Genomic DNA, 286,727 nt, shown 5'->3' on the forward strand with positions numbered 1-286,727 from the left:
GCAATGCATATCACAAAATCACAGAATCATAGAGCTGGAAGGGGCCATACAGGCCATCTAGTCCAACCCCCTGCTCAACGCAGGGTCAGCCCTAAGCATCCTAAAGCATCCAAGAAAAGTGTGTATCCAACCTTTGCTTGAAGACTGCCAGTGAGGGGGAGCTCACCACCTCCTTAGGCAGCCTATTCCACTCCTAAACTACTCTGACTGTTAATGTAGGCATATTTAGGCTACAGCTGCTCTGATTGAAGAGATATTTTGGTCTGGCCATTTCGAAGGCCACGATAAAAGGGGATTTCTCATAAAATTACCAAATTTCCCCCCTTCTCGCTAAATCCAACTTTGCAGAAGTGAAGCTAAAAGGATTTCCTAAAGAGCATCTATAGCTTTTTTTCCCTGCAGCTCAGCAGAGCTGATTTCCTGTGACTAATAAACTTGTGTTTCTCTAAGTTATTTCAGGGAACAAAAGAGTCATTTGTGAATAAGTCCGTGTTGATACGAGGGGTCACTTTTTGTTGGCTTTTGACATATCCTGGAAAGACAAGTAGGAAGGTACAGACAGAGCACTGAGCCCTTTGTCAGTTATTACTTAAACTGCTCTCAGTGGCTTCCCTTTGCACTTTAGCACATGAACGGCCTTTAATAGTGCCTTCATTCTGTGAAAAAAGGCATACCATCCAACATTCCACAGATGAAAACAGGAACATTCTAGGACAGGGGTTGTGGCTTAGTGGCAGAACCTCTGCTTTGCAGGAAGAAAATCCCAGGTGCAATCTCCAGGATCACCAGTTAAGAGGACCAGGCAGGAGATGAAATGAAAGACCTTTGCCAGAAACCCTGGAGAAGCCACTGCCAGTCTGAGCAGACAAGACTGACCTTGATGGACTGAGAGGCTGACTCAGTATAAGGCAGCCTCTAATCCCAAGGATTGTTCTCTGAATGCTGTCTAATTCCAAATTGTTGGAACTTTTGGACTTGGCTTGGTCCTGAGTCCCTCCAGAAAAATAAAGCTGCAGAGTAACAGAGCATTTGAAAGTATGCAGTTATTAGTTACCATTGTGGATGAGGAACAGGTTCAGCCTCATAGTGCTTTAAGATTCAAAAGAAAGAATGTTTACTGGGAAAGATTATTTGCAGAATATATATTGTATTCAGCTGCTTCAGTCTCCTTACTAAAACAGTGCACCAGAGCTTAAAAAGTAGTTACAACATATTGCAAGCCTCTATGACTGGACTGCAAACAGACTAAATGCCCACACATCAACAGATGGAGAGAGCAGAGGGCCTAAATCAGGGGTTCTCAGCCACTCTAGCGCCACGACCCCAACTGCGGTGGTGGTGTGTGCGTGCAGGGCATCATGCACATGCGCACGTGCACGCGGGGCAGCATGCATGTGGGTGCATGCGCACAACGGTTAGAAAGCGTGGAGGTGGCCATTGTAATGGCTCTGCTGCCACCAGCTGTCTGCTGCTGCCCAGCCGCCGCCGCTGCCAGTCACTGCCACTTGAGGCCGCCACCTGCTGCCACTGCCTACCATTGCCCTGCCGCCACTGTCCCACCGCCACCAATTTCAACCACTTGCCACCACTTGCTGCTGCCACCTCTGGGTGCTGCAGTGGCAGCAGAGGTGACAACAATCTGGGGACCCCGAAGAAGGGTCCAGGTGACCCAAATGGGGTCACAACCCCTAGGTTGAGAACCACTGGCCTAAATGGTGGCTCCTTCCTTGCTTCAGCAAAAGCACACAGAGCTCCTTTTTTTCTGAAGAAAGGGGAAGTGGGTGAGAGCCCAGCTTAAAGAAAGGAATCACTAGAGCACATGGCTCACAGCATAGGTTAAAACAATAAAAACCAGTTCTATGTTGAGTGCTATAGCGCTAAACCAATATAGCACTGAAGTCCTGTAGCAACACCAATGAGATGTCTTTATTCCATTGAGTCTATGGCAGCCTTTCTCAACTTTTTAACCATTGAGAAACCCCTGAAACATTCTTCAGGCTTCGAGAAACCCTAGAAGTGGCAGAGTCATGCAGAATAGGGTTGGGAAACATAGCCATGTACACACCCACCTGGGGCCCCTCCCCTTCCTACCCACTCCAATTAGTGGGCTTAGAAAAACACTTCACCTGAGACCTGGAAACTCACAAACCGTCATCTGATGTTCTGACGACCTTCCTTTGATAAAGCAGGTTCTATTCTACAATAGCATCTGTTTAGTGTTTAAGCTGCTATGACAAGATTCCTGTTATTTTTCTCTGCCAGAGAAGAACATCCTTCTGGGTTGATCACCTGGGAAGGAATGCTGGAGATGGCTTCCATCCACCCACTCAACTAGATCCTCTGTTTCTGGCCATATTTCCATATACATGTATTCACCACATGCTGGTGCTAGGCTTTATTTACTTACTTTATAAAAATGGGCGTAAAAAGGGGCATAGGGCGTCCTACCTACGAGGTTGGTGGGAAGCTACTGGGGGCAGGCAGTTAAGGCGCGCGGCTTGGAGGGGGGGCGGGCGTTGGGGAAGGAAAGGATGCATGCTCGGGAGTCCGGGCATGTGTGCTGGAGCGGGGGGGGGCGGGCTGTTGGGGAGGCGTCGGCATGAGCAACCAAGCATGCGTGTGAGTCTGCGCATGCCTGGTTCATTTGGCTGTTGTGCCAGGCTGCACGCAGGGCGCACAGCCCTGCGGTGTGTCTGTGAGGCCAAAGGGAAGAGAGGGACAGGGAGCATGAGGGCAGGCGGAAGGTGAGTGCGGTCTGGGAGTGGGACTCTGGTGGGGGAAGGGTGAGTTGGTGTGTGTGTGGGAAGTGCGGGGACAGGGGGTGGGGGAGAGGTGGCGGGTGGGCGTCAGGGCGGCGTGGTGGGTTGCGAAAGGGTCTTGGGAGGGTGGGGGGTTAGCGGGCTGTGGGTGGCTGGGGGAACGTGTGGCTGGGTGGGTTTGTGTGTCGCGGGGAGTGGGGGCGGGTCGGGAAGGGTTGGGGGCGTTAGCGGTTGGGGGGTGGCAGGCGGAATGTGTGGCTGGGTGGGTTTGTGTGTAGCTTGAAGAACCGGCGTGTCAGGAAGGAGTCTGAAAGGGTTGGGGGTGTGAGCGGGCGGGAGGTGAGTGGTGGAGTGTGTGTGTGTGTGGGGGGGTTGTTTGTGTCGGAGGCAGCGGCGCGGGGCATGAAGGGAGCTGGGGATGGGGGGGTAGTCGGACGTAGCTGCCAGCGTGTTGTTGGTGGGTGGTGGGAAAAGAGCAGGGACGCCGCGTCTTCGATGCGGCGTCCCTGCTCCTTTCACTAGGGTGATGGGAAGGAGTTCTATGGCGGGCAAGGCCGGGGGAAGCGGGCAATGGGGAGGCGTGCTTTGTGCGCCTCCCCATTGGTAGCGCGGTCCAAGAGTGGCACTCGTAGGGCCGAATCAGGAGCCGCAAAGCGGCTCCTGATTCGCCCCTTCGAGTTTTTATCACGGACAAAGCCCACCCTAACTCCTCCCCAATAGCCCTTAGGGCTTTATTTAATCCGCTCCGCAGGAGCGGTTAAAGATTTGTTATTCAATTTTATGTTGCCTCTCATAGGCCTGCTAGCCAAGAGCAACTCACAACACTGGTTAAAGCAATAAAAAAACAGTACAACATTTTAAAACCCCTCCCTCTCTCCCGCCCAAGCCACCCCCTACCAAGCCCCCACATTTCTGCCCCAGATGTCATATGGATCCATGGCAGATATGACAATCAGGGCACCACATGTCAAGGTACGATCTCCTCAGATTACAACTGATCTCCAGGTGACAGTGATCAGTTCCCCTGAAGAAAATGGCTTTTTTGGAAGGTAGACACTCCAGCAATATCCCGCATTGAAGTCCCGCCCCTCCTCAAGTCCCGCCCTCCTCAGGCTTCATCGCCAGAACCTCCAAATATATCCCAGCCTGAATATATGATGTGGTTCTTCTCTAGATCTCTTCTTCAAGGGCTGGTTAGGGGGCAATCTTGGACGAATCTGAGATCTGGTTGAATTAAATGTCATCTTGAAAGACAAGAGGGTTGTGGCAGGAAAAGGCCTTGGCCTTGCCTATAGCAACAAGATGAACAGCTGGTGCTTAATTCACCTCCAGACTTTCAGAACACTGTAAACACTGATCTCTTATTGTTTGTTTCAGGAACTTGGCAGAGGGATGTTGACTGTTGCTCAAAGTATTGCTAAACTTTCATTATCGGAAGCAAGCGTTTGTAGCCCACTAGGGTTGCCGGGTCCCCCTGGCCACTGTGCTACCAAATCCAGGTTGAGAAACTCCTGGAGATTTGGGGATGGAGCCCGGAGAGGACAGGGACCTCACTGGGGCACAACAAAGTCATGCAGTCCATGCTCCAAAGCATGCATTTTCTCCAGGGTAACTGATGAATTGTAATTCTGGGGGATCCCAAGGTCCCACCTGGAACCTGGAATCCCTGCAGTGCACATGGATCAGAGGCCCAGCTCCAATGGCGGCAGACGTAGTTATTCCTAACGAATATTTGAAGAAAAAGTTAAAAGTTCCATCGGCTCTAGAGATAGATTGACTCTTGTTCCAAGAAACCCCAGGGAGCACTTACAATTACCATTGGTTGACCTTGCCTGGAATGATGCAAATGGGAGCCATCTTTGCTTCACCCCATCCTGTATTGTTGGTCAGTGTGGCAGACTGGGCTTTGTAGAGACCCCTTTGCAGTGATCCTTTCACCACTTGCAGGCATCAGGTTACAGTCCAGGAAGTGTGCCCCCTCTGCTATGGTGAGGGAGCAGCTGCAGCCCTGTGCATCCACTGGCATGATGCAGTGCCACATGGCCTTGCTCCCCTATGTGGCAGCGATGGAAGCAGAACCTGACCTGACAACAACTAACACTGGGGCTCCGACAGAATTGGAGCCCGTAAGGGAGGTTTAATGGGTTGGATCCAGCTCGCTTTTTTACCCAGTCTCACCCAATTCCCCTCCTTCCTACTACCATCTCTTTCCCATAGGTATATTGCCCCTGTGAGTCCCATGACCTGTGGCACAGTCCTTTTTTTTTGGGGGGGGGGGGTCAAAGGAGATCCTCACCTTCCTTGTTTACCAGCTAAAAGGCAGGCTGAATCTGAGAAAAAGTATCTCTATCCAGGTCCATGGTTGAGGCTGGGGTCGGCGAGGTACACCGATGGCTCCCCCCCTCCCCCGGGCTTCTTGAACATCGTTGACCTCCTTCTTCTCTGCCCCCCCCCTTAGCAATGGGGGTAGGAAGGGGATTTTTTGCTTCCGCCATGTGATGGATTTTAAGTCTTTTAATGGGAGTTTTAAGACATTGTGACCCACCATGAGCTGCTTAAGGAGTGGTGGGAAATAAATTGAAATAATAACAATAATAATAACAACAACAACAATAACATATCAAGGAAACAGATGCCCACATTCCTACACCACCTGTGGACCTCGTATTACATAGCCTGTTGCGCAGTGGCTCCTGAAGGCTCATCCCCTGCCACACATGTGGCTAGTCTTGAAGGTGATCCTGGGCTCTTTTTCTTCTCTATTGCTACAAGCCATCTGGATCTACGCATGTAGCTGTAAGGCCTAACCTTTCGCTAGCATGCCAAGATTACTGGTTGACGGTCCTACAGCCACAGAAGTTTCCCACGTATTGCTGCAGCATTCAACAAGCAAATTTCTACTGCTGCCGAAATCACCTTCAGAGCCAGAAGCAGGAGTAGGTAATTGGGTTTCCATGGCAACGCTGTTGTGGACCATTCTGAAGGAGAAGTTGCCAGGATTGATAAATGGCTCAGTCCCTTTTTTAATCCTCCTGCAGTGAGCAGCTATTCCGCTGGAAGTGAAATGAGATTGCCCAATTCACTTTCCTCTGGACCAGAGCAGGGGTCAGAAGCTGGGCTTGCCCCTAGACCCCTTGTTGTTGTTGTTTTGAAAAAGTTGTGGGGGTGAAATCCAATATACATCCAACCACAAAGGTAAGATTGCCAACAAAGGTGTATGAATAACGATGGTAGCGCCTTATCTAATGCAACCAGCCTACATCAGAGAGACGTTTGCCCTTGAAATAATCACCAAAGTGTTTGCAATGTCCACAGTCACTGAAGACTCTTTCCCATCGAAGACTCTTTCCCGCCAGATGTTTCTCTTCAGCACACATGCATTTCAGTTTTTTTCCACCTAGGTGTAAACTGCACGGAGCTTTTATTCCAACCCCAGATCGATTCAGTCCATGCCCTCTACACAGAATGCGATTTCCGTTTGGATTTTGGGCGATTTAAATTTTCCTTCTGCACCAAGGAGGATTGATCCAGAGTGACCTTACCTTTTCTTCGCCATATCCAGGGCCTATTCTGCATCCTGCTTTTATTCTTGTCGATCTCCGTCCGATTCGGGCTCGGGCATTATGAGTGATCTGCAACAAACATTATTTCCGAAACGAAACAGCTTTAACGTACTTGCGTCATCTGCATCACGTTAGTTTAAATCGATTCCTGACGTTCTGACGTACTTCCCACCAGAGTGCGCCTGGATATGTTTTTTTTATTACCGTATTTGTACACTTTTCCATTTCTGTGCTGTCTCAAACAATCTAAGCTCTCAAAACAGAGCTGAACAGCATATTTACCTGTGAAATAATTATTCCCCCTTTCTTTCGACTCCGCGAGTCGACCATATTCCGGAAAATAAGCGCTCCCTGATATTCCGAGGCAAAGGTACGGTGAATGCGGGTCGAGGTATGACGGTTGCAGATGGAAAATTTCCATCGATGGAAATCAAACTGGAAATCGATTTCAGTGCAGACGGGAGGGACTGAATCGGCCTGGGAGTGGAATAAAAGCTCCATGCAGTTTACACCCAGGAGTCCTTTTAATCCTCGATATTGGAATATTGCAGTTCAGAAAGCATGAGAAAGCACTCCCTCCGTGGTAGAGCAGTTCTGATTGGCCAGCTGACTCCATGATACAGAAGCTCTGATTGGCTAAACCTGCGAAGCCAGCCAAGGCTGTTAGCTTTTCTTAAAGAGGAAGCCCTAAATTTCTTTCTGTAGAAGCTGCAGAAGCCCTTACTTCTGTGGATAGAGATTTGCCTCGTGGTTTTTTTCTCTCCCTTCTCTGTTGTCTTCAAGCCCCCCATTCAAGAAAAGAAAGAAAGAAATAGGCTCCGTCTGGGCTTGGCTCCCCCCCCCCCCGCCCTTCTGAGTTTTCCCAATCAAGTGCAGAACACTTTTCTGTTTAAGTGGAGGGGGGGAAAGAGGAAGACCCGAGTTCAAATCGATCTGAATTCAGCAGGATCCACACCGAAACAAACAAAGTAAGTGCAGAATCAGCCCTAGCCCCTGAGGTAATGATGATCCATCTGAAATTGGGGGCAGCTGAATAATAGGTGTTGGAGTGTATCGGGGAAGCTGCAGCCATACAGGCAAATTCTCTCATTATGCAGAATTGGAAGGAAACAACCTCTTGATGAATTTGAAGGGAAAATAAACAAGCTAGAAAGAAAGCCCTTTTAAGGGAATAATCATCCAGTACTTCTGGGATAGAGCCTCTTGTGGTGCAGAGTGGTAAGCAGCAGAAATGCTCTCTGAAACACTCTGTCCATGAGGTTGGGAATTCGATCCCAGCAGCCGGCTCAAGGTTGACTCAGCCTTCCATCCTTCCGAGGCCGGTAAAATGAGTACCCAGCTTGCTGGGGGGTAAACGGTAATGACTGGGGAAGGCACTGGCAAACCACCACGTACTGAGTCTGCCATGAAAACGCTGGAGGGCATCATCCCAGGGGTCAGACATGACCCAGTGCTTGCACAGAGTATACCTTTACTTTTTACTTCCGGGATAATGGCCTTGACTTGCATGAACATGGTATTTTCCAGTTTATTTCCCTATAAATTGATAAACCTATTGTTTGACTATCATGGTCTTCTACCACCGAAATCCTTGGAGGTCTTTCATTCAAACAGTCACACAGAGCATGCTATGCAGCAGACCGATGTGTTGTGTCCAGGCGGACAAACCCAGAAAGCAAACAGCATTCCTCCAAATAACGTTAACTGCAGCTAGTTCCACATGGCTGTCGGGAGGAAGAATCAATACAGCTATCTGGACTCGACAGGCATATCTTGGGGTTGAGGCATCACATCTGGCAGCCAATCTCCCCCTGTGCTTTCCAACGCTATCTGCGGGGCAGCTGTGCTAATGGAGACGCGGAAGAAGGCCGAGTCAGAGACTCGGCATGTTTTAATAAAATAAAAATACACAAGAGAAAGAGAGCGCACCAGTATTTTCTGCAAATTACAAACCGAGAAAGCTTCATGCTGCCATCTCAGTGCCCCAACCCCACGTGTAGTAATCCATGGAAAAGGGAAGATTTATTTCTGGGAGTGAGGGCCCGGCATTAGTTTCTGTCGGATTTTAATGCCCTTTTAAACATTAAACACAGATGTAAATCCTATCTGTGCCCAAGAACATGGCTGGAGGTCAAGGGTATTCAAATTATTCCTCTGCCGGTGCCACAAAGATGGCCAATACTAAGTGCCAGTTTAGGTGTCTTTACCTTCTGGGTCTGTCAGCCATAGTTAGAATCATAGAATTGGAAGGGACCTCTAGGGTCATCTAGTCCAACCCCTGCAGAATGCAGGAAATTCAGAACTATTTGTCCACCACAGTGACCCCAATTCCATGCCCAGATGATGCCCTCCCCCCCCCCCCAAAAAAACCCCCAGAATCCGTGGCCAGTCGGGCCTGGAGGAAATTTCTTGCAAGCAAAACGAAAACAATTTCCACCTATTTTGCCTTTGTGGGTATCAGATTCTGCAAACAAAACTGCTCTTGCCAGTATGAAAGTCCTATAAAGAGTTTCAGGTTTCTTTCCTGGACCTCGACACCCTCGGATGTTTGCTGATCCACATCCCTGCCCACTTCCCCTTCTGTACTTTTAGGCTGCAATCCTAAAGACACTTTCTTGCAAGTGAGCCCCTGTGACTAACTTGGGACTGATAGCTGCATAGAGGCATTTTGGACTGTTTCCCAAGAGGTGGCCAGAGATGACTGAATGTGTCATACTTTGTTTCTTTTTATATTAACTGGTATATTTGTCAGTTCAATTCTTTTCGCTATTTGCTTTGTAGAGTGCATTGCATTATGTATGCTTGTTGTGCAAGGCTGGTACACTGTTTGTGTTGCCACATATATAGACAATATGCCACGTGTACAATGTGCATCGAATGCTGACTTATTGATGGACAAAATACATTTTGGGGAGGAAAATGACAAGGAAACAGAATTGTGTGGAAATACAAAATAATACTTTTGATTTGCACGACAGACAAGACACTTGAAGTCATCCTTAAGGATTGTGGAGGAATACTGTCCACCCTAGAATCTACCTTGGCATTTTGCTATATGTGGCTATACTCTACACATGCTCCAGAAGCTTCAAAAGCTGATAAAAGACTGGGAGAAGCATATGTCTTCCAAGCACGGAGCGTTCCAGCACTAAGTAATGTAAATCAGTTTGGCCAAAGTAAGACAAAAGGTTTCACATGGCCTTTGATAGAATGTAACATCTGAAGGGGCAGATACCGGAAGAGTCAAAAGCCTAAACAGCACTGTATGAGGCAGGAAAATCAGGACTGACCTGAGAGGGAAATGATCAGGACTGACCTGAGAGGGCAAGACTATAAAATCTAAGGACATGAAGAGGAAAGAATTACCAGATGTCCTTTATAGTAGCGATCCCCAAGTCCATTCCTTTGCAACAATGATTACTTATTTAATGATAAGGACTGCTACCAAGTTTGGAGAAATATCCTTTTACTATTTTCATAGAATCATAGAATCATAGAGTTGGAAGGGGCCATACAGGCCATCTAGTCCAACCCCCTGCTCAACGCAGGATTAGCCCTAAGCTAATTTTGATTGAAAGACATTATGGGGTAACCAATATGCCTTATGACCATAATCTGAAAATATTGAATAAGGCAGCACAGACAGCCCAGAACACATAACTATTGGAGTTACAATACATTTCTCACTGATATTCTGTTTAAGAGGGGAAAAATGCAGACAAAGAGTGGTGTATAAATGCAAATAAATAAATAAAAATAAAAGGAAGTCAAATTGTCAAGAAGGAGAGCTTGTTAGGCAAGGGGGAGGAAGAACAATACCTGGGAAACCCCCTTTCATTTACAAGGTGATTCAAGGCAGCAGAGCCCTGACTTCCTTTGCACCTAATATTTATTTTTCCAAGCTGCTGAAAACTTCTGCTGGAGAGCTGCATGAATGAATTCAGTCACAATTGGCAGCATCACTTTATGGATTAAAAATACAAGATGCTTTTTGCAGAAGCTTAAGAAAGATTAATAAAGGACTTTTATTTCAGCTACAAGGTCTTAAAAGTCAGTTCCTACTTTCTCCTACAACAGTTCACTTTTATAGATGCCCCCAACAGCCCACACCTGCTGTGTGAAGAGACCTGTCAAATGTGGTGGTTCCTGGTGGGCTTTGTTGTTACGGCATCTCCATAATTGTGCTGCCGAATCCTCCATCTTCACTCTCTGTTCTCACTTGATATGCTGGAAACCTATTAAAGCTTAATTAAAACTTGGCTGAGAGGTTCAGATTACTAACTGATTCCACATGAGGAATCTGCCCTTGGACAGACTCTGGATGATGGCGGCTTTTAGAACCCCCTCCACATGACGTTGCCTGCATCCCAAGGCTGTCCAGGAGCTGCCTTGAGTTTGGGCCAGATTTAACTCGCAATGAGGGAAATCGCCAAAACTCAATTCACCACCCTCAGTCGCACGCCCCATCGGTGAGCAATGAGTGAGCAACTAGGGGTTTGTCCATAAGGAGGGGGAAATATGTGGTAGTCTAGTCACCATTGTCCTGCCCTTGCAACCGCCTCCATTCTACATGGTTCCTGACTATGGAATTTTTTTAATGGTGCCATACATCAGGGGTAGTCAAACTACGGCCCTCCAGATGTCCATGGACTACAATTCCCAGGAGCCCCCTGCCAGCATTCGCTGGCAGGGGGCTCCTGGGAATTGTAGTCCATGGACATCTGGAGGGCCGCAGTTTGACTACCCCTGCCATACGTGCAGTAATGCATATGCCTATCCATGGATCGGCGAAACGGCAAATGAAAAAATCTTCTTAAAATTACAGTGTCACGCAAGGCAAACATTAATACATCCCGTCCCATCCCATAGTATATAAAATGAATTCACAGATATTTAATTGTTTAAGGGCACATGCTTATGTTGGGAGTGGGTGGCAGTAACCACCTAGACACATTTATATATTATCTTTTTTTTTTTGAGAACACGAATGGGTCAGGAGGGGGGTTTTATATGGGAGACTCTTGCCCATCACTGGGTGTCTGTGTTATGGGGGTATTTCTTCTGTGCTTAGAATATACAAAAAAAATTTATTTTACTAGCCATGGTAACATGTACACGTATCTCTACCACTACATGAAATGGCAGCAGCCGTGTGCTCCATAAAGGAGAGAAACATTGCCAGGGACAAAGAAAGCCAACTCATGATCTTTGTGGTCCCACCAACATGGCCAGCGAGGCTCTCAACCCAATTAGAAGTTGAGAATCCTCTTAGGCAGTGCGAGGCGGGAAGAGAGAAGAGCCTACAAACTCAGCAGCTGCACAGCCAAGATGGATTCCTCAACCTCACAGGCTACCTCCTTCCCCTCCATCTCTCAGGCTTCCTCCATGCCCTCTACCACTGGTATAAGGGGACCAACATGGAGGGACAGCCAGGTGGCCTCCTGGCCATTATTTCTGATGAGAAGGTCCAGGAGGTTCTCAAGATTTCTCATTGGAACCAGGCAGTGTTTGAGGATGTGGCATGCCAGATGAGGGCTCTGGGGCACAACGGGACAGGGCTAGAGTGCCACACAGAGACAAAGAGCCTCAGGCAGGCGTACTTCCATTGTCTGTCTCCAAACTGCTACTCTTAGAGCCATTTCCTCTTTCTTCTCAGAAACGCCCCCCCCCCTTCTCTCTCAGCTAGAGATGTAGTGAGGAACTTGTCTCTGTATCTCCTCTTTCCTATCAAGCATATTAATTCCCAAATAAAACTTTATGCTCTCTTTAATCAGGTTGCGCATCGTTGTTGTGTTAATTCCTTTGCCAATATGGACAGCACATTTAGACAGTCTAAAGAAGAATCCTTTCATAAAATTTTGAGTTAAATCCCGTCTGAACTTAATAGTGGACCATGATGGTTTTTATTAATATTTTCTTGACAAATATGAATGTGATTTATTCCCACTGCCACCACAGAGGTTTTTATATGTTCAATTTTTCTGCTTACAAAAAGGCAGAAAATATATAATTTATGACTGTTGGCAAAATGACTTTATAGGGTTTCTTCTTGACAGAATGATTGGAATAAAATCGCATTCTCTTGACAAACCCGTGATGTTAACATTGCCTTTTGTTAACATTGTTCAGTAAGAAATTTGACATTTTGCTGATGGGATGAAATAAAGGTTTAGGCCAAATGAATCCTGTCCATCTGCTCTTCATACTTAGAAGAAGTGATGTTTGACAAAACCATTTTCTGGGATTCTGGGAAATGGTTTGTATCAAAATTATCGGGACCCACAGAATTAAGGGACACCAAAAGAAAAGTCCGGCTTTTCATCTTTTAAAATAAAATAAGTTGGCAATCATTCCAAAGAGGCACTATTGCTGATGAAGACCGCTCCCGTATTGAACACAACAAAGAACAGCCCATATAGTCCCAAATAGCCTACAATCATGCCAATTGAGCCTCTTTCAGTAGCAAAGATAACAGGGTAAAAAAGGGTAAAAACAACTAGTGTATGTATGGGATCCTAGCAGATCTTGACAGATCATGGAACACCTGAACACAGGTAGCTGACTTATCCTTTGGAGATTTTTAAGCAGAGGCTGGAGAGCCATCTGACGGAGAGGCTGATTCTGTGAAGGTTCAAGGGGTGGCAGGTGACAGTGGATGAGCGATAGGGTTGTGAGTGTCCTGCATAGTGCAGGGGGTTGGACTAGATGACCTAAGAGGTACCTTCCAACTCTATTATTCTATGATTCTATGAATCAGACTTCTCAGACTGGGGACAGCTTTCCATGGTCTCAGGCAGGGGTTTTTCTCCTCACCAATTGCCTGCTCCTTTTAAGTGGAGATGCTGCTAGGAATTGAAACTGGGACTTTCCCCATGCCAAGCAGAGGCTGTACCACTGAACCAGAAAAAGACCCTGGCAAACCACCTCACTTGGCTTGAAAGCCCCTTGCTGGGGTTACCATAAGAAGGCTATGACACACACATGAGAAAAATAGAGAGTTGTTTCACAGTATTTGTCTAATCTTTGTGAATTTTGCTCAGTACTTATTATATAGAAACTTGTATGCCACCTCTCCAGGAGCCTGTCTGAAGCAGCTACAAAAGAATTAAAAACCCTAATAAAAACAGCACATTAAAAAGCCCAGCCTAGCATGAAAACATTTTTAAAAGCGTGAAATAAAAGTTTCCAGACCAAAATATCATTGAAAGACAAACCGTTTAATTAAAAGTCTATGTGAACAAAAACATTTTGGCCTGATACCGAAACAACAAAAGCAATGTGGAAGCCAGGTAAGCCTCAAGGGGAAAGGCATTTGTGATGAAGTCCTATTTCTGGACCCAAGTCTGATGGAAGGGGACAGGGAACTAAGACACCCAACATTGACCTTTTTTTAACAATAAGAAATTGAACTTTATTACCTGGACTAGAAATTAAACCCGCTGTATAAAAAATACAGCGGACACTAGCAGGCAGTGGGTGGGTGCGGGAGGTCCCCCCTGAGGGAGGGAGGGAGGGAGGGAGGGAGGGAGGGAGGAAGGAAGCAGGCAGGCAGGCAGGCAGGCAGGCAGGCAGGCTTAGAGAAAGGGAGAAAGAGAGAGAGGGAGGAAGAGAGAGACAGAGACAGAGAGAAAGTGAGAGAGAGAGAGAGCAAGGGAGAAAGGAGAGTAAGTGATGGGAGAAAGAATGGGAGAAAAAAAGGCAGAAGAGAAATGGATGGAGAAAGGGAGGGAGAAAGGAGCAAGAGAAATGGAGGAAGGAAGGAAGGAAGGAAGGAAGGAAGGAAGGAAGGAAGGAAGGAAGGAAGGAAGGAAGGAAGGAAGGAAGGAAGGAAGGAAGGAAGGAAGGAAGGAAAAGTTCGATGGGGCAGGGGGGAAGGAAGGGGGAAGGGTCCACTGTGCGGGTGTTTGGGGGGCGAGTTTCGAGGGGGGGTGGGAGAAGAGTGCAGGGTAGAGAAGGATGGGTGGCTGGGTGTTTGGGGGTGGGGAAGTGGCAGAGGCGGAGCGCAGGGTTGAGTAGTGAGGGGGCAGCAGGGGAAGAGTTTGGGGGAGAGAAGGGTGGGTGGGTGTTTGGGGGCAGGAAAGTAGTGGCAGAGCACGGGGTGAAGCAGCGGCAGAGCATGGGGTTGAGTTGCGAGGGGGGGCCGTAAGGGAAGAGTTCGGGGGAGAGAAGGGTGGATGGTTGGATGTTTAAGGGCGGGAAAGCTGTGGTGGAGTGAGGGTGTGGTGCAGAGATAGAGACAGACAGAAGGGATAGAGAGAGAGACAAAGGAAGGAAGGTAGGAAACTGAGAGTAAAGAGGACGGGGCAGGGGGGGAAGGAGGGTGGGGTGGGTAGGTGAAGGGTCCGCTGGGCGCCCTGAACTCTCTCCCCCCAGGGCTGCATGGCAGGTTAGGCTGGGCGGCTGCCTACCTGTCTTGTCAGTGGACAGCCGCATAATGGCGGCTGTTGGCCGAAGGCAGCCCAGGTTGGGGGGTGGGCAGGTCGGGAGGCGCTTCACGCCTCCTGACTCGTCATTCCAGGGGCAAGGGACCAATCGTTGGGCCCCCATCCCTCCCCCACACCCCTTACTGTTTTATTTATACCACTCCCACGGAGCAGCGTAAAGATTTTTCAATAGATTATTGCGAAGTAGACTTTATTACAGAGAATTGTAAGAGAGTTCTTCTGGAAAAGCTTCTCAGTCCTGAAGCAATCCTCTCAGATAGATAGTTTCCCTCAAGGCTAGGAAATGGTCCTCTCACTGACACACCCCTCTTTCTTAGCCCCCCTGACTCCAGCTACTCAGCTCTCTTAGAACCAGGGCCTATTATGCATTCACTGCTTTCCTTCACAGTCAATTTGCTGACCATTTTAAATCTTCCTTTTAAAAAATGTTTTTTAAAAATATTCCCAGTTATGCACTGGGAGCTCTGACTCTGCATGTTGTTGTTGTTGTTGTTGTTTGAGGATTATGCATTCAAAACTGTTTTGACTGTAACTGTGGGAGGGGGAACGTCTTCCGTTATGCTGCAAAGTCACCTGACGACCACTCTGGCACATGCTGCTGACGGGGCCTTGTGGGAATTGTAGTTCATGGACATGGAGACTTTTCCATGGGGATACATAAGCTTCTGAATGCCAAAACTACCACCTTTCCCTCTCTGAGGTATACTGTTTCTCGTAGAGAGTGGGCAGGAGGGAACACAGCAGACTGCAAACTTGAAGCCCTGACCTTACCATCCCTCCCCCCATGAAGGTTTTTTTAAATGACTGGTGAGCCCAAAACAGGAGCCTCTACCTGTAGCCTGAAGGAGCTCAGCTTCCTCATTCTCCTGCAAGAGGCAACTGGCATTTAAGACCCCTCTCCTTCACCAGCCTAATAAACTTTTAAACAAGCCCCCCCCCACACACACACACACCATGGTCACTGATCAGAATTAGAGCTTTGTAGTCTTACAAGTGTTCACGGAAGACTGTGGAAAGGAAATACCATGCATATCAAGGTTAATATGTAGTACTTTACATAGCAATACAGTTGCCAGGGCAAATGGTATGTTCATGTAATTGCTGACAAAGGCAGAGTATCAGTGGCAGGTGATCGAGCTCCCATTGGTGGACAATGGACTGTGAGCAGAAAAGGAGAGGAGACCAAAAACACAATAACATTTATGCATCAAAAAAGACTGTCCTCAGTGCCATCACAATAGAAAAGTTGCCATAAAGCTAGTTTCAGAAGTCTCACTGAAAAAACACTGCCAGAACTGTCAGCAGTGTTTGCAATGCAAAAACAAAAATAATATGATGGGTTTCGCACTGCAAAAATGTTGCCACATTAAGAATTTTAAAATAGGATGTCATTTTTGGCTGTCTTTTTGTGAGTTTTCTGTGCTGCATAATATACACAGGTCTAGGAATGCTTCTTTCCCTAGAAGACTCTTCTCCCACTAGGTACCAGAGTTTGGATTTCTTCCCCCAAAATTCTTTTTCAGCCTGCCCCTTATTTGTTCTTCTAAGCTGTATCTTGAACATGACTATTCTTCACCACTGAATTCCGATGTTTCCCTCAAAACTCTCTTGCTTGAATGTTTTCCACTTGGCCGACTCACCCGAGATGCCTTTCAGACTAGCTCTAGTCTCACTAACCTTTCCCTCATGTTTTTAAAATTCTTGCACCATCCCTTCTTAGCCTGTCAGTACAGTACACGGACTCTGCCTGGCAGTAACCCTTTATGGGCCGGGGGTCTTCACAGAAACAAATGAACCTTGCATTTATTTTTTTCTCCCTTTTTCTGGGTTTTCTTTTACCCTTATTTCTAGATTCCATCACAGCATTCTTCAAGCCAGGTGCCACTGCTGAAAAGGCCCTACCTCTGAAGGCAGAGCACAGGTAGTAAGGTAGAAGGCCAACCACCACCACCTTCTTCAGCTCCCCCAGGGAACTCACTGGCTGACAGGGAAAGATTAACAATATACCTCAGGGGGCCTCCTATCCTCTGGTTCCTCAGTTTGAGCAACATTGATGGACAGGGATCAAGGGGGCAGGTGGCCGATCTAAGCAACTTGCCCACTTCAGTTAAAGAGAGCCACCTGATGCCATCAAGCGTCATCCCCCAAGACAGCCAAGGCATTTCCAGTTCATGGTCTGTATGAATCATGGCAGGAAGTTCACAGTGGAACGACAAGACTTTATCTACAAAAATGCTTGCTATGATGTGACTACTAAAAGGTCTCAGGGAGGAGAAGATTCTACATGTCTCTAAATATTGGCCCACACCTACCTCTAACCCAGCGAGGTCTGAGGACCATTTACTTTCACACTTGGGAAGACATCTCTCTCCTTTTCCAAAAACAGCGGAGAAAGAAATACGACAAAACTGAACAATATTCTCATGTCGGTTCATCAAAAAAAGCAGGGCTTTGAAAGCCAAAATAATGACAACCAAAAGCAGGGAAATGTTAAAAGGCAATCAGGGTGATACGTTACAAGTAAAATAGCAAATTGCATGCAAAAAAGATGCTAATGGAACATTCAGGTTCAAATTCTAATTGCCAGAGGCAGGAAGCTGATTGTTGCAGCTCTCCTCGCAATCACTGTTCAGCCCCTTGAAGAAATTCAGAATTCCGTCTCCAGGACTTGCAGCCTCAGAGCAACAGGAAAGGCGGGTGGGAGGGGACACAAACCCTGGCCATATAGGAACCATTTGCATGTCCCTCAATCCACATTGCGTTAATTGGCACGTCCTTAATTAGTGTCCAGCCCTATGTTTGGATAGTGTTGCAGATTGGTTGCAAGAGTGCAGCGCTTTCCGGAGGGTGAATCCACTTTTGGGGATTTCCCTGAAAGCGCTACAACGAAGCTCTTTTTGCGGATTGGTTTCAGGAGTGTGGCAGATTGTCTACGACGTTGTGCATAACCGCATTTTTGTAATGATTTCAATTTGCCACACTCCTGCTACAAAGAATCTGTGCGGAATGGCCCAGAGAATCTCAAAGTAAACAGCAGAGCAGGGCAATCTCAATGTAAATTGTGCTTGTCAGAAGAAATCTCCTTACCTCCCTCCCTCTGAAGAATTGTGTGTTTGCACACAAAAGCTTACACCTGAAGTAAAACCTTGCTGGTCTTAAAGGTACCCCTGGATGGGACACCGACCTTGTTCTCGCTCTCTCACACACACTGCCTCTCTCTCTCTCTCCCCCTCTAAAGAAGGAGGATGAGGAAGGAGACCACAGCCAATGGAGGAGACTTGGCCTTGTATAGCTCCCGCAAGAGAGCTGTGATGCAGCAGCAGCCCAGAGAAGAAAGCATCAGAGAGCAATCGAGGGAGAATAGCACCCAGTTTCTTAAAGCATGGAACCAGGGGGACACGCGTGGAACTGGGGGATCCCCAGGCCTCAACTGGAAAATGGCAACTTCAGCACACACTGGTGATCTGGTGACGCACTGGTGAAGTATGCTAAGAACGGAGGCCACACTGATGTTCTTCAGCAACTCAAGTTTATTAACACTCACAACTGCAACTACAACAACTGGCAAAACCACAAGTAACTCCACCATTTTATATACCTTTGTTTCCCAACCAAAGTTCCCACATGTGGAGAATGCTTGACACCTTGAACCCTTTGATGATCCTGCAGCAGTATCTGTTTCTCCACTTCACCCTTATGCTCGACATAATTCTGCTGGTATTTTGGACAGCCTCAGGTTCTCTGCGGATGGCTCACAATTATCAGTATTTCCTCTCCCAGGGTTCTTTCAACAGATCCTTCTCTCAGATATTACTCTCATTAGGAGCTTTTAAGCTTCACTTATTGGTGGTGTTGGCCTTTGTTCTGCTAAACATCTAGTCTGTGTGTTCCCACTTTCACTACTCTCAGAACTCGATGGTACTCCTGTGATCTACATCCCTCCATAGCACCTGCCCATCTGTTGGAACAGCCCAAAATGAGACAGATCCTGCAATTTCAGACAGTTATGCTGGAACCCAATGTGGGCAGGCCCCATAATTCCTAACATATATGGGCTGATTTGCATTGAACACTCTGGGACTCGTTTCCCTCTGCCCTTTTCTCCTTACACACTTCCACCAGATCCAGATGCAACCGGTCTAACCAAGTTGTCGGCTTCCTGCACATCAACAATTTGGCAGGCTTCGTCCAATTGCCATACGGTGCAAACACTGGCAGAGGCTCATGGGAATTGTAGTCCATGGACATCTGGAGAGCCACAGGTTGACTACCCCTGCCATACGGTGTGTGTGTGTGTGTGTGTGTGTGAGAGAGAGAGAGAGAGCAAGAGACATGACCACTATGACTAGTCACCTTCCACAAATCTACATTTCTTTTGTTGTGAGCACCATGCATCCCATACTTCTTCTTCATACATAACTGCGGACTAGCAACTTCATTCGAACAATGCCCAGATGGCCCACATATAAATACAATATATAGATAAATGTACCGCCTTTAACATCTTCTGTCTTCTGACTCCTGGTGGCAGAACCACCACCCGTGCTCCCCACAATAGGTAGAATTTCGGGACCTGGGGGTGGGGGGAGTTTTAGTCCACAAGAGAACTGCTGTGCTGTGATTGGTAGCTTGCTGTAATTGACAAGACAAGGAGTGGAGGGAGAAGTTCATTTTGCTTTCCCTTGCAGCCTCATCAGGAGGCAAAAAGACATGATGGGGCAGAGGGAAAAGACAGGAAGGGTCTCCCGTGAGGAGGTCTAAAACACGAGGTTTATCATTCCGCGTATGCAAGCAGGAGGCCATTCACGTGTTACCCCTCCATACGGAAACTGTCTAATAACTAGAGATTTCCAGCTGCTATCTGAAGGTTGGCAACTCTGTGCACATATATGTTCTGCTCCCACTTTAAATGGATTAAAATATGACTAAGTGCTGTAGCTCTGCTACAGGGAAACCTAGGAATTATCATTTGGAGAATCAGGGAACTGGCATGAAAGAAAATGCGTGGCAGAGCATCTCAAGCCCATCTCAGAGAAGTAACCACTTTAGCATTCCAGAAAACATTGTACAGGTGCAACTGGAACGGTCTCCAAACCCATCCGCTAAAGGATCTTTGTCAGGGAATCTTAAAATTACTCTGGGGCCAGCTGCTGTATCAAGTGAAACATGATTTAAAATCAGCCTCGCTGCTCTGTATCCGGAGACCTTGAACAAGTCAGTCCCTTGTGCCATCTCCTCCAAATGAGTATGGTGATGCAATCGCTCACCCTGGAAAAATCCCCCTTTGCTAATTTATGGAGAAACTGATGGGACTGTTCCTAAAACCACTCCACAAATGTCAGGCGGTGTCCCATCTCTCCTGAAATTTATGGAAGGGTAGAGGGTTAATTTGCCACAGCCTCATATTGTATCCTTGGCACTGACCTGGACGCAATGCAGGCTGGGAGAAGCCCCCATGGATGAAGCAGCTGAAAAAAAAATTCTGGAGGCACACCAAGATCTTAGAGGTCATCTGAAAGCCAAACACTGATTCCACAAACTACACGTTTTTAGGAATGTTTTTAGGAATGTTATCCAAGTGGGACCTGGGGACTCCTAGAATTACAGCGCAGCTTCAGAGATCAGTTGTCCTGCAAAAAATTGATGCTTTGTAGGGGGGACTCCAGGGCACTGGGCCCACTGCAGTATCAGTCCTCCACAGGCTCCCCCCTCCAATTCCCGTTTTCCAACCTGGAGATGGCAACCCTCCCCCATGCCAGGGGTCAGGAGGGACCTGGAAACCTCAGAACTGAGCACTTCTAAAACAACCTTTTGTGACCTCAAATTCTCTTCGCCAGGTGCAAAACTGGCACCTGCCTGGAAGCTTTCAAGTTCAAGGAAAAAATGCTTTGCAGAAGGTATAATATTCTTGTGCAATTTACCGCAAGATGATGTAGTGAGGGATGCTGGCTTAGATAGCTTTTAAAGTGGCTCTGAGAACATTCACAGAGCTTAAATAGAACCTCTGTGATCAGGGGCAGTCTATCTGCAAGTACTAGTCCTTGGAAGAAAAGCAGGGGAAAGAGGCTGCCTGGCTATTCCTAGAAACCATTTGCTAGACTCAGCAGACTCCATGGTGTGATCAACCAAGATTCTCTTGGGGTCGGAAGGCTTGCTGGGTCCACCAAGTTAAAACACATGAATATAGGGTTGCCATATTTTGTCAAGCAAAGAGGAAGACATATTTCCCAGCTGACTACTTCAAACAACTGGTCACTATGACAAATCTCATCTTAAATGCTCCTACTATTCAAGCTGTGATCATTGATATTAACTGGAAACATTCCTAACCCTCATTTTTGAATCACATTTTAAATTGATTTGCTTAAGCTAAATGATAGAGGACAACAAAATCAGAGTCCAGTAGCACCTTTAAGACCAACAAAGATTTATTCAAGGCATGAGCTTCTGAGTGCCTTGAATAAATCTTTGTTGGTCATAGACCCATTATGCATGGGCCGGAATGCCTGAAGTGGCAGCAACAGGGCTTTGGGGGAAATCCCCGATTATGCCCAACGTCACCACCATCCAGGGCCCAGCCCGGCCCAGGGCCACGGAAGGTTCGTGTTATGGAAACGTGGGAACTTCTGCAGCTTCCTGATACTGTAGGCACCTGCAGGGGCTGGGATGGGCCGGCACTGTACATAATTGCCAGCACAGGGCCTTTCGGCCTGCCTGGCCCTGTCCTATGGTGTCCCTTTAGGGACACCGCACGCCCCTGCGGGCTCTGTGGAGCCACGGAGCCGGCAGGGGCATCCCCCTGCCCCCACCAAAGCATGTGGAGGGGGCCCGGCCCCCACTCCCCCTGGCCCCTCCTTACCTCCCCCCCCGGCTGCTGCCGCTTACCCCACTGGCCCCGGTGCAAAGCACATATGCGCGCACTACGGCAGCCATGGAAAACCCACCCCCGTGCATTCACGGGGAACGGCGGGGCATCTTGCCCCACCACAACGGCATGGCAGCAGCATGGAGTAGCTGCCGCCGTGCATAAAGGGTCTTAAAGGTGCTATTGGACTCTGATTTTGTTGTGATACTTCAGACCAACACGGCTACCCACTTGAATCTATTGATAGAGGACAGACACCCCCAAGAGAGGGCATGTCTACTAAAAAGAGGCGATCTGGTAATGCTAATTGGTACAAATATCTATGGGACTTGAAATGGCAGGAGCTTTCTCTTCCTTGTGTTCATGCAAAGAAACAAACCTGCAGGACCTTGCTAGCTGCTGCCCCATCTCACAGGTGGCATTGCAGGAGAGAGGAATGAGGAGCTGTGGATAAATAACTAGCAAACCTTCAGTACTTGATCTTCTCCAATCCGGTTTCCGACATGGCCACGGGGTGGGGACAGCACTGGTCGTTCTGGTGGACGATTTTCAATGCCAGCTGGACTGAGGCAGATCAGTGCTGCTGATACTGTCAACCATAAGCTTCTTGCTCACTGCCTCATCCATGCAGTGATCCAAGGGACCACCCCATAATGGCTGACCTGCTTTCTCCACTGCCAAGGAGAAAGAGTGATAATTGGGGAGAACCAATCACACTACTGTGAACTCACATGTGGGGTTCCACAAAGAGCGATTCTCTCCCCAACTATTTCCAGAGGGATCAAAAGAGGCAGTGGTACGCCCGTTGCTCAAAAAACCGTCCTTGGCTCCACAGGAGCCTGACAACTACCGCCCCGTCTTGCATCTGGCATTTCTGGGGAAGTTGGTTGCAAGGGCTACTGCGGGCCAAATATCAGCATTCCTGGAAGAAACTTCAGCCCTTGACCCATTTCAGTCGGGTTTCCGGCCTGGCCATGGGGTGGAGTCAGCAATAGTCGCCCTGACGGATGACCTCTGCTGCCAACTGGACCAAGGCGGGTTAGCGCTGCTGATACTATTAGACCTGTCAGCAGCATTTGACACAGTCGATCATGAGTTCCTACCTCACCGCCGTGCGTGACAGAAACCTGGACCAGGGAGGGTGAAACTGTTGCTGTCAAAGACCTAGCCCCTGCCGGGTTCTCTGTCCACCACCAGTCTCAGACAGCAGGGTGAGGAGGAGGGATGGCAATCCTGACCCAAGAGGCTTTCTCCTTCAGGGCCCTTCCTGTGCCGTCAATACCAGGCATTGAAAGTATTGGCCTCAGATGGGGATCAATTGAAAGCATGGCCATCTGGCTAGTGTACCGTGTGCCCAAGGCACCACCAGATGCCCTGCCTGCCCTGCTAGAGGTGGTGGCAGCCTGGACGCTACAGTTCTCCAGTCTGTTAGTCCTGGGGGACTTTAACGTCCATGCTGAGCTACTATCCTCTAGAATCAGGCAGGACCTGGTGCCAACCATGGCGACACTAGGGCTCTCGCAGTTTGTTGTTGGCCCCACCCATCAAGCAGGTCACACCCTGGATCTTATTTTCGGCATAGGTCTGAATGTGGATCTGGTCACGGAAACTGCCGCACCATGGTCAGACCACTATGCCCTGAAGGCTCGGCCAAGGCTACCACCCCCTCCTCAGTTGGGCGCTGAGCAAATTTTAGCTTACCTGCAGAGACTTATGGATCCAATTGGATTCCTGAACGCTCTGCGGGAACCAATGCCTCCCAGCACTTTTCTCAATGGCCTGGTCAGCAACTGGCATGATAGACTGCTGACTGCCAATAATGAGATAGCTCCCCGACGCCCTCTCCGGCCCAAGCAGGCCCCCTGGTACACTGAGGAGCTTCGCAACAAGACATGGGAACTGAGACAGCTAGAGCGAGTCTGGAGGAAGACTCGTGACGAATCCTCGAGAACATCTTATAGAATGCAGATGAAGGCCTATGAGATGATGGTGATGTTAGTAAAACACAATTTTTACTTGGCTACCATCGCATCTGCAGACTCACACTCAGCTCAATTATTTAAGATAGTTTGATCCCTCACTGCCCTGGTTGAAGGGCAACAAAACAGTAACCAATTGGATATCAGCTGTGAGGCATTTGCGAGTCATTTTGCAGATAAAATCTTGACACTCCGCCACGACCTCCCTCCAACCTTAGATACAGAAAGTGAACTAGAGGCCCCTTTGCCGGAGAAAACTCTGAGTAATTTCAGACAACTCACGCTGACCAAAGTGATCTCCTTCCTCCGGGATCATGGACAGAGGGTTGCAATAGAAGGGAGAACATCAGACCACCGACAACTTACTTGTGGACTCCCACAGGGAGCGGTCCTCCTGTTCAACATCTTCATGCACCCTCTCGCACAACTGGTACGGAAGTTTGGGTTGGGTTGCCATCAATATGTGGATGATACCCAGCTCTTCCTCCTGATGGATGGCCGCAGTGACTCTCCCCCAGAAGCATTAGCCACCTGCCTGGAAGCAGTGACGAATCAGAGTCGTCTGAAGCTCAATCCTCCAAAGACTGGGTAGGAATCCTCCTGTGGCTGGGTAGGAAGGGCCCACGTAAGGAAGTGTGCCTGCCTGCCCTGGATGGTGTGCAGCTCTCTACGGCTCACTCCGACAGGTATCTAGGCGTGATTCTGGATGCTTCCCTCACAATGGAAGCCCAGATCACAAAGGTCATGGCTGGCATTCTACCATCTTTGCCAAGCCAAGCTACTAGCATCCTACCTGGCCCCGGAACACCTAGCCACAGTGATCCATGCGACGGTCACCTCTAGACTTGACTTTTGTAACTCACTCTATGCAAAATGCAGCAGCCGGGATCCTCACTGCAACACCGTGGAGGTCCCACATCCGGCCCATTCTCCACCAACTGCAATGGTTGCCAGTTGAATTCCGGATCACACTAAAGGCTCTGGTAATTCCCTTCAGGGCCATGAGCGGTCATGGCCCAGTGTACCTGAGGGATCTCCTCCTCGCCTATGCTCCCAAAAGAGCTCTGTGCTCCACCGCTACCAACCAGCTAAGGGTCCCTAAAGAAGTCCGCCTGGTCTCGACCACAGCTAGAACATTCTCTGTTCTGGCCCCCACCTGGTGGAACGAGCTTCTGGAGGATATCAGGGCCCTGACGGAGCTTAAACAGTTCCGCAAGGCCTGCAAAAAGGAGCTCTTCCACCAGGCATTTGGTTGAAACCAGACATAACCAACAGCGACTGAAGGGCCCCTGCTCCCCCCTCCCCCGCCCCCCCTCAGAACTCCACCAGTATACTCTGGACATGTTTGCACTGTTGCACTGTTGCATTGTTTATATTGTTTATACTGTTATAATTTTATGTTTACAACTATTAGTTATTATTATTGTACGGTTATTCACATGTTATAGACTGTTTTATGTATTGTTCTTAAGTTCTTATGTAAACCGCCCTGAGCCTCCGGGGAGGGCGGTATATAAATATAATAAACAAACAAACAACCTCTGATATGCAGATGATACCACTCTAATGGTAGAAAACAAAGAGGAACTTAAGAGCTTCACAATGCGGGTGAAGGAGGAGAATGCAAAAGCTGGCTTGAAACTCAACATGAAGAAAACTAAAATCATGGCATCCGGCCTTCTCAATTCCTGGCAAATAGATGGGGAAGAAATGGAGGTAGTGGCAGATTTTATTTTCCTGGGCTCCAAGATCACTGCAGATGGGGACTGCAACAAAGAAATTAAAATATGCTTGCTCCTGGGGAGGAAAGCTATGGCAAATCTAGAGAGCATCCTAAAAAGCAGAGACATCACCCTGCCAACAAAAGTGCGTCCAGTCAAGGCTATGGTCTTCCCAGCTGCAATGTATGGCTGTGAAAGTTGGACCATAAGGAAGGCCGAGTGTCAAAGAATTGAGGCTTTTGAACTCTGGTGCTGGAGAAGACTCTTGCGAGTCCCTTGGACTGCAAGGCGAACAAACCAGTCAGTCCTAGAGGAGATCAGCCCTGACTGCTCCTTAGAAGGCCAGATCCTGAAGATTAAACTCAAATACTTTGGCTACCTCATGAGAAGGAAGGACTCCCTGGAGAAGAGCCTAATGCTGGGAGTGATTGAGGGCAAAAGAAGAAGGGGACGACAGAGAACGAGGTGGCTGGATAGAGCCCTGAAGCAGTCAGTGCGAGCTTAAATGGACTCCGGAGTAGAGGACAGGAAGGCCTGGATTACTGGAACTTGTTCTATGCAAGCCTTCCCTTATCCCTGCTCCAGAAATTACAATTGGTCCAAAACGCAGCTGCCCACATTCTTCCCCGGACACTATGGAGAGCACACATGACCCCAATCCTTCAGCAGCTGCACTGGCTACCAATTGTATACTGTATCAGGTTTAAGATGCTGGTCCTCACCTTCAAAACCATATGTTGCCTGGCTCCCTTGTACCTCAGGACCATCTATTTGTCCATACCCTCCAATGAGTGACACATGGTATCCACTCTAGTGGATTGGTGATCCCTGGCCCCAAAGAAATCCGCCTGGCCTCAACCAGAGCCAGGGCCTTTCTGACTGTGGCCCCAAACTGGTGGAATGAGCTTTCCAACAAGATCAAGGCCCTAAAAATTCTGTAGGGCCTGCAAAATGGTGCTCTTTAGCCACGCTTTTAGCGGAACACCAGCAACGGAAGGCCTTCCGGCACCTGGACACATCCCCGTCTCCGTTACCCCCAAGCTCATGGTCTTCTCCTCACTAAATTGCTCCAATTATCTAACTGCCCAATACGCCCAAGTTGTGTTTTATGATGACATGATCCGGTACCATTACCAAATGATTTGATGCATGTTCTGTTTTACTGGTACTATGTACACCGTCCCGAGATGTCATAGTGAGGGATATAAAATGAATGAATAAAATAAAGCCAGCCGGGAGCTAGACGTAGAACTTGTGTGTCCCCCTGCGAAACCTGTGGCTCAGCAGAGGTGGCTGATCCAGCAGACCAAGTACTTTGACAAACACGTCATGGCTGTAGGTAGCCGTGTTGGTCTGATGTAGCACAATGAAATCAGAGTCCAGAAGCACCTTCAAGACCAGCAGAGATTTATTCAAGGCGTGGGCTTTCGAGTGTTTGCACCAATCTTTGTTGATCTTAAAGTTGCTACTGGACTCTGATTTCAATGCCTGTAAACAATGAGCCAAATATTCCAGTTTTCAACAAGTGTTGTGCATACATGTTATTTCAGTTGGTGGATCACGCGGCTCCCATCGTAAAAGATTATAGATGCGCATCATTATCAAGAAGCCAGACAAATGAGATGAATAGCATGTAATTATAAAGAGATGTGGTTCAACTGGAAACTTTGCCAAGAACACAAGTTGTTTCTAAACAGGTTGTGCCGGCCTCCAAGCACATGTTGTGTTGCCTTGAAATACTTCTCCTTCCCTCCTATATTGTGATCTAGCCATGCAAGTGACAAAATATGTGGTATAACTTGCTCAACCCCTTCTGAAGCCCAGCCCTTTTAGAGCTTTCTGTCAGAAGAAGAAGAAGCCTTAGTTCTTATACCCTGCTCTTCACTACCTGGAGGAATCTAAAAGTGGCTTACAAGGGCCTTCCCTTCCTCTCTCCACCACAAATACCCTCTGAGGCGGATGGGGCTGAGAGTGTTCTGGAAGAACTGCTGTGGGAACAGCTCTAACAGGACTATGAAAGAAAAACAAAAGGAACCAAAGGGCAAATCTAAACAGATATATAAAACGTCCAATGTTTAGAAAGGCCAATTATAAATATGTATTATACGTCCATCATAGAGCTTTAATGTCCACAAATACAGTCTTCTTATTAAATAATTATACACGTACAATACAATTCTAAAAACCCAAGTTATACAAAAATTATCCAAATGAGGCCAGCACAAACATCAGTCACTTGTACAAAGAATTCCATAAAGATCTTATATCTACTTATAGGGCTATTCAGATTGCTCACAAACAGTTTTTTCACACATTTCGCATAAGTAAGGTAAGTCCAGTAAAAAAGTATGCAAACTTCTGTCTTCCTAGTCTCCACATCTTGTCTTATCGCATCTTTAAGGTCGGCCCAGGAGATTCCCACCCAGCACTCCCCGGGAGACTCTCGGAAAATTCCCCAACAGATCCTGCAAGCTGTATCTAGGGACAAAAATACCAACACATCCAATTCTGATGTCTCTTATCCAAGCTGTCCTTGCTGGGAAAGGCAGTGCTCTGTTTACTCCTTGTAAATGATTTCCAGGCACTTTTTCAAGCTATCTGCAAATGGCTGTTGTTCCCAAAACCACAAACAGAAGCGGCATTTTTTTTTGTTGGCAGTTGTCAAAAAGGAAACTACAAACCCATTAAAAATTACTCTTTGTATGTCTATGGCAAGGTCTGGTCCACATTGGATTTTTTTTTAAACCCTGATATATGTTTTATTTATTTAGAAAGACACAGAAGAGAAATACTGCATTACAGTTATATGCTACAACTACTATTTGGAAGAAAGACAATATATTAATAAAACAGATTTTGCAATATCTATCCCATTCTTTCATATTGTCTAGAAATTATTGACTGGATACTTTGTTAACGCCATAGTTAATAGATACAGTCTAAAGGTCACTCCTTTTTCTTGTGATACAATTGTGATTTTTACCGTTCAATATAGTCTAGTATTGACCTCCAATTCCTTCTGGATTCCAATATTGATGGGTTGTGTATGATGAAGCGTGTTTCACCATTGTCCCAGATTCCATCAATTCGTTTAACCAGTCCGTAAGATCTGGTAATGAGTCTTTGTTCCATCTTGATGCATAAAGGATCCTAGCCATAAAGGATGCGACTGTTACCATATATATGATGAGGTCTTAATACAGTCTTCATACATTTACTACTGTTAATAACATACATTTTGGCTCCAGCATGAATTTAACTCACACTGGATGTTTTTTTTTTAAATGAATTTCAGTTTGCAGTTCAGTTTTTCTTCTGTGATCATGAAAAATAATTTTGGTCAGGGTACTATGAAATACGTTTTGGGGATTTACATCAGGGGTAGTCAAACTGCAGCCCTCCAGATGTCCATGGACTACAATTCCCAGAAGCCCCTGCCAGCAAATGCTGGCAGGGGCTTCTGGGAATTGTAGTCCATGGACATCTGGAGGGCCGCATTTTGACTACCCCTGATTTACATGAATAAAAATACATGGAGAGAGAGAGAGAGAGAGAGAGATGTATGTGCGTGTCTGCTTCCATCTCCTCCACCACTTCCTCGTCCGCCCCCCCCTTCCCTCCCCTCAGCCTGCCAACGCAGCCAATGTCAGATCCAAAGTCTGCTGCTCTGCCAGCTGTCTGGCTGCCCTCTTTGGGAGCCTGGGCCCAGCATGGCTCATTACGGCCTACAATGACTAAACACGAAATGTCTCTGTCACCTGCCTGAGCCTGACAGGATTATACCATCTGTGCCACATGGCCCAGCTATGGAGAACTGGTGAGAGGTCACGGAGAGGGGCAAACAGCCCTTAATAGGGGTAAGTGTCTGTTTACAGACATAACAGCTGACTGTCTTTAGAGTACAGCGTTCACTGTAGGAAAATGACACCCCCCCCCGCCTCTCCTGGAAAGAAAGCTGCCTGGGTAGCATGCCTTGATCTGATGTGGGGCACACACAGCCGTCTTTCATGACAGAAGGAAGTCCAGAGATCTGGGAGGAAGTCTCCTGAGGCCGTCGGCTGAGCCTTAGATATCTTTCAAAATGGATTGTGTTTGGACTCCTGTTATAGGTGGCTTAGTCAACTAAAAGTCTAGTTGATTCTTTAGTCAGGATCAATGTGACTCAATTAGGATATATCTGGAGCCACAGGGGATGAGCCACAGAGTCAAGGGTCTGCTTGCTTCTTCTCTAAGAGCGTTTTGTTTCTAGGACGAGACAGATCCATTCCTTGGCAGGTGGGAATAGGCACCTGGCAGAGCAGGGTGTGGCAGCTGGGCAGAGAGAAACTCCTTCCTCAGGCTCTGTGCTGGGATGCTTGCTCCGCCTAAGCAACCCTGGAGGGTGAGACAGCCCGGACAGACAATGCATTTTGCAGCCAAGAAGGGGCAAAATTGACAGACATCAATCTAATGCTAAGTGTTCTGCTTCTCCTAGTCAAACATACTTCCCTTCTGTGAGTGATCTTGAAAGTAGATCAAACAACCCCCTGAAGTAAATACTAAAATGCCAAATAATGTTTTGACCCTGACCTAACGCGTTTCAATCAAATAATCAGGGGTAGTCAAACCGGCCCTCCAGATGTCCATGGACTACAATTCCCAAGAGCCCCCTGCCAGCATTCGCTGGCAGGGGGCTCATGGGAATTGTAGTCCATGGACATCTGGAGGGCTGCAGTTTGACTACCCCTGAAATAGATCTTCATCAGAGATCAATTGTACAAGTGCACACAGATACAATGAACAAATGTTGACAATTTTTATAACAGGTGGAGTGGAAAAAAAATTGTTTAATCTGTTCTGCCTAATTTTGGTCCTGCCAGGTGTTCATAATAGCAGAATCCTCAGCTAGCAAATATTTCTTGATCCTCCCCTGGATACTGGAGAATCTAAAATGGACTTGCCTTCAGAGAGGCACACAGCAAGATTGAATATTTTAACTAGAAGTTGTAATATGGAAGGTAGCTGAATTTTTGGCCACAGTGCTGCAAGACAAAACTCACACCTTTAAGAAATAAGTTCTCTTATATTCCTTTAGGATGGTGTCCATACAATGATCCTCCCTCTAGTTCATTTTATTTGCAACTAACTTTTAATTCTTAGTTTTAAATGTCCTATAAATGTTTAATTTCATTCATATTCTAACTTTATCATATCCATCGTTCTCTGTTTAGGCTTTATTATTGCTATCACTATTATTCCAAGTAGTCTGAATAAATTTGATTATGTACTTGGATTACTGAGACAATGTTTTTGTGGGAGTGGCGAAATTGATACAAGAGAGCATATAATGTTCCACTGCCCTGCTTATGTAGACATTCGTAGCAACCTGACTGAACCACTCCTTAAAAAGTTGCCGGAACATCATGATGGGAACATCATGATGTAGATCGAGCAAAGAGGCTGCTAAGGGATGAGTCCCCCCAGGTGACAACTCAGCTGGCTAAGTTTTGTGCCGCTGCCATAAAATCCGATGCTCTAAAGTAGCATAATTTTAAGTTCTATTTTATTTGTTACTATGTTACTATTAAAGGTTTTTGAACTTGGAAATGCTTGTTAAATAAGAAGTTAGTTTCATTTTGGTGTGTGCAGTACCTTGCCTGAGCAAATAAGGAAGCATTCATCTCAGCTGTCATAAAGCCCACCATGCAAAGCAGTGGTTCTCCTCAGAGGAAATGATCTGTGTGGTTTGAAGATCCCTTGTAACTTTGGGAAATCTCTAGGCATCACAACCCAGAAGACTTTAATTTTGCTGTGCTGTTTACTGCAAGACAGACAAAGTTTAAAAGGACAGACATCAATAGATTTATTCTAAGAAAAGAAGCCAAAATGATTTTCAAATTAGGAATTCATTCCAATGTGATTCTTAATAATCAGCTGGACTGGGTATGCTGTCTCTTGATTCTTGGTAACCACTACACCAGGTTGGTGCAGTGGTTAGGAGTGCGGACTTCTATTCTGCACTCCCCCACATGCAACCATCTGGGTGACCTTGGGCTTGCCAAGGCACTGATAAAACCGTTCAGACCGAGCAGTGATATCAGGGCTCTCTCAGCCTCACCTCCCTCACAGGGTGTCTTTTGTGGGGAGAGGAAAGGGAAGGCGACCCTAAGCCACACTGAGACTCCTTTGGAGAGAGGAAAGCGGCATATAAGAACCAACTGTTCTTTCTCTTCAGTAATATCAGGGCTCTCTCAGCCTCCCCTCCCTCACAGGGTGACTGTTGTGGGGAGAGGAAAGGCAAGGATGTAAACTGCTTTGAGCCTCCTTCGGGTAGAGAAAAGCGGCATATAAGAACCAACTCTTCTTCTTCTTCTTCTTCTTCTTCTTCTTCTTCTTCTTCTTCTTTTTCTTCTTCTTTTTCTTCTTCTTCTTCTTCTTCTTCTTCTTCTTCAATGTTTTTCGGTTGTGAATCAACATGCTCATGAAGGTCAGTTTGATGCAGTTTCACCTTGTATGCCCTTTGCAATGTCAATGAACTCTCAGAAGGGGTGAAACTGACTATAATTTTCCTGGTCTGGCATTTGAATGTCTTCAGAGAGTGCTGGGATGTAGGCCTTCCTGCAACTCCATGGATGTGGTGACGTCCCTGTGCTTACTCCTTTGCCTGACAAGACATAGCTCCTTGTTTATGTTTTCCTTATCTTATAGATAGAAAGATCTTTAGTTCTCCAGGCAAAGTTCATTGAAAACAAGTCGGCTTTCTGTAAACTGTTTCAGAACTAGGACTGAAGGTGGATTCATTCCCTTAATGATAACATGTTTTGTTTGTATTGAAGCAGAAGCTATTTGATTACACTAGTAACATTTCTTATTTACATTTTTTGCCTCGCACAAACTCATTTTTGTTTCACTTACCACATTTTGATTACTAGCCTCCAGGTGGGACCTGGGGATCCCCTGGAATTACAGCTTATCTTCAGATTAGCGTATCCCTGGAGAAACTAGCTACTTTGGGAGGCAGACTCAGTGGAATTGGATGCAGACCATTTCTGCATTAGGAGACATTCCTCATCTTAGCCTTGCTTTAGACTTTGACTGGATGATGCAGGTTGGCACTAGGGTTGCCGCTCTGGCTGCCTCGAACTTTGGTGCTCGCTGAAGTAGCCGAAGCGCACCAGAGACCGCAACCCCGAGTGGGCACTCTGCTTTCTGCATTTGGGCTTCCCTCCCCTAATTTTCCAGGCTGTAATTCGCCGTATGCTTTCCACATTTGGGTTGGAAAGAGGCAGTCTCCCATAATGCTTTGCTACTTTCCCTGTTCCAAAAGTTGTGTTTTTGTTTTTTGGTAAAATGATGCCTGCTTGCCCCTTTCTTTTAATCATGCCCCTTCCTTTCAGGATTCCATTCCCTCCATTGCCCCCCCCTCCAATCCCAAGGAGTTTAAAAAATGTTACCCCATTATAACACTACAGGGTTGTAACAAGCAAGACTGGGGATTTGTTCCTGGAGGATTGGAGAAGGCAGACATGGACTTCTCTAGACTAGCAATCCCCAACCTGTGGGCCTCGGACCACATGTGGTCCGTCGACTAACTGGAGGTGGGCCCCAAAGGACGCCTTCTCCCCCCCCCCCCCCGGCCCTTTACAACACACTTCGGGTGTCATTGTCTCCCATCACTCCCAGATGGGACTATCTCATTGCAGAGAAACAAGCTCAGGGTTCCCATTGATTTGTCATTGTCATGAGTTAAAATTTCCATGAAAATAAAATGTTCCTTATGTTCATTGTTGTGGCGTGTCTGTATCTTATTTTGAAGGGATGTTTAAACGTTACCATAGCGATCAGAGAGCGTTAGGACAATGGTTGAGAGTAGAGGAGTAAACTACCCCCCACACCGGGCCTCAGTAAAAGGCGTTGAGTGGTCCCCGGTGATAAAAAGGTTGGGGACCACTGCTCTAGACCACCCTTCTCCCATCCATGCCAAAAGCTGGCTTTTGAAGACTGGGGCAAGGCGGTGCTGAGAAACCCACGTCTTCTTTCCCCTATCCTGTGGGAGGAGTGCAAAACAGAAACAAAGTAGGGATGCCAGCCTCCAGGTGGGACTTGGGGTTCCCTTGGAATTACGACTCATCTTCAGACTACAGGGACTAATTCCACAGAAGAAAACTGACCTTTTTGGAAGGTTGTGGCCTGGTACCCCACTGAGTTCTCTGTCCTCCCCAGGTTCCATCCTCAAATCTCCAGGGGTTTCTCAGCCTGAGTCTGGGCCCTAACAATCCTAGGACCAAATTGGCATAGGACCATTTCTATCTCGACAGCCGAACCGAGGCGCACATCCCTACGCTGGACTCAAACTGTGTTCGGTTGCCACAGACCAGCTCAGCTATTCATCTGAATCTATGTTCAGGCTGTTCTTTTCATGCTGACCAGCCACAAAATACCTGCCAAACTGGTTTGTGTCAGGCTTGCCCAGAAGCTGCAATAAACAAGCAGAGGTCACAGAAGTGGATATAGCAGCCAAGAAGAGGAAAAATGCTGTGAGAGATACAGTGATACTTCCTCACAGACTCTTGGTCGTCTTCTTGTTTGCTTTCCCAGAAACAGCATGAGCAAAGATGCTGCCAATTGAAACTGCTCCGCAGCTATTAGCATCATTAAGGAGCACTTAGATGAGCATCTAAGGGTAGGATTTTATGGGAACCCTGCATGGATTTACAACTGACATGAATGATTTGTGCTTGAACTGTCTATTCAAGCAACTGAGCAGAGCTGTTGCACCGCAAGGGATGGGGAGTGGTAGGACTCAGTCAGACTGTGTCCCAATGTGCATGTGTGAAAAGCCAGTTGTGCTGTACTGCACGGGTCACACAATGAATATGGTGGTTAGGTCAGTTGCCAACCTGTATGCGGAGATCTCCCGCTATTGCAATTAATCTCCACTCAATCAAGATCAGTTCCCCTGGAGAAAAAGGGCAACTTAGAAAGTACCTCCTGGGTCATCTAGTCCAACCCCCTGCACTATGCAGGACACTCACAACCCTCTCACTCATCCACTGTCACCTGCCACCCCCTTGAACCTTCATAGAAGAAGCCTTCTTCTGTGTCACTTCTTCTGTGTCGTCGTCCCCCCCGCCCCCATCTCATTTGGCTGCCCTGCCAGGTACTTCCTCGTAACTCTAGTAAGGTCTACAGTGAAACAGCTTCTCCAATACTGATGAATAGAACAATGAATCATGGGGGTCCCCAGTGGAAACAGGCTGGTGGTGGTCAGGTTTGGAAGCATGGCCAGGAGCTCCCCCGATGTGTTAAAATCACCCAGAAATGATGTCAGCACGATGGAGGCGATGCTCTGCTTTTGGGCAAAACTCTATGGCAGAGCAAACACTGTACCTTATGCCAACTCCCAATGCCTGCCCCCGAAATTTGCAGAGCTGGCATTTGCTGCTCTGCCCGAGACACTGCCTGCTGACATTGTGTGAAACTTTTAAGGGGGGGGGTAGGGAGCTGGCAGTTTGCCAGATACCAGCTCTGTGAGTTTCAAGGGGAGGGGGCATGTGTGGATTGTCAAACAATGGCTCTACACATTTCTGGAGGAGCAGGTATGCGTGGTGGCAGTGGGCAGCGTCCATGGCAAAGTCACAAATTCCGTTCTACAAGTTTCAATTGTGGGGGTCCCCCATATTGTTGTTAGGTGCGAAGTCGTGTCTGACCCATCGTGACCCCATGGACAATGATCCTCCAGGCCTTCCTGTCCTCTACCATTCCCCGGAGTCCATTTAAGTTTGCACCTACTGATTCAGTGACTCCAACCAGACACCTCATTCTCTGTCGTCCCCTTCTTCTTTTGCCCTCGATCGCTCCCAGCATTTGGATCTTCTCCAGGGAGTCTTTCCTTCTCATGAGGTGGCCTGAGTATTTGAGTTTCATCTTCAGGCCTTCTAAGGAGCAGTCAGGGCTGATCTCCTCTAGGACTGACTGGTTTGTTCACCTTGCAGTCCAAGGGACTCACAAGAGTCTTCTCCAGCACCAGAGTTCAAAAGCCTCAATTCTTTGACGCTCGGCCTTCCTTATGGTCCAACTTTCACAGCCATACATTACAACTGGGAAGACCATAGCCTTGACTAAACGCACTTTTGTTGGCAGGATGATGTCTCTGCTTTTTAGGATGCTGTCTAGATTTTCCATAGCTTTCCTCCCCAGGAGCAAGCGTCTTTCATTTTCTTTGCTGCAGTCCCCATCTACAGTGATCTTGGTGCCCACTTTATTAAACCCCTAAATTAGGGCAGAGCTGCCAAAGCAGGGGTTCCCCCGGCTCCAGCAGTAGTCTGGCATCCCTAATGAACTTATCAAACTAATTGTTGATAAATCAGATCCATATAAAAACGCACAAGTCAAACAGGCAAGGGTTCATACATCCTAGTCCAAAAATACAATGTCTACTGGATCATCCTTATCTACATTTTTTTTACACTCCCCAAAGAACTCCACAAGATTGGTAATGTGGGATTTTCTTTCTCCTTCTCAAGAGGTCTTTATCGTCCATTCATGTAATCAATTTATTTTTAATTACCAAATTCCGAGGACTTTGGGACCCTTCCTTCTTGCCCATTGGTCAGCCACGAAGCACATTTGACTCTCCTCCCCTATTTGTAAGCCTGAAAATAATAATAATACTTTGCTTTTGGGCTTTGCTGCTTGTTCTAAATTCAGGACAGGAGGGGACCCCACTTCCAAGTATAATTTTGGGTACTTTATCACCCTAGTTTCCTTACAACATGGCTGAACATGTTTGGGTCCTTAACAGTGAAACCCCATATGGAATTACACCCTTCTAAGTCCATTGGATTCCACAAAATTGCCTGATTCTGCACAGTAGAGCTGTAACTCGTCTTGGTTTTTAAAAACCAGTTTCTCAGTGCTTTGCCATATCTTTTGGTCATGGAGTTTGAAACTAACATCCTCTTAGTTAGAAAAAACATGTTAATTCTAATCTTTAAAATGACAAATGACATGGGCAAATAGGAGGGAAATGAATTGCTTTGCTTTCTAATTTTCAGTTTCATCACCAGGGCAATTACTTTCTCAGCATTGTGTCCCCTTCTAATGCTATAAATGCATGCTGTGTCCCTGGCTTTATTGCATCAATGCAGAAGACACTCTCAGAGTTCATTTACAGGGCATACATAGAACCAGGGGTAGGCAATGGGGGCACAGGCCCTCCACACTCTCGCAGACCTATAGATGTCAAAAATAGATGTCAGCTGTATAATGTATTGGCAGATATTGAAATAATACTTTATTATGAATTATGTAAGGATTATCTTTATCTTAATAACCAGTGACACATCCTTGCTCTTAATTCCTCTTTTTCTCTCCTTAGGATTTTCTTTTTTTTAATGGAACGGGCTTTCTGGACCTTTGCTAGCAAAACACACCCAGAATTTTAAAGTGTATCTTAAAAGTAAAAAAAGAAGACGAGGGTTATTTATCCTTGAGAAAATCTTGATTTGACATGGGAAGGAAAAAGTCCCAAGCCCTCTTATCATAAATTTCTATCAAACTAAATGACCTTGGCATCTTATGCTGTGAAGGTCTTAAGATAAAGGACAAAAGGCTTGCAAATCGCTGGCTTCTAGAGAGAAAGAGACCCACAGCTGGTGTGTTGACACAGGTGGTACTTCCATGTGTTTTTAAAAAGCTGCAGATCCCCTTTTCTACCCTCACTCTCTCCTCCAGTTGAAGAACTGGCCATGGCTGGAAAGCTGGATCCATGTGAAATGTACGTAAGGCAAATTCTCAGAATTCTTTAATTCTTGCTGTGACAATCATCCCTAAAACTACTCATCAAGTTTGCAGATGACACCAAATTGGGAGGACTGGCAAATACTCCGGAAGATAGAGACAGAGTTCAACGAGATCTGAACACAATGGGAAAATGGGCAAACGAGAACAAGATGCAATTTAATAAAGATAAGTGTAAAGTTCTGCATCTGGGTCAGAAAAATGAAAAGCATGCCTACTGGATGGGGGATACGCTTCTAGGTAATACTGTGTGTGAACGAGACCTTGGGGTACTTGTGGACTGTAAACTAAACATGAGCAGGCAGTGTGATGCAGCGGTAAAAAAAGGCGAATGCCATTTTGGGCTGTATCAACAGAGGCATCACATCAAAATCACAAGATGTCATAGTCCCATTGTATACGGCACTAGTCAGACCACACCTGGAGTACTGTGTGCAGTTCTGGAGGCCTCACTTCAAGAAGGACGTGGATAAAATTGAAAGGGTACAGAGGAGAGCGACGAAGATGATCTGGGGCCAAGGGACCAAGCCCTATGAAGATAGGTTGAGGGACCTGGGAATGTTCAGCCTGGAGAAAAGAAGGTTGAGAGGGGACATGATAGCCCTCTAAGTATTTGAAAGGTTGTCACTTGGAGGAGGGCAGGATGCTGTTTCTGTTGGCTGCAGAGGAGAGGACACACAGTAATGGGTTTAAACTACAAGTACAACAATATAGGCTAGATATCAGGGAAAAAATTTCACAGTCAGAGTAGTTCAGCAGTGGAATAGGTTGCCTAAGAAGGTGGCAGTCCTCACTGGCAGTCTTCAAGCAAAGGTTGGATACACACTTTTCTTGGATGCTTTAGGATGCTTAGGGCTGATCCTGCGTTGAGCAGGGGGTTGGACTAGATGGCCTGTATGGCCCCTTCCAACTCTATGATTCTATGATTCTAAAAGCCCCGCATCTTTCCCCAGGCTCTGAACCAATCATGGTTTAGGCTTCATGCAAATCCAAGCGACGGTCAGCCAATCAGAGCCCATAGAACTCCATTGGGTGGGAGGGGCTGAGCCAGCCTCAACCTTAAAAAGGGCAAAGATAATTTTGTCCCCCTTCAGATAGAAATGTTGTAGGTTTGGAAAGGAGCATCAGTTTTGTTATTGGGCTTTTTAGTTAAATGTTGGGAGTTGGCTCAGGCAAGAAAGTTTATTTTAATGGTACAAATAAGCATCATTTTCATGGCCCATCATTCCTAACTGGTGTGTGAGAGAAAACAGCAGTCTGGAACCTGCTGCTGTCTAGCAAAAGGGGAATCCAATCTCTCCACAGGGGTTATTTATCTGAGAGCTAGCTTCACTTTATATAGCGGAGTTTCCCACATATATTTACCTTTCTAAATACTTAATTTTCTATTAAACAAACCTCTGTTCTTTATCTCCATTGGTGCCTCGTTTGTCAAGTCAAATAGCTAAGAATCAGGGATCTCATTTGCTTGACACATAAAGACCTTGGTCTAGCACATTTGCAATAGAGGCCTAGGTGTTTTCCGCATGTGTAGGATAATGTACTTTCAGTGTACTTTTGCAGCTGGATTTTCCTGTGCAGAACAGGAAAATCTAAAGTTCACTGAAATTGCATTAACTAATGTGTGCTGAGTGGGCTGGAAGCACAGCGCTTCCATGCTACCAATCTTTATTTTGAAGCTTCTGCCCCCCTTTTTTATTTGATTGTGCATGGTTGGGATATAAAGCATTTATAGCTGAGGCATAAGTGGAGGGCTGAATATTCTTCTGCCCAGAAGCCAGTTGCCTCAGGGTCTCCCCACCCCACCCTGCCAGCTGCCTCACATGTATAGTCAGCATTCAAATCACATTTAGCCTAGATGGAGTTTCCATAGGCATGGCGAACCTCTGTATTTGTCATGCCACTTTGGACTAGCTGAAACTTTTGACATGCACACGCTTGCCAGCTGAACTTATCTCAGAGTTTGTTCCCTAGTACGCATCATAGAATCATAGAATCATAGAGTTGGAAGGGACCTCCTGGGTCATCTAGTCCAACCCCCTGCACTATGCAGGACACTCACAACCCTGTCGCTCATCCACTGTCACCTGCCACTCCCTTTGCCTTCACAGAATCAGCCTCTCCGTCAGATGGCTATCCAGCCTCTGTTTAAAAAATTCCAAAGAAACTGAAGTCAGGGAAACAGAAGTCATCTTCACAAAGTCTATTCAAAAGTAGCTATTACAAGTTCTTCATAACAGGAATCTCTTTTGTTCCTCAACCAGCACTCCCATCTTCAAGCCGTATCTTCACTTCTGTGAAGGTAGACATTCTTGTGTTTCGCAGAGGCTTCTGCCCCAGTATCTATTGATAATGGGTCAGATGGCTATAGAATTATGTGACTAGTGTGTCGTCTTCTTACCCTTCAAGAGCTCTTTTAGAGCTCTAGACTAACTTTTTGCTGTGCTCCCCCACGAGGCCAGGCACACCCTGTTCTTGTATGCAGCAACCTTTTCCATGACCTTTTTGGTCAAGTCCAGCAAGAATTTCCCTGTATTTTGGGCCACATCAATGACACAGTGATTAATAAACAGATGCTTCTGCGGTTGCTCTAAAAAGCTACTGACAAAGCTGAATTTAAAATATCTTTCTTTTATAGCTTGGAAGGACATCTTAGTTGTGACATCATCCATGTAATATTTTTTCAGACTAGCAACGAAAGAGGGATTGAATTTGCAGCCCCTGCCATGCCAGAAAACCAGCAGAACACACAGCATCCATAAATAAATAGATAAATAAATGGAACTTGATCCTTCTGTCACTGTACTGGGAAGTGTGGCTATTGGCTCTTCTCCACAGGATCAGCTCAGGTTCTTCTGTGCCAGTCAAGCCGAAGCCATTCCCACAGCTGGTGGTGCTGCAGATCCAAGATGGGATGCCAACTGCCTTCTGTATTGCTGATGGCACAGAATAGGCTGGGCCCCTGCTGTACCATGGTGACCCCCTTGTTGTGCCAACCTGTTGAGCATCCAGCCACAGAACCAGCCCTGATGTGACACTAACCTGTGGATAATAGCCTAGTATCAGATGACTAGACAGTCAAGGGCTAAAAAGAAAGTGCCTAAGGGTCACACCAATAGAACGACTAGATCAGGGATTCCCAACTAGGTAAAGAATAGTTAAGCCTCGGGTTGTAAGGCTTCTGCTCGCAACCCCCAGGAGACTTCTGAGCCATAAATGATGTAACTTCTAGATCAACAGTTCTTAAGCTGGGGGTCATGACCCCATGGGGGTTGATTGACCCTTTCCCCAGGGGTCGCTGAGGCCACCGCTGCACCGCAGCAGTGGCTGCGGCGACCCAAAGGGGGTTGCAGCATTAGGAAGGTTGAGAACCACTGTTCTAGATGATCTAGGTATTCCCCCCAATACTTCTGGTAAAAACCATACGATTGCATATAACCTGAAAGTTACATAGTTTCCAGGTCAGAAACACCCCTGCCCACTTATCCCACCGCATACATCAGCATCCGTGGGAAAGGGAGTACTTGTGGATCGCCTGTTGGAAGTGGGCAGGTGATAATCTTACATAGTCTGCATCCTACATCAGTCTTGGCTACTTTATAACGTTTTCAGCCATAGCTGGCCTAATCATCTTGTCTCTCACCATGCTGAATATAATGCACAACCCCTGTACTGCCATACATCCTTATCCCTTGTTGTTCCTCTATTTTTAACCGCTCCTAGCGGAGCGGATAAAATAATTTGTTAAGGGCACCAAAGATGGGTGATGAGGAAGAGTGCCCATAGGCCCCCTTCCTCCTCGCCCGCAGCCGCCTGCCCGCCGCCATAACTTGCCTCACCGCCGCCACGCCAGGTCTCTCCTTGCTGCGCCGCCGCCCCCTCGGCACAGCACACTACACACCCCCAGGTAGCCCGCGCCGCGGGGGGGGGGCTCCGAGCCACGCCGCACCCGCATCGGCCCCGCCGACTCCCAGGGCCCGCTCACACACCGCCCCACGGCCGCACCGGCCCCGCCGACTCCAGAGCCCCGCTAGCGCCTGCTGCATTTGGACTGCAGCAGGCTTATTTACTAGTATATTTATGAAACAGCCTAGGGGGTGGGACATGTCCGGCTGTCTAAATTGGAATAGGGCCAATCAGGGTGCAGCCAGCTTTGTCCTGATTGGCCCTGCCCCTGCAGCTCCCGCCCTCCGTCCCTGGTCTCTAGCCTCTTTGCTCTCCGACGCTTCAGTGCCTGGAGCCAGCAGCAGGTAACGGGTGAGGCCCTGGGAGAACGGGCTGGAAAAGTTGGTCTCCCTAGTTGAAGAAGACATCAGTCATGGTTTGCCAATGCCTCTGATTGTATCCAAGTCTTTTCCTTCAACTAAGTGTTAATTATTCAAAAATCTGCACTGCACAAGTCTGCACTGCAAAGCTCCCCTCCCCACCCACCACAAGACAAACTGCGGTACACAGGACTGCCTGCAAGAAAATATAAGAGAATACTCAATCCCGGCTGCCTGAAATAAGAGTCCAGATGTTTTGCTGCTGCTCTTCTTGTATGCTGCTACAATTGTGCTAACCTGGGGACAGATGTTGCATCAGGAGGGCTGGGGGCCTGGTCAGCCCCTGCAGGGCACCAGTGCCCTCCTCCTCGTGCCACCCCAAGCTCCCGCCAGCCACATCCTTTGCCCTAGCGACCTTCTGACCTCAGAAGCATTGAAGGTTCTGAAGAATCCTTATAAAGACTGGGTGGATAGTATTTGATTTGCAGGACATGATGAAGAGATCCCCTCCATCCACCTGTTCTTCTGTGAGCTATTTTTTCCCCAAGGGTGATTACTTTCCTTTGCAGAGTACCAGTGGGAGAGAAACTGCTCTCAGAAGGGACTGGGGAGGGTTTGGCTCTCCTTCTGTGAACCCAGACCACACTTGCATCCTCACCGCTCTCCAATTTAAAAAGATTCAGTGGCAGACCTGATCCTCAACCTGGCATGATACTGTGGTCGCCAACCTTCACAGGAGGCTTGGACTTCTGGATTCAGAGCTGATTTAGAAATCAAACAGTTCAGTTTCCTTACAGAGAATGGCAGCTTTGGAGGGTGGGCGTTATGGCATTGTAACCAGCTGAGATCCCTCCGTACTCCAAATCCCACCCCCAAAACTCCAGGAACTTTCCAATATGGAGTTGGCAACCCTATCTGCCACCATTATAATGCATTTGGCCCAGAGATAAGAACTTAGAAGCTTTATTTTAGGAAGAAGAAACACAGCAGCTTTCCATAGCCATGACTATATCAAGAAGACCTATGTGGCTGACCCCAAGGGAATATTTGGAGTCATTCCGCACAGCATTAATGTAGCCTTACCATTGTGTAACGCTACTTTTTTAACGTTATGCACGACGTCGTACACAATCTACAACACTCCCGCAAAAAAGCACTTTGATGTAGTGCTTTTTGGGGAATCGTCAAAAGTGGATTCCCCCTTTAAAAAAACGCTTCACTCCTGAGAACAACCTGCAACACATCCAAATAAGACATGTGCGTTCTCAGTATCGCGGTAGAAAGAATGTCCCTCCCTGACTCTCGCCCCTGAGCTTCCGGAGGTGTGATCGCCATTTTTCCCCCTTAAACCGGCGAAAGCAACGAATAAGCGAGGCTTCTCTGGCTGAAGTCCCTCCACAAGCAATTCAGAAGTGCTTAACAGTAAAACAAAGCTCCCTTCTGCAATTCTCTTTAAAGTTCCTGAGCACAATACAGCCCCCTGTTCGACACTGCCTATAATTTCGGCCAGAAATTGCACCCGTTGGGGGAGGAATTTTTTTAACTTGAAGAGCGTGTAAACGATTAAGCGCCAGCTCTTACACCAGTGAAAAAGGTCTTTCTGAGACATCAAATGAACAAATAATTCATTGCTACTGGTGTTTTGGGTTTTTTAAAAAACAGTTTTTAAAGGGAAAGGGGCTTTTCGGGAGCACGAACACAACATTTCATTGGCTGTTCTGTTTGATTGACGGCTGGGTGTCTGTTTTAAGCCACATTGTGACTCCTTCAGATAGTGAAAAACAGGATACAAACAAAACAGCTCTTCTTCTGCAGCTGGGGAAGGGCGGGAAGAAGCGTGGAAAAATATCGCCTCTTCTTGCAATTCCAGCGAGACCGGAAACTTGTGGGTAACGAAAACAGCACTGGTCGGAGAATAACTAGAGCCAAATTAAATAATCCATTGAAGATTTCACAGAGGGGGGGGGGTCCCCTTGGGGAAGTATGGACAGCGGAAATGGTTTTAAGTGTTTTCCAGTCAATTAGCTGGTAGGAAGTGATCTAAAGCTCCTGTTTCTTTTTCCTGTTACACCCTTTGAATTTTATCTCCAATACTCACTAAAAGAGCAGGTACCGTTTCTACATATACCACCCCAAGATGTCACAGTGAGAAAGAAGAAGGAAGGAAGGCACCACAGGTGTCATGCTAGGAATCACTGGATATTTGCTATAAATGCTATTGTTATGGCCCCGTCTCCAGATGGTGCCTCTGCACCACTGCCTGAGCTCATTTTGCCAGCTCCCTCAGAGGAAGAAGTGGAGGAGCTGGAGCAAAGCAGCAGGGCGCTGCTTAGAGAGGCAAGTCCTGGGTCCCAGCCAGATAAGCGCCATGCCCTCTGCACCAGCATTACCTCAGTCTGCAGCAACACCCCTGAACAGCCCAGCCTCATCTCCAGAGTGCAGGAGGGACAACGTTGGCAACACATAGGAAAAGTGCTCGGCTTAGACTAAAGCAACAGGCTAGGTGGGCTCAGGTGGGGCTGATTCATCAGAGGAAGGCTGAATGCCAGGTGCAGCCACTTGGTGTGACAGCTCAGCTTGTTCTTAAGCACAGCAGAAGTGCTTCTCAGTGTGGCTGCAACTTTGTGCACATGTCTACCTGTTGCCTTGACTGGTTTCCTGCTCCCCGACACTTCGGCGAAGCTCTGACAGATTCCCGGCTTGACCTTGGTAAAGATAAACGACAACTCTTTCGGTTCTCTTTTGGACTTCGTCAGCTAATAATTCCTGATAAGACCCGGACTTTTGACTACTCTCTGGTACGCGCTTTGAACTTGCTTGACTCGGTAACCGTGCTTGCCCTTGCACTAACCCTGCATGTGCCCGTCTAGGGCAGCACAGCTATCAAGTCACTTTTTACTGTAAATTAATTACCTCCAAAACATTTTATCATTAACAGTCTTGCACAGGTCTTGCAAACTTAAAAACTGTAGCTTCTTTGACTGAGTCAATCCATCTTCACTTGGATCTTTCTCCTTTCTTGCCGACTGCAAATTTCCCCAGAATTACTTTGTTTTCCAGTTATCTCGTTTTCTCATGTGATCAAAGAATGATAGCCTCCCTTTTGTCACTAGGAAAAATTCAGGCTTCATTTGATCTTTAAATCTACCTAATTTGTCCTTTGCGTGGTCCATCATATCCATAAAACTCTCCTCCAGCACATTTCAAACTTTCTTCCTGTCAGCTTCCTTCCTATGGCACAAATGATCTTGATCTTGATCTGATTCTGCACTTACTTTGTTTCCATTATGGATCCTGCTGAACTCGGGTCTCCCCCCACACACATACACACATTGAAACAGAAAAGTGTTCTGCATGCGATTACGGAAGCTCAGAAGGGGGGGGGGGCAAGCACAGCAGGAGCCTCTTTCTTTTCTTGAAGGGGGGAGGATGATTGGAGATAGCTGAGGAGAGGGAATAAATCCCAGAGGCATAGAATCATAGAGTTGGAAGGGGCCACATAGGCCATCTAGTCCAACCCAACGCAGGATCAGCCCTAAGCATCCAAGAAAAGTGTGTATCCAACCTTTGCTTGAAGACTGCCAGTGAGGAGGAGCTCACCACCTCCTTAGGCAGCCTATTCCACTGCAGAACTACTCTGACTGTGAAAATATTTTCCCTGATATCGTTGAACTTGTAGTGTAAACCCATTACTGCGCATCCTTTCCTCTGCAGCCAAATCTCTGCTGAGAGAAGTTGAGCTTCTGGAGCTTCTGCTGCGAGAAGTTCGGGCTTCCCCTTTAAAGGAAGACTTGCAACCTGGGACGGAGGAAGCTTTTGAACTGACGCCCTGGCCAATCAGAGCTTTTCTACAGCATTGGAGGCTTGAGGCAGCAAGTTATTTTGGGAGGAGCAGAGAGCTGCACCTTTACTCATGCCGATTTTTAAAATACCAAGGGTTATATCCACTCCAGTATATTGCGGGTAAAAGATAGGGTCACTCCGGATCAATCATGCTTGTTGTAGATGAAAAATTTTAATTGCCCAAAATCAAAATGGAAATTGCATTCAGTGTAGATGGCAGGGACTGAATCGACCTGGGATTGGAATAAAAACTCCGTGCAGACTCAGCCTTGGTTGTGACAGATTTTTACACTTAGGGGTCTTCTCTATTACCTTCATGGCTGCTCTTCCCAATCTCAATCTCTTTATGAATTCTTAGTTGCAGTTTCTCTTATCATTGATGATGGAGCCAATCATAGAATCATAGAGTTGTAAGGGGCCATACAGACCATCTAGTCCAACCCCCTGCTCAACGCAGGATCAGCCCAAAGCAGTTACTACGCTTATGTAAGCCCATCACTCGGTCAAAGAAAGATACCGGGTTGGTCTGGAAAGACCTGTTGGAGATAAATCCCTGGATCAACAAATCATCATTCAGATGTTTGCAGATTCGCTCCATTATCTTCCCTGAGAAAAATGGTTGGTTTGTGTACTCCACTTTTCTCTACCAGGAAGAGTCTCCAAGTGGTTTACAATCTCCTTCCCTTCTTCCCCCCACAACAGGCAACCTGTGAGGCAGGGGAGGCTGAGAGAGCCCTCATGCTACTGCTCTGTGACAGCAGAATTATCAGGGCTGCAAGGAGCTCAAGGTCACCTGGCTGGCTGCATGTGGAAGAACAGAGAATCAAATCTGGCTTGCCAGATTAGAAGCTGCCACTCTTAACCACTACACCACTGGCCTGTAGTTTCCTGGGTCATCTCTCCTCCCTTTTTTCAAGATTTGAGATAACATTTATTATTATTATTATTATTATTATTATTATTATTATTATTATTATTATTATTATTATTATTATTATTGGATTTCTAACCCGCTGCTCGCCTGAGGCTCATGGCGAGTGACAACATGTAAAAACCCCATAAAACCCCTAATACATAAAAACCCCTAAAAACAATCCCCAACCCACCCCACCTGATGGCGACGGAACAATCCGAGAAACCAGGGGTCACTGCTGATGTACATGTGGGGGGGGGGCGATTTAAAAAGGGGAGGCGCCGGCCTCAACCTTAAGCCTGGCAGAAGAGCTCCATTTTGCAGGCCCTGTGGAAGGATGGCAAATCCCGCAGGGCCTGCAGCTCCTCTGGGAGCTCATTCCACCAGGTAGGGACCAGGACTGGTCGAGGTCACATGCGCCTCCCGGGGGCCAGGAACTACCAGTAAATTGGTCCCCGCCGAGTGTAACGCCCTGCAGGGGTCATAAGGTACCCGGCAGTCCCTCAAGTATGTGGATCCCAGACCGCAAAGGGCCTCAAAGGTTAAAACCAAAACCTTGAACCTGATCCGGCTAGCAATCAGTAGCCAATGCAGCTGCCTCAGCACAGGCTGGACATGGGCCTCCAAGCTGTTCCTGTGAGGACCCTAGCAGCCGCATTTTGAACCAGCTGTAATTTCCATATCAGACACAGGGGTAGGCCTGTGTAGAGCTAGTTACAGAAATCTATTCTGGAGGTGACCATCGCATGGATCACAGTGGCTAGGTGGTCAGGAGACAGGTAGGGTGCTAGTAGACGGGCCTGGTGAAGATGGAAAGAAGCCTGGCCCACTACCTTCTTGACCTGGGCCTCCAGTGTTAACGAGGCGTCCAAGGTCGCCCCCAAATTCCTTGCCTGGGGCGTGATGGTAAGTTGCGTCCCAGCCAAGGTGGGTAGTTGCGCTTCCTGATCTGCTCCCTTTCGCCCAAACCACAGGACCTCCGTCTTGGCAGGGTTGAGTTACAGACGACTCTGCTTGAGCCATCCAGCTACGGCTTCCAAACATCTGGCAAATGGATCAGAGGGGGGGGGGATCAGGGCGGCCGTCCATCAGGAGATACAGCTGGGTGTCATCAGCATACCGATGGCAACCCAAGCCGTAACTCCTGACCCGCTGGGCCAGAGGGCTCTCCTCCAGTCTTCTGGCATCTCTCCAGTACTCCAAGAGGTTCTCTAGTCCTCCAAAAGCTTATCATATACCTCAAGTACTCAATTCTGCCCTAAAAATATACACATAAAAATTAGCTTTACGTGCAAGCCATCAGTATTAATACTATAGAATGTTGTTACTAAGACAACAGCTTAGAAATTGTTCTCGCATACTAGGCTAGTCCATGTAATTGTCATAAATCATGCCATCACAGAAAGGCTAACAAAAGTTACCCTTTTCAAACAATGTTGTTAAAAGGTCCTCCTCTTAAGATAGGTCTGGGGGGCCATTGCCTTCAGAAATGGCAAAGTGCCAACAGCACTGCATTTCTCTTTAGTGCTGTCACTTTGGGATTCTGTGGATGATTTTCATAAGGAACTGCCAAACACACCTTGCCATGACTACATTTGTAGCCCCAAGGATGCAGATCATTCAAACTAAATGTTTGTTGTTTTTTCCCAGGGTGCCATAAGCACTGATCAAAGACAGGAGCAGCACTCCGAGCTTGACAGCAACAAACTGACTGCTTTGCAGCACCTGAAAGCCAACGGGGATGGATTCTTACAGAACTGTTTTGCCAGCAATGCCATCTTCCCCAAGGGCAAGGCCCTTTTCAGACCTGTGGGGGCCAACCAATTCAGATGGAGCTGTCATGAATATCTGAAGAAGTGAGCAGTGACTCACAAAAGCTCATATCCCGATGCAAATATGGTTAGTCCAGGGGTAGCCAAATTGTAATTCTCCAGATGCCCATGGACTACAATTCCCATGAGCCCCTGCCAGCACAGCACTTTGGCCACCTCTGGGTTAGTCTTTAAGGTGCTACCAAACTCTTGCTCTTCCCTACTGCTGACAGACCAAGGAATGCAACAACCCACCTTGATCGAATTCAGATGGAGTAACATCCTGGGGTAACCCAAGATTTCAGCAGTCTTGAAGCAAATTCTAGTTCATTAATTAACAGTTAGACTTGTACAGCTGTAGCTTCCCTATGATTAGTTCCCACATGGCAGCAACAACATATGTGGGCCTGACTGCACGAGATCTTTCCCCCAATCCTTAGCACAGCATCCGATCATCCCACTATCTTCATCACAACGTGGGGAGGGGGGCAATCTTCATTTGTGCCAAGAAGCCAAAAAAGACCTCTCCCATCATAATCATTAGTGGTAGTCTTCAAGGTGCCCCACCATTCCTGTTTATTTCTCCCCATCCAAGGCTGCTGTGGCCTTCAGGGGACCAACCACAAACACAGCCACTGGGAGATCGATTTAATATTAACGATTGATTTGTAAATTCATTTGCACAGGAGCAAGGGAGAAGTTGTGTAATTAGTTTTTGCTGAAACGTAATGGTGGCATCTTCTCCCTGGATGCTATGGTGGCATAGCATCCACCACGTTGCACTGCCAGGGCCCGTCCTGGCCACCTGCGGCAGATGAGACGGGGTTGGGGTTGCTAAATCGAGATCGGGGGATTCCTGGGGACTTGAGGGTGCAGCATCCCTTTTCTCCAGGGGGCTTGATCTCTGTAGACTGGGGAGGAGTGAGAATTCAGGGGTTCCCCAGGTCCCACCTGGAAGTTGGCATCCCCCTGAAGGCCTATGTAGGGATGCGTTGCAGCCCTCCCGGCCCTTGCACCCCCAAAGGGCAGTCCCACCCTCTTAGCCCGGGCCCTCCCGGGGACCCCGCCAAGCGCAAGACCAGCCCCACCGCCGATGCGCATGCGCCGTGGGTGGCCGGCGGCTTCCCGGGCGCGACCCTTCCCCAGATCCTCGGCGGGGCGCGAAAAGTCTCGGCTCCTTCCGGCCACTGCTTCGCCAGGCTTCCTCAGGCCGCCGGGCGGGCGAGCAGGAGCCACCCGGGCCGGCCCCGGGAAGACGGCGAGGGAGGGGGCGGGGCGGGGCTGGGGCCTCATGAATTATGAGCGGGGAGGCGTGGCCTGGCGGGGATTGGGCGCGTTGACAGCCGCGGGGGCGGGGCCGGGATTGTGATGCGGGCGGGCGCTGACGCGGCTTCCGGGGTTCTTCGGGCTGCCGGAGGAGAGCGGCGGGGAGTCGATCCGCGGGAGGGCGGAGGGGTGAGCCGGGTCGGGCGGCGGAGGGGGAGGCGGGCCCTGGGCGGCGCCAGGAGCAGGTCGGACGGGGGCTGACGGGACGCCGAAGGGCCAGGCAGGCAGGCAGGCAGGCGGGGGGGAGGGGGCTGGACGAGGAGGCAGCAAAAGCAGCGGCGGCAGCAGCAGCAGCAGCAGGATCGCGGGTCGCCTCCCGATCGCCTTGCGGACCTTTAAATCCCTGATCGCTTACGGGGAGGCGGTGGGCGGGGCCTCGTCCGGGCGGCTCCCCAGGAGCAGGTCGCAGGTCTGCGGGCACGAGCCTCGCCTGGGCGGGGGCGCCGCGGCGGGGGGGGGGGGGAGGGTCCCGAGGCGGGCATGCCGGGCTGGGCCCCCGGGGGGCGTCCCGGGAGCCGCTGAGGGAGGCGGGAGCCCTTTCCTGCGGGCGGCGTTGGCGCTGCTGCCCTCGCCCGCCCCTCCTCCTCCTCCTGCTGCTGCGCCGGGCATGGTTGGCAGCCGTCCCTCCCGCGAGCCATTTTGAAGCGGCCGCTCCGGGAGCGCCCATGAGCCGCCTCGGGGGCTGAGCGGCGGCGGCGGCGGCGGGGCAGCAGAGGACCCTCGCCCCATGCGGCGGCGCCCGCCCCTGCGGCCCTGCTGAGCGGCCCCGGCCGGTGCCATGGAGCCCCCCTGCGGCGGCGGCGGGGGCAGCGGCCACTTGCTGGGCGGCGCCGGCGGCCTCCTTCCCGGCGGGCTGGGCTCGGGCTTCAGCAGCCTCCCCGGCGCGGACCTGGCCGGCCCCCACGCCCACGCCCCGGCAGCAGCAGGCACAGGCACAGGCGGTGGCGGCGGGCCCTCGTCCTCCTCGTCGGCCGCCTCTTCGCCGCCGCTGCCCGGCTTCGGCACGCCCTGGTCGGTGCAGACCTCGCCTCCTCCTCCTCCTCCTCCGCAGCCCCCCGGACCGCAGCCTCCGCCGGCCGCCATGGCCCCCCCGCCCAGCCCCGAGGTCTCGGACAGCGGCGGCGGCGGCGGCTTCTACGCGGGCGGCGGCGGCGGCGGGATCCCGTCGTCCCTCAACCCGGCCTTCTTCCAGGGCTTCTCCCCTCACGCCGCCGCCGCCGGGCCCTTCAGCAGCCCCTTCTCGGCCGCCCCGCCTCAGCCGCCTCCGCCGCCGCCGCCTCAGATCACTTTACCTCAGCCGCCGCCGCCGCCGCCCCAGACGCGGCGCTCCCCGCTCAGCCCGCAGCCGCAGCAGCACCAACACCCGGCCGCCGCCGCCGCCGCCGCCGCTTTCCTCCAGCAGCGGAACTCCTACAACCACCACCACCAGGTGGGTCTCCTCGGGGCCCCAGGCCCAGCCGCGGGGCCCCGAGGAGGAGGGCGGGTTGGCGGAAGGACTGGGGTGAGGGGCTATGCCAGACACCGGCCGTGGGAGGACTGTGGCCCTCCAGAGGCCCCTGGACTACGATTCCCATGAGCCCCTGCCAGCAGTTCGCCGGCATTCGCTGGCAAGGGGCTCATGGGAACTGTAGTCCATGGGCCTCTGGAGGGCCATCGTTTGCCCACCGCTGCCAGACACACAGACAGGCGCATATGTGTGTATATTGACCAGGGGTAGTCAAACTGCGGCCCTCCAGATGTCCATGGACTACAATTCCCACGAGCCCCTGCCAGCGAATGCTGGCAGGGGCTCGTGGGAATTGTAGTCCATGGACATCTGGAGGGCCGCAGTTTGACTACCCCTGATATTGACCATATTCTCAAAATATACACAGGAATTATATAGAAGATTACATGCGCTCACTTTTTAAACCTACCTGTGACTGAATGTCACACCTCTGGATCATATAAATATTATGTGTGTATATAGAAGACATGTTCTTTCCCCGTCTTTTAGCCCTTTTTAGCCACCTGTGTGGGTCGTCTTCTGTATAAATAAAACTCATTTTCTTCATTCACCCCCCCCCCCCCAATATTGCAGAAGGGCTGTATATCAGAACAGACACAGTGGAGGTTTGACCAGCACAGAGATGTGGAGGTTGAAGAAAAATGTATTTCTCTGCCTTTTACCCCAGCCCCCATAGCGCTGTCCGGTTTTGAGTAGAGGTGCTGCTCGTCCTGGGGCAGGAGGTTTATACCACTTCTCTCTGTGTGGACTTGGGGCTGGCATTCAAGGAGACCCCAAATTGACAGGATCATAAACCCAGTTTTGGGGGGGGATTTTAAAATGGGAAACAACCAGAGACAGGCTTCAAAAGTGTATGTTCCAGCTCACCCTTAGAGATCTATGTACACACCTGAGCTGAAATTTTAAATCAGTGATAGTGTGCCCGCCTGGTTTATGAAAGCAGGGTGGGGCTCCTGCAGCTTTCTTCTTCGGGTAGCTCAGATTTTTGCTCATCAAGCTTTCTCTAAGGAGAAAATAAACCCTTATGCCTCAGAACATGGAAACTGCCTTGCTGTGGACCCTACAGTTGTGCTAATGTTCCAAACACATTTGCATTTAAAATGGTTTAAAACCTGTGTGTAGCTTTGCTCGCTGCCCCTGCATATCAGTGCTTTATAGTGTATGTGGTATTATGTCTGGGGCTCTGTGGTAGTTTGAGAAATGCCTTCTCTGTTGGAATTTGGCAATGTGTTAAAAAGTCCTAGGAAGACAAGATTTTTAACCTCTCTGCTTATTACTCTCTGGGGTTACAAAGTGATTTATTAACATTCTATGGATAGATCTGAGGAAGTGAACAGTGACTCGGGAAAGCTCATCCTCACCTTCAGGTGCTACTGGTCTCTTGCTCGTTTCTGCTATTAGCCTTCTGTTTGCTGTAATTTCACCCTTTGTGGCTCATGTGCTGTACATGTATACATTGCCTAGAGCTAATGGAGAATGGTAATGTGTTAAAATCAGTAATTCAGCTTATACAACTTCTACTAGAGATTCTGTATAATATTCTCTGGGTGGTTCTGTTGGCTGCCTTTAGGTTTCTTTTACTTTCCTTCAAGCAGTTTCATTTTACTAGGATGGCAGCACTGCAGATACCATAATGGCAAAGAAAGCAAGAGAACAGTCCAGGCTTCCTCAGACAGGGTTTCGTGAAACTCGGGGTTTTCTTGACAGCCCTGAAAGAGTTTCTTGAAGGGATGAGAGTTAATTTTTAATCCATTTTTAATTTTTGTTAAACATTTATTGGGCAATATGCCCACATATGGACCTCCACCCCCCCAATGGCCAATTATGGGCCTGGAGGGGGTGGGAAGGGGAGAGGCCCCAGGTGGGTGTGTATACAGCTCTGCTTCCCAACAATATTCTGCATGATTGTGCTACTTCTGGGGTTTCTTGAAACCTAAAGAACATTTCAGGGATTTCCCAGTGGTAAAAACAAATTGAGCAAGGCTGGTTTATGTTTTGCATGAGACATTTGCTTCATACAGGCATTTTAGACTGGTTTAGTTTGACCCTGGGGTTGTTGCTTTTTATAATAGAGGCCAAAAAAGGTTTTGAATGAGCAAGCAGTAGACCGTGTTATAGTCCATTCCCCTATGCAGTAAATTGGATTAAAAATGCACCAGTCCAAGCACTTTAGCTTATTCAGCTTGTGGATGGGACTGTAAACTAATTTCATTTTATCCTCCTTTGTTTTGCAACCTGTGCTCTGTACAAAGCAACCTGTATAAGCTGCAAGCTATGCCAAGAAAAGTTTACGTGTGGAATTTCAGGTTGTCCCAGTCTTTCTGCATGCAGCACTTAATACTGCTTTAATAGATTCTCTTCTCATATTGGCTGGGAGGTTGCTCTCCTTATGGAGTTCTTTTAAGAATTTTGTTTTGATACATACTGACAGTAAGATGAACATACTGTTTCATGTCTATTTTTTAGCAATGAATTAGTTTTAATCTCAACCTTGCCCATTGTTTTACTTATTAATCTCATTCTCAATTTACACATTGTCCATATGCTTATGCTCTTGTATTAAACATTTTCCCTCCAGTCTTAATATTTCACTTACTGAATCACAGAATCATAGAGTTGGAAGGGACTTCCAGGGTCATCTAGACCAGCCCCTGCACAATGCAGGAACTCACCACTACCTGCCCACCTATAATGACTCCAATTTCATGCCCAAGTGATCCTCCCACTAAAAATCTCCAGAATCCAGCCTGCCTTCAGGAAATTCACTTACCATCACACAGTGGCGATCAGCAATTCCTTAGATATGCAAGGAAGGGCTACAAGAGACAAACATTGACACATCCCTTCCTTCACCCACTTGCAATCTAGGTATGTTAATAAAATCAGCAGTTCTGTCAGATGGCTATCTAGCATGTGTTTAAAAACTTCCAAGAAGGAAAACCCACCACCTCCCAAGGATATCTGTTTCAATGAGGATCTGTTGTGTTAGGAACTTCTTCTGGATGTTTGGCTGAAAATTCTTTTGAATTAATTTGAACCCATTCGTTCTGGTCCAAAGCTCAGGGACAACAGAAAACAACTCTGATCCATCTTCTATATGACAGCCCCTTAAGTATTTGAATATGGTTATCATATCACCTTTTAGTCATCTTCTCTCCAAGCTAAACAGACCCAGATCCCTCAACCTTTCTTCATATGATTTGGTCTCCTCACCATCTTCATAGCCTTCCTCTGTGATGGAGTGACCACCGGGGTTTTCCCTCTTGCCATTAGAAATAGAGCGTGAACTTTGTACAGACAAAGATATCTACCAGGTGCTTGGGCAGCTTGCCTGAGGTTCGTGGGAAAGACCCCAGTAGCTGGCCCGGACAGGGAAGAAACCCCCCGTCCAGGTGCTTGAAGATGATACAAGACTAAAGCAGGCCTTGAGTTGATTGGATAAATATGCAACTTTGTATAGAGTGTTTAATTAGATAATAACCTCATTTGGATATGTTATTCAGACTGTATAAAAATCTGTACCCAGTTTGTTTCTGTGTGGATTTTAGACATGAAACAGTACCACCGCTTTTTAATGCTGCAGCTATTTAAATGTTGTTTTGAAAGATCTCTGGGTAATTTGAATCTCTCCCCACAATAAATAAAACAAACCTGAACTCTTAATGTTGGATGCATCATCTGGACATGCTCTAGTTTGTCTACATCTTCAGTTGTGGTGCCCAAAATTGAACACAGTACTCTCAAGTGAGGTCATACCAGTGCGGAGTAAAGCAGTAACATCACCTTGCATGATCTGGACATTATACTTTTTGTTGTTGCTAGGTGTGACGTCGTGTCCAACCCATCGCGACCCCATGGACACTGATCCTCCAGGCCTTCCTGTCCTCTACCATTCCCCGGAGTCCATTTAAGTTTGCACCGACTGCTTCAGTGACTACTTTTAATACAGCCCAAAATCCCATTTGCCTTTTTAGCCACCAAGTCACACTGCTAACTCACCTTCAGTGTATGGTCCACTAAATGCCCCCGGATCCTTTTCACATGTAGAACTGCCAAGGCAAGTCTCGACCATCCTGTAGTGATTTGTCCTACCTAAATGAAGAACTTTACATTTATCACCATTGAAATTCATTTTATTAATTTTAGCCCAGTTTTCTAGCCTGTCAAGACCATCCTGTATTCTGATTCTTTCTAGTGTTTTTACTACCCCTTCTAGTGTCATCTGCAAATTTAATAAGTACCCCCTCAATTCTGTCATCCATCCAAAACATTTATAAATACAATTGAACAAAACAAGCAGTCCACTCTTCTCTAAGAAGATTATCAACCATTTACAAGCACCCTGTGGATGTGATCTGTCAACCAGTTCTTATTATTCTTATTATTTAACACAGTAACTGTTCCAGCCAGATGTTCCTATAATCCTGTCCATCTGGGGAGGGTCACACATATGAGGAAAGAGCTACAGATGTCATTTCCGGTCACCGCCGTGGCCTCAACCAAACATCTGGCAGAAGAGCTCCATCTTGCAGGCCCTGCAGAACCCAGCAAGCTCTGTCAGGACCTTTAGCTCTTCCAGGAGCTCATTCCACCAGGCTGAAAAGGCCCTGGCCCTGATTGAGGCCCTGGGGCCCTGGACTACCAGCAGATTCATACCCGCAGAGCAAAGGGCTCTGCAGGGGGCATAAGCAGATAAGCGGTCCCTCAGATAAGTGGGACCCTAGCTGTGTATAGCCTTAAAGGTCTAAACCAAAACCTTGAACTTGATCTGGAAGCATGCTGGTTTCTTAGTGAGCACCCTCACAGCTGTATTCTGCAACAGCTGCAATTTCCGGGTCAAAGACAGGGTGGGCCCGCATAGAGCGAGTTACAAAAGTCTAATCTGGAAGTGACCATTGCATGGATCACAATGGCCAAGTGTTCTGGAGGCAGGTAGGGCGCCTCCCTTGAAAGGGAGGCATCAAAGATCACTCCCAAGTTACTGGTGACTGGTGCAGCTGTCAATTGCACCCCATCCAGGCATGGGAGATGCACTTCCTGATCCCACCCCTTTCTACCTAGCCACAGGACCTCCGTCTTGGAGGGGTTGAGTTTCAGAGGGCTCTGGAGCCACCCTGTTTTCTTTAGGTTCCTCCTAGTTTTCCTTCTCAAGGGAATTGTCTGTGATTGTGCCTTCAGTATTTTACTTTTGACAAACTGCCAACCTTCTTGGATTTCCAAAGTTTTTCTGATCCGGCATAGCTTTTAAATTTGTTAAAATTTGCTGTTCTGAAGTCCAGCCTATGCGTGTGTACAGCTTTTCTCTTCCCCAAGATCATAAAATCCAAAATCACATGGTCACTACTACCAAGCACACCAACAATTTTTCTCTTGTCGACCTTATCTGCTTTAGATTGATCCTGCATCGATGAAGGGGTTGGACTAAATCTGTTGTCAACCTTATCTAATTTAGATTGATCTTGTATTAAAATCAATCTATTGATAAGAATCAAGTATAAAATAGCGGACTCTCCCTGGTTGCCCCTTCCACTTTTTGGGAAATGAACTTGTCAGCAAGATAAATAAGTCAAGAATTTATTGGATTTTTCATTACACCAAGATCCAGGTCTGATGTTTTTCACTTTATCCGATGGTCTATAATTCTGAGAAAGCACCAGTATTTCTGTAGATTATGGCAATGATTGTCAATAATTTTGATTTCTAACCCAGCTTTTGACACAGGAGCATTCTCAAGATGGCTTATATTAAAAAATCAATAATTAAATCAAAGGCTCAGGCATTGAGCTCATTTGAATTTAAAAGGGCAGCTAAGGGGGGAGATGAAATTTTTCTTGTTACTCATAGTTCTAATTTGGAATAAATAGTGAAGTACTCACAGTTCCCCAGCATTTAATAAGATGAAGAAAATCTCATCTGATTAGAGATATTATAAAACAGAAATTTCTCATCAGTTTCTTTCACTGCTTAATTTTCAGGTGTTAAAACATCCCAACAGAAAACCCCAAATTTACCATATAAATATTTATAGTTGTATAGAACTGTGCTGTGTCTGCATGATTATCATACTAAAATGGCTTTGAAATTTAAATGCAGATTCTTTTGTGTTATCAGATTCACTGTGATGCATTACATTTTTGCTTTATGAAATATTCTGAGTTGAAGTAACTGCATAGCATGTTTTAATTTAAACTCTATAAGCTAAATAATCTGTACATTTTAAAAACAGCTATTTCCTGTTCTTGTGAACTGTTTGATTTTTATAAAATGCAGGAATTCTGTTTTAACATGTGTATGATATTTTTTTAAATAGAAGGAAACTCAGTACGTAGTTCACTTTTATTTTTCAGGCCAACATTGCACTACTATAGTTGTCCTGTCCCCACCTTACTACTATTACAGAGCTTCTTAACTATATTTTTTTACATAAAACACATCAAGAGCTAAAAATGTGTTAGATCTTTATTCTGCTCATCTGTGGAGTCAAAGATGGGCCTTGGGCCTACCCTGCTCCCCATCTTTCTTGCTGCCACAGTTGAGTGCCTTTGTTATCCATAGATTCAAGCGGGGTAGCCATGTTGGTCTGATGTAGCAGAACAAAGTTTGAGTCCAATGGCACTTTATTCAGGGTCATAAATTCCTGGAGTTGGAAGGGGTCCTATAGGCCGGCGGTCCCCAACCACCAGGCTCTGCCCGGTGTCGGGCCGCGGCTTCCTCTCCCCGCCCCCCCTGCAGTAAGAAACTTACCAGGACGCAAGTTTGCGGCCCGGCAAGCTTCTTACTGTGGGAGGGGGGGAGAGGAAAGCAGGGCCGCACACGCGCAACGCGCACGCGCAGCCCGGCAATTGCCCTCCATTCTGACGCCGGTCCCCAGCCTGAAAAAGGTTGGAGACCACTACTATAGGCCATTTAGTCCAACCCCCTCATCAATGCAGGATCAGTCTAAAGCAGGGATAGTCAAACTGCGGCCCTCCAGATGTCCATGGACTACAATTCCCATGAGCATTTGCTGGCAGGGGCAAATGGGAATTGTAGTCCATGGACATCTGGAAGGCTGCAGTTTGACTACCTCTAAAGCATCTAGGATAAGGTGTAAGCTCCCATGTGCACAACATACTTCGTCAAGACAATGAAATGGGAGTTCTGAGACCACATATATAAGTAGAGAGTAGGTCATGGATTAGTACACAGCATAATGAAGATGTTTATACTAGATATAAGAACCTTACAAAAATAATAAGGTAAGTTTATCAGGTCATCATTCATTTGGCTTCAACTCTGAAGGGAAAAACTTAAAACTTAAAAAAATGTTCAGATTAGAGATTAATGGACAGATGCATTCTCAACTGTGGAACCTGAGAGTAATTAAAAGAATTTGCTTCTTTCAGTTCATCTGGCCACCAGCAGTAGCGTGTTTTGTCTTTTCACACTACATGTCTGACATAAGTTATTATGCAGAAATACTATAGACAAGTGGAATGCTAACTCTTGTGTATTTACATTGAATGTGTTACTTTTTATACTGAATTTCTTTGAAGTCATCTCTAAATGCATAACATAGTGGGCTTCTGTTGCATTTAACACCTTTCCCCAATGCTGATTGGTGTGCTGGGACCAGTGTTTCCTGGCTAAGCAAAATCAGAATGTGGTTACTCGTGGTCTGATCATTTGCACATTGGACTTCTGCAGTGTGTTCTTCGTGGAATTGCCTAGAAAGGCTCTCCAGAAACTTCAGTGAGATAGAATGCAATGGCAAGATAGCAAATAGGCACTAACTGTAGGGACAGTGCCTAACTAACTTGGAGGGATACTTAATAGCTTCACATCAAAGTACTAGTTATTATTTCTTATAAAGCTACAACTGGTCATGGTACTTAAAAGTCTACTCGCATCCATATGAACTTGCCTAGCAACTTTGGAGGTGGTATTCTGGACCTTCACCTTCTGAATGAGTTAGCATTCAAGACAGGATCTTCTCTGAAGTGACACCTTGATTGAAGAATGCCTTGTGCACAGCTATGGCATTGGGTGAAAACATTTTTTTCTTTGAGCTATGTGGTCCTCCCTTCACCCTCCTTACTATAACTCATTGGATCCATGTACCATATTATACATTTTATAGGTGACTTGTTTTTTTAATTGTTTTAATTTAAGATATTGTAAGCTTCCTTGGGAATATTTAGGATAAGAGTTGGGACAAATATTTTAAGTGAATAATACCAAATTCATCAACTGTTTTTAAAATAACTTGGTATCCTCCTCTTTCCAGCCTCTTTTGAAGCCATCACCTTGGAGTAACCATCAGAACAGTGGTTGGAGCACAGGAAACATGTCTTGGGGAAGTATTCATGGTAGAGACCACCGTAGAACTGGAAACACAGGAATTCCAGGGACTATGAACCAGATCTCTCCCTTGAAGAAGCCGTTTTCTGGAAACGTCATAGCTCCACCTAAATTTACACGTTCTACTCCATCGTTGACACCGAAATCATGGATTGAAGACAATGTTTTCCGAACAGACAGCAACAGTAACACACTATTACCCTTACAGGTAAGAATGGTGTATAACTACAACCTTCTGAATCTTGCTTAACTTGAACATTTATAGCTGACATAATATAATGATAATGATAAAAAGTTATCAATATTTGTAATTGATAAAATGTAAAAAGTGTGTTCTAGTTAATTTACTAAAACTGTATCTTATTGTATTTGGCTTTAAAATCCTTTTAGTGCTTACATTTAGTGATGGGGATGTTTAGAAAATGGAGATAGAATTCTTTAGTTGAAAACTTCTATTTTGGTAGTCTAAGGGTATCCTTGGAGGGCACAAGATGAGGTGTCATTCCTGAGAGTAAGCAGTCTTGGTCACAGTAACTTCCTGTGAATCCTGTGGAAACTGTATTGAGTTCTGTATGCAGGCTACAGATGTAACACATTTATTTATTCATTTATACGCTGCTTTTCTTTCCAATGTGGATCCAAATTGACCTACATTGTTCTCTTCTCCATTTTATCTTCACAATAACCCTGAGTTAGTCTGAGAGTATGTGACTGACCCAAGGTCCCCTATCAATCTCCTTTACAGAGTGGGGATTCGAGCCTGGATCTCTCAGTTCCTAGTCTGACACTCTAACCACTACGCCAGTGGTCCCAAACCTTTTTATCACTGGGGAACTTTCTAGATGTCAAGGAGAGGTTTATAATGTCCCTGAGGGGACTTCATATCCATTGGTTGCCTGTCTGAAGCAGCCAAGCCAAGCAGGGATCCGGGGGCAAGTGGAATGCGATTGTTTTGCCCTCTTGCACCCAGGTCTTAGTCACGCATGCTAGGTCCACCTTATGTCCTGCGAAGTAGTCCTGCAGGGTTGAGAAATTGTTCTTAATCAACCTGGTGTTGCACAGTATCAGTCTCTGAGTCACCCTAATCACCCTTACATTTCTAGAGATGTGCTGGAGACTAGAAGAGCTACAAGTGTACCCATGCGGCTCCCCACTGCATGAGCATTGTGGCCTGAGAACGACAGGGCCCTTGCATCTTTCAGTCCTTCTATTCTCCGATCTCCTCCCACTGTAATATCTGTTGCTTCAGAGGGTTTGACCAGAACCAATGATTATAATTAATTTTTTTTTAGTCTGCTAAACATCTTGAGGAAGTTACCGACAGAGCAGTTCCTCAGTAGAATATGCTCTGTTTCTTTCCAGGGGGGGCAACATCTGGGTGCATGGAATTAGAGTTACTGTGGGTGGGCAGGTAGTTGTGAGTTTCCTGTATTCTGCAGGGGATTGGATTAGATGACCCTGGAGATCTCTTCCAACTCTGTAATCTGTAACTATGAACGTCTAAATAAACAGGATAAGGGGTATTGGGAGGAGTTGGTGCTAAGGTTTATGGTCCAGTCCGTCATTGGTGCCTGTATGCCTTTGATTGGATGTCCACCCACTGGCTGTCCAATTAGATTAGAACTCCTGCCCCTAATTGTCTTTTGATGCTTCTTCACAGTCTCTGGCCCCTCAGACACCTCTCCAGAGGTGAGTGAGCTGCCAGGGGTGCCTGGGGGCTCTTCGGCGTTGCCCTCCTGAGGCAATGGCTCCTGCCTACAGAGTTTAGGGAAGCCAACCGTGTCTTCTCTGAGGGGGAGTGCCTGCCCCCCAACTTCTATCTTCCCCCTGGGGCACACCGGGTGCTAGATTGTCCCTCACACCTGCCTGACATGAAGGCCACCAGCACATGCCAAAATGGATGTTTCGAAGGATGAACTCTCTGGTACTGTAATTGGGGATGCCGGTCTCCAGGTGGTACCTGGGGAACCCCTAGAATTATAGCTCCGGACTAAAGAGATCAGTTTCCCTAGAGAAAATGGATGTTTTGAAGGATGAACTCTCTGGTACTGTAATTGGGGATGCCAGCCTGCTGCTTACCTAGCCCTCCTCAGCACAGTCCTGGGAGACTGGCAGGCAGCTTGCAAATATTTTCCACCTATGGGCTGGGCTGCCCTTGGTGTTTCTTTCCTTGCTCGTGACTGGTGGGGCTCACAGACAGATAGGGTAGGCTAAGATTTCTGCTCCATGCTGCCCAGAGCACCCCTGGAGACCCAGCCCTTCCTGCATGCCATTCAGCCCAATTTCCTTCCTTTACAAAGGAAAGAGAATAACGCTTGCTATCCTTGCCTTGGGAACTTGCTGTCATGTGGGGAATGACCCATGGCTTAGTGGTAAATGAGATTGAAGTCTGTCACAAGATTATTCTGAGAACCTTTTTTTATTGTGTTTAGCATTTCTCGTTAGCCTAAACTCATACTTAGGAGAGCCAGTTTGGTGTAGTGGTTAGGAGTGCGTTCTAATCTAGTGAGCCAGGTTTGATTCTGCACTCCCCCACATGCATCCAGCTGGGTGACCTTGGGCTTACCACGGCACTGATAAAGCTGTTCTGACCGAGCAGTGATATCAGGGCTCTCTCAGTCTCACTCACCTTACAGGGTGTCTGTTAGAATCATAGAATCATAGAGTTGGAAGGGGCCATACAGGCCATCTAGTCCAACCCCCTGCTCAACGTAGGATTAGCCCTAAGCATCCTAAAGCATCCAAGAAAAGTGTGTATCCAACCTTTGCTTGAAGACTGCCAGTGAGGGGGAGCTCACCACCTCCTTAGGCAGCTTATTCCACTGCTGAACTACTCTGACTGTGAAAACATTTTTCCTGATATCTAGCCTATATCGTTGTACTTGAAGTTTAAACCCATTACTGTGTGTCCTCTCCTCTGCAGCCAACAGAAACAGCATCCTCCCCTCCTGTTGTGGGGAGAGGAAAGGGAAGGTGACTGTAAGCCGCTTTGAGACTCCTTTGGGTAGAGAAAAGCAGCATATAAGAACCAACTCTTATTCTCCTTTTTCTTCAAACTGAGCTTTAGCTTTTCTAAATCTTCCTACAAGCTTTGGTTATCTGTTTATATTCATCCTTGGATATAAGGCCTTCCTTCCATTTCTTCTTTTTTTATTACCTAAATCTTGAAAACTATGGAGCCACCCTGACTTCTTTAGGCACCTCCCATTTTTCCTTATCAAGGAAATTTTCCTTATCAGGATCTGGCCGTGGCCCTGGGCATGCTCACTCCTCTTCTGACCTTCGTCCCATCATTGAAGTACCCCGGGCTCATATTCCTGGGAACTTCAATGTCCATGTGGATGCACCGTCCCCAGGACGTGGCTGAGACTTGGTATCATCCATGGCGATTCTGAGGCTCTTACAATTTGTTGCTGGGTCCACCCATTAGGCTAGCCACACCAGTTACACGATACATGCCAACCTTTGGGAGGACATCTCCTTCCCCAGATGGTCAGGCATCTCGAGGGCATCTGAGGGAGGGACCCTGATCTTCCTTTAGGGTTAGCTCCATCAGGGCCCTCAGCTCTTCCAGGAGCTCATTCTGCCAGGGCTGAAAAGGCCTGGCCCTTGTCAAGGCCAGGCACACACCTTGTGGGCCAGAAACAACCACCAGATTCACACCTGCAGAGTGGAGGGCCCTGCAGGGGCCATATCCAGACAGGCAGTCCCTTAGATATGCAGGGCCCAGTCCATGGATGGCCTTAAAGGTAAGTACTAAGAGCTTGAACCTGATCCGATACTCAATTGGCAACCTTTGCAGCTCCCTCAGCACCGTCCAAGGTGACCTACTGAGGACCTTAGCATTTTGTACCAAGTGTAATTTTTGGGTCAAGGACAAGGGAAGGTCTGCATAGAGCGAGTTACAGAAGTCTAGTCCTAGAAGTGACTCTTGCATGGATCACTGTGACCAAATGCATATCTTTACCTTTTTGATGTGCAACATATCTACTGCTGGGCTCCCTGTAACATAAATGATAGTGGATGGGATGGCTGTTGTCTCCCCTCATGGAGTGCATCAGTAGATGCACCGCCTCCTCTGCTGCTTGTCTCGGTCAGGTGAACAGTACGGCCTCACAAGACAGGTGGTAGCTGCTGAGGCTCTGCGCTGAGGCCCGCTGCACCACTGCCGCCTGTCTCTCATGGCCACTCTCACCCTCAGGAGAGTGGGGAATGCCTCGTAAGTCGAGTAGCGGCAGCTGAGGCTCTCCACTGAGCCCTGCTGCATCACTGACGCTGGCTGTCTCCCATGGCGATTCCTGCCCTCAGGAGAGTAAAGATGGCCTCGCAAGACAAGCAACAAGGCTCCACGCTGAGCCCTGGTGTGCTGCCGACATCACTTCTCTCTCACAGGAACTCTGCCCTCAGGAGAGGGGGGAGGGCCTCACTAGATGAGTGGCGGCCAAGGCTCACCACTGAGCCCCATTGCACCACCGACGCTGCCCATCTCCCACCCTCAGGAGAACGGGGATGACCTCGCAAGACGGGCGCTGCCGCGGTGAGCGATGCTCAGCATTGGGCTGCACCAGCCGCCCCGCCTACTCCTTACGTGGAATGTGTTCTGCATAAGGCGTGAAAATTCTTGTCGGTAGATTTTTTTTCTTTAAAATGTCATAGATATTGTGGTGGAATTACGCATACCCCATCCCCACGGAGAAGGACACTAAGATGAGCTTGGATTGCCAATCTGCATCCTCAGATTCAACTACAGGTTTCTGGCTGTCACATCTGAATGATTCTTGATGAGAAACTCAGAGCAACTAAGCTCATATCTGCCATGATTTAGGAGCCTTTAGGAGTCTGAATTCACCTTCCCTCTTGCTCTTATCCAATATCAATTGAAGCAGATTGCATACGAAAATGTTGAAGGCCCTGGCAAAAAGGGATGTGGTAGGAGAGGCCTTGATCATGAGTGGTGGGGAAGGGAAGTTCAAGATTGGTCTGTGGAGGACTCTTCTCCGTCCTTGAATGTACCTACGATGAGAGCCTTGATGGGTTCATACACCAGATGAAACTGTAATAAATCCATAGCATTGTTAAGCAATGTATAATTGTTTTGTATAGACCATAGTTTAGAATCAAAATAATAGAATCGTGGACTGCAGTTGGGGTTTGACCAATGTGGTATACAGTGGGACTATGACATCCTGTGAATCTGTTGTGATGTCTCTGTTCATACAGCCCAGTACTGCATTTGCCTTCTTTACTGCCACATCACACTGTCTGCTCAGATTTAGCTTATAGTCCACAAGTACCCCAAGATCGCATTCACACACTGCTCCCTAGAAGTGCATCTCCCATCTAGTATGAATGCTTGTCATTTTTATGACACAGATGTAGAACTCTGCACTTCTCCTTATGGAATTATATCTTGTTATTTGCCCACTTTTCCAGCATATTTAGATCTTGTTGAACTCCATCTTTGTCTTCTGGATTGTTCGCTACTCCTCCCAATTTTGTGTCATCTGCAAATTTAATGAGAACTCCTCCAACCCCCTTGTCTAGCTAAAAATGTTGAAAAAGTATCGGATCCAGTATCGAGCCATGTGGCGCTCCACCTCTCTCCACTCTCATAAAATACCATTGACAACCACTCTTTGGGTGTGGTTTTCTAGCCAGTTCTTTCCACCTAACCATCCGAAAATCCAGTCTTTAGTCCTCCAGTTAACCCATCAGAGCATCATGGGGAGCCTTGTCAAAAGCCTTACTGAAATCTAGGTAAACAACATCCACTGTGTTTCCATGATCTAATAAGCCCGTCACGCAGTCAAAGGAGGAGACCAGGTTCATCTGGCAGAACTTGTTGGAGACAAATCTGTGCTGACTTGCCCGGATCAACAAATTATTCTCCAGATGATTGCAGATTACCCACTTTAAAATCTGCTTCATTATCTTCCCTGGAATTGAGGTCAGACTCACAGGTCTGTAGTTTTCCAGGCCATCTCTCCTCCTTCTTTGAACGTTGGGATAACATTCGCTCTCCTCCTGTCTTCTGGCACCTCTCCAGTCCTCCAAGAGGTCCTAAAGATGATGGACAAGGGCTCTGCAAGCTCTCCAGAAAATTCTTTGAGCCTCTTGGGTGCACACAATACAGCCCAGGGGATTTGAACTCAGTGAGGTGCCTCACAACAACTTCTCTGTCCAGGTCAACCTGCCACTCATGCCTTGCCTACTACCATCCCTAGATGTGTCTATATTCGTGTGGAAGATCACAGAGACAAAATAAGTACTGAGCCTTTCTGCTTTTTCTCTGTCCCGTCAGAGTTTCTCCATCTTCACCCAACAGCAGGTGTATTGCTGCATTTACTTTATGTTTGCTCCTCACATATCTGAAAAAGCTTTTCTTGTTATAGTGGGCTTCCCTGAACAGTCTCAACTCACTCCTAGCTTTGGTTTCTCCGATGGCTGCCCTGCAGTGCCTGGCAACCTGCAGATACTCTTCTTTAGAGGTCTGTCCTTCCCTCCATTTCTTGAACATTTCCTTGTTCTTCCTTAGCTCCTCCTGAAGTTCTCTGTTCATCCAAATAGGCTTCTTGGATCCCCACCATGTTTCCATCTTGCTGGAATAGTCATGGCTTGAGCATGAAATAGCTCTTGTTTAAAGAGAACCCACCCATCACTTGTTCCATTCTCTTCCAGCTTTCTGATCCATGGGATGACTCTCACAGAATTCAGAATTTATTCTCTTGCGGTCCAAGACCAGTCATAAAAAAGCATAGCATAGAGAATATAAAATACAGCATAGAGTGCTACATAAATCAATAAAACAATCAGTAAAATATATTACCCAGGTATCGGGAGTAGAGCCATTATTTCCAAAGCTTTATTGCTAGGCAACCAAACTTAGCCACTTTAAAAGTAGTCTCTGGGTTCTTATCTTCTGACGTGGTAGCTAAATAAAATGTTCTATCTTTCTCGAGTGTTTCTAGGTGGATAGGATCTATGAAGGATTCACGTATTTGTTTATACTGGTGACATTAAAAAATGACGTGTTCCACAGACTCAAGATTTCCATCTCCGCATATGCATAAGCGTCCTCACCAGGGCATCCTCCTATACTTAGAAGAAGAGTTGGTTCTTAGATGCCACTTTTGTCTACCTGAAGGAGTCTCAAAGCGGCTTCCCTTTCCTTGTTCCTCTCTCCAGAACAGACACCCTGTGAGATAGATGAGGCTGAGAGAGCCCTGATGTTACTGAAGAGTTGATTCTTATATGCCGCTTTTCTCTACCTGAAGGAGTCTCAAAGCGGCTTACAGTCACCTTCCCTTCCCCTTCCCTACAACAGACACCCTGTGAGGGAGGTGAGGCTGAGAGAGCCCTGATATTCCTGCTCGGTCAGAACAGCTTTCTCAGTGCTGTGAGGAGCCCAAGGTCACCCAGCTGGCTGCATGTGGGGGAGCGCAGAATCAAACCCGGGTTGCCAGATTAGAAGACCGCGCTCCTAACCGCTACTCCAACCTGTCTTAGAATGTAAGGCATCATGTCTTATGAGGGTAGAAGCTATTAGATAGTCTAAACGTTCTAAATTCTTTAGATAGGGCATTAGAACAACCCTATTCATGCTGATCCTACCAGTTAGATGCCTTCTAACTCCATTCAGGTCATGTTGCCTTTCTATATTTAGGATTCTTTGACAAAGACCTGGGCTTGCCAATAATCCATAGCTGATAGAAATTGCATAACGTCTCTGAGTTTTGGAAAGAAGGGGTGCAGATTCCTCTTTCATTTGCCTTTCAGGGAACAGAATCATTCTGACCCTAGAAGCCTGGGGGAGGGGGGATTCTTAAGTCCCCTTAGGTTTACCTTGTTGGAGACTCCTTCAGCTTGATGGGGATTTTCATATTCTCGGGCTGAAGGCCTTGGCCAGGTTGCCCTGATGATAGATACTCTTAGCCTGTTAAGGTCCCAATATTTCTTCTTCAGAAATTTTCTCTCTGTCCAGTAGCAGAACTCCCAGTTTCAGAGTTTGGCATTCATTGCTTAGCCAGGAACCAGGGTCCCTATGGCTGTGCTGTGGTATCATCTTCTTTGTGGCTTGAGCAGTCCAGTTTCTGTCCCGCTGCCTATCTGGGCTCATAGACAGCTATTGCCACCAAGTATTTCCGGTTTGAATGGTAAGGGGAGGACTTATTAAAAGTTCTACAAGCCGTAGTTAGTTAGAACTGAACAACAGCTGAGGAGAATGAAAGTGGAAATTTGCTAGCAGTCTACTCTAGATATACTTTATTTATTTATTTATTTGTTTGTTTGTTTGTTTGTTTGTTTATTTATTTATTTATTTATGACACTAGCTTCAAAGCCCGTTCCTATGAATGGGCCTTGAAAGGGCCCCCTCCCCTGCCCCCTGGCCAGGCAGCTTAAGGAGGCTTTGGGCCGCAGCTCACAGCCAAATCAAGTGGGGCAGGCGGGGGCTGGGCAGCTCATTAGCAGGCCTGGAACAGAGCTCCTTAGCAGGCAGTCAACAGGCCAGGAGGACCTCGTCAGCAGGCCCAGCCAAGCAGGCCAAGAGGCCCTCATCCGCAGGCCCTCCACCATGACCCTTTGCCCAGGGCCCTCTCACCTGCTGCTGGCTCCAGGCACTGTTCCTTGTATTTCTGTGGGACATTTATCTTTTGGACATCTGTATGTTATAGTATACACCAGAATTATCTGTTATTTAATAATACAAATATTGTTATATAATATTTATCATAAAGTGTTTTACCCATTCCAAAAGAGAAAATGTTTTTGTGGGTTTTTGTTCAAACGCTTCCCAGAATGTCTGGTTTATTTTTAAAATGGAGGGCAGGATTCTCATACAGAAAGCAAGCAAGAAAAAAATAAGAGTGTTTAACCTAATTTTTCTGGCCCCTTTTTTCCTGGCCTTAAAGTCTCTCTGTGTTTAAACCATCCATTTTTCCTGTCAAGGTGATGCTAAAAGTAATGTTTTGTTATTATTATGTAGCAATGGCAAACATTTTTAGATCAGACAAGGCATAAATAGTGCATATATATATATGTGTGTGTGTGTGTGTGTATGATTCTGTCTGGAATTATTTCAATAAGGGGTAATATATTAATGGAAAGACCTGGAAAATAATAACCAATCCTCCTTACACTGGATAATGAAGAGTTTGTAGAGATCAGGATTAATATTGTAGTAAAATGCTCTGAACAGGTTTGCCTAGATGGTTCTGGTCAGGCAATCAAACATTTTTCTTGTGGTTGTCTGTTGTTGTTGTTTTGTCCTCCAAAATGACAGTTGTGAGACACACACACAAAGTGTTCTTGTCTGGATATTCTGATGCAGTGTTTTTTTTAATGTTTGTAAAAGACTCCTGAAATATTCTTCAGGCTTTGAGGACCCCCCCCCCCCCCAAACACATACACCCTACCCTAGAGCTGGCCATCTGACTGACCCACAATCTGCTGCCGCCTTCCCTCCTCTGGTAGTCATTCACCTCCTCGCATGTTGTTATATCTGGGTCCTTTCAGCGCCCGAAGTACATACCCAAGCTCTCTGCTCCTGTGCTCTCTGGCAGACTGCCTGTCACCCAATTCAGGGTCTTCACTTTGGAAGCAGCATGTGAGGACCCTGGTACTATGCGGTCTGTAGCACGTGCTACAAGTGCTACATAGAATAAACTGCTATTGGGAAGAATGTGGGAACTATATATCCCAGGAGCCTTTGAGCCCCAAACCAACCAATAGGAAAGCAGGCAGCTGAGAGAGATTGAAAGCCCAGCAAGCCTGCTAAGCCTGCTGACTTCACAACATTTAGAGCTGTGTCCATTAAGGCAGGAGGGGAAGCACCACAGTCCCCTTCCAGACACTCTGTGGGGGTCCAGGGACCCCCTGTTGGAAATGACTGTTCTAATGTATTGCAAGTATATGATGGCAGAATAGAAGATAATCCAGATGCCTAAACAGATCTGTTAGAACTTTTTGTGTAAACATATTAGTTTTTCCTTGGTCTTTATTGAGTTGTAGCTCTAATGCTACGGATTTGTTCTCTTGTAGGATCGGAACAGAATGTATGACAGTCTGAACATGCACTCGTTGGAAAATTCCCTTATTGATATAATGAGAGCTGAGCATGATCCTCTTAAAGGTATGTTAGTAGGAAACTGATTCTGGTTTGCTATATTCGTGTTCTAAAAAAGTATATCATGGGATATATTGAGTCAGTCCTGAACTTGGGCCAGATTTGCTTGTGATTGACCTGAATGCAACTTGTCTTCATCTTTGTGCCCTTCATCTCTCCTTGCCCCCTGGTGCACAGAGTATAGCTCAATGCATACTGGTTTGTGAAGCATTATCTTAAGCCCAGATTAATCATGATGCCTACATATAGGTGTGTGGACAAATTGGAATTAGTTCTCTAAAACAGGGATTCTAAATCACAGTGCAGTCCCACTTTAGAATCTCCATTTGTGAGTAAGAAACAATTCCAGTTTGCCCAAGGACCTGCAGTTGAATACCTTGGCAGATGGGTGTTAGACTTATTTGCAAACCAGTAAACTTGCGGTTAAGTGAGCCTTGGACTTTGTGTTCCCTTATTTCTCTTTCTCCAACTCAGATAATGATTGAATTGGAGGGGTTTGCAGTCAAATAATGGAAAGCACTTTCTTCCAATGATGAAAGCAGAGTAGTAGGTACAGTTACCTTTTTCAGAAAAAGTAGAGGTTGTTCTCTAACTTAACAAATCTCCTTGATTTCTGATGATTGTCATTTTATTCCCCCCACCTTTTTTACATGGCTGGCTTATGTACACACTAGAAAGGTCTGTCACCCATGTGACACTGCAAAACGTACAGTAATGTCAAAAAGAAAATACAAGGATCTTGCTTATAGTAATACCAACCTGAGATGGTTCAGTGACTAGATGGCATTGCTGTTCCCACTCTACTCTTAGTCTAAACCAGAAAACTGAAAGAAAAAAGTGCGCACAAATTATCTTCAGGGAGCAGGGGAGAAGAGGCTTCAATAGAAACCAGATTTAAACTTCCCTGTACTATGGGTACTAGGTACATACCTTGTTTGCTGTTAGAGTGGTGTTAATAAAAAAGATATTTTAGCTCTCAAGTTACAATTTGAGTGAAATCAAATTGTGAGCCTGCAATGGCAGAAAGAATGCTTTTGAAATTTGTAAGGATGCGTTTCAGATTTAGCCTCTGAAAATGTCTAGAATATTGGCTCAAGGACACCCGGTCAGTTTCCACAGCAGAATGGGGATTTGAGGGACCCTATCTGAAGCTAACTGCTACACTTAATTGGCGTTTGTGGGGTGGCTGCTGTTGAATAATAGCAAGCAGCCAGGCCTGGAAGAATCATGCAGTTCGGGTGGTATCATGTTACCCGTGGGTTGCTGCCAGGCTTGGCTCAGCAAGGCCCTGCCCCTTCCCCCTGCCTTTTACTGATAGGAACCAAGCCTGGAATGTTGGTTTTCGAGCAAAAGCCACTGAGGGCATCAGTTTGTTCAAGCTACAGGCGCTCCTTTTATCATTTTGGGTTGTTATTTGGTTGCTTTTTAACTGACCAATGCATTTATTTCAGATTTTTCTGCAAACCTGAGACGTTATTCAGGTTTGTTTAAAGATCTGCTTTGTCCATTTACTGCTGCAGTCTCTGGGTTTAAGTATCCTCAGGTAGGGCCACTTAACTTTCCATTGATGTAAATTCTGTATTCCAAGTCATCTATGAATGGATATGTTGTTATTTGTCACCACTCCTCCTGAAGTCAAGATTCTAAACGTTGAAGTTTGTTGCGTATTTGGAAATTACAACAAATTTGCCTGATGTTTTAAGGAAGGTAAAAACTTGGTATTCAATAGTATTAGTATAGAAGAAGAGCTAGTTTTTATACCCCACTTTTCTCTACCAGAAGGAGTCTCAACGTGGCTTAAAGTCTCCTTCCCTTCCTCTCCCCACAACAAGGCACCCTGTGAGGTAGATGGGGATGAAAGGGCCCTGATGTTCACAACAAGGCACCCTGTGAGGTAGATGGGGATGAAAGGGCCCTGATATTACTGCTGTGTGAGAGCAGCACTATCAGGGCTGTTATGAGCCCAAGGTCACCCAGCTGGCTGCATGTGGAGGAGCAGGGAATCAGACCCGGCTTGCCATATTAGAAGCTGATGCTCTTAATCACTACGCAAAGCTGCTATTATTCAGCTCGTTAATACAGTAAAAAGCATTTTACTATGTACTTATAGATTTTTAGAAGTAAATATTCTTTATTTTGATTTATCTAAATATTTTCTATTATTATGTAAATCTCCTTGAGCCAGTTGGCCGGGTACGGTGGTGAATAAACTGAATAAAAATACTTTTATAACTTAACAAGAAACATTTATAAAACCTATAGCATCTCAAAATATTCCTTTAAAATTTTGGATTTAATGAAAAATAAATATCTCAAGTAGTGCTTTTATTTTTTTAGTGAGGCTTCAAATGCTGTATGTGGGTTTTCAACCATTTGAAATTTTCCAGTGTGACTTAGTTAAGCAACATAACAGAAGTTTTTTATACTGGGAATGAAAAAGAAGACCTGAAGTAGCACTTTTTCTGACTTTCTTGAAACAAAGAGGATTTTTATTCTCTTGAAGTTGATCCCCGAGCAGACTGCAGATCTTATGACTGAAGGACTGAGGTTAAAAAGTTATTTATTTTCCAACTTTAAATTGGGTCAAGTGTAGTATTTGCTCATGGAGTAAAAAAAATAGCAGTTTTGCATCAACCAAGCAGAGTTCTAGATGTATTTAAATTTCAGTGTAGCTACTTGTTTGTCTCCTGCCATTCCCTCCTTAAGTATGAATAGCTAAATTGTCTATATTTGTTCCTAGGTCGTTTGAATTATCCACATGCAGGGACTGACAATCTTCTAATGTTAAATGGTAAGAGGTTGTCTTTTAGCAGCTTTTAATTATCTCTTGATCAAGTTTCAAATGTTTATTGTTACAATATACTATTTCTCTCAGAAAGTCATGATCATCTTCCAGTTCTAAATAGTAGCAGTAGCAATATTTTAAAGCTCCTTTGTATTTACCTTATTTCTGTCTTTCAAATATGCTTTCCTCGTCAGTTAATGTGTTTTCTCTATGTAATGCTTACTGGTTTTTAGCAAAGAATGACAGGTAATTGATTTCAGTGTATAAAATCTCAGGTCTTGCTTCTGTCGCCTTAGAACAGATTCGCCTGTTCTGTTATGCTGCCATCTAAATTGATTTGCTGTTTTAACTGAGCTTGTGTCACATTTGAATTTATGCACAGAGAGGAATGCAAGCCTTGACCCTCCGGATATATGCAACCCCCCTCCCCCCAAAAAAAAAATTGCCTAGCCTATACTGAAAATAATATATAAATCTGTTATTTCATGATCCCTGCAACTCTGTTACAAGTAACAGTGATATAAACTGCAGTACAATTAGGGAAGTTTTTTTTTTTTTTTTAAATGGGCATGAATGGTATGAATGGAAGCACAAATATAATTCAGCACAGAAATCCCCAGTGACAACCATAAATTGAATTCCGATGACCTCCACAGTCAGGGAAGATGATGGTCTGGCAGATAGTAAGGAGGACTGTGCTGTGAGGACTGTTTTTTTCTTGGAAGGGGGGCTGAGCTTTAGTGACAGCAGCATGCTTGGGCAGATTGTGTGTTTGGTAGTCCTCTTGCTGCCTTGGGTTCAAGTGCATTACCAGTATCTTTTAAAACAGGGGTAGTCAACCTGTGGTCCTCCAGATGTTCATGGACTACAATTCCCATGAGCCCCTGCCAGCATTTGCTGGCAGGGGCTCATGGGAATTGCAGTCCATGAACATCTGGAGGACCACAGGTTGACTACCCCTGTTTTAAAATATCAACAAAAGCATTGAATCTATCAAGTGCTCAATGCCTTGTGCTGTTAGCTGGAAAAGGAAATTTCACATGACCAGGATGAGCATGTGGTGAGTGAAGACTAGGGAAGGAGTCAAATGGGAATGAGGGTTGGAAGCAGGCACTAAAAATAATGTTTGGCTGCCAAACCCACTCAGAGTTGCTCGCTGCTTGCCAGGGTTAATGCATGTTAAGGAGATTTCATCTGATTTTTATTCACTTGTACTTTTATTTATTTTTAAAATGTGCCTGTGATTTTGCTCCTCATTAGTTGGATTCAAAATAGTTTATATCATTAAAAGAAGTTAAAAATATTTGGCAACAAGTCTGCTGGCCATCTCGTTCTCTGAAATCATCTGCATCTCCTTGCTCTGCTGGACTTGGCTTGTCTACAACATACACATGTTCTGTTTGAACGCCCCGGTATAATAAAGCAAGACAAAAACGAATTAAGACTTGGACACAACAGTGGACCGAGTCCTCAGTAGACATTCCTATTTGCAAATTATGAGCAGATTCAATGGTAGAAAATAGACTCATTTTAGCTGAATTTTTAATTCAGGCCCTGAGAGTTTGGGCAACTTGCAAAAGAGCGGTTGTCCTTATAGCGTATGTACTAGCCCTGTCTGGTCTAAATTCGTCCTTATATTCTCAGTTAAGTTTGTTAAACTCTGCTCAAGAGCCAGTTTGGTGTAATGGTTAGGAGTGCAGACTTCTAATCTGGCATGCCGGGTTCGATTCTGCACTCCCCCACATGCAACCAGCTGGGTGACCTTGGGCTCGCCACAGCACTGATAAAACTGTTCTGACCAGGCAGTGATATCAGGGCTCTCTCAGCCTCACCTACCCCATAGGGTGTCTGTTGTAGGGAGAGGAATGGGAAGGCGACTGTAAGCCGCTTTGAGCCTCCTTCGGGTAGGGAAAAGCGGCATATAAGAACCAACTCTTCTTCTTCCTCTTCTTCAAGACCTATAGGTCAGAGGAAGAGAGAAATAATAAAGCTGGTAGTGGTTCTCCAAATCCACAGACCCCGTGTGCCTGAGTTCAGATTGGGTACCAAGGGAAGGAAGGAAGTTGGTTGCAATTCCAAAACTGACCAGCTGGGAGAAGTGTGAAAGAACACTTCTCAGAGTTGAATGAGGCAGGAGAGTTTCATGGTGCCAGGCTGAGACTCAAGTTGACCACTGGTGCCTAGATGCCTCAATCGAACATGGCCTGCAAGCCAGAGAAAGCCATTCTGCCCCGCAAACCATTTAAGTGAATTATAATAGTCACATGTATAATGAGCAGTTATGCTGAAGGACAAGTGGGAAGCAGGGCAACTGGAGATACTGAATGGTGTTGCTTAATTTTTCTGACACTCATCCTTCAAGCAAAGCTTTTGATCCACCATTGTTGAAAATTGCCAGATACTGTTGAAAGACCCTTTGTTGTAGGACTGTACAATTAGGTTATTGTTTCAGAACTTTTGTTTGTGACCATTATTATACATTCTATTTATATTTAGTACAGCATTGTTCCTGATGCGGTCGCCGCTCTTCTCCCTTTCCTCTTTCCTTGTGGCACTGTATTTTATTCAGCTGCTAAAGCGACAGCCATGACAAGCTTTTAACAGTGGCCAGATAGACAAGAAGGATAAGGAACATTCTTCATTCCAGGGATTAAAGTTTGAGTCCAGCGTCTTCTTTAAGAGCAACAAAGTTTGATTCAAGATATAACCTTTTGTGTTCATGCACACTTTGTCAGATAGAAGAAGAGTTGATTCTTATATGCCACTTTTCTCTACCCAAAGGAGTCTCAAAGTGGCCTACATTCGCTTTCCCTTTCCTCTACCCACAACAGACACCCTGAGAGGGAGGTGAGGCTGAGAGAGCCCTGACATTACTGAAGAAGAAGAGTTGGTTCTTATATGCCGCTTTTCTCTAACTGAAGGAGTCTCAAAGCAGCTTCCAATGGCCTTCCCTTTCCTTTCCCCACAATAGACACCCTGTGAGGTGGGTGAAGCTGAGAAAGCCCTGATATCACTGAATCTATATTCTTTCAAGGGTTCGTGCATTACTTGTGCAATTGTTGACTTATTTTCTTTAAACAGCAGACTCTCGTGCAATATCATAGAATGTTTTGGAAAGTTCTTACTGTTTCACACAAGATTCCCATGTGAAACAAGGCAGCTGGGTTCACAGTGTTCCACTGGGAACACAGGACAGATGATTTGTGTTCATTTAATAGAACATACATGAACATATGTGCCCTAATCTAGAAATTCTTGGCACTGCTCCTAAGGATGGCTCTATTCACTTCAGAGAATGGTTCAGCCATGTGAAGGGTATCAGAGGCAGAAATGAACTTCTGGTTTGAAATTAATAAGGAAACAAGCTTGCCGCTTAATTTAATCTGCTGATTGTTTAATGTTGCTGGAGTTGCCTGAATCTGACACCAGTTTATCCTTTTTTCAAAAATGTCTTCCTCATTGACGTGAATCTCAAAGTTGGATGGTCTGTGTTTCTTTTTGTTTTGGCTGTCTTACTATGAAATATAGCTTCAGATATGCTGTTCTATGTCTCCTGTGAATGTGTTCAGGCCAAGACAGCCATTTCTGCTTTGAGAAGATTGGAATGCATAGGCATCTGTGCCAGTGGGGGGAGGAATGGGAAGGCGACTGTAAGCTGCTTTGAGCCTCCTTCGGGTAGGGAAAAGTAGCATATAAGAACCAACTCTTCTTCTTCTTCTTCTTCTTCTTAGTTTACCAGATAAGATACATTTATTTGTATATAGCCATAGGCCTTTACAAAATATAAAATACAAATTTACAAACAGTAAAATAGAATAAAAGGAACGGTATAAAAATATAAAATTTAAGACCAAAAAACTGAAGCAGCATACAAAGTGCAAGAGTGTTAAGAGGCTGCCTTAGTGGTTGTAACATTGGCCCTTATTTTCCTTGCAGCCAAGGCAAATAGGGCGGTTTTATATGTTACATCATCAACCTGGTCAGATAAAAGATAGATTATCTTTTCAGCAACGGAGTGAAGGTTAGAACCCCGTAAGGTCTCATTGAGGAATTTGGCTCTGGGTTGAGCATAAAGTAAGCAGTCAAAGATGTAGTGGGGTAAATCCTCCAGAGCTTGTGCACCACAAATACAGTTTACCAGGAAGTTTCAATCATGAAATGTAAATAGCGCTATTCAAAGCTGTTGACTTCCTTCTCTGGGCAACTGGAGGGTGGCCCCTGTCTCACTACCAGGTGGCAAAGTGCTAAGGAAATGTGTGAAATGTGTGAACACATAGTAAAGAGGCTGTTGTCATGAAACTTTGTGCTGTTGTTGGCCCTTGACAATGTGCTAGATACATGACATTTTCCTGTATGCACAGATTAGATAATTAATATATGTTTTTTTCACATTGGTCTTATTTGTGCCACAATAGTTGAGGCAATCATTTAGTGGTATTATGCTTCACTTTCTTGGGCAGGGAATTCAGACTAATCTTGTCCTCTTTATGGTAATTGAGATAAAGCACTCGGAAGTTTTCTGTGATTAAATTTTTTTGTGTGGGATCAGTCATGTTGCTAATTTAAAATATTTATTCCACATTAAGAATGTGTCAGAAGTCTTTCTGAGCCAATAAAAGATGTGAGGTCAAATCCTGCTAGCTTTCTCACTAATTAAAAAAAAAAAAGGACATGGAGCAATTTGGCTTAATTTTTTTCTTCACAGCAGTTCCGATCCCATGTTTCATTGTCGTCTTGCTGTGCTGCATTACATTTTTCTAGCTTAAAAACTCCAAAGGGGGCACCCGCTAACCCAGTCACATATGCACGGACTTTTTTTTTTTTGAAATTTTATTATTTATTGTTATATAAAACGTTTACAGAAAGGTAAAAAAGAAAAAAGCGACCAGCTAATAAGTAATTATTAATACATAGTCTATACATGTATACCATACATAGTATAGTCTGATATTATCTCAAGAAATATGTAGTCAGTTCCCATTGCATATTAATCCTAACCTAACAGTTACTGCTGTCTTTCTTAAGAAAGTCCAGGTAATTGTTCCACTGTTCGTCATATTCTTCCAGTGGTTTCTTATTAACCATGTTAGTGAGTTTTGCCATTTTTGCTAAGTCCGCTAATTTGTCTAGCCATGTAGGAATAGTTGGGGTCTCAGTCGCCTTCCAGTGCTTCGCCCACACCAACCGTGCCGCCGTAGTTGCATGGAAGAAGAGGATTCTAGAGGAACTTGGTAAATCTATGCTTAGCAGCATAGATTCAGGCTTCATTGGGTATCGCATTTTAAATATTTCCTGTAACACTATATGTATTTTAGCCCAATACTTTTTGGTTTTCACAATTCCACCACATATGATAAAAGGAACCTATTGCTTTATTACATTTCCAACATTTATTATCAAACTTGCCTGTTATCCCGGTTATCTTTTGGCTTCCTACTTTAGCATTCCAATCCCCCATGATGATAAGCACATCATTTTTGGGCGTTGCTTCTAGAAGGTGTTGTAGGGCTTCATAGAACTGATCAACTTCATCCTCTTCAGCAGCAGTGGTTGGGGCGTAGACCTGGATCACTGTGATGTTGAATGGTTTGCCTTGGATTCGAACTGAGATCATTCTGTCATTTTGGGGATTGTATCCCAAGACTGCTTTTCCTACTCTCTTATTGATTATGAAGGCTACTCCATTTCTTCTGCGAGATTCTTGTCCACAGTAGTATACCTGATGGTCATCTGAATTAAATTCACCCATTCCTGTCCATTTTAGTTCACTGATTCCTAAAATGTCGATGTTCAGTCTTCTCATTTCTTGTTTAACCACGTCCAGCTTGCCTTGATTCATGGATCTGACGTTCCAGGTTCCTATGGAATAAAAATCTTTACAGCATCGGACTGTCTTTTCGCCACCAGTTACTTCCACAACTGAGCGTCCTTTCGGCTTTGGCCCAGCCGCTTCATTCATTCTGGCGCTACTCGTACTAGCCGTCTGCTCATCCCCAGTAGCATATTGGACACCTTCCGACCTGAGGGGCTCATCTTCCAGCGTCATATCGTTATGCCTATTGGAACTGTCCATAGAGTTTTCATGGCAAAGATACTGGAGTGGTTTGCCATTTCCTTCTCCAGTGGATCACCTTTTGTCAGAGCTCTCAGCTATGACCTGTCCGTCTTGGGTGGCCCTGCACGGTATAGCTCATAGCTTCACTGAACTACGCAAGCCCCCTTGCCACAACAAGGCAGCGATCCTTGAAGGGGGGCATTTAGGTAGGAAAAACCAAATACACCAATATAGGATGGGGGAGACTTGTCTTGGCAGTAGCATTGTGCGAAAAGGATCTAGGAATCTTAGTAGACCATACATTGACTATGAGTCAGCAGTGTGACTAAAAAGGCAAATGGCATTTTGTGCTGTATCAAACGGAGTATCGTGTCCAGATCATGGGAGGTGATGGAACCACTTTACTCTGCTCTGGTTCGGCCTCACTTGGAGTACTGTATTCAGTTTTGGGCACCCCAGTTGAAGAGGGATGTAGACAAACTGGAGCGTGTCCAGAGGAGGGCAACAAAGATGGTGAGGAGACCAAGACATATGAAGAAAAGTTGGGGGAGCTTCGTCTGTTTAGCCTGAGAGGAAACGACTGAGAGGGGATCTGATAACCATCTTCAAGTATTTAAAAGGGTGCCATATCAAGGATGGGTGCCATATCTTGCCCCAGAGTGATGGACCAGAATGAATGACATGAAATTAATTCAAAAGAAATTCCTTCTAAACATCCGGAAGAAGTTCCTGACAGTTAGAGCGGTTTCTCAGTGGAACAGGCTTCCTCGGGAGGTGGTGGGTTCTCCATATTTGGAATTTTTAAACAAAGGCTAGATAGCCATCTGACGGAGAGGCTGATTCTGTGAAGGCAAAGGGGTGGCAGGTTACATTGGATGAGTGATAGTTTTGTGAGTGTCCTGCATAGTGCAGGGGGTTGGACTAGATGACCCTGAGGTCCCTTCCAACTCTATGATTCCATGATTCTTGCCTGAACTTTTAATCTAGTCTGTAACCCAAGTCAAAACTGTTGCCTGGTAATATAACTTAATGTTAGGAAAACCCATTCCTTCTCTTTTCTTGTCATCTTGTAATGTCTTAAAAGCAATTTGTGGCCTTTTGTTATTCCATCTAAATTTATTGATGTAGCTTTGCCACTTCTCTAAAGTCTTAGCTATTTCCAGTCTTTGGCAGCTTCCACAGGGAGGAGAAAGCAGGGATTTAAAGGTTTAAAAACTCCCTTAAAAGTTCATGGAGATTTGTGGTTGGGTTGCAATTGGCAAACAATAAATTTCCCAAAATTCATTGAAAGCCATGGTTTGCATATAGATTACTGGAGAGCCTCTACTGCTTCTTTGTCTGGATATTCAGAGGTTGCCAAGCCTTCACAGACAGTTATTATAAAGATTTCAGCTAGACATGGAACGTTATTCAACCTTCAAGCAAAGGTTCCACACTTAAAATTTAGATATGACTTGGCAGGCTGAGAGAATCTAAGCATTCTGATATTCACGGCCCAGAAGAAGAAGTGTTGGTTCTTATACTTCTCAACCCGAAGGAGTCTCAAAGTGGCTTACAGTCACCTTCCCTTTCCTCTCCCCACAACAGACACCCTGTGAGGTGGGTGAGGCTGAGAGAGCCCTGATATTACTGAAGAAGAAGAATTGGTTCTTATATGCCGCTTTTCTCTACACGGAGGAGTCTCAAAGTGGCTTACAGTCGTCTTCCCTTTCCTCTCCCCACAACAGACACCCTGTGAGGGAGGGGAGGCTGAGAGAGCCCTGAGATTCCTGCTCGATCAGAACAGCTTTATCAGTGCTGTGGAGCCCAAGGTCACCCAGCTGGCTGCATGTGGGGGAGGAGCGGGGAATCAAACCTGGCTCACTAGATTAGAAGTCCGCACTCCTAACCACTACACCAAACTGCAAAAAGTAAATTGTGGTAAATTAGTAAACTGTCTCATAATATTCTAGTTAAGCCTTAAGCTAGTGGTCCCGAGCAGGAAGGGTGATTGCCCGGCTGCGCATGCTGCATGCGTGCATGTGCGGCCCTGCTTCCCTCTCCCAGCAAGTAAGAAGCTTGCTGGGCCTCAAGCTTGCGGCCTGGGAAGTTTCTTACTGCAGGGGGGGCGGGGAGAGGGAGCCGCGGCCCAGTGCCAGGGCCCAGTGGTTGGGGACCACTGCCTTAAGCCATATGACAATTCATTGCTAAAACAGCTGATCAGTCTTTTTGAGTTCAGTTGTAGTTCACAAAACATAGGAGAAATAAAATTGTCCATGTAGAAATTAATGGCAGACACTTTCCCAGTTGTGAAAAGAAATAATTGGAAGAGACCAGTTGCTTGCCCCATCTGTCCATCCAAGCATGGAAGCATCCCTGCAATTGTCAAGCTATGCTGGCAAGTTATTGTGTCTTGAGATCAGAGAGTTAAATTCGAAATGACATTCCATATAACTAACATCATATTACAGTCACATTGTCCCAAATAAAATAAAATAATAAGAAGAGGGGATTGTAAGGAATTTAGATATAGGTGTTGAATGAGATTAGCACACAGTGAGATATAAAAAAACTATGTTCTTGTTGAGTCCAGGGTATGCCATTCTTTTGAGTGTTGTAATAACTTGCATAACTGGCCCTCTCAATTCCTGGCAAATAGATGGGGAAGAAATGAAGATAGTGACAGATTTTATTTTCCTGGGCTCCAAGACCACTGCAGATGGGGACTGCAGCAAAGAAATTAAAAGACGCTTGCTCCTGGGGAGGAAAGCTATGGCAAATCTAGACAGCATCCTAAAAAGCAGAGACATCACCCTGCCAACAAAAGTCCGTCCAGTCAAGGCTATGGTATTCCCAGTTGCAATGTATGGCTGCGAAAGTTGGACCATAAGGAAGGCCGAGCGTCAAAGAATTGAGGCTTTTGAACTCTGATGCTGGAGAAGACTCTTGCGAGTCCCTTGGACTGCAAGGCAAACAAACCGGTCAGTCCTAGAGGAGATCAGCCCTGACTGCTCCTTAGAAGGCCAGATCCTGAAGATGAAACTCAAATACTTTGGCCATCTCATGAGAAGAAAGGACTCCCTGGAGAAGAGCCTAATGCTGGGAGCGATCGAGGGCAAAAGAAGAAGGGGACGACAGAGAATGAGGTGGCTGGATGGAGTCACTGAAGCAGTTGTTGCAAACTTAAATGGACTCTGGGGAATGGTAGAGGACAGGAAGGCCTGGAGGATCATTGTCCAAGGGGTCGTGATGGGTCAGACACGACTTTGCACCTAACAAGAACAACAACAAATAACTTGCATTTCTGCAAGCGCCCTTTCTGTTCTGTTCTAGAAGTTCCTTTGCAATAAAACAGCTACTTTGAGGTCCCTTATTGTAGTGATCCCCAACCTGTGGGCCGCAGACCACATGTGGTCCTTCGACTAACTGGAGGTGGGCCGCGAAGGACGCTTTCTCCCCCCCCCCCCCCCGGCCCTTTACTTCATCCATGATCCAGCAGGTGCACATGGGACTATCTCGTTGCAGAGAAACAAGCTCAGGGTTCCCATTGATTTATCATTGTCATGAGTTAAAATTTCCATGAAAATAAAATGTTCCTTATGTTCATTGTTGTGGCGTGTCTGTATCTTATTTTGAAGGGATGTTTAAACATTACCATAGCGACCAGAGTCAGAGAGCGTTCGGGCAGTGGGCCTCAGTAAAATTGTCAAGCGTTGAGTGGTCCCCGGTGATAAAAAGGTTGGGGACCACTGCCTTATTGAATGTCCTGGAAGGTTGTTCCCCTACAGGTTTTTCAGTCCTTTGGTTTTTGATGTCAGACTTATGTCCATTAATTCTTTGGTGGAGTGTTTGACCTGTTTGACCTATGTAGAGAACAGAGAAGTATTTCTGGCATTTAATTGCATATACAGTGTTAGAAGATGTACATGTGAATAAGCTTTTGATGGTGTAGGTGATGCTGTTACGGCCAGTGATTGTGCTATTGGAATTTTTGTGGTAGCAAAGTTGGCATCTGGGTTTGTTGCAAGCTCTGGTACCAGTGTCCATGTTCAAATTAGATGTTGTATTGTTGTGGTTGATGAGTTGTTTGAGATTGTGGGGTTGTCCATGTGCAAGAAAAGATTTTCCCCCAGTACTTGTGAAAGAGAACTGTCATTATCCAGTAGAGGTTGTAAGTCACTGATGATGCGCTGAACTGTTTTGAGTCAAGAGCTAAATGTAACTACTAGTGGTGTTCTGTTATTGTCTCTTTTAGGTCTTTCTTCCAACAGGTTTTCTCTTGGCATCCTGGCTTTGTTAATCTGTTTCTTGACCTCATTGTCTGGGTACTCTATTTCTAAGATTTGTTGTAGATCCTTCAAGTGGGAGTCTCCGTCTGTGGAGCAGATGTGGTTGTAATGTAGAGCCTGGCTGTATACATTGGTTTGTTTGGTATGTCTAGGATGGTAGCTAGGGGCATGCTGTTATGTTTCTCAGTCTTTTGGTATAAGGTGTTCTGTAGGAATCCATTGTTTATTTTTACAGTAGTGTTAAGAAAATGTATTTCTTGTCAGGTTGATAGTGGGGTGAAAATAATTGTATGCCCGTTGGAAAGTATCCAGGGCTTCTTTATCATGTGTCCAGACGATAAAAATGTCATCAATAAATTGCAGGTATAAGAGAGCTATGAGTGGGTGAACATTTAGGAAGCATTGCTCCAGGTCTGCCATGAAGATGTTGGTATAATGAGGGGCCATGCGGGTGCCCATGTATGTACCATTGATCTGAAGGAACAAGTTGTCACCAAATCTGAAGTGGTTATGGGTGAGAACAAAAAGACACAGTTTGGTGGCCAAATCAGCTGTGGTAGTGTTAGAAATTGTATTCCTAATGGCTTATAATCCATCTTTGTTTGGGATGTTGATATACAGGGATACCACATCCATGGTCGCTGAAATAGTATTCTCTGGAAGGTTGTTCAAAGATTGTATTTTTCTTAGAAATTCTGTGGTGTCATGAACATAACTAGGCACATTGATGGTATAGGACTGAAAAACCTGTAGGGGAACACTTCAACCTTCTAGGACATTCAATAAGGGATTTCAAAGTATCTGTTTTATTGCAAAGAAGATTTTAATTATGTTGTTTTAAATGATGTACACCACCCCAAGATGGCTGGGCCGAGAAGGGTGGTCTTATAAATCAAATCAATCAAATCAAATATTCCCCTCTTATACATATATCTTTGCTGGTCATTGGCCATATTAATAAACTGAACTGAATAGTCCCTTTCTATTTGGCCATCTCATGAGAAGGAAGGACTCCCTGAGAAGAGCCTAATGCTGGGAGCGACGGAGGGCAAAAGAAGAAGGGGACGACAGAGAACGAGGTGGCTGGATGGAGTCACTGAAGCAGTCGATGCGAGCTTAAATGGACTCTGGGAAATGGTAGAGGACAGGAAGGCCTGGAGGATCATTGTCCATGGGGTTAGGATGGGTCGGACACGACTTCGCATCTAACAACAACAACAACAACAACAATCTATGGGGAAGGATTTCAATCAGTTGCTAACTGGCATATCCCTCAAATTGCTAGGTCTCCTGAGAGTAAAGACTGTAAGAAGTGGCATCAAGGAATGTTAGATATTTGGGGGATGATATTTTTCATTTTCTTCCATTGTTGACTGGCTTGTGGTTATCATCTCAGATCCTGTCTCAATGGATTGGTAGGACCTGTAGAGAGTGTTACGACAGTGCCAGATTGCCGTGCCCTTTGAACATTCTTGCCCATTCTACTAGGGCAATGGCTTCTTCTGCAGCTTTCCTGGAGTGAGTGCCTTTGACAGAGCTGTCACCTGGTCATCAGCAGAGACATTTGGCAAGATGTGAGGCTTAAGTGGGCAAGGCAGTTCTTCATTTGCTGTTAATGTTTTTGGCCCCGTAAAGAGAAATCAGGAGCAGATTGGCAGTTGAGTCCACAACCCTGCCAGCTTTTAAATTGCAAAGAGTTCAATCTGTTGAGGGAAAACCAAGTGGGCCAGAACCACCCTGTCATGTTTGTTTTCCCCCAGTTAATCTACAAGACCCGTCTGTGCTCATAAAGAAGCTTTTGTTCCAGACAAAGTCTTTGAGTTAATATTCTGTCCACTCTCTTCATGGCAAATGAAGAACCTGGTTTGTAGTCTTTGTATTGCCACTGTAGAGGGCAGGACAAAATGTCCCAAGACCCAGGACACTTCTCACATTCATTCAAGTCTTCCACATTGTTAAGAATGAGAAGCTTTCTGCTAATAATGCTTGCTGTATGTACTTCCGTAAGTTCCTTGACAAAGTCTAAATGCCACAAGTGTAAGAGACTGAATGTTTAAATTTTTGCATGAAACAAATTGCATTTATTACTGTTAATGTCAACAGACTTAACAAAATACCACATTTAAAATGATGATCCAAAATAGTTTTCTTATTTAAATAGGCTTTGTAAAATGAAAATAAAACTGCACATCAGTAGAAATTCACTAATGTGGTCTTTGTTTTTCCAGAACACACACAGGTCTCTTATTTGATATTTGTGTTTTTGTAATGGTTGTGTATGAGCCTCTTGTGGCACAGAGTGGTAAGCGGCAGAAATGCTGTCTGAAGCTGTCTGTCTATGAGGTTGGGAGTTCAATCCCAGCAGCCGGCTCAAGGTTGACTAAGCCTTCCATCCTTCCGAGATCGGTAAAATGAGTACCCAGCTTGCTGGGGGGTAAAACGGTAATGATTGGGGAAGGGAATGACAAGCCCCCCCTGTATTGAGTCTGCCATGAAAACGCTGGAGGGCGTCACCCCAAGGGTCAGATATGACTCGGTGCTTGCACAGGGGGTACCTTTACCTTTAATGGTTATGTATGTAGTAGTTCTTTGACATTTTACAATTTGTCCTTTGTTTACATGCAGCAAGGAGTTATGGGCGAAGACGAGGTAATTCTCTTATATTTGCTATAATTCTTTGAATGCTGACTTGGGGTAATACTGGCAGTTGAGACAAATTACTCCAGATTGATGATTCTCAGTTGGCTAACTGCTTCTCATTGAAGTTGGTGATAAAATGCCAATTGATTTTTAATAAGGCGAGCTGATTCCCTTGACATTGCATGACCTCACTTAAGCAAAATCTTTCACTGGTTTAGAGCCTGATTTTTATATGATAACTGAATGTTAGTTCTCACTTTTCTTAAATATTCTGCTATACTATTTAAAATTTCATTAGCATTTAGTAAATACTTGTCATATATGCATGTTCCTAAAAATATGAATTATGGAAGCTGCACATCTGCTTTTAATATGACAAGGATTTAGTTAAGATTTCAAACTTCATGGTTCAGAAAAATGTTAATTGTCAAGTTTGTCATGATCATTTAAAAATGCAATACTTTTTCTATTGGCTGGTTCATACTGGAAAATGGTAGTAAGTGAGGGAAGAATAACCATCTAGCAATATATATGAAGGCCATTATTGATGGATTTGAGATACTTTTGAGCAGGTGTTTAACCTCATGGTCCTCTTGGTGAATTATACATTTGGACCTAGTAACAAGGTCTTTTCCTATGGCCGTGTTAACAAAAAGTGTAGATTGCTGCGATTCACTTCATGATGCGGCTACTCTTGGTTTTCATCGGCTTTTAAAATATGGTGACCTGTCTTGAAAGGGGACAAGATAAACTAAAAATGTTATACATGAGCAAGGGGGAAAGTACTAAAAGTAATGACCAGATGTGTCCTAGAAGCATGTTGAAGAAGTAATAGACGTGCATGCTCACAATGCAGTCCACATCATCAAAAGAAAACACAGCTGCTGGTGCAGAAAAAAAATCAAAATCTGTAAGGCAGGGGCTTTACAAAATCTGTAAGGCAGCAAATACTGGCAGGGGCTCATAGGAATTGTAGTCCATGGACATCTGGAGGGCCACAGTTTGCCCACCCCTTCTGTAAGGCATGACCTGTTTCATGATACTGATCAGTACATCTCAGGCCAAGCTTAGAATCATAAAATAATAGAGTTGGAAGGGACCTCATGGGTCATCTAGTCCAACCCCCTGCACAATGCAGGACACTCACCTCCCAATCGCTCATGTACTGTAACTTGCTTACGTGACCCTTCTTGCAAACACTGCTCATACTTGTCATGTGTGTCCTGGCACTCTGTCAATCCATAGACATTCTGCTCAACACACTATAAATAATATATGGAAGTTTAACTGTTTTGTTGGGATTGACCCTGATTTTTCTGCATGCAAGGCTTTTCTTTTTTTCAACCTCTGGGTTGAATTTCTGGGTTGAATTTCCCTTTCCCCTTTTCTTTGTTTATCTCTGCTGTGATGACTGCTTGCTCACTGTGTGCAAGTCACAGTGACAGATTACATGCACAAAAGCACTGTTAGTCTTTGTTGTGGTCATGAGCTTCACTGCACTTGATTTAGCCAAGAAGTGATATGATCATCAACTTCTGTCTTGTGGAAGATGAATCATATTCTAATGCTGAAAATTTGCAGGGGATTAATTATTCCCTATTAGATTAGAGCTCTATTACATACAATTCTGGCTATTGCCCCTGAAGAAATTAGACAATGTGTACTTGGGGATTCTGGTTCTGTACATGTGCAACATTCTATTTTTTTCAGTGCATGTGTTTTTCACAGAAGCATTTGGGCAGGTAGCTGCCAGAGCATATATGACACAGTACTGTCCCTGCACTGTACTTGGATGCCTACCTGCTCACCAGAGATTCAGCAGTATCAGGTGGTAGAGAAAAGTGCTGTCATGTCACAGCTGATTTGTGGTGACCCTATAGGGCAGGGGTAGTCAACCTGTGGTCCTCCAGATGTCCATGGACTACAATTCCCATGAGCCCCTGCCAGCATTTGCTGGCAGGGGCTCATGGGAATTGTAGTCCATTGACATCTGGAGGACCACAGGTTGACTACCCCTGCTATAGGGTTTTTAAGGCAAGAGGCATTCAGAAGTAGGTTGCCATTGCCTGCCTCCACATCATGGCCCTGGTATTCCTTCGTGGCCTTCCATCCAAGTACTAGCCAGGACCAACCCAGTTGAGCTTCTGAGATCTGATGAGGATCAGGTTAGCCTGGCTAACTATCGTGCTGCATAAGATTTACTTCTGGGTAAACGTTCTTCAAATTGCATTGCAAGATATGACAAACGTTCAGGATTGTGTGCGATATCAACATATGTAATGGCCTGCTTGTGGACTTCTTAGATATATTCAGCCCCTTTGGAAATAGGATACTGTAGTGTCCAGAATTGTGGCTTTCTCTAGTAAGATGTGTAAAAACAACTGAATGCCTATTTTTGCTCCATATGCTCATCTGTGTAGATGGTCTTTTGAACCACAGGCATCAGAAATGTGGTTAAAAGCCCAGGTTGGGCATGTGCAATATAGGAAGTTTGTGTAACTTCACACACACACACACACATATTTATGTGCAAATACTCTTGCATGTTCATGTTCTCTATCTCTATCCAAGGAGGGATGTTCCCTTGTTTTGATGAAAGTACGACGCATAAATGGCATTTTTCAGACTTTGCTTTGTATGTTTCTATCCTGTAGCATTCTTTCTGGTCTACAGCGTTATAACCCACTGGGGGGAAAGCCTGTTGTATCCAGGAATAGAACGAGAGCTAGAGGGTGGTGGGAAGAGGAAGTGTGTGTGTGCGGGGGGGGGGGGGGTGTCCTGCATGCAAAGGCATGGAGATGAAGGGGTGTTTTGTATAGTCTCTTTAGTCTGGAGCTGCAATTCTCGGGGGCCCTCCCCTCTCCCTGGTGTTCCCCCCTGGCCCTCCCCTCTGTTTGCGGTTTAGGCCGGGTCCATTGGACTTTTCTCAGCCTGCAGGCATGCATCAGAATTGGCGGGAGGTGGCGTGAAGGCAGGTGCTGGTGGCCTCCATGTCAGGCAGGTGGGAGGGACAGTCTAGCGGTCGGCGTGACCCACGGTCCGTAAGAGGAGGAAGGCGGGGTGGGGGGGGGGGAGCAGCTGCTCTCCCTCAGAGAAGACACAGGCTGGCTTCCCTAAGCTCTGTAGGCAGGAGCCATTGCTTCCGGAGTGTGAAGCCTAAGAGCCCCCATGCACCCCTGGCAGCTCACTCACCTAAGGAGAGGTGACTGAGGGGCCATTGACCAGGAATAATTAGCAGAATTGTGGGAAGATCATTATGGGTGGGAGTTCTAATCTGATTGGGCAGCCAGTGGGTGGATGGCCATTCGGAGGCCTACAGGTGCCAATGATGGACCTGATTCGCCCTTAACACCACACTCCTCCCAGGACCCCATCCTACTTTTATTTAGAGTCTCCTGGTTACAGATTGTTGAGGAAACTGGGCCTTTGGGTTTGGAAGCCAGCAGTTTATTAAAGATGCTTTCTTCTCCCTTTTCAGTCACTAATCAGCCCCACTCAACTTCAGAACTCCTATCAGGTGCCTTTGCATTTTTCACTGAACTAAAAATGAAATGAGTCTATTTACACATTAACCTTTTAGGGTTTTACTATGTATTATGGCCAAAATAAGTAAGCCAAAGTTTCGTGATTTTACCTACCAGTGATAGATAGATCAGGCTTTATGCACTGTAAGATTTCCTTATTGATGACTTTTGCTGTCCCTGGAACCTGCAGAACCCTTCTCCAACAGCAGAGTTCAAATGAATCAATTCTTCTCTTGTCCGATTTTGTCATCGTCCAACTTTCACAGCCATAAGTGGCTGCTGGAAATATGAGAGATCAAAGTAATCGACATTTCATCGTCAGGCTTTTGTCCCTGTTTTTCCATTCTCAATCCAAGCTTGTCATTGCTGAGCAACCCAGAAAAATTTGACATTTTATTTCCGTACTGCAATCGCCACTCACATCAGTTTATGATCCAAGAAAAGTGAATTCTTGTATGCATTCGATCTCTTCACCATCAATTGCTATTGTGACATGCTTGTTTTTTGCAGTGGTCATTTTTTTCAGTGTTTAAGAAAAGGCCAAATTTCTTGCTTACTTCATTGACCTTTGTCATCAGCTATTCTAGGCCTTCTTTAGTTTCTGACAGGAGGGGCGTGTCATCAGCATACTGAAGATTATTTATATTCCTTCCTCCAGTCTAATTCCAATGTTAGATTCTTTGAGTTCAGTCTCGCTCATAATGATTTCAGCATACAACTTAAACAGGAAGGGGGAAAGAATAGTATTCTGGTGTACTCCTTTCTCTATTTTGAACCAGTCATTGTCACCAAATGGTGTACGTACAACAGCTTCTTGGTCTGCATAGAGCAACTGCATCAATGTGACCAAATGCATTGGCACCCCCAATTTTGCAGGGCGTCCCACAATTGGTTGTGATCCACACAATCAAAAGCTTTCTTGTAGTCAATAAAGAAGACATAGACATCCTTCTACTATTCCCGTGACATTTCAGAACTCCCTCACAGGTTTGCTATGTGATCACTAGTGCCATGGCCCTGTCAAAAGCCAGCTTGCTAATTCTCTTTCAGTGGTTGGTGCTATGCATTGTCCAATGATTTTAAGCAGGATCTTACTAGCATGAGAAATGAAGGCTATTGTGTGGTAATTGGGACAGTTTTTCGAGTCAGCCTTTTTTGTAGTGGGATGAACACAGATTGTTTCCATTCCTCTGGCCAGTTATTAGTTTCCCAGATTTTCTGGCATAAAGCTGTAATGGTTTTGATTGGTACACATCTCAGCAGTTCCATGGCTATGATGTTAATGTCCTGGGACCTTGTTTATAGTACCAGTATTAAATATGATTTCTAACTCTATTGTGCCTGCTCCCTCAGTATATATTATTATTATTATTATTATTATTATTATTATTATTATTATTATGCATTTATTGCCCGCTGCTCCCCAGAGGCTCACGGCAGGTTACAACCGCTGTTAAAAACCCAGTAAAAACCCCTTAACAATTAAAACAGATTACTACATAAAACTATAAGACATGGCAGCAAATACGACTCCTTACTAATAATATCCTAATCATCTAAGGAGGAGGAGGGAGAGGGAGAGGGTGCAGATCGAATTCTCTCCTGCTGCTTCTGTAGGAGGGGCCCTGATCTACCTGGCCACCCGGCCTCACCCGTAGACCTGGCGGAACAGCTCTGTTTGGCAGGCCCTGCAGAAAGCTGAAAGTTCCTACAGCGCCTGCAACCTTTTTCAAAACAGCACGTGTGTATTAAACTACAGTTGTAGCATATAGTGACCCTCCAGTTCCATAGTTCTGAAATATACTGGATTAAAATTAATGAATTGACCATTTTTCATTACTCCTGGTTTTCCCCCCATATTTCTTTGTATTTACACTGTAGTATTAACATTTGTCTAGGTATTTAGGATGTTCAGGGTATTTCACATGTATAAACTCAATAATCCTAACAACAATCCTGTGTGGTAGATCAGAATTACTATCACATTATAGATGGGTAGACTGTGACTGATACGATGGCTTGCCTCAAATTACCGTGACAGTTGAACTGAGGATGGAATTGAATCCATTCTTATGTACAGTGATTTGCAAAACTCTCTTCTGTTCTCTCTTTTTTGTCTTAAGGTCGTTCTTCACTCTTTCCAATAGATGATGGATTGCTGGATGATGGTCATTCTGATCAAGTTGGTGTGTTGAATTCACCTACATGCTATTCTGCCCATCAAAATGGAGAACGAATAGAACGCTTCTCTCGAAAAGTGTTTGTTGGTGGTCTTCCACCAGACATTGATGAAGGTGAATTGCTTTTCAGCTAATTTTGAAAATCATTTGTTCTAATTTTCTCCCAAAGATCCCATAGTTAACATGAGAATAGGGGGAAAAACCAACGTTAACATAATATTGCAGTATGTGTTGTACGAGAACGAACTACATTTCCCAGCTCTCAGACCATTTCATCACTATTGGCAAATGAAGCATCTCTGAGGGATATGGATGGGGGTGTACAGTTTAATGCAATGGGCCCCCTTCTGAGCCATGAAGGTGCCCAAGAGGCTGCTGTGTCTCAACAACAATTGTTAATTATTTTGTTGAACATGGATAAGTACCAAAATGAAAATTATTGAAAACAATAGAAAATTAATCTAACTTATTAAATGTGCTCAGTATTTGATTGCTAAATCCATAGCTAGGCTGATCATTATTCAGTTCTGTAGAATTTATTGATCACCCAACAGGGTTTCAACCACTGGTAATGGGAACCCACAAATCATCATTAAAATAATATAAATGCTAAATGAATGATAAAATAACAATAGTTCTTACTACAGAACATAGACTTGAGATTCTTTTCTCATGATACCAGATTCAAAAATTCTCCAAGGGTCCAGGTTGAGTCTTCCATGCGTGGGAGAAGCTCCTCCTCCAGGCAGGCAGGATCAATCTTGCAATTCCTGATAGGACATTTTTTTTTGTCCCTGATGGAGTGAAAACAAGATAAGTCAAACCACTGTGTATAATTTCCCCCCAAAGAAGTCTTGAATGCCATTCTGGAAGCTGTGAATGAGGTTCTACAAGCTGCCTTCGACTCAAACAGTCACCGTGGTACACCATGGCGCCCTGGGAGAAGAAGAGGGAATTGAGACAACTAGAGCGAGTGTGGCGGAAAACGCACGACAAGGCCACAAGAACATCTTATCGCATGCTGATGAGGGCGTATGAGATGGCAGTGGAAGCGGCAAAATGTGATTACTTTGCCATGGAAATTGTGTCCGCAAGCTCTCACCCAGCCCAAGTGTTTAGGGTAGTTCGATCCTTGACCGGCCTGGTTGGATGGGCGCCAAAATACTAGCAGATTGGCTGTGAGGCATTAGCGAGCTTTTTTGCGGATAAAGTCTTGTCGCTCCGCCATGACCTTCCCTCCACACTTAATACAGTAAATGAACTGGAGGGCTGTTGGCCGCCTTTGGATGTGGTGTTTGATGGCTTCAGACAGCTCTCTATATCCGAAGTGGACAGGTTGCTTGGGCGGGTGCAAGCAACCACTTGCCCCCTGGATCCCTGCCCTTCTTGGCTCCTCAAGGAAGGGGGGCCTAGGGTAGGAGAGCAGCTCCGTGATATTGTTAACTACTCCCTCCAGTCGGGGGAGTTTCTGGAGCGGCTTAAGGAGGCAGTGGTCTGCTTGGATTTTCTTGTTTTCAGTCCTCCAGGGACCAAAAAAGGTACTTGCTTGTTAAAACACTGCAGCGTCATAATGCATTAATCATTTCTAAAATAATTTTAAAAAACAGGGAGGAAGGGACGAGGCTTGCCTGCCCAGTGCAGTGCTGTTCACCGGCTCCACCCCACCCCCAATTCTTGTTATGCTGGAATCGCACTGTAACACAACCAGCCTTATTTTGGGGGCCAGCCCTGGGACTTCCATGTGGAATTGGGAGGGAAAATACAGACTCAAGCAAAGAGAAATCAGAGCCTAATTTATGCAGAAGCATTCAGGCTCAGACAGGGCCTTTCCCTCTAGGAATCCCATTTCCAGCAGTGTTTGACAATGTGGTAAAGCAGTGGTCCCCAACCTGTGGGCTGCGGGCCGGTGCCGGGCCACGAAGGCCATGGCGCCGGGCCGCGGCTCCCTCTCCCCGCCCCCCCCCCACAGTAAAAAACTTCCCAGGCCGCAAGCTTGCGGCCCGGGAAGCTTCTTACTGCGGGAGGGCGGGGAGAGGGAATCAGGGGCGGGCCGCGCCCATGCGGGTGCGGCCCGATGCGTGGCCGTGGCCCGCGCGGGCACGGCCCGATGCCCTGCCGGTCCCCAGCCTCAGAAAGTTTGGGGACCACTGTGGTAAAGGATGAATGGGAAATTCCAGCTAGATCTAAGTCCAATCACCTCATTATTTCAAAGTTCTATTTGTTGACTCCAAAGACAGTGGAACACTTCAAGCTCCCACTTGTAGATGATCCAGTTGCCAGCCTATGCTCTAATTCTGTGATATCTACAGAGGCTGGTGGCCTTTCCAGAGATCCTTGTGATAAGAGAATTGAGCAGGCTCTACATAAGGACTTTGAAATATCTTCTGCCAAGTCCTCCAGTGCAAGTTCTTTTATTTTCTAGAGCAATCTTTTTTGGGGCCTCTGACCTAGTAGCTTATAGTGATTTACCTAAGGAGCTGAAAGATAATTTGAAGAAGATTGCATTAACTGCCACTTTTTCCATGGATGCATCATTCGACAGACTTTAATTGTGTGCTAGAGTCATGGCTTCCAGTGTCACAGCCAGAAGAAATACATGGCTATGTAGCTGGGAAGTGGATCCCTCGCCTCAAGCCAAGGTGGCTAGTGTTCCCTTCAAGAATGTTCATCTCTTTGGGGAAAGAATTGACAGATATTTAATGGAAGTCAAGGACAAGAAGAAGGCAGTGTCTTCTCAGAAAAGAAACTGTTGAGAAACTGTTTTGTGACTCCAAGCGTTCTTGAGAATAAAAACCACTCAGATGTAACAAAGGCAGATGATAATCTAAACAGGTGGCTTTTACTCAAGATAAGCAGGACAGGGTGCTCAAGAAGACCTCAGCACTTTGCAGTTCACACCTGCTTCACCTCCATCAGTGGCAGCACCCCACCCCAGCCTGGGCAGTTCGGCAGAACACTGGAGACAACACCAGAGGGGCAGCTTGACAGCTTGTTGCAGGAGCGCCCGGCTCATGGTATGCTGTCAAGTCAGATGGGGACCAGGTGAAGTTGCTCCAGCAGACGGAGATTGAGTCTTCTTGGTGCCACTGCTCAGCTCATGAATGAGGCCGCACTTAAGCAAAGCCAAAACAGCCCTTCAGCATGGGTGCACCCTGTGCGTTAAGCCCTCTGGTTCTTGACCCACCCTCACTTCAGCAAAGCTCTGCCCAACTGACCTCCAGTTTCCTGATTCCTGCTTACAGCTTCTTGGACTACAGCTCTCGTATTTGCACTTCATTTTGGCTTTGGACTCTGCTTCCCTAGTTCCTGACTTAGCACTAACAGCTTGCTATTCGGCCACTCTCTCTGTTCCCCCTTGGACTCTGTTTGATCAGTTAGTGCTAAGACCCGGACTGGACTATGACTTTGATATCGGTTTGCGATTTGGGACTTGGCTTACGGGCTGAAGATGTATCTGTTGGGACTGTGCCCAGGAAGGCCAACACACCTACTATCATAGAATCATAGATTCTACTATCATAGAATCATAGAGTTGGTAGGGGCCATACGGGTCATATAGTCCAACCCCCCCTGCTCAATATGGGATCAGCCTAGAGCATCCATGATACTGATCCAGCCGGTGCTTGAAGACTACCATGTGAGACTTTGGGAGACTCACAGAAAATTTTGAGGCTTCATATACAATGTCCTACATTTTCAGCATCGAGCGCTTCCATTCAACACCAAGATTTTTCTTCAAAGTATTAGTGTTGCTGGCAGCAAACCTCAGGACCCATGACCTGTCAAGTCCTGACATCTTGATCAGGTCATATTCTCAGACACAAGGAGAAGATGTGAAGAAGACAATCTCCTGTCTTCAAGATCACTGATTTGTAATAAACTGGGAGAAAAGCAGTCTAGTTCCTGCTCACAGAGTCTTACATCTTGGAGAAATAATAGATAAAATTCAGGACAGTGTCTTCATCTCTCAGGAAAAACAGAAGAAAATTTAGTTTCCATAAAGGAGGGCTACCACACGGCCTCAAGTGGAAGTGATGTTTTTAGCAAAGTGTTTAGGGATGTTGATTTCCTGCCAAGAGGTAGTCCAGGTTTCACACCTGTCTGACTTCAGAGGTTCCTTCTATCTCTCTGGAAGACCATAGCAAAAAAGAAGTTCCAACTGGTGCAGTTGGTGCAGGTCCTTAATTCAAGAGCTACAGTGGTGGGTCCAGCCTTCCAAGTTCTCAGAGGGATTTCCACTGTGGGAACCTCCAAAGATGCAGATGACAACAAATGCCAGTGGCTAGGAAGCTCACTCACTTGGGAGGATGGCACAAGGAAAGTGGTAGAGGGAGGAATCAACTCAAAGTATAAACTTCCTAATTCCCAGAGTGATAAAATTGAGCCTATTATCCTTTCTGGAGCTTCTGTCGAATCGGCATGTCTTTGCCCATACAGACAACATGACAGCAAAGTCATATGTCAGTCACTTGGAGGGGGGGGAGGCAAGATTCAAGTCTTTACTCAACGAAACAGAGCTGATAATACAGTTGACAGATGTGCATTTGTAGGCAGTTCATGTGCTTGGTTAGGACAACATTGTAGCAGATTGGCTCAGTTACAGAAATGTGGACCAGAGAGGATGCTGAATAGAAAGGTAAAGGTAAAGGTATCCCCTGTGCAAGCATCGAGTCATATCTCTAGCGTTTTCTTTGCAGACTCAATACAGGGTGCATTTTGTCAGTCATTACTGTTTGACCCCCCAGCAAGCTGGGTATTCATTTTACTGACCTCGGAAGGATGGAAGGCTGAGTCAACCTTGAGCTGGCTGCTGGGATCGAACTCCCAGCCTCATTGTCAGAGCTTCAGACAGCATGTTGGATGCTTTACCACCCTGCGCCACAAGATGCTCAAATAGAATGATATTCAATCAAATCTGCCAAATATTCAGAAGAATGGGTGTGGATCCCATTGCAACAACATATAAAGAACAAGGTCTTTGCTCATATCAAGAACAGCATTTCTTCAAGTACTAGGAATAGGTGCCTTAAGTTGTGATTGGCCAGATCAGCTTCTTATACACTTTTCTACCTACTCAACGTATTCAGAAAGGAACCCAGAGAATTATAGACCGGCAAGCAGTGTTAGTTGAATTATACAGGCCAAGAAGACCCTAGTTTCAAGATTTGATGAGACAGCTGATCAGGGAACCATGGTACCTTCCAGTCAGATAGGTTAGGGATCTGTCAATCACCCATAGCCAAAATTGTTAAGTTTCAGAGCCTGACTGTTGAACAGGCTCAACAGAAGGACATGGGATACCCAGATAAAGTTGTAGACATAATGGTAATATCTAGGAGGGGTTCCACCAATAGAGTCCACAATAACTCTTGGCAAGTCTTTCATTCCTGGTGCTCTTACCATGGTGTAGATTTTCTTAGGGCTACTGTTAGGGACCTTCTGTCTTTCCTACATAAAGATTTAGACAAAGGCTTGAGCCTTGAACATTAAGAAGAGGAAGATCATTGAAAGTTGGATTTTATACCCCATTTTTCATTACCCAGTCTCAAAGCAGCTTTCTGTTCCTTTCTGCACAACTGACATACAATGAGGTAGATGCGGCTGAGAAAGCTCTGAGAGAAACTGTTCTGTGAGAACAACTCTAACAGGACTGTGACTAGCCCAAGGTCACCCAGCTGTCTGCATGTGGAGGAGTGAGAAATGTTCTTCATAAAAAGTCAAATGATTGACTCTTGTCCTGCAATATATTTTTCCAATACCAGCCCCAAAAGTGATTGTGGGCGTGGGGGATTAACTAAGAGCATCTTCCAAGCTGGGATAGGGAGACCACAAGTTTTGGTAAAAGTTAAGATAGCTTCACTCATGCTGTTTCTTTTAATTTAACTGCCATACTTCAAAGCCCCATTTCTGCAAAATAGACTTTATGGTAAGTAATACTTATTCAAGGTACAGATTGTCAAACTTCCAAATTTGATATTTGGTCTTAGATCGAGAAAATATTTTATCCTTTGAGTAACTTCCATGAAGCTGTTCTTTACTGTGGACTCTCTTAAATTTATATTCAAGATTCGGTAGTCCTATATATTTGTGTATGAATATTCAGTTTTTGAGACATGACTAATGTTGGGGAAAAGAGGGATAAAATTAAAAAATTATTCATATATGAATTCAATAAAACAAAGTCAAAAGACATTTTATATGCTGTCCACTGCAGCTAATTAAATCTGTTATTTTCAAGAAGAAAATCAGTTCTGTGAATCCATAATAGTTTTTGCTTTACCACTCTAAAATGTAGATGTTAATAATGATCTTCCCCTTTTTCTCATGTTCCTTTTAAATTTATTTTATATAGTTCAAGAGAACGTTTTTTAAAAGTAAAATTGCTGTCCACAGCAGGTTTTGAAACACAGTAATAAAAAATGCGTGCCAACTTAATACATTAACTGCAGTCATTATGCAATTTTTTCCCCAGATGAAATTACTGCTAGCTTCAGACGCTTTGGACCTCTGGTGGTAGACTGGCCTCACAAAGCAGAAAGCAAATCCTATTTCCCCCCTAAAGGTAAATACCATTTTTACAGATATATTTTAAACATATCTGAACTTCTATTCAGTTTCTTCTTTAATAAAACCAAATCCAATTGCAAGGATTTGCATCAAGTGTCAGGCAGTCCTGGACTGCCCAGCTGCCCCTGGCTTTTCGTTGGAGGGCAGCTGTATGATTGCCCCCCCCCCCCCGGTCTAGTGTTCATAACGTCAAGCTGTCCTCCTTTTCATTCATCTCCCTGTGTTTCTCAGAGGAGGCCAGTTTCCCCAGAGGGCAATCCACAACTGCCCTTTGGATTGGGCCCCAAAGAGGAGGAGGAGAAGCAGCCAGCTGCTACTCGCCTTCTTTGTACCTTTGCCTTTGTTACTGTTTGGCCACAGGACCCATTGGCCACTGTGGTGGCAGTTGGCAACCATGACTGCTTGCCTGCCTCTCTCTGAATGAGGGGATGGAGGAGAGTAGGGAGCAGAAGTGGGGGCTGCACAGGCTTAGTAGGGGCCGCAGAAAGGCAAGTTGTGCCCATCAAGGTCTATTGAAGTCAAGTGGAATGAGGAGGATGCAACTCTGTGTAAGATTTCTGTCAGAAACCTCCATGCATTTCTGCCTCTGCTGTGATTTAGTGTATCCATCTAGCCTGACCTGTATGCCCTGATGTAACCCAGATGCTTTTGATTGACACCCCAAGGTTGATTTCCTGCTGTTGTGTTTTACCAACCTCCCCAAACATTCCGCTTCCTTATTGCCCTCTATTTCCCTCCCTGTTTAGTTCCCTTAGTTCTCACTGGACTGTTATCTCCATATTATGACTTCTTTTGAACTTTGCCTGGTTCGAGTTCCCAGGAGAGGAGGAGTCCCCTCAAGCCCCTATATTCCTTACCCTATACCAGGGGTAGTCAAACTGCAGCCCTCCAGATGTCCATGGACTGCAATTCCGAGGAGCCCCTGCCAGCGAATGCAGTTTGACTAGCCCTGCCCTATACTTTATGGATCAGTTCTCACCATGCTTTAATATAGATGCCTGCATTTCTAATAAAGAAACTTTAATTCAAACAGTTTGCTTATTTAGAATCGAAGTCTCTCACAATTTCACAGTAACAAGCTAGGAATATTCTCATGGTGACACACCTTTTCTTCCTGGTCTGCCGTGTATGATAGAGTTTTTGTTCCTAAAGACACTTTTCTCGAAGCCGCATACCTGTTTAAAACCGTGGTTTTTCAGGGCGCTGCTTGGTTTTGATCTGCAAGTAACTTTTGTAGGACAGTCAACTGCCATAATTTGGTGATGCTGGTTAATAGTGTTTCATTTGAAAAAAATCTGTGCTTATATGTTCAAATTGTGATTCAAAAACATGGGTGGCAGATGGACCTTTAATGTGGTGAAAAACTTGCCTGGCAACTTTTTCAGCTATAAACAGCACAAAAAAATAGACTTGTTGCTTGTTGGATTTTAATGAGCTTTACTATTGGAACGACATTCTTCCATTAAAAAAAAGATAAACCAAATACATTCAACTGCGCTACATGTCATATTTCCATTTTAATCTTTGATGAAACCTGAGTTTGCAGGGTAGTTTGCTTCAGTAATCCCTTGAGAATGGTACACTGCACAAATTGAGATTTTGGGATTGTTCAGACAGGTTTTGTTCACAGCATGTATATGAGATGTTTTTTTCCTTTCAATCTTACCTTTGTGAGATTAGAGGAGTCAATGATTGATAGAAACAGAGACTGCAACCTACTTCAAAGTCACTTGGCTACTGGATTGGTAGATCAGATGGTCCCGAAATGACTGCCTGAAATCATGCACATGCAGCCTGATTTTATCCATATTGACTCAGAAATGTTCCCTTGAATTGAGTTGTGGTTATACCCTCTGTATACACTTGGTCTGCTGTGACAAGCTGTTTATCTTTGGCCTTATTCACTTCAGATTAGGGTTGGGCGCTCGAAGCAGCCGGTCACTCCCGACGCAGCCAGCACCGTGCTGTGGGGGGGGGGGGGAGGTGCCGGTACACCGGCACCCACGCCTCCCCTCCCCCCCTGCAGCACAGTGCTGGCTGCGTCGGGAGCAACCAGCCGCTTTGGGTGCCGAAGCACCCAACCCTACTACAGATGTTGGGTGATTAAAACTTACATGACAAAGCCTTTATTCAGCAGCTATATTAATGTGAATTCATCATTGCAAAGAAAGCTGAATTATTGGTCAGGGTGACTGAGTCATGGATTACACAGAACTGTTTATTTCTTTAGGATGGTTTAACACTTAAGTTTAATGGTTCCTGGTGCTTGGATGTGAAAGTAACAATGCAGCTTCACTGATTTTTGCTGCAGCAAACCTTTTCTGTTCTAGAGTATTAGTATTACGACTGGGGGCGGGCTGGGATACAAGGTAATCCAATTCCCCTCGGAGGAGAAATGCACTTTCAACCCAGACGAACCAATGGGCAGTTCACCAAGTTATGGCAACTCCTTCAAATCAGCCGGACCGCAGGGTCACAGCACTCATCTCCTTCTGTCAGAAGACAGGCTCTCTTTGGATTAAGACCACTTTTCCTCAGCAACCTTCATCCAGTAACCAGGCTGATCTACCTGAGCCAGACTTCTTGCCCACCGAACCCTCGATAGTCAGTCTCTCCCTCACTGGAACAACCCAATCTCACCCCTCCCGCTCAGCATTCAAACATCCTCTCTCTGGCTCTGCACACTGAACACAGTGACAAGGAACTGGTCATAACTCAAAGAAGGCAGTACGGCCCCCTGTCCCTCACAGCTGGCTGCCTGTGTTCTAGGCGATGAGGGAGGGAGGTTTGAGTGACAAATGAGTAAATTGTGTCATTTAATCAGCTTGGTTTACAGAGATATACCAGGTAATGACTGCAAGTCAAATAAGGTTTAATATAATTACAGAAGACAGTTTAATGCAGGGGTAGTCAAACTGTGGCCCTCCAGATGTCCATGGACTACAATTCCCAGGAGCCCCTGCCAGCAAATGCTGGGGGGGCCACAGTTTGACTACCCCTGCACTACACCATGCTGCTCTCCAGCAGTTGTCGATTTTGCTCAGTTGCAGGTTGTGGCGCAGAGTGGTAAGGCAGCAGACATGCAGTCTGAAAGCTCTGCCCATGAGGCTGGGAGTTCAATCCCAGCAGCCGGCTCAAGGTCAACTCAGCCTTCCATCCTTCTGAGGTCGGTAAAATGAGTACCCAGCTTGCTGCTGGGGGGTAAACGGTAATGACTGGGGAAGGCACTGGCAAACCACCCCGTATTGAGTCTGCCATGAAAACGCTAGAGGGCGTCACCCCAAGGGTCAGACATGACTCGGTGCTTGCACAGGGGATACTTTTACCTTTAAGGGCAGCCAATGGAACGTCTGCAGAATGGGAGCAATATGCATACTCTGTCTAGCTCCCGATAATAGCCAAGCCACAGCACTCTGGTGCAGATGAGGGGCATTCAAACTGCAGCCCTCCAGATGTCCATGGACTACAATTCCCATGAGCCCCTGCCTGTTGGCAGGGGCTCATGGGAATTGTAGTCCATGGACATCTGGAGGGCCGCAGTTTGACTACCCCTATACATCCTGTTGTTTTGATAGGTATTCAGCATTCATTGTGGTTTTTTATATGGATCTTACATTTCAGTGGGGATACTGATAAAGCCATTTCTTCCTTCGCCCAGGTGGCTCCAAACCAAAAAGGGCATTTCCCCAGTTAATGCAAACTGCAATTCTTCCTAAATAGTTGTCCATACCCTAGTAACATTCAGGTTCATTTGCAGCTTTGTGCTGTATATGGAACACAATTGGTTTCTAAATTTTTAAAAATAAAAAATCGCACATTAAATACTTCTGGGTTACCAGGATGGGTGGTATAAAAATCTAATGATTAAATAAATTCTGTCTGAATTCTTGATGAAGTGGTTAAGAGCGAACGGCCTCTGATCTGGAGAACTGGGTTTAATTCCCCACTCTTCCACATGCAGTCTGCTGGGTCACCCTGGGCCAGTCACAGTTCTTCCAGAGCTCTTAGCCTCAGCTACCTCACAGGGTTCTGTTGCAGGGAGAAGAAGGGTGGGTGATTCTAAGCAGCTTTCAGACTCCTTCAGGTAGTAAAAAGCAGGGTACAAAACCCCAGTTTAGCCCTTCTCTTGTTTGTGCTGTGATGGGAGACTTTCTAGGCCACTTACACAACTGACTTTTAGTTTTAATATCCAGAACTGAGATTAGTCCTGTTCCGTGAGATCTAGTTTTCATGGCACAATTAAATATGAATTGGGAAATTGATACAAACTTAAGATGTTTTATCATTACTATGAACAGACTAGTACATACTTGGAAGCAGTACAGCAGTTAGCTACCACATAGGTGTTTTAGGCAGAGAGCTTCAAGGTCAGTCTTTCATACCCTTTCCACACACGGGAAAATGGTGCAGTGGCCATCGTACAGCTCTGCAGAATTTCAAGCAGAGAGAACAGAATGCAAGAATAAATGGGGGGTGAACATTTTTCTGCATTAGTTCGCTTGCATTGATTCTTTTAAATCAATGGGGGGGGGAGGAAGCAAGTCAGGGAGAAGAAGTGCAAAATGCAAACCACAAGAAGACTCCTGGATGGTGCCTGTGAAAACCACAAATGTAGAATGCCACATGCAAATTCAGGGTTTGCATCCAGAACTCAGTGAGGTGAGAATGCACCAGCCAATAACAACTGCAGAAACAGTCTCAGTGACCGGCTGGAAAAGGGTATGCAGTAATCATGAACTGCTATCCTTTCAGTGGTTTCCACTCATTCTCTTTCCCTCCCTCCCTCCCTGCTGTTTGTGATGGTCAGGTGACAATGCAAGGGATTGCAGTGTGAAGGGAAATAGCAGCAAAGCCTAGAATACTTTGGAAGCTGTGTAAGTGTAACCAAGGGGGCCTTTTGGATCGAGGTCATATGTTGTAAATGTTTTTGAAAATAAGTTGAGGAAAAACATTATCTGTATTTAAAGCTCCCCTCCTGTCCTTTTCTAGGTTATGCATTCCTTCTTTTCCAAGAGGAGAGTTCTGTCCAGGCACTGATTGATGCCTGCATCGAAGAAGATGGAAAGCTCTATCTGTGTGTGTCTAGCCCCACCATCAAGGATAAGCCAGTAAGTAAATACCGGGCAGCCCTCAGGCTGCAGCTGCCCATCTGTCTGAAGGCTGCTTCTAAGATGAGGAGGAGGGTGAAAAAAATCAAATGCTTGCAATAATTTAGGATTAACCCACGGGGATGTGTCAATCAGTTGTACAATGATTGGCTAAATACTTTGTATATATAGGTTTACAACGAGAACAACCAGAGAAATTAACAATTAATTAATTAATTGGGGCTGTCCAGTATTTTGCATAGATGTGGGGGGGGGATCGCGATTCCAACAAGGCAGTTAGACTTCAGAAGCTATGGTGTTTGTCCCACTAGGTCCAAATCCGTCCCTGGAACTTAAGCGATAGCGACTTTGTAATGGATGGTTCGCAGCCTCTTGACCCTCGGAAAACTATTTTTGTGGGTGGTGTCCCCAGGCCCTTGAGAGCTGGTAAGTATAGAGCTTTATCGTTCTTAGTAACAGTTTCTAATGGGGGCAGAACAAAAAGTTTGCACACCATTTTTAGTTCTAACATAGAGAGAGGCTTTTGAAAGAGCCCTGACTCAGGGCACCTGTCTCCATAGTTCCTGTCACCCTGGACCTGATCCTGGGAGTGCACGCACAATGGATAGAATGGTGGACTAGTCTCTGGGGGATGCAGTAGTGGAGGGTCTGCTTGGCATGTAGCAGATCGCACATTCAATCCAAGGCATCTCCAATGTAAAAAACTGGGCAGTAGGTGATGAGAGAGACCTCTGACTGGGACCCTGAAAAGCAGCTACCAGTATACAATTCTGATTGTGGATGGACCATGGGTCTGATTCATAACAATATTGCCTTGGATAAGTTCCTTGTTTTTCTGTTGGTATTCTATTGTGAACCTTCCTTTTTTCGCATTGTAATCTTATTTGTAAAACAGACCGTTTCTCCATCATCATGCAATATATTATGGCTTCTAAAGTATTTTTTCCTGTTGATTCTTAACATCACATTAAAGCAGGGGTAGTCAAACTGCGGCCCTCCAGATGTCCATGGACTGCAATTCCCATGAGCCCCTGCTGGCAGAGCCTCATGGGAATTGTAGTCCATGGACATCTGGAGGGGCTCAGTTTGACTACCCCTGCGTTAAAGCATTTCAGCCGAATGTCCAGCCCTGCCATCATGGGTTTTCCCCTCATTTCTTTTTAGTGGAGTTGGCCATGATCATGGACCGACTCTATGGTGGAGTTTGTTACGCAGGAATCGATACGGATCCTGAACTGAAATACCCAAAAGGTGCTGGGCGAGTGGCCTTCTCCAATCAGCAGAGCTACATTGCTGCCATCAGTGCTCGGTTTGTTCAACTTCAACATGGCGATATTGATAAACGAGTAAGTTGTATGCTAAGTATTTCTTTTCTCTGGCAGCATGCTCTCACCTATAACAGAAGCTACGTAAACTGCCCACCTTCCAATACAGTCCTTATAGCTGTGCCTGGTTTTGTTTCTCTGGTTTCCTTGGCACTCCCCTTAACGTCAAGCCATTTTTAGACATCTTTAGGGGGCTCTCTGGATTGCAGGTGGGGGAAACAGCGGCAGACAAGTTTGCATTTTTTCTCCAATTATTCTTAAAATATTTGCATGTGCTGTTTCTTCGTAAGACTTAGATTTATATCCAGTGGCACCTTAGGGACCAACAGGAGTTTCAGGGTGTAAGCTTTCAAGAGTCACAGCTCCCTTCGTCAGACAATTTGATTCTTAAAAGCTTCTACCCTGAAATTCTTGTAGGCCTCTGAGATGCTCCTGGTCTGGAATCTGACTGTTTTACTGCAGACCAAGACAACTCCCCTCTAAAAGTGTCATAAGATTTCTTCATGTTTAGTGAAAACACTTATTGATATGTCAAGGGTGGTTTAATTTTCGGCCTTCAGCTTATAGGTTTCCCCCCATTCTCCTCTCTGTGCATGCCCCCCTGTGTTGTGTGCACGCACATGCACACACACTGTCTAACTCCCTGTTGGAGGCTTCAATAGGATTTAACTGTTCCATGTAGATAGAGGGGGGCAGGGGAGTAACTCAGCCATTAGCAACAGCCTCTAAGGATCTTGACCCTATATCTTTTATCAATGTTCACCAAATTAGCTGCATGTAAATGCCCAGTTAAAATACAGAGCATGTCTTTACAGAAATAGTCAGGAATACGTTGTTACACTAGATTTCCTTGATGCAAAGTAGTGGGTTGGATTCCAATTAAATTCCATGCCCCCCCCCCCCCCGCAGCCTGAAATCTCCTGCCCCATTGCTGCTGGTGCGGACAGGGATCCTCCAGGAGGAGCATTAAGTAGGGAGGTGACAGCCCGCCACAACTAGGGAAAATTGACAAAAAATTGCCTCCTCCTTCATGCATACAGATCTTCATGGGGTTTCTGGGATACTTGGTTTAAATGGCTGGTGGCACATTCACTTTTTATTTTGAGAGTCTGTTTTCTTTACACAATTTGTTAGCAACTCAGCTGCCTTGGCCTCATACAAAGTATTCTTTGGATTCCTGCCATGTTTCCATTCTGTTTGTTAGATATGTTAGTGTGAAAAAAAACAGTATATCAGGCAGATATCTCCATGGCAGCCTGAGAATTCCCACTGAACCTTAACCAATACCGTTGAAAAACATGGAGTACAAGCAGAGCTGTACACAGGAAGTGAGACTGTATCCTTCCTTTCTGCTTCCATTTCATTGCTGCCTGTACTTTCTCAAGACTTCAGGACTGGCCAGCTATGGTTTGTGCTGGCCTTTCAATTATAACATGGAAGCTGGTTTTAAGCAGGCCTTGGCCATTTTTCTTCGCTTTAGTAGCCAACCCTCACATTTAGGAGTTTGACTCTTGTCAGTCTTCAGGTTATATATATATATAACCTGAAGACTGACAAGAGTAAAACTCATGGCTTTAGGATTAGGTTTAGAAAATATGGTAAATATATGGTATATATATATTTTCTAATTATTGCTACCACAAAACCTAATCCTAAAGCCATGACAAAAGGGTTGTAATTAATAAGCATACGGATAGCCCTAGTTGCCATTGCCATGACAAAAAGCTATCCCTTAACCCTGCTTAACTTCTCCCTTTTCTCTGACTATTCCCTTACTGCTTTAATTTAATAAAATATTTCCAAAAGCATGGTGGAATTGTGATGTGTAAAGGTGCGAATGTCACAAGAGGTCTTGTCTCCTGCAGTCACTGATGTGCCTAGCTGTGACCAAGCCATCTTTCTTCTGCTTTAGTTTCCCCTCCATATGAGGGGATTAAGTTATGCGCTGAGTGGGTCTTTCTGCCATAGACTTCCTAATGTGGCCTTAGAAAAACAATTCCCTTTAATTTCTCTGGGGGATTGAGAGAGGGGCTTGTGGGGAAAAGGTCAGATGAGATGGGTGGAAGGACTGAAGTGGAGCTTTAACTCCACTGCCACCTCTGGAAGGCAGCAGCCCTACAGAGAATGTCGTTGCAGCTCGCCTTACTTTGCAGAGATTTAACTTTGAACTGAACTTTACCTCACTTCCCACCTCTGTTATTCTCAAAACAAATTACCCAGTTATGCATATCAGTCTGAGATGGCAAATTATGGATGAGAAATACAATGGGCTCTAGGCCTCTTGCATTCCCTTTCAATACTCCTCTCCCCCCCCCCCCCGCAGCCTGTGAAGGTGTGTGTGTGTGTGGGGGGGGGGAAATATCGAAAGGCCATATAACAGCTGTTGTCATCAGCTATAACCGGGGGTCTGAGATGCTCCCCACCAACCTGCCAAGAGATATTATTTTACACAAATTAAATACTACTTGATAGTTCCCAGACGGAGCTCCTGTGGCTAGATAGGAAAGGACCAGACCAGGAAGCGTGCTTGCCCTGCCTGGATGGGGCATGACTTCAGCTCACACAGTCCGCCAGGAACCCAGGTGTGATCTTTGATGCCTCCCTTTCTATGGAAACTCAGGTCACGAGCCCCATTGGTGTGTTTCCACCTTTGCCAACGTAGGCTACTAGTGTCCTATTTGGCCCCGGAGCGCATGGCTACTGTGATCTATTGTACGGTCACCTCCAGGCTAGACTTTAATGACTCGCTCTACCTGGACCTACCCTTGTCCCTGACCAAAATGTAGCTGTTAGGGGTCTCACAAGAACACCGTGGAGAGCCCACATCCCGCTAGTGCTGAGGCAGCTGCATTGGTTGCCAGTTGAATTCCGGATCCAATTCAGGGTATTGGTTTTGACCTTTAAGGCTATTTGCAATCTGGGTCCAGCGTATCTTAGGGACTGCCTGCCTGCTTATGCCCGCTGGAGAGCACTCCACTCCTCAGATACAAACAGGTTGGTTGTCCCTTGCCTGTGAAAAGTCCTCCTGGCCTCAACCAGAGCCAGGGCTTTTTTGATCCTGCCCACCGCCTGGTGGAATGAGCTCTTGAAGATCTCTTGAAGACGGAGCTGACTTCCACAGGGCCTATAAGATGGAGCTCTTCCGCCAGACGTTTTGTTGAGACCAGGATAGCGACTCGGTGTTTATCTTGGGCCCCTCCCCTAAACCTCTAGATCAAAATACCCTTCTGCTGCTACCGAGATCACTGAGTCGGTTGCAGATTGTTATTACTACTGTGTGGGATGTTCTTGGGTTGTATTTTATAGTATCAGGTTATGAGTTTTAAGGTTTTCATGTTGTAATTTTAAGCTGTTATGAATTGCCACGAGCCGACACTGTCAGGAGTGGCAGGTCAAAAATTGAAGGAATAATAATACAGAAAACATATTTTTTGTCTTGAGCTGTGACTATGATAAGAGCATCAAAGAGCTTTTGTATCCCATCTGCTGATTAACATTCTTCCCATAGCCACTCTTGGAAATATGCATGCGCTAAAAGGGGTAGTCAAACTGAGCTAGATCATTCATTCCTTGTTGGGGGTATTGTGTGTAATAGCAAAGCTATTTTCTGAGGCTGCTTTCTCCTTGTTATTGACCTAATGGTGCCTCAGGATCTTATCCTGCTTTGTTTAGCCCTCATGACATTGTAATCACAGCCTGTAAAGGAGAAAGATGATGCATTTTCTTTGATGGGGATCCCTTACTACTTTCTGTTCCACCAAAAATTGTTTCTTTTAATATAATTGGAGCAGCACTGAATAGATATGGGGTAGTCAAACTGCGGCCCTCCAGATGTCCATGGACTACAATTCCCATGAGCCCCTGCCAGCGTTGTAGTCCATGGACATCTGGAGGGCCGCAGTTTGACTACCCCTGGAATAGATTATGGGTAGATAATTGGTCTTGGGCCTGAAATATAGCATTTTCCTCAGCTCATGTGCCCACGAGATGCTCAGGACTACTCTGTCCTATTTCATAGGTAGGTCCTGGTTTGGAATTACCTCTAGGGAACATTGGGTAGAAATTTTAATACACTGTTGCCGTTACATTCAGAAAGACGCATGTTCAAGACAGTCAGAGATTTCTGCCCCTTTCCCGCCCCCACCCCCGTTGTGTTTTTAAACAGGTGGAGGTAAAGCCATACGTGTTGGATGACCAGATGTGTGACGAGTGCCAGGGTGCAAGATGCGGCGGAAAGTTTGCTCCCTTTTTCTGTGCCAATGTCACTTGCCTGCAGTATTACTGTGAGTTTTGCTGGGCGAACATCCATTCTCGGGCAGGACGTGAATTCCATAAGCCATTGGTTAAGGAAGGGGCTGACCGCCCACGCCAGATCCACTTCCGCTGGAACTGAGCTAGATTCGTCGAGACCCCCCTAAGGAAAGAAGAATGCCCGTGGCCCACTGTGTCTGGAGAAACTGTCATGCAGAAGAAATAAGTGCATTTTTCTGCTTCTTACCCCAACTCTCTCAATACATGCATCTTTTTCAGCAGCCAAAATACGACAAAGCCTCTTGTTTTTCACCAAAACCCTACATCTCAGGCTTACTGATTTTTGTGATATTTTCATGTTAAAATAAAAAAAAAAAAGTTTTTTTGTATTTTTCTCCAACTTATTTTTATATGTAAATTTAAAACTAGATATGAGAATGTGTTTGCGTAGGGGCACAGAGTCTGCTGCTATATTTAGTGGGTGAAGCGTGCACTTATTTCTAAACATGGGTTTTTAAAATTTTAAGATCTGCCCCAATAATTTACCAAAGGTAGCAAAAATAGTGAAGAGGGAATATGTCTGCTACAAAAAAAAAGCTTATTTTTATTGTTGTTGCTATTTTCAGTGTACATCAGTTTAAAATTAGGGTTGATTTTTTGCGCTCCATTTTGACTTGCAAGAAATAATACCTCAAGATAATCTGATTTATTAGCTATTTTTAAACATTTATAATCACAAGCTGTACTAGCTTTGCTGCTACATAGGTGTTATGTGTAATGCCACCTATTAATACGGGATTTCAAGATACCCTGCATTACAGATTAAAATGCAGGCAGCACAATATGGGCAAAACTGCCATAGTTTTAGAATGTGAAGAATTGCATGTTTACTTACCTGTATTCACCATATGCATGCACTAGATCTAACAAGATGCAAGTTATTGCAGTTTTTTTAAAGGCTCTGAAATCTAGGTAGCATGATCAAATTGCAAAAATTTGTTACAAAAAAGAGACTTGCATGCATGATTATGACTCAAAGGGTTTTTTTTAATGTCCTACATGTGTAAAATATGCAAATTAGTTTTAGATTAGAAAGTGCAGCCATTTTGTGATCTGGTTGGTAGTGGAATTCAATTTTTGCAGACTGGATATAATATTGTAATCCCTGTGCAATTTTGTGATGTGTGATTCTGCTTAATGTGAAGTGATGTAGCATAGACACATTTGTGTAAAAATCAAAACTAGGTGTTGGGTTTTTTTTTGTTTCAAACTTATTCTTTCAGCCCCTTTAATCGTTCATGGTTTAAACTTCCTCTACAAAACCAAAGATGGCCAGCCCACTGCTAACCAGTCACCAAATGGGAAACTACTGAGAAGTATGCGTAGAAATGTGTTCAAAAAAGAAAGCCTGATGCTTTATTAATAAAATCTAAATGAAGTCAAAATGGAGATGGTGTAATATACAGACAGCTCGTTGCATAAGCTAAAATGTACCTTTAAGACAACAGTGAAATCCAGTTTAACATTGTATGTGTGCTTGCTTGACCTTGAGTGCATTTAGTCTTCCTTCCAGTTGGGGTCACTGTTGCATGAAACGTCAGTAGTTGATTGACAAACTAATGTGGTTTTTTTTTTTTAAATGTTGATGGAAATCTGGTAATGACCTGACCTGCAAATTTTTGAGAAGAAATGAAAACCGCCAATGTACTTTTCCTAGATTCTGAACAAGAGATGTTCATTAGCAGTGTTTTTGTCCCTCTCTGAGCATTTTAATGCAACTAGCCCTTACGTTTCAGGGGAAGGAAAGAGCTGTTCTACAGTTTAAGCAAGCACCCAACAAAAGCAAATGCAGAATTGAAAGTCTCTAATAACTCCTAGAGAGAAACATACAAGGGCTTCGCTCTTGGCAGCCCAATGGGGACAATCCTTCGTGTAAGCAAAGTGTTACTCTAATATTGGTAATTTGCAGTGTGCTTTTTGTACTGTACAATACGTGGTTCATGTCTAACTCTGCTGTTTTGTCGTGGTTGTGGTTCCTGTTTTTAATGTTTTAAAGTTGATGCTGTTTTCAGAAGAGCTTTTAAACAGATTTGTTTGTCAATGTTCCCTATTTGTTACTTAACCATGATCCTCCAGATTTTTTGGAGTCTTCTTTTTTAACCTTTAAAACCCCGCCAAACCTTAATCCATTTTTGACATTTGTTATGCACTATTTTTATATCTCTATGAGAGATTTTTTTCCAATAAGTCAGCTATTTTAAGGCACACCTTTTTTTGACTGATGACATCTCCTTTGCTATACCTCAATTTTTGGAATTTAGAAAAAAGAAAAAAAATAGTAGTTTTGCAATGTTAATTATTTAGATATAATTTAATTCTGCAGATGTTTTTAACTTTATTTTCATATTTCTTGCTTGAAATTTAAAATTTAAGAGCCTTTACATGTTTTAAATAATGAAAACAAATACGGAAAAACAACTGAAATGATTGGAGATGTTGAAAAATCAATTTCCCCTCCCATTACGCTGTGAAAGCTAGAAAAAAAACATGAGGATCTCTCTTTAACTTTGGTGTGGGTAAAAATAACTAAAATTTCAGATATTGTTTGACACTTCATTTCTGGAGCTATTAAAGCAAATAGCTTCTGCAGCTATATCCTTTGTTCTTTCAAAGATTGTGCTCTTAGGGCACAATCCACCATGAAGGTGTTTGGTACCAGCCAGGGTTGGGCGCTTTGGCCGGTTTGGTGATGGGGAAGCCAGAGGCAGCCAGTGCCGTGGCGTGCCGCTGGCCGCCTCGGGATTCCACAATCGCCGAAGCGCCCAACCCTTAGCACCCTTTGGAACTTGTGGAATCCGTTCAAGAACATCAATGTTGTTCGTTGCTCCTGAGTACAGCGCACTGGTGGTTGGGTGGATTGCGCCCCCCCCCCCCAGTAGTTCCACAACGTTTGGTTGGGTTGTTTTTTTCTTTTTTTACAAATCATATTTATTTTACTATTTTTTGTAGGAGATTAATTTTATTGTATTTTTGTATTTTTAAAGCTTCTTGGTTTCCCCCAAATGTGCATATTGCTGCCCAAACATATATGACTGTGGAGGAAAAAAAAAACTTTAGAAGTCCATACTTTTTTTTAAGAAGGAAACATTTAGCATTTATATATTTGTGTATGGAAGACACTTGAGATTTTATTCCCTGTTGCTGCACAGAGCCCCTCCTCAAAGATGCTACAAAACTTGAATCTATAACACATTTTGGAAGGCTGACTAACCTCGATTCTGTGTTGTGACGTGCAATACTGTTTCTAATGTTTGTATAAAAAGAATAACAGTGTGAACCTTTTTAAATGCAAATTTTATTTTTTTCATTGCATCTTTTGCAAATTTGATCCACAGTGTCATTTTTTACCGTCAGAAAAAGAAAACCCCTTTTGTCATTGCAAATATTTTTTAAAATCCAGAAATCTTTGTACTGATGTAAATGATCGTAGTTATTTTGGATAGTGTTTTGCTAACAAAAGGAGAGACTTTTTTCATGCATATTTCTATTTTGTTGTCTTTTGGTTGTTTTTTGTTTTGTTTGTTTGTTTATCTTCTGTTTTATTTCAAATAGTAAAAAATATTCTTGGGATAATTTTTCATATTCTTGTCATTAATATTATTTTGTATTTTTATGTGGAAATATATAATTTTATGACGCTAATTGCTAAAAGTTTATTTTATGTTGAATTATTTTTGGAGCTAAGATCTTTGTAATATTAAAGCAACTAGTTTCTAAATTCCGAGTTTCTGTAAAGAATCGCACAAGTGGTTTATGGAGTGTTTCAATTGTTATTATATATGGTTCTTTGATATGCAAATCAATATTTTCAGTTAATTTTATTTTGTATTCCTAATGCAGTGTTAAAGCAGTTTTTATTTTATTTTATTCTAAATAAAAAGAAAAACCCATGCTTTTATGGACAAAAAGGGAGCAATCCCCCAGGCACTGCTGTGGAGTTGCCTCCCTTGGGTTCAGTGGCACTTCCGTTGGAAACTCATATAAAAGCCCCATGGAAAAGAGGGAGGTGGGGTTGACAACAGCATTGTTTGGTGGTTTGTGCCCCAAGTTAAATCACCTTTGGCTTAAAATCTTCTGTTGAAAAATCTTTAGTTAATTTTACTGTTATCTTCCAGGTGTCTAAATCTCCAGTCTGTCTGTTGTACTGGTAATTTAACTCTGTAATGGAATAGTTTGCTGCCAATTATTTATATATTAAGTAATTTTTAAATATTTGTAATATCGTTGACTGACTAATAAACTATTAAGTTATTAGCATATTTTCCCTCAGGATTGTAGTTTCTTATATTTGAGCTGCACACTTGAAATTCACTTAACAAAAAATTGTCTTCAACATTTTTTTGCTCCTCCATGGTTGATTCCGCACCAGCGACGCCATTCCAGGCTGCCACCAGTGCTTAGCTGCAGATCGGCATCTTTGCAGATTTCTGTGCCCCCATGGGTCCCCCGGTCCCCCACTGAAATGTGTCCCCCTGGGGGACATAGCCATGGCAGGGAGGTTCCACCACACAAGGGGGCACTGGGGAAGTTTTATTTTGCAGGAAGGTGGGATTGCATGGAAACACGATCCTACCTTACTGCAAAAAAAGTTAAGCCCACCCTGCAGGGCCATGAAATGGGCCAAGGCACTTTTTGCCCTCTCCTGGCCTCCATAGGCCTGGAAGGTCCACCTCTACCCATCCACAAGGGCTTGCCGCAGGACAGGCCCCATTGGCCCTGCAGTGGGGAAAGGGATTGTGTTCCCTTGGCATGGGGCAAATGAGGTCACGATCCTTGGTAGGCCCTGGAAAGGGGCCGTAATGGCAGCAATGTCATGTGGACACGGGATTAGCTCTGCGCCCATAGTGACGCTGCCCTGGCCTTTTCCACCCGTGAGGAATCAGCCCATGTCAGTCATTCTGAACCAGGGTTACTAGTAACCCCAGAGTTACCCCAGGTAAAGGATATTTAATTTTAAAATATATATATTTGAATTTCAAAAAAAAAACTAACCTGGAGCGGAGTGAGGAGAACAGAGGGGCTTTCTGGTCATCTGTATGGTCTGTGGTGGCCTTCTTGCATTCACACACAATGGAAAAGGGATGTGAGGGAAGAGCTGAATATGCTGCACTTCCCCCCCCCCCCCCGCCGCCATTGGCTTCTCCCATTTCTCCCCTTTCAGAATTTCTTCTCAGAACTCCACTGGCAGAAAATGCTCCAGCAAGCAAAGAGATTCAGATATTCAAGCCACAGAATCTACCCTCCAAAGCAGCCATTTTTTTTTTCAGAGAAATTGATATCTGTAGTCAGTGATCTGCAATTCCAGGGATGCCCAGGTCCCACCTGGAGGCTGGCACCCCTAGCCAAGAGCTACCACACCTGGATCTAGTGCAAATACTATCCACCAGGGGTAGTCAAACTGCGGCCCTCCAGATGTCCATGGACTACAATTCCCAGGAGCCCCCTGCCAGCGTTCGCTGGCAGGGGGCTCCTGGGAATTGTAGTCCATGGACATCTGGAGGGCCGCAGTTTGACTACCCCTGCTGTACACAGCCTCCCCAAGGTTTCCTTTCATCCCAGGTTTCCCCTTGTTCTGGCAGCCATTTCCAACCTTGGGAAAATGCTCAGGTCTGCCTCCTGGTGGTGCCTGGAGATCTCCCAGAATTTCAAGTGATCTCCAAATCACACAGGTCGTGCCCACTATGAACACGTGACTTCTGGGGGGCATAGCAGGGAGGTGTGGTCGGCTCGCATCACTTCCAGAATTCCACTTCACACCCCAAGATCACATCCTAATTTATCTTAGGTGTGCAAAATTTAATTTGAAATCTTAAAAATGTATTTGCATACAATCCTTTTTACGCAGTGTTTTGAAACTGTGTTCACATGCATATTTTTTGTGTTTATGCTTGCCATTCTCCAGGTGAGGCCTGTAGAACCTCTTTTGCACTTGTTCTCCAGCTGTCTGTGACCAGTTCCTCTGGAGAAAGTGGCTGCTTTGGAGGGTGGGCACTCCGGTTGTGCACTTTGGGCATGATTCAGCTACCTTGGCGATCACTTAAGCCCAAGGCAGCCAGCGCCATGGCACGGAGAGGAGGGGCGGTAGCATGCTAGCCGGTGGCTGCACATAGGCGCAGACCTCTATGTCTGTGTGCGGCCGCCGGCTGGTGTGCTGCCCCTCCTCTCCCTGGCGCTGACCTACGTGCTGCTTCGGCCTTCGGTGATTGCCGAGGTGGCCGAACCATGCCGAAGCCCATTGTACCCCAAACTCCACCTCCTTTAGGCTCTAACCCCCAAATCTCCAGGAATTTCCCAACCCAGAACTGGCAAACCTGTTTGTGACCCACTGCTTGTCACTGGCATGCACCCACATTGGCCTTCTTGGGCTTGAAGTATAAGGATCTGAGTCCGTTCACAGATTAAATCCGGAAGGTTTCTGCAGCACCAAGGCTCTTCCACTCCTTCATGGTGTAGGCCTTATGTGTTGCAACGTGAGAGGTGTTGATCCTGTGCGGAGCAACACAACCAAGGAGATGGTTTGATTACCCTCCAGACAAGTGAGCCCCAAATAGCCAAGAGGCTGAAATGGCAGAAAGTCTTTTGTTAAAAGAAAGAGAAAGATTAGATGTAAGGTCCTACAGATTCTTCAATTAACCAATTTGCCTTCCCTTGTATTTCAGGGCCCCCATCCCCTCATGATTTCTGGCAAATGAAAGGTATTATGTTCAAGGTCTGTAGATTTCATTTCATACTGCTGAGTTTCTTGTCCAGGCTACAAAGAATTATTTTATCACAGCGACTGAATAACGCTGTCCAAATGCTACCCTTACATGTTGAAGATTTGGTATTTACATCTGCAATGACCGACTTTGTGTCGTGAAAGAACTGCTGCATCACCAGTGCTATGCAGATTATTATTACTATTATTAATTAATTAATTAAAGTGTATTTCCCGCCACTCCTGGGACTGGCTCGTGGCGGGTTGCAGTTGTCCTTAGCTAAAACCCCATTAACTCTACAGGACAGAAGCACAACAGCAACAACACGGAATTGCTTCCTTGTAAGCCAGGTGCTCAATGATCCTTTTCTTGCCTTCATTTATTCACTCCCCGAAATGCCTTATGCCATTCTCCTCTCTCCTGTTTTGTCCTCTCCTCAGCCCTGTGAGATAGAATGTCAACTGACTGGTCTGACTGGTCAGTAGCAGAATGGGAATTTCATCCTGGGTCTCCAGACCCTGGTCCAACACTCCTCACCATTACACCACACTGGCAGTCGGTGTCCGGGCCCAGAAGTCCCGAGGGTTGCACTTTCCTTTCACTCACGCAGTTTTTGGAAGAGAAAATATTGTTGGCACGTCAGGCTCAGAAAGGACAGCTGTCTTGGGTGGAGAGAGCCAGGTCAATATCTGTCTGCAGCAATGTGTTAATCCCTGTGCTTCTCGGAGGTGTGTTTGTGACCTGTCTCAATACAGCAGTGGTTTTCAACCTTCCTAATGCCGTGACCCTTTAATAAAGGTAAAGGTAAAGGTATCCCCTGTGCAAGTATCCGGTCATGTCTGACCCTTGGGGTGATGCCCTCCAGCATTTTCATGGCAGACTCAATACGGGGTGGTTTGCCAGTGCCTTCCCCAGTCATTACCGTTTACCCCCCAGCAAGCTGGGTACTCACTTTACCGACCTCGGAAGGATGGAAGGCTGAGTCAACCTTGAGCCAGCTGCTGGGATCGAACTCCCAGCCTCGTGGGCAGAGCTTCAAACTGCATGTCTGCTGCCTTACCACTCTGCACCACAACAGTTCCTCATATTGTAGTGATCCCAACCATACAATTAGGCAAGTGTTTTTTTCACAGAAATTAAACCGAAACTGACCAATGGCATGAAGATCCATTGTTCATGATTTCATATAAATTGGTTTTCTTCCTGGGGTTTCTCAGTTCAGTTCTGCCTCATGCTGATCTCAGTCTTTTCTGCTGCTCCAGACAGATGAACATTCTATCTCAATCTACCCCACAAGGCTGTTGTGCGGATGGTGCCCCCCATCCCGGGCAAGCTGCTTGCCCTGCCATGACCCCTCTGAAAGGATAATTCGACCCCCAAAGGGGTCCCAGTCCCCAGGTTGAGAGCCACTGCTCTAAAGGTTTCATGACACATCACTATTCTTTAGAAGTTCATCTTCTAAAGCAGTGGTCCCCAACCTTTTTATCACCAGAGACGGGTCAGTGCTTGACAATTTACTGAGGCCCGGGGGGGGGGGGATAGTCTTTTTCCGAGGGACATCGCTGCCATCTGAGCCCCTGCTCCACTTGGTTTCCCGCCAGCACCCCTGACTTCCCGATGCCCACTGGGGGGCGCTGCTAGCAGCAGCTGCGCAGTGCCACGTCAAGGGGGAGCCCCAGCCATGGTGGCCGCTGGAGAGCACCAAAGGTGAGCCGGCGGCAGAGTGGCAGGGCAGCCCCCGGGGAGGAGGATGAGGAGGATCCACGGCCCGGTACCAACTGATCCACGGACTGGTACCTGTCCCCAGACCGGGGGTTGGGGACCACTGCTCTAAAACCTTGGAACATGGTTGCTGATAAGTATAGGATAAAGCAAGAACGTCAACTCTGCAGACTGCATTCAGACTGCCACAGGCACTCATGCAGGGCCCACAAAGTAACCCCACATTTTTTTTAATGTCCTGGAAATGCACCCTTGTGGCATGCTGGTTAGAATGCATTTGTGAGGGAGAAGCAGCTTATGAGCAGCAGCTGTACGGCTAGCCTGCCTGGGACTGGCCAAGCAAGGAGACACAGTGGTTGATCTGGATTCCAGCTTGTTAAAAGCATATCCCATTGGAGCTGGGCTTCCACAAATGAAGGAGCATCGTAGAATAAGGGAAGTCCAAAGAAGAAACACCTGGATGGCCCAGCACCAGAGGCCCCCAGCCTTTCTGAGCCTGCACATACCTTTGGTATTTAACACGGTGCGGTAGGCGTAGCCAGAAAATGGCTGCCACAGCTCCCCTTCAGACACACAGCCTAGGCATTCATGCTGTGGCCAATGCAACAGCTTAAAAAATCTGCACAGCCAATCAGAATGCCAGTGGCCAATCCGAAGCCTTTCCCACTAGTAGCCCCACCTGGCCACACTTTTTAAAGGCTCTTTGCATCCCGGCTCACCCTACTGGAGACCCCTGGTCTAGCAGGTAGTGAAGAGAAGACGTGGAGGGTTCCCTCCTTATAGATAAAATATGGTGGGCTCGTTAATGGCTTCTGCCCCCATGTCCCGAGGACACGCCTCCTACCTTGATTTCTTCAGTAATACCTGCTCCAAGATTTGGGGCATCCCTTTTAATGTGGACAGTTTACAGGATACAGACTGAGAAGTGCCTCCCATCATCTCTGTTCTTGGGAGCTTTTTACAAAATTAGAGCAGCAATACTTTTCCGGTGGGACCCCTGAGATGGTCTTGGGGCCCTGGCAGGTACCAAGCGTTGTTGCCCTCTGGAGTCTGCCTTGTCCTTAAGGTACTGGGGGGATGGGCATGTTTGAAATAATTGTCTGGGTTAGGGGTTCCCAAAGTGGGCAGTATGGCCACCCTAGAAGGGGTGGAAGGATCCAGAGGGGCAGTGAGGAATTTGGAGGCAGTCTGACTCTTTCTGCTTCTGCTGCAAGAGATGTTTCAAGAGACATTACCTGCCTCTGAGTAATAGCCACTCTGGACTTTCTTGGGGGTCTCCCACCCCAGGGCTGACCCTGCTTAGCTTCCAGAAGGAAATGACAGCTTCAGAAGATGGGCTGGAGGGGATCCTGTTCCTGCTGAGAGCCAGTTTGATGTAGCGGTTAGGAGTGCGGACATCAATCTGGCATGCTGGGTTCGATCCTGCACTCCCCCACATGCAGCCAACTGGGTGACTTTGGGCTCGCCACGGCACTGATAAAACTGTTCTGACCGAGCAGTGATATCAGTGCTCTCTCAGCCTCACCCACCCCACAGGTTGTCTGTTGTGGGGAAAAGAAAGGGAAGGCGACTGTCAGTCACTTTGAGGCTCCTTCGGGTAGAGAAAAGTGGCATATAAGAACCAGCTCTTCTTGTTGTTCAGTAATATCACAGCTCTCTCAGCCTCACGTCCCTCGCAGGGTGTCTGTTGTGTTGTCTGCTTTGAAGGTGCAGTAGACCCAACACCAGGAAAAAGGCATGTGTTTGTAAGGGGGGGCACTAGGGATGCGGCCTGGGGGCCAGGACGGGTGGGCTTGGGGACCACTGGCCTGGATGAAGAAAGGCCGAATACTAGGCAAGTTAGGGAACTGGAAGAGACTGGTTTTAATGCGTGGCCATCCTTGGAAGGTGAGAAAATTAAAAGACTGTCATTCAAATAATTATACCTTGTAAACCCACCCATCCCAGTGCAACTGTGCTAGTAGACCTTGGTCTGTGGTAGGCTTGTGCTCTCCGGCTGCTTTGGTGGCCTAGACTGTGGATTTAGGGCCAAGCTAGACAGGATGACAACCTTGCCATTTTAAAGTCATTTTAAAACGCTGTGTGGCCCCAGTCCTGATCAGCCCCACGTTGCTCCTGTCCTTGGTGCTGCGGAGACAATGGAGATTGGGTCTTTGCAGCATTTCTAAATAGCTTTGCAGCGACGGCAGCTTCCTCGTGGTCGCTATGCGAAGAACACCGCCCTTAGTTAGGCTGCCCGAAGTTCACTTAGGGGCAGTTTCTAAGTTTCTGGAACTTACAGGAATATGCCAACTAATTAACCTTCAGAAGTTTCCCGTTTATTATCGGTGGTCTTCAAATTGTATTTCCAGGGAGTCTGGGGACCCTGGAGAAAGAAACTATGGCTTGAAAGCTTGGTGAGAATTTTTTCCTGGCTGACAGTTTGCCGAGCATGACTGATCCTCTTGTGCAGCACACCTCCGTTGGACAGTGTTTCCGAGAGAGGGTCTTGGCCAGGGGTAGTCAAACTGCGGCCCTCCAGATGTCCATGGACTACAATTCCCAGGAGCCCCTGCCAGCGAATGCTGGCAGGGGCTCATGAGAATTGTAGTCCATGGACATCTGGAGGGCCGCAGTTTGACTACCCCTGGTCTTGGCGGTTTGCAAAGGGCAAGGATGAGCCTGCTCTCTGCAAACAGTGCCTTTCCGGGCACACAAAGTGGTGTGAGCCAGTTGAATGTTTCCAAGACTTCTGCTCTATACGATTGCGTGGTGGACAATTGTGCTATTGTTGATTCCCAGGGAGGCCTCCATGACCCTTTGAAAAAGATGAAACCTGCTGAAGGGACCGGGGTCATTGTTTTGGGAGATGCTAATCAATACCTGTTGTGTCTGCTAGGAAAGTGATTTGTTTCAGCTGCTGGGCTCATGCCTCAGTTGAATGGCAACGGTATGAAAAATGGCAACCAAGGGGAGAAGTTTGTCATCTGATCACCAGAGAGCTGTCAGGGAAACAGAAGCATTTAATTAGGTGAATCATAATGAATTCTGTGGAACGCACCAACCCACAGTCCGTCCTTAAAAGCTTCATGACAGATAGTCGAGAACCTGTGTTGCCGTCACAAAGGGGATACGAACCCAAGTTCTTTGCTATACTGAGCTTTATATTGGGACAACAAAACAAAATCAGAGTCCGGTGGCACCTTTAAGACCAACGAAGATTTATTCAAGGCGTGACCTTTTGAGTGCAAGCACTCTTCCTCAGACGAAAGATCTTTTAGAGAAGGTGTTGTGGTCCTTAACCATTTTAGCTCTTGTGTTTGGCAGATGCTGCCGATGACTCTGGCTGTAAAAGACCTTTTTGGAAACAAGATCAGCACAAGAGTTTTAGATTAATGATTTAGTAAATGTGTATTCCCATCTCTAGAACTTGTTTAGAGGTAGCTCAAAACTAAAAATCATAGCAACTGCTCAATAAAAACAAGTCAATAAAAACAAGAAGTCATGACCATTTTAAAGAGCCAGGATAAAACATGCCAGGGCACAAAAAATTACACCAAGCTGGCTTCTCTGGATAAGAAGACAGATTCTCTTATGGATTAAACATTGGTTAAATGACAGGAAGCAAAGAGTGGGAATAAGTGGACAATTCTCGTCATGAAGTAAGCACTGGGGTCCTAAAAGGATCCATGTTGAGGCCATGTTATTGAATGAGGCTCACAAATGATCTGAAACTGAGGATAAGCAGGTTAGTGGTCAGGTTTGCCACTGACACACAAGAATTCAGGATGTTAAAAACCAAGATCAACTGTGAAGAGGTTCAGGAAGATTTCCACAAACTGGAAGAGCAAGTAACAATGTGGCAAATAAATTTCAGTGTTGATAAGTATGTGATACTCACGGGGGAGTCATTTCAACTTTTAAAAATGACTCATGATCTTTTCTGTTCAAGACATCGAGGGATGTAAGAAAAAAACAAAGAGTTTGATAGATCGTTATTTCTGGCCCAGAATTGCACGGACTATCAAGACTTTGTATTGTGATATATACCAAGAGGTCAGGAAGCCTGGGCACAAGATTAAGCCTCCTCTCAGACACTTGCCTATTGCTGAGGAAGTATTCTGTCACAGGGAAATGGAGGGGCATAAATGGACAGTCTGTCAAATAAATCTGCCTGGGTATGTTTCATCAGATACACTCTCAACCCATGGAAGGTGTTATTTTAGAAAGGGGCAATCTAGTAAAATGTATGGACAATTACAGAAAAAGTTAAATGACTTATATGGTACACAGAACAATAAACAGTGAACCCTTACCCCCCCCCCCAAAATGCCTTTCTCCCACCAATGGGTACAGTGGATATGCAATAGTACCAGACAATACAGCAGTGACCCAAGCGGGAAGGGAAAGGGAAAGGGAAAGGGAAAGGGAAAGGGAAAGGGAAAGGGAAAGGGAAAGGGAAAGGGAAAGGGAAAGGGAAAGGGAAAGGGAAAGGGAAAGGGAAAGGGAAAGGGAACGGAAGGGAACAGAGGGTTTGAGGTGACGGATTTGGTGACGGGGTTCTTACCTGTGAAAGCCAATAAACTAAAAGCAGGTGGGAAAGAGTTTATATTATCAGGAACATAGTGGAGGCAGTGATTTAGCCTTACCCTAGATGAAAAAATCGGAGCGCGTATTTGGAGCAGAGGTGTGGTAGTAGAGAAGGTTTGTCCCAAATGTTGATGAGATCTCAGTTCTCACAAAGAAGAACAATCCACGCTTATTAAAGTGGACATAAGAATGTCAGAAGGCTTTGCTTTAAAGAAAGCTTTGATTTCAAGGCCGGATTTCACCTTCATTGAAATCAGTTGAACCTGGGGGTGGTTTTGCTGCAGGAGATGAAACCAGGGATGAATTTACCAGCTCGCATCAGCAAAGAAAACAAATTCCTTCTAAAAACCAGACCAGAAGCAGGTGCATTAATGTATCTTTAGCTGCATACTGGTTTGTTGCTGCGGTCACTGGTGCCTCGTGATGGGCTTTAGCACCTGTGTTCAGTGATATATCGCAAAGCAAGATGGATATTGGCCATATGGTGGCTCCAGAAGGCTGTGTTTTGCAGAACATTTTTCTTGCTTGGCAGGTCCCTGTACAGGAATTCTGAATCCTGAACTGTAACCGGCAAACAAACAAGTTGATTGACAGAATGGTGGCTTTGAAATGAAGTCTCTTGGCAGAACTTTTGCAGGAGATCAAGCAGGAGGTTGAGCAGCCATCTAGAGGGACAGATCCACCCAGTTAATTGCCTGTCTTCCTCTCTCCAGCAGTTTTGATCTGATGTCCAGCTGCTGGACTAATATGACTTAGTGAGGAAACCAGCCAGCATAGATGACCTACTTGATTGATTCGAGAATGGTGTGGTTTACATACCAGAAAGATCCCAGAATAGAGTCCAGAGTCCACAGAAGTGCCTGTCACAAGAAATCTGCCATACCACAAAACTATTTGTAGTTTCTACAGAAAGGGTTATGCATTGATGAACCTGCTAGATCAGAACACTTGAAAGTCACCTGCTTGTGCATACTGATAGATCGAGCAAAGGATAGCAATCTCTTGTCTGCAATTAAATCAGCTGTGAGTGGAGGGCCATTTAAATTTTTCCCTGTGCAACAAGCAGGATTGAACCAGAGTGACCTTACCTTTTCCCCACAATATCCTGGAGTGGATATAACCCTCAATATTTGAAAAATCAGCATGAGTAAAGGTGCAGCTCTCTGCTTCTCCCGAACTAACTTGCTGCCTCAAGCCTCCAACACTGTAGAAATGCCCTGATTGGCCAGGGCATCAGTTCAAAGGCTTCTACGTTCCCAGGCTTCAAGGTTTCCCTTAAAGGAAAAGCCCTAACATCTCTCAGTAGAGGCTCCAGAAGCCCTAACTTCTCTCGGCAGAGATTTTCCTCTTGGATTTATTCCCCCTCCTCTGCTGTCTCCAATCCCGCCTTCTCAAGAAAAGAAAGGAGGCTTCCCCCGCCCCCTTCCGAGCTTCCCTAACCATGTGCAGAATACTTTTCTGTTTCAGTTGGGGTGGGGGGGGGATAGAGGAAGACCCAAGTTCAAATAAATCTGAATTCAGCAGGATCCACAGTGTAATAAACAAAGTGCAGAATCAGCCCTGGTCTTTTCATAATGTGGCCAAAGCACAATAGCCTCAGTTTGGTTATTTTTGCTTCTAGCGGAGAATTCAAGATTGTTTTGATCTAGAACCCATTCCTTGATCTATCTGGCAGCCCACCATGTCTATAACTCTCCTCCGACCCCACATACCAAAGGAATCAGTTTCCTTCCTGTCTGTATTTTGCACTGTCTGACATCATACACAGAACGGGAGAAGACCATTGTCTGCATTATCTTGATTTTGGCCACCAGCAGCACATCCAAACCTTTAAGGACTGTCTCCATCTCCTTCATGACTGCCCTTCCCAGTCTCCATCTCCTTCTGATGTCCTGGTTGCAGCTCCCTTTGACATCATTGAACCTCTGAGCAAGAATATCAGGAAGATAAAGACTGAGAGGTATTCTGTTTGGGCTGCAGCAAAATTTGGAAAAACACCAAGAGCTATTTCTTGGGTTGGAAAGCAAAATTATCAACCCGCTTCCAGTTATCAGTCTTCAGGTTTGGGACGAAGGCTCCATGTTTTAGCTTCAGATCCCCACAGGAAAGTGTAATACCTTCAGATGCCAGGGCCAAGAGAATGGCTGTTGGATTGCGGCAGAACCAGAGAAGAGTCTTCAGTTAGGAAGGGGAAGCTTCAAGGTGGGGATGAGTTGATGCCAGAAAATGGCATCAACCATTAAACAGCTTGGGGAGACCAGCATGGGGAGAATTCATGGGCAAGACAAGGAGCAGCTTCAGGCTGGCCCAGTGTGGATACAAAGGGAAGGAGGGACACCCTGCCCTCTGCCCTTGACCAGTGAGTGGGGAGCTGGATCAAATGCTCTCATATCTCTAAGTACAGAGGATTGTGGAGATGAATCTTGGATCCTTCACATGGTTGATGCATCTGCATTTTGGTCTCCCACATGGTGGTGGCGAGGGCAGACACCAGCATGCCGTGAGTGGGGCAGCTGCCAGGACCCAGGACTTCTTGGGGAGGGGGAGTCTGCTGCTACAGACCCTTGCCCACAAACCTCCTCTCCCACCTCCCCGTGCCCCTGCTCCCACCTGCCCAGAGTCACTGAGGAAGGCCGTGTGGGTAGAGGGGGCACACAGTGGTGGCAATAGCCACAGTAGTCCCATGACAAGCACTGTGGCCACTGAGCATGGGGAGAAGGGGGGGTTCTTAGCAGGAGAAGGGCACACCAGCTAGTGGGGCTGTGCAGCTCTGGGGCTGGAAAAGAGGGCATTGTGGGGGTACTGAAATCTTGAACTAGTCCTGGCTGTAGCATGGAAAGAAAAGGTCTGCCCATGAATGTTGCTGGATGAAGCTGCCCCCACCTCTAGCTGAAAGAGCTGTGCCCTTTCTGCCATGCACTGGGTGAAACATGTCCTCCTACAGTAGCGGAGAGGCAGGTCCAGCGGCCTGAAGAGGTTAATCCAAGTCTGGCTTGACCCCACACAACACGTCTGCTGATGGAATGCAGTGAGGGGGAGCTCACCACCTCCTCGGGCAGTTCCGTTCCACTCTGAATTTTCCACATAGTTTAAACCCGTTTCTGCTGGTCCTGCCCTCTGCTGCCAAGAGGAACTGCTCCCTGCCCTCCTCTAAGTGACAGCTTTTCAAATACTTAAAAACAGAGTCATGTCCCTTCTCAAAGTCCTTTTCTCCAGGCTGAACATTCCCAAGTCCCTCAACCTATCTTCATAGGGCTTGGTCCCTTGGCCCCAGATCATCTTCGTCGCTCTCCTCTGTACCCTTTCAATTTTATCTACGTCCTTCTTGAAGTGAGGCCTCCAGAACTGCACACAGTACTCCAGGTGTGGTCTGACCAGTGCCGTATACAATGGGACTATGACATCTTGTGATTTTGATGTGATGCCCAGTTGATACAGCCCAAAATGGCATTCGCCTTTTTTACCGCTGCATCACACAGCCTGCTCATGTTTAGTTTACAATCCACAAGTATTCCGTGATCACGTTCACACACACTGCAACCCAGAAGTGTCTCTCCCCTCCAGTAGGCATGCCCTTCCCTGGTTGGCTCAGGATAGATCACATCAAGTTTAAAAACAATAAGTTACATATAAGTAATATACAGCATTTTAAAATCATTTAAAAAGCTACATCCTCTTCACAAATTAATATCTTATGAGTGTGTGTGTGTGTGGGGGGATGTTAGTCTGTGCTTGGAGGGTTTAGTCTGGGTGGAGACGAAGGAAGCTTTGTACACGGAAGGCTCCCTCCATTGTGAAAGCCAGCTCCAAGTGTCTGATCAGAGGCAGCTGGACAAAACAGGCTTCTTTCAAATAGGCGTGTGTCACTGCCGAGCAGATGCTCCATATCAGCCACCACCTGTAGTAAAATGAGGGGCTGTTGATGTGTGGTTTAATAACACCGGGGCTGGAGAAACAGGATTGTAGCCTTTGCCCTCGGAGAAATGAGTGTGCCTCTTCAAGGCACCATAAGAGGGCAGGCATGCTCAGAAAACTAACCTAACATGTGGGGACAGAACGTTCCCACCCCGTCAAATCCTCCTCCAGGAGCCAGCAGCTAGGAGCCAAGAGCCAGGAGCCATGCCCATACCCGTGAGACGGGAGCAAGCTCCAGACCAGCAGTATGCCTGTGGTTTGCATGCCTTGTCACTGAAAGAAGAGTTTTCTGTGCAGGAAACACCTGTGGCTGCTTGACTGTTGTTTGTAGGCACTGCTTAAGTCTGCAGCTGGGTCATCTTCCCAGAAGCTGGAAGGCAAAGATATTTATGTCCGCATCAGTTTCTTGATGTGCAATTGCTAAACCTCAGACTGGGAGGACAGGGGGAGAGTCTCTTTGCCGCCTCCTGCTCAAGGGGAAACAGGAGAGGCTGGAGAAGAAGAATTGTCTTCTGTCTTTGTGGGAAAAGACCAGGAAGGAAAATGTCCCACTTGCTTCGCCCCAATCCTTTCTCCCTCCTGCCACCAATGCTTGGTCTTGGATTCCCCGTGCCATGTGACGGCGTCCTTGGTGCTCCGAGCCCATACAGTCAACCCACCCCTGTCATTTGACCACGGTCTTGGTGAGCAAGGGCTCTGAAACGCCCCATTCTGTGCCATCCTGACAGATGGAGTCTGAAGAATTGCCCATCAACCCCTGTCTCCTTGGTCAGTCCTATCAAGACCCCAGCAACAGGCTAGAGAGTAGTTGCGCTCAGCAAGCCTAAGGGGTGCAAGAGGGAGCTCTTCTGGAGAATAAACTCCCCTCCTTCCTCTCCTCAACTCAACTGTGGCCTAGCCAGAGCATCCCAGCAGCACAAGTCTCTTGAGCATTCACTAATTGTTGTTATCTCTTTTATCTGATTAATATTTCTACTAGCAGAAAAGCCTGTTGTACGAAAAATACAATAGGTGACAGCCTCCTCCCCCCCCCCCCCCAGCAGCCCAGCCAAGGCCTGGCGAGACCATGACTGGGGCTGCTGAGGGTGGGGGGAGCCCCGATGAGGGTTGCCTCCCCCTTCCTCAGGCCCACAGGCCCAGGCTCTCCCCCATCCCTCCCAGGCTCCAGAGCCCCCTGCAGTAGGGCGGCCACTTGTGCAATGAGCTAGGCTAAAAGGCCTGAGCTAAGAGTGAGCAAACGATACTCGATGTATCTTGTCTTAGACATAGAACATTCGCCCAAGAGAAGCGTGTGCATTCATTTTTTCCCCTTAAATGCATTGATTCAAGCACACCCAAAGGAATGGACTGTGTGATTTCTTTTCCCTGATGAAGACCAAACTTTCTAGGAATGAATGACGTCATTTGTGATCAAGAGTATTTCATCCATTCAGTTATACCAGGCCCTTCCCTAAACCCTTTGGGCTCCCCTTCTAATAAAAATATCTAATAAACTTCTCACATTTTCCAGTTTGTGGCCCCCTTCCAAAGTGAGAATGGCTGCCCTAGACATCTAGTTGACTTTCCTCCTGGCCAGAGGCACAGTTTCGTTTTAGGTTTGTTCTGCACCCAAGTAAATACTATGTTAAAAAAAACCTCTGCCTCATTTTGAAGCTTGCGTTCCTAGTGCTGCCTGGAAAGCAACAAAATGTTACGCCATCCCTCATTATTATATTTATAGTGATAGAAGAGCAATTACATACATCCAGACAAGGTTCACTTTGTGGGGAAGAGGGGGAAGCAATCAAAGGCTCAGAATGGTGGGATTTAGGGGGACATAAAAAACAAACGGCACAAGCAGGCACCATTTTGCAAAAAAAGACATTTTTAAAAAGGGGAAGGGAGCAAAGCATGATGGGAGGTTGCCTCCATTGGACCCAGTGCAGAAAGCATGTCACAAATGATGAGCGGAAAGCCCAAATGCGGAACTGCTGGAATCAACTCACAGCTTCCAAAGGAAATCCAAAGTGGGGCTAAAACAAGGTATGTCTCTTAATGCAGTAACAGTCCTTGTCCACATATGACTCCTAGCACACACACACACGCACAAACACACACACCGTAGACTGTTCCCAAGAGGCAGAGTGTCCTTCATGATGCTGTCTCTTATTCTGCGTGTTATGGTTTTAGTGAGTAGTTCTAGCTGCCCTTTGGCTACTAGGTGTAAAAATATAGATTTTGCTTTGCTCTGGCTGTCCTTTGAAGATACAGGCCCTCTTACTGCGGGAATAGCAAGTGGCAGGGAAAAAGTGGCAGGGAAAATTATGCAAAACAGGGGGGCGACTATATGTATCCTAAGTCTAGTCAAGCCATTTGTTCTTAGCAATGGACTTTCTATTATAATGCTTCCAGATGTACCCTCTTGGATAGAATAAGCAACTTTGAGCTCTATTCTATGAAGTATGTCCCATTTGTCTTGTTTACTGTGAGAGAGTAGCGTGGTTCGTGACACTGAAGTCTGAGTGGTCAGGAAAACAGAAGGAATCCCACAAAGCCAATTCATGGAAGAGGGTCTTAATATGAGAGAGACTTGATGAAAGGCAAGAGGTCCATGATCCACATCTCTCTACATCTTTCATTTCAACAAAAGCAGTGGCACTGAGGACTTGATGCAAGTTGATTCCATGAGGTGGCAGCAGAGGGTGGTTATATCTTCTCCTTTCTGCTATTTGTTCTGATAAAAACGTGGAGGTATTCTGCATGGAGCCAAATAAAACAGTTTTAAAAACAACCAGTTTAGACCGCTTTATTATATTACAATCATTGTTCTGCATTGAATATAGTCTGTTGAAAAACTACGTTGTAATGCTCTCTGCATGGAACAATTCATAGCCCTGCCCCCCCTGTAGTTTTGCCAACTCCGCTTTGTTCTCTAATGCAGCCACTAATCTGCATAACTAAAGAGCTTCTCTGCATGGCTAATAGTTCGTCTCAGGCAGGCAGGAGAGAAATGAATCGGTGAAACGCATCTTTTAGAAACAACGCTTAAAAGACGCTTAAAGCACCAAAGAGGCAGTTCACCATGCAGAGCAAAATCAGTTTTGTGGAGTAAATTAACTCTTCTGTGCAGAGATCAGAAAAACAACGGTGTATTTAGTGAGTTTTCATCAACTAATCCATCATGCAGAAGAGGCTCTGGGATCTGAGCTCCTATGGGTCTTAATAGACTCCTATGGGTCTTATTAATAGAATAAAAGGCTGACTGTAACCCAACTTTATGAGGCAACAGGAGTGGGAAGGCTGATCTCCTCTGCCCCACAGCTCAGGTCCCAATTGTCTCGTTGCATATGGTTGTCTTGAAACAAAACTGAAGGCATAAAGAGACCTGACTGGGGAGTGCTCACATCTCACATTAGCTCTGCCATTGCTCCAAAATCCAAATCACAACAATTTTCTCGAAAAGCAAGCCACTGCAGAGGGCCCACTGGCTGTTTAGGAGAAAGCACACCAGCAATACTTCTTACAGTGTGGAACGAGTGGGCTTGTGCAAAAGTTGTACCCATGCTGAGAAGCACTTTTGCTGTGCTTAAATGCAGGCTGAGCTGACAGGCTGTGGTTGCACCTGGTACTCAGTCTCCGTCCATTGAATCAGTCCCACCTGGGCCCCATCTAGAAGAAGAAGAAGAAGAGTTGGTTCTTATATGCCGCTTTTCCCTGCCCGAAGGAGGCTCAAAGCAGCTTACAGTCGCCTTCCCATTCCTCTCCCCACAACAGACACCCTGTGGGGTGGGTGAGGCTGAGAGAGCCCTGATATCACTGCCCGGTCAGAACAGTTTTATCAGTGCCGTGGCGAGCCCAAGGCCACCCAGCTGGCTGCATGTGGGGGAGTGCAGAATCGAACCCGGCATGCCAGATTAGAAGTCCACACTCCTAACCACTACACCAAACTGGCTCTCTAGCTTCCTCCCTTGTTCTAAGCCGAGCACGTTGATGGCATGCTGTCAATGCCGTTCGTCTGCATTCCCTCCTATGCTCTGGAGATGAGTCTGGACTGTGAAGGGGTGTTGCTGCAGACTGAGGTGCTGCTGGCGCAGAGGGCATGATGACTGCCCGGCTGGGACCTGGTTGTGTGTCCCTATCGGGGCTTGCCTCTTTAACCAGCATCCTGCTGGATTGCCCCAGTTCTTCATCTTCCTCCTCCGAGGGATCTGGCAGAACAGGCTCTGGCATTGGTGCAGAGGCACCCTCTGGTGGTGGGACCATGACACCCAGGGACTTTCTTGGCTAAACATACAAAAAGCTCAAAACTTTCTTTCAGATCTCAAATGTGTCGCAGTGACACTGAAAAGCTTCCCAGGGCCTCTTCTGCATGATGGCTAAGCTGATGAAAACTCACTAAATACATCATTGTTTTTCTGATCTCTACACAGAAGAGTTAATTTACTCCGCAAAACTGATTTTGCTCTGCATGGTGAACTGCCTCTTTGCTGCTTTAAGCGTCTTTTAAGTGTTGTTTCTGAAAGATGCTTTTCACCGATTCATTTCTCTCCTGCCTGCCTGAGATGGTCTATTAGCCATGCATTGTTAGTTCACAAGAGCCTCTTGTGGCGCAGAGTGGTAAGGCAGCCGTCTGAAAGCTCTGACCATGAGGCTGGGAGTTCGATCCCAGCAGCTGGCTCAAGGCTGACTCAGCCTTCCATCCTTCCGAGGTCGGTAAAATGAGTCCCCAGCTTGCTTGCTGGGGGATAAACAGTAATGACTGGGGAAGGCCCTGGCAAACCACCCCATATTGAGTCTGCCAGGAAAATGCTAGAGGGCGTCACTCCAAGGTTCAGACATGACTCGGTGCTTGCACAGGGGATACCTTTACCTTTTATTAGTTCACAGTCAGAGTAGTTCAGCAGTGGAATAGGCTGCCTAAGGGGGTGGTGAGCTCCCCCTCACTGGCAGTCTTCAAGCAAAGGTTGGAGACACACTTTTCTTGGATGCTTTAGGATGCTTAGGGCTGATCCTGCGTTGAGCAGGGGGTTGGACTAGATGGCCTGTATGGCCCCTTCCAACTCTATGATTCTATGATTCAGAGAAGCTCTGAAGATTAGTGCCTGCATTAGAGAACAAAGCAGAGTTGGCAAAACTCCAGGGGGCAGGGCTATGAATTGTTTCATGCAGAGAGCATTGCAATGTAGTTTTTCAACAGACTATATTCAATGCAGAACAACGATTGTAATATAATAAAGCGGTCTGAACAGGTTGTTTTTTAAACTTGGCTCCATGCAATTTGGCTCCATGCAGAATACCCCCAGGAGAAGTTTTGGTATGAAAGAGAAAAAGAAGTTCTAAGGCAGGGGTAGTCAACCTGTGGTCCTCCAGATGTCCATGGTTTACAATTCCCATTGTAGTTCATAAATTGTAGTTCATGAACATCTGGAGGACCACAGGTAGATTACCCCTGTTCTAAGAGACAAAACAGAAAGCATGCCCATATGCTTTTTTTGTGTGTGTGTGAAATTCACAAATGGTCTAATCAGACTTAGCCTTGGGGACCTGACAGCTCTCTTCTGCTATGTTAACTCAATGCCTAACATGGAGAGGGAGGGGAGCATGCTTTTCAGGAGTCAAATGTGGTGGGACTGCTGGAGCAACACTCCCCCCACCACCACCCCAGGGCTTCTGTTTGTATTTTATTTGTTCGATGTTGTAGCCATAAGCCTCAACATCATTAGAACATCAAAAGAAAATGAAACTAAAATAAATAGAGTGGGCACAACTATAACCACCAAGAAAAAAGTACAAAGTTATAAATTTGTTGTTGTTGTTAGGTGCGAAGTCGTGTCCGACCCATCGCGACCCCATGGACAATGATCCTCCAGGCCTTCCTTTCCTCCAGACCTTCCTGTCCTTTGATCTCTAGTTCCTCTGCCTCTTCGAAATCCTGCCTGTACTTCTGGAAGTTCTCGGTCCATATATTGCTAAAATTGTAAAATGTTGAGCATAACTTTGCTAGCATGAGAAATGCGTGCAATGGTGTGGTAGTTTGAAAATTCTTTGGCATTGCCCTTCTTTGGGATTGGAATGTAAACTGGCCTTTTCCAATCCTGTGGCCATTGCTGAGTTTTCCAAATTTGCTGGCATATTGAGTGTAGCATTTTTACTGCATCGTCTTTTAAGATTTTGAATACTTCAACTGGAATGCTGTCACCACCACTAGCTTTACTGTTGCTCAGACATCCTAAGGCCCATTTGACTTCACGTTCCAGGATGTCTGGCTCCAGGTCAGTAACTACCCCATTGTGGTTATCAGGGATGTTAAGCTCGCTCTTGTATAGTTCTTCTGTATAATTTTGCCACCTTTTTTAAATCTCTTCTGCTTCTGTGAGGCCCCTGCCATTTTGGTCCCTTATCATACCTATCTTTGCATGAAACGTTCTCTTCATATCTCCCATTTTCTTGAAAAGATCTCTAGTCCTTCCCATTCTATTGTTTTCTTCTATTTCTTTGCACTGTTCATTTAAGAAGGCAAACAGAAGAAAACAATAGAATATGGAGGATCCAAGATATTTTCAAGAAAATTGGAGATATGAAGATAATGTGATAAATACATACCCTAAATATATAAACCACAGAAACATCCTAACCATTAAAAATTTTCTAATATAAAATAAAATCTTCATTTTGTATTCCCTCAGAATTTACTTCAACAGATTTTTTCCTCAATTTAACTGATGAGTGTATGAAAGTAGAAACAGGGAGGGTGATAGACAGATTACGACCAAACAGAAGATGGTCAATACACACCTCATGTGAGTCAGGGAGACTTGCGCAGCTTGGGGTTCCCAGGAGAGCTGAGGGCCCTGACAGAGCCAGCAAAGTTCCACAGGGCCTTCAAGACAGAGCTCTTCCACCAGGCATTTGGTTGAGGCCGGGCAGAAGGAAGATCTTGCCCCTTTTCCATGTGCCCAACTGGAACAGCATGGGTGGGGTTGGAACGGTGAGGATTGATATGAGGCAAGAATTTGGGGGATTTTAAGGCCCATTCTGCGCAGGTTTATTGTAGCAGGAGTGTGGCAAATTGTAATCACTACTAAAATGCAGTTATGAACAACGTCATACACAATCTGCCACATTCCTGAAACCGATCAGCAAAAAGCGCTTCATTGTAGCGCTTCCATGGAAATCCCAAAAAGTGGATTCACTCTCTGGAAAGCGCTACACTCTTGCAACCAATCTGCAACACTAGCGAAAAAGTTATGTGCGTTATCATTGTTGCGGTTTGATCAAAGTCCCTCCCCCTGGCTCTCTCCTCTGAACTTCTGGCGAAGCGATCACCATCTTTTTTTCTCGGAGCGAGCAGAGAACAACGAACCGGCGAGCCTTCATTCACCCAGCGAGGCTTCTCTGACTGCAGTCCCTCCACAGAGCTGCTTTAAAGCTCGCCTCTAGTCACCAAGCACAACCCAGCCCCGTTTGCAAGTTCCCTTTATTTTCGGCCAAAAATCGCGCCTGTGCACGGGGGGGGGAGGCTTTTCACTCGGGGGAGCATGGCAACGATGAATCGCCAGCTCATACACCACCTGCCAGCTAGATGGGTCTCTCCGTTGCAACGAATCAACACAGATTCGTTGCAACGTGTGTGTTTTTTTTAAAACCTGTCTTAAAGGGAAAGGGGATTTTCGGGAGCATGATAATGGCTGTCCATTGGCTGTTCTTTGAGTGACGGCCAGGGGCGGGACAAAGCACAGGAAAAATCTCTTCCTGGCTAGCGATTTTTGGCAAGACCGGAAACCTGTGGGAAACGGTTGCAACGCTACTGAATTCAACTCCAAAGGCAGGTATGCATAACGCCAAAGTCCATTATTTTAAATTTTGGAATTGCGTACTGTAAACCAGTGGTCCCCAACCTGCAGTCCGCGGCCCGGTGCCGGGCCACGAAGGCCAGGGCGCCGGGCCGCGGTTCCCTCTTCCCGCCCCCCCCCGCAGTAAAAAACTTCCCAGGCCACAAGCTTGCGGCCCGGGAAGCTTCTTACTGCGGGAGGGCAGGGAGAGGGAATCAGGGCCTGCCGCGCATCGCGCATGTGCGGCACAGCCGCGCATGCACACATCCATGCTGTGTGGCCGAAATTGTGCGTGCGCGGCACTTTCGCGCACACGCACACGCGTGAAAGTGCCGCGCATGCGCGATTTCAACTGTGCAGCGCGCGGGTGCGCATTCGCGGGCGCAATGCGCGGGTGCGGCTACGCTTGCGCGCTGCGCGGGCGTGGCCATTGCCCTGCCCGTCCCCAGCCAAAAAAAGGTTGGGGACCACTGCTGTAAACAATTGGCCACATTGATTCTTGTGCGGAATGGGCCTAAGATTTGTACTATATTTTATTGTACTTTTAAATAGCTGTTGTAAGCTACCATGAGTTAGTAGGCCCGAGAGAAGTGGCCTAGAAATAGAATAATGAATGAATGAATGAATGAATGAATGAATGAATGGAATTGTAGAGAAAAGCAGTGAAAAGCAGCATTCAAGAACCAACTCTTCTTCTTCAGTAATATCAGGGCTCTCTCAGCCTCACCTCCCTCACAGGGTGCCTGTGTGGGGAGAGGAAAGGGAAGGTGACTGTAAGCTGCTTTGGGACTCCTTCAGGTAGAAAAAAGAGGCATAGAAGAACCAACTCTTGTCCAGTAATCTCAGGGCTCTTTCAGCCTCACTTCCCTCACAGGGTGTCTGTTGTGGGGAGAGGAAAGGGAAGGCGACTGTAAGCCACTTTGAGACTCCTTTGGGTAGAGAAAAGCAGAATATAAGAACCAACTTATCTTCTTCAGTAATCTCAGGGCTCTCTCAGCCTCCCCTCCCTCACAGGGTGTCTGTTGTGAGGAGGGGAAGGGAAGGTGATTGTAAGCCGCTTTGAGACTCCTTTGAGTAATGAAAAGGGCAGTGTAAATAATCAACTCTTCTTCTCCAAGGCCAAAATCGGAGGTTTGAAGGAATTTTGTTAAATCTGCCCTGCAGATCAGCTGAGGGCATTGTTTGGAATCGAGCTAAAGGTAAAAACTTTCCTCAGGGAAAGGTCTGTCAAAGAACAGGGTTTGTTGGATTTAAAATGGAGGTACCAATGAGAGGATTTAGAATTCTGAATTAAGCAAATACCTGGAGCTGCCTCCTTGTCAATGATCTGTTTATGGACTCGACTGAAGTCCCATGACTTTAATAACCTCAAGAGGGCATAAAGTATATAATTGTACGATAGAAGTCAGAATATTATTCCACGGATTCTCTTTCATGTAAAATCGAGAACCACATTTAAACAAGTGTGTTTCAGGGATATTCACTAATTTGATACAAGGCTTAAGCAATTTCAGATGTACTCTCGTAGAAATTGAGGGCAAGCCTGAGGCGCTTCACCACCATGGTGGCCACATTCTCAGCTACTGTGGCAGGTGAGCTCTTTAACATACCAGGAAGGAGTCCTGTAACCCCATTGCCTTGGACCAGGGGTAGTCAAACTGCGGCCCTCCAGATGTCCATGGACTACAATTCCCATGAGCCCCTGCCAGCATTCGCTGGCAGGGGCTCATAGGAATTGTAGTCCATGGACATCTGGAGGGCCGCAGTTTGACTACCCCTGCCTTGGACAGCCGGAACACCTGAGACGAGGAGTTTGTTAACTGGACAGGCCACTTCCGGCCCCTGGAGCTTATATTTGGCACACACACACACCCTTGCTGAACTCTTCTCCCCCTCACATGCACAAGACACAGGCAAACATCACCAGCTCCTGGACTGCTCTGGAGGCAAATGCGTTGTTTAGTATCGCATGAGGAAACTGGCAGCTCTTGACATCAAATAGTGAGCCGCATTTTACACTGGGAAGCCCCATCCCTGCCAGCCAGCAAACAAGCTCTCTGCCGTACGTGGAAGACACTTGATTCACAGGCCTGTTCCTTGCCTTCAGAATGACGCCTGCGCCTGAGGTTCTGAAAGAGGAGGAGGGCCCAGCTGCTGGCCATATGAAGCTCCGCAAGACAACGGCAGTCAAGGGGCTTGTGAGGCTTTGGGACGTCAAGCTGCACATGGCCAGGGGTTGTTGGGATGCCTTTTATGAGCATTTTAGACAGGCAAACCGTGCATCATGGAGAAGAGTGTGTGCTGCAAAGGAGCCGCAGTTTCCCTCCTGGGGCAGACCAGATTTTAATGTCTTTTTTTTCCATTCAGATTTCAAAGTTCATATGCATCATCCTAGAAATTAGAGGAGGGCGGTGGAGATCTCCAGGGGTTACAACTACAAAGGCCTGTTCCCCTGCTGAGGCCTGCCCCCCAAACTCTTCCTCCTTAGGTTACAGAGTCTAGAGTGAACTTCCTAGAGGTTTGGGGTGGAGCCTGGGGAAGGCAGGGCCTGAGACAAGGAGGGGGCCTCAGCAGAGATATGATACTCTAGTGCCCCCCTCCGAAGCACCCATTTTCTCCAGGGGACCAGATCTCTGTAGTCTGGAAGTCAGCTGTCCTCCCAGGCGACCTCCAGACCATACCTGGAGGGTGGCAGCCCTAGAATACTCCTTCAGTATCCTTGATGAACAGGCAGGGTGGCCTGCTCACTCTTTTATGATGCAGATGCCTGAGGCTGGTAGTCTTCATTTCAAAGCCCATCATAAATTCAGCTTTGGCCAGAAACAGTCAGTTTGGTGTAGTGGTTAGGAGTGCGGAGGAGGAAAGGGAAGGCAACTGTAAGCCGCTCTGAGACTTCTTTGGGTAGAGAAAAGCGGCATATAAGAACCAACTCTTCTTCTTCTTCTTCTTCTTCTTCTTCTTCTTCTTCTTCTTCTTCTTCTTCTTGTTCTGTTTTTCTTTTTCTTCTCAGCAGATGAGAGGGCTCGGCCCACCTTGTTCCCTGGGCGTAGGGTCACCTTGCTGCCAGCCCTCAGTGCTTTTCCAGCCAGCCCCGCAGTGGCCTGTCCCTTCAGTCTGCAGGCAGAGCCGGGGAGGTTTTCATTGGCCTCCGGCATGCAGGGAGCGGGACCTTTCCTCCAAGGGAGAGCTTCAGAGCAAGGTTGACAGTTGCTTCAGATTAGAGTCCTGGCTGCCGTTCAAGGCAAGGAGTGGGAGTTTATTTAGAGGAGAAAGACAGTTGCAAAGCTTGGGAATTGTGCTCCAGAGCAGTCCAGAGAAAGCCCTCATTTGCAAAGAAGACACGTTTGCCTTTGCCTTGGGAAAACCGTCCCCCATTGGAATACCGACATTGGCTTGGATGTGAGGACGGGTACAGCTGCCCCAAGGGAACGTCTGCTATTATTGGGGAAACTGAGCAGTGCGACTCCAGAGCAAGGTAAGAGGCAACTGATTTCGCTGTGGAGCCCTTTGGCAAGCAGTTTATCGAGGTCGCCGCGATGGGCTTGGATGGAAATGTAGCTATTTTTAACAAAGGAACAGCAGGACCAGAAATCCATTTTTGGCCGGTCCCAGCAGAAGTTGTAGCTCAATCCTGTCTCGCCATGCAAAGTTGTATCCCCAAAGTGCAGAGAACTTAACCTTGAGTGGAGTGAAAACAAGACTTATGATACCAGCAGGTCAGCTGTAGAAGCAGAAAAGCTCTTTATAAAGGCTGGTGGCAATTCCAGGGGGAATCTGAGCCCAAAAGACGGTTGCCATCGACTGACAGGAAGAGTTTATTGCAAAATCTTTTGTTCCTTATGAAAATGGGCCTGGTCTGGTAAATCATGGAGTGATTACTGATTAGTTAATAGCCTGGAAATCGACAAAATTGAGAACATAAAAAGATCTGCCTGTTCATTGCTGGAAAATTCAAAAGAAATGAATGGCACTGACTGTTTGTGTGTAAAGTAGAGCTATGCTTTTGTAGTATGGTAGCAATTAAAAGTTTTAAAATGACAGTTAAGCATATTTCATTTTTAGCAAAGAAGATTAATAGTGCAATCCTAAATCCTCCTAAATCCATAGTAATCAAGGACCTTAGAAGGGGGTTGCTCTTCTTAGGTTTGCCACTAGAACCAAATCTAAATCTTTTATTTGTATGCTGAACTGTTGCTACTCACTGCTTTAACCCACTTTTAGCTCTCCTTATCACTCAGTTCCTTATGCATCTTGACTCTGACAAGCCCTCCTTGTCAACTCACTTCCTCCTTAGCTATACGCAAGACTTGAGGAAAATTTCAGGGTATCCAATGCGGTGTGCATGCCCACAAATACTTAGAACCCAGAAGTCGACTTTGTTGGTCTTAAAGATGCCAGTGAGTTCCAACATTTTGTTCTATTGCTTCAGACCAACACTACAACCCACCTGCCTCAAAAGGTTTTTTGCACTGTTAACCATAGACTTGATACTTCCCCTGACATCAAGAGGGCTCAGGAGTACTTCGTTTGGGGCTGGGTTGGATCCATTTAAAAAAAAACGGCATACATATTTTTGTTGGCTTCTCCACTTCCCTCTTATCCAGTGTGTTTGTCTTGGTTTCCCCATGAAAGAGGCAGACCTCATTCCAAACATTCACTTTCACCCTGTTGCTATGACTTCCCACCCACTTGTTTTGCTAACTGCTCCGTAAATACGAAATAAACGGGAGGTCCTCAGGGTCGCAGGCCACCGAAGCAATCCCTGAACTGTTCTTTCCCATGCATAAGGGGCTCTGCCTGGAGCCAGCCACCGGGGCTCTCTGGGCAAACTACAGCAGCCTACTTCCCAGCGCTGGGTGTGCCACGTGGAAGGCCGTGTGCTTTTGGAGGAGCCAGAACAAAACAGAAAGGCTCCTGAACAAAAGGAAGCCATCCAGCCTGCGGACACAGACTCTTGCAAGGTGAGGGCGGCCAGCACCGGCTTGGGAAAGCCATGGAGATTTGGTGATGGAGCTTGGGGAGGGCAGTGGGAGGAGTCTCAGTGCAGTATCATGCAAGACAGCCTGCCCTCAAACACAGCCATTTTCTCCAGGGGAACTGATCTCTGTCATCTGGACAGCAGTTGTAATTAGGGTTGTGTGCGGCTGCGTCCGAATGGGCTGCTCCAGGCCGCCACAGCCAGCACCTCACCGCGGGGGGGCGAGGGAAGGTGCGCGGCTGTGCACCCTCCCTCTCCCCCCGCGGTGAGGTGCTGGCTGCGGCGGCCCAGAGCAGCCCATTTGGATACAGCCGTGCACAACCCTAGTTGTAATTGCAGAGGCTCTTCAGACCCCAGCTGGGGATTGGCAACCTTGAACAAATGAAGTGTTCCTGCCTTCATGAGGGCCAGCCTGGGGCCAGGTTTAAGAGCACCAGCCTCTGTTCTGGAGAACCAGATTTGACTTCCCCATTCCTCCACATGCAGCCAGATGTGTGACCTTGGGCTAGTCACAATTCTCTTTTTTAAATGATTTTTTTTTTAATTTTAAAGACGGCATTGAAGATAGAAAAGGATAGAGATAAAGGAAACATAAAGGAAACAAAATTGCAGTCTCCATCTAATCATAAATATAAGTAATAAATAAATAAAATCATCGAACTAATACAAAACAAAGAAACTGCTTACTCATATAATCCATACAGAAGCGTCTGTGACCTTGAAATTCTTTCCAAGGTCTTATGTTTACCATGCTTGCAAGTTTAGCCATCTTACAATGTTCACTAATTTTATCCAACCAGCCTGTCCTCTTTGGTTAGTCTTGTTGTTTCCAGCACGGAACAATTTATAATATTGCCACCACTGTAGTATGAAAAAAGAATTCTTTGGCATTCACTGGTAGTTTTTCGGGAAAAATACTTAGTAGCATATACTCAGAATACATAGCCAATTTAATATTTAACATCTTTTCTAACATAGCATGAATACTGATCACCAAAGTGTTTACTTTCTCACATTGCCACTACATATGGTAAAAATAACCAATCATTTCATGACATAAACTCCATACTAGCATTTTGGCCATTCTAGGTGCTTTGCTAGCCAGCAAAGCTCAGGCACCCAGACCACTCAGCTTTTAAACTCCCCCTCTCCATGAATTACCATGTTGAAGCTATGTCTGTATATAAAGAAAGTAAAGTCACTGCGTGAATGTGTTCAGGAGATGTCCGGTCTGCTTTTGCAAAAAAAGTTGGGGAAAGGACAGTAAAATCTGGGGGTTTTTTGCAAAATGATATAAAGTGTTTTGCATATTGAACATTTCTAGAGGCTCCACCCATCAAAGCAAGTGGCTTCCAAAGTTACTGGTGAGGTTGCTGCTGCAAGCAAAAGCATTCTTCCTCCCACAACAAGAGCTGGTTGCTCTGACTTCCGGCCTTGCTTGCTTCTGCCTCCCCTCCCTTCCTCACTCCAGCTAGGAGTCTTCTAATACATCTGTGATTGCAGGAGCCCATGAGTGGCCCCTTGAGTACTCTCTTAGCAGGGAACCTTCTCACATCTTCCTCCAGCCAAGTTCCCCTCCCCCTGGCTGCCATTTTACTTCTCATGATTGAGGCTTGGCTGGCAAGCAGTGATGTGTATGTGCACCCCGCATATAATTTGAGGCCAACTTAATGGCATATCCTCTGTTCCAGGTGGAAGGCTGCCCTCAGTCACTCCTTCTGTCTACTTGCCCTTTTTTGGAGAGCCCCCAATTTTAACATGTTAAAATTAAAACGTATTATCATGTGTATATTTAAACTTCAACGGACTGTGTTTATTAAGAAATAAATCTCATAGTATTCAGTCTTTGCAACTCTACTATCTGGTAGGCTAGATTCACAATCAATTTTTAAAAAATTGTTCCTAGCCTGCGTATATAGTTCAGTGCTTCTGAGAACTGTATTGTATAGGGAGGGCAGCGGTCTCTTCTCTCAGTTGCCATGGTCAAATTGAAAATCCCCAGCTAATAGCAGCTAGAGTGGAGTGGATTTAATGGGAAAGGGAGGAGTTAGGCCCCTAAAATTATACTAGTCATATTTTTATTTATTCAGGGATAATATTGAAACTCTACAACTGCTGCTCTGCTAAAAACCCTGAACGATGTCTGTAAAAGGAAGTTCTGTGTCAAAGAAACAAAAAATTGCAGATGAGCACAGTGTCCTTAATGACGAACGGACTACTGAATACTTCTTTGTTATAAATAAGGATAGTGCTGTTTGCCTGATATGTCTTGAAACTGTCTCATTATTAAAGGAGTACTTTGAATCCTGTAACAAGAGTTACTCAATATATCAAAAAGAGGTGTGAGTGAACAAAATAAACTATCTTAAAAATCAATGTTTTTGCAGCAAAATAGTTTAGAAACCATGTTGAAAAGAACCTGTCTACTGTGAGGGCCAGCTATTTTGTTACTAAATGTACTGCTGAGAGTGGTAGATAATTCTCTGATGGTGAATTTGTTAAAACTGCATGGTTAAAGTAATGGAGGAAATGTGCCCTGAGAAAATATCTTGTGCTAGTTGTGTCAGTTTATCTGCATCTACAACCACCAGGCGTGTTGAATAACTAGAAGAGCTGTATATGTCATTGGCTGTCAAGGCAAAAAGGTTTATCTTTTTTTTCTTTGGCATTAGATGAGAGCAATGATATTATAGATACTGCTAAGCTACTAATTTTTATCAGGAGATAGATTCCAACTTCAGAATTACAGAAGTGTTGTGTGATCTGCAGAGTTTGAAAGGCACCACAACTTCAGAAAACATTCTTGAAGGTGTGTAAATTAGTGGAAAATCTTGGTCTGAGTTAGGGTAAATTGAAAAGCATTACAACTGATGGTGCAAGAAATATGGTGGGAAGTAAAAGTGGTGAACTTGCAAAAATGAATGAAGAGATACCCCCCCCCCCATTCTGAGCTTCCCCAATCGAGTGTAAAACACTTTCTGTTTCAATTCAGGGGAGGGGGAGAGGAAGACCCGAGTTCAAATCAATCTGAATTCAGCAGGATCCACAATGGAAAAAACAAAGTAAGTGCAGAATCAGCCCTGGATAGGCCAGGCTAGCCCAATCTTTTCGTATCTAGGAAGATGAGTTGGGTCAGGCCTTGCTAATATTCGAGGCCACGAAGGAATACCAGGGTCATGACATGGAGGCAGGCAGTGGCCTCTGAATGTTGCTTGCCTTGAAAACCCCATCAGTGTTTCCCATAAGTCAGCTGCGATTTGATGCTAAAAAGAGGGTTGTCTTGAGATGAATTGTAATAGTGGGAGATCTCCTGCTACCACCTGGAGGATGGCAACCATAGCCTCACAGGATGTGCAGCCCTCTTTTGGGTGTGATACCTGCCTTGGCTTTCTGTCCCAGCCATTGGTCTTCGCTTGACTGTGACTATTGTCATGTTTAGGGAAGAAAAGGCATGCCTGACAGGGGCATCTGCAGGATTCCTGGCTGAAGAACCTTCCGTTTAGTGGCTTTGTGATTTGCCTAGTTCCAGTCATTTCAGAGGGACACTCCTGGAAAGGCTTTTCCTCTTCCAAGGCATCAACTCTAATATGTGAAGAAGGGGCCAGTTTTTACTTGGCTGCGGCTGCACGCGTGGGAAAGCTGCGTTGTGGTTTTCCACATCAGAATCAGTCAGAAAAGAACATTTGCATTTCGTCATTGATGGCTCACTTTTGTGAGGAACACTCTCTTGTCTCAGATCCAGAAAAATGTTCTGCCTCACAGCCTGGCACCTGCATGAGTGGCCACGCTCCATATTAAAAGTCTGAAGGGCCTGCCTGCTGTCTCACTCATAGCCCTGGATAACCACCGGCTGATAACTCGAGTTGCTAATCTCCAGGTGGAACCTGGAAGTCTTCTAGGATTGCAACCAATCTCCAGACAATAAAGATAAGAGAACAGGGCTGCTTTGGAGGGTGGACTGTATGGCACGACACCCTGGTGAAGTCCCTCCCCTCCCCTCCCCAAGACCCGCCCACCCCAGGCCCCGCCCCAAAATCTCCAGGTATTTCCCAACCCAGAACTGGCAGCCATATTTGATGACTCGTTTGTGGGATCTAATAGCAGGAACTGGCCTCCTGGTAGGTGGAACTATCTCTGCTGCCTTGGAAATGGGGGAATATCGGAATCTGAGGACACAATGACCTACAGCCAATGGGATGGAACAGAAACAGCATGTTGGCCATTTAAACTGGGGAAACAGGAAGAGCATCAAACTGAGGGGCAGCTCCTCAGTGGTAGAGCATCTGCTTGGCATGCAGAAGGCTGCATATCCAGTTCCTGGCATCTTTTCTTAAAAGGGGTGAAAGACCCAAGACCTTGGAGAGCTGCTGGTGGTCAGACTACACCAGCCATTTTCTACCTTTCGACTGTGGAGGTACTGCTGAGAATGGCTGCTTTGGAGGGTGGACTCCATGAAATTACACCCCACTGAAGTCCCTCCCCATCCCAAACCATGCCCCCCCCTAGAATCATAGGATCACAGAGTTGGAAGGGACCTCCAGGGTCATCTAGTCCATCCCCCTGCACAATGCAGGAAATTCAGAACCACCTGCCCACCCACAGTGACCCCAATTTCATGCCCAAGTGATCCCTCCACCAAACATCTCCAGAATACAATCTGGCCTGGAGGGAATTCGCCTCCCATCCCACAGTGGCGATCAGCAACTCCCTGGGGATGCCACCGCGAAACTGGGACATGGCTGGGCTTGGCAACCTGTAGCCCATCACTTGCAGCCTGTGGCTTTGAGAAAACCTATCACTGGCCCTGGATATAAACGGAACTCTTCTGCTTTCTGTCATTGGTTTGCTTCCTGCTTTGGAAGTGGTTTTGTGGAGAGAAATCCACTACAAGTACGAATAAAGTCATGAAGGGTGACTCTATCTTTTATCGTCAAGAGATCTCTCCCCCTCCTCCCCCCCTCCATTTTCCTAGGAGTGTTAAGTGAACTTTTTAAACCACTGCTTGATTACAATTTGGCAGAGTCCTCCAGCCAGACACAATCGCTTCGGGGGCTGGCTCTGGACCACAGCCTGCTATCTGGCCACCCCTGCATCCGTTGTCATGGCCGTTCCCTCGGACCTCAGCAGTTCTGCCAGCTGTCGCCATGGCAGCAGGGCCTTGTTCCTCAGAAAATCTGCTGACTGCAGTAAAGAGATCTCAGCGGGTCTCTGGATTTGGTCTATTGACATTGGAGTTAAGAATGGTTTGTCCCGTCTGGACGGAGACAGCTGCGTTTTCAAATGGTCTCTGTCTCTATCTCTCTCTCTGTCTCTCTGTCTCTCTGTCTCTCTCTTACACACACACACATGGCAGTGGGTAGATTCACACCTCCTGTATGAAGTGGAGCGGCCTACAGAGCAAGTGGCGTATCCTGCTTCACTGTGATTGTCCGTGGCATGTGCTGGTGGCCAGACTGAGTAGACGCAGGGGTAGTCAAACTGGGGCCCTCCAAATGTCCATGGACTACAATTCCCAGGGAACTCCTGGGAATTGTAGTCCATGGACATCTGGAGGGTCCCAGTTTGACTACCCCTGGAGTAGAGGCCCTCTTGGACACATGGAGGGAACGTGGCATGTGTCTCCCAGACAAGCAGGTATCCTGTCAAGTGTGCAGGGGGCATCTGGAGATTATGGCTAGAACTCAAACAGGGCTGTCTTTTGAGAACACCAGTTCTGTTGGTTCTTCCAGGTTCAACTCTGTGGGTTGCTGTGTTTTTTCTTTGGAACAGACTTTGGTTTTTTTTTAATTAGATGATCCCATAGGAGAAAAAAAAACACAACTTGTTTGGACAAAAGCTGCCAAACTATCCCTAAAAGGGAAGGGTCTGCCTGTACAACACAGACAATCTGAAACAGTTTGTGGCAGTTCTGGCCTCTGTCAGAATTTGTCTTGCTGTGCACTGAGCATATCTAGCAGTGGCCCCAGGCCTGAGCATTAATAACCACAAGGTGGTTTGTTCAGTTCTTCAGGGTGGGCCAAATGTTCAGACTTCTGGGGGGGGGGAAGATCTGGAGTAAGAAAAAACATAGCCAAGTCATCTAAGCATGTGCAGAGCCTTATCCTTGAGTGGGTGCATAGATCCAGACCGACTGTTGATTTAGTGAATGAGAAATCATGTTTTCTCTCTGGTGGGTGGAGGTATGAAACTGCAGTCTTTAAGCAGTGGCTGGACAGACGCTTATCCTGCATGCTTGAGGCTGATCCTGCCTTGAGCAGAGGGTTGGGCTGGGAGCCTGGATGACCCCTTCCCACTCTAGGATTCTTTGAGTCTAATCCAAGCATAGGGTGGCCTTGGGCTGCCAACTTTCAAGTAGCTCCTGGACAGCTTTCAGAATCACAACTCACCTCTGGGTCGAATCTGCAGTTTGCTTTTTACCCACTGCCGGTTTGAATAAATCCCCCCTTTCTACACTGAGTTTTGGGTGCTTTAAATTTTCCCTCTGCAATATTCGTGATTGATCCACAGTGAGCCTACCTTTCCTCCACCATATCCAGGAGCGGATATAAGTCATTATATTTGAAGACCCAGCATTTAAAACCCCCAGTATAGTGTAGAAGTTCTGTGTTTTACGGATTAACTTCCTGCCAGCTGCCTGCAACACTGACATAGCAGAGCAGTCTTCCCTGATTAGCCAGGGTGTCAGTTCAAAGACTTCCTGGTTCCCAGTTGCAAGATTTCCCTCCCAAGACTTATTTTTGCCCTGTTTTAAAGTGACTGCGCTCCAGAAGCCCACACTTCTCTCAGCAGAGATTTGCCTGTTGGATTTATTTTCTCCTCCTTGTTCTCTATGAGCTGCTGTCTCCAATCCCCACCCCCACCCCTGTTTAGGGAAAGAAAGAGCTCCTGCTGCACTTGACTCCCCTCCCTGCTCTGAGCTTCCCCAATCAAGACTTTCTGTTTCAATTTTTTTTTGGGGGGAGGGGAATAGGATTCAGCAGGATCGACAACGGAAAATACAAAGTAAGTGCAGAATCACTGCTATTCCCCTAGGCATAATATGGCTGCTGTGGAGGGTGGACTCTATGGCATGACAGCCTGCTGAACCCCTTCCCTTCCTCAGATTCCACCCCTCATTACCAGGTCCAGTTTAAGGATTCATGAAGCCCGTAGCACTAGAGCCAGTCTAAGGATTCATGGGGCCCTAGCAGAGCACAGCTGGCCCTGTTACTTGGGCCCCTCTCCCAGGGAGAGTTGGAACTTTGGGAGCAAGTGACAGCTTCACTTTGCTGAAGACATTTCTCGAACATCAGTGAGATGCACAAATGCGATGCTCCAATTAGGTTTGGGTGCTTCGGCATCCGAAGCAACCATTTGCACCTGAAGAAGCCAGTGCCACAACACGCGGGGGAGGGAGTGTGCCTCCCCTCCCCCCTGTGCCACGGTGCTGGCTACTTCAGGCGCATACGGCCACTTTGGACGCCGAAGCACCCAACCCTAGCTCCAGTATCTAAGGGGACCTTGCAGTCTGCATGCACCCTCAATGAGTGATGTGCATGCTCAGTTACTAACAGAACGCGCATATTACCCTTTTTTCATTTTTGCACAAGCCGCCTAGGAATGAAGAGCCCCCTGTGAATCACAGTGCAAAGGCCTTCTAAGCACACAGCACTGCTGGGGCCCTGGAACCACGAGGCCCATCGGATGTCCTGCATGTATCACTAAAATAAACCACTTCTGCCCATTCCCCAGGAATTTCCCAAACCAGAAGGGTCTATCCTGTGGAAACTCTCCTTAAGAGTATCTCATGGTGAAATAGGGGTATGCATTTGCTAACAGAAAGGACCTGTGTCAACTATTGTTCCTCATATTCATTCCCCAAAAGCCGAAAGCCATGCAGGGGCCGTGGCAGGGGCTGTATGGACTATTCTGAGCAACCAACATCTATTTTTTTAAATATCAACTCTCTGCCCATTTTATTTAGGGAACTATGCCTCTGTATGGCATTCTACCCAGTGGTCAGATTTCAGTCACGTGGGGTAAGGATGACATCTGGATTCGATCAGGCCTGCTTGGGGGCATTTTGCTGCTCCAAGACCGTTTATGCACTGGAGGTTTCATGCCAGGCTGTAGCCTGGAGTTTTAGTCGTGGCAGGTTGCCCCACCTCTTCCTGCACCCACACGGGGGAGCATTTGGCTCGGTGCTCCTAATCTGCCCCCAATTTTTGCACCTGCATAGGAGCTGGGGCAGTGAAGTTCCCAGTGTGTAAATGGTCAAAGTGAGTGCGTCCACCCTCTCCTGGGCCTTGCACCCACTTCACTCTGGCTGTACCTGGAAGTGACCCTGCCCTGCTCTAGGATTGCCAGGCCCCTTCAGGGGCGTCGGCCTTCTCTTGCCTGTGCCACTAATTCAGTTACTTGGGTGGATTGGCTGGAAGACTGGCCTTGGATCTGCTCCTAATGCTGCAATGGATTTTTTGACTTGACATTGTAGAATCTGGAAGAGCTAGAAATGCTCAATAATTTGAAATCTGTGAATGAGTAAAAATATGTTCAGTGAACCAAGGGCGTAATTCCCGAATGCTTCCACGAACGGCTTCCCATAAAAATACTGCTTGCAAGCCCTTTGGAATTGCAGAAGTGTCCGTTCTAATCAGACGTCAGATGATGTCTTCCTGTTTGGTCAGGCAGCCAGCAGTTGCCTGAGTATTTTCTTTAATCAGAAGCAGGAATAGCTGGATGGGCTTATCTAGACCTGCTGAGAGCTTGTGTCAGAATGAGAGCTCTGGTAGAGCATAATGGCTCAGCATCCCGTCCAAATCTTGTCTCTGCCAGGAACTCCGGAGATTGTCAAAGACCAGGGGTGGCCAAACTGTGGCCCTCCAGATGTTCACGGACTACAATTCCCATGAGCCCCTGCTAGCACTGGATGTAGGGGTGATTCTATTGTTATTTCACAGAGTTTTATTTTATTTTAATATGATGTACAATGCCTTGAGACAGCTGGGCCAAGAGGGGTGGTAAATAAATAAATATATGAAGCTGCCTCCGTGGTCTCAGGCAGAAGTCTTTCTTGTCACCTACTGCCTGGTCTTTTTAAAGCAGAAATGCCAGGGATTGAACCTGGGAACTTCTGCATATCAAGCAGAGGCTCTTCCACTGAGCCGCAGCCCTTTCCCAGAGTAGGAACTTCTGGAGAGAACTGTTGAGTTTCCATCACGAGCAAGAAAGGTGTGGTAGGACTGCTGGTGCAATTCTTCCTGGCATGGGAGGAACGAGGAAGTTCATGCAACCCCCAAGCCTTTGACCTGTTCTTTGCAATGACTAAATGCCACTTGGATTGTCACTAGTTCAAAAGCTGCTGCTAAGCATACCAGATGATTCCACCAAATCTGACCACTGGGTAGACTTGCCAACCTCCAGACAGGGTCTGGAGACTTCCTGGCATTACAACTAGGGTTACCAACTCTGGGAAATACCTGGAAATGTGTCGGGGGGTGCATCCTGGAATAGCAGGGTTTGTGGAGGTGCGGGACTGTCAAATCCATGCTTATTTTTTTCATTTGCCATCAACTGCCATTTGTTTGATCTGTTTTGTCGAATATCTCACTTTATCTTTTATGGCTGGTTCTGTTCTCTTTCTATGCAGTTGATTGCCTTAGAAGTCTTAAGTGTGAATTATTGCAGTAGAAAGTTAGTTCTGGGAATTTTCTGCTCAGCCTGATCACTGTGACGACACTGTCTCTGGTCCTTGGAATGTGGCTAGTGGGAAAACACCATCAAAACTTCCCATCCAAAAGGACTAGCAGCAGGGGAGACAAGGGGGGGGGGTTTGCTACGGGTTCAAATGGAGCAAAAGTCTCCTGACTTTAGTCTTAGCAAGGATTGTTTTGGATGAAGCATCGTTGTACTTTACAATAAAGAAGCTTTCTGTCGGGAACCCGCTTGCTAACTGAAAAAACAGGGTGCCCCTTTGAAGAAAACGTCACGCCAGGCCTGGTGAACGATACAACAGGAACAAGCTTTATTTCAGCAACGTGGAGTCCGCTGGTATGGAGTAAGAGCTTCCACCGAACTCCAGGTGGAAGCTCCCTTTTATACAAAACCCACCTCCTTAGGCTGTATTGCCCCACCCAGTACTTGCGGAGGGAACATGCTGATACAATCATGACTCATGCACATATGCGAGGTTTTCCGGGGTTCCTGATGGCCCATTTTCCTGGAACAAAGGGCCATCTCCGGGCCCTTGTCAAAAGGTGGAGGGGGACATTGAGGTTCTTTAGCGGCCATTGCCACCTCAACGATCGGGTGGGGTGTCCAGCTGCCGGCTTGCCTATGATCACCATGCCCTACCTCCGTGATCGCGGGCGCCTCTGATGGCGGGGTTCGGTCCCGTTCCCAAGCCACCAAGGACCGAACCACGACACTTTCCTACAAATGGAGTTTTCTTATTGAAACCAATCAGCTCAAACCTCAAAGGGACCTCAGCAGGATACAATGTCCTAGAATCCGAAAGAGCCACTTTATCCAGGGGAACTGATTTCTGTCATCCAGAGATCAGGTGTGATTCCAGCAGATGCCCATGCCTTACTAAGACATTGGTAATGAGAAGATACAATCCAAATTGCAACTGCCTTCCGGGTGCCAGAGAAAACGGCTGCTTTGGGAAGTGGACTCTTTGGCATTTATTCCATGACTAGTAATCAAGCCCGCTGCAGGGGAATGCAGCGGGCGCTAGGTCCTCCCTCCCTCCCTGGGGGGCCCTTTCTCCACAGAGGAGCACCCATGGGCGGGGGGGGCTCCCTGGTCTTCCTCGCCCCCCTCCCACCACCCCGCCGCCTCAGGCCGGCGGCGGCCGCTCCCCTCCCTACCTGGGCCACGGCCGCGGCGGCGCGGGGGCCACCGGCGTCTCCATCCTCGGCGGGCTGAAGCGGGCGCCGCTGCCAATCGGCGCCAGGGGAGAACCTGCTGGGAGGCGGCGACGGAGGCGGCGACAGCTGCTGGGGCGAGAGCGATGCCGCCTCCGCCCCCAGTGAGCAGGCGCGGCGGCGGAGGGACGCGAAGGCGGCGGCCAGAGGCTAGCTGGGCCGGGAGCCCCGCCGGCGCCGGCTGTGGCAGGGAGGTCGTCCGGGCGCCCGCCGTCAGCGACCAGGAGCAGCCCCGCCGCCCGTTACGGGAAACTCCGGAAAACCCCGCTTGTTTGGTTTGCGGCGGGCTGAGGCGGCGAGAGGCGCTTCGCGCCTCCCGCCGCGTCACCCCGCCAGGCAGGGGTTATTATTATTATTATTATTATTATTATTATTATTATTATATTTTTATATTCCACTCTTCCTGGTTGGGTCAGAGCAGATCAAAACAGGAATTCATAGGGCATTTCTGCACATTAGTAAAAATAGTGCCATGCTAACAGAATGGCAAAGCATGACATTATATTGTGCCCCCCCCTGGCCCTTCTCACCTTTTTGTCGTCTCACCTTTGTCTGCCTTCTTTTTGCACATCTTACCCTCCTCACCTGCTGCTGGAAGAGGTAGAAGAGAGCTGCGCGCCTCATACACGTCGTCCTTCCCCTTGTCAATCAATTCAGGCAACCAATTCTCTTCCTCCATATTCTGACACAATTTAAAAGTCCCGTGATGCCTGCTAATTTTTTTCTAATCATGCTTCTCTGATGCAATGCCTATGCATAGAATCATAGATGCGCAGTCTTTGGAATGCCACCCCTTATGGGATTATGATCATGCACAAAGGGCATGATTCAGCTGCCTTGGCTTCAGCACCCATGTAAGTCAATGGTGCCATAGATTATACTGGGAATATTGGTGTTCCTTCCTTTCCCCGGCCTTGTGGGTGAGGCTTGAGGTACAGCCTCCAAACTTTCAGGATAGCTCCAGGAGGCTCTTCCCTGACTCCCCTCCAAATTTCAAAATGATTGGACCAAGGGGTCCACTTCTAGGTGCTCCCAAAGAGAGTGCCCCCATCCCTCTATTATATCCAACTGAGCGTCCATCCCATAGGATATAATGGAGCGGATCCTTTGATAAATGAGTAAATAAATGAGTAAGTTAATATCATTCCTGATTTTTGGGGGGGGAGAGGCACACTTTGTTGAATGAAATATTATTTTATTTCTGGCATCGCCTACATGCGTGTCCACCTATTCGTTGCTCTAGAAAGTTTGCCATTTTTTAAAAAGTAATTTTCCTCCTTGGGAACCAGGGAGAGGGAGATGGGTGCGAGGATGGGATGCTGCAGATGACTTTAGCGCATTTGAGCCTCTGTGCCTTCCCACTGCTGGTTGCCTGCTGGTTCCTTGCCGTACGCTAGCGCTTTTTAGGGTGGTGAATCCACTTTTGGGATTCCCAGAGAAGTGCTTTAAAATGGAGGATGTAGTGAGCAGTTTGCTGCCCGGATGCTGAAAGTTGGAGACATCATATGGAAGGGCCACAAAATAGCGTCTTCATTAAGCAAGCATTAAGCTACATTTATGGCGTGTGGGAATGCCCATTGTATTAATAATACATTGATAAACAGTTGATTGACAGTTTTAACATTGAATTAAATTATGTTAATTAAATGATATTGAATTGTATTCATAGACGCCTTGTAGGCGGGGTCTGGTTTTATTGATTGGGCTGTTGATGTTTTTTTTCTTTTTCTTTTCTCTTTTGTAAAAAGGGAGGCCAGGGTTTCCTTGGTGTTAATGTTCTGGCCTCAACCATAGGCGTGGCAGGAGAGCTCTGTTTTGTAGGCCTTCCAGAGGTGTTCAAGGTCTTGGAGTCTTTGTAACAGATGTAATGTTTTAAGAATGGGGAGATGCTTTGACAGTGCAATTCAGATTACTCCCCAACCCACCCCCTGGTACATGGTGGCATCCCAACAAATTTATGGTACTGCAATATTTTAATATAAGGGTGACCCCAAAAAGAAATTCTTAATCACAACAGAGAGATGAAGGCTGAGACTATAATTATGTGTTTGTTGTAGCTGTCCATTAACTATTACTTGAAGAGTTCCCAGATCCCCACCGATTGCTGGAAAGGGGGTGGTGGTGGTAGGGCTGCCAGCTCTAGGTTGGGGATCTTCTTGAGAATTGAATATGGAGCCTGGGGAGGACATGGACCTCAGTAGAGTATAATGCTATGAAGTCCCACCTCCAAAGCAGCCATTTCTCTAGGGAAACTGGAGATGAATTCTGATTCTACGTGGTCCTTAGGTCCAACCTGGAAGCTGACATCCCTAACTTCTTGTGATTTCACAGACCCCAGGAAATCTTTGAAAGTTTTTAGTATGAAGCTCTATGAGTGTGTCTGTATGGAGTCCATTGCTTTTGAGATGTTTTTCAGGTCTTGCTTGCCTATCCAATCCACAATTTAAGGTTTTTTAGATGTAACTTCTTAGAATCTCATTGATGTCAGTGGGATTTTCCAGTCCTGATATATGTCATACCTGTCTTTCTTCCTGGCCTTTTGCCACAGAAGTCCCCTGTTGGGCTATGCCGATGGCAAAACACAAACAGTTGAACTCCAAATAGTTTTATATGCCCCAGTGTACTCAAGAAGAAGAAGAGTTGGTTCTTATATGCCACTTTTCTCTGCCAGAAGGGTTCTCAAAGTGGCTTCCATTTGCCTTCCCTTTCCTCTCCCCACAACAGACACCCTGTGAGGGAGGTGAGGCTGAGAGAACCCTGAGATTACTGAAGAAGAAGAATCATAGAATCATAGAATCATAGAGTTGGAAGGGGCCATACAGGCCATCTAGTCCAACCCCCTGCTCAACGCAGGACTAGACCTAAGCATCCTAAAGCATCCAAGAAAAGTGTGTATCCAACCTTTGCTTGAAGACTGCCAGTGAGGGGGAGCTCACCACCTCCTTAGGCAGCCTATTCCACTGCTGAACTACTCTGACTGTGAAAAACTTTTTCCTGATATCTAGCCTATATCGTTGTACTTGAAGTTTAAACCCATTACTGCGTGTCCTCTCCTTTGCAGCCAGCAGAAACAGCATCCTGCCCTCCTCCAAGTGACAACCTTTCAAATACTTAAAGAGGGCTATCATGTCCCCTCTCAACCTCCTTTTCTCCAGGCTGAACATTCCCAAGTCCCTCAACCTATCTTCATAGGGCTTGGTCCCTTGGCCCCAGATCATCTTCGTCGCTCTCCTCTGTACCTTTTCAATTTTATCGACGTCCTTCTTGAAGTGAGGCCTCCAGAACTGCACACAGTACTCCAGGTGTGGTCTGACCAGTGCCGTATACAATGGGACTATGACATCTTGTGATTTTGATGTGATGCAGAAGAGTGGGTTCTTATATGCCGCTTTTCTCTACCTGAAGGAGTCTCAAAAGGGCTTACAGTCGCCTTCCCTTTCCTCTCCCCACAAAAGACACCTGTGAGGGAGGTGAGGCTGGGACAGCCCTCATATTAGTGCTCGGTCAGAACAGCTTTATCAGTGCTAGTGGCCCTGTAGCACTTCCACACATAATGAAAATGCACCTTTGATCCATGTTCAATGCACTTTGCAACTGGATTTTGCATGGCGGAGGAGCCATGTTTGTTGCTTGAACAAGAGCAAAATCTATTTTATTGGCCAGTAAGATTTGGAAAGTCAGTCCGAATTGCCAGTGGCTTCCTCTGGAATCCTTTGGACACCATCAGCATAAATGCCTTGTATTTTTCAAATGCATCACTATTCTCATTAAGGTTTCAAAGAATTCTTTGCATGCACAAATATGCCTTGGACACACACTATCCAAATACCAGTTATTGCTTTTGGTATCCCCTTGAATTAGCTTGAAGAATTTTTTTTACAAAAGTAGTTTCTTGTAATTTCCCCTTTTTATTTCTTTTTGAGAGCCAGCTTTCTGCTTAAGAGCATTACAGTCTTTCCTAATATGTCCTGGCTTTATACAGAGTGACATTATTTTACTCTTGTTGTTTACATGCATGGCCACCTGATCAAATTTGATTTAGTTCTTTTCTAGGACTCTTCAAATGGTTTATTCTGTGTCTCCTCAAGACAATTTATTACCCCTGTGAGACAAATATTGCCTTTAGCTTCAATTTGAGTTTTTGTGTTTGCATAAGATTCTGGCAGGCTAATCCTTATCCATTGTTGTTCCTTTATATATTTCTGAAACAGTCAGACCCGCCGTGCATGCACGTTTGTGCCGGCGGCCGCGCTTCCCTCTCCCCCTCCTCCCGCAGAAAGAAGCTTGCCGGGCCGCAAGCTAATTGGCTGCTTTGGCGGCTGATTTGCTTGCGGCCTGGGAAGTTTCTCACTGTGGGGGGGGGATGGGGGACGGGTAGAGGGAGCCACGGCCCAGGGGTTGGGGACCACTGGTTTAGAGTAGCGTAGTTTGCACCTGGGATTCCAGTTGTAAAGTCACTTGATGTTTTGAAAACCAGGACCATTTCTGCACAAGGTAAATGTTCCTTGACAGCCTTTGAATGTTGGCAGCTTTTAGAGCCCCCTCCACATGATATCACCTGCATCCTGAGGCTGCCAGTAGCCAGGTCACAATTTGGCCATTTTTAACTTATTATTTCTGGAATTGCCAAAACTGGATATAACACCCTAAATTGCATGTTCCATATGCAATAAGACCATATGGAGAGGGAAATGTGCGATAGTCTGGCCAGCTTAGTCCTGCCCTCATACCCACCTCCCTCTCCTGTGTTCTTGGCCACGGAATTTTTTTTTTAATGGTGACATATGTCTACACGCATCTGTGTGTAGGTGAAATGTCCAAAGAAAAAAATCATTTAAAGTGGCATGTGAAGCAAGCATTTTCACAGTACATTGTTGACAAAATTAATTCAATTTTTTTTTTCATTTAAGGCAACATGCTTATGTTGGTAGTGGGCAGAAGCAACCACATTTACACATTTATTTGTTAATTTTTCATTGAGAGTACATGTCCGAGTCAGAAGGGGGACTTTATTTGGGAGACCTATTGTCCATCGGGTATGATAAGGGACCAAAATGGTAGGGACCTCACAGAAGCAGAAGAGATTAAACAAAGGTGGCAAAATTATACAGAACAACTATACAAGAGCGAGCTTAACATCCCTGATGACCACAGTGGGGTAGTTACTGACCTGGAGCCAGACATCCTGGAATGTGAAGTCAAATGGGCCTTAGGAAGTCTGAGCAACAATAAAGCTAGTGGTGGTGACAGCATTCCAGTTGAACTATTCAAAATCTTAAAAGACGATGCAGTAAAAGTGCTACACTCAATATGCCAGCAAATTTGGAAAACTCAACAATGGCCACAGGATTGGAAAAGGTCAGTTTACATTCCAATCCCAAAGAAGGGCAATGCCAAAGAATGTTCAAACTACCGCACCATTGCACTAATTTCTCATGCTAGCAAAGTTATGCTCAAAATCCTACAAGCTAGGCTCCAGCAATATGTGGACCGAGAACTTCCAGAAGTACAGGCAGGATTTCGAAGAGGCAGAGGAACTAGAGATCAAATTGCCAACATACGCTGGATCATGGAGAAAGCTAGGGAGTACCAGAAGAACGTCTATTTCTGCTTCATTGACTATGCTAAAGCCTTTGATTGTGTGGAGCACAACAAATTGTGGCAAGTTCTTAAAGAGATGGGAATACCAGAGCATCTTATTTGTCTCTTGAGAAATTTATATGCAGGTCAAGAAGCAACAGTGAGAACTGAACATGGAATCACTGACTGGTTCAAAATTGAGAAAGGAGTTCGGCAAGGCTGTATACTGTCGCCTTGCCTATTTAACTTGTATGCAGAGCACATCATGAGAAATGCGGGATTAGAGGAGTCACAAATTGGGATCAAGATTGCAGGGAGAAATATCAACAACCTCAGATATGCAGATGATACCACTCTAATGGCAGAAAGTGAAGAGGAACTAAAGAGCCTGTTGATGCGGGTGAAGGAGGAGAGTGCAAAAGTTGGCTTGAAACTCAACATCAAGAAAACAAAGATCATGGCATCCGGCCCTCTCAATTCATGGCAAATAGATGGGGAAGAAATGGAGATAGTGACAGATTTTATTTTCCTTTGGCTCCAAGATCACTGCAGATGGGGACTGCAGCAAAGAAATTAAAAGACGCTTGCTCCTGGGGAGGAAAGCTATGGCAAATCTAGACAGCATCCTAAAAAGCAGAGACATCACCCTGCCAACAAAAGTGCGTTTAGTCAAGGCTATGGTATTCCCAGTTGCAATGTATGGCTGCGAAATTTGGACCATAAGGAAGGCCGAGCGTCAAAGAATTGAGGCTTTTGAACTCTGGTGCTGGAGAAGACTCTTGCGAGTCCCTTGGACTGCAAGGCGAACAAACCGGTCAGTCCTAGAGGAGATCAACCCTGATTGCTCTTTAGAAGGCCAGATCCTGAAGATGAAACTCAAATACTTTGGCCACCTCATGAGAAGGAAGGACTCCCTGGAGAAGAGCCTAATGCTGGGAGCGATCGAGGGCAAAAGAAGAAGGGGACGACAGAGAATGAGGTGGCTGGATGGAGTCACTGAAGCAGTAGGTGCAAACCTAAATGGACTCCGGGGAATGGTAGAGGACAGGAAGGCCTGGAGGATCATTGTCCATGGGGTCGCGATGGGTCGGACACGACTTCGCACATAACAACAATAACAATTGTCCATCGCCATGCATCTGTGTAAGGGGGATATTTTTCCCGTGCTTGGAACACGCAAAAAAAAAATTATTTTACCTTAATGGCCATTGAAACACCTACACATTGCTCCAACAGTTCATGAAATGGTGGCAGCCATGTGCTCCACAGAGGAGAGAAACATTACTGGAGACAACTCATGATCCTTATAGTCCAATTGACTTGGCCTGCGAGGCTCTCAATCCAATCAGGAGACGAGAATCACCTTGGGCAGAGCGAGGTGGGAAGAAAGAAGAGGTAACCAGCTCTGCTTGCCGGCCATTTTCTGTGAGCAGCTGCCCAGACAAGATGGAGTCAAGCTCACAGGTGCCATCAAATGCATCGACCTCTCAGGCATCCTCCATGCCCTCTACCTCTGGTGGCAGAGGACCAACACGGAGGGACATCGAGGTTAGAGACCTCCTGGCCATCTTCTCCAATGAGAAGGTCTAAAAGGCTCTCAACACATCTCATCACAACTGGGATGTCTTTGATGAGGTGGCAAGACAGACAAGGGATCTTGGGCACAACAAAACCAAGCTTGAGTGCCACTCCAAGACCCTATTTCAGGAATACTTTCAGTGTGCGGCCCACAACAAGGCTGCACCAGTTACTTGCCCCTATTTTACCATCCTTAGGGGCATCTATTGAGAGGGGGATGGCATCAGCCCCAGCACACCCAGAGATGCCTGGTGGTAAGCATCCCTCACTGTGTATAAAGCTGTGTATAAACTGGTGGGCATTCCATAGGACCCTGCCCTGGGTCACACAAGGGTTGACCACTGTAGCGAGGAGGGGAAAAGAACGATGCAGAAGCTGAAATAAGCGAGATGGCTTTAGTATGGAGGGGCAATTTACTATCCCACAATTGCGAGCAGGAGATGATATGTGGTTTTTCCCTCTGTGCGGATATGGTCCAGTTATCTCCCTCCAACCTTGGGGCTAGAGGCACCATCTTTCATTTTCAGGCCTAGCTATGAGGGATGGCATCTGGATTGTTTTGTACCCAAATCGGTGTATGGGGGGGGGGGAGACTAAAGGGGCTGGAGTTTCAGTGAAGCAATGGTTCCTGTGTGCATTAGTCATAGCAAAATTTCAGAGATGCTTATTTCATTGTTGTTTCAATAAAGAGAGTTTCTTCAACGAAGTCTACTTACTGGGAGCAATTGACTGGACTCTCACATTTATACTCTTAGTAGTTGTGATCCATCATGTGGAAGAAAGCACAGTATATAAATCTATATATCAGCTTCTGAAATGGATATAGACTTGAAAGCTAACATAACGGCTGAAAGTGTGAACTGGACCAGGAAGTTCCTGGTTCAAATCTCACGTTGGACAGAAATTTGCTAAGGGTCCCCCTGAGCACATTTTTTTCTCAGCTGAGAAGGGTGGGGCCTTGCCATGTGGGGATAATTATGGATCTACTCAAGAAGGCAGTTGCAAAGGTTATGGAAGGGATATGTGCAGAGTGCCTTGAACACATAGAAGGTGATGCTTTTACAGAAAGGAAAAACAACTTTTTTTTTTTTGCTGTGCAGGGTTAAGATAATTGCAATAGATTCATAGATCCTTGACAGATGTATATATTTGTACTTTGAGGGTTTGCGGAATCTTTCATCCTCTTTGTCTTTCATCCTGCAGATGTCCTATGGTTCACAGATGGTTAACTTCATGAATTTTCTTTTTAATCTGCCAGTGTTCTTCTGTATACATTTTCTGGCTTCAGGAATGTGGTGGGTCCTGTCATACAGGCTCCATATATTTTATGAAGAGCTCTTCTTCCTGAGTGCTTGATGTCATTTCCTGGCTCAAAATCTAATAAGCCCCACATGTTGTTTTGTGTCTTTCTGATGGGTTAGTTTCTTCCTGTTACTTAATGCTGGATTTCCAAATGGCAATCATGCACTGAACGCTTCCTGCAGCACATTATTTAGGCAAGCTATCAAAAGAAAGATGAGTTTCATAACAGCACGTCTCTGGATCTGAATTCCCAACCTATATATTGAGAGAAGAGCCTGAATTTGTATTATTAGAACCGAAAGTCCTGCAACTTGTGCTGTGCTAAACTGAGGGCCATTCCACATGACTTTAATGTAGCAGAAGGGTTGCAAATTGCAAATGCTACTAAGCCATGGGTGAGACCCGATGCAGCAATGAAAAGAGGATCTCCCCATCCAGCTGGATGGCCTCCAACTTCTCACTGTAGTAGCCTGGAAGGTACTTCTCACAGATCTGGACAAGGCACCAGAAAGCTTGCTCTGCAGGCAAGATGTCGCACACAATCTGCCACACTCCTGAAACAGTCCCGCAGGGAGCAGGACTCCGGCTCCAGCAAACTCTGAGTTCCGTTCTCTTCGTGCACTGAGTCTGGCGGGAGGATGATGGAGGGAGAGGGCTCCAAAGCCTTGCGAGAGTAAGGCTCAGAGTCACTGATGGCTTTGGCACCATGGAAGCGCGGAGGGGATTTGCACTGCAGCTCCCCATGGGTCTCCTTCCACTTCTTCAGCTGGATCAAGTGTTCCCGCTCTATGTGGCACTCTGTCACGGGCAACTCTATGATCTCTCGTACGAGGAAGGTCTCCTGCATGAAATTGGGGTTCAGTGCCCACAGCCGCTCCACCATCTCGTATTGCCCCTGACACGATTTGAGCTCCTCAGAAGACCCCAGAGTATGTTTCAGCAGCACGAGGCCTACCCGGAAGACGATCTTAACCTCTTCGCAGAAAAACATATCCCAGACATGCAACACAGAGCTCCATGGCAAGGTCCTGGAGAACGCACACATGAACCATTCCGTCATGTATAGGATGGGGTCTATCTTCTGCTTGCTTAGTGTTTGTAAGCCACGGGTGAGACCCGATGCAGTAATGAAAAGAGGATCTCCCCATCCGGCTGGATGGCCTCCAACTTCTCACTGTAGTAGCCCGGAAGGTACTTCTCACAGATCTGGACAAAATCTGTCACTATCTCCATTTCTTCCCCATCTATTTGCCAGGAATTGAGAGGGCCGGATGCCATGATCTTTGTTTTCTTGATGTTGAGTTTCAAGCCAACTTTTGCACTCTCCTCCTTCACCCGCATCAACAGGCTCTTTAGTTCCTCTTCACTTTCTGCCATTAGAGTGGTATCATCTGCATATCTGAGGTTGTTGATATTTCTCCTTGCAATCTTGATCCCAATTTGTGACTCCTCTAATCCCGCCTTTCTCATGATGTGCTCCACATACAAGTTAAATAGGCAAGGCCACAGTATACAGCCTTGCCGAACTCCTTTCTCAATTTTGAACCAATCAATGATTCCATGTTCAGTTCTCACTATTGCTTCTTGACCGGCAGTTTCTCAAGAGACAAATAAGATGCTCTGGTATTCCCATCTCTTTAAGAACTTGCCACAATTTGTTGTGCTCCACTCAATCAAAGGCTTTAGCATAGTCAATGAAGGAGATGTAGATGTTCTTCTGGAACTCCCTAGCTTTCTCCATAATCCAGCGTATGTTGGCAATTTGATCTTTAGTTCCTCTGCCTCTTCGAAATCCTGCCTGTACTTCTGGAAGTTCTCGGTCCATATATTGCTGGAGCCTAGCTTGTAGGATTTTGAGCATAACTTTGCTAGCATGAGAAATTAGTGCAAAGGTGCGGTAGTTTGAACATTCTTTGGCATTGCCCTTCTTTGGGACTGGAATGTAAACTGACCTTTTCCAATCCTGTGGCCATTGCTGAGTTTTCCAAAGTTGCTGGCATATTGAGTGTAGCACTTTTACTGCATCATCTTTTAAGATTCTGAATAGTTCTACTGGAATGCTGTCACCACCACTAGCTCTATTGTTGCTTAGACTTCCTAAGGCCCATTTGACTTCACATTCCAGGATGTCTGGCTCCAGGTCAGTAACTACCCCATTGTGGTTATCAGGGATGTTAAGCTCACTCTTGTATAATTCCTCTGTATGATTTTGCCACCTTTTAAAAATCTCTTCTGCTTCTGTGAGGTCCCTACCATTTTGGTCCTTTATTATACCCATCTTTGCATGAAATGTTCTCTTCATATCTCCAATTTTCTTGAAAAGATCTCTGGTCCTCCCCATTCTATTGTTTTCTTCTATTTGTTTGCACTGTTCATTTTAAAAGGTATTCTTATCTCTTCTAGCTAGTCTCTGGAATTCAGTGTTCAGTTGGGTGTATCTTTCTCTTTCTCCCTTGCCTTTCACTTCCCTTCTCTCCTTAGCTTTTTGTAAAGCTTCCTCAGACAGCCATTTTGATTTCTTGCATTTCTTTTTCTTTGGGATGGTTTTAGTTGCTACCTCTTGTACAATGTTGCGAACCTCTGCCCATAGTTCTTCAGGCACTCTATCAGATTTAATTCTTTAAATCTATTTGTCACCCTCTACTGTATATTTGTCGGAGATATGATTTAGTTCATACCTGAGTGGCCAAGTGCTTTTCCCTACTTTCTTCAATTTAAGCCTAAATTTTGCTACAAGAAGCTGATGATCTGAACCACAATCAGCTCCTGGTCTTGTTTTTACTCACTGTATAGAACTTCTCCATCTTTGGCTGCAGAGCACATAGTCAATCTGATTTCTGTGTTTACATGGTGATGTCCATGTGTAGAGTCGTCTCCTGGATTGTTGAAAACGAGTGTTTGCTATGACCATTGTATTCTCTTGACAAAATTCTACCAGCCTGTGCCCTGCTTCATTTTGTACTCCAAGGCCAAACTTGCTTGTTATCCTGGTTATCTTTTGGCTTCCTACTTTAGCATTCCAATCCCCCATGATGATAAGCACATCATTTTTTTGGCGTTGTTTCTAGAAGGTATTGTAGGGCTTCTTAGAACTGGTCGACTTCATCCTCTTCAGCAGCAGTGGTTGGGGCATAGACCTGGATTACTGTGATGTTGGATGGTTTGCCTTGGATTCGAACTGAGATCATTCTGTCATTTTGGGGAATGTATCCTAGTACTGCTCTTTTATTGATTATGAAGGCTACTCCATATCTTCTGCGAGATTCTTGCCCACAGTAGTATACCTGATGGTCATCTGAATTAAATTCACCCATTCCTGTTCATTTGAGTTCACTGATTGCTAAAATGTCGATGTTCAGTCTTGTCATCTCTTGTTTGACCATGTCCAGCTCAGGGCCATTCCCAGTTCTCTCAGAGCTCTCACAGCCCCACATCCCTCACAAGTTGTCTATTGTGGGGAGGTGAAGGGAAAATGTATTTGTATGCTTTGTGATTCCTTTTGGTAGTAAGCAGCAGTGTACAAAAATCCATCTTCTAAGGGGCAACAGTGAAGGATGCACATAACATTATATCAACAGTAAAAAAAATGGAGACAGAAGGAGTAGGGCCACAGAACCAGGAGGAACTGGTTGCCATGTAATCTCCCCCTAAGAATAGTCTCCAGTCTGATTTTCCCCTCACATATCTGAAGACTTGGCTCTTGAAAGCTCATCTTTAACCACTATGCCACAATTCCCAAAGGTCAGTCCTCTCCCACACTCAACTAACATTCCAAACAACAGGTTCTTGATACCCATCTCTCCACACCCACGCACCACGGCACCACAGCCCGCCACACAACGCACATATTCAACCTCATGCCCTTACAGACTGAACAACCCCTCCCCTTCCTCTTCCCAATGCCAAGCTCTATCTTAATCACTCTCTTCCTTTCTACCTCCCTCTCTCTTTGCTATTCCCCCCCTGCTAGCGCCCGTTGTATCAGCTACAACGGGCTTTAATTCTAGTTTTACTATAATACATTGTAAGACTGCCTGTTCACAAAATAGAAATAGAAATTCCAACGTTTCTGAAATTCTAAATTTGTTAGTTTTGCCATCTTGCTGAGTTTGCCAATTTTATCCAGCCTGCCAGTTGTTCCCAGTGCATCATCCTGCTTCCAATTCTGGGCTATTACAAGTCTTGCCGCAGCCATAGCATTAAAAAAACAGATTCCTTCACCTCCCCTGGTAAGTTCTTAGGAAAGAAACTTAATAACATATATTTGGAATACATCGGAAACTTAATTTTTAACATCTCTTCTAACATATTATGAATTTTAATCCAAAGTTTTTTGACCTTATCACAAAGCCACCACATGCGATTGAAAGAACCAGTTGCTTCATAACATCTCCAGCATTTTCCATCATACTTATTTGACATTCTACTAATCCCTTTAGGCCTTACATACCACCGATAAAACACTTCACACCACCTTATAAAGTAATTGACATTTTGTAAGCTCAAGGTTTTTACCCAAAGGTTGTTCCCATTCTTCAATGGCTACTGTATGGTTGAAATATTGCACCCACTTACCTACATTTTTAAATCTGTTCACCCTCATTTTCAAACTTTAACAGCAGTTTATACATAACAGCAATTCTGTCATATCTCTGAACAGTTTTCCGTTGTCTTTCGACTTGGATTCCAACTTTGACATTATTTGCATATATTCAAACCGATCGATCCTCTTGCCTTCTCATTTTCATTAATACCAACAATGAATCTGTTCACTGCTAAAAACCAACTCTTTATATTTTCAAGAGTCTGTTTTCTTCTGTTGAGATTTGCTGAGGCAGGCTTCTACTGGGGATTTCAGGGCTGGCACGCCATGGCTTATTCTATCTTTATATTTTAGCCATATTTTCTTTAAAACACTTCTCTAAAAGTGTGTTTCTTTTTTTCTCTTTTTTTAGTTCTAGTGATTGGCATAAAGTATGCAAACCTTCTTCAAGCCTATGTTTTTCAAAAACGAAATCTCTCATATTAGGATTCGTAATCCAATCTGTAGAACAGGTGCACGAAAACAAAGTTTGATATCTGGTACTCCTAAACCTCCTCTGTTCTTATCATCTTTGAACACTTTAAAGGCATCCCTAGGTCTTTTATAATTCCAGATAAATTTATTCAAGCAGCTTTGCCATCCCTGGAGGACTGTGTCTTAAATGTCAATGGGTAAAGCTTGAAATAAAAAGTTCAACTTGAGTAAGACAGTCATTTTGATAATTGCCATCCTTGCTGACCATTAAAAATTCATCTTGTACCAACTTTTGAGCTCTTCTTGTATCTTATTCCATATTTTTCTATAATTGTTTTCAAACAAACATTTCAAGTCTTTGTCAATATACACCCCAAGATAATTGATTTGTCCAGGGTGATCTCACAACCTGGTAAACGTCTGATTTCCATTACTACAGTGGTAGTACTACACTGTTACTACAGTGGTCGGTTACTACAGTGGTCCCCAACCTCCAGTCCAGGCCGTGGATCAGTTGGTACCGGGCCATAGCTCCTTCTTGTCCTCCTCCCTGGCTGCTGCCTCGGGGGGTGCCCTGCCACTCTGCCACTGGCTCACCTTTGGTGCTCTCCAGAGGCCGCCATGGCTGGGGCATCCCCTCAGCGTGGCACTGCACAGCTGCTACTGGCAGCACCTCCCAGTGGGCGGTGGGACGTCAGGGGCACCAGCGGGAAAGCAAGTGGGGCAGGGGCTCAGGCAGTGGTGATGTCCCTCGGCAAAAGACTACCCCCCCCCCGGACCTCAGTAAAATTGTCAAGTGTTGACCGGTCCCTGGTGATAAAAAGGTTGGGGACCACTGTGTTACTATATTCCATCATATTTTTGTTTTATCTTTATTAATTTTATATCCAGATACAGTTCCAAAATCTTTCAAACAGTCCAATATCTTTGGAAATGAAGTTTCAGGTTTATTATTATTATTATTATATTTATATTTATACCCCGCCTCCCCCCGAAGGCTCGAGGCGGCTTACATTAACATTTACATTTAATTATAACCACATTGTCTGCAAAACTATTTAAAATTATTATACAATTATAATGTACTAGTAATCAAGCCCACTGTACTCACAATACAGCGGGCGCTAGATCCTGATCTCGCGGCCGGCGAGTCGGCAGGCCGCCGGCACACGGGACATGGCGGCCTGACACGTCGGAGGAGCTTCGCGCCTCTCGCCGCATCAGGCCACCGGCCAGGGAGCAACTGCAATTGCTCCCTTGGCGGCGGGGCATCAATCGGAGAGGCCAATCGGCAGGCACGAAGCGCCTGCCGATTGGCCCCGCCGATGGTCTGTCCGGAGGAAGGGGCCAATCGGCACCCTTCCTCATCCCGGACAGAGCTCGCCCTAACTCCTCCCCCCAAGCCCTTATGGCTTTATATAGTCCGGATTAAGATGTCAATTATGATAACTGAATAGTAAAAAGGCTCTGATAATAAATATGATAACAGCAAAGATGAGAGTTATAAAATTGTTTTGTTAAAAAGGCTTTGCATTTGTGCAAACCTTTGCAGCTACAAGTGTGTTTTGCTTGTGCCTCTCATCTAGAGGCTGACTCAATATTAGGCCCTCAGCAGGTTTTACATATTTTGCAAGAGGGTTAGACTGTGGCAGGAGGGGCATAATTCACTATTTCTTCTATTCCATGAATAGTGGGCAAAATAATGCAAAGCGCGCCTCTGTCCTCTGAACAGAGACAATGCCTCAAATGCATGGGACTGTGACTAGTCACCCAGCTGGCTGCATGTGCAGGAGTGGGGAATCAAACCCAGTTCTTCATATTAGAGTTCGCCACACTTTAACCGAGGGGTAGTCAAACTGCGGCCCTCCAGATGTCCATGGACTACAATTCCCATGAGGTCCTGCCAGCGGGGGCTCATGGGAATTGTAGTCCATGGACATCTGGAGGGCCGCAGTTTGACTACCCCTGCTTTAACCACTGCACCAAGCTGGCTCTCCTATATGAAAGCTGGAGCAGCCCCATCTCCAGGGACGCCAACTGGATAAATCGTGGCCTTCGATTTTCCAGTGAACCAGCGCTTGGGTGACAGCCATATGGTGTTCATATGAGGTCCTTCTTCCTTAGCCAACGTTGGCGCACTCTGTTGTTTCGTATTCAATTATTATTTCCATTCTCTGTTTTCATTTCCTTCTTGTGTACATTTAACTCTTCAGTCCGTTCGATGCAGAGAAGTGTCAGCACTTTCACGTCCAGAGGAACATCCGAGTATCTGGCCAAAATTCATTTTTTGATTGTTAGTTTGTCCCTCCAGCTTTCCTTGCTATTTCATGTTAAAAAGTAAACAGAATTTTTACCCTGAGGTCCAAATCAAAGAACTGATGCTTCTCTCCCAGAAATCAAAGACTAAAAGCGGGTTTCTTTTGGCAGACAAGGGCCAATCAGGGATTGCCAGCTAATCATACTTCCTAAGAAGATCAGAAGAGGCCTGCTGGGTCAGACCAATGATCCATCTAGTCCAGCATCCTGTCTCACACAGTGGCCATTCGGTTCCTCTAGAGCAGTGGTCCCCAACCTTTTTATCACCAGGGACCGGTCAACGCTTGACAATTTACTGAGGCCCGGTGGGGGGGGGGGGTTGTCACTGCCCCTGCCAACAGACATGCCAGCAAGTAAGGAGGAGGTGGGGGGAGGGAGAGGGCAAAGAGCAAGGATTCTCACCCCTTAAAGGTGAGAATCCTTGTTGGGGTTTTTTAAGCCCAAATGTGGATGAACACCAAAAAATAAAAGAAAGCTGAGCTCTTAGGTTGTGCAGGAAAGGAAGAACCTGTTCTCTAAAATATATTTTCCCCTATAAGGTGCTAATATCAGAGCACCTTTGAGTAGCAGAACTGAACTTTGAATAGCAGGACTGAGTAGAGACTAACCATCTCTCCTGTTTGGCTGTGTAGCAGAAGATGCCTTTTTTGTTGGACAGGCAGGAGTACGGTGAGCCTTCTGACTTCCTGGCCATGATGGTGATCCTTAATCAGGAAACAATGCGAGATGTCATGGCAAGAGGGCAGGTTACACTTGATATGGAAAGGCTGAAATTTCAGAGGAGAACATTTCCCACAGGAAAGTACACTTGGGGGTGAAGGGAGGAGGTGATCAGTAGGTCTGGGGGGGGCAGAATGGTGGAATTAAGCGGAGAAATGAAAAGAAAGGCGCAAGCAGGCACCATTTTGCAAAAACAAAAAATTGGAAAAGGGGAAGGGGGCAAAGCAGGATGGGAGGCTACCTCCTTCTGAATCAAGTGCAGAAAACATATATTGAATTTCAGCCTGGGAAACAAGGGGAGGAAAGCCCAAATGTGGAAAGGCTAGAGTTGACTCTCAGCATCCAAAGGAAATCCAGAATGAAGCTAAAACAAGGTATGTCCCAAATGCAGAAACGGTCTGAGTGGCTGTGTGAGAAGAATTTAAAACAGTTTTAAATAGTTGCTTTTAAATAGTTTCACATTACTTATGTTAATATCCTTCATTAAGTGTCCAGGCTATGCTAACCGGGCATGCTGTTCCCTGGCAGGATCCTGCAAAGCCGTTTGGTGGCTCTTGCCAATAAGCCAACAACCGGCCCTTTCCCTGGTCTCTCGTCCGCCAGGCACGGATTTGGCTCTTTGTGCTTTTGGACAGTGATGGCTGCCCTTAAATCTTTTATTGTTTATCCTATTTCCTGGTCCGAAAAACTGCCAATTGGACTGTTCTTTAGATGACTTATCTACGCTCTTTGGAATTCATGTTGGATTCAGCCAAACATGCCCCAGCATGGAGAAAATTCACAGCATGGGAAGAAAGTGTCCAGGTTTTGTGTCCAGATTCTTTCAACAACTTTTCCGTGGCTTTAATAAAAGAAATTTCACAGTCTCTGAATTAGATGGGAACACAGAGGGAAGCAAACATAATTTGCCTTCTGCTTTGTGACAGGCCCTGTTTTAAAGAGGCATTTGTGCAAGCCATTGAGCATTTGCATCACACCATTTACCCATCTGCATGACAGAAAAGGTATTTGTGCCCCTCTAAGTAAGTCATAGAGCCTCTTGTGGCGCAGGGTGGTAAGGCAGCCGACATGCTGTCTGAAGCTCTGACCATGGGGCTGGGAGTTTGATCCCAGCAGCCGGCTCAAGGTTGACTCAGCCTTCCATCCTTCTGAGGTCGGTAAAATGAGTACCCAGTTTGCTGGGGGGTAAACGGTAATGATTGGGGAAGGCACTGGCAAACCACCCCGTATTGAGTCTGCCATGAAAACGCTGGAGGGCGTCACCCCCAGGGTCAGACATAACTCCGTGCTTGCACAGGGGATAACTTTACCTTTAAGTTATTCATAATGATGAATATACATGCCTGGATGCAAACCATTCCTGATGCAAGCAAAAACATTTTGTCTTCTCCCTGTCATCTTCTGCCTTATTATTTATATCTTCCCAGATCACCAGCTGCAAATAACCCACATCCTGCATATTGTGGCACCTGCACACATTATGTACACTTAGCAAGAAGGTGGGTATTTCCTACCTTCTAACTAAGCACTGTTTGCTACTTCTGGCAGTGGGGAAAGAGGTATGCAATTGTATTCAGAAACCTTTAAAGACTTTGAGATTTCACTAGGCATAAGGGGTCCCAGCCCTTCACTGTAAATGCCAGAAGCTTTCAGATGCCACGCCTGGGGAGGAGGGAATTTCAGGAGGTTGAAAAGTCTCTTCCAGTGGACAACCCTATTAGATATTGAGACATCCAAGTTACCAGGATAGAATCCTAGAATCCTAGAGTGGGAAGGGGCCATCCTGGCCATCTAATCCAAACCCCTGCTCAATGCAGGAGCAGCTTCAAGCCTCCAGGATGAGAATCTGTACAGCCGCAGAAGACCACCAGTGAGGGGGAGCTCCCCACCTCCTTAGGCAGCCCATCCCACTGCTGAACTACTCTGACTGTGAACATTTTTTTCCTGATACCTAGCAGATATCGTTCTACACGTACTTTAAACCCATTAATGTGGGTCCTATCCTCTGCTGTCAACAGGAGACTTTCCCTGCCCTTCTCCAAATGACAACATTCCAAATACTTCAAGACATCAATCCTGTCCCCTCTCATCCTCCTCTTCTCCAGGCTGAACATTCCCAAGTCCCTCAGCCTTTCCTCATAGGGCTTGGTCCCCGGGCCCTGGATCATCCTCACCACTCTCCTCTGAACCCTAGAGCTCAATTTTCTTTTGCACTTGAGACCATAGAATCATAGAATAATAGAGTTCGAAGGGACCTCATGAGTCATCTAGTCCAACCCCCTATACTATGCAGGACACTCACATCCCAATCGCTCATCTACTGTAACCTGCCACCCCTTTGCCTTCACAGAATTAGCCTCTCCGCCAGATGGCTATCTAAAGGTAAAGGTAAAGGTATCCCCTGTGCAAGCACCGAGTCATGTCTGGCTATCTAGACATGGCTATCTAGCCTCTGTTTAAAACTTTCCAAAGATGGAGAACCCACCACCTCTCGAGGAAGCTTGTTCCACTAAGAAACCGCTCTGTCAGGAACTTCTTCTGGATGTTTAGATGCAATTTCTTTTGAATTAATCTCATCCCATTCCTTGTGGATGAGATCCCTCTGGGGCAAGAGAAAACAACTCTACTCCATCTTCTATATGGCAGCCTTTTAAATACTTGAAGATGGTTATCAGATCCCCTCTCAGTCGTCTCCTCTCTAGGCTAAATAGATCAAACTCCTCTAACTTTTCTTCATATGTCTTGGTCTCCAAACCCCTCACCATCTTTGTTGCCCTCCTCTGGACACGTTCCAGTTTGTCAACATCCCTCTTCAACTGGGGTGCCCCAAACTGAACATAGTACTCAATGTGAGGCCGAACCAGAGCAGAGTAAAGCGGTACCATCACCTCCTGTGATCTGGACACAATACTCCGTTTGATACAGCCCAAAATCCCATTTGCCTTTTTAGCCACTGAGTCACACTGCTGACTCATGTTCAATGTATGGCTTACTAAGACTCATAGATCCTTTTCGCACATGCTACTGCCAAGACAAGTCTCCCCCATCTTATATTGGTGTATTTGGTTTTTCCTACCTAAATGCAGAACTTTACATTTGTCCCTATTGAAATTCATTTTATTCAGTTTAGAATCATAGAATCATAGAGTTGGAAGGGACCATACAGGCCATCTAGTCCAACCCCCTGCTCAACGCAGGATCAGCCCTAAGCATCCTAAAGCCCACTTCTCGAGCCTATCAAGATCATCCTGTATTCTGTTGCTGTCTTCAGTTGTGTTTGATACCCCTCCCAGTCTAGTATCATCTGCAAATTTAATAAGTATCCCCTCTAATCCCTCATCCAAATCATTTATGAATATGTTGAACAACACAGGGCCCAGGACAGATCCTTGGGCTACTCCACTTGTCACTCTTCTCCAAGAAGATGCTGAACCATTAACAAGTACCCTCTGGTCATCTACCATGCGCTTAATGGACCATTTTTCTTGATAGGGGGGAAGGACTGACCCTTGTCTTCCTACCATGACCTCCCTGGGGGGAGTTCAAGACTCAGGAATGGCCCTTGTTCACTCCAGAGAGTATTCTGAGGAAGGTGGCAAGAGCCTAGGGATACTTATATGATTTTCTCCCATAATACCTCCGTGTCCTTCTCCCGGAGCAGCTCAGCAAGGTGTTTGCTAGGGTTGCCAGTGGTTTCCAATCATTGGGAGACCAAGCGTGGCAAAGATGTGGGTGCAGCAGCAGCCAGAAGGGCATGAATTTAATTCCAGGAAAACCTGGAAGTGACATCATGCCTCTCTAGGAACTAGCAGAAACCTTATGGTCATCTACAGGCACCTGAAAATCTCTCAGAATTACATCCAATCACAACAGGGATTAGTTCTCAGGTTGGGCGCTTCGGCGTCTGAAGTGGCCGCTCACACCCGAAGCAGCCTGTGCGTGTGTGCCGATCGGTGCATCAATACCCCTGCCTCCCCTCCCCTCCCCCCATCTGCAATGTGGCGTTGGCTGCTTTGGGCGCGAGCGGCCACTTCGGATGCTGAAGCAAGAAAATGGCTGCTTTGGAACTTCACTGCCCCTTTTCCTCTAAAAGTAAAGGTAAAGGTACCCCCTGTGCAAGCACCGGGTCATGTCTGACCCTTGGGGTGACGCCCTCCAGCGTTTTACTGGCAGACTCAATACGGGGTGGTTTGCCAGTGCCTTCCCCAGTCATTACCATTTACCCCCCAGCAATCTGGGTACTCATTTTACCAACTCGGAAGGATGGAAGGCTGAGTCGACCTTGAGCCGGCTGCTGGGATTGAACTCTGAGCCTTATGGTCAGAGCTTTCAAACTGCATGTCTGCTGCCTTACCACTCTGTGCCACAAGAGGCTCCAGTTCCTGTGCAGGAGCACAAATCAGAAGCGGATGGGGCGCACTGGGCCAAATGCTCCCCCGTGTGGGTGCAGGAAGAGGTGAGGCAACCTGCCACGACAAAAACGCCAGCCTGCAGCCCAGCATGAAACTTCCAGTGCATAAATGGTCAATGTGACATTTCTGGCATTATTGCCTCCTAAATTTCTTCACTACTCCAAACCTCACCAGCCCAGGCTCCATCTCCAAATCTCTAAAGTTAGCATCCCTAATGCTGTTCATAGGAATGTGTACATCACAGGTTTGTCCTGATCCAGTGTCTGGGCCAAGAAGAACAACGGAATTAGGGATTAGGTCAATGTAGATATATGAAATATTTCATTGTCAAAGATTTATTTGAAAACCATGCTGAGTCTGCTGGCAGAATACAAGACAGGAACCAGAAGATGTTCTCCATCAAGCATGGGCTAATTTTCCCTGATGGTTCAAAAAGGAAAGAGCAGAAACATGGGAAGGAGGGGCCTGTAGTTTACTATCCCTCTTTATTTATCTCTGAGGAGTCTTTAGAATCCTTGGCGGTCACACAATAAGTGTAAACCTGGCTCTGGCCCCCATGTATTCCCTGTGCTTACATGAATTAAAGCAGGAGCAAAAATCTTCCCATAACCAAATTGTTGTGGGAATTCCCAAACTATAAACTATCTTTGTACCTTCAACAATGGTAAATCTTGTGCTAAATTATGATCTTTATGCATCTGTAAACCAGACTAATCTGGAGCTAGATCTTGGGTGTCACAGATATTTGGATGACACCCAGCTCTATCTCCTGATGGATGGCCAACAAGACACCCCTCTGAACTTGTTGGCTAGTTACATAAACATCCTGAATAAAGGCAGAATCCACAAGATTCTGACAGCCATGAAGATAGTAAACTGAGAGAGTAGTATCTTTGGAAACTGAAAACAGTCATACCACTTCCGCACATGGAGCAAAATCATATGATGTCTCCTACCCGCAATTGTGTGATAATAAATTCAGCCATTTCCCCCCCCCCTCCACACTCTGCCACAGCATCTCACCTTTCCACCTTCTCACTGGTGGTGAAAAAGGCACCAACAAGAGCAACATGCTCTTTTAGTCACCACGCCTCAGCCTGTCAATCAATGGAGGCAACCAATCAGAAGTTTTCCGCTCCCAAGGTTCCCCAAAGCACCATTTTTTAAAAATGGAACCTACGCATAGCAATGCAGTGGCAGCGGCAACAGCGAGGCCTCGCAGGAAAGCGTGTGTATGTGTGTGGAGGGGAGGCTGTGGTGCCCACGCTGAACTATTGCAGGACAAGCAGAGAGGGCAGAACAATGCTCAAGATACTATAGTGTGTTTCCATATGTTCTTATCCCTGGGTGTTGGCTGCTCATTCACCCCTGGTCATGCAATAGAGGGCGGCAAATCCATTTTCCTGGATTTACCGCATGGATCTTTAATGTTTGTCCCCTACTGGATGGAGCAGTTCACCTCCTGAGCAGAATTTAACTGCTGTAATCTTAAAACGAGCGACAGCAAAAGGCAGCAAAAGATCCCGCATGGCTCCAGATTGCTGCTGAATGGAGCTTCCGATGGTCACGAGCAGTCACTCATGTGTGCAGCTTAGAGAGAACACTGGCTGCCTACTACCACTTTGCAAATCCTGAGCACAGGAGATCCTTTACCCTCCTTCATCACAATGCCCTGCCCTCTGCTTACTTGAGTGGGAAATTTGATGGACTCCCTCTCAAGGATCGACTCTGTATCTGCAATGAGGGTCAAGTAGAGAACACAGAACACATCTTATTTGAGTGCAAGCTCTATAATCATATTCGGACAGGTGCATTAGTACCAGTGCTTATAGAATCCCCTCACGACCTGAGAAAGCATCGCCTGCGAATATTGCTATCAGATACAGATAATTTGTTAACTAGCAAAGTAGCAAAATTTGCATGGCTAGCTTTAAGAATTAGGAAAGAATGGGTCACTCATGTATAGCCATAACAGGTCCACAGAACTTCTTATGTTTTTTGGTTAGTAGATGTATCGCACGCCTCTTAATCTTGTCTTTTGTTTCATATTTTAACAGCTTTATTAGTTTTATTGCTTTTATGGCTCATTTTATCCGTGTAAAATAGTCAACGGCAGTTAATGCTTCTAAATGTTGGCTTTTATGGTGGAGAAGTTTTAAGTTTTATTGTTGATGCATTTTTAACCTTTTAATGTATTACCTTCCCTTTACAAACTGCTATTGTATAGCAGTGCTTCTAAAATTTTGGTCTAAATGACCGTAAATAAATAAATGAACAAAGTACCACTTTGCAAAAATCCCACAAGTGCTTGCAGGGACATGATGGCACAGAGATCACCTTCCAACGCTGCCATTTTCTCTCTGTGCTCTCAAGCTGCAGCTGACTTATGGTGATGAGCCCTGCTGGGGTTTTCAATGCAAGAACCCTTCAGAGGTGGTTTTCATTGCCGGCCTCTGCCTCGCAATCCTTGATGGTCGCCCATCCAAATACGAACCAGAGCCGACCTTGATTAGTTTCAACCTGACAAAGTCAGGCTAGCCCAGAGGTTTTTATCCTTCGATTGGGCTGGTTAAACTAATTGGGCTGGCTGTCTGAATTTGATTCGCTTTGTGTGGTTCATATTGCAAGCGACTGCAAGTTTAAAAAGCATCATCACCCATTTTTCCGCACATCAGAGAGGCTCTACTTGACTAGTTCCAACTTGAGTGATGGTTCGAATAGCATCACAAATACTGCCCACACCATCGGCCTCGAGTGCCCTCTCGTTTGAAGCCAAGCGAACGGCACCCTTGGCTTTTTACACTTTGAAGAAGAAGAAGAAGAGTTGGTTCTTATATGCTGCTTTTCCCTACCCGAAGGAGGCTCAAAGTGGCTTACAGTCGCCTTCCCATTCCTCTCCCCACAACAGACCCTGTGGGGTGGGTGAGGCTGAGAGAGCGCTGATATCACTGCCCGGTCAGAACAATTCTATCAGTGCCATGGTGAGCCCAAGGTCACCCAGCTGGTTGCATGTGGGGGAGCGCAGAATCTAACCCGGCATGCCAGATTAGAAGTCCGCACTCCTAACCACTACACCAAACTGGCTCTCGACTTTGGGAAGTTGAGGACATATAACAATGGGAGTGTTTTCGTAGAGCCAGTTTTTTGTGTTATTCTTTTTCACAAGTGCTGCTTTGGTTTTGAAAGCCCACCTCCCCATGGGATGAAGTGAGTCATTCCCTGGATATGCTTCTCTTCGTTCTTCTTTACAGCAGGGATGTCTGGAACTCAGGTTATTTAGTCTACGAGGAAATCTGTAGCAAGTGGTTCCTCGGGAGACTCACTCATGAGTTCTTGTTTCGTCTATGCAGATCATCCGATCCTAATGGGTGCGTTAATCTTCTGGGGAAGGCGGAAGAAAAGCCAACAACCCCGTCACTAGGTTCAGTGCTCTTGATCTTCTACCAAAGTTGTGCCAGTTGAAGTAAGCACTGTATTTTATTTTATTTATTTATTCCATTTCTAGGTTGCTGCTCCTGGCCTGCCAGTTCACAGTATCTTACAGCATAAAAAATACAGTGCAGCAATAAAAAATTAACTAAAAACCCCACCCACATCTCCGTACCAATCATTCTCCCCCCCCAACCCCGCCTCTCCAACCAACATAAATCCAGGGGGATATAACTGTTGGGCACATCAGAATGTGGGCTAAGATCTTCCCTTCTTCCACCCGGACTCAACCAAATGCCTGGAGGAAAAGCTCCGCACCATAGGCCCTGTGGAACTGTGTTAGTGAGATACTTTGGGTACTCCAAGACAAGCAAACCTTCTTTTAAAAAGTTTCTTTATTAGAGCAGAGCAAGATACTACACAAAAGGCATAGTCAGAACTAACATACAGATCACTAGTGATCCCTTTCCTGGAAACATAAAGCAGATACCATGTCAAGAAAGTCACAACATCTTGATAACAACTATGGGTGAGAAAGTGACAGGAAGAAGGAAGACCGAACAGCTGTGGGAGGGGGGGGGAAGGAAGGTGAGGAATGTTAGGGCACCTGGCACATTTGGGGAACTTCAAAGGGAATTTGTCCTTGAGTGTCAGCTATATTCAGGCATGGCAAAGAATTAAATCAGAACAAGACTACAAACTACTAAATCATGGCAGAAATACATGGGGTTTCTGACACCCACAGCTTTTTCAGGAGCTCTTTTTACCAGGCAGGGGAATGCACTATCCATGGTCAAGGGTTCCTCTACACCAGGGGTAGTCAAACTGCGGCCCTCCAGATGTCCATGGACTACAATTCCCAGGAGCCCCCTGCCAGCGAATGCTGGCAGGGGGCTCCTGAGAATTGTAGTCCATGGACATCTGGAGGGCCGCAGTTTGACTACCCCTGCTCTACACGATGCCCATGGGCATCCAGGCACTCGTCAGCACCCACCCACTGTTTTTAGAAAGTATGGTTGGGGGTTGTCCACTAAGGCTTCTGACTGGCCACTGGAGAATAGTTTGGCTTTGAATATTTTAATTTTATTTATTGATTCCATTTACATACTCCCTTCTAATAAGCTGGCTCTGGGTGGTGTACAACAAATAAAACAATAGTATAATTAAAATAGTTAATAACATATTAAAATCATTTCGAACCACCTATAACTGACAGCAACATCAATTTTAGCTGCTATCTCTAGTGCTTTGAATAAGTCTATTGCCAGATTAAGATGTTGACATGGGGGTGTCTTTTGAAGGGGTGGGCATTAGTTGTTTTTTTGATAGTTTTTATGATAGCTTCTGTGAAACAACGTTTGCTGAAGGTGTTTGCTGAATGCAAGTAGGGTAGCCAGCTCCGGGTTGGAAAATAACTAGAGATTTTGTTATTGGGGTGAGGGGGTGGAGTCTGAGTTGGGCGAGGTTTAGGAGGGGGGGGGGGTCTTCAATGGGGCAGAATGCCATAGAGGCTACTTTACCCAGTGGCCAATTTCTGCAGGTGAACTACAGAACTCTGTCACCTGGGGATCAGTTGTAATCCTCGAGGAGGTAAACAAGAGGGGGAAGGGAAGGGAGTATGTGTGTGTGAGTGAGCATGCGTGCTTGCTTGCTTGGAAGGAGGGAGGGAGGTTGGGTAACTAATAGGTAAAGGAGGAAATGGGAGGGGGGAAAGGAAGAGTGTCTGTGTGTGTGTGTGTTTGTGAGTGAGTGAGGGAAGAGGAAGCAGAGAGGAAGTTAGGAAACCTAAAGGGAAGGAGGTCCCTCTCCCTGGTTCCCTCCTTACCTGTTGGTATAATGATTGTACCCCACTCAACTCTTTTTCCCTATGAAAGTAAAAAAAAAAAAACTGCACCAGGGGAAATTGCTCATGTCACTTCCTGCTTACCTGTGGTTGATTTTAGGCATTGGGGATATGGAACAGATTAAGCTGGTTTATGTCAGGTCAGTCCACTGGACTAGCTTGCTAACAATTCTCTACTCTGCCTGGTAGGGCCCCTCAAGTGGAGAAAAGCCTTCCCTATATCTGCCTCTGGAGATCCTTCAGCTGGAGATGCTGGAGATTGAACCGAGGGCTATCATCTTGCAAAACATAGACTCCCAACACGACCCTCAAGTTACTTTACAACCGATATCATTAGGTATGTCTTCTGCAACTGTGTATAAATTGGTCTTTAAACTATGAACATGTGCTGGCTATATTGTTAGGGTTTCCAACCCTGGGATGGGGAAACCTGGAAACTTTGGAGGTATAGTCTGTGGAATGCAGGTTTGGGGATGAGGATGGGGACTTCAGCAGGGTATAATGGCAAGGAGTACCCCCTCTCCCAGAGCAGCCATTTGCTCCAGTTAAACTGATCTTGGTCCATCAGTTTGACCAAGCTTATATATTTTGGCAAGCTTATATATTTTGATCAATCTATACTGGAGCTTTTTCTTTCTGAATAAAAGTCCTAATTTATTTCCCAGGAAGTGAGACCATTAACCACAATTTAATTCTGTTTAAAACTTTCAGTTACCTGGGTACTGTCTGCACTCACAGTTATTTTCCAGTCTTGATCCTGCCGAATTCTGATTGATCTGAACCCAGATCTTGAAACAGATCTGCAACATTTTTTTTCCCAGACTGGAAACAGCTTTCAGTCAGATGGTATCTTCTGCACTTGAATTGTTCCAGTTGTCAGTTTCCTCTCTCCTTTGTGCTGGGGTGAAGGACACCTCTGAGTGCCTTTTAGCTTTAGTGTGAGAGAGAGAGAGAGAGTGAAAGAAAGTGAGAGAGAGGGAGAGAGAAGCAGGGGTTGTTTGAAGCTCCAGCTGTCATTATTTGATGATTGGTCTGTTGATTGGTTTCGGGCAGGAGCAGGACTTTCAATTCCAGGCCTTTTGCACTTACGTGCTTATATAAAGTTAATGGGATGCTGAACGCTTAACACTTTCTTTAAAAAAAAACATAGTAAGTGAGGGGAACATTTTTCAAAAGTCTTTAATAGTGTTTTCTCTCACTTTCCCCCTAATATCTCCTCCTCACTTTAAAAAACAAATTGCCAAGCAGCCCATTTCTCCCCCCCCCCCCCGAAACTTATGTGGGTTGATCTTTAACTCATTCTTGTATGAGTGCTTCTTGCATTACTTAAAGAGGAGTTGTACCTTTTAGGCAGCACTGGAAAGGAAAGGGTCTGCTGTTGCTGGGAGCTAACCAATCAGCTGAGACCTCAGCAAATTGCCTGTGCTGGAGTCATGGGTGTGGAAAGTAAGTCTGAAATAGGCAAAGGCATCTGCACTTCATAGAGAATGTTGTGGGCCTGCATTTCCTACATAAAGCAGAGGAAATCCACTCCTGGATATGCTGTGAAGATGGGATGAAAAGCCGGACCAGGATCAGAGTGGAAATTGGAGTCAGGTGCAGATGACTTTTGTTTAACAGAACCCAACCAGCTTTAAAGTCCCAGGGCAGATAAGCCCCAGGAAAGAAATTAACCTTTGTTTGTTAAGGTGCCAGCAATCTAAAATTGTGACTGCTTGGAATTAGGGGAATTCAGTCTTCAGCCTCTGTTCCTCATGGGAATGAAGGGAAGATTGGGCCTACCAGGTTCATTAGGGTTGGCACCTCTGGGCTGGAAATGAGGCTTGGGAAGGATAGAGTTTGGGGAGGAGAAGGGTCTCAGCAGGCGATGATGCTGCAGGGCCCACCTTCCAAAGCAGCCGTTTCCTGCAGGTGAACCGGTCTTTGATGTCTGGAGATCAGTTGTAATAGCAGGAGATCTCCAGGTGCCACCTGGCAGTTGATGTCCCTAAAGTTCGTGCTCATCCCAAATAGGCTCCAGATCATTCCTGACATCTGAACTGAGAAAAAGCTGTTTCCAAGCAAGTGCCAAGGGACTTGATCCAAATGGAGCTTTGATGCGGATCACATAATGGTTGTTTGGTCATGCAGTTCACAGCAATCAGAGAGCTTCAGGAAGATTAATCTTCAGGAAGATTAACCTTCTAAACTTCAGGAAGATTAAAGAACATGAAAAAAATTCTCAGCAGCAGCTACAAAGCAAGCTGGCTTCAAGCTTCTGATTCATGTAGAATTTTGCTTTATTTTCTGAGCCAGAGAATGACTTGAGGAGCAGGGGAAGGAAGTTGAATGGGTAGTTCAGCCCAACAAGTCATCAGAGAGGTGTGATCCTGATCCCTGAAGGGAGGTACACCGGAAATTCTCTGACTTGAATTAGCAGTAGGGGATAATTTCGAGGAACTACCAAAGATTTCAACGCTGGAATAAAAGGTTGCTTGCTGTACCATCCTGTTCAAACTTATTTGGATATAAGTCCCATTGTCCTCAATGGGTATTCTTTCTAGCATATTGTGTTGCGTAAGTATTGGAACTCTGATAGCCTAAAGCTAACCATACGAGGTACCAGGTGCCCTCATAAACACATAAAACTAATTTGCAAACTTTTGGTTAAACAACATGTGCATATTTGGCACAATGTCTGTAATGTAGATGTGGATTATAATCTGATCATAATTCATTCTTTGTGCATCTCTGTTGTTGTTTCTTTCCAGTTCCCAGGATGTTTATACTGTTGTATGTTACCAGCTTTGCCTTCTATACAAGTGGACAAACTCTTCACAGCCAGGTTAAAGGGGAAAATTATTCTTCAAGATACATTTGTAGCATACCGGGATTGCCGGGCCCTGCAGGTCCCACTGGAGTCAGTGGAGCACTTGGGCCCCATGGCCGTATTGGGATCCCAGGACGGGATGGGAGAGATGGCCGGAAAGGAGAAAAGGGTGAGAAGGGAAATCCAGGTACTGAATGTTCTTTCCTTTTTAAAAAAAGCAATCCACAAAACCTGTTTCCAAATTATACCTTCCACGGCTCTGATCTGTGGCCTGTAGAGAGCAGTACCTGAGTTCGGCAGGGGCCATGATGAAGCAGTGAGGAGCTGCAGGTGAGGAGAGGACTGGGGCAATGCGCACTGGACTGCCTTAGGCATGCCATGTTGTCTCAGGTCTTCACTGGCAACATTGGTGTGATACCTGCCTTCCTTCAAGGGCTGTTGTAATAACAAAGCACTCTGAACACTTTAAAATATGCTTGGGATATAATAATATATATTGCAAACTACTAATAAAACCCATTGTGAGGGAAAATACAACAGGTTCTAGAAAAAGTGGGGAGAGCGGGTGTGACAAGCTGAAGTAAAGGGGGGAACTTTGGCTCCAGTGAGTGTCACATGTGTCCGAGGGAGGGAGTGGATGTGTGTCAGCTGGATATCAGGAAAAAAATTTCACATATTTCAGCAGGGGAATAGGCTGCCTAAGGAGGTGGTGAGCTCCCCTTCACTGGCAGTCTTCAAGCAGCAGCTGGACAGATCCTTCTCCTGGATGCTTGAGTCTGACCCTGCACTGAGCAGGGGGTGGGACTTGATGGCCTGCATGGCCCCTTCCCACTCTAGGTTTCTATGAGTCTAGTTCAGCCATGGAATGGGCTGCCTCAGGAGGTGGGGAGCTCCCCCTCACTGGTGGTCTTCAAACAAAGGCTGGACAGACCCTTATCCTGGATCCTTGAGGCTGACCCTGCACTGAGCAGGGGGTGGGACTACATGGCCTGCATGGCCCCTTCTAGGATTCTAATTTCTAAGTGTGAAGAAGGTGGGGGAGCAAGCACTAGACTCAGCATCTCTAGGAAAGGTGGAGGGAGCATACAAGGGGAACAAGGAGGGGGCACGGCATACCCCACTATGCTAACAACCCACAGAACAGATGTCAACATGTGGGAGGATGCTGCACCTCATGCCCCCTCCCAGCAGCCACCGCTTTAAAAGGTGAGTCGTCAATATGGCTTGCCTGTTATATAGTGGAGGATTATTATTATGACACCCCCTAAAGAAATTAGAGAGCCTCTTGTGGCACAGAGTGGTAAGGCATCAGAAATGCTGTCTGAAGCTGTCTGCCCATGAGGTTGGGAGTTCGATCCCAGCAGCTGGCTCAAGGTTGACTCAGCCTTCCATCCTTCCGAGGCCGGTAAAATGAGCACCCAGCTTGCTGGGGGGTAAAACAGTAATGACTGGGGAAGGCACTGGCAAACCACCCTGTATTGAGTCAGGTGCAGAAAACGCTGGAGGGCGTCACCCCAAGGGTCAGACATGACTTGGTGCTTGCACAGGGGATACCTTTACCTTTAAAGAAATTAGAGCAGAGAGCTGGGCCGGACAGAAGGGACATAGAATAAGAAAGAAAAGGTACAAGGAAGGGAAGGTGTTTATACTAAACTGGAATCTCTTATACAGAGAAATTTAGAGTGATTTGTTTAGCTAACGGAGGAAGTGTGGTTGATGTTGCGTTGAATTTAACAAGGTGTATCCTCAGCACTTTCAAATTTGTGTGTGCAAAATAATTTGGAGGGGAAAAAAGCCAATGTACTTCACCAGGGAAAGAAAACAAACACACTTCTATTAGTTTCCTGAGAGTGGGATTTGGGTTTTTTTGCTCTGTACATCTGAAAGAAATAATCCAACTAAGTAATCAAATTTGAGTATTAAGCTTACTTGACAAAGACCTAAATTGGAATGCTCACCCGTTGCAAACATGGCACAAATGTTTTTAACTATATTTCACCCAATTTATTTTATTGTGTTTCATTTTGTTAGAAAATTCCGGGATGTTTCCTTTCATGGACTTGGTTCAATTTTGTCACATGGAACTTGGTCACTTGGCAAATAATTTTCAAAAAGCCTGCATGATAAAATTCATATCCTGACATACATATCCTGTCCTGCAGTCCTGGGGATAGGGTCCAGGATGTTTCTCTGTCCCTCCCCCACTTTCACCATCCTATACTGTCCTCATTTGAAATTTCCCAAGGGATGCTCCCATATTTATTTATTGGTTTTATATATTACTACCTCCCTGCAAAACAGGCTCAGGGCAGTTTACAAAGTAACACATAAAATCATAACAAATTAAAATACCATTATTATAATTCAGTGTTCTGTTTTGCTGGTCTTGCCTGGACGGTACGATGATATTTTAATTCTACTTTAGTGTGGGGGGGGGATACGGAGACGAATGGAGGGAGGCCCATAGGTTCTATTGGCCTGAGTTCATTCTGGCCTCAACCAAATGCCTGCTGGAAGAGCACCCCCTTGCAGGCCCTGAGGAAATCAGGTAGTTCTGTCAGGGCCCAAGTTTCAACTGGCAGCTCATTCCACCAAGCAGAGGCCACAGCCAAGTAGGCCCTGGCAGGGTTGAGGTCAGACACACCTCCCTTGGGCAGGGGACCACCTACATGTTAGTGTTGGATAATCTTAAGGTCCTTCTGGGGGAATAAAGAGAGAGGTAGTCTCTTAGATATGCAGGGCCCAGGCTGTGTCGGGCCTTAAAGTTAAAACTAGCACCTTGAATTTGGAATGCAACTGGCAACCAATGCAGCTGCTGGAGAGTATGTAATATGTGGGCCCTCTCAACTCTCCTCCCATTTCATTATCCTCACGTTTCTTCACATGTTCACCCCCGCACACACCCTTCTCCAGGGAGCTTAGGACTCCATAAATGGATCTTCACTCCTCCATGTTCGTTATTACTTTTAAAGACCGAAATGGTAGGGCTGTAGGAGGTGAATGTAGGGCTCCATACAAGAGATATCACAAGCAACACAGGATTCATTGTGTTTCTGGATCCATCACCATATGGACTTAATAGCATCTTCCAGTTGGTTCTTAGGGCCTTTTCAAATCATTAAAGGACTTTCTGAAACCTTTTGGGGAGCAGTGTTGCCATCCTCTTTATGGGATCCGAAAAAGACCTAGAATGACAAGTTATATCCAGATGGCTATATCGTACAGTGAAGATGTTATTTTCATGCAACACATGAACAAGAGCAAGTAGTCTATTATCAACTGAGGATGCCTCTAATTTAACCCATAATCTATCCCAGCCAATACTATCAAAAGCCATTTTATAATCTACAAAAGCTACACGGGACCTGGAATAGTGCTCCGTTGCTAGACTTTAAGAAATACAATAATAGTTGCACTGTCTGTATGTGGTCTACAAGGGTCAAGTCTCAGAAGGCTGCTCATAGTATAGGGCCACATTTCAAAAGACCCTCATCCAAGTTTTAACCAATCTTGCCCTTTGATTGGAAGGAAATAATTTGTCGTAGACTTCAGTAATAACCTACTTTTGTTTTTTTAAGGTTTGAGAGGAAAGACGGGTCCAGTAGGAGCACCTGGAGAGAAAGGAGATCAAGGAGAGCCTGGTAAAAAGGGACCCCCAGGATTGGGGGGTGTAAAAGGTGATGTGGGTTCTGTGGGTCCAGCAGGCCCCAAAGGAGATCAAGGAGAACGAGGAGAGCCTGGTGCCCCAGGAGTGTGTAAGTGTGGGAAAATAGTCCTGAAATCTGCCTTTTCTGTTGGGATCACCACAAGTTACCCAGAGGAGCGATTACCGATTATCTTCAATAAAGTCCTCTTCAATGAAGGGAGCCATTACAACCCTTCCACTGGGAAGTTCATATGTGCCATCCCAGGGATCTATTACTTCTCTTATGACATCACTTTGGCCAATAAACATCTTGCGATTGGCTTGGTTCATAACGGGAAGTTCCGGATAAAGACGTTTGATGCGAACACAGGAAACCACGATGTAGCTTCTGGGTCAACAGTGATGTACCTTCAGCCAGAGGATGAGGTGTGGCTTGAGATTTTCTACACTGACCAAAATGGCTTGTTTGCTGATCCCACATGGGCAGATAGTTTGTTTTCTGGATTCCTCTTGTACGTCGATACGGACTACCATGATGCCCTTTCAGATGACGATGAGCTGTAATAACTCAGCTGTCCAGGGGGCATCTCTAAGTGAACACAGGACAGTGAATGGGATCTGGTCTTCAGTGTCACCAAGATGAATCCATAAGTGACTTTGGAATTTTGTTTGGGCCACTGAAGCACCCACAGTGGAAGACTAATTTTCAAGCATATGTTGCATCCACCGGTCTTTTTACCAAACAGGAGGTTCAGCCGACTGAAATGTATATAATTGTCCTATAAGAATATTTAAACAAAATTATGATAATGTATGTGTAGTTTTCTATAAATATGTTGAATGATAATATTGTTCCATGAATGGTATGGACTTAGCAATATTGTTAGAAAGTTTATCATGAATTATTTTCTAATGCAAGAGAGGTAAGAAAAGACAGGCAAGAAGAACTGCAGATATATGCAAATACATTTATACAACAGATACCTCTAAATAACTGACCTCAGCTGCAATGGGGAAATGTGTGCAAATAGGCGATACTTCCTGGACCCCCTGTAAACCTGAAACTCAGTCCACACATGACGAAAATCCTTCATAAATCCTGTTGATCAAATATGCGCTGGTAGTTCTGTACTTGGCACTTGATTTTGATTGCTGCCATGGCGTCATGGCCCATACAGTGCTCCGCATGTGAATTGGGCCTTTGTGGGCCTGGGGAATTGAGTTCTAGTACCGAACTCCCCATGTGGAGTGGAGGGGGACACACAGAGACTTCGTGAAGTGTGACTTCTGCAGTGTGCCAGAGGGGTGTCAAAAGCAGCTGTTCAGGGAAAGGAAGCTGGCTGTGACCATATACATTCTTGAGTTTGCACAAAGGGCATTGTTCTTGCAACCTTCCCAAAATATCAATGAGTATAGTTGTCAATTGTTTATACGGTTCCTTTGGGTTTTGGCTTTTTTTTTGTCTGCCAATGGACAGATGTCAGTTGCAACAAAAAAATATACCACTTTGACTTTTGCTGCAGGAGACTTAATTGCCAATATCATAGTCCCAATTACACAAAGCTAACCCTACAAAATCCTAGAAGTTGTGATTGTGATAAACTACTCAGAATACTTTGTCTGGAAGCCCTCCTACCAGGCTACAGTTCTTTGACGGAAAGGAATAACAGTTAAATCAGTTTACATCTTTAGTGTTTCTCAACTGGAGGAGGGGCAGCAGATTATAGCCAAGGGCTTGCACCCAAAAGTCATGTTCTATGAGCAGAAGACATGACTCTCAAGACACAAATACCCGGTTCCTGAGGACTGACCTCTATGTGACAGCATTCACGTGGCTGCCAAAATGACACAAGGGGATCAGGATGGCCGTACAGTGTTCCTGTCCTGTTTCCCCCCTTTTCAACTCCCAAAACAGATGCCAGGATGTGGCCTTATGGATGTCATGATCTTCAGTCAGGTGACTCACTCACTCACTTTATTATAGAGATAAATAGATAGGGTGTTTCCGCACAAGTACCAGTGTTGCCAATTGGTTCCACAAAGCTGGTTCGTTGCTTTTCCCGCTCGCTCTGAGGAAAAAAAAAATGGCGATCGCTTCGCTGGAAGTTCGGAGGAGAGAGCCAGGGGGAGGGACTTTGTTGGAACCGCAACAATGGGAACACCCAGGTTTTTTCCCCTAGTGTTGCAGATTGTTCGCAAGAGGGTAGTGCTTTTCGGAGGGTGAATCCACTTTTCCTGATTTCCCTAGAAGCGCTACAACGAATCGCTTTTCGCGGAACTGTTGCAGGAGTGTTGCAGATTGTATGCGACATCTTGCGGAACTGCAAATTAGTAGTGTTTACAATTTGAAAGCCTTCTGCTACATTAAAGTCATGCGGAATGGACCAGAGATTTGTATCTGTATAGAAATAAATAGAGATATTTAGATATAGATGCTGGCGCAGTTGAATTTTCACTTTGCATGGGCACCTATGGGCTATGCCGCCTTTTCTAACAGTGTAAATTTTCACTCCAGTGTGTCTGTGGGGGGGGGGGGGGTTGCCAGGCAGGAGTGCCTTAGGGAGCAAAACAGCTTCCTTGCCTCCACCTGGCCTGCCCACTTCCATGCCAGGGCAGGGACCTCTGTTACCTGGCTGTCAACAAGAAAGGCTGCACTGTTGGGTGGGCCAGTGTGGCAGCATCAGGGTTCTGCACAGGTGCTGTTGGAATATACAAGGTCTATAGCGTGCACAATTCAACAGCATTAGGATATCCTACAGGAGGGCATCAGAGGAGATCTGTATTTGGCATATTTGGATTAGGACTTTCCCCCAGTGCCCTGATTGTTTCAACTGGAGACTTCCTGCCCCTTGAGCACATTGCCTCCTGCTTGCCTCAGGACGGAAAGACAGACAGACTGACTGACTGAAAGCAGAACAGGTTAGACAGTTAATTAGGACTCTCCCCTCTCTTCCTATACAAAGTTGTTTGTCTTCTAAATAAAACTATGTTTTATAAAACCTACTTACACATTTACGCTCTGACAACAGACACAACTCCTACTTATGCTGCCATAACTCAAAGACATGGCAATCTGTCAGCTTGCTGGCTCCCTGAGCATTTTCACGCAAACACACTTAGGATTGCACTCTTTAGGCAGCCTATTCCACTGCTGAACTACTCTGTGAAATTTGTTTTCCTGATATCTAGCCTATATTGTTGTACTTTAAGTTTAAACCCATTACTGCGTGTCCTCTCCTCTGCAGCCAATGGGAACAGCATCCTGCCCTCCTCCAAATGAACCTGTCAAATACTTAAAGAGGGCTATCATGTCCCCTCTCAACCTCCTTTTCTCCAGGCTGAACATTCCCAAGTCCCTCAACCTATCTTCATAGGGCTTGGTCCCTTGGCCCCAGATGATCTTCGTCGCTCTCCTCTGTACCCTTTCAATTTTATCCACGTCCTTCTTGAAGTGAGGCCTCCAGAACTGCACACAGTACTCCAGGTGTGGTCTGACCAGTGCCGTATACAAGGGGACTATGACATCTTGTGATTTTGATGTGATGCCCCTGTTGATACAGCCCAAAATGGCATTTGCCTTTTTTGCTGCCGCATCACACTGCCTGCTCATGTTTAGTTTACAATCCACAAGTACCCCAAGGTCTTGTTCACACACAGTATTACCTAGAAGCGTATCCCCCATCCAGCAGGTGTTTTCCCCATCCAGATACATAACAGAGTTTTCCTAGCATTTATTTCTGAACTAGCTATCCAGGTAATTATATCGTAATAGATTAAAATATTTTAAGTAACTCTGATTGCAAGACTGACTTTAAGAGCAGGTGTTCACTCCCTATAGAACAGTCACATAAAACTAAATGACGTGTAGAACAGCAAAGGACGTAGATCAAAAGATTGGTCTCTCTCTCTCTCGCTTTAATTTTTTATGTCATTACAGTAATGGGAAAGTGAGTTCAACTTCCTTGGGTTTCTTCTTCTGGATTATGAATTTCAACTGCTGAATAGTGCTGGCATTTGTGTCTGAAAACAAGGAATATTGTTATTGTTTTTCTTGTAGGTTTTGGCAAGAGCTACAACTGGGCCATCTGTCATGCCAACCCAGGGTCAGATTCAGTGGGAAGAAAGAGGGAAGAAAGGTGGGCAGCAGGTCTAGGGGGAGAGGTGGAATAGGATCAAGCCATTTCCCATAATCAGAGGCAGGAGGATGTGTGACGGAGTGGGATCAGCCATCAGGCACAAGAAAAACACCATCCGGAACCATATATGACAGAAAAGAACCAACGATCTGGACGGGACCAATTTCTGTTTACACATTAAAACATAAGTAATAAAAAGTTGCTTATTTCCGGTTTAAATTGTTCAGAGAAAAATATTTCCAACAAGCAATGCTGCACAAATATATCACCCAAGCAGTAGGTTTTGGTATCCCCTTGTTTCACAGGAGGCTTTTTCACGGGGGAGATAGCCTCTAAAGGTAAAGTTATCCCCTGTGCAATCACCGAGTCATGTCTGACCATTGGGGTGATGCCCTCTAGCGTTTTCTTGGCAGACTCAATACGGGGTGGTTTGCCAGTGCCTTCCCCAGTCATTACCGCTTACCCCCCAGCAAGCTGGGTACTCATTTTACCGACCTCGGAAGGATGGAAGGCTGAGTCAACCTTGAGCCGGCTGCTGGGATTGAACACCCAGCCTCATGGGCAAAGCTTTCAGACAGCTGCCTTACCACTCTGCGCCACAAGAGGCTCTGATAGCCTCTAAGCAACATAAAAAATAGTAAACAATTTCCAGTTCTGAAATGGAACCAAGCTCAATGGGATGTATTTTGATTCTTCCTTACTCCAATCAAGAAATAAAGCAGAAAATAATAGTAAAGTTGTATTCCTAATATCGATTTTTCTTTTTTTTTCTTATTGAGATAATAATACTTACAAGGCAACCAAATTGAGGTAGGTCTACCAATAGTGCATCTACCCCCTGGATCGTTAACGCAATCCCAGAGAGAAAAAATCTAAATTATAATTGAGCTTGGCACCTAATCTCCATAAGACTAGATTTCAGACATGGGTTATTCACTTAGTTTGGTCTTTATATTCTTCATATTGCTTAGGGCAGTGGTTCTCAACCTGGGAGTCGGGACCCCTTTGGGGGTTGAACGGCCTTTTCACAGGGGTTGGGGCAGGGGGAACAGCTTGGGGGGGGGAGGGTGCCACCACTGTTGCCGTTCCTCCTGCAGGCGGCTGCGTTCGGCTGCCAACCACTCCAGCAGCGCCTCCAGTGCTGCGCAGTCTCCCGCTGGGCACTCCAGGTGGCAGCACAACATGGCGGCTTCAGGCTCCAGGTGGCGGCAGCACAGCTCCTGCAGTTGTGCACCCAGCCTCGGTTAGTACCTCGCCCTTCTCTCCAAGGAGGTCCCAAAGTGGCTGACAACGCTCCTCTTCCATTTCATCCACACAACAGCCTTGTGGGGTAGATCGAGATAGAGCGTTTGTCTGCCTGGAGAAGCGGAAAAGAGCGAGATCGGCATGGTGGGACAAGAGGCAGAACTGAACTGAGAAACCCTGGGGGGGGAAACAATTTCTATACAATCCTGAGCCATGGATCTTCATGCCATTGGTCAGTTTTGGTTTAATTTCTGCGAAATAACACTTGCATAGTTTTATGGTTGGGGGGTCACCACAACAGGAGGAACTGGATTAAAGGGTCCATCATGGCCTTAGGAAGGTTGAGAACCACTGACTTAGTAGATAAGCACCTACTTCAATGGCAGGCTGACGGAGAGCTCATCGCAGTCTCACCCATGGCAGGGTGGGGTTTGGAGAGGGACCTCAACTTAGAGATCAACAGTAATAGAAGAAGAAGAAGAAGAGTTGGTTTTTATATGCCGCTTTTCCCTACCCAAAGGAGGCTCAAAGCGGCTTACAGTCGCCTTCCCATTCCTCTCCCCACAACAGACACCCTGTGGGGTGGGTGAGGCTGAGAGAGCCCTGATATTCCTGCTCGGTCAGAACAGTTTTATCAGCACCGTGGCGGGCCCAAGGTCACCCAGCTGGCTGCATGTGGGGGAGTGCAGAATCGAACCCAGCATGCCAGATTAGAAGTCCGCACTCCTAGCCACTACACCAAACTAGCAGGGGAGCTCCAGCCAACCCCTGCCTGTAAAGCAACCAGCTTAACTTGTATAGGATGGAACAGACTAGAAAGTTGTTTCCCTTTGCTTGTGTTCTTTGGATTCTGCATGCCATTTTGTGTCTTGGCTATACAGGTAAGTAACACAAACCTCCGTTCTTCATCCCCTTGGTACCGTACAGCAGTGGTCCCCAACCCCCGGTCTGGGGACTGTTACCGGTCCTTGGACTAGTTGGTACCAGGCTGCGGCTCCTCCTTGTCTGCCCTGTAACTCTGCCTCCATCTCACCTTTGGTGCTCTCCAGCGGCCACCATGGCTGGGGCTCCCCCTCGGCGTGGCACTGCGCAGCTGCTGCTGGCAGTGCCCCCCAGTGGGTGGCAGGAAGTCAGGGGCACCGGTGGGAAAGCAAGTGGAGCAGGGGCTCAGGCGGTGGAGGCAACGTCCCTCGGCAAATGACTACCCCCCCCAGGCCTCCGTACAATTGTCAAGCGTTGACTGGTCCCCGGTGATAAAAATGTTGGGGACCACTGCCGTACAGTGCTAAAAAGTTTCTAGACAGCAGCCCCACCATGGCAGGCTGCGCTGAACTCTGCAGCCATACCTTCTCCTTAGGGGAGGCAAAGCATTTTGTGGTGGGAGAGAGGGAGGGACAGTCTTTTGGAGGTGTTGGCCTTCAGACTGTACTTGCTGTTCTCCCCAAAATAAAGCAGACTCGTTGATTTTGGTTCTAATAAGATTTATTGCTTAGTGCATGTTTGATACGCAACAAGAATTTGTCAAAGTTTTACAGAGAAACGTGCATGAATCCGTAGGTGACAACGGCAACTTAATGTAGAAGCATCCATTTCATTTTTGTAAATCTCTCCCAGATGGTGATAAATCTGGCTCAATAAGCCATTTGTCTGAACTCCCGGGTGATGAATACGGCTCACAAAGCCATCTGTCTCAGTCACTGGGGCATAGATCACCCACTGAACCACATCTGCCCTGTCTCCCCTAATAGCTCTATCTTTCCATATGAGTAATTTATATTTTTCAAGTAACTATTTATCGCTTGTGGTCTGAAACTTAGCATCTCTAGGGTTCTGCGCTTCGGTGGCCAATGCGGCCGAAGCGCACAACGCTATGTCAGACACTGAATCCAGGACATACACACTTCTCAGTGACGTGCCCCACCCCTGATTTTGAGTGCTATCTTTCTTGGACATTGTGCTCAAGGGAGTTCCGGACATTTGTGGGATGCTCAGCTCTGTGTCATTGCTTCTCCTTGAGACACTCTTAACGTCTGACATTCAATTACAGGTGGAAAGGGGATGTTGGGACTTCTGTTTTGTTTTTGTACTAAGCAGAATTCAGCCGTGGAATGGGCGGCCAAGGGAAGTGGGGAGTTCTCCCTCGCTGGCTGGAGGGAATATTGTCAGGGAGGCTTTAGGCTGATCCTGCATCGAGCAGGAGGAGGGTCAGGATGGCCCCTTCCAGCTCTACGATTCTGTGGCGCCATGATCAGACACACAAGGCAAGTGGAGCCTAGAGATTCAATTGAAATCAGGGTCTAACCAGAAATGTATTTCATTCTAAGTATTACTTTCGTTATTATACTACTTGATGATAGCAAGGAAATGTTCTGCTGCAGAGTACAACCCAGCCCACTATATTAAAGAAGAAGAGTTGGTTCTTATATGCCGCTTTTCTCTACTCAGAGGAGTCTCAAAGCGGCTTACAATCGCCCTCCCTTTCCTCTCCCCACAACAGACGCCCTGTGAGGTGGGTGAGGCTGCTGGGTCAGGACAGTTTTATCAGTGCCGTAGTGAGCCCAAGGTCACCCAGCTGGCTGCATGTGGGGGAGTGCAGAATCGAACCCGGCATGCCATATTAGAAGTCCGCATTCATAACCACTACACCAAACTGACTCTCAGGTGCCTATAATAAAGATGCCTATAAATAATAAAGAAAAAGAACCCTCCAATTTTCATGTGTATCTTAAAAGTTTTTCTGGCTGTCTGCTGCTGATCATTGTCAAGAGCAGGGGTAGTCAAACTGCGGCCCTCCAGATGTCCATGGACTACAATTCCCAGGAGCCCCCTGCCAGCATTCGCTGGCAGGGGGCTCCTGGGAATTGTAGTCCATGGACATCTGGAGGGCCGCAGTTTGACTACCACTGGTCAAGAGGGAGCTCACCAGTCTCCTCGGCCTTGACAGGGTGGAGTCACTTGGAATCACGATAAGCAGGTTCCATTAGCTCCAGGCCACACCCCTTGAGGTTGTCTGCACAAGTTCCCTGCAGTTTTTGACAGCTCACTCGGCTGCTACCCAGGTCTGCCCATTTCCCTGGCTCTTGACCCTCAGGTGGTGCCCATCTGCCTCAAGGCCAGCAGGGTTCCCTTCATGCATAATTAAGCCCTGCATGAACGAGGAACTGGACAAGCTATGGCACAGGGCATCCTCGAGATGGTGCCTAATGTGCATTGGGAGACCTCAATTGTTACCTCCATTAAGCCTAGTGGGGACATCTGCATCTGCGTGGACTACAAGTGCACATTAAACAAGGCACTGCAACAACACTCCTAACGCCTGTTATCAGCCACCTTTTGGCATCACTGGTAGGGAGCAAGGTCTTTCCCAAACTCCACCTAGCCCAAGCATACCAGCAACTGCCTCTAGACAATGGCTGAGGTCCAAATGATCGTCACTCATTGGGGGGTGTTCATGGTCAAGTGCATCCAATTTGGCTTCAGCATTGCACCAGGGATCTTCCAGAATCCTATGGAAGATCTCCTCAAGGGAATTCTGCGGGTGATTCCGTATTTTGATGATGTTTTGCTTGTGCGGAGCAGAGTCCCTGAACCTGCTAACTGCCTCCATGAGGTCCTGTGCTATGCATGTAAGTAACATAGACCGTTTATGCACTGGAGGTTTCATGCTGGGTTGCAGGCTGGAGTTTTAGTCGTGGCAGGTGGCCCCACCTCTTCCTGCACCCACACGGGGGAGCATTTGGCCCAGTGCACCTCATCTGCCCCCTATTTGTGTTCCTGCACGAGAGTTGGGGCAGTAAAGTGGCCAGTGCATAAATGGTCATAGTGGGACTACAGGTCAAGTAAGAAAAATGTTATCTTGGAGTTCCCTCACTGAGTTCTTGGGTTCCTCATCGATGCTTTTGGAGTCCACAGACAAGGTGATGGCCATTCAGAACACACCATCACCAACGTCCAAGCATGATCTGCAAACCTTTGTGGGCCTTTTACACTTTTATCATTCTTTCCTACCCAACAAGGCCACCGTTGGGGGGTCAGTCCAACCAGCAGCTTTGGGCTCACCCAGTTAGCCAGCAGTTCAGGCCTTGTTTGGGTCACTGTGATTATCATCTGCCTTTCTTCTGGTACTCTTTTCTATAGACACCTTCACCTTTTCCTTTAATAGGATTATATCCTCCAGGTGGGGCCTGGAGATCCCCTAAAATTGCAACTGATTACCAGGAGACCGAAATCAGTTCAATTTAGTCAAGAGGGTCAAACTATACCAAATAAATTAACAAATTAAATAATTATCATATAGTGTGCATAGATGTAAAATTTAAAAATTACATGTCTGACTATCAGACTGTGAAATTTACAAGCAGTCCCAGCAGATGAGTATGGCTCATTAACCACATGAAACCAGATGTGTTTTGGCCTTTACAGCCTTCCTCAGTGATCAAAAACACATTCAACATACAGAACTCAGAGACTTATATATTTTTCACAACCAGGTGTCGTTCTCTCCTAGGCTGTGTTTGTGTGAGTACAGACATCATGAGGAGGAGATGGCCTGGTTTTATATATATTGTTAAAAATTATATATAAAAAATTCTTTGCCTAACCACACAGCATGAAAGAAGAGTTGGTACTTATATGCTGCTTTTCTCTACCCGAAGGAGTCTCAACGTGGCTTCCAATTGCCTTCCCTTTCCTCTCCCTACAACAGACACCCTGTGAGGGAGGTGAGGCTGAGAGAGCCCTGAAATTACTGAAGAATAAGAAGAGTTGGTTCTTATATGCCGCTTTTCTCTACCCAAAGGAGTCTCAAAGTGGCTTACAATCGCCTTCCCTTTCCTCTCCGCACACCCAGTGAGGCAGGTAGAACTGAGAGAGCCCTGATTTTACTGCTTGGACAGAACACCAACAACAGGGCAGAGAGGTCAAGGCCTTCCTTTGATGTTGCCTCCTGGCACAGACATTCAGAGGGTGACTGCCTCTGAACATGAAGTTTCCCTTTATTCATCATGGCTAATATCTGCTGATGAACTTACCCAATGTCAAGCAGTCTAATCTCCTTTTAAAACTGTCTATGCCTGAGGCCATCACTACATCGTCACTGAGTAAAGAAGGATTTTCTTCCATCGGACCTGAACCTATTGATCATCAGCTTCACTGGATGCCCTCGGATTCTAGAATATTGAGAGGAGGGAAAGTTCTCTTTGACAACTCCCTCCATTCTGTGCATGGCTGTATAAAGCTCTATCTGGCTCTAGCCTGGTATGGTGGTTAACTTCTAATCTGGCGAGCTGGGTTTGATTCCCTGCTCCTCTGCATGCAGCCAGCTGGGTGACCTTGGGCTCGCCACAGCATTGTCCAAGCAGTAAAATCAGGGCTCTCTCAGTTCCACCTGCCTCGCAGGGTGTGGGGAGAGGAAAGGGGAGGTGAGTGTAAGCCACTGGTAGAGAAAAGTGGCATATAAGAACCAACTCTTCTTCTTCTTCTACCTGCCCTTAAGAAGCAGGAAATTTGATCTGTTCTTCAGAAGATGGACACATTATCCATGTATCTGACAAAATGATGGCTGACTCACAATAGCTTATATTGAAAAAACAACTTGATTAATCTTAACATTTCCAGCCTGCCACATGATTTCTCTTTGCTGCAATGGATTAACATGACTACTTTTTGAAGACCGTCTAGCTCAGGAGTAGGCAAACTGCGGCCCTCCAGATGCTGACCGGGGCTCATGGGAATTGTAGTCCATGGACATCTGGAGGGCCACAGTTTGCCTACCCCTGGTCTAACTGTACAGCACCATGGGATGTCTGGAACTGTGGGGCCCGTAGCACCTGCTACCTGTGCTACTAGGATAAACCACCACTGCTTATACCCCGAATTAAATTGTGTTGGTTTTAAAGGTGCCACTGGACTCAGACTTTGTTCTACTCCTTTGAATGTCTTTGGCTCAAATGATGCCGTACAAGTACTTGCACCTCGTATAAATACACATGAGATCTTGGTGGTTTCGTTGCCGCAGTTCTGGAGCATTTGCCTAAGGTCTTCTGTCTCTTTAAACTAAGCCTCTGCAGCCTTCCTTAGCAACTGGCGTTGCTAAGACGTGTGTTTGTGAAGCCAGCCTGCAGCTTCAGCCGCATAGAAAACCCAGAGGGCACCACAAGCGCGCTGCTTTGCAAAATATCCTCATTCTTTTTTTAACTCAAGAATCCCAATTTCCCTAAAAAGCTTTCAAGGGATTTTTGTCAAGGTTTCTTAAGCCAACAAGTTAAGGTATGAATAGTATTGTTTATTTTCTTATTCTTTGTGACGTGCTTACAGCCCATTGTAGTGCTATAAAACAGGGGTAGTCAACCTGTGGTCCTCCAGATGTCCATGGACTACAATTCCCATGAGCCCCTGCCAGCATTTGCTGGCAGGGGCCTCATGGGAATTGTAGTCCATGGACTTCTGGAGGACCACAGGTTGACTACCCCTGCTATAAAAGACTGTGTCTCTGGAAAGGCAACTTTTCCTTTGCTCTCAATTTCTAATACAGATCAGAAATCAAGGCATAGATTAAAAAAAAAAAACACCCTCCTTGTTTTTCCTTGAAATTTCTACTGCAAATATGTGGGGGATGTTCAAAATGCCAAATATACTTGGTACCTTTTCCTGCCTCATGCAGTATTTCTGGGATGGGATCACCAAGGAAGTCCAGGGCAAGAGTGCAGAGCCCTGTTCCCATCCCTGCCCCCTAGAAACAACCTTGTCAGTTTACAACTCACTCCACTGTACAGTCAACCATAAAGGGTTGTTTTTCTATTGAACAAAATCCCGCAGGGTTATTTGAGTCAGGAGAATGGGAACAGAGGAACCCTTCCAAACCCTCCAGCTGTTTCCACAGTCCTGATTTAAATGGTGCTGCACATTGGCTCTCTTTAAAACTCCTCTCTCTCTCTTCACTCCCCCAAAGCGCCATACACAGGGGCTTTCCGCACCGGGATCCTTGTAGCAAATTGTTTGCTGAACGAAAAATCGCCATTTAAAATAGTGCAATTCGTCATTATGCATACCTGACTTTGTAGTGGAATCCAGTTGCGTTTCTATCGTTTCCCACAAGCTTCCGGTCTCAGCAAAAATCGCTAGAAAGGAAGCGCTATTGCCGAGCTCGTCCCGCCCCTGGCCGTCAAGCAGCCAATGGGCAGCCGTTAGCATGCTCCCAAACAGCCCCTTTCCCTTTAAGAAAGGTTTTTAAAAAAAAACACACACACCCATTGCAACGAATATGTGTTGATTCGTTGCAACGAGAGACCCATCAGCTGGCAGGTGTGTTTGAGCTGTCGTTTCATCGTTGCCACGCTCCCCCCAAGTGAAAAAAAAAAATCCCCCCCGCCTCACGGGCCCAATTTTCGGCCAAAAACAGTGTAAAAAATAAAGGGAAAATACATCAGCAAACGGGCTTCTCTGTTGTTTGTGCTTAGTGACTAAACAGCTCTGGGGAGGGACTGAAGCTGGGGAAGCCTCTAAACAGGCTTGCTGGTGGGTTGAACTTTGCTCGCTCGGAGAAAAAAAAATGGCGATCACTTCGCCGGAAGATCAGAGGAGAGAGCCAGGGGTAGGGACTTTGTAGAAACCTCAACAATGGTAACGCACAGAACTTTCCCGCTAGTGTTGCAGATTGGTTGCAGGAGTGTAGCGCTTTCCGGAGGGTGAATCCACTTTTGGGGATTTCCCTGAAAGCGCTACAAGGAAGCACTTTTTGCGGATCGGTTTCAGGTGTGTGGCAGATTGTCAACGACGTTGTGCATAATGGCAAATCAGTAGCGTTTTCAATTGGCAACCATTGTGCTATTTTGAAGGCGTGCGAAAAGCCCCCCAGAATTCCCAGCTTCTACTCGGGGTTACCAACTTGCAGGTGAAGGCTGGAGATCTCCTGGAATTACAGCTGATCTCCAGGCTGCAAAGATCAAGTCCCCGGAGACTACAGCTGCTTTGGGAGGAGGACTCTATGCCTTTATAGCCTGCTGAGGTCTCCATCCCCCGGGTCCACCCCCAAATCTCCAGGAATTTCTTAACCTGGAGCTGGCAACCCGACTTTTCCTTGAGTGGTTTGCTGCAGCTGATGAGGTGGTGTTGTGGTTTTTTTAACTGTTTCTCCAATATATCTTTAATCAGAAGCAAACACGCTTCCTGGTTTTCAAATTGGTGGAGAACAGGCTCCTGCAGAGTGAAGGCCAAGGATAGGGGTCCAGACCAGAGAGTGTGGTGCCAGGACCTGGTTTTGTCTGTATCTCTTTGTGTGTCTGTGAAATGCTGGAAAGTATGTCCTTGGGAAACGAATGTGATGTTGAGCTAGCATGAGCCAGTGAGATTCAGAAAGGAAGCCAACCCGCCAGAATGTTGCCACTTCAATGTTTCTTTGAGCCATGGACCTACTAAGCAGCCTGAAGTAAACTTGTACAACCTGAAAAGGATCATTTGGAAATAAGACCAGCTCAGGTTGACAGTATCGTCAAGTGGGTGGACACAGGAGTGCAGAAATCCTACCCCTGCTCCAACTGTGGCGGACTTCAAGCAGCGGCTGGGCAGACCCTTCTCCTGGATGCTTGAGGCTGATCCTGCATTGAGCAGGGGGTGGGACTAGATGGCCTGGATGGCCCCTTCCCAGTCTAGGATTCTAGGAGTCTAGTTCAGCAGTGGCATGGGCTACCTAAGGAGGTGGGGAGCTCCCCTCACTGGCCGGCTTCAAGCAACGTCTGGAGAGATCCTTCTCCTGGATGCTTGAGGCTGATCCTGCACTGAGCAGGGGGTGGGACTAGATGGCCCCTTCCAATATGACTCTAGGATACCAAAGTAGCATTTTCTTGATTCTTATGGACTTTTCACATTGCTAAGGGACATTTTGAAACCTCCCCTGATGTTGCCTCTTGGCTCTTGGCTTCAGATGTTCACTGCCTCTGAACATGGAGGTTCCCCACAGTCACCAGATCTAGCAGTCACTGATGGATCCCGTGGTGTTAAATCCAGAAACAAGATTATAACTAACCCCGTGTTCCTTTTGCCATCTCTTGTAGTGAACACATGGATGCCAGTGAAAAATCCCGACTGGTTATGATGGAGGTAAATGAATCTTTAAATCTTTAAACCACTAAACCTGCTTTAGCTGCGCTGAAAGTATTATTTATTTGCAAAACGTTTAGGTCTCCTCTCCAAAAACATGCTTGAGGCAGCTAAAGTAATATAACAACAACAACAACAGCACAATGCAAAAACCATAAAATATCTGAACTCTTTTTGAAAAGCCTCATTGCCAGAAGACGTAAAAAAGAAGACATAAAACAGAAGACCATAAAAGCAGAATGTGACCGTGAGCAAAGAACAAAGCTGCAGCTGCCCTTGGGCAAGAAGCAAGCCATAGATATTTAAAAACTTTAAAAGGAGAAGCGAACCATTGTACTACAAAGGCTGGAGAGGTTTTGTTCTGGCACCTAAGCGTGCCAGTTAACCTCAAACGTGAGGCTATTCCAGAGGCCATCACCAGAAGGCCCTGTCAGGACTCACCACTCACCTCCTCCTTCTCCTCCAATGGGGACACGGAGAGCAGGACTGGAGAGGTGGTTCCCAACAGGAGGCTTCAATGGAGCAGAGGAGGAGGTGCTCAGCCAATGAGAGCTGACAGAAGGTGCGTGTGAAGGAGAGAAATCGCTGGGAATGAGCAGTTAAAAGTTCAGTGCAGAAGAGAGACAATCTTTCTAAGTTGAGGTGAAGAGTAGCATAAAGCTAAATGGGAGAAAAGTCATTCTGTAACAAAAGACGGCAGAAAAAAGGAAACCCTTCAAAAGGTCAAGGAAAAGAAACAGTGTTGCCTCTACATTACTTTGTTTGTTCAACCCTGTGGACTATGTATCCCAGGGTTAAAAACGCACAGGGGCACCAATAAAGTTCCCAATCTATATATGGTTTAGGACAGGGGTAGTCAAACTGCGGCCCTCCAGATGTCCATGGACTACAATTCCCATGAGCCCCTGCCAGCGAATGCTGGCAGGGGCTCATGGGAATTGTAGTCCATGGACAACTGGAGGGCCGCAGTTTGACTACCCCTGGTTTAGGATATGAATAGATGGTGGCCCCAACACCCCAATAACTCTGTGGAGGCACTTTGAAGGCCTACACAGTTTTACTCAAGGTATAAGTTTTCCTGTGTTGGTCTGAATCCCCCTGGACTTCCCTCCTGACTGGTGTGTGTGGGGGGGGAGGGGGACTTGCAGCGTGCCAAATTGGCCAGGTATGCTACTGACCTCTGAAATAGCAGATCTCCAGGTGCCGCCTAGAGGTTGGCAACTGTATCATAGAGGCCTACAATAGTTTAAGCCATTTTACGGCTTGGCTCAGCGCTTGTCTGGTGGGGGGGGGGTGCTGATTCCTGCTTCCTGATGAAATTGGGGCTAGGACGGTCTCAGCGCTGTCCCGGCTCAGGCCCTCCGTTGCCCTGTAGCAAGGGAATGCAGGAAAATCAGCATTCCCTATTTTGCTGCGGGATAGAACGGGCCATATGTTAGGTCCCGGTAGTGGGGTTGGGAAAATTCAGGCCGTCCTGGTGGGCTTTCCCTGCCCTTGCACCCCCCCCCCACCCCTCACTGCATCACTTCTACTGGTTCCTGCTGCTGAGCAGAACCACTGACATTTTAAGGAGTCATTTGAATAGAGAAAATGGGGGAAATGCTGTACACTGTTCTGCCATGCTGTGGGGCATTTAAAAAAAATTTAAGGTGTTATTCCATAATGACATGAAAACACCCTCTTTGAAAAAGCAAAAATGCCAGATGCCAGCCTGCAGCACTGCTCAGGCTGTTCCGCAGCACGGCAGAGCCTCCCTGGCCCAGGGCAGTGCTATGGGCTGGTGTTGGGCAGTTTTGCTTTTTCAAAGAGGGTGTTTTCACGTCCGGCTTCCCTGCTGCGTGGCAGAGGTCTTTAAAAATGCAAAAATGCAGTGGTGGGGGTGGGGAAATGGCAGAGCAGAGGAGGCCTCTGGACAGGAGCACTCCGCTTGGCTTTCCTCGCTGGGGCGGCCCGTGGAGCATCCCGGAAGTTCTAGGGCAGGGGTAGTCAAACTGCGGCCCTCCAGATGTCCATGGACTACAATTCCCAGGAGCCCCTGCCAGCATTCGCTGGCAGGGGCTCCTGGGAATTGTAGTCCACGGACATCTGGAGGGCCGCAGTTTGACTACCCCTGTTCTAGGGCATGGCTTCCCGGGACTGCTCATTAGCCATCCATAATATTTGTTGATTTATATCCGCAGAGGATTGCTGTCCCTTGCTCAAGTCCCCAGGAAAGGGGGGATTTCATTATCGTGTCAATGTCTTGTAATGTAATTCCGGTCTACTTGCATGGTTTTATGCTTGGGGCTCACCACAACACGAGGAACTGCATTAAAGGCTTGGACCAGCCAGGCCTAAGAACTCCTCCAGGCGCCCTTGCCCAGGGGTCCAGCGGCCGAAAGAGCCAGAATCCCGCCCTCTGGAAATTGCCACTTTGCCCAGTACATCCAGCGGGCCTCCCATGCCGAACACTGGAGAAGGCTAGCTCTGGGTTCAAATGTGTGGGGGGGACTTTGAAGGCGCTTTCGCGGCTGGGCTTCCCCTGCGCCCGCAGGCAGAGCCAGCGAAGGCGCGTGGAACCATCATCCGGAGGAGGGCGGGCGCCGCGCGAGGCCAAGGGCGCGCAGGCGGGCGGCGTGAGCGCGCGCTCCTCGGCCCCTCCCCCGGCGGCTAGGCGGCCCCGGTGTCGGGCTCGAGCGGGCGTCCGCGTGGCCGGAGGCGGCGGCACGGGCGGGGCAAGGTAGGGGCGGGCGGGGCGCGCTCCTCCTCCTCCCTCCTCCTCCCGGCTGCAGTGGTCGCCGCGCCTCAGGAGAGGAGGCGGGCGCGGCTCTGGCTCCAGGTCTCCCGCCCCTTGCGCTTGGGGGTGGGGGGTGGGGGGCCGGTCGTCGTGGGAAAAAGAGGCCCCAGCGCAGCCCCCCCCCCCCCCGGCCGGCGCTGTCGTGGGACAGACGGGCTTCTCCGCCCCGCGGTGCCCCGGGACGCGGAGCTCAGCTCTGCAGAAGTGACGCGGGTCGTTGAGATCTCCCGGGATCACTTGGCCTTGGCAGCCTCCCGGCCGGGGGAAAACCAGAGATTTCCCGCCAGGGCAGCTGATCTCCAGACCAGAGAACGCGGCTGCTTTGGAGGGTGGGCTCGGTGGCGTCACGGCCCTGCCCCCTTCCAGATCTCCCGGGCCGGGCATTACAACCGAGCCCCAGAAGTCCCCGCCCCTGGTCCCCCTCTCCCCAACCCTGACTGTACCCCCAAGTCTCCAGGAATTTCCCAGCCCTAAGTTGGCAGCCAAACTTTGAACTTGTGGGGTTTTTAGGAGGATCCCTCAGCCTCATTGGTGCCTCGGGGTGGGGGTTGTCTCAGCATGGGGGAGGGGAGAAACAGAAAAAAGGACAGGTGTGTATCCCCCCCTCAAAATAACAACACCTCCTGAGGAGAAGGGAGGGGTCACAGTGAGGGACAGCGGGGTGTGGGTGGCCAAACTGGCTCCAGTGTTCATGGACTACGATTCCCATGAGTCCCTGCCATCATGCTGCAGGGGCTCATGGTAATTGCCACAATTTGAGCACCTCTAAACGAGGAAGACAGATGGGATCCCATCCAGGCTGATAGGAAAGGCCGTGAGACGATCCAAACTGAAGTTGCACCCAAGCGTGGCCTGGATGCTCTGAGGATGCCTGCTGCCATGCTCTGTCCCCTTGAGGAGTGCTGGATCTTGTCCATCTGTTGGCCACTTATTGACCCCCCTCCCCCCGTTCCTTCCCAATCTCACTTTAGGTGGCTGAGGCAGGAGGGGCATCTTCAGAGGAAGAGAAGGCTGCACAAAACTGGCGTGCCATGGAGGCAGCGGCTAATGCCCGTTCACCTCGAAGTAAGTGCTGATCAGCGGGAGAAAGGAGGGAGCAGAGGCCAATCGAGCGGGTGCTAGCCAGGGCACATGCCTTAGGTGCCGCAGGGGGTGTGGGAGGGTGCCCACCTCTGCAGGTGAAGGATCATGATGTGCAGTGCCTCTCCAGACGCAGTGGCCCTGAGGCAGGGTGTAGTGCTCCACTGCGCTGGCATGCTGCCAGAGGGGGCCTTCTGCCCCAGGCACCTTCGATGCCAGCTCCTGTGGGTGGAGTTTGGCAGCACCCACCCCTGTGGGCAGAAGATGGCAGCACTTGGCATCTGGCTCCAATGCAGCTGTGGGGGGGGGGTCACAGTCCGACACTGCTGGTGGAGGACTTGCCCATGGGGAAAGCAGTGGGACATTGAGCAACATGGTGGTTCAGGGCATGGGCAGGCTGTCTGGGGCAGCTACAGGGTTTGGGCCTCCGCTACCCCCACCACCACCATGTCACCAAGCCCCAGCCTCTTGCCCCAGGTGCCAAAATGCCCACAGATGTGCCTGGGAGGGAGACCTGGCTACCTTTAGCTTTGAGGGTAGGCTGCATCTATCTATTATAGTTAAAGTCTGAGAAAGGAGTTTATTTATTATATTTATTATATACCGCCCTCCCTGAAAGTTCAGGGCGGTTTGCATAAAACAGAGCGATACAGATAATTCAATATTTAGAACAGGGGTAATACAATAGCAACAGTAGGTAACGTAGTGGAACAGTAAACAATGGGGAGGACATTAAGTCAACTAACGCATATTGATGACCCTGTGAGTTGGACGGATTGGCAGTGGTTACCATAGTGGCTCAGGGCCAGTTGGTTCAGGTTGATCTCAAACAAATGCCTGGCAGAGGAGCTCCCGTTTGCAGGCCCTGTGGAAGTCTAGATTCAACTATATTACCAAAAATCAGGAGTTGAAAAAAATGAAAAAATTTCCCCCCACTTTGTCAGCAAAGATCTCTCTCTCTCTCTCTCCCTCCATCCATTTTTATGATCTGTCTTTCTCTTGCTGAGATTCAAGGCAGATATATTAATATAATATATAGTTTAGTTGAGTTGAGTTTTACAATAAAAATTACAGAATAAAACACATAAAACCCCTCATTACAATTACAAATGATGGCAGTGTATCCAAATTCTAGTTTTCTCCTGAATCCACCACCCTGGTGTTCCCAGTCTTGTTTCTCACAGAGATGACCCTGGGTGATGTTAATCCGGTGGGCCCCGATCAGAAGGAGGTAGGGCTGGATCCTCAGATTGGTAACTCCAGTCTCCACCCTGGCCTCAGCTAAGCACCTGGCAGAAGAGTTCTGTCTTACAGGCCCCGCAGAACCCAGAAAACTCCGTCAGGGCCCTCAGCTCTTCCGGGAGCTCATTCCACCAGGTCGAGGCCAGGCAAATTTCCCCGGGGGCCCGGGACAATCAGCAGATTCATACCTGCAGTGCAGAGAGCCCCACAGGGGGCATAAGCAGATGTAGCCCCTCAGATAGGCAGGACCCAGGCCCTCCAAGATGACCTAGTGAGGACCTTCACAGCTGCATTTTGTACCATTTGCAGGTCAGGGACAAGGGCAGGACCACTTAGAGTGAGTTACAAAAGTCTAATCTGGAAGTGACCGTTGCATGGATCACTGTGGCCAAGTGGTCTGAGGACAGGTAGGGTGCTAGTAGCCACGCTTGGCGTAAGTAGAAAAATGCCATCTGGGCTACTTTTGTGATCTGAGCCTCCATTGAAAGAGAGTCATCAAAGATCACCCCCAAATTCTTGGCTATAGGTGCAGGTGTTAATTGCACCCCATCCAGGCAGGGGAGACACGCTTCCTGATCCCGCCCCCTTCTACCAAGCCGCAGGACCTCTGTTTTGGAAGGGTTGTTTTAGATGACTCTGCCTGAGCCATCCAGCCACTGCTTCCAAACAACTGGCAAATATTTCCGGGGGGGGGGGAGTCCGGCCGGCCGTCCATCAGGAGGTAGAGCTGGGTGTCATATTGGTGACAACCCAACCCAAAGCCCCGAACCACCTAGGCTAGAGGGCACATATAGATGTTAAAATGTATAATATAAAATAGTATATTTAGACAGTATAAGACAACCAATTAATTATTGGACTGTTGGGGGGGGGCTTTAGAGGAACTATATACGTCACTCTCAGCCTAATCTGTGTCACTGGGGGGGCATGTGAATGGGCTGCTGGGGCAGCAACACCAACCCCCCCCACACACACACACACACATGCCTCTTCCTGTCCTTCTCTGTTTCTTCCGTGGCTTGCTGAAGAGCTCCCACCTGCTCAACCACCTTCTTTCAGCTACTTCCTCCAAATTCCCAGTTGCCAGATGGCTTCCCCCCTCCTGCCCTGTATTGTTATCCGAAAGAGGGAGGAGGAGATGAGAATGTGAGGAGTTGGCAAAGAGGCAGGCGAATGACGGATGCAAAAGGCAGGAGTCCCCATTAAACAAGGGCCAGCATGCGACCCACTTCCAAAGGCTTCAGGGCCCACTTTTCGGTCCTGACCCAGAGTTTGGAACCACACATGGAAACAAGCAGCACAGGGAGTAGATGAGAACAAAGCCACCACAGAAGTTAGGAAGTTTGGTTGCTGGTAGCAAATCAAGTAAGAATTGTTTTTCTCCTGAGGCGTAATTATTATTTTATTTATACCCTGGGGCAATTTTGTGACATAAAATGAAAGTATATCTTTTGCATAGGATACTGTACACCTACATGACTCTTTAAGATCACCATGGCAACCGAGATTAATGGATTTATGTATTTTTGCTACATTGTCACCATCTTTGGCAGATTTCCCTGGGGAGACAGCATAGAGATATTTCATCTTAAGTGTTCATTGGCTGAAATTATACAAATTTTTTAAAAATTGATTGCTGGGCAGTTGTTTATACTGCAAGATTGCAGATGGTGTGTTCATGATGTCAGGTGGACACATAATGCAATTGGAAGCCCAGGATTTAGTTAAGTATCGCTTAGGTTCATTGTAGGTTAAGAACGGTCCTGCTAGATCAGAGGCACGCAGCAGCTGTCCTGGAGCTTTTGTGAGTGGCCCACAGTGGTCAGCCAGGTGCCCACGAAAACCCCACAAGTGAGATCCAAAGGCAATGTCTGTCCCCACTTTTTGTTTTTCTGACACTGCTGTTCCAAGTTCAGCCTGTGATAGGCCTGAACAAGGGTGGCCAGCTCTGGGTTGGGAATACCTGGAGATTTTGAGGATCTGGGGAGGGAGAGAGGGCTTCGGGGAGAGGAAAGCTCTCAGTGGGGTCCACTGTCATAGACCCCCCCCTCCTCCCCCAAAGCAGCCGTATTGTCTAGGTGTGCATCAACTGATCCCTTGCTAAATGTACTTCTAGGAATCTCTTCCTCTGCCTTTTAACAAACCCTCTCTCTTGGCTTCTGCGTCCTGTTAAATAGCTCGTAATTTCATCACCACAATGGAGTGGGTGGCTGATGTCTCTCCAGATAAGTTTCAGAGGGGGTGTTCCCCCTGCATGCTCAGAGATTACGTCATGTTCCTAGAAACGGCTCGGCCTAATAGTTTAGTTTGGTATTCTCCTCCCAGTCTGACAGTGTGCATTTTTATAGAACGGCTAACAATTGTAATAAGATATTGCCCTCCTCTTCTGGTTTGATCAACTGTTTCCTTATGTGCTTATGTTAGGGTTTTGTCCCCCAAGGACTTCCTCTGTTTTCTTGCCTTAGAAGTCCCATGGCAAAAAATCTGTCATTTCCCTTCATTTAATCTTTGCAATGTCTTGGATTCAAAACACCCCCTTTAACCCCAAAGCTTTGGCAGTGTTTAATCCCACTAATCAGACCAGACCGAAAGTAAATAGAAAACAGCTGGAGATAATGAAGAAATGGTGGTGTTGTTTTTTAAAAAAAAAGATATTTTAGGTTTGACATTTATTCCCGTGGTAAATGTCAAAAGCTGAAACACATTTTGAATTGTATTCTGCATTGGTCTTGTGCAAGTATTCCCAGAGATCTCCTTTTGGGATTTTTTGGGTGAGCTTCAGATACTTTAGCAGTCTACATAACTTTGCTCACAGATTAGCAGAGATATAGCCCGTCAGATAAAAATTTTGGTTGTAATGAAGAATGTAAGAAGAGCACAGCTCAATCTGACCAGTGGTCCATCCAGTCCAGCATCCTGCCACACACAGTCACCAACCAGTTCCTCTGGACAGCCAACAACAGGACAAAGAGACCTTCCTCATATGTCTCCTGGTTGTGAGGATTGGTGCTCTGGTTGGGCACTTTGGCATCCGAAAGCCTGGTGGAAGAGCTCCATTTTGCAGGCACTGCAGAAGTGCTATAGCTCCGTCAGCACCCTGATGTCTTCTGGGAGCTCATTCCATCAGGGGAGGGCCAGGACAGAGAAAGTCCTGGCTCTGGTCAAGACCAGCGAAGGCTCCCTGGGGCCAGGGAACACCAGCTTGTGGGTGCTTGCAGAGTGTAGTACTCTCTGTGGGGTGTAGGTGGTGAGGTGGTTTCTCATGTGCAGATAGATATGTGTTGTTTTTACTATGTTTTAAATATATTGAATCAGTGCACTTTGTTTAATAAATATATGTAAAGATTTTTAAAATATTGTTGCTGCAGCTCAACCTTTGGGCTCCTGACTGTTCAGGTTGGGTTTCGCCCTCCAACGTGTCCCTGTAAGGCTGCTGCATTCTGGACCACTTATGGTGTCTGGATCAAAGTTAAGGGTAGGCCCACATGGAGTGAGTTGCAGAAATCCAGCCTAGAGGTGATTCCTGGATCCCTGTGGCTAGGTGTTCCTGGGGCCAGGTAGGGCACTAGAAGCTTAGCTTGGCGCAGGTGAAAGAATGCAAGCCTTGCTACTCTTGTTTCCTGTTCTCCATGGAGAGGGAGGTGCTAAAGATGGCTCCCAGGTTCCTAGTAGAGAGTGCAACCAGTGCAACCAGTAGCTGCACCTTGTCCAGGTAGGGCAGTTGCACTCCTTCCCTCATCTCCTTTTCACCCTCATCAGTAGGAAAGCTGGTCTGATCCAACTCAAGGAGCAGATTTCACCCAATTTTCTATTTTCTTGATCTTGTATCATGCGTTGGAGTTGTTGCAGCTGGACTCGGTGGTGCATGCAGGATGCTTGGCCTGAAGTAAAGGTCTTTCATCCCATAGGTTGGGACTAGGCTTGTGTGCTTCAGCCGCCGAAGCTGCTATTTGAGCCCAAAGTGCCCCACTCAAATGGCCACTTTGGCAGCCAAAGCGTGCAAGCCTAGTTGAGACCCTCAGATGGATTGTGGCACCATACCTGGTTGGTCATGAACCTCTATGGACCTAGGATTAGCAACCTCCAGGTGGGACTTAAGGTTCGCACAGAATTACAACCAATCTCCAGAGTGCACAGATTAGCTCCACTGGAGACAACTGCAACTCTGTGATATGACTTTTAAGTGCTTTACCAATTCTCTCCTCCACTGGCACCATGAACCTCCAGGAATTTCCTAGACTGGAGTTGGCAATTCTATATGGAGCTGCCGTTTTGTTCCTTTTGGGAAGATATGCGATGGTAGCACTTTTATAGAGAACCAAGGTGCCATACCTCCTGTTTCCCTCTGAGGAGCAACACTGCAGGGAGGTCACTCTGCCCTAGAGTCCTCTTTGGCACCTTCCTAACTGTGCTACACTTCCTGGTGTGTTTTCTGGCCCCAATCCCCTTTGTCCAGTGCTCATGCTCCGTGACTTCCTGTAGTGCTTGCACTCGAAAGCTCCCACCTTGAATAAACCTTTGTTGGTGTTAAAGGTGCTATTGGACTCTATTTGTGTTGTGCTACTTCAGACCCACACGGCGACCCACTTGAATCTAGCCATTGGGGGAGCGAGACAAAACCTAGTTTGATGACGATAACTGTAGATGGGAACCCTGCAGATTTAGTGGGAAGGGCACACATTCAGGAAACCATTTACTTACAGCTAAATTCAAAAGCTACAACCCAGGAACACACGAATGAAGGATTCCGATGTCTCTACACTAATGCACAGGGTCTGCGGAACAAGCAGGAAGAACTAGTCGTCCTATTAGAGGAAGGGGACTATGATCTAAGAGGCATTACAGAAACTGGGTGGGATAACACTTGTGGTTGGAATATTAGGATTGAAGCATCCAACTTATTTGAAAGGGACAGACAAACAAAGAAGGGGAGGAGCAGCAGTACATGCTAAGAACGTATATACTTGTGAGGAAGTACATGTATCTGAGCATGGAAGTTCAGTTGAGAATTTGTGGGAAAATAAGAGGAGTTGGAAATAATAGTGGTATTCTGGTGGGGGGTCTGCTATAGACCAGGGGTAGTCAACTGCTGGCAGGGGCTCATGGGAATTGTAGTCCATGAACATCTGGAGGACCACAGGTTGACTACCCCTGCTATAGACCACCAGGCCACGCTGAGGACTTGGATGTGATGCTTCTAGACCAGATTACAAAGTTCTGAAGGAGGCAGGACACAGTGGTCACGGGCGATTTGGTCATGGGAAGACCAACTCAGCTAAAAAGGAAAAGTCCAATAAATCCCATAGACTACAATTACCATGAGCCTCTGCCAGCACCACGGTGCCAGGGACTCATGGTAATTGTAGTCCATGGGCATCTGGAGAGCCATTCTTTGGCCACCCATGTTCTAAGTCAGGGGTAGTCAATGCTGGCAAGGGCACCTGGGAATTGTAGTCCATGGACATCTGGAGGGCCGCAGTTTGACTACCCCTGTTCTAAGTGGTGAGGTTCAAATGATAAGAGTAAAAAATAGAAGCTGTGCTTTAAAAAAAAAACAGCAACCCTAGGGTTCATGGTTTGCTAACTTGTCTTTCCAAGTGCTTTAAAGAATTTTGAATGGCTCATATAAAGTTTTGGATTCTGCTCCCTCAGGAGAGCAATAATTTGACACCGTTCATTGCAGGCTTGCCTCCAGCTCCTCCTATTTCCCAAGCGACCGTTACGGAGTTTTCCATGAGAGAACGTATGAGAGAAAAGCTGAAAGCCGCACGGGTGAGACCTCCTTTAGGAAATCCATACTTGTTCTAGATTGCTGGAGCCACCTCCTTAAACATCCCACCCACATGTGTGTTTTTCTCCCTTTGGGTCTCATTGATTCATCTCCTACTAAGCCACTGGCCAGAGAGACTGTAGTGAGGTGGGCAGGAGACTGGCTGAAAGAAATAGATCCCGTCCAAACCCCCACCCAGCCACATAGCTGCTTTTGCCACTCACCTTACAATACTGTTGCAGGCGTCAGAGGGAGAGGGGTGGAGCTGTGTCCGCTACCTGGCAGGCTAGAAATGCAATAGGCTCTTTGACATCAGGTTTAAATTGACTGTCATATTATGGCTTAGAGAAGTAACAAGTTAGTGGTTATGGTTGGGTGCTTCGGCGTCTGAAGTGGCTGTTTGTGCCTGATGCAGCCAGTGCCCTGGCATACAACCCTATTAGTGGCCTTTGAAGTTTGTGGAGATTACTGAGGCATAAAATACATCCAAGTCCTTTGCAACAATGCAATTTATGATCCCTTGTTTTAAAGACCGGTAATGTATGAGAGTGGTAAGGCAGCAGACATGCAGTCTGAAGCTCTACCCATGAGGTTGGGAGTTCAATCCCAGCAGCCGGCTCAAGGTTGACTCAGCCTTCCATCCTTCCGAGGTCGGTAAAATGAGTACCCAGCTTGCTGGGGGGTAAACGGTAATGACTGGGGAAGGCACTGGCAAACCACCCCGTATTGAGTCTGCCATGAAAACGCTAGAGGGCGTCACCCCAAGGGTCAGACATAACTTGGTGCTTGCACAGGGGATACCTTTACCTTTAATGTATGAGTGATGAAAAATTAGATTCTTTCTCCCCCGCCCCCCATTTATCTTTCTTTTATGATGTTCAGTCTAGAGCAGAAAGCGCTTTGCTAGAAGAAGTCTCAAGTTCACGGCCTCTGAAAAGTTTCAGAGCGAGGAAATCACATACTAGACTGGTGAACGAGGTGAGTCGCTTCCAGAGAACCCCTGCATGTCTTCCTCTCATGACTTCATGCTGTTCTGCTCGCCACGGATGGGTAGAAAATTTGTTTTGTTGTGAGAACTAAGAGGGTCTGTGCTAGGCTTTCTCATCCAGGGTTTCTTGACGGCCGTGGAAGGGTTTTCCGAATGGGTGGAAGTTAATTAAGTTTTTATGAGTTAGATATTTATCAGGCGATTTGAACATATATGGTCATGTCAGCCCGCCCACCCCCTACCAAAATGGCCAATGATGGGCCTAGAGGGAGTGGGAAGGGGAGGGGCCCAGGTGGAAGTGTCCACAGCTGTGCTTCCCAAGCATATTCTGCATGATCGCATCACTTTTGGGGTATCCGGAAACCTGAAGAATATTTCAGGGGTTTCTCAGTGGTAAAAAAAATTGAGACAGGCTGGCCTGTGCTTTAGAATAATAGAAAAGAGCAAGAACCCAGTAACACCTGAAAGACTAACAAAATTTGCAGCAGGGAATGAGAGAAGCTCACAAAAGCTGCTTTCCTGCCACAAATTTTTGTTAGTCTTTAAGGTACTTCTGGACTCTTGATCTTTTTTACTGCTACAGGCGCACCCTCCCCCCCCCCGCCGTGAGGCGCTCCCTGCAGTGGCTGATTCGGCCGCCACTGTGCACAACCCTAGTGTGCAGGGCCATGTAGATTCCTCTCTCCAAAGCAGCCATTTTTTCAAGAGGGGAAACAAACGGATGACAACACGGAGGTAGGATAATAAAACCAAGGAGGAAAACACCAAGTCGAGACTCCCAAATCAGCTAAGCGTAGCTGTTCATTCAAAGCAGTGGCTGAAAACCACACCACTTGAATTGTTGTTTTCAATAACCAAGCTGGGAGGGAGTTTACCGAAAAAACCATTTCAGCCAGCGTGGTTTTTAGCCATTGTTTTGCATAAAGAGTTAAATGTATTGCAGCTTATTTGGAAGCCTCAACTGTGTTTTGTTTCTTGGCTTGATTTTCTCCAGAGCAGTGGTCCCCAACCTGCGGTCAGCGGCCCGGTGCCGGGCCACGAACGCCAGGGCACCGGGCCGCGGTTCCCTCTCCCCGCCCCCCTGCAGTAAAAAACTTCTTACTGCGGGAGGGGGGAGAGGGAATAAGGGCCGCGTCGCGCAATGCGCATGCGCGGCTCGGCTGCGCATCACGCATGTGCGGCTCGGCCAAAATTGAGCATGTGCGGCACTTTCGCGCATGCGTGCATGTGCGAAAGTGTGGCGCATGCGCGATTTTGGCTACGCAGCACGCGTGTGCGCGTGCGCGGCCAGGCCGCACATGTGTGATGCGCAGCGTGACCACGCATGCGCGATGCACGGGCGTGGCCGTCGCCCTGCCGGTCCCCAGCCAAAAAAAGGTTGGGGACCACTGCTCCAGGGGACCTGATCTCTGTTGTGTGAAGATCAACTGTAATAGCAGGAGATCTCCAAGTACCACTTGGAGGGTTCCCACGGTGTTGCCCATGGGTACTATTGTGTCCACTAGTACAGTGGTCCCCAACCTTTTTTTGGCTTGGGACTGGCAGGGCGACGGCCACGCCCGCGCATCGCGCATGCGCGGCCTGGCTGCGCATGCTCACATGCGTGCTGGGCGGCCCGAAATCGCGCATGCGTGGCACATGCGTGGGCCTTATTCCCTTTCCCCCCCTCCCGCAGTAAGAAGTTTTTTACTGCGGGGGGCGGGGAGAGGAAACCGTGGCCCGGCGCCCTGGCCTTCGCGGCCTGGCACCGGCCCGCGGACCGCAGGTTGGGGACCACTGCATTAGTACTTCCCCTGGCGCCCACCAAGGTTTTTGAAAGAAAGAGGTGGTGTCTGTGTACAGCAGGGCTTGTGATTGGCTCTTGGAATCCAAGCAACTGTAGTACAGCTATAGTGCTATATTGGTTTAGTTCTATAGCGCTCAATTTAAAATATTCAAAAAATCTCACAGGAAGATTGCATGGCGAAAAAGGGCGGCGATGACAGAGTTTGTGTGGAAGAAGCGCTGTTTGAAATGGCTGTAGTACTTCAGAGCTCATTAATGGATCACTTTAATTGAAATTAAGCCAACAATGAATAACATCTGGTTTAAAACCTTCAGAGTTAGCCGTGTATTGGCAGTATAAAATAAATTCATGCTTTAATGTGACTTTTCTGTGTGCAGGCAGGTGAAGAGGAAGCAGTTGTCACCCCAGAGAAAGAATCCTGGGTATCTGCAAGAGTAAAGCTCCATGATTCTGCCAGGAAAGTGAAACTGAAATCTCAGGTGGGGACTAATCTGGAAATGCAGCTGCTGTCTCTTGGCTTTGGGACCTGGGTTGCCAGCCTCCAGGCGGAACCTCGAGCTCTTCTGGGATTACAATTGATCTCCAGATCTCTGAGATTGGTTGATTTTAGTTCTGTGTTCTTCAGAACTTAAATCCTGGGGTGGGGGTGGGGACACATTGTTCCCGCTGTTTTATTTGTCTGCTAATAGTGAAGCGTGGCACACAACCACTCCTCTTTAACCGACTGTATCTTTTCATGCTAGATCCAACCTGGTTATCCTTCTTCCGAAGAAGCCTATCACTTCTTCACTTTCCATTTCGATCCTGAGCCAGATGGCGGAGGGGAAGAAGCTCAAAAGCAGGAAAGAAACACCTCTGACCTGGGGGACGAGGAAGCGGAAGAGCAGGAGTCCCGTACTGGGCACCCAGAAGAACAAACGGCGGGCGAAACGGTACCAGGGATGACTGAAAGGGCCTCCTTTTAGAGATATTGGATCAAGTTTTGCCTGGCTGTGGAGAAAGGGGGGCAAGACCGTCACCGCCCCCCGAGGGCTGGCTTGTGCCCCCCCTGCTTGCTCTTCTGCCTGGGGGCTGGGATGAGAGCCTGGAGCAGTGGCGAAGGATGGGAGGGGGCTATGGGAGGCATGAGGGAGTCTCCCAGCTGGTGCTTCCTCTAGTTCCGACTGCATTCACTGTTTCAAGATGTGTTCCCCCTGCCAAGCCTTGAGCCCTTTCCCTAGAGCAGGGGTAGTCAACCTGTGGTCCTCCAGATGTCCGTGGACTACAATTCCCATGAGCCCCTGCCAGCGAATGCTGGCAGGGGCTCATGGGAATTGTAGTCCACGGACATCTGGAGGACCACAGGTTGACTACCCCTGCCCTAGAGAATGCAGGTAGCCAGGTTTAAGGATTGTGGGGCCCGTAGCACCAGAGCTGGTTTAAGGATTCCCGGGGCCCTAGCAGAGTACAATTCCAGCGGGAGCAGCCAGACTGCGGACCCCCACAGTGGAAGGGGATGTTACTCTGAGTATCCTTAAAGAGGGAAGAGGTGTGTGTGTGGGGGGGGAGTCCACAACTCTGACCCCAAGTGGACAAGGCACCACAGGGAACTCCTGGAAGTGCGGCCTGTAGCACATGCTACATGGATAAGAAGAAGAAGAAGAGTTGGTTCTTATATGCCGCTTTTCCCTACTCAAAGGAGGCTCAAAGCGGCTTACAGTCGCCTTCCCTTTCCTCTCCCCACAACAGACACCCTGTGGGGTGGGTGAGGCTGAGAGAGCCCTGATATCACTGCCCGGTCAGAACAGTTTTATCAGTGTCGTGGCAAGCCCAAGGTCACCCAGCTGGCTGCATGTGGGGGAGCGCAGAATCGAACCTGGCATGCCAGATTAGAAGTCCACACTCCTAACCACTTCACCAAACTGGCCCTACGGGTACCACATGGGGGAAATAGTGTTCAGAATAGCCACAGGTGGCATGTTAAAGAGACATATGCCTTTCCTTTCAAGGGCGACATAATAGAAGGTTGTTACCACTGGGTTGGGAAACACCTGGCAATTCTGAGGGTGGAGCCTAGGAAGGGTCGGAGTTCAGGAGAGCATCATGCCACAGAGCCCCCCCTCCCCCCCAGCAGTCATTTCTCCAGGAAAACTGACCTTGGTCCTCTACAGATCAATTGTAATAGCAAGAGATCTCCAGGTGCCATCTAGGGGTTGGTATAATACCTGACTGACACTTATCAGTCTAAAACATGCACACATAGTTAAGCTTTTCATTTTGGTGTTTCAGGTTTTTTTCTTTTTGTGCTTTAACCTCATCTTTGAAATAGGATAATGAAGTCTGAGTCCCATGGCACCTTTTAGACCAAGAAATTTTTGAAAGGGAAGGCGATTGTAAGCCGCTTTGAGACTCCTTTGGGTAGAGAAAAGTAGCATATAAGAACCAACTCTTCTTCTTCAGTAATCTCAGGGCTCTCTCGGCCTCCCCTCCCTCACAGGGTGTCTGTTGTGGGGAGAGGAAAGGGAAGATGAATGGAAGCTGCTTTGAGCCTCCTTCGGGTAGAGGAAAGCGGCATCTAAGAACCAATTCTTCTTCTGGGTATAAGCTGGGCTCAGACTTTTTTCTATTGCTTCAGACCAACACGGCTACCCACCTGAATCTGTCGTTCTGAAATAGAATGTCTGCTCAATCGGAAAAACCTATCTCAGAAGTCCTGTTATGTTTGCTTTTAAAATGCAGAGTGAAGAGGATCGTCTAGTTCATGATAAAGAGGATGATGACGTATTCCTCCTTGAGCAGGCAGCTGCCGACTTCCTGGTGGTGCGGCCTGCCGAATACGAGAGCTACTCTGGACGAGTACAGAGGGAGAGGGACCTCCTCTTCATCCCCAGCAAGCTGAAAGGTTGTGGTGCATTGTTGTGGGCAGCTCTGTTTTGTGTGGTTCAGATTAGTTGTGTCCCACCTGCAATAATTCATTATTATTGTAAAGGAACTAAAGGTAGAGTAGAACCCCTGCCCCCAGTGGCCACGAAACAGATATGAAATATTTGAGGAGATCTATATATCGTGTGCAATGAAACATTTCTGAAACGCAAGCCGGAAGAGAGTTTATCTGAGGCATTTTCACTCAGTGGCACACCATGGGAACGTGGCCCCTGTAAAGAATCCTTATCTCTTGGTGAGAAAGGCCGTACCTTGTCTAATATAAGGTGAATGGGTCGGATCCTGTCTAACCCCCATGCACAGAAGCACAGCTGTTCTCTCTCCCCATCCTGGAGCAGCCAGAAATGCTCCTTAAATGCTACTCTTGAGTGTCAGGGGACTCCCGTGATCAATATGAAGGGGGGGGGGAGTGGAAGCCTGCTGTAAGAGATCCCCCCCCCAATGCATGCAGATATTTGTGATTTTACCCCTCTGTCATTAAGCCCCATTTAGCTGCCATCTTTCAAGGGTCAGTACGACTAATAGTGAAGTCCAGTTCAGTTGTGTGGCAACAAGGTGCTTCTTAGATTTGCTTTAAGACGTTTAGAATTAGTTGTGTAGTCTGCGAGGAGACCTGTAAATGTAGTCATGGGGATGACAGTGTCACTTAGACAACAGAGGAGGTTGATACAGCAGCCATCATCAGGTCGGACAAGAAGGCCCTCAGGTGAAACCCTTGAAGCACCTGAGATCTCTCTGTGCTTGATGCAGTCTGATCTGATTACGTGTGCAGAAGACGCCTCTGTCCCGTCTGAAGCAGGAGTCCCCAACCTTTCGATACTGTGGAATTTGGCCACAAAATGGCTGCTGCAGGAGGCAGGGCTTGCCATAAGGCATTTTCCCATCTACGCCTGGTGAGGCTATTAGGGCCCTACCTGTCCCCAGAAGACCTGGCCACGGTGATCCATGCGACAGTCACCTAAAGAATTGACTTCTGTAACTCACTCTACATGGGCCTGCCCTGATCTAAAGACTGTAAAAGATAAGCAGATTGGAGCTTCCCTTATGCTCTACACCAGGGGTAGTCAAACCGCGGCCCTCCAGATGTCCATGGACTACAATTCCCACGAGCCCCTGCCAGCGAATGCTGGCAGGGGCTCCTGGGAATTGTAGTCCATGGACATCTGGAGGGCCGCGGTTTGACTACCCCTGCTCTACACCTTCCCCGCCCCCTTTTGTGTTTGGCAAACATCCAGCCTTCAAGAGTCTGGGCAAATCAGAAGGCTGCCTGCCGCTTTGTTGATTTTGTTGAGCTGATAACAGGCGTTGGTAACAGTCATGTTCCCCAATTTATGCCAAAGAAAGTATCAACTACTCAAACAAATTGAAGCAGAAACAATTGAAACATATTACAGACTCAAAGTACATCTGTAACAGCTGTTATAATAAACGAATTAACAGAGATGTCTCAGGTGTCATAGCTTAATCAGAAAGGCACAGAGAAGGAATAAGGCCTAAACTCAAACCAGCTTGCCTTAAAAGCTTGGATGAAATCACATTTTCATCCTGAGAGCCAGTTCGGTGTTGTGGTTAAGAATGGCAGATTCTAGTCTGGAGATCCGCAGACTGCTGCAGGACCCACCCCCTCATCATCATGGTTTGATTCCCTGCTCCCCCACATGCAACCAGCTGAGTGACCTTGGGCGTGTCACAACACTGATAAAGCTGTTCTGACTGAGCAGTAATATTAGGCTCACCCACTTCACAGGATGTCTGTTGTGGGAGGGAAGGCAATTGTAAGCCTCTTTGAGACTCCTTCAGGTAGAGAAAAGTGGCATATAAGAACCAACTCTTCATCTTCTTCAGTAATATCAGGGCTCTCAGCCTCACATAGCATTTTTGATTACACCTATGGGTGCGTGTCCATTCATTCATAGCTTTTCTTGACTGTGTCTCTGTGTAAAGTGCCATCAGGTGACCCCTTACAGAGTCTTCAAGGCAGAGTCTTCTTTTGTGGTCTCCCAATCAAGCAGAAACCAGTGTTAACCCTGCTTAGCTTTTGAGATCTGATGAGACCGGGCTAGCCTAGGCCAACCTAACTAGGCATTCTTCATAGCAGGTTACTGAGATTTAAAATGGCCCTTTAGAAGCCACTGACACCTAGTTTTTATTGATCTAACATGGCTAGCCTTTGTTGGGTAGCTGTTTGGGTGGAGATTCATTGGCTTCCTTGGTCATTTACTCACTGAGTGGTCTTGTCTGGAACAATGGGAATAAGCACAGTTTACCTTTAAAAGGTTTATACGAGAATGCCAGGGGTAGTCAAACTGCGGCCCTCCAGATGTCCATGGACTACAATTCCCAGGATCCCCTGCCAGCGAATGCTGGCAGGGGCTCCTGGGAATTGTAGTCCATGGACATCTGGAGGGCCGCAGTTTGACTACCCCTGGAATAGACTAATGGTTGCAGAATGCTGTTTTTTCTGCATGGCTGGTACCCATGAATCATAGAGTTGGAAGGAGCCATACAGGCCATGTGGCCCAATGCAGGATCGGCCTAAAGCATCCATGAACTACTAATGAATAGCAATGAGTGAGTGATTAATAAATCCATGAACTACTAATGAATAGCAATGAGTGATTAATAAATATGGATGTCAATATGATGTTTGATTTTAGTGCCTGCCTCTCTAAAGGTACCTGAAAATATGCAGCCAAGGTACCTCGAAGATGAAGGTCTGTATTCAGGAGAGCGGCCGGACATGTCTCTGTCAAACCAAAACATTATGGAGAATCGGATACTCCAGCAGGAACAGGTAAGTGGCTTTTAAACCTATTTATTTAATAGTAGCAGGATGGCCCAGCTCACCAGCTGGGGAGCCCTGCTCTGAAAGAGCCCTTCTGCCTTTAGCACCCCCACCTGAGCCTTGAGATGGATAGCGCAGGATGCTTTGCTGCTGTGCTGTGGAGGAAGGTGGTGATCTCTTCCCCACGTCTCCCATGGCTGCGTATGCAGAGAAGGGCGGGGTAGCCAGCCAGCTATAGCGGTCATACGAGGGCACAGGTGGGGGTGTGGAGGGCGAGGGAGGGGAGGGTTCCCAGCTGGGTTGCTTTGCTCTGCAGGAGCCCTCCCACGGCCAACCCCGCCACCTGTGCCTTGGTACAGGTGGCCCAGCTTGCTGGCCAGGCTGCCCCTATGTGCAGGAGCCTTTTGATGTTCACTGTGTGGCCCCCCTGCCACCTTTGCCCCTGTGGAGCAGGGTGGGCAGAGCGCAAGCAGGCATTGTTCCCTATCGTTCTGGGGGGTAGGAGGGTGGGGGTGTGGTGGAGTGCATTGGCCGGTTGCCCTGACCTCCCCAGCTTACCTCCTGACGGCAAAGGAGGAGGAGGAGGAGGAGGATGGGGGTGGGGAAGAGTCTCCCCACCAGCTCTCACAGCAGGAGGCTGGAGAGAGCTGCGGGAGTGCATCGGAGGAAAACGTTATTGGCTTTGCCAGCGGGAAGGAGGTGGATGAGAGGTGAGGAGCTTCCGTGGAGGTGGCTGGCCTTCCCAGTCTCCGGCAGTGGCAAGGAAGCGGCAGACCGCTTTGCGGCTCCTGGGCCCTGTTGGTGATGAGGAGGCCGTGGAGGGCAGCAGGGCCTCTGGGGAGGAGGTGACTGGACTTCCTCCGGCCAGCAGGAGCAGTAGAGCCTCTGTGGTGGAGGCAGCCTGGCTGGTCCAGGCTCTACTGGCTGCAAGGAGGTAGGCACAAAGCGCAGATCTTCTCTGGAGGACGGGGCTGCCCTTCCCAGTGTGGCCTGTCTTTGGCCCTCGATGGGGGTGGAGGAGTGGGAGGGGCCTCATACCGAGGGCAAATCAGAGATACAGAGAAAAGTGCTCCAGGCCTCTGATTGGGCCTCAGTGGGCCAATCAGAGGGCTGGCATGTCGTTGGGAGTATAGTCATGATTTTACATGGTATGATTTTTGCTGAAGCTACAACAAGGAAAACTGGGCAACATCTGGTGAGCAGTCCCTGGATGATTCTCCATATCATACATTAAAGTGATAAAGAGCAGATTCGCATCACACAGGAAAAGACAGGTCCATGTGCCTTTCCATGGTAGAAGAAAGGAGCAAGAATTCACGAGCCCCTTCACATTTGTGGTACTTCCGAAGAAAGCTCCTCCCCTGCCACAAACTCTGTGAGTCTTGAAGGTGCTCCTGGACCCCTGCTGTCTTCTACTGCCGCGGCGGCTGTCCCTCTGGTTCCTTTCCATAGCACAGTGACTGCAGATTTCCTTTGCGATCTATCTAGCAGCCTTATTGTCATTCACTTTATAACCTGCCTTTCTCCTCACTGTGGACCGAAATTGGCTTACACTTTTCTCCTGTGCTTCTATTTTTCCTGACAACAATCCTGTAGTGCATGTTTGGCTGAAAATGTGTGCCCAGCCAAGGTCACCCAGCAAGGTGCAGGTTGGGATTCAGACCTGGATTTCCCAAGTCCTCACCTGGCACCTCAGCTGGCCCTTTGAAGGCTGGTGTGGTTGACCCACTTTTCAATTCTGTGGTTTGAGCCCGATTTCCTCGTGGTCACTGTGGCGTGTAAGTCAGAATGTGCAGTTGTTTTGTCCTTTTCGCTTGGTGCCAGTCCAGGTTTTTATTTATAAGGTTAGAAAGGGACATGGAATTGTTCTGGTCAGAAAGGCTAATTTTGTTATTCTGTAGAAATACCATTTGCCTTTTCCCTGGTAAATCCACTTAAAGATGTCTGTCCAAAAGCGCTGCATTTCAAAGCTTTAAAAACATCAGAGCAAAGCTGCATCTTATAAAAGAGCGACGTTCCAATTTAATTAGATTATTTGTATTTTTGTTTAAACAAACACGTCTTCTTTGTAACTTGCACTATGAATACACTTTTTAAATATCCATGTACTAATGAGAGAGACTCCATATGCACCGAACATGCAAACATTGTGGCTGTTGTTAGATCTTGAATTAAAGACAGATGAATCTTGTCAGAGACCCTTTCTTAGATTGGCTTAGATCTCATAGACCGACTGCGACATGATGGCAGCTGACTTGTGTCTTAAGTGAAGCATCATTTTCAGCAAAAAAACCTTTTATATCCCCTTACAAGTATTTTGGCCGAATTACACTTGAAGTGCTTGTGGATTTGGGATAGACATCTCTTCTCTTGCAGGATAATTTCTGTTAAAGGGGAAATAAGTCCCCTTGAGTTCATTGGGCTGTCCTTTTCCTTTGAAGAATGATGGAGTTCTGCATGAAAGTTCTCATACATGCATGAATATATCGTGGTTCTGTCTTTGCAGGGGAAAAAATGGTTTGGAGACGATGGCAAAATTTTGGCTTTGCCCAATCCGGTGAAGCAATCTTGCACCAGGCCTCCCCTATTCTCAGTGGAAGAAGGTAAAGAGCCAGAACTGGAGACGTTGTATAGAAAGGTGAGTTCCTTGTTGGGTGACACGTGCTATTTAGTGTAGTAGCATCTGTGTAGGACCATCAGCCTGCAGTTTGCTCTTCTGGGCCTAAGCTTGAACAGGGGGATCGGATTTTTAAGTAAATAATTTTATTTGTATCTCGCCCTTCTCCGAAGGCTCAGGATGAGTAACAACAATCATGTAAGCAGCCTTTTTCAACCTTTTGACCAAGGAGGAGCCCCTAAACTAATTTTTCAGAAGTGATGTCAGCTGGCCACGCCTCCCTGCCACCCCCCCAAATTCACATCATCACGTCAAGGATGACTGATGGGGGAGATGCAGTTTAAGGCAGGAGTAGGCATGCAGGCTTTATCCCTCCCAGGTGCAGAAACCACGAGAGAACTCACTCACGTTCAAGAGGGGGGATGGGGACAGTGGAAGTGGCCAAGTCCCTGGCTTGTGACTGAGTCTATTAAGGCAAGAGGGGAAAGGCCACAGACCCCCTCCAGAGCTCTGGGGTCTGCATACCCCTGATTGGGAATCCCGCTCAGGAGAATACATTGCAAACAATAAAAATAATACAATCCAGTTGCCATAAAGCAATCATTTGTATTGAAATTCTAAAATATATAATGCATATATTTCAGTTTAAAATCAAATTGTTCCAGAAGCTGCCTCCTTCTCTCTAGTGCGGGAAGGTAATAGAAGTAGGGTGATCAGTAGGTGGCTCGACTGACATTTTGGGCAGGGAGGAGAGAATTTCAGTATTGTTCCCAGCCTCAGCCATAGGCCTGGCAGAATGACTCCCGTTTTGTAGGCCCTATAGAACCGTCCCAGGTCCCACAGAGCCCTGGTTTCACCAGAAAGAGCATTCCCCTGGCCCTGGCTGAGGTCAGTAACCTCTTTGGTGCCAGGTATCTTGAGCAAGTTTTGCATGCTAGATATTAATTTCATAGTGGAGGAGGCGGCCCCATTATTTCTCAGTGTGAGAAATTAAGAAGCTGTCCCCGGCCTTTGGGGAGGGGCTGCAAGGAAGAAAGGGTGGGGAGGTTGCACTTTTCATCCGTGTTCTTATTACTTTTTAAGATCAGCAAATATATCCCACCCCCCTTTCTGGGTGACTGGGAACGTCCTGGGTTCAAGCACACATCACTCCCAGTATTGCATCTAGACCTCAGCATCCCCATGTTACATACCACTCCATTTTAAGGTGTGTTCTCACAGGGCTGCTTCACCGTGTCCCCCGTATGGCCAGCAAAGCGGAGCTTCTTCCCCTCGCATCTTTACTTGGATGGAGGTGCTGCTGGACGCAAACTTTTTTCTGCTGTTTCAGACCAACGTGGCTGTCTGCTGGAATCTATCTTGACAACTCTGTGCTTTCCAGCTCTAGTTCTCCTCCTAGAATTCAGATTCCATCTTCTTCCTTCTAATGAGTCTTTGATTTTCCTTTCAGGCCATGAAAATGCTGCCTGCCAATCAGTACATTGTGGGCTCAGGGGACCCTGCGGGGCAGTTTCAGTTGGATGTCGATATTTCTGGGTTAATATTCACTCATCATCCCTGCTTTAGCCGCGAGCATGTCTTGGGAGCAAAACTGGCTCAGTTGTACGACCAGTCTCTCTTGAGGAGACAAAGAAACCTTTCCGTACTGCTTACAGATAAGGTAATTGCATTGTTTCTCTCTCTGTGATGGTCAAACATATCTCTACACTAGAGGCAAGGCCTGTGGCACCCAGGAATACAAGGGGCACCTACACAAGCACCTGCACTGTGACCTTCGTGGGTTCTGGCCCCCCTCCACCCCTGCTCCATGCTTGACCTTGAGATCCAGTGTGGCGAAGTGGTTAAAGAGTAGCAGACTCTCATCTCAAGAGCTGAGTTGTCTTCCATATGGAGCCAGCTGGGTTGCCAACCTCCTGGTGGAGACCTGGAGACATTCAGGAATAACAGGAAGAAGGAGGACTGATCTGGAAGGGAAGGAGGGAGGAAAGAGTGAGATAAAGAAAACAAGAGAGAGAAACAAAGGAAGGAAGGAAGGAAGGAAATAAGGAAGGAAATAAGGAAGGAAATAAGGAAGGAAAGGGAGAGAGGGATAAAGAGGAAAGAGAGGAAGGAGAGGGAGGGAGAAAGAGGAAGGAAGGATGGAAGAAAGAAGGAAAGTAATGAAAGGGGTTGAAAGAGTGTGTGAGGGAGACAGAAATAAAGACAAAGTGAAGAGCCCTGCAAGGGGCATGGAGAGTTAGACTGTCCCTGTGGTACACTGGGACCAGACCGAATGGCCTTAAAAGTAAAAACCAATACCTTGAACTTGATCTGGTACACAAGTGGCAACCAATGCAGCTGCTGCAGGACTGGCTGCATATGGGTTCTCCAAGATGTAGCCACATTTTGTATGAGCTGCAATTTCCAGGTCAAGGACAAGGGTAGGCCCACATACAGCGAGTTACAGAAGTCTAACCTGGAGGTGACTGTTGCATGGATCACAATGGCTAGATGATCTGGGGCCAGATAGGGCACTAGTAGCCTTGCTTGCTGAATGTGGGAAAAAGTCAGTTGTGCTGCCTTCGTGACCCATGTCTCCAGTGTTAAGGAGGTGTCGAAAGTCACCCCTAAGTTCTTGGCAAGATCTCCAACTGCTCCCCATCCTGGCAGGGAAGCCATGCTTCCTGTTCTGGCCTTTAATTGCCCAGTCTCAGGACCTCCATCTTGAAAGGGTTGAATGTCAGGCAACTCTACTTAAGCCAGACCGTCTCTGCTTCCAAACATCTGGCAAACGCTTCCGTGGGGGAGTTGGGGCGGCCATCCTTAAGGAGATAAAACTGGATGCTGTCAGCAGACTGATGATGCCCCAACCCGAAACTCCATTCCATCCGGGCCACAGGGTGCATATAGATGTTGAACACCAGGGGTGAGAGTACCGAACTTTGCAGTACACTGCATGGAAGTTGGTAGTAGTGCAATTTATTCTCCCTACTGCAGTTCTGGAGAAAAGAGCTCTTCCGCCAGATGTTTGGCTGCGGCCAAGCACGATGAGTACCCCCAACTCCCCCACCCCGGTTCTTGGGAATTAGACCTATATAGAGCTTCCCTGCTCTATTCTACATCCCCTCCAGCCCACTGAACCAACTGCATTGGAGGCTGGGAGACATTTTTAGCTGTACCACTGTCTTGTTCTACTGTTTTTATTGTTCACCTGTATTTCATTTTATTGGGGTATATTTTGACATTGTATTGCTCTAAGATTTTGTGTAAATACGTTTCTATATATGTTGCAAACCGCCACGAGCCAGTTCGCTGGGAGCGGCGGTCTAGAAATCAAATTATAAATAAATAAAAAATAAAATGGATCAGCCCCTGTAAGGCAGTCTTCTGAACTCCAGCCCTGGTGAGGCGGGGGGCAAGCAACTCGTGGTCAACAACATCAAATGCTGCTGACAGATCTAACAACACGAGGAGTACTGAACCGCTCCTATCCAGCTGGCACCGGAGGTCATCCCGTAGGGCACGGGTTGGCAAACTGTGGACCTCCAGATGTCCACGGACAACAATGGCAGGGGCTCATGGGAATTGTAGTCCATAGACATCTGGAGGGTCACAGTTTGCCTTAGGGGGACCAATCACATCTCCACTAGGGTTGGGTGCTTTGGTGCCCGAAGCGGCCATTTGCTCCGGATGCAGCCAGGCACGAACGGCTGCTTCAGGCGCCAAAACGCCCATCCCTGACTCCACCCTGTGGCAGGATGAAAGCCCGACCGGGATGGGTCGACTGCTGAAGTTTCATCCAAGGATGTCAGGAGCTGAGCTGGTGGCCTCCTTCTTTTGTTGAGGAAGCCTTCTAAATGCCATGACTGCAATAATCATTAGGTGGCAGCTGGCTGGATTGCTGAGATTTATGTGGAGCGTGTTTGAGTGATTCTACTGTGCAGATTAAAATACTTTTTCTTGGTTGTTTTTTTTCCAGCTGCATGCACTGAGAAATGCCCTAGCCAGTATCTTGGGTGCCGGTGAAAAGGGGGCCTTCCACCCAGTGGCACAACAGACCATTACTGAATATATGCTTGAAATAAGGTGCGTGGAGATCTGCTGAATCTCTCCTTCATATTATTTGTTTTCTCTGTGCAGACTTTGTATTCAAGCTGACATCGGAAAGGCTGGTTTTCATGAACCCATTGGCTTGAGCTATAAGAAGCCCCTTTTCGATTGGATTGTAATTTTCTTTTACAAAATCTGTCCCACCAGACATTTTAAATATTTGTACCATAAGATGTACTTTTCCATTTTATTAGCGAGTGTACTAGATTGCATGCTTGTCTTCAATGCTCACCCTGTGGCCTTCGGTGCACCTTGCTGTTCTGGACCAGAGCGTCCTTCAGACATCTGTAACATTGCAACTGGGTTTAGGTTTCTGGCCTGCAGGTGGGGAACCCAAAGTGTTCACGCAGCATCAATTGAGGACTTCGGTGATATTGCTACTAGTCTGATGTGAATAGCCCAGGCAAGTTCAATCTCTTCAGAGTCAGCCAAAAAGTTTAGTATATGTTTGGGGAAGGTTCCTTCCATGCACATTGGTTCCTAAGCTCTGAACTGAACTGAGTTTGGCCTGAATTTTGGCTCATGAGCCAGTTCATGCTCAGTCCTGTTCACTTTCCCACACAATCTTGTGTCATCCGCAAATTTATGAGTAGTCCCTCCCCTGCCTCATCTAGATCATTGATAAAACTACTTAAAAGCACGGGGCCCAAAACTTATTTATTTATTCCATTTGTATACCGCCCTCCTCTTAGGTAGTACCCTGCAATCAGATGAGCCATTAACTACCCCCTAACCATCCTAAAATTTCATCCACATCTTTCCAACTTGCCTATTAGGGGACCTGATCAGATGCCTTACTCAAATTCCAACATACAGTATGCCCAGCATCCTGGCAATCTACCTAACCTTTCCGTCAGTTGAAAAAGAAATGGGGTCAGTCTGATGGAACCTGTTAGGGACAAATCCATACTGACTACTTCTTATAATCAAAGAGAGAAAAAACCTGTCCCTACGCTACTTAACAATATTTCCAACATTAATACAGAATAATGAGCTACTACATTAATACAGACCATGAGCTACTAGCATGCCGCCTCGCCGGGACGGGGAGAAAGGGCACAGCATTACGCTGGATATGCTCCTTCTTCCTAAACCGGACCCAGAGGGTGGCGTTGGGGGATGAGCTATCGAGTTCGTTTGGGCTCCCTTGTGGAGTTCCCCAGGGCTCGGTGCTCTCCCCCACGCTCTTTAACATCTTTATGCATCCTCTGGCCCAGCTGGTCAGGAGTTAAGGCTTGGTTTGCCATCAGTATGCTGATGACACCCAGCTGTATCTCCTGATGGATGACCACCCTGATTCCCCCCCCCCCCGGATCCATTTGCCAGATGTTTGGAAGCCGTGGCTGGAGGGCTCGAGCAGAGCCGCCTGAAACTCAACCCTGCCAAGACGGAGGTCCTGTGGTTTGGGCGGAAGGGAGCAGATCAGGAAGCGCGACTACCCACCTTGGCTGGGACACAACTGACCATCGCATCCCAAGCCAGGAATTTGGGTGTGACCTTGGATGCCTCGTTAACACTGGGGGCCCAGGTCAAGAAGGTAGCGGGCCCGGCTTTTTTCCATCTTCGCCAGGCTCAGCTACTAGCACCCTACCTGTCTCCTGACCACCTGGCCACAGTGATCCATGCGACAGTCACCTCCAGAATAGATTTCTGTAACTTGCTCTACGCGGGCCTACCTGTGCGCCTGATCCGGAAATTACAGCTGGTACAAAGTGCGGCTGCTAGGGTCCTCACAGGAACAGCTTGGAGGCCCCACATCCAGCCTGTGCTGAGGCAGCTGCATTGGCTACCGATTGCTAGCCGGATCAGGTTCAAGGTTTTGGTTTTAACCTTTAAGGCCCTCCGCGGCCTGGGACCCACATACTTGAGGGACCACCTGGCACCTTATGCCCACCGCAGGGCGTTACACTCGGCGGGGACAAATTTGTTGGTGATTCCCGGCCCCCGGGAGGCACGCCTGGCCTCGACCAGGGCCAGGGCCTTTTCATCCCTGGCCCCTATCTGGTGGAATGAGCTCCCGAATGCTGGCAGGGGCTCATGGGAATTGTAGTTCATGGACATCTGGAGGACCACAGGTTGACTACCCCTGCTTTAAACAGATTAATAGATTGAATAGAGGTACTGCAGTATCTATTTGGGATTACCAATTTACTCATAAGTGAGAGGACAACCACTGAGGAAAATTACCCTTTTAAAACGGGAGGTATCTAGAAACCGTTCTGGTTAGATCCTACAATAAAGCACTACCAATTAAAAATGCATAAGCCACTTTTGGTATGTACAAAATATTGTCCTTTGGGGGAACTGTCCCGTGCCCCTCCCTGCCAGATGTCACCCGAGACCGGTGCAGTTGCAGTGGAGAAGAAAAACCAAGATGATGCAAGGCTTCGGTTAAGCGTGGCCCTTATATGAAGATGAGAGGAGGCGGTTTCTCAGATCTACCCTCCCTAATTCTTCACAGATGCGTGCCAATTATCCTTTCTTTCTCTCCAGCTTTCCCAAGGCTCTTCAGAGACACGTTAACGTCAGAGCCTCTCAATCCAGCCCTCGGATGCCTGCAGGTCTCACTGATCCCCATGGGAAGGTCATGCCCATAATTCTGTGCTGGCTTAGAGTCAGCTAGCTTAAACCATGATATATAGGAGAAGTCTACTTTGGCGGTGAGGTCATGCGGCTGAAGTCATAGCTAGGACCAGATTGAAAGGGTAGCAGAATTAACAGCCTTTGTGACTTTTCAGAACGGTTCCAATTCATATTTGTGGCTATTGAGAGAACTAAAATCTCAAGGTGCCGTTTCCATAGATACCACCCCAGTAATCCACAGCACTAGAACGGAGGCCAGTGGCACCTTTAAGGCCAAGAAATTTAATTGTGGGTGCAAGTTTTTATGTATGGTAGTCATTACTAATCTTTATTAAGTTTCTGTGTGTATCTTATTAATCTTCTGAAACTTTGGTCATTTGGGCTTTAATGTCAGCACACCCTTCCTTCCTTCCTTCCTTCCTTCCTTCCTTCCTTCCTTCCTTCCTTCCTTCCTTCCTTCCTTCCTTCCTTCCTTCCTTCCTTCCTTCCTTCCTTCCTTCCTTCCTTCCTTCCCTCCCTCCCTCCCTCCCTCCCTCCCTCCCTCCCTCCCTCCCCTCCCCTCCCCTCCCCTCCCCTCCCCTCCCCTCCCCTCCCTTCCCTTCCCTTCCCTTCCCTTCCCTTCCCTTCCCTTCCCTTCCCTTCCCTTCCCTTCCCTTCCCTCCCTCCCTCCCTCCCTTCCCTTCCCTTCCCTTCCCTTCCCTTCCCCTCCCCTCCCCTCCCTTCCCTTCCCTTCCCTCCCTCCCTCATCTGATTGTGTCTGTTTGTGCCCAGGGAAACACGCAAACTTCGCGATGCTGAGCAAGAAAAAGACCGAGTCTTGCTGAAGGCCATTATCAAAGTTTGGAAGGAGATCAAATCCCTGCGTGACTTCCAGAAGTTTACGAACACACCCCTGAAGCTCAGCTTGAGAAAGTAAGCACTGGCGGGTATTTCTTTACAGAACGTGGCCCCAGCAGAGCTCTGCATGCTCATAGTTGTTCCTGGGGAGCAGCTGTGGCTCAGTGGCAGGGCATCCGCTTGGCACACAGAAGGTCCCGTGTTCAATCCCCGGCATCTCTAGAAGAAGAAGAAGAGGAAAAAGGAAGATGATGAAGAAGAAAAAGAAGAAGATGATGATGATGATCTGCTGCTTTTCTGTACCTGAAGGAGTCTCAAAGCGGCTTACAGTCGCCCTCCCTTTCCTCTCCCCACAACAGACACCCTGTGAGGGAGGTGAGGCTGAGAGAGCCCTGATATCACTGCTCGGTCAGAACATTTTTATCAGTGCCGTGGTGAGCCCAAGGTCTCCCAGCTGGCTGCATGTGGGGGAGTGCAGAATCAAACCCGGCTCACGTAAAAGGGCCAGGCAGCAGATGGCCGGATGCCAAGTGAGACTAATAGCGCCCTATGTGGCCCTGGAACACCTGGCCACAATGACCCAGGTGACTGTCACCTCCAGGCGGGACTTCTGTAACTCGCTCTACATGGGCCTGCCCTTGGCCTTGACCTAGAAGTTACAACTGGTGCAGTATGCACCTGCTGGGTCCTTACAGGAACATCTTAGAGGGTCCATATTCAGCCAATGCTGAGATAGGTATATTGGGGGTGTTCTGGATCAAGTTCAAGGTTTTGGTACTGACCTATAAGGCCCTTCACAGTCTGGGCCATGCATACCTGAGGGACTGCTTATCTCTCTGTGTCCCCTGCAGACTATTTTGCTCTGTGGATACTAATAAACTGGTGATTCCTGGCCCTCTTAAAGTATGCTTAACCTCAACCAGAGCCAGGGCCTTTTTGGTCCTGGCCCTATGAGCTCCCGGACGAGCTAAGGGCCTTGTTGGAGCTATCACAGTTCCGCAGGGCCTGCAAGACAAAGCTCTTCCACCAGCTCTTATTTGGTAGGGGCTAGGGTTGGTATTTTTCAGGGTCCTCCCCCCCCCACCCGATGACTTTCCCTCTTCAATATGTTACATCCTCCTTCCACCCCTTGCAGCTCAGGCTCCGATGGAGAGGAGGCCAGAGTTGGCCGCCATGGAAGGAATTTGATTAAGGGAAATTCTTTGCTGCTGTTTCTGCATTGTTGGTGCATTGTTGGGTTTTATTATTTTTATAATAATACTGTCTGTATCTTTTCTTGTTAAAGTGTGAGCCGCCACGAGCCGGCCTTGGCTGAGAGCGATGGCTAACAAGTCTGAATATAAATAAAAATAAAATAAATAAATGGCGAGAAAGACCCCGGGGAGCTCCTGCCAGTCTGAGTAGACAGTTCTGATCTCAGTATAAGGCAGCTTCATGGGTTTCTCAGCTGGCCATCAGGGGCACTATGAGGTGGTACACTGATATTTGGGCTGTACAGCTCCAGATAGGAGCTCCTCTGCCTGAATGCGTCTCCACGTGAAAAGAAAAGCCCCGTATGTAGAAAGCTAGCCTGCCAAGAAGGAGGATGAGCTCTGGCCCCTTCTCCCAGGCACTGATTGTGGATGAGGGCCATGTGCAACCTATGAAGCTCCCCCTGCAGGCAGTGGCATCACACCAGCTTTTCCATCTTGTAGCTCTTCCTTGTTTAAGCAGACGTGCTGCTTGCTGGGGCAGAGGTCGGCAGGAGGGGCTGTGCCTTGGGATGGTCCAGATGTTTCTTCACGGACCGGACTGAAAGAATTGCTGTTGAAGATTTGCTGCCATCACTGTGTGGCTGTCAGGCTCTTCAATGCAGAGCCCTTCATCCAAATCATTCATGGTTTTGGGGGTTGGCCAACATCAGTATGCTGGTGATGCTCAGCTGTAGATGCCGATGTCCTTTTCCAGATCTCCTGGTGATGTGCTAGAGGCATTGTGCTTCAGCTGGCTCTTCCCGGCTCAGAGAAGAGCCTCGAGCTTATCCTGCACCCAGCATGAATGCTGGGGAAGTGAGTGAACACCATCGCAAGAAACGTCTTTCTTCCAGCTTGGCCTAAGTCAAAAAATGACCTCGAGAAGAATTACCTGGCCACCTAGATGCATCAACATTGGTCTATTGCTAGTGTGCATTGGGTTCCCCCCACAGTCAGCTGGAGAACTCCAGTTGGTGCCACAGCTAGACTAGATGGAAGATGTGGATTGCTTCCGCTCTACAATCGCCCCATTGGCTGCCCATCAGTGACTGGGCTCGTTGTAAAAGATTTCCTGCAAAGCCCCTCCTGTCCTCGGACCCTTCTGTCCATGAGACTGTCTCTCCCCCTGTACGCCACCATGATAGCTTTGCTCATCTGAGCATGGCCTTCTTCTCCAGCCTGAAAATGGGGGAAATCAACAGTACGTGTGGCCTTCTCCATGGTGGCCCCACCAAAGAGATCAGGAAAGCCCCCCCCCCCCTCCTGGCTTTCCACAAACTCTGCAAAACAGAATTATTCAAGAGGGCTTTTCTACACAGGCAAGAGGGCAGCCCTGTGCAGAAGGCATCCTGAAGTCACTTGGATCAATTACTGGGGACTGCAGTTGCACATAGTTGCTGTGAACCGGATCCTGTTGTGTAATCCTGCATCATATAATGTGTCATGTTAGCACTTATGGCTTGCTTCAGTGCTGCTTTCAGAATTCTGCTTGGTTCTATTATCCAAATCCTATTTCATGGTCTGTGCCAACCTTTCTCAACTTCTTTAATGTTGAGAAACTCCTGAAACATTCTTCAGGCTTTGAGAAACCCCAGAAGTGGCACGATCATGCGGAATATGCTTGGGAAGAACAGCTGTGGACACGCCCACCCAGGACCACTCCCCTTCCCCCCTCCCAGGCCCATCATTGGCCATTTTGGGAGGGGTGGGTTGGCCAACATGACCACATATGTTCCTTTGAATATGCTCCCCAGAGAGCTTGTCAATCAAGCAATGCCAGTCTCCTGAGGATCCCTGGCCCCAGGAAATTCGTCTGGCCTCAACCATTTCAGCCCTGCCCTCTTCCTGGAGGAATCAGCTCCCAGGAGAGACCAGGGCCCTGCCAGAGCTCTCTGAGTTCCACAGGGCCTGCAAGATGGTGCTCTTCTGCCAGGCTTATGGTTGAGGCCAGCAAAAAAATAACAATTCCAATGAAGTCTCAGGCCTCCGTCCTGCCCCCACAGCCCTCTGTTTCCCCCTCTTGATCCCTCCTACTTTAACATCAAATGAGCCAACATGGTCGAATCACCATTAGTAAAGCTTGGTGTGACAGTAATCAACTGCAGTTGTTTTAATTTTGTAATTTTAACTCTTGTGTTTTAACTAAATTATTTGGTTTTATTGTGTTTTAAATAGTGTAAACCGCCCTGAGACAGTTTTCGAGAGGGGCGGTATAGAAATACCTATATAAATATATGGACATCTCACCTGATAAACGTTTAACCAATTTTTAAAAATGTAAAGTTAACTCCCACCTATTCAGGAAACCCTTCCAGGGCCATCACAAGAGAGCCTGGCCTGTTGAATGGCCAGTCTTTGTATTGATCCACTTTGTGTAATATACCCTGAGTCCAAATGAGAATGGTGGACTATACATAACAGAAATAAGCCAATACTGTGGGCAGTTCCATAAAGAAACCCGACCTGTCTGCAGCTGTGCTGTTCAAGGGCACTGGGTAGGATAGATCAGGGGTAGTCAACCTGTGGTCCTCCAGATGTCCATGGACTACAATTCCCATGACCCCTTGCCAGCATTTGCTGGCAGGGGCTCATGGGAATTGTAATCCATGGACATCTGAAGGACCACAGGTTGACTACCCCTGGGATAGATGATTTCCCCATTTGAATGCCTGTTCAGGTATGCGGTTCACCTGGTTCCTTAGACTCCTGGTACTTTCTATGCCCCAGATCAATGTGTTTATATATTCAGAAGCAGTACAAAGTGTCAGTAAATGGGGGAGATGAAGTTTTTGGAAGGAGGCGTTCTGTATTAGGTAGACAAATTGAATCCATAGGTTGTAGTATCCTGATAAGCGTTTTGTTGTTAAAGGGAAGAAGTTGATAAGCAGATGGACGAGGCGGCTTACGAGCAAGAGATCCAGGCTGAAATAGCCGAATTAGTGGAAGAATCCATGGAGGAATATGACAAGAAAATGCAAGTTTACAAAACTGAACTTCAGGAATGGAAATCTTGGAAGAGAGCTCAGGTTTGGACGAGCATGCGCTCATGTGGAGCTGCGTGATGTGGGGATTGTGGCAAGCCACAGAGCAGGGGTGGGCAAACTGTGGCCCTCCAGATGTCCATGGACTACAATTCACATGAGCTGCTGCCAGCATTTGCTGGCAGGGGCTCATGGGAATTGTAGCCCATGGACATCTGGAGGGCCACAGTTTGCCCACCCCTGCCACAGAGGGTGGGGAATGTCTAGAGTCCTTTGTGTCAGGCTGGGGGAGTCCTTTGTGTCAGGCTGAAGCATGTTGAGATGTTCCCCCAGTCTGTCATTCAGGCTGCCAAGAGCAAGTACACTGTTGGTTCAAAACTCTGGGCCTCAGTCACCTTGTGGGCCCCAGGAGCTGGTTAAAATGCCACAGGAGGACAGTAGCCCTCTCTCTGTGCATGTTCTCCTGAAGGTTATGAAGGTCAGGAGCCCTGGGCATCAGAAGATAGGATAGAAGCTGGTTCTCCTATCTAAGTCTTCCTCTTCCCATATGTCCCTTCCATGGGGTTCTCAGCTCTGGCTTGAACAAATCCTGAAGGCTTGGGGACAACCGAGTTGGGGGGGGGTTTACATGGAAGCGATTCCACTGAGGATTCTACCCTCCAACGGTGCCGTTTCTTCCAGGGGAACTGCTCTTTATAGATCAGCTGTAATTCCAAGAGATTTCGGTGTCCTTCTTGGAGGCTGGTAACTTAGAATACGTAGTGACTCTCAAAACTGGCCCACCAGCAGTTTAGTAAACTCCTTCTCCACAAGCAGAATAGGAACTGGCTGGCCCCTGGATAAAACTGAAAGCTGCTCTCCTGTATTTACCTAGAGAAGGAGCTATGAGGTCGTCTGGTAGAGCTGTATTCTCATCCTCATAAGCGTGGGTTGGGGTTAGTAGGTGAACGACGTAACCTGGTGAAATTTGGAGAATAGGCAGCTTTTTCGAAAGCCACCTAAGTGAGCCCTTGGAGAAGCTATTTGACTGGAAAGCCGCTGGGTTCTGGGCTCAGCTCTTTATCTCCTGGGCTGAACTAGGAGAAGACCCCCTGGAGGCCACTATCCAGATGGGGAGGAGTGTTATGGAGTTAGCCTCTTGTCCCTTCTCTTTCTTTTTAAGGAACCACTGAAAGCAAAAGGCAAAAGCAGTTATGGAATTTCAAGGGAACGTAATGACTTGTCTTGGCCCCTGCCTCCATGTAAAAAATGGATACCGAATCTGGCCTTTCTGGAGGGCCGTCACCTGTTGTGTGTTATTGCTTTTGACGGCATGTGTATACAGAGGAGGGAGGCCCGATGGGAAACACTAAAGGCTGTAATTCTCAGCTTTTTGTTTTTCGTTCTGTGGTTTACATTAAACTCTGAAGCAATGGCATGCTAGAGCTTTTCTTGGATACTGAGCACTTTTGAATGTCCTGAGATACTTCCAAGTTTTCAGAAATTGCTAACACTTTTTCTCAAACCCCCCCCCCCCCCGGACCCTTTCTTTGGGTGCGAAGAAACAGTGTCTTTGTGTCCATGCAGAAGTCCAGGAAGAGCAAGAAGAAGAGGAAGAACTCCAGTCCGGGCCTGGAGGCTGAAGAAACGGAAGAAACGGAGGGTCTTGAGGGGCCTGTGAAGCCTGTTCCTCCCCTGTTGGTTGACAGGCTGCAGGTGGAGCAGCAGGTGCGGGAAAAAGCTGCCAACATTCGACGGAGACCAGGGGAGCCCGCTTTAATTCCTGAGCTGAGCCTAACAGGGAATATCACTCCGACGGAGCTTTGTCCTAGGTAAGCTAGACTAGGACTATAGGATGCCTCGTGCTGAATCAGACCCTTGGTCCACCCCAGTCAGCACTGTCTATGCCAGGGTGGGCAAACTGTGGCCCTCCAGATGTCCATGGACAAAGTGTATTCAGATCTCGTTGAACTCCATCTCTATCTTCTGGTGTGGTCGCGACTCCTCCCAATTTGGTGTCACCTGCAAATTTAATGAGGAGTGCCTCCCCCTCATCCAAACTATTGATAAAAATGTTGAAAACCCAGTGGTACCCCACCCACTGCTCCCCTCCCTCTAATCTGATGAAATTCCATTGCGTGCAGTTTCCTAAGCATCAGAAAATCCGGTCCTCCAGTTTACCCATCAGAACCTTGTCTCTTGGCAGTGGTGTGAATACAGGACCTTCCATTTGCATCCTTTTAACTGTTGTTCTGTGGATCACTTTTTAAAAGTTTGAGTTCCAGGGGCACCTTTAAGACCAATGATGTTTTATCTCCAAGGTGTGAGATTTTGTGTGCAGGCCCACTTCGTTGGAGGTGAATGCACTCAGAATCCCTATCTGTTTTGCAGAGCTGAGATTTCAAGGCGTGAGGATGTCAAGAAGCGATCTTGGTTTTTAAAAGTCCTTTTTAACTCCAAAGAGGTGTCAAGGACCGTCTCCCAGCAAACATGCGTAGATTTCAGAATGCACTTTGGACAGATTTTCAACTTGCAGATATTTAACTGGCCAGAGAGTTTGAAACTGCAGGTAGGTGAAGTTTCTTTCTCAGATATGACCAAACTTCATCAAGCTGTGCCATTTGATACTTGTGTGGGACACGCAAGCACACTGTGACCCCCTGAGCCACTAGATGCCATCCCATCCCTTGTCTGGAACATGCTTGTGTTGCCAGAATTTGGCAAGCCACTAGATGCCATCCCATCCCTTGTCTGGAACATGCTTGTGTTGACAGAATTTGGCAACCCAAATTCTGGCAACACAAGCATGTTCCAGACAAGGGAGGGGATGGCGTCTAGTGGCTCAGGGGGTCACAGTGAGCTTGCGTGTCCCACAGCAGACTGGCTCTCTCCTGCCCTCTCCTTTTCCTAGGGTTATACAATGGCAGAGTGAACTTTCGGGCCTGCACTGTGTAGTTGGCAGTCTTGTGAGGTAACCTCCTTGTGGTCAAGGAAAACAGGGAACCCTGAAAGTGGGAATCAAGGACGGCTTTAATTCTCATGCTTGTTCCTTCACATCTGGCTCCCAGGTGCTGCCATTTGCTGATCTTCCTTGGAGTAAAGGGGAGTGATAGGATACAGAGCCCCATCTGTAGACCAGGCTTTCTCAACAAGGGATTTTTTGTGAAATCCTGGGGTTTCTTGAAGGCCCTGGAAGGGTTTCCCGAATGGGTGGGGGTTAATTTTTTATATATTTTAAAAATTTGTTAAATATTTATTGGGCGTTATGGCCATATTTGGTCATGCTGATCCACCACCCCCTCTCGCAAAGTGGTTAATGATGGGCCTGGAGGGGTTAGTGGGGGGGGCCAGGCATGTTTCCAGCTATATTCTGCACAATTGTGCCACTTCTGGGGTTTCTCAAAGCCTGAAGGAAGTGTCAGGGGTTTCTCAATGGTAAAAAAGTTGAGAGAGGCTGGTCAAGGCTTCCAGGCATCTTTCTTCATAGGAGGAGGCAGGCTCCGGTGCAGGCCTTCCTCTAACTCCCCACTCTTATATATTTATTTTATTTATATTTGTACTGGTGCGCATGTACACAGCTCTGCTTCCCAACCATATTCCGCACAATTGCACCACTTGCTGTCTGAAGTGATCCTCTTCAGACATGAGTGATAACATTTGGGCCTAGGCCGTTGAGTAGCACCCTGAAGTGTTTGCCGGGAGACATATACACCTCCTGAGAGTATTTGTGTTACCTCTTTGTGCACGAAGGATTCTGGACATGGGTTAAGGGTTAGATGCTCTGTGGCAGCTGAATTCCACCTTCCCAATAAAGTTTTTCATTCCCTCATATGTTTGCTTTTTGTGCACTGTTGAAAGAAAAGCTCAAATTGCTTGTTAGTAATTTTCCTTTAAGAGAACAATAAGGTGATCCTGTTCTCTGCTTCTGTGTTGGAGCCCACAAACCAAATGTCCCAGTTCTCTAGTAGTTCAGTTTTGGCCCCTGTTCATCTTCTGTGTTTCATCTTAACGGACCTATCTTCTCTGGGCTTGAAACTGTAGCAAGTTAACCCCATCCTCCCCTTTTTAGTTCATCTATTCACAGTGTTAAACATTCCTACATGAATATATGATGTAAAACGTGCTTTCATTTTTCTCAGTAAAATTTCTTTCTCTTATTACCATTGTAGTCAGATCATCTTTGCAATTTGTTTGACCAGCATTTTTTCACTTAACCAGGAAACATGAAACATTGAGGGTACTGTGAAAAACACTGTGCTTCCAAGGCACGTTTTTCTTTTTTAAATTTCTTTTTTTATATTTAACTCAATAAACTCTTGGCATAGCTGTCTAAGGGTTTCCTGCTAAGTGGCTGTTTTAGTCAGCCGTTGCATGCCTTCTCTTCTCAGTGACATTTAAGCAGTTCTGGCTTTTGCTAATGCAGTCTGATCCAAAAACTCATAGCTTTCCTTGCGGTACATAAGAAATGCTAGATAAATTCACACAGAGGCTTTCAACTCCCTGCAGTGTCTGACATGATTCTCTTGCTTCTCACCATAGATATATGAAACAGTCGGCCACGGCAGCGTGAATCTGTTGGCTGAAGTGTTTGTGCCGATCCCTGAGACAACCGTTCTGACCGGGGGAGCGCCCATAGAAGAAATAGAATTCAGCAGTGACCAGCGTGTGACGTTGGACCACGAGGGCGTGGGGAGTGGTGCGTGCTTTGTTCTGCTTCTTAACTTGCAAGCTTGCTCAGTTTCTTGGTTTGGAGCCCTTGGGGTTGTTTGTTTCAAGTCAACTTTTCCTGTTCAGCTTTAAACTGCTCCCCAACTGGCTTAGCCAGGCTCTCTCTCCATCTGAGCGTCCTGCACTGCTGTTTTCAGCTGTCACCAGCATTCCCTCAGGTTCCATGGGCTGCTGTTAGGGAGGGGCAGAACCTAACGCAGGGGTAGTGAAACTGCGGCCCTCCAGATGTCCATGGCCTACAATTCCCATGAGCCCCTGCCAGCGAATGCTGGCAGGGGCTCATGGGAATTGTAGGCCATGGACATCTGGAGGGCCGCAGTTTCACTACCCCTGACCTAACACCCATCACGAGGAAGAACTAGAGAAGGGAATGGGACGGGTCTAAGGATGTAGAAGAGCCTTCCTCAACTTCTTCACCATTGAGAAAACCCTGAAACATTCTTCAGGCTGCAAGAAACCCCAGAAGCGGTGCAATCGTGTAAGATATGGTTAGGAAGCTTAGCTGTGTACATGCCGGCCTCCCTCCAGGCCCATCACTGGCCATTTTGGAAGGAAGGAGAGCAGGTCAACATGAACATATAGGGTCATTTCACCTGATAAATGTTTCGCAAATTTTAAAAATATATATTAAACATTAATTAACTCCCAGCCATTCAGTAAACCCTTCCAGGGCCATCAGGAGATCCCAGGGTTTCATGAAACCCTCGTTGAAAAAGCCTGATCTAGAACCTCTGAACATGGGTGTCTGAGGGGGTGGGGCGGATCGAATGAAGACAGGAGATGTGAGCTAACTCTGCGGCTCAGTTTGGGTATCAGCTGAACAAAACTGGAGTCTGGGGCCACTTTTAAGACCAATCGAATCTTATTCTGGGCATCAGCTTTCTTGTCCAAGCTAGTTTGACTTGCCAGAGTGTGCAGGTTGGGAGTCTGAGTCTGTAAAGAGATGAAGAAATAGATGAAAGTTCCCCTCCCCTCCCATCAGCCAAGCAACCCGTGGGACCCGTTCCCCAGGACCCCAGCCTTTGCATGCATCTGCCCGTCCTGCTCTCTTACGGTGTTACTTTATGCAGCCTGTTTGGCCTCCTCCTGCAGGTGAGCCCTTTTCATTTGAAGCTGACGGCAGCAATAAAGTGACCCTAATGACGTCCGGCAAAGTATCTTGCAGCGTTTCCTGGGCAGTTGGAGAAAATGGAGTGCCCTTAATTCCTCCAGTGCCACAGAGACATGTTGGGTTCCCCAGGTAATGGATGTCAACGACTTTTAAAGAAACATTTTAGCCTGTTGTGGTGCTTAAGATGTAAAGTACCCTAGTAATGAGGCCAGCGGTCTCCTTTGTTTGCCACGGGTGTCTAGCATGTTTGCAGAGAACTTTTACAAAATAGTCCATCAGTAGTACCGATAGATAAATGTAGAAAAGGGTAAATGCAAGGCAAATTTGATTGAATAAACAGCTCCTGGGCAGGGCCGTGTCAGGCTGAGTTTTGGCCTTCCAGTTCGGAGAACTACGGCTCCCTTTCCTTGAAAATGTAAAATCCAGTCATTGACCAAACATCTCTCCAAGGACAGATGGAACATGCATGCCTATTCAAAGGCTGAGAGCAGAGGAAAATGGGATAGTTGTTACATGAACAGAACTGAAGGTTATTATTTCAAGAAGCGGTAGGTTAAAGAACCAGGAGATGCCAAACATCGCCTACATACTAGGCCAGGGGTAGTCAAACTGCGGTCCTCCAGATGTCCATGGACTACAATTCCCATGAGCCCCTGCCAGCGAATGCTGGCAGGGGCTCATGGGAATTGTAGTCCATGGACATCTGGAGGGCCACAGTTTGACTACCCCTCTAATAGGCAATAATGGTGTGCTGTGAAAATGAGAAAGACCAAAACGGGACACTGGGATGCCTGCGTGGAAGCAGAAATTAGCTAAATGCAGCATGGCAAATGGACACAAAAGGAGTCTTCAATCTTCCACACAGTATCTGTTTAATAGTTCCCAATGTGTTTCGCTACACAGCACTTTGTCAAGGGATTCTGCAAACTTGGAAATGGAAATACACAAAACAATAATCAGTACTGAAGTATAAGTCAAAATTGAGAAAATGTCATGTATACCTACAAAATTACTTTCAGAACAGAAAAGCTTAGGCAGAAAAGATCACCTGATATGTATTGGTCTGGTATGTATCAGTATATAATCTAATTATTTCAGCAGACAATATCTGTAAAAACAAGCAGATATATTAGACCAGGCCACAGTTTGACCACCCCTGTATTAGACAGATTTATAATTGCTATGATGACACCAAGGGACAAGGTCAACGATCAAGGTCATCCAGCACTGTGATAGGAGAGGTGTCTCAATAAGGATCAGCAGGAATTCACCTCCTTGTTTCTGCTCATGGCCCTTGCAGTGCTGTGAAAAATAGTGATGCCCTTGCATCCATTGGCGCATCAGGGCTAACAGACATGAAGAAACTGGCCAAGTGGGCAGCAGAGACCAAGCTGGACCCAAACAATCCGAGCAACGCCGCCCTGATGCACCTGATAATGGTAAGGAAGTTTTGGCAAAGTTGACACTGAAGGTGGGCTGCCAACTATCCAACTTGAGAAATTCAAGGAGATTTGGAGGCAGACTTTGGGGAGGGTTGGGAACCCATCAGGGATGGATTGCTAAAGAGTCTGCCCTCTGAAACTGGCAGCTATAGTACTCGGAGAACTCCAGGCCCTGCCTGGAAGGTGGTAACCTTATACCAAAGCATTACGTTTGTGAAGTATTTTTATGTTCTAGATCAGGGGTGACCAAACTGTGGCTCTCCAGTTGTCCATGGGCTACAGTTCCCATGAGCCCCTGTCAGCATGGACATCTGGAGAGTTTGGCCACCCCTGTTCTAAGGCAGTTTGCTCTGTTTGGGGGAGAGACTGTGGTTCAGTGATATAGCATCTGCTTGCATGCACAAGGTCCCAGGTTCAACCCCCAGCATCTCCAGTTAGGTGAGGAGGAAGCCCTTCTTTGTCTGACCTCCAGGAGAGCCATGGGCAGGGAGAGGAGGCTGCAAATAACCTGTTTGAATATACAAAACCTGTTGTGTACACAATACAAAAACATATGAGGAACATCCTACAGGAGGTGTCAGAGAAGCTGGGTACTCAGCTCAGTTAGATTAGGAACTTCCTGATGTTTTCAGATCATCTCCTACTGTGTCCTGATTGGCTCATTTGAACACATCCTGCTCCTTTGAGCGTGCTTCCTCCTGAACAGACAGAAAGAATGAATGAACAGGACAGTTAGACTGTTAGGACTCTCTCTCCTCTCCGAGTCACAGAGTTGGCTCTCTTCTCAATAAAACTATTTAGTCTTTAAGCAGCTGATGCTCAGTTCCTCCTTTGCATATTTAAACGTGGCCTACATCATCTTACAGCCTCTTGTGGCGCAGAGTGGTAAGGCAGCGATATGCTGTCTGAAGCTGTCTGCCCATGAGGCTGGGAGTTTGATCCCAGCAGCCGGTTCAAGGTTGACGCAGCCTTCCATCCTTCCGAGGTCGGTAAAATGACTACCCAGTTTACTGGGGGGTAAACGGTAATGACTGGGGAAGGCACCGGCAAACCACCCCGTATTGAGTCTGCCATGAAAATGCTAGAGGGCATCACCCCAAGGGTCAGACATGACCCGGTGCTTGCACAGGGGATATCTTTACCTTTTTTTACCTTTACATCATCTGGCTCAATAGGGTAGCCTCATACATTCATCTTGCACTAGACATGTCCGTGAGCGCTTCCGTTTCACGGAGCGCACCAGACGATGTGTTCCACATCAGCAAAGGCAAAACAGCAGATACAGGCTGGGGAGCAGAGACTCTTGACAAAAGCTTGAAAACAAGTGCCAGGGGAGTGATGGTACTGGATCACCCACCCAAAAGAGCCTGTTAAGGCCCTGGCTTTTTTCTATGCCCTGTTGTTGTCTGTCCAGAGGAACTGGTTGGCTGCAAGAGGCAGAATCCTGGACTAGATCATCCTCACCAGTCAATCCAGTAGAGCTCTTCTTATGTCCGCTACGGGCAGGAATGGCTGCTTCGGTGGCTGAATCGCACAACCCTACACCATTAAATCGGATTGCTAAACCAGTTTCCTGTCAACTTGCATTTACCCTTCAGGTTACCACCAGTGGAGATGCTTCTGTTCCTGATTTCTTCAGGCTGGAGCAGTTGCAACAGGAATTTAATTTTGTTTCTGACAATGAATTCAACCAGTCCAAAAGATTTCGTCTTCTTCAGCTCAGAAATGGAGAGGTGGCTGAGTTTCGAAATTATAAACATGTTCCATTAGTTGAAAGAGAAATTAGTGAAAGAATTTTCCAGGTAAGAACTAACCTAATTTTTTGCCATCGTATCATTCATCAGTGCTTCTTTTCTTTTTGTTTGGATATTTGTTTATGGGACAACCTCACTGCATCGGAACTAAAAAAAAAATCTGCTGAAACTAGGGTCATGCAGTTGGAAAAAAATCAGTGTTTATTTGATCCCGATATCAGGGAAATGAAAAATATCAGTGGTCTCAGTTTTCCAGGTTCCAAATACTGCTTTGGTATTCTGATCTGTATTTTTCCCAGGATTCTGATATTATTTGGCTCCATTTTGGGGTGACTTTTCTCGGGGCTAGATGGGCCAGCATGATGGTGTGGTTAAGAGCAGGGGACTCTAATCTGGGGGGGCCAGATTTGATTCCCCGTTCCTCCACATGCAGCCAGCGGCACAACTTTTGGTTAGTCACAATCCTGTCAGAGCTCTCTCAACCCCACCTCCCTCACAGGACGTCTGTTAGGCGTTGCACACCAACTTGTGCAAACAGAAATGCACTGATTCCTCTTTCGGCTTCCCCTTCACTGGCTTCAAGCCGTGGCCTGCAGAAGAGAGAAGAAACCGAAAAGCATTTATACTTCTTTTAAGTTGTTGCTCTGCTTGAAGCAACACGCATCATTTGAATGGCATGTAAATTGGGGCTCTTTCCTCTTAGGACTATGAGAAAAGGCTGCAGGAGATGGATGCTGTTGACACCAAGGACCACCTGGATGCACACAGAGCTGTAGTTGCCAAGTACCTCCAAAAGGTGAGAATGACCTCCAAGTTCTTTCTGGTGCCTGCAAACTGCATGTTTTGATAATGCTGTGCCAAACCCGGCAGTGGGCAAAAGACGCCCAAAGCATTTGCCGTGAGTCTGTTTGTTTGTTTGATATTTAAACTGAAAAGCAGCTCTGGATGTTTTGTTGGGAGTTGATTTGATGGTCTCCTTAACTCTTTCACACCCTCAAGTGCTCTCCCCAGGTAGATATCCCTGGGTTTTTCCTGTTTTCCCTTCCATTGTTAATAATAGACAGTGGGTTGTCATAGAATTGGAATCTTTTTGAAACATGGTGAGTGTTTTGAGTAGAGGCACCAGAAACTGGGCTGAAAATTTGGTGCTTCTGCATCAAAAAACAGCCCCCTGAAGACCCCAGATAGAGTCTGAGAATAGTTTATTGTGACCATTTCTGCATTGGAGGCTTCATGCCAGGCTGCAGGCTGGAGTTTAAGCCGGGGCAGGTTGCACCACCCTGCTTATGCACAGGGGAGCATTTGGCTGGTGCACCTCATCTGCCCCAGTTTTGTGCTCCCACACAGGAGCCGAGGCAGAAAAGTTCCAAGTGCAGAAATGGTCTGTCTGATCCTAGAAGCGGTTCATCTCTCATTCAGTCTAAAAAAATTGATCTTGATGTCGTTCCTGGAGGTTGGTGCTCCTGGCAAATGCGGGCAGGGGCTCCTGGAAATTGTAGTCCATGGACATCTGGAGGGCCACAGTTTGACTACTCCTGACCTACTATATCCATCCCTGGAACTACTAGCATAAATATGGGGAATATTAACCCCCTAGGCGATCTGGGGCTTTGGCATAACCTGTTGCTGAGGACGGCATGGGCACTGATAATGATGCAAAGTAGGACTCTAAAACGAATACATCTCTGTAGTCCAGTTCTTGAGGACCTTGAAAAAGCCATTCTAAAGAGAGTTTTGGGGGGCCTGGCAAACTGAGGATCCAGGGCAGCTGCCTGGGCAAGTGGCTGCAATGGGGTTCAGTTCAGAGGAATCCTTTCTTTTTCAGGTGAGGGAGTCTGTAATAAACCGGTTTCTGATCGCAAAGCACCATTTTCTTCTTTCGGACATGGTCATTGAAGAAGATATCCTGAGTCTGGGGTAAGGAAGAAGTAGAAGTCACAGTTACGTGCTTGGAATCAGTCAAGGTTTTGTTGCAAATAGATGATATCTGGCTGTTATGGAACTACATGATGTGTTTTAAAGTAACTTAAATTCAGTAGCATCAAACAAAGCCTATGATGAGCGATTCATGGTTTAAACCAGGGGTAGTCAAACTGCGGCCCTCCAGATGTCCATGGACTACAATTCCCAGAAGCCCCTGCCAGCATTTGCTGGCAGGGGCTTCTGGGAATTGTAGTCCATGGACATCTGGAGGGCCGCAGTTTGACTACCCCTGGTTTAAACAGTATTGCTCTTTTCTGGGGTAAGGGCTCCAGTGTCAGACTGGGATTTAGAGATCTCCACTCTACCCACAGAAGCTCACTGGGTGATGCCGGCTCAGTTCTATACTCTCACCCTAAGCTACCTCACAGGGTTGTTGTACAGATAAAAGGGAGGAGAGGAGAATGATTACTTTGGGTCTCCTATGTGGGAAAATTGGGGTATAAGTGAGCTTCATACGTTGCAGTAGTGTTCAAGGTTCACTTCAAAGTACTGGTTCTAACCTTTAAGGCCATACACGGTCCGGGCCCAGCATATCTAAGGACCACCTACCTGAATACACTCCCTGGGAGGGCCCTGCGGTCAGTGTGTGCAAATTGTCTGGTAATGCTCGTCCCTGAAGAACTCCGACTGGCCTCAACCAGGGCCAGGGCCTTCTTTGCCCTGGCTCCCACCTAGTGGAATGAGCTCCCCGGGAACATCAGGGCCCAACAGAACGATCATGGTTCCATAGGGACTGTTTGGACAACACGTTTGCCAACATAAAGTGCCTCCCCTGTTGCAAATCAGAGCGCTCGCACCATTTACCCCGACTGAAGAGCAGTCAAGATATCACCAAAAGCTTGGTTATTTGTAACTTTCAATGATTTTTAAATGTTTTATATTGTATTAAAAACTGCAGTGTGGTGATGAGAACTGCCCTGAGGCAGCAGGCCCAATAGGGGCGTTCTGCAAATATGACAGATCGATTGATTAAATGGAATTTTATGAAGGTTAAAATGTGTATGGAGTGTATGGAGCAACTCAGATAGCCCTGCATGCCCCTGCTATATCTTAATCCAGGGGTCCTCAACCCCCAGGCCGCGGCCAGGCCGCAAAGGCCATTGGTACCGGGCCGCCAGCGGCCGCGCCTTCCTCCCCCCAGCTGCCACACATGTGTGTTTGCGCCCCCTGCTGGCGAAAACGTGCACACGCGGCAGCTGTGCGCATGTGCGTTAGCACCACCTAGTGGCGAAAACGTGCATGCGCAACAACTGCGTGTGCGCGCTTGCCAGGGCGGCGGCAGGCAGGCCGTCGGCTCTCTCCAACCCTCAGAGGCGGTCCCCGACTACTAGAAGGTCGGGGACCGCTGTCTTAATCCTCGGGTGTCGAGTGGGATTTTGTCCACATAGAATTTCCTCCCAGCGCTTAACAGTCCATCTGCCGTGTTCCGTTTCATGCTGGCCCTTCTTCCCAACCTCAGCAAAGAAGACGTACATTGTGCAGGTGTGGCCAAACTGTGGCTCTCCAGATGTCCGTGGACTACAATTCCCATGTGCCTCTGCCAGCAAATGGACATCTGGAGAGCCCCAGTGTGGCCACCCCTGGCACTGGGCCTACATTTCCTTTGCCATGACGTTAACCATGTCCGTACAAAGTTTTGCTCAGTTTGTTGGTGCTTTTCCAACTCACAAGTGGGTTTCTATGGTGGCTTTATTTATCAAGTCATGTTCCACACCTGGGGGTACTTGACCTTGACTACATTTTGATCTTTGTGTTTCAGGCCGGGGATGTTCAGCTAGTTTGCTTGGTGCCTGCATTGTTTCTTTTTGCTTGCGTTGTGCGAAGGTTGACGTTATTGTATGCACCCCTGCATCTGTGGTTTACTCTTGTTTTTCTTTTTGTTCCGCGTTGCCTTCTGTTAAGTTCTGGTGGCCAAGGGTATGTCCTTACTCTAGTGATTGCCCCTTCTCTAGAATGGTTCTTGCTTGGCTATGATGCATGCCTCCCGATAAGCATGTCCCCTAGAGCATCATTGTCCCTTAGAGGCTGAGTGCTTCTCCTGGCTTCATATACTTGCGCATTCCCTTTGGTATGTTTTAACCTTAAAAACATATGTCTTGTGTTTTGTGTCTTGTGTTTTGTGGTCACAGTAAGTCATGACCTAACCTGTGCAAACCTCTTGAATTCTGCTTTTACAATTAGCATTTTGGGACTTGGTCTTTTTAAACTGGCGGAGCCCAAACGTCCCCTGAAGCCCAGGCGAAAAGAGAGGAAAAAGGCCACGGCTCAGAACCTCTCGGACGGGGTTGTCAGCCTCTTGGTGAACATCATCAGAGCTTATGACGTTCCTGTAAGAAAGCCTGAAGGCAGGTATGAAGCTTCCTCCACTCCCCCCCCTTTCATTTTTATTTGGGGTAAAGGTAAAGGTATCCCCTGTGCAAGCACCAAATCATGTCTGACCCTTATTTGGGGTATCATCTTTTTAAAATCCCCAAAATCCCCAACATCTCTGTAGCAGCCCCCACTTTCCAAGCCACTGTGTTGTCAAGCAGTTTGTTGAATAAGTAAGATGGAAAAATGGGCAAACGAGAACAAGATGCAATTTAATAAAGATAAGTGTAAAGTTCTGCATCTGGGTCAAAAAAATGAAAAGCATGCCTACTGGATGGGGGATACACTTCTAGGTAACACTGTGTGTGAACGAGACCTTGGGGTACTTGTGCTGTATACAATGGGACTATGACATCTTGTGATTTTGATGTGATGCCCCTGTTGATACAGCCCAAAATGGCATTCGCCTTTTTTACCGCTGCATCACACTGCCTGCTCATGTTTAGTTTGACTACCCCTGCATTATACTATTCGTAGCTGCATTACAATCTACATGTTCAAATCAATTATTCCAATTCAGAGATAAGTAAAAAAACAGAGAACATTTGGCCTTTCTGAGGGATTGTTGAGAATGCAGGTTAGCATGTATAGTGAGGCTAAGAAACGAACCGAACATGGCTACCCACTTGAATCTTCCTTTGTAGTGTGCATGTTGTTCCTCTACGTGAAGTCTGTAAAGTGACTATTTGGTCTTCTGCGGACATTTTTACACCACCTCTGCTGTGGACTGTACACTAGGCAAGAATCAGTGAGTGGGAAAGATGTTCTTCATTCCCTCTGGGGTTGAGAGATTCATCCCCGCCCCCGGTTGAGCCCTTGTTACTTTCCCAGTGTGGGACTGCACAGAAGACTGAAGACAAAAGCAGAATTGCACTTTCCTCTAACTGTGTTTGTCGAATTGTCGTCTGTTCAGGCACACATTCCTTCCCTCCTTCCTCAGTGTAAGTTCTTTGGTTATTTTCTGGGGACTGGCTCTGGAGAACGGAGCCTTCATGGCACATGATGATTTTGGTGGGAAGAAGGGTCCATGTACGCCAGGGCATTTTTGCACTCTACACAAGCTAGAAAGTTCTCTCTGACAGCCAGCTTGTCCATGTGCAGTCCCAATATGTGCCTGCACAGAAGTCAACTTGACAAACAACCATCACAGGGATGAGCCGTCCTGTTTTCTCCCTGCACGGCGGTCTCATAGTTTTTGCCATATTTGTTATCTGAACTAGTCCTGTGTATCATGCTTTCAGTGGAGACATATTTTTCATGGTTGTATGGAGGTACATTGTCATTTATGGTGGGATACTTTTCCTTCTTAGCAAACTTCAGCAGCCATCTAGATCATCCCGAACCTTCAGTGAGATGTTCACCACCTCTACGAATGTGCAGAGCCCAAGCCACCCAGCACACTGGGACCAGGTAACACCATGCATTTAGTGTCCTTTGGAAAGCAGCAATCCTTTCTCCCCTACAAGGTGTTGTTTTATTTACTTGTGAACTTGGCTATGGACTTGAACAAAGCAAATCTATAAGGAGTTACTTCTATTGTGCAACTTTTTAAATTGTATGGATTTTTTGTTGTTGTACCTAGTGAGATTTCAGCTGTCAGATTGGAAAACAAAGTAGTGTCTTGTTCTGTGCTTTGGTAACATGCAGCAGTTGTTTCAGTGAGCTCATAAGCCCTGCAGCAGTAGCAGCTCAAAGACTGGCGTTCTATAGAAGAGTACCCATCCCTGTAGGATATGACCTTTGCATGTGTGTGCATGCATCTGAGTGTACGTAGACAAGAAAAAATTGAGTCCCTCTGATTTGCACAGTCTATGCGTTCTTCCATATTCTCTTTTGTGTGTCCCTGTTGCCTGGAGGAGTGTTCCACAGATGTTTTGCTCCCTCTTGTGGTTGGTTCAATATTACATTGCAGTATGTCTGGCCTGTGTCCCAGCAGATTTAAACCCCAGGTTTTTATCCTGGATATACAACAATGTAACATATCCACCACTTGATGTGGAAAAGAAACACCCCCCCCAAAGCAATAAGGACATCCAAGTGACGAAAGTGAGAATGTGGGGAAATCCTTGGGACTTGGGAGTATCCTGACATAGGATGTAGACAAATGTGTAAACTCTTTTCTTTTTTCGTGTAGGTTTTAGTACGACCTTTTGTAGAAGTCTCTTTTCAGCGAACAATTTGCCGGACGACAGCTGCTGAAGGGCCAAACCCCAGCTGGAATGAAGAGCTTCAACTTCCCTTTCGGTGCAATTTCATCTTTAAACCCTTTTTTCCATTTTGTGCCTGACTGAATGAGGAACAGGCTTCTGTTGGTTCTCTATGGCGGGGTGTTTATGTGTGTGGAAGCATTTGAGGAGGGATAGGATAGAATTTTAGGTACATCAACATAATATGGAGAAAGTTTATAGAGACAGCCTGTTCTTTGTATTTTAAAGGTAAAGGTATCCCCGATGCAAGCACTGGGTCATGTCTGACCCTTGGGGTGACGCCCTCTAGCGTTTTCATGGCAGACTCAATTCGGGGTGGTTTGCCAGTGCCTTCCCCAGTCATCATCCCCAGTGGTTTGCCAGTGCCTTCCCCAGTTTACCCCCCAGCAGCACCTCGGAAGGATGGAAGGCTGAGTCAACCTTGAGCCGGCTGCTGGGATTGAACTCCCAGCCTCGTGGGCAGAGCTCCAGACTGCATATCTGCTGCCTTACCACTCTGCGCCATAAGAGGTTCTTTTTATTTTAGAGCTGCCCAATTGATTGCCAGTTGTGAACACCTCTTCACACAACACATAGTTAAATCCAGACATCCTTTTAAAACCTTTTTGGCAGTGGAGGAGCTCCTTGATTTTTTTTCAGGCTTTGAGGAGCCCTGAAACTGGGTTGGAAGTGTGGCCAAGTCCATTAAGGCAGGATTTAGGTCAGGGAGCCTCTGGGGAGCTCTCACGGGGTTTGGGAATCCCTTAATTAAGGGATTCCCTGCTGGAAGGGCTCTTGGCTTACATGGCTTTCAAAGAAGGTCAGGCAAATTTAGAAGCTTTGTGTGATTAAAGTGTCAGATGAGTCTCTGGGAGACCCCTGTTCACATCCCACTCTGTGGTGGAACCTCCCTGGGCAACCTTGGGCCAGTCTCAACCTCACTTGCCTCAAAGGATATCAGTTCCATTTAATATATTTTTGGTAAGGCCTAGGAGGAGGAGCTGGTCTCATGGCTTAAGTGCCACTCAGCTCTTAACAACCACTCAGGGCGGCTGTCCCGTCCCTGAGTTCCTCCTCCTCCAACCGGCTTGCCTGTCTGTCCAGCGGCCAGCCAATCACCTTCCGTCCACCACCTCTGACTGCCCCCCTCCTCCTTCCACTTCCCTCCGAGGCTCAGAGGCTGCAGTTCCCTGCTATGTGAAAGCTGCCCCTGCTGGTGAATTCCCTGTCCGAGGGCTTCCAGCCTGGAGTCTTTCGAGGTCCTAGGGGGAGGGAGAGGCCATTTGCAGAATTCTTCCACCCCACCACCCAGTCTTGCATCCGTTGTATTCCTAAATGCAACAGGCTTTGTCCCTAGTAATTAAAATAAAACAGAGGAGAGGAGAACGTTGTAATGACTGTCGGCACGCACAGGGGTAGAAAACTGGGGGATAAATACATAAAAAACAGAGTTAAGAAATCTACTGGTATCAGTTGGTGTGGGAGAAGGCTGTTCTCTTCACCTCCCACGGATGGGCTGAAGGATGTGGCCTTCCCCAGTCTCAGCTCTGTGCCTGATGGCAGCTCTGTAAACTCCCCTTGTAACACTCCCTGGGAAGCACTGACTTCCAGGACAGGGAGGGAGGGAAAGTGCTTGAAGGGCGCTGGATCTGTATTGATACATAAAATGGAACATTCTGAAATTTAGTCCAGTCATTTCATTTTTACCCTCATAGAGCCCCCAACGGTGACTACAGCACTTTGGGCCTGCAGTCAGTGAAGGATGACGTGTTTATTAATGTCTTTGATGAAGTGCTCTGTGACGTCTTAGAGGTGAGCAGAACATCTGAAGTTGCTGGCTGGCCTTGTCCATTCTGGAAGGGGTCCTACTACATATATTCGGAGGGGCCAGGCACATAGAGCGGGTGATCTTTGGCCCAAGGGAGCCCACAATTGCTGGGCAAACACGGAGCCTCCAGCCTAGCAAGCTTGAGCACCCTGCAACTTTCCATGGGGTTATTGGCTTACATGCAGTCTGGATTAGAGCCCGTGTGTTGCAGCTGGCAGGGAATTAGCTGAAAAGGATCTGGGAAGGGGAGGGGTGGAGGGACTCCCTTTGGCCCTCTTGAAAAGTGTCCCCTCTTAGATCCCTTCTAAGCTGCAAACTGGGTGAAAATGTTCATCCACTTGAGAGCGAGGGGCACAGCTCTTTTGTGTTGTTTTTGCACTAGCCCTGTGTCACTAAATCCGATTGTGCATGCAGTAGTCTTGTGGCTTCAGGTGAGCTCCATTATCCCTGATTTTCTGGGAGCAACTATTCCCTCCAGGGAGAAAATACTGTGGAAATGCCTGACTCCCATTGAGTGGCCATTGATTTTTCACAGCTGCTCGATTGATTGATTTGATTTTTATAATGCCCCTCTCTGCAAGCAGGCTCAAGGAGGCTTACCTTAATAAAATACCAGAATAAAACACAGTGGAAACCAATTAAAATATGGTATTGAAAAGAACCCAGAACAGCCAAGAAGTTTCTCTCCCCCCTCCCAGCCTAAAACTCCTCCACTGGCCCCTGGACTGGAGATGATATAGAATGCAGGGGGCAGAGAGGGCATCTAATTTCGATCTGTCCTGGTCTCAGCCTTAGGCCTGGCGGAAGAGTGTCGTTTTGTGGGGCCTGCAAAACTTTGACAGCTCTGCAAGGGCCCGGATCTCAACTGGCACGGTATCTTGGCAGACAGTTGCCAGAACTTTTTGTGCTGTTTTCCCAGGATGATCGTGAACGAGAAAGCGGAGGAGTCCACACTCGTGTTGAGAAGCACTGGCTTGGATCGGTGCGGATCCCATTTACAACGATCTATTTTCAAGGAAGGGTAAGTAGATGGGATCCCCTGAACACAGGAAGCTGGGTGCCTTCCTCTGAATCAGACCACTGGTCTGTCAACTGGCAGTGGTTCCCCAGGGTCTCAGGCAGGGGTCTTTCCCATCCTTTGCATGGACATGCCACGGATTTCACCTGCCACCTCCTGGCATTCGAAGCAGATGCCTGAGAGGGTTGAGAGGATAAGGAACTTGGCTGACGAAGCACAACTGCAAACTGGAAAATGCATTCTGTTTTCCTTCCTGTAGATTGATGGTACGTTTAAGATCGATATCCCACCGGTTCTTCTTGGGTATGTCAAGGGGAAAAATCCAGGCACTGAAAGAGGCTATGATTCCATTCGGAACCTGACTGAAGGCTCCTATATATCCCTATTCATTACTATCGAGCCGCAGCTAATCCCAGGAGAACCAGTTCGGGAAAAGGTAAATCTCCTCCAGCTCTCTCTCTCTTTTAAACATTTTATTATGCTTATAAACATCTATCATCATTGAACAAAAAAGAAACAGCATAAAACACATGCAAAAATAACACAAACATCACAATCACAACCTAAAATTTGACTCCCCACCCAGCTCACCCTCCAGCTCTCTTGATGGATGCGGTGTTAAAATCTGTGGGGCGCATGACTTGCCACTTAGGAGCTGTTGTTTTATCAAAGACTAGAAAATAAGCCCACTGTACTCTAGACGAGTGGTCCCCAACCTTTTTATCACCGGGGACCACTCAACTCTTGACAAGTTTACTGAGGCCCGGTGTGTGGGGGGGGTAGTTTACTCCTCTACTCTCAACCACTGCCCTAATGCTCTCTGATCGCTATGGTAATGTTTAAACATCCCTTCAAAATAAGATGCAGACACACCACAACAATGAAGTGTGTTGTAAAGGGCCGGGGGGGGGGGAGAAGGTGTCCCTTGGGGCCCACCTCCAATTAGTCGAAGGACCACATGTGGTCCGCGGCCCACAGGTTGGGGATCGCTACTCTAGATACAGTGGGCGCTAGCTGTTTGTCCTCCCCCCCCCGTGGCGCGGCCTACCTGTCTGAGCGGAATCCGAGCGGGTCCGTGTGCGGGTGGGGGCGGCAGGCGCTGGTGGCTCTGCCGTCACTGCCGTTTCCGCCACCGCTGGCTGCTCTGCCCCCGCCGGTTGTTCCGGGGCCGCCGCCACCGCCGCCAGCTCCTCCATGTCCGCCGCCGGCTCCGCTGCTGTCATGGTCGGCAAAGCGAGACAGGTAATGGCAGTGGGTAGGCGAATGCGCGGAGAGTGGAAGGCTGGCATGGGCTCATGGGAATTGTAGTCCATGGACATCTGGAGGACCACACGTTGACTACACCTGGTCTAGATCACTGCCATTGGGGGTTTTTTGTAATTAATATTTACAATGTAAGGAGTGTTTCCGGGGTTAATAGTTCAACTTATCTGCTTAGCTATTTCCATGCATTTGGCACTTTTAGAAGTTCATGTTTAATTCATAGTTAATGGTTCATGATTAATTTAATAGGTAAACAACTGGAATAGTATTAAAAGTTTATTAAAGTATAGTTAGTTAAATTTCTTCTAATTAATTATGTGATAGTTGTTTTGCTGGTTAAATATCTGGTTACTAAATATCTAGTTACTAAAGCGAGTCTAAATTGTATAATCTGTTATTCAGCGATGCTTGAGACAAAAAGGCAACTAGGCCATCTGAAGGTGAACTAGAGTTTGCAGAAAGTATTAGAAATTTGTTCTCTTTGGAATTTCAGAAATTACATCAGCATAATTTAAAACTGCAATAGCAAACAGAATTGGTCTTCTAGAAAGACTTTGATTACACACACAAAATGCTAGTTTTTGAACAATATCAAAGAGACAACAAAGATCAAATCTGTAGTAAATGAATTGATTTTAAAAAGATAGAGACTACAGAACAAAATGTTAAGACTAATAAAATCTCTATTTGGGAGAATGAAGTTAAAATGTAAGACCTGGAATAAAAGATTGAAGACCTTGATCATGGAAATCCTAATAATAGCTTAAAATTAGAGGCCTGATATAAACCGGAGGAGATAAACTTGACACAGTAGTAAATATTTCTGTTTTTCTTTATACCCACTTGTGAAGCTGTCTGGAATGTTCTGCAGAATCTTACTTTAAATGTACCAACATCACAAGAAGCCTCCATATTTTTAAAAAATTCCCTGCCTGGTTTGAGTTTTCCTGCCTTGGAAAAAGAGCATGAGGAAATCAAAGGGCTTTATGAATCCTTTAGCCTGTGCTGACACCCTCTGTTCTTTATGTTTGTAGAAGTCATGTGAGATAGTTTTCCCGAAAGCAAAATTGACATGTATAAGAATTAGAAAGGGAAGCACATAATATTTGCCGAGGAGTAGCAGCAAACAGCTATATTTACCACCTTTAACAATATCAGAAGAGGAATTAGAAGTATTGAAGGTTGATTTCTACCAAACTGCTAGCTAGGCAGTACAGAGTAAATTCCTCTGAGAGAAGGGAAGAAAATGCTTCTCAGGTAAGAACATTTCACAAAATAGCTGCTGACTGTTTCTTAGAATGTGACGGTTGGGCTAGGACTCGTGTGTGTTTGGGGAGGGAGAAAGATTTATAGACTAGGATTTTTATTCAATTTGACTTGAAAGTTCTGAACTACCACAAATAATTGCTGCTTTTAAACCACTGAACAACAGCCTGCTATGAATCCAAAATGTTCCTGAAGTAATGCTCTGTCAGTTCACCACTTGCCAGGTAGATGTAAACCAAAGACACTTCAGCAGTCAAACAAGAGCAGTTCATAAGTAGCAGCAGACAGGTGGGGAAAAGATGTAAAAGCCAGCGATTGAACCCTGCAGTACGAATCAAAACTGAATGGCCCGAGCTTGGGAGAGCAAGACGGCCTTTGCTCGGTGACAAGTGAATCACCGTGGTGGGAGTACGGCCTAAGCAGGGTGCCCAAGAGCGGCCTTCTCTGGGCTTGCACTGCCTGCCTGCTCAGTACGATAGAGTTCTAGCACAGAATCCTCCTTCCTGCCATGGCGACTGTGGGGAGATGGAAGAGGCATCACACAGCCATGGCTAGCATCTCTTCAGTTTCCGGCAACTCTTCATGTCATCCTCACAAGCATGGTCCTCAAACATGTGACTGCATGGGGTCCGTTTAGATCTGGGGTGGCCAAACTGCGGCTCTCCAGATGACCATGGACTACAATTCCCATGATCCACGGATGTCTCGAGAGTCGCAGTTCGGCCACCCCCGATTTAGAAGGCGATAATGCTACAACAGGGGTAGTCAAACTGTGGCCCTCCAGTTGTCCATGGACTACAATTCCCATGAGGCTCATGGGAATTGTAGTCCATGGACATCTGGAGGGACACAGTTTGACTATCCCTGTGCTACACAGTTTAGTAAACACTTATGACCTTGGAATGGAGAAGGGGGTGAACGTAGATACATTCATGCTCTCCTTGGTGGGCTCCCTGTTTACATAACTTGATTATTTCCGTTTCAAAGATGGTGGGCAAGTTTTGCACATCTCAAGTAGACCCCATGACTGGTCTTTTCCTGTTGTATTTTGAGCTTTTCATTTGGGCTCAATCATTTGATCCCTGCTTAATATTTTTCTGTTACTTTATTTCATGCTGCTTTGTTTTTGTTTTTTTTAAACCTTTTTGTTTCTTTTCCTGCTCACCTTATGTAGATGACTGAGATGCTTAAGAAGGTACATAATGTTTAAGTATATTCTCATCCCCCCTCCCCCCCAAAGCCATATTTTGAAGTAGCAAAGTATCACTCTGCCTGTGGCGAGGTCCTTCCGGTGTCCTGCTGAAAGTCACCTGGGATTGTTGTTTTCAAGAGACGCCCTTGTACGAGAGAGCTCAGAAGGCTGGGCTTCCAAACTTAGGCAGCAGCAAGAGGAGGGCAGTGAGAAAGAGAACCAGATGGACCACTCGTCTGATCCAGCAGGGCTCTCCTGATGTTCTCATGAGGGCCTCAGCCTCTCTGTCCTGTTGTTGGCCCTCCAGAGGAACCGGTTGGCCACTGAGTAAGACAGGAGTAGATGGACCTTCGCTGGTCTGATCCAGCAGGGCTCTTCTTACGTCCTTAATAAGTCAGTATAATCAACCAGATGGGACATCCAGTAGGCAACACAATATCAATCACGCTGTTGGTTTTATCCCGACCATCTAAAGCCAAAATTCAAACAAGGTCCTGCAGCTTTCCTGTACCACAGCGGAGTATAAATCTGGTCTCTTCTGTGTGAACTGGAGAGCATTAGTAGTCCAAGTCTGAGATGATGCTTCTTCTCCAAGTTTGACAGCCAGGAAGACGAGAAGCTCCTCCAAGCAGCGGAGAAGTATCAAGCCGAATGTCTGCTGAAGTTTCCAAGCCGCCAGTGCTTGACTACCGTCATTGACATTAACGGGAAGACGGTCTTTGTTACTAGATACATCCAGCCTCTGAACCCACCGGAGGAGCTCCTTCGGGCCCATGCTGACAATCCCCAAGCCACTTCGGTAAGTGTTATGGGGGCGGGAGGGGCGGAGTTAGAGAAACGTATTCCAGATATGCCGGAAAATGTCCACCATCCCAGGGCATCCTCAAATTAAGCTCTACGGTGGGAACAAGGAAGCCAGGGCTATGACTGCAGAAGAGTTTGTGCTCTGAAATAACATCTCCAGGATAAATCTTCTTGATCTAATGGGCCAAAGAATCCTTAACAGAGAAGTAGAAATCTGAGCCACGATCCACCATGAAGTTCTCCAGCCCAATATAAGCCTTGCTTGGTGTAGTGGTTAGGAGTGCGGCCTTCTAATCTGGCAAGCCGGGTTTGATTCTCTGCTCCTCCCCCACATGCAGCCAGCTGGGCGACCTTGGGCTCGCCATGGCACTGATAAAGCTGTTCTGACTGAGCAGGAATCTCAGGGCTCTCTCAGCCTCACCCACCCCACAGGGTTTCTGTTGCGGGGAGAGGAAAGGAAAGGACTTCCCTTGGAGACTCCTTTGGGTAGAGAAAAGCGGCCTATAAGAACCAACTCTTCTTCTCCTTCAGCAATATCAGGGCTCTCTCAGCCTCACCTGTTGAGGGGAGAGGAAAGGGAAGGCGAATGTAAGCCACTTTGAGACTCCTTCGGGTAGCAAAAGGTGGCATATAAGAACCAACTCTTCTTCATATCTCATTCCTTTCCAGACAGTCCTATAAATGCACTTCTTATGCATCTTGTTTATTTTATTGCAAACGGAATCTGCTTTTTTAAAGGCCCTGAGCTAAGCTGAACCCTGGGCGCAGCCTAAGTTGCAAAGACCAGCTGCCTGTAACAGGTCTTGGGGAAACTGAGGTAGACCAGTGGAGAGCCCAGAATAGGGAGCAGTCTTTATATGATCCCTGAAGCAGCAGGAATGGTCCAGTGGGAGATGGGCTGATTCTGTTGCTTTCTGCTTATCCTGCGTAGGAGGCGGTGGCCCACTATGTGGCCCTGATTCCTTTTCTGCCCGACAGCGTGTCGTTTGCAGGGATTTGTGACTTATGGAGTACGTCAGACGTAAGTTGTGGAATGGTTTTTCTTACGGTTACAAACAAACTCTTTTCAGTCGGTTTTTAGAAGAGGCGGCCGGCAGAAGAGTGTGTGTGTGGAGCAGGGGGGGGGGGGGCACAGGGATCCCCTGAGGGGCGAATGGCTGGGTAGGCCGCACGTTGGCTTACCTTGTGTGTAGCGGGGATCCACTGAATCGTTGCATTGCTGGCTCAGGCAGGCGGCTCCCAGCCAGCTGGCGGGCTCCGTGGTAGGCAAAGGGACAGAGCCGCCTCGTCAGTGACACGGCGGGGCTGTCCCTTTGCCAGGGCCGAAGGCTCCTGGCCCCGTCCTGCCTCCAGGCAAGCAGGGCAGCTTGGAAGGGGGCGCGAGTTCCCCCCCCTCCACCAGCTTCACCCTCTTGCCGCATCCACCAGGCTGCCCATGGCGGGCGGCTGGCTGTGGGAGTGGCAGGCAGCGTTGAAATGGCGGTGTGGGGGTAAGGCGTTGTGCGCCTCCTTAGCCGTCAGCTCGGTGGGCAGGGGTGGCTTTCGGCCACCCCCAGGCCAGGTCCCGGCTTTCCTGGCGGCGAAGCGTCTTCTCCCTGCCCCCTGCACCCTCCAGTCCACGACAGGGCAAGCGGCCAATCAGGAGCCACGCACAATTGGCCGTTTGGCCCCAGAGTGACACTTGGAGCCCTATTGGCTCCTCTGAGTTTTTATCAGACTCGCCACGCCCCTTTCTCCACCCACAATGCCCTTACTTCTTTATTTATACCGCTCCGCAGGAGCAATTTAAAGATATGTATGCCCTACCTTTTCTAAGCAGTTCTAAGCTAATATCATAAATAAATCACACACACTCCCCCCAAAATGCCTGCAGTTTTAAATCTTATGTAAAAGCCCTAATAAAGGAAACTGCTAAGCTGTGCTTTAGGCTTCCAAGTGCAGTGGTCCTCAACCTTTTTATCACCGGGGACAGGTCGACGCTTGACAATTTTACTGAGGCCCGGGAGGGGGGGGAGTAGTCTTTTGCCGAGGGACATCGCTGCCACTGCCTGAGCCCCTGCTCCACTTGCTTTCCTGCTGGTGCCCCTGACTTCCCACTGCCCACTGGGGGGTGCTGCCAGCAGCAGCTGCGCAGTGCCTTGCCAAGTGGATAGCCCCAGCTATGGCGGCCGCTGGAGAGCACCAAAGGTGAGCTGGCGGCAGAGTGGCAGGGCAGCCCCCGAGGCAGCATCCGTGGAGGAGGACAAGGAGGAGCCGCGGCCTGGTACCGACTGATCCACGGACCGGTCCCAGTCCCCGGAACGGGGGTTGGGGACCACTGTCCAAGTGTACAAACAAAAACATAGAGATTGAGAGCCTCTGACCGCCCCCCCAAAGTTGTCAGTTCTGGCATTGTAGAACTATGTATTTGTATAGCTTTCACTGCTTATCATGTATGTGATCTTGTTGTAACCCATACAAATGTTAATAATCATAATACTTTATGTCCATGCTTGGCTCTTGTGGCCCTTTCTTGCATGCGCAGGGAAATGCTGATCACCACTTTGATGTCGAGAGGCGAATTTCTTCCAGGCCAGACTGGCCAGGGATTCTGTTTTCTTGGGGGGGGGGAGGGCATAATCTGGGCATGGAATTAGTGTCCCTGTGGATTGCCAAATAGTTCTGAGTTTCCTGCATTCTTCAGGGGGTTGGACTAGATGACCCTGGAGATCCCTTCCAACTCTATGAAGAAGAAAAAAAATCCTGCCCTTCTTGGTTAGCTCAGGGCGAGTAACAACAACATAAAACAATACAAATATGATACATGTATAATAATTAAAACAATATAAATTAAAATGTATTAATATACATATTAAACCACATGTTCTGCATTTCCAGTCTTCTGAGGGCTGGGTGGTGTTTAATGGGTGGAAACTGGATGGTTCTAAGGCAGGGAGACCGGCGTTTTCAAGATGTCATTTGTGGCCTCAGCCGTAGGCCTGGTGGGACAGCTCCACCTTGAGGGCCCTCTGGGAATGTTTAAGGTCTCAGAGGGCCCTGATCTCCCCCAGGCCAGCTCTCCTTCTCTGGGGCCAGGGACCTAAGGGGGGGTTGACTGCTTGAGCATTCCGCAGAGTGGTGGTAGTCGAAAGGGAAAGTGGCCACCAACCTACAGTGGCCTCATAGGAGGGTTTTCAAGGCCTGGGACGAGACCTTCAGGGGTGTTTGGCCGTTACCTGCCTCTGTGTAGCAGCCCTGCACTAGCTTGGAGGTTTCCCATCCGAGTACTGACCTAGGCTGTTCCAGCAATCCAGGTCAGGGCTCCAAAGAGTAGACTAGCATTATGCTCCCTGCGTTACCTATTGCTGAGCAAGAAACAGCTTGTCAAGGCTGTCTTGGGAATAGGCTTGTGTGCCATGGGCCCATAATGCACGGCCGCCGAAATGGCGATTTCGGGTCACAGGGAAAACGCGGAGGGAGAAGAAGCGAAGCAAACCGCTTATGCACGGGGTGGGACGCAACGGCGGCAAAACCCAGAGTAACTGATTATGCACGCGGCAACGCCGGCGCCGCTTCTGGTTGCGCCCCGGTCACCTGGAAGCTGCGCTTTCTTCCGCGTTTCGCTAACGCGGCTTTTTCGGCAGCATGCACCAAATCTGCGGCCGGTTGCAGCCGGCACTGTGCATTATCAGTGATTTTAGTCGCCACCATTCCACCCTGAATGTGCGTTATTCCCCCCCGTGCATAATGGGGTCATGGCGCTGGCCGCTTTGGGCTTGAAGGGCCACCGAAGCAGCTGATACACACAAGCCTACTTGGGAATGCTTGGAAGACCTTCAGTTGGACTTCACTTCAAGCCAGGGTTCCTGTCTGGGTTTCCAGCTGCTTGCCAGCCATGGCTTTCCCCGTTCAGGCTAGCATTTGAGCTCTTCACACCATGGTTCTGTGTGGTGTCTGATTGGAGCTGAAGGGCCCTTCCAAGCAAGCAGAACTGTCCTTGTGGGCGAAGGCTGCGGATGAAGGAAGACCATGAACTCTATTGGTAACCAGCCTGTCTGATTCCATTCAATAGCAGTTCCTGGATCTTTTGGCTGGAGACGAAGAGGAACATGCTGTGCTCTTGTGCAATTATTTCCTTGCTCTCGGCAAAAAGTCCTGGCTTCTCGTTGGGAATGCCGTTCCTGAGGTGAGCTGCTTCTTGCTTTCCTTTAACCAAACATCCGCATTCTGGAGAGAACTCTCTGGCCAAATTGCATTTGCAAACAAGCAGCCCAGATTTGGATTTGCAGGCACGCTTGGAAAGAGTAATGCCACAGGAACCCTGATTTCAGGACTCCTGCTAGGATCCCAGCTTTAAATTGGAGCAGAACCCGAATTACAGCTCACCGGAAGAGGCACATTTCATGGCCTGCTGCACATTCAGATGCTTATCACCGGCTCTGCCATGACACGCTTCCGCTGAACTGGACTGCTTGTCTGGAGTTACCAAATACCCTCTTTTCCGCAGACTCGCCCTCCTATGGACTCCATTGTTTGCTTTTCAAAATAGCCCCGGTAACCCTGTGCAAGTCCTTAGTTTTACCTGGGGGGAAGGGGAAGGTAGTCGTTCTTGACTCTTAAGTAAACAGTTGTGTACTGCAGGACTAAAGAAGCTGATTTATTAATATACCAAAGTGCCAGCCTTCCAGAGATTTGGGGGAAAGCAGGATATCAGTGAATTTAATAGTCACCATGATAAATAACAAGGATTCAGGGTGTGCCTTCCAGGTTTTGGGGAGCTGCTGAGTCAGACTATTTGGATACTCTGAGTGGGGGGGGGGCAACTCCCCAAGCCTCAGCCAGAAGTTCTCCACATAACTCAATCCCTGGTCTTTTCAACTAGACATGCAGGAATTGAAACTGGGGTCTTCTGCATGCAAACAAAATGCTCTCCTCCACTGGCCCCCTCCCATTCTATCATCTTGGAATTGCTCTCAGCAGAACTGGTTAGCTGCTGTGTGGGGACAGGTTGCAGGACTGGAGGCTCCTCTAGCAAGGCTCTCTTCCAGCAGGGCTCATCTAATGTTCTTTGCAGGCCTCTAAGTCCTGTTGTTGGACCTCCAGAAGAACTAGTTGCCTGCCGTTTGAGACAAGATGCTGGACTCAGTGGACCACTGGTCTGATCCACCTGGGCTCTTCTGATGTTTTTATGCTGCAGCTTTATAGCAGCATAACTCCCCCCCACACACACACATTTGGTAGATGTTGCAGAGGTGTGAGTGGACTCAGTGCCAGTAATACTTGTAGGTAAAATTATTGCATTAGCTTTATGATGTCAATTTTAAAGAATTTTTTCCTCTTCCTTCTCAGGGAGTAACAGCATATGTGCTAACTTGGGAACAAAACCATTATGTGATCTGGAATCCCAGGAACGGCCATTATTATGGACAGTATGATTCTTTCTGTCCGCTGCAGAATGTCGGCTGTTTAATTTCTGGGGATAATGTAAGTATTTCACATCACTGTTGCTTTCCTCAGACTGTGGGTCTACTTAGAAGGGAGGAAACTTGGAGGGACCAAATCCCTGTGACCTCAAGAATGGCATGGGAGGGGTCCCAGGTGGAGTCTCTTGGGGGGGGGGGGGTCGGTAGCCTTGCCACCTGGCCCAGAATTTTCAAACCTGACTGGTAGGCGCTGTGGGGGCTCTCAGGCCCTCCCCAGGATATTTTTACAACCAGAATAAGGTGCAGAGGTCAAAGAAAAATGACAATTCATGGAGCAAGGAAGCTTTACAAGGAAACAGTGCAACGTTTATACTTCAGAGAAAAGATAAGGAGGAAGATGGTAACAAGAATGATAAAAATCATGCACAAAGTGAAGAGAGCCTTTTGTCCTTCCTCCAGAAAACTAGAACTTGGAGGCACCCATGAAGGTTGATGGGACAATGCATTCAAGATAGACAAAAGGTAGCCCTTTTGTCCATCATTAAGTAATGCATTTTTGTAAATGTAGTGATGGCCAGTTGAAGCGGTTTAGAAAGGAGATTAGACAGAGGCGTGGAAGAGACATGGTATCTAAATGGAACTGCCAATTGTAGACAGTAAATGCCTCCCAGAGCCTCTTGTGGCGCAGAGTGGTAAGGCAGCCGTCTGAAAGCTTTGCCCATGAGGCTGGGAGTTCAATCCCAGCAGCCGGCTCAAGGTTGACTCAGCCTTCCATCATTCCGAGGTCGGTAAAATGAGTACCCAGCTTGCTGGGAGGTAAACGGTAATGACTGGGGAAGGCACTGGCAAACCACCCCGTATTGAGTCTGCCATGAAAACAATAGAGGGCGTCACCCCAAGGGTCAGACATGACCCGGAGCTTGCACAGGGGATACCTTTACCTTTAAATGCCTCCCAGGTAAGTGTGGGCAGCATCAGGGGTCTGGTTCGTAGGCTTTTCTAGAGAGGCTTCGGCCATCCCCCTGGCCCATCACTACATACACCCCGCAGCCCTCTGGAGCCAGGAGGAATGTTCTTGGTTTGCAATTCTGATGAAGGCACTAACAAAGTTGTTCTTTCTTAGGTTTGGTTCAATATTCAACAATACGATTCCCCACTGAGGATAAATTTTGATGTCACCAAGCCCAAATTTTGGAAACCTTTCTTTTCAAGAAGTTTTCCATTCCCTGGCCTCTCCAGTGTGCAGGTATAGACACATTGATTCCAGGAGTCTTGAGGACAAAAAGAGCATTTCCTGTGCGTTTTAAATTGCTTGACGTGTTCCTAAGTGAGAGCGTGTAGAGCAGAGATATACCAATGAAACCAGGGATGTGCAGCTCAGCTCAGTCACCGAAGCCCGGATTTCGGTGATCGCCCAGGCGGCCGAGCCGAGCCGCAAATCCCTAAATGAAATGTACTGAAGGAAAATGTCTTTAACCATCTTGGATAAGTTGTTGATTCATTCATTCATTCATTCATTCATTCATTTGCTTAGATTTAATTCTTATTAAATTATATTAATTATACGAATGTGCTTGGTTTAATACAGGGGTAATCAAACTGCGGCCCTCCAGATGTCCATGGACTACAATTCCCATGAGCCCCTGCCAGCATTCGCGAATGCTGGCAGGGGCTCATGGGAATTGTAGTCCATGGACATCTGGAGGGCCGCAGTTTGATTACCCCTGGTTTAATACATTTATGTTGTTTGCACTTGCTATGGATCTCATTCTTCAGATCTCAAAAAAAAAAAAACAGCCTGGTGGAGCTTTATCCTGTGTAAACACCAACCTGGCAACTGAAATTGGTTCAGAATGCAGCTGGTCAGGGAAAGTTAAGAGAATGCATCCCATTCCACTAGACAGGATCCTAGAGTGGGAAGGGGGCTTTCAGCCATCTAGTCCAAGCCCCTGCACCAAGCAGGATCAGTCTCCAGCATCCAGGATAAGTCTCTGTCCAGCTGCTGTTTAAAGACTGCCAATGAGGGGGAGCTCCCCACCTCCTTAGTCAGCCCATTCCACTGCTGAGCTTCTCTGTGAATCCCCCCCCCCCCGATATCTAGCCAATACTATTCTCTACGTAGTTTAAAGTCATAATTGTGGGTCCAGGCCTCTGCTGCCAACAGGAACTGGCCCCCTGCCCTCCTCTAAGTGACAACCTTTCACATACTTCCAAGAGAGCCATCCTGTCCCCTCTCCACTTCCTCTTCTCCAGGCTGAGCATTCCCCAGTCCCTCAGCCTTCCCTCATAGGACTTGGTCCCCAGGCCCCGGATCAACCTTGTCACTCTCTTCTGCACCCTCTCAATTTTGTCTATGATCTTTTTGAAGAATTACCCTGGTTGCCCAGTTGGGCTGGGTACCCTTCAGAGAGCAGTTCTACAGTGGCCTGGGCACACACAGGGATTTGGAGGTACCTACATTTTTTGGGTTTCCCACCTACTCTCTGATAGGCCTGTCAGTTGAGGCAGAACTCCTGTTGTGCACTTTCATGTCAATGGGAACTTGACTCTGGTTGACTGTGGAATTGCATCCATCAGCCACTTGCTGCCCCCCCCCCCCAGCCTTTTAGGCCAGAAGTAATACCCTGGCTCTTTCTTGAAGCATTTTGTTTATTTGATGGGCTTTCCTTCCTTCCTTCTCTCATCTCGAATTATGTGGTGTGACTTCTTTAGCTGCTGTCGTTATTTCTAAATTGTTTATGATGCTGAGTACTTTGTCTTAAGTTTTACAGAAAGTGAGTTAAAATATTTTGGATAACAGCATGCAAACGTAATGGTCTATTACACCTTCCCAAAGGCCACATTGTAACTTATTAGTCCTTGTTTCAATAGCCTGAAGCGCTGTTTTACCAGCGTGCCGACAAGGTGGCTGCACTAGAGCTGCAGAACAGGTAAGCTTACCTAACGTGTTTGCAACTGTGTTATATCTGTGTTAGGATTCAATTGTTTGGCTGTACATTGGATCTGCTAGCCGATATTTGGAGGCTCAAAGCTCTCCTCAGATGAAAAAGTAATGGGGTGATAACGTGTAGTTAAGACTGGTTTAAAATGGTTGGTAAACCCGGTGAATAGCAGCAAATTAGCATCTGAAACCGCTGGGAGTGGTATTCTTAATTGGTTTAGGCCTAAGTGGGCAGGGCCAGTCCAGGTGAGGGGCCAGTCAGAAGGCACAAAGCGCCTTCCGATTGGCCCCTCACCCGGACTGACAAGAATTCCAGGCATTCAGGTGAGGGGCCAATCGGAAGCCGTGAAGCACCTTCTGATTGGCCCATTACCTGACTGGCTGGAGTTCGGCGGGGAGCAGCCCAGGTGGCAGAGGCTTTTCTGGGGGCCTCCAAGCAGGCCCACTGCGGGACACGGCAGGCCTGGTCCAAGGCCCACAGGGAAGCTGGGGGCGGGGGGGGCGGTCCCCGCACGAGGGGGGTCCCCGGGGGGGGCTGCCGCTGCCCCCTTTCAAAGCCCGCTCTTATGAGCAGGCTTTGAAGCCTAGTACAGATAATAAAAGAGTTAACAAATAGATGCAAGAACTCAGTGATTTAGTCTGTCTAGTGAGATTTGAAGCCGTTCATCATGGCTAGTAAGTTCATCACCCTGGTAATCTCCCCCAACTATTCATTTATTTCCCAGTGCATTAAATTGCAATCCGCTACGTATTTGGAGATTGTGTTTTTGTTTTTAAACACAGCAAGGCTTGATGTTTAAATAGCAGTTGAGATACTAATCCAGTCACTGGGCAGTCCAGCTGCAAGTGTTGGATTTATATGCTTGTTTTCATTCAGTAGCCTCTTGTGGCGCAGAGTGCTAAGGCAGCCATCTGAAAGCTTTGCCCATGAGGCTGGGAGTTCAATCCCAGCAGCCGGCTCAAGGTTGACTCAGCCTTCCATCCTTCTGAGGTCGGTAAAATGAGGACCCAGCTTGCTGGGGGGTAAACGGTAATGACTGGGGAAGGCACTGGCAAACCACCCCGTATTGAGTCTGCCATGAAAACGCTGGAGGGCGTCACCCCAAGGGTCAGACATGACTCGGTGCTTGCACAGGGGATACCTTTACCTTTACCTTTTCATTCAGTGGGGCCAAAGTCATCCCAGGTGGTCACACCTCTGCTCGCTCAGGAAGGGCACTTCAAATGTTGGTTCGCCAAGCCTGTTCTTGAGTGACCATTGAGTGACCTTCTATCTGTTTTCGATTGCCCTGCTGCTCAGGTGGGACGACCCCGCTCTTAGCAGATACATTTCAAAATGCTTAAGTAGGTGAGAGAGTTATAATCCACTTGGACTGTTCAAGCGGCCAGTGTAGGATTTATATGGTTGTTTTCCTTTGTACACAACCATTCCTGGCATTTAGTTTACAAAACTAGACAGAATTGCACATTTAAAACCCTTTTCTATCTAGTTTTTGTGTGCAAGGGATGTGTTTAAAGGTAAAGGTATCCCCTGTGCAAGCACCGATTCATGTCTGACCCTTGGGGTGACACCCTCCAGCGTTTTCATGGCAGACTCAATACGGGGTGGTTTGCCAGTGCCTTCCCCAGTCATGACCATTTACCCCCCCAGCAAGCTGGGTACTCATTTCACCGACCTCGGAAGGATGGAAGGCTGAGTCAACTTTGAGCCGGCTGCTGGGATTGAACTCCCAGCCTCATGGGCAGAACTTTCAGACTGCATGTCTGCTGCCTTAACACTCTGCGCCACAAGAGGCTCATAAGGGATGTGTTTAGTGGAGCTCAAACACACACGTCATCTGCAGATTTGTAAACCAGGAAGAAGTTTATCCCATCTGCAGCTGCAGTTTGTAAGAATTGCTACTGATCAAGAGATTAAGAAGGCACCCTTAATTATTGCTGGAAAATAGGATCATTGGTGTTAGGGATGTGTGCACGTAGGAAGCCAGTGCCATGGCGCTGGCCTCCTCTGCGCCGCCTCAGGATTTGGTGATGGCCGAGGCAGCTGAGCCGAAGCGCACATCCCTAGTTGGTGTGGAATTATTAGAGCTTGAAGTCCTGTTGTACAGAGATGTAAAGATCTTCTCAGAGATGTGCCAGCGTTGCTTTGAACCAACATTTTGAATGCAACTTTATGCTTGTTCTTTATTTTAAAAATGCAGACTTGAGAAGATTTTGAAAGAGAAGATCATGGAATGGCGACCCAGGAACTTGACACGGTGGAATCGATACTGCACCTCTGCCCTTAGGCACTTCTTGCCTCTGCTGGAAGAGACTCAGGGCAAAGATGTAGAAGATGACCATCAGGCAGAACTGCAAAAGCAGCTGGGCGGTTACAGGGTACTGCACCGAGTTTTTGTATCCAGACAGTCTAGGGCAGGAGTGGGCAAACTGTGGCCCTCCAGATGTCCATGGACTACGATTCCCTGGGGCTCATGGGAGTTGTAGTCCATGGACATCTGGAGGGCCACAGTTTGCCCACTCCAGGTCTAGGGAGTCCCAACGGTTGATTGGTTTGCCACAATAAAAATGGGAAGTGTTGCTCTTGGGCAGGGAAAGGCATAGGTTCCCTTGGTGATGCATCCCCTCTCTTTAGAAAAAACCAAGATAAAGAACGAGTATCATCTTGCTGACTCGCTTTTAGCCTTGTTTGATGTGTTTGTGACCCTTATGGAGATCTCCTGGGGACAGTAGCTCTCTTTGCCCCTCCCCTACCCCCCGTGGCGCTGACTGCTTCGACCTGGAACAGCTGCCATGCACCACCTTAGCCAGGAGGGGGAATGAGTTGGCAGGTGGACCCCCCATTTTTGTCTTTCTTCCCCAAGAGGGTAATCCTCCAGGCTCGTCGTAGTTTTCCTCCCTAAGGTGGTTTCCAAGATCCACATCCCAGGCTTTTCCTGCAACACGCTCTGAAAATGAGCAATCGTTGTACTCCCTAGAATATTTTCATAAAGACTTAAATATTTCACAACTTAAGAGAACCCTGGAGTTCCACAGAGAGTATTGATTGAATGTTTTGCTGGTGCGAATAGAGGAAAGAGAGCTTCAGCTCAAATCTTGTGTTCAGAGGATTGTCTCTTGCCGTATGGGAATGCTATAGTCTGGCCAGGTTGCTTTGCCCACTCTACGAGAGCGAGGTACCATTGACCAAGGTCTGCCAAGCTGCTGCTTGGTCATCAGCAGACATGTTTGTACACCACTGTCTTTTGGGTCCTCGGGTGCCACGAGCAGCCTGATTAGGGAAGGCCGTTCTAGTGAGGACATGCTCTATTGCCTGGTGAGTAGCTTTCTAGAATCCTCAGGTGGGACTGATGAGCACAAAGTTGCACTTACCTGTAACTATTATTCATCAAGCATCTTCTATTATTCATCAAGCACCCACCCCCTCCTTCCTGCCCCCACTGCTTGCTCTGACTTTAGCACAACAGCATATGCCTTCTGATGTGCAGCGCCCTCTAGAGGCCTTTAGCTGCAAGAATCCCTCCACTGACAGGCCTGCTCATGCTTAGTCCACAGGTCTTCCAGTAACAAGAGTTACAGGTAAGAACAACTTTGTTCTGTCTGTTAAAATCCGAGGTTCCATTGTCCGGAATGTTAATAGCTTTTACATTGGCAATCACTCGTTCCAGCCTGCTTCAGAATTCCCTCTGCAATAAAACAACTACTTGGGGGTTCCCCCACAAGGGAAGCTGAAATGTTTTATAGCAGCAGTTCTCAACCCTCCTGCCACGCTTGCGGCGGTGGCGACCCAAAGGTGGTCGTAGGGTTGCGCACACACTGGCGACCATGGAAGGCCAAGGTGGCCAGCAGCACCCCTGTGCGCCACTAGCCGCCCTCGGCCTTCCACGATTGGAAGCGCGCATGCAACTCTATGACCCCCTTTGGGCCACTGCCGCAAGCAGTTCTCAGCCCCTTCCCCTTTCAGTTGCCGAGGCCGCCACCAGCTTGGCAACCCCTTGAAAGGGTGGATCGATCCCCCTGGGAGTTGAGACCCCCAGGTTGAGAACTGCTGTTCTAGAAGTTTCTCAATTGTGGTTACAGGTCCATCTTCAAAGTACCTTTTCTTGCATGGTTAAACATCTCCAGTTAACTGGTGATTAGGTGGCTAGAATGGTTTGTTGATGGCCCAATGGAACCATACCTTGCCATATAGATGGGAAGGTACTACTTGACCTCCAACCCATTGTCTGGCTACTGACACTCATAAGACCAAGTGCAGCCAATTCTTTCATTTGTTACTAGGTAACGGGAAGGATGGCGAGATGGAAGAACATTCCCATTCCTTCCTGGGCTACCTTTTACACCAAAGCAGAATAGAGTGATCTTCATATCATTGACCTAGATTGGGTGTTTTAAGAAGACATGAGAATTTCCTCATTAAGCTGTTCTTAACTTCAAAATATGGATGCAGAAACATGCCTAAGTTATACCAATGTGGCCAGCAAAACAGAAGAGGCTATGGGGTCAGGGAAGCACCAGGAAATTCAAGGGGAGCATTGCAGCTAGCTAAAAGGGCTCCCTAGCCGTAAAAGTTTGAGCTTCTGTATCTATAACTCCTGGATGGACACCCCTTTAGAGGAAAGAAAATCAGTCCCTTTACAGCTCCATAGGTATTTCTATGTTCTGGAGTTAGGATCTTCTTTACTGAATATAACACAGCTTTAAGGACTTAAAATCCTTACCTTTTTTTCTCCTCTTCCTCCTCCCAGGTTTCAGGATTCCCTATTCACATGCCTTTTTCAGAAGTCAGCCCTTTAATTGAAGCCGTCTATACTACCGGAGTCCATAACATCGATGGTCCAAATACAGAATTTGCACTAGCAGTATATGTTCATGCTTACCCGAAAAACATTCTGTCAGTGTGGGTGTATGTGGCCTCATTAGTTCGTAACCGATGAAAGCTGCATTAGTCATTAAACCCTCGTGCTTTGGGCTCTTCCCAACAAAGAACTGTCCTTAAAATTGCATTCTTAAGAGTTGTAAAGTAACATTCTTGGTACCCTTTATATACCATAGGTCCTAATTTTGTATTTTTTATACATTAAAGACAAAAAACTACCCATTTTAATTACAGTGTCTGATGCTTGCCCACAAGGATTGCTGGCCTACCCAGCCCTACTTTGCTCCAGTCCTGAAGGAATGCACTAGCAATTCGGGTTGGGCGCTTGGGCAGCCGTTCCCACCTGAAGCAGCCAGCCCCGTGGGTGGGTGGGGGTTGCTGGTCGGCGCTGCACCTGCATGTGTGTGCTGATTGGCGTGCCAGCACCCGCAAACGGCTGCTGAAGTGCCCAACCCTACTAGCAATCCCAGCTTAAAACTAAGCCTTTTGCGAACCATGTGTTTTTCAGCACTGTTCAGTTTTGTCTTAAGCCCAGCAATCCGATGGAGGGCAGGAAACTGCTACATACCCTGCCAGCTTCCTGCCCTAAGCAGGACACACGGAAGTATTTATTCATGTTCTTCATTTCCAGGAGGTGTTACGTGTCTACTCGCCAGGGTAGTTAACACTGCCCCATAGAAAAGAGGGAATATATTTACAGACTCAGCAAAAAAACAATAAACAAGCCCCTTCCCCCACCCAGACAACTTTTCTTCAATGGAGGATGTCATCTCATGGCGGTTTCTTTGAAGAAGGTTCAGCAGGGGCTGTTTTACGCAGCTGGACTCACTTCCACAGTTCGCCGAGCTCAAATTGTCACGCTGAAAGGGCTATGAGGAGGAATCAAATGCATCACTGCAAATAGGTGAGCTGAAGGGAGCAAACCAAAGCAATGCGGCTATTTGGAAACACAACAGATTTTTCCTCACATGGAAACAGATGAAGAAGCACCAGCAAGTTCCTTAAAGCTGCATTTATTGATTTATTACAGTTGCTCATATGGCTGAGAAATTACTTCTGAAAATTCCTTTTAGGATTCAGCATCTTCAATGAGTGTCGATAGGAGAAGATACAGGGGTTGTGGTTGCTACGCCACTACAGTCAGACAAGCAGCTATCCCATGAAGCCCACAAAGTGAGGTGGCAAACAGTCGCTGGCCAAAACGGCACAGTCCTCGCTGGGTTTTAACATATCGGATGCTCATGAACTCTGCTGCGGGTGGGAATGTTTCATTTATCGTTTTTTCCAAGCTCAGAAAGACAGAGTCAGTGCCAAACAAACCACAGACGGGATCCCTCCCTCGTCTCACAGCAGGACGACTCTGGGAGAGGTCACCACTGAAAGGTGAACCTGGCCCAGCATTCAGATTCACGGTGGGGTTTACAGGGTAAGCATAAAGAACCTTACAGTTAGCACAAAATAAATCCAAGTATAAGTGCCAAACATTAGGAAAGAGTGTCGGAACAATTTGGATACGTTTTTTGCAGCCTACAGATCAAACCCACCGCCCTCCTGGTGGAAGTGAGGCAATGGTGGCATGCCACAACACAGTCTGCATACACAGTTCTGGATGACGGGGCAAAAAGGACCTACACATCGCACTCCAAAAGGAAACTGTTAACACAAGGTGTCGACTGTAAGTAAAGTGCATGAAAGAAAGCCTGCCGAGCTAAATGAAGGAGACTGAAAGGGAAGGAGTCGGGTCATTCACCAGAGCGGCAGCAGGCTCGGAAACCACACTGCAAGTTCTGGCATCCGCTGGCGGTTTCGGCATGCGGACCTGCATAAAGACAGAATAAATGTGAAAGGGAGAAACAGGGACCCCGTGCATCTGGAACAGCAGGAGGTGACACGTTTAACGCATAGTTCCAACCCAAAGGGTTTTTCCCTAGCAAAACTCCAGAATGTCACAGGGCCTAGCAATAAAACCGCACCCAAGATGGCAGTGGGGACCATCTGATGCCACAGAAACATTGGCTGGTATTGCTATCAACAGGGGTGGTCTGAGGCCTAGAGACTCTGTGGGTTGTAGGTTCTCCAGTCCTCCCACAAATGGACACACCGCCTGTTCAAAGCACAGGGCTCCACACTGAACACCTCCTTAGTGCTACTTACCTGCCACTCCCCAGTTGGTTTGTTTTGAAAGATTCATTCATCCATCCAGTACACAAATACAACCAGGATTAAGTTTCCAGGCCAGCGCCACCTTTACGACCAATTGGGTTTAATTCTCGGTAGTTTGTGTGCAGGCACTCTCCGGCGAAAGCCGAAGCCCAGAAGTTAACTCCGTTGGTCTTAACGATGCCCCTGGACTCAAACTTTGTTCTGTCGTTTCAGACCCACATGGCAACATGCCTGAATGAATGAAACCCCTGCCAGGGTTGAACGCTTTGGCGAACACCAATGCCTGAGCGCCACCCCGCTGTGCTGGCCACCTGAGCATCGGTGCTCCCCAAAGTGTGCCAGAGCGCTCAGTCCTACCCTACACTTATGACTTGATGCAATACAAGGGCCATTTAGCTTAAGCTTCCTAGCAAGAATATTTCAGCTGCACAAAATTGGTTTTGATGAAAACGGTGGATGGAATTGGTCAAATCAGCCCTGCTCTCCTCTGACACCAGGTTCTTTTCTATTTTCTATAAGCACCACTTGCTCATCCGATAACTGAACAGTGGCGACTAAACCATGTAGGTGACAAGCTGAGGCCACCACTGTCTTCCATACCAGAATTAACACCTTTGGAGTGCCCTGGTTCTTCGACACCAGTAAGGTTTCCTTCTGAGTGTAAGCTTTTGGGTGCAAGAAAATACCCAGAATTAAACTTCATTAGCCTTAAAAGTGCCACTGGACTCACACTTTGTTCTATTGCCTCGGACCAACTCGGCTACACACCAGAAATACCACCTGTCAGTCTAGTATAGGTGAACAGATTCAATATGAATAAGAGCACGTCAAAGGAGGAATTCAGAGATTGTAAATGCTTCATTTGCAGATTATTACACCAGTATATGTAGATGGGATCCCCCGCCCCTCAATTTTTGATGTGAAAACATCTTAGCGGTGCCCTTGCTCTGCAACAGAAGTCCCTCACAGAAGCCATGTGGTGTAGCAGGGAGAGGAAGGCAGGAGTGAGAAAGGCACTCTGCACATAAAGACAAAGAAGAGTTGGTTCTTATATGCTGCTTTTCTCTACCGGAGGGAGTCTCACAAAGCGGCTTTCAGTCGCCTTCCCTTTCCTCTCCCCACAACAAACACCCTGTGAGGTGGGTGAGGCTGAGAGAGCCCTGATATTACTGAATAAGAAGAGTTGGTTCTTATATGCAGTTTTTCTCTAACCAAAGGAGTCTCAAAACGGCTTACATTCGCCTTCCCTTTCCTCTCCCCACAACAGACACCCTGTGAGGTGGGTGAGGCTGAGAGAGCCCTGATATTCCTGCTCAGTCGGAGCAGTTTTATCAGCCCCGTGGCGAGCCGAAAGTCACCCAGCTGGCTGCATGTGGGGGAGCACAGATTCAAACCTGGCTCGCCAGATTAGAAGTCCGCACTCTACCAAGCTGGCTTGCTTTTCTCTATTAATGACATGGCCCATGGTTTCAAATGAAACTCTGGCATGAATCCAGACTAGGCCTACTAGTTGAGCACTTTAATTGCATGTGACCAGTGACAGAAGCATCCAAATGCAGAGAAAGATATAGGAAATCTAGCAAACGATATACATGATTCTGCCCGATATTAACTTGCCTAGCAGAGGACGCTGCGTTCTCCCATGATAATGTTGCGGAGGGAGGCAGAACAGAGTGAATTGGGACTGCTGTTGCCAAGTGCTTGGAGAAAAAGTTGCAAGAATCAGATTCTTGCATGAGCTCTATGTGAAAACATCATGGACGGGGAGGGGATGGACGCACGTGCCCAGGTGCTCCCTTCCCCGCTGCTACGGCTGCCATGGTGCTTTCACGTAGAGCTCTCTCAACTTTGTTTTCATAGGAACACAACCATGCCCATAGGCTGTTTGCCTGAAGCAGGGTAAGATAGAGGGAGCATGCCCGGAACACCTGGAAAGAGAGCGGTGCTGTTTTTTGGAGAGTTCAGTAGACAGATGTCTACAAACCCATCCCCCTCCGCTCATCAAAACTTCACTCAACTACTCTCACTGGGGAAACGTATGAAACAGCCGGAAGGTCATACGGGCAACAGTAAAGTCTCCACCCATTTCTCCAAGCAATCACAAGGCGTACACAAGAAGATATTGCCTCTCTCTAAAGTTTTCTACTCATACTGGAGGTCTCAGTGGTGGTGACCACGGAATAATGGCAGGCCTATAAACCAAGCCAAGGTTTGTCGCCACTAACTATCCTAGTAGACCTTAAGTGAAAGGCCCAGGCAATCAACAAAAATTAAAAAATGAACTGCACGCCTATGAACTGGGGCATCCAAGCATGAATAAGCAAGCAGCAAGGTTGTATTGTGACAGCTTCTTCCACCTTTGGAAAAGCAAATTTATTTACTACTTCCTCAAACTGGTAACCAGAACACTGGGAATTGCACATGTGCAAAGGAAAGGTTTGACCCACATGAAGCTAAAAGAGGGATGAGGCTGGGGAGGAAGACCCCCCAACCCCACTGAGGTCAAACCGAGCCCATCCCAAAGGCTCCTTGGCCAGCAGCACCTTCGGAGACATGGGAAGACTTCCACCTGCGTGTGAAGATTGGACTGACCACGGAAGGCACTCCCTTCACACCAGCTACACACATCAGGAGCCTCTCAAAACAAGGACACAGGCTTGGATCCGACCTAGATTTGACTACCAGTCCCCAGCCCCCCAGAACCAGCATCTTGGGAAAGGGGAATTGGCCCAGAGCCTTCGACTCATAACAGTTTTATTCTTTGCCTGTGTGCCAGCAGGTTTGTAAGAAGAAGCCTTGATGGTAAGCTCAGCTGTGCTTCCTCGAGCTCCAGCTTAACTCCATACACCTGTCACCTACAAGTGGCTTGCTGGGTGTTAAAAGAACCGCTACGTGTAAAGCGTTATGGTGGGAAACTTGTGCTGAACCCACAGAAGTCTGCAGTTATACACAGAGAGGTTTTCTGTCCCTAATCACAAATGCAGGGAGAATTGGAAAAGATGGAAATTCACTTTGCAAAACTGAACACTGCCATTTAAAAAGGTGTGGGAAAGAAGGGCAGAAGAGATACGTGTATGAGCATATAGAAACGGGAGGGATGCCCAAATCTCACCCACCTAAAAGCAGCCTGGCCTCTCCTTCCTGCTCCCACCGCCCCGCTTGATCAGCTGCTCTTTTCCCAAGATGGACATGTCCAAAAGCAAGATATCTAGTAAAGATTCATCATGGCTGAACGCTAAGAGCCAGGTGCTTCAAACTCCCAAAGAACTCTATTCAGCCAGACTTGCTGGGCATATACACGTGGCCCAGCGTCTTCCGTTGGATGGCCCTATTTAAAATTAGGACACAATGCCTCTCCCAAAAAATTAGCTGGCCACTCAAGGAGTAGTAAGCTGAGCAATTAGACTGAGCAATTCTGAATTAGCTGAAGTCCAAATTGCTGCCAGCAGAAGGGACTGTGTGGCTTGCCACCAAGGAGTCCAGGAGCAAACATTCATCTCCCCCAGAGTATTACATTAACTCCTCAAACCTTTGTATACCCTACCATAAGACCACTCACTAACTGACATTATCCTCTTAAAGGAGGACACCAAGTAATGAAAGCCCCCTCCTGGCCTGTAACAGATTCCAATTTTCCAGTGCCAACAGCCTGAGAGAACCCCGTTCTTGCAGTCACCTGTCTACAGTCCTGAGGACAAGTATGCCTTGATGTTCAAAGCAATACCAGAAAAAAAAGAAAATTCTGCAGCCAATCATTTCATTGCCTTCCTTTTTCCTGCCCCCTCCCTTTCCCAATTTTGTTGTCTATTGTATGTTCTGTGTTTTCTCTGGCAAGGAAGAGGTGTCGTTTGGAGCTCATATTTCCAAGACAGAGGAGCAAGACAACTGCCGGAAGGAGGCTCTCTTGGGCCAAGAGGGCCTTCGGTTGGTGCAGGCCCTCAGGAAGAAGAAGAAGAAGAGTTGGTTCTTATATGCCGCTTTTCCCTACCCGAAGGAGGCTCAAAGTGGCTGCTAGTCGCCTTCCCATTCCTCTCCCCACAACAGACACCCTGTGGGGTGGGTGAGGCTGAGAGAGCGCTGATATCACTGCCCGGTCAGAACAGCTTTATCAGTGCCATGGCGAGCCCAAGGTCACCCAGCTGGTTGCATGTGGGGGAACGCAGAATCGAACCTGGAGTGCCAGATTAGAAGTCCGCACTCCTAACCACTACACCAAACTGGTGTAGTAAGACTGAATGGGCCCACAGATGCCCCCAAAGAGCTAGTACCATCACCATCAAGACCTGCATCAAGATTCCATGGCATGACCCATTCCGTACTTACATTTTGAGAAGCGAGATTATGTAAGCAGCTATCCTTTATAGCAAGTCTTCACAATCCGCTCTTAAAGAGGATACCAGCAAAGCAGTTACAATTTATCCAAGCATTAGCCAAGGCAAAGTTATTTTTCAACAAGTGACATTCTGTCTCCTGCACACACAGGAAGCAGGACTTCCAGACTTATCCCTAAGGCATGAAGCTGATCCACCTCCACTGCCCCTCCCTCTTCCCCAGTATTAGAAGAGCCAGGTGGGAAAGAGCCACATTCTAATGAAGATCATCAGGCCAGGCAGGCAAAGCCACCGGGCTGGGCAGTGGGGTCTTCAAAGAAGATACTCTGGGTTTGTCCTTATCAGCACCAAAGTCCACATGGCAGAGATGGAGTCAGGACACGTCAGCCCAAGAACAGACTGCAGCACCTGTCCCTCTAGCCAGCATTTAGCCTAATGGTGACCTTGAAAATGCAAGCCAGTCAGGTATCTCAATATCCCACTGCAGACCTCATCTATGCAGCAAGCCAATGAGGAAAGCAAAGTGTCTATCCACATCTGTACCAGGAGCTCAGTGTTGGAAGCCTCATAACAGCATATGAGTGAGTCCCACTGCTATCGCCGCGGAGGGCAAACCTCAGGGACCACTGCTCAGGCATGCAGAACGAGAGAGAGGCCATGAAACCATGCAAGGTCATAGTTTCCCTGCTGAGAAAAGGAAGCCTGCCCATTTCACCACACTGATCCTTAGGCCCCCCAAAGAAAGCATCTCAGAGGACAGGGCTCCTGCTCAGGGGTCCAGTTTCGGGGCTTGAAGGCTCATTTCTTAAGGTCGCTTTTGACCAGGCCGTCATGCTGACCGCTAAGCACCTCATCTCAGCACTTTCACATCACGTTCTGGTGTCAACTAATGTACAGACGTTACAAGTGTCAAGTAACTGGAAGAAGCACAGCAGGCAAGATGTGGAGCTCCCAAAATCATCTACCCAGGCTTTTTAAAACTGAAATTAGATTCTAGTTCTGAAGAATGGAAATGCGGAGAGTCAAACATCGGCCCTCACCAGATTTCTTAAAAGTACTTTTTTCAAAAGACATTACCGTTAATGTTGTCACAGTAGTAAAAGTGTTCATCTTTCAGAGAAGGACACACCGAGACCAACTCCTGAAGGCCTGGACCAGTTACAGTAAGACAACCAGAGAGATTGAGGTGTTCTAGGTGGGGAAGCCCTCCTCCCCGAGCCAACATCCTGGGAGTAGAAAACAAACACACATGAAGGCACCCGCAGGAAACCACTGCCCCATTCGCAAGGCCCTCTACCGCCTGCCTGCCTGCTGCAGGGGAGGGGAATGCTGGGCGGCTGCCCTGAGCCACAAGGGGAGAGCGGCATAGAAATACTAGAAGTAACTCAAATAAATAGATAGACATCCCATTTCTCAGGGCCTTGCTAGACTACATGTGTTTCTTTGACTCCAAACGGAAAACTTTCTAGCAGCAAGCTTCCTGAGGGCTCTCTGATATTACTGCTGATGGCAAGCAGAACAGATGAGAGAGTGGAGAGGGAGCATGGAACTGCCCCAAGGGCAGGCAAGCTCTGTTCAACTCTGCAGTGCAGGAATATCTTTACAATCACGAGAATCCAGAACTGGCCCAACGGCTGACTGGCCAGGTAGATATGCTCACCAGGGCGGGGCCAATGGTGTAAGGGACGGCAAGAGAGTGGTACAAAAACAGCACTCTGAATTTGAGGCTTGACGTTTTTAAAAGCCCTGTGTTGGTAGACTCCCACCAGGGCTCCAGAGGGGCTACATACCTGAGACCACGGTCTGTAATCTGATAACACCCTGACAGACTGAGGAACTGCAGAATCCGTGCCAGCTCTTGGTCTGATTTTGCACTCCCCAAGTATTCCAAGTCTTTCTCCTCTGACTGTCTACTAGTCCTGGGTGCCTGTTTAGACAGCGCAGAGGATCCTGGGAGTGCCTGAAGAGTCCTTAGCGCTGTCCCAGGACAACAGAAAGTGTGACCGCAGTAGGTCAAGGCAGCAGAAGTGCAGCGCTGCTGCCAGCAGATGCTAGTCCTTAGTCCAAAAATGTCTTTGCTGCAACACGAGGCAGAACAGGTGAAGCTGGAGGCCGGTTCCACAAGACAAACGTTCTCAATGTTTCTGTGCCTCCACTCTGCCGCATCTTCAATGTCAGCCAAATCTTCGGCATCCAACATCCAGATATAGGCAGAGCTGAAGCCGTCTGCTCTGACAGTCGCGCTCCAATGGCTTTTGTTCCCTTCTTCCTTAATCACATTTGCATTTGTTATATCGTGCAAGCCGCGGTCCTTTTTGTTGGCCTGCAAGGTGATGTCTTCACTTTTCCAGATTGATTTTCCGCTCCTGTTTCGACAGCTTTTCTGAGACACTGTTTTGTGAGGAGACAGAATCCCCAGGGCTCTGGAAATCTTCTCTATGGCCACATCGGTAATCCTTTCACACCCAGACAAATCAAGGTGCCGGAGAGTCTGACAACAACCAACCCAAGACCAACTGGAAAGAAAATATGAAGGGTCTGTTGAATGACAGGCTATCATCAGAAACAGCAGAGAAACAAAAGATTCAAATGGGTCGCCGTGTTGGTCTGAAGTAGCACAATAAAATCACAGTAGCACCTTTAAGACCAACAAAGATTTATTCAAGGCGTGAGCTTTAGAGTGCAAGCATAGTCTGAGGAAGAGTGCTTGCACTCAAAAGCTCACGCCTTGAATAAATCTTTGTTGGTCTTAAAGGTGCTACTGGACTCTGGTTTTATTGAGCAGAGAAACAAGCATTAATATTCAAATCCACCCCAGACCTCACTGTTATGGCCACTGAAACACCACTGCTAAGGAAGCAGGAACCACACCCCTTGGCCCTGAACTTGAGTGTGTACCAGTTTTATCAGTGACAACTGTTCAGCTGGCAAGGTGTGTTATCAGGTGAAAAGGAGGGAGTGTGCAGGAGTTGCATTTCCCTTGGATCACCCCGCCCTTCTTGACACTGACCTCCCTGGTGCCCTTCATGTGTCAGTATGTAGACACAGCTGCAATATGGCAAGAGTCACACACTCCTGGCACTGTCTCTTGTCATCATGTTTGAAACACAACAAGAGAAACTCAATGTGCCCCGCTTGTTTGCCAGAACAAGGAGAATACTGTCCAGAGGGGCTGGCATTCCATCCTTGTGGTCCATAATTCAGAGGGGGGGGAATTCCCTGCAATTTCTTCATTCTGACAATTCAACTGTGGAGCACAGCACACACTCACGGAAAGAAGACTGCTCAGCTGGCTCATTTGTGGCAAGGAAACACAAATCCCACAGAGAACGGGACAAATAACAGAACGAGTGTTTTTATTTGAACAGCGTGGGAAAGAGAAGTTTTGAATTTGCATGGAGCCCTTTGGTCTCACAAGTCCTCATTATTAATCACAGCTGCTTTCAAAGGATGGTATACAGAGAACTGCACAGTCCACAGTCAAACTAAAACGTTTTGCTGTGCCATTGGTTTTCTGTTTGTTTTGCTGTTCAAGCTGCGGCAGAGAAAACAAATGCTATCTGGTGGAAGGGAGGCCTTATTTCTGAGAGAGGGTGCTGGTGAATGTTGCATGCTTCGGTTCGGTTCAGCCGCCTTGGTGATCACCGAAGCCCGAGGCAGCATGTAAGAGGCCAGCACCATGGCGCATAAAGGAGGGGCGGCGCGGCAGAGCTCTGCGCCTGCGTGCAGCCCTCACACGGCCCCTCTTCTCCGTGCTAGCCGCCTTAAGCTTCGGTGAATGCCAAGGCAGCTGAATCGAGCCAAAGCGCGCAACCCTAGCTGGTAGTTCATTTGCCTTGTGTCATCTGCTCTTACCAGGATCCCAAATGCATCCTTTTATGTATGTCACATGGACTGAGTAATTAGCGTATCCATCAAAGGTGCTGCCTTGCAAGGATCTCATGACAAATACTTGTTCTCAACCTTCCTAATGCCACGACCCTTTAATACAGTTCCTCATCTGGTGGTGACCCCCAGCCATAAAATCCTGCAAGGGTTCTTTCACAGAAATTAAACCGAAACTGACCAATGGCGTGAAGATCCATGGTTCGTGATTGTATATAGATTGTTTTTTTTCCGGGGTTTCTCAGTTCAGTTCTGCCTCTTGTCTCACCAAGCCCATCTCGCTCTTTTCTGCTGCTCCAGACAGACTATCCTGCAAGGTTGTTGTGTGGATGGTGCCCCTCCTGGCCAAGCTGCTTGCCCTACCGCGACCCCTGTGAAAGGGTCTTTCGACCCCCAAAGGGGTCCCGACCCCCACATTGAGAACCACTGCCTTACACCCTTTTATTGCTGGCCTATTTCATAGCCATTTAAATTTGTGATGGGGAAGACGTTTAAAAATTCCAGAGTGGTATAAGACAGGGGTCTTCAACCCCCGGTCTGCAGCCCAGTAGTGGGCCGCCAGCAGCCGCGCCTGCCTTCTCCCCCCCCCCCCCGCAGCGAGAGGGGGCGGAAGAGGCAGGCGCGGCCGCTGGCACGCCAGCAACGCAAATGCACACGTGTGGAGCTGCCACGCATGCGTGTTTGCGGCCCCTGCTGGCGAAAACGCGCACGTGCTGTTGTTCTGCGCATGCGCGTTAGCGCCACCTAGTGGTGAAAACGTGCATGCGCGGCAACTGCGCGTGCGCGTTTACGTGCAGCTGCTGTGGCTGGGCCGCCGGCTCTCTCCCACCCTCGGAGGCAGTCCCCGACTACAAGAAGGTTGGGGACTGCTAGTATAAGAGACATCATGCCTCATACTGTACCCGTTACATAGCCATTTATCCTGATCCACAGACAAAGAAGTGACTTTTCGGTCGGCATTAACCAAGTTGCATGCTAAAACACTAATGAACGTGCAACTGATTTTGCTTCTAGCTGAGCAAGGAATACCAACAGAAGGTTACCGACCTTTCAAACGCAGAGTCAGAAATATCCGTTTGAGTGAGATCAAGATGCTCCAAGTTGGGACAAAGTTCTAAGATCTGTCTGACCTGGGTGTTTGCAAAGACAAAAAGGAAAAAGAAGCATCACTCAAGAAGGCTGCCTCCAAGAAGTGACAACCGTGTCACTCAAGCCGAAGCAGCACCGGATGTGATCCCGCGCTCTGCAGCGTCACTCGATCCATATACCATACCATTTTGTTAGACACAGCTGAGCTGTACGCCAACACCATTGTTTTCACCGAGGGGCCGACACGGGGGAGAACATTATGAATCACCCCCTGCAGCACAGCCTTCTCCTTCTGGATTATGTTGATAGCCAAGGATTCCTCTGTGTTTTCTTCTGCAAGGCAAACAAAGAAGGCCGATTTATTTACTTTTAAGTTAAGACATTGCAAAGGTAACACTTGAGGAGTCAGTCTTGCAATACCTGTGACGATGGTCAGACAGCTGCAATTAGTATACTACACATTCCACTATATTTAGTTACAACATTTTCATTTCCCCTCAAGGGCCAAGCTCGAGAGGCCGTATTTCTACTTCTATGTGTTGCTAACAGACAAACACATACTGTAGGGGTGGCTCAGATACTAGATTCCACGTGATGAAAGTCACCTGCCTTTTAAGTGAGAATACCTGTACTGTGGCACCTCTGCCACAAAATCAGCCCAAATTTGGGGGGGGGGGGAGAATACTGGGAACCATACAACATTTGGAAACAATCCATCTGGTGGACAGCACAAGAGACCAGATCCATATATTTTCATATCCCAAGTGTGAAGAAGAATACTTAAAGACTCAAGGTGGTTGGACAGAGGTTTCTTTTCTTTTCTTTTTTTTTTTGGGGGGGGGGGGATGGACAGGCCACCCTCCACCTCTTTTACAATTGGGGAGGGTGAAAAGTAGCCTGCTGCTTGTGTGTGTCCATGTGGAATCAGCCGGAAGCCCTCCCTCAGTGAGCATGTACCCTGTGCTCTGCCCCGGGGGGGGGGGGAAGAGAAAGATCCCAGCGTCATGGAAGCTCTGTTCTAAGTCTGCAACAGGCAGCTATTTTTGCTTTTATTTTCATGGAAACTGTATACCAACTTGGCAGCTGTAGCCTTATAATCCTCAAGGTATGCTGGGTAATTTTTAAAGAGGAGAATAAGGAATGCATTTACATTGTTCTATGTAAATGTTCCAAAATGTTTTATGCAAACCGCCGTAGGGAAGGGTGGCATAAAATATCATCCTTAACACGCCCGCGGCACCGCAGACTAAATAATTTGCTAAGCCCTCAGGCGGAGGGCTTTGTCCGTGATGAGGAAGGGGCCTGATTGGCCCCTTCCTCCTGACAGACCATTGGCCGGGACAATTGGCAGGCGCAAAGCGCCTGCCGATTGGCCTGACCGATTCCTAGGCTGCTGAAGGAAGCAACTGCGAGTTGCTTCCTTGAGGGCGGCCTGAGCTCCGTGGTCTAGCGCCCGCTGCATTTGGCTGCAGCGGGCTTGATTTCTAGTAAATATATAAATAAATAAAGACCGCATTAGCTTTCCTACCCATGGCTGGACTGCTCTGTGTTACCAATTTCTCCTGGTTTGCTGGTGCCCTCTGCTCTAAAGAGGTGTCTAAGGTGAGTCAACAGTGACAACAGTATCAAACAGCTCGGCAAGTACTCTGGAGAGGGCTGGGGGGGGGGGAGGCAAGTTTCTTAACCCAACCGCAAGAAAGGCTAACAGAAAGCTTCACTCCAGCACCCATCAGCAGATCAGGGTTAGACCAACAAATAGAAGAGGGAGGATTGCTTTAGGATGCTTTGGGCTGATCCTATGTTGAGCAGGGGGGGTTGGACTGGATGGTCTGTATGGCCCCTTCCAACTCTATGATTCTATGATTTATCCTCTTATTGGCCCCCATAACATCATGTGATAACTGCAGTCTAGGTGCCGTAAGAGAACACAAACTTTAAACCAGGTCTGTCCAGGAACACTAATGAGCAGGGAAAGAGCCTGTCCGCACCTCAGAGGTGAAGATCCAATGGAAGTGGTTGGTCGGAGCATGAGAGGGAGAACTAAAGAAGAGTTTCTCCTCTCCTTGAAGGTTCTAAAGAAATGAGCTCCTCAGGATCAGCTAAAGGCAGTTTGGCCCTTGAAACACAGCGTGGCAGGGTTGTGCACTTCGGCCACCAAAGCGGCTGTTCGAGCCCCAAGTGGCCAGTGGCGCAGAGGGGCAGCGCCAGCATACCAGTTGGCACACGTAGACACAGAGTTCTGCACCTGTGTGTGTGTGCCAACTGGCATGCCAGCGCCGCCCCTCTCCCCTGAGCCACGATGCTGCCTGTTTTGGGTTTGAATGTCCGTTTCGGAGGCCAAAGTACACAACCTTATAGCCTGGGGCCTGCAATGGCCAGCCTAGTGACGGAGGACCCACCCAGAATGTTTTCAGGCTTAAATTAGCATTCTGGAAATGTCTGTATTCACCCTGCCCTTCTTCCCACTGGAGAACCAAAGCAGCTTATACTGTTCTCCTCTCCTCTACTTTATCCTCACACACCCCCTGTAAGGAGGGCTAAGATGAAAAGCGTGTGACTGCCCCAAGGACCCTCAGCAACCTCCCTTGGCAGACTGAAGATCTGAACCTGGGCCTCCCAGAAAGAAGGCTGATACTACCACATCAGCTCTCATCTGCAGGCAGCTTTGGGTTCCTCTGGGCAGAAAAGTGGCAAAGAAATACCCAAATACCTCCTGGAAATAAATAGCATGCCCAAGTCTCCTTCTACAAAGTAAGCTTGTGTTACAGGAGTACCGGATGCAGACTCGACCATATTGATGCACGTGTTGATTTCTCAACGAGACAGAATCATAGAATCATAGAGTTAGAAGGGACCTCATGTCATGGGTCGTCTAGTCCAACCCCCTACACCAGGGGTAGTCAAACTGCGGCCCTCCAGATGTCCATGGACTACGATTCCCAGGAGCCCCCTGCCAGCGAACGCTGGCAGGGGGCTCCTGGGAATTGTAGTCCATGGACATCTGGAGGGCCGCAGTTTGACTACCCCTGCCCTACACTATGCAGGAAAGGGAGAATAAAAGGGAGAATCACCCAGGCGCAGGTGACATTGCTGAGCATGCTGTCAGGCAGCTGTAATGCCCGGCCCTCTGTCCTTGCGCAAACCTCAAAGCATCCTCCCTAAGCACCATTGTTTTATTCTACCTGAGGTCGCATATAGCCTGGAGGAGACAAAGCCACACAGAGCAGAATTTATATTGGCAGGCCGGCTTACCCGATTCATCTATATCAGCATCTTCATCCCATTCCTGAAAAGCATGGCTTTCATCTTTCCTGGGTTTTACCCAGTCTTCATCGGGTTCTGTATCTAGGTCACCTGGCTGGCCGCTGCACCAGTCCCCTAATCAACCAATTAAAAAAGAGAGAGAGAGAGCACATGGTATTAACAACACCCAAGTACTGAGAGCAAAGGGGCAGGCAGCAGAGCAACAGAGATACAGGAAGCAGTGAGTCCTAGACAGGAAGCATTCATGCCAAATGTGCATGTTCCTCTCATGGTCTACCAACCTCAGGACGTAGCATTGCATGGTCTGCTTCAGAAGCAATACCACAACTAACATTCCTCACTAGAGGTTTTTCCAGGAGTAATGTCTTCTGCTATTTCAACTGACTGTGCCTAAACAGGTTACACTCCCAGAAGTTTAACTGGCTCAGCTTCCTTCAGGAATTTAAACTGATGAACTTGTCAAGCAGAAGGCTGAGAACAAGAACATGGCTACACTTCAGGATGCAAGCAAGAGACTTCCAATTCCTAACAAAATAAATAAATAAATAAATAACTCCCAGTTCTATGGAAATGTTCCTCAAGCTCCATTCATCTTCATGTGTGTTGGCTACAGTGTGGAATTTATTTAAAATAAAACCAATCTAAAATGAATCGTCATTTAAATAAGACAAGAAATAAATCAATGATCGACATACAATTCTTCCATTCCGTAAATCGTACATTTCTTAAACAATAGCAAAATGAAGTGTTTGCTAATATCAATTAACCATTCTGGGAAAACACCTAGAAGCAAAATGCAAAATGGTTGGTCATGCCTACACACATGCCTTTTACACAACAGTATCTGCTTGGCAACAGAATATTTCTTCCGTCAGTTAGTTCATTACTTAATTGCTCTATCTTTGTATACAGGACGCCAGTGCAAGAGCAAAGACATAAAATCACTTGAAAGCATGAGCCACAATCCAGTAGAGAAGGCTTTCTCAACCAGGGTTTCATGAAACCCTGGGGATTTTTGACGGCCCTGGAAGGATTTCCTGAATGGGTGGAAGTTAATTCATTAAACAATTTTTTTTTAATGTTAAACATTTAGCAGATATGACCATATACGGTCATGTTGACCTCCCCCCCACACACACACGCGCACACAAAATGGCCAGTGATGGGCCAGGAGGGATGGGAAGGGGAGGAGCCTGGTGTGGGCATGTCCATATCTCTGCTTCCCAACCATAATCTGCACAACTGCGCCATTTCTGGAGTTTCTCAAAGCCTGAAGAATGTTTCAGGGGCTTCTCAATGGTCAAAAAAGTTGAGAGATGCTGCAGTAGAGTCAGACATGTGGGCATTGTGAGGTCCATGCCCAGCGTATTACAGAAGCCAGGCTAGCTAGTAATCCTCTCTTATGGAGTGCCCGTTTATCTGGTCATTGTTTATAATTCATAGCATTAAGTGACAAAACCCTTTGCTAGTGAAGCAATATACTGTCCCTGTGACTTCTATTGCGAAAAAGGCATTGTAAAACCTGCTTTTAAAAACAGTGGCAATTCCATCCACCACTTACCTCTGGACCAATGGACAGGGTAGAAGTGTTTCCAGAGAGACCCAGTTTTAGCCAACTGAGACCATTTGGTGTTGACTTGACTACAGCGGCACAGCTCTCGTGGGTTAAGGTAACTGAAAATAGTCAGCATAACCTCTGAAGGAAGGTGAATAATACTGGTGATTGGCCCTGTTTCTTCCGTTTCTGGGGAGGGAAATAATATCAGTATCTTAGGAATACAGTCAAGCATTCCAGCAGAGGCTGGGCATGTCCTCTTCTCAGAATGCCGCAATGAACAACGCAGCTGGGGGAGGGTAGCCAGGCTGCTGGGACATTTCAAAACCACTACTCTGCCACATTTCATTCAGGGTCAAGGCACCAGCTCCTACTTTGAGAAGACAAGACTAAAAGTGATCATCATCTTCCAAAGCTGGTTTGGATAAACATCCTAACAAATCAGCATAATGGTATTTGTGACACTAATTAAGTACTGATTGTAGACCATCTGGTTAACATTAGTCCCGTGGTGCTTACCCTTCCCTCATCTGGCATCCACCCACCTAAGTGGCATCTGAGCCAAACAGAGTCAAAGCAAGAAACCCGATGATGTCATAATGCCATTGAACACTGAGGCTGCCCCCCCCCCCAACCAGTGACTCTACATTTTTAACACACAGGACTTTACTTTCATGAGTAGTCATGATTTGACTACTAGCTTTCACTCTCTCTCTCTCTCTCTCTCTCTCTCTCTCTCTCTTTGCATTTAGGGATTCCTTTCTGCCAGGATGAGTGTGCTTGATGCAGGAAGAGGTGCCACCATCATTTGAGGAGAGCCTTGATACGCAGAAAGCATCTCTGACAGTGCTCTTTGGTCCTGAAATAATTTCCCTCTCTGTCATTGCTTTTTACCCTGCTTTTGCAATTGGTCTCCTTTCACGGCCTTTAAAGTACCTTCTGATGTTTTCACTGCCTCCTTGCTTCTCCTTCTCACACCCTAACACTCTGCCCCAATTCATGTTAATAGTTGATTTTATTATGCGATTGTCTTAAACCATGTTGTCACCTGCCCTGAGCTATCGAGGAAGGGCGGGATACATAAATAAAGTTTTATTATTATTATCTTTGCCTTTTTAATGTCAATGTCACCCAGCCTGGAACCGATGCATGAGTCATTTCCTCTGGATGTGACTCCAGGGCTGATATTCAATGATCTTTCATACATTTATCCATGTCAACATAACTTACTTGTCAGTTTTTTTTATTTCCAGCTTATGTTGATTTAGAAATCTACTATACCCCATTTGGGGAAAATGACAGAGGAGACACAATCACATATAAGTAGTCCTGGTGGATGAACTGGTCAGGTTAGGGTGGGCAGTCAAGAGACAAAGCAGGACTGTTGTGAAAAGACAACACAACACAAGTATGAGTGCAGAGAACTAGAAAACTTAATGGGGGAGGCATCAGGCCAGGCTGCACCAGCCACAGATAAGGTAGTGTGGACAAAAACAGTGTTTTTCTGTTTGTTTGTTTTGGGTTGACATGACCTGTGAACCTGCCTAAACTAAAGAATTATCACCACTGCTGAGATCTCACCACCTTTCTAAGGCGTAGAAACCATGACTCCCTTGCTATGTACACATGGGAGCTGACATTAGACTTTCCATAGAATCACCCATCATGGGTGCTTATACATCAGCAGGCAGGGCACTGGAACTTTCTGAAGGTTGTAACCCTTTGGATGAAGACCACTCTAGCAGTCTATGGCTTCCAAGTTCGCTATACTGGTGTCTTCTGCTATTCCCACTCAACCCTTAATGCTTTTAGAAGCACGTCTCATTCCTCCACCAAAAAGACAAGGGAAAAAAGATACTTTCGAAAACCACAATGGCTTCCTAATTGTTCCTAGCCTCAAAGCCTTCCCTATTAACACATATGACACCACCCTAAATGTGTTTACTCCAAAAGACTGCTGTTTTCAAGACAATTTATCCCAGGCATGCCATTCTTAAAGGGCAACCAAAGAGTGGAGTCCACGCTTCCTGCACAAACTTCCCAGAAATCGTCCTGGCAGGCTACTTAACTTTTGCCATGCTGCAAAAGGAGGCATTATCACCACTCCATCAAGAATCAACCCAGTGTCCACAAGGATAAGGAAAGCAGCCAAACCAGGCCAACCACAGGCAAGGCAGGAGCTGCTACATTCTTGTGGGACTGTACAGGAATACTGAAAAGTATTAGCTTGTAAATTTAAAAAGCTCCAAAAAAAAACAGCCTGATGGGGACTCCACATGCTCTAAGTGGCAAGGAAGGTTCAAAGGCCTCCAGGGGTAGTCAAACTGTGGCCCTCCAGATGTTCATGGACTACAATTCCCATGGGCTCATGGATTACGATTCCCATGGGCTTATGGGAATTGTAGTCCATGGACATCTGGAGGGCCACAGTTTGACTAACCCTGCCCTTGACAAACAGTTTCAGAGAGAAGAAGAAAACAGAAGAGCATGAGGAAAACGTACACGCTTGCTTCCACAGTGCATAAATGGTGTTTGCCAAATTGGGGGAATCACAGAAGGAAACAAGAAGCAAAGTGTCCTCCTGTTTTTCCCTCCTCCTTCCTAAGGTACTAAACACTTCTAGGGGCTTAAGAGAGTCACTTTCTCCAATCTTGGGAAAGGCTGCGTTCAGACCAACCTCAGTCTGTCCGTGATGAGAAAGCAACAGTACAGTCCTCAGGTACATTCACTTATCCCCTTCTCTTCACATGCAAGACCTTTTGGTTTGACAGATACTGCAGTTAAGGAAGTCGGCTCAATCATGTAGAACTACAGCTAGTTTCTTACCTACAAGCTAAGATTCAACTCTACTTTACAGCAGCAGTTCCCAACCTTTTGGACACAAGTCCAAATTAGGGATGTGCACTTCGGCATGGCACAGCCACCTTGGACATCACCCAAGGTGGCGCGTAGGATGGCAGCATCATGGTGCAGAGAGGAGGACTGGCGACAGTGGCCACCAGCCAGCGGCCCTCCTCTCTTTGCCATGGTGCTGGCCTCCTACCTGCTGCCTCAAGCTTTGGTGATCACTGAGGTAGCCGCGCTGCACCGAAGCACACATCCCTAGTCCAAATCTCCTTTGTCTGGTAACCCATCAAGGGATGGACCAAGGTTATGGGGCACCCTAGGCAAACTATGACCTTGACACCCATCTAGTTCAGCGTTTTCTACAGAGGCTGATCAGATGTTTGAGAAACCAACAAACATCACTCCCACTGTGAATCCCGAGCAAGTGACATAGCCTTTGCCTATGAAAGTTGTAATCCAGCCTTCAACCACCTTCCCCATTACGCTCTCCATCCCCCCTAAGACAGCAACTCATTCCAGGGACCCAATGGGCACAATTTACTTGATCGACTTGCACAAGCAGTGAGGAAAAATGGAAAACGCTGCTCAGTTTCCAAGTTACAAAAGGGAGCAGTGGAATGGGCACAGGGGACCATCAGGGAGAGATGGCTTCACAACTCACTTCTGGGTCCTGATCCAATGGCTGGGAAACGCTGCTTTAGAGACCTCATTTGTAAGCAAAAACAAACCCCCCCAAAACCCAACCTGTTTTTTTTTAACCAGTCACCATAACAACCAACAGCTGTTTGCTATAACCCAGACCAGGGGTAGTCAAACTGCGGCCCTCCAGATGTCCATGGACTACAATTCCCAGGAGCCCCTGCCAGCATTCGCTGGCAGGGGCGCCTGGGAATTGTAGTCCATGGACATCTGGAGGGCCGCAGTTTGACTACCCCTGACCCAGACAGTCTTTCAAATCTGTGCGGTGCATAAAGAGAAGGGGAAAGGAAACAAGCAGGCCCAATCAATGGTTTCTTAGCTTATGCTGGTCACAGGTAATTTATATCATTTTAGAGCAACTGAAATTAAATTTGTATTGGATGATTTCTGCACAAACTGATACAGAAAGTACAAAAGAGACCAACCGGCATATCAAAATCTCCTGAAACTAAAAGCAGCATCACTTTCTGCCTCACTGGAATGTCGGCCCCATTATTTCTAAGAAATCAAAATACAGGCATCCAGGAAGACGAATTCTGCATGCCATAAATCCAGACCTGCTTTTAAGTAAACTAGCTCACCTTGATCTGACTTCTCCTCCACAGAATATTTAGAAGCTTTTTGGAGTTCTTCAGCTTGATTCCAGAGACTAAGGCCTCTAAGTATTTCTGCTGCCGTCTCCTTTTGTGAGCAGTGCTGAGCAATCACTTTCTTTTTGATATCCTTTAATTCTTCATAAGTAAAATATTCCATCAACATAGGCTGGAAAACCTAAAATACACAGAAAATGATAATGTTCGAAGAATACCCCAGACATACACCCCTCGTAAAACAGATACCTGCACTTGGTTTTGACAAGGTATGACGTTCTTCCAGTATGATCTTTCCAACACACACACATGCACACACGGTTGCCTGCAGATAACTGTCCGAATTGACAAGTCTTGAAATCAGAAACATGATCATATATCTGATTTATTTCCCACATATAATGATCATTATACTTACTGATATTCTCAGAATTCACTGAAATATTACAGAAGAATTATGTTTACTAATCTAGTGATTCTCAACCAGTAGTACGTGAAACACTGAAGTAGCCTAGGTGGGAAGCAGATTTCCATAATGACTAAGAATTCACTTTCCCTCAATCCCCGTGTCGACCTGCAATCATGACATGCCCTCTCCAACCAACCTACTGCTACAGCTAATCCATCTGTGACCTTTCAGCATGTGAGCAGTAACCTTGGACGGTGTTTCTCCTAATCCTCCTATCTCCTCTATCCATGGGCAAGTATCTTTGAAGTGCTGTGTCCTGCTGACCCTGC

The 286,727-nt window shown here is 46.9% G+C and overlaps 4 protein-coding genes, 1 long non-coding RNA gene and 1 pseudogene across 19 annotated transcripts in view; 3 read left to right on the forward strand and 3 right to left on the reverse strand.

The window, feature by feature from the left end:
• Positions 1-27,393: 27,393 nt before the first annotated feature.
• LOC143819333 (uncharacterized) lies at positions 27,394-50,668 on the reverse strand. 2 transcript variants are annotated; one of them, XR_013224918.1, is made up of 3 exons: positions 49,033-49,184; positions 30,963-31,131; positions 27,394-28,481 (listed from the first exon to the last, which is right to left on the reverse strand). It is a non-coding gene; the product is annotated as an uncharacterized LOC143819333 (long non-coding RNA). The 2 variants fall into 2 exon arrangements; XR_013224917.1 differs by lacking the exon at positions 49,033-49,184 and adding an exon at positions 50,563-50,668 and having other exon boundaries at positions 27,395-28,481.
• CPEB2 (cytoplasmic polyadenylation element binding protein 2) lies at positions 49,298-112,262 on the forward strand. 6 transcript variants are annotated; one of them, XM_077300839.1, is made up of 12 exons: positions 49,298-49,399; positions 50,322-50,699; positions 59,044-59,325; positions 69,156-69,246; positions 71,981-72,031; positions 84,974-84,997; positions 90,636-90,806; positions 97,165-97,254; positions 102,249-102,367; positions 102,679-102,793; positions 103,532-103,713; positions 107,858-112,262. In XM_077300839.1, the coding sequence occupies exons 1-12, from the start codon at positions 49,313-49,315 to the stop codon at positions 108,083-108,085; spliced, it is 1,818 nt and encodes a 605-aa protein (XP_077156954.1). In that variant the 5' UTR covers positions 49,298-49,312; the 3' UTR covers positions 108,086-112,262. The 6 variants fall into 6 exon arrangements, with proteins under 6 accessions (XP_077156954.1, XP_077156955.1, XP_077156956.1 ...); XM_077300840.1 differs by having other exon boundaries at positions 50,463-50,699; XM_077300841.1 differs by lacking the exon at positions 50,322-50,699.
• A 23,509-nt stretch (positions 112,263-135,771) lies between these two features.
• Positions 135,772-182,678, forward strand: C1QTNF7 (C1q and TNF related 7). 4 transcript variants are annotated; one of them, XM_077301454.1, is made up of 5 exons: positions 135,772-136,193; positions 172,879-172,991; positions 174,990-175,137; positions 177,551-177,778; positions 181,188-182,678. In XM_077301454.1, exons 3-5 carry the CDS (start codon positions 175,050-175,052, stop codon positions 181,817-181,819), a joined length of 948 nt encoding a protein of 315 aa, XP_077157569.1. In that variant the 5' UTR covers positions 135,772-136,193; positions 172,879-172,991; positions 174,990-175,049; the 3' UTR covers positions 181,820-182,678. The 4 variants fall into 4 exon arrangements, with proteins under 4 accessions (XP_077157569.1, XP_077157566.1, XP_077157567.1 ...); XM_077301451.1 differs by having other exon boundaries at positions 135,784-136,193; positions 177,551-177,796; XM_077301452.1 differs by lacking the exon at positions 135,772-136,193 and adding an exon at positions 137,487-137,679 and having other exon boundaries at positions 177,551-177,796.
• On the reverse strand, positions 147,511-158,341 carry LOC143819694 (TBC1 domain family member 10A pseudogene; annotated as a pseudogene).
• Positions 182,679-192,772: 10,094 nt separating the features above from the next.
• CC2D2A (coiled-coil and C2 domain containing 2A) lies at positions 192,773-265,794 on the forward strand. Of its 5 annotated transcripts, XM_077300879.1 has the most exons (37): positions 192,773-192,903; positions 195,687-195,732; positions 199,480-199,573; positions 206,514-206,602; positions 207,483-207,578; positions 209,752-209,853; positions 210,118-210,306; positions 212,093-212,255; positions 214,954-215,090; positions 217,588-217,719; positions 219,149-219,358; positions 221,657-221,763; positions 225,142-225,282; positions 229,309-229,465; positions 230,987-231,231; positions 231,791-231,968; positions 233,939-234,095; positions 235,220-235,367; positions 236,539-236,677; positions 238,279-238,482; positions 239,138-239,230; positions 240,260-240,351; positions 242,599-242,766; positions 244,098-244,197; positions 244,922-245,031; positions 246,689-246,785; positions 247,721-247,822; positions 248,079-248,255; positions 251,523-251,543; positions 252,136-252,339; positions 253,276-253,365; positions 256,396-256,509; positions 257,673-257,807; positions 258,870-258,992; positions 260,618-260,676; positions 262,889-263,066; positions 265,436-265,794. In XM_077300879.1, the coding sequence occupies exons 2-37, from the start codon at positions 195,694-195,696 to the stop codon at positions 265,622-265,624; spliced, it is 4,779 nt and encodes a 1,592-aa protein (XP_077156994.1). In that variant the 5' UTR covers positions 192,773-192,903; positions 195,687-195,693; the 3' UTR covers positions 265,625-265,794. The 5 variants fall into 5 exon arrangements, with proteins under 5 accessions (XP_077156994.1, XP_077156995.1, XP_077156997.1 ...); XM_077300880.1 differs by lacking the exon at positions 251,523-251,543; XM_077300882.1 differs by lacking the exons at positions 192,773-192,903; positions 195,687-195,732 and adding an exon at positions 198,350-198,451.
• A 769-nt stretch (positions 265,795-266,563) lies between these two features.
• Positions 266,564-286,727, reverse strand: part of FBXL5 (F-box and leucine rich repeat protein 5) — a 34,382-nt gene continuing 14,218 nt past the window's right edge. Inside the window, exons 4-11 of one of the 2 annotated variants that reach the window (XM_077300884.1) lie at positions 285,981-286,170; positions 281,860-282,042; positions 280,287-280,412; positions 277,219-277,367; positions 276,993-277,075; positions 273,851-274,576; positions 273,138-273,286; positions 266,564-267,385 (exon numbers count right to left, since the gene is read on the reverse strand). In XM_077300884.1, the coding sequence (XP_077156999.1) occupies positions 267,309-267,385; positions 273,138-273,286; positions 273,851-274,576; positions 276,993-277,075; positions 277,219-277,367; positions 280,287-280,412; positions 281,860-282,042; positions 285,981-286,170 (1,683 nt within the window). In that variant the 3' untranslated portion in view covers positions 266,564-267,308. The remainder of the gene's footprint in view (positions 267,386-273,137; positions 273,287-273,850; positions 274,577-276,992; positions 277,076-277,218; positions 277,368-280,286; positions 280,413-281,859; positions 282,043-285,980; positions 286,171-286,727) is intronic. The other variant, XM_077300885.1, reaches the window with a different exon arrangement.

Source organism: Paroedura picta, chromosome 10, assembly GCF_049243985.1.
Source record: "Paroedura picta isolate Pp20150507F chromosome 10, Ppicta_v3.0, whole genome shotgun sequence".
Classification (NCBI taxonomy): domain Eukaryota; kingdom Metazoa; phylum Chordata; class Lepidosauria; order Squamata; family Gekkonidae; genus Paroedura; species Paroedura picta.

Bases quoted from the DNA above. Each gene is read 5' to 3' on its own strand.
- CPEB2 (XM_077300837.1), top strand. From the start codon at position 50,049: ATGGAGCCCCCCTGCGGCGGCGGCGGGGGCAGCGGCCACTTGCTGGGC. The intron at 50,700-59,043 runs GTGGGTCTCCTC...TCCTCTTTCCAG, and splicing joins CCTACAACCACCACCACCAG to CCTCTTTTGAAGCCATCACC. The intron at 102,368-102,678 runs GTAAGTAAATAC...TTGTCCCACTAG, and splicing joins CCACCATCAAGGATAAGCCA to GTCCAAATCCGTCCCTGGAA.
- C1QTNF7 (XM_077301451.1), top strand. From the start codon at position 175,050: ATGCTGGAGATTGAACCGAGGGCTATCATCTTGCAAAACATAGACTCC. The intron at 175,138-177,550 runs GTATGTCTTCTG...GTTTCTTTCCAG, and splicing joins TTTACAACCGATATCATTAG to TTCCCAGGATGTTTATACTG. The intron at 177,797-181,187 runs GTACTGAATGTT...TGTTTTTTTAAG, and splicing joins GGGTGAGAAGGGAAATCCAG to GTTTGAGAGGAAAGACGGGT.
- CC2D2A (XM_077300879.1), top strand. From the start codon at position 195,694: ATGGATGCCAGTGAAAAATCCCGACTGGTTATGATGGAG. The intron at 207,579-209,751 runs GTGAGTCGCTTC...TTCTGTGTGCAG, and splicing joins ATACTAGACTGGTGAACGAG to GCAGGTGAAGAGGAAGCAGT. The intron at 247,823-248,078 runs GTAAGTAGATGG...TCCTTCCTGTAG, and splicing joins CGATCTATTTTCAAGGAAGG to ATTGATGGTACGTTTAAGAT.